This window comes from Geotrypetes seraphini, chromosome 2 (assembly GCF_902459505.1).
Source record: "Geotrypetes seraphini chromosome 2, aGeoSer1.1, whole genome shotgun sequence".
In the NCBI taxonomy this organism is placed as follows: domain Eukaryota; kingdom Metazoa; phylum Chordata; class Amphibia; order Gymnophiona; family Dermophiidae; genus Geotrypetes; species Geotrypetes seraphini.
In genome coordinates, this window is record NC_047085.1 from 233,504,716 (window position 1) to 233,746,529 (window position 241,814).

Consider the following 241,814-nt stretch of genomic DNA (forward strand, 5'->3'; position numbering starts at 1 on the left):
CCTGCTGCCTATTTTCATCGTCTAGGGACAGGCCAAAAGGGGACATAGATGTTTTATTGATTATGCCCCTCTACATATATAGGTATTAGATCCCTAGTATGTATTGAGTTAGGATAAAAACTTGTATAAAAAAATAGTTTCATAAATTAGTCAGAAAAACTCTTTGAATATCAGTTTCTTGTAGTATGTAGTTTTGTTCAGGCTGTATTAAAAGAATTATTCCATGTGGTGGTTATGAGAAAAATGTTAGTATAACTGTGCCTTTGAACTTTAAAGAATGGAAAAAAAGAAGTGGGGTAGAGACAGATTTAGGAGTACAGGGGGATCAACTGATATTCAAAGAGACTATCCAGAATTGTTTAAATTCTAAACTACCTCAGTCTTTCTCCTCATCCCTTCCTTACACAATGGAACCATCAGGAAGCAATAATTTTAACAGACAGGACTTGAGGTTTTTTTGTTGTTTGGTTTTTTTTTTCAAGTTTTATAGCTCTAATCTTTCAATGAACAAACAGAGATCACTCCAGTGGAGCGACCTTTGGGCATCTCATTTACTTTCTCATTGGTCACAGAGACCTGTACTTGTGGGCGGGGAAGAGTGCATGTAGTGAGTGAGAGGGATGTACACTCATGTACAGGTAGTTCCTGGTTTTTGTTCTCCAGGAAGGCAGTCCTTTGGGATGTAAGTGAAAAGTTTCTGAGCTGAGAGAAGGATGAGGCAACCGGTGCTCGTCTTCGAGCTGCTGATTCCTCTGCTTCAGCTCTGTCTTCCTCAGCAGCTCGTGCAGCGCAACTGTGGTGACAATAACTTCACCCTAAATGTGATTGTCCTAGATGATGATGAATCTGCCTGGACTTTGAAATCGGTGAAGCCAGCTATCGAACAAGGGCTGAAACTCATTGAGGATCAGCTGGAGAAAGATGGTAAATAACTGTTGATTTTGCTTTAATGCTAGCATCTGCGATTTCATTCATGAGAGGGTAAAGGTCAAAGATTAAAGGAAAGAGAGAAATCTGATGCTTATGAACCCTTTTACTAAAGTGCGGTAAGCTTTTGCACTTACTGCACATTAACAACCAAAATTAACTCACAGTAAGTACAAAGGTTGTGAGGAAACTGTTGGGGGGGGGGGCGATTCCAGCATTCTCTTTGCTACTTCCACAGAAATAGATTTCCTACTATGTGTTAATGTCAAACGTGATTAGCGTGGATGCACAACATCACATCCTGAGGTGGCATGAGATGCACCCATACTAAGGCACTAATTCTATAAACCAGTGAATCGCAAACTGTGTGCCGCCCAAGATTCTAGGTGTGTCACAAGATGCTGGGAGGAAGAGAGGTGCCGTAGGCAGCCAGCCGGCGCCTCTCCTCTCCGCACCTCTTCCCTTCCAGCACCCACCACTGGCGGCTCAGGTCCCCTTCTGGAGTGCCTATGCGCACGCGCAGATGTCAACATGATGATGTCACACATGCATGTGATGTCATTGCGAAGAGTCCTCACACTTCTGGGTGCCCTCGAGCAGCAGCCACCATGTTTAGTGTGCTTCGGCTTCGCAAAGCTTGCGAGACACTGCTATAAACGGTGTCTAACTCATTGGTGCCATTGAGCGCTATTGCCAATCATTCGCTAGGTACCATTTATAGAACTGTGCTTAGCGGTGCCAGTAGGCTTTGAATCCTTAGGGGTATTGCCATTTAGGTCAGGGTTTTCTCGGCCTAAATGAGTGCACCTAAAACCACACCCCAAATCCACACCTACTTGCTGGTGGGCACCTCGGTATAGATGTCTGCTTCAAAGTGGTAGGCACCTACTGGCTACATAATTGGTTTTTTTAATGATACTTACAATTATCAGTGCCGATTAAGCTCTTTTGCCTTGCCAGTTTAGGCATTATGGCCTAGATTCACTAAACTCACCGATCCGATCCGTGGCCATGTGACTGATTCACAACGAGTCCTCATGCAAATTAACGTGATTGGAGGCACGCCCCACACCGACCCCATGGATCGCTGCAGAGCGATCCAGATGCATGCGCAGACCGCACAAGCAAGGTCAACACAAAGGAGGGGGGGGCTGCAGTTTTGACTGGAACACTAGCCAGATGGAACAGAACACGTTGCGAACAGAACAGACAAGCCGAATGAGAGTAAAGAGCTGTAGCTACCTCGTGAGCTGTAGGTTTATATGCATTGCATATAAAAATGGTCACTAGAACAGAGACAATAGGGGGGAGGGGAGAACCGAGTGCTCTTTACCAACTTATAGCACATACTCAACTCTGCAAAACTATATTTAAAATGTCAAAACGTGCCCTCAATTGCTTACCAGCTGTCAAGCTCCAGGGTCCTTTCCCAGTTACAGTGCAAGCACCACATGGTCAGATGGGGACTAGCAAGAAGGGTGCCAGAGACCGTTATCAGATGCCGCCCATCCTAGCTTTTACATCCCAGCCGTAGGCCACAGGGAGTCTGGATCGGAAGAAAGCAGGCGAGCTGAGATCCACTCTTCCACTTCAGGAAAAAAAAAAATAAATCCACAATTACACACATCTAAGATATTCCATGAGACAAGAACGCCACCAGTGCAAGACAGGGAATGTGCTTTAGCCAGATGGAACAGAATACGCTTTAGCCAGGTACACGCTGCAGCCAGATGGAACAGAAACCGCTTTTAACCACAAGCTCGCATTGCAGGGACAGGGCGGCAGAGAGCAGGAGAGTCGGCAGAGCTTGTCTTCTCTTGTGCTTTTTGCACAAGAGAGATGTGTAAAATGTTTTATTTCAGGGCTGCAGGGCTGGTATTGCAGGGCGGCAGAGAGCAGGACAGTTGGCAAGGAAGTGAGTGACTGGTCTTCAGCAGTTGCTTCTTTTTGGATCGGCCAGCCCAATCAGGCTTCTGTTTAGTGAATCGCTGCCTTCCTACTTTGCATGCCATTTCCCCTTATTTGCATGCGCGGATCGCATCAGGTTGGAGATAGATCAGCCAGGAGGTTAGTGAATCGGGTCGGGGTCAGAGAAGGCTCGCAAACTGGTTGGAGAAGGCTCACAAAGCTTAGTGAATCTAGCCCTAAGTGCTGATCTCTTGGATAGGGAGAAAGAAGCTCGAGGTTTATTGGCAGAAATTTAGAGAACTTGTTCAAGCCACATTCACTCACATGCTGCCCCTAACCAGAAGTCTCTCAGTCTGTGTCTTGACCACTCTTCTTCCTGCTCTTTGGGCATTGTACTTGCTCTGCAACATTTATCTGCAAGACTACCCTTCTGGGTATGTCCTCATTAGTTCTGCATATCAGTCTCATCTCCTTTCTCCTCCTTTTCTTCAATGATTGGGGTCAACTCTGGCTCTGTGGGGAAAGCCTGAGGCTCATGTGCCAAGTCCTGGCAGCCTTGAATACCAGAGAGTTAAACTCAAAGGAAAAAGGGGGATTGTTAAAGATGAATATGTATGACCTAAGCCAAGGAACCTGGTGTTCTTTGTGGTACTTATCCTGGCTATATCACATGATTAAAATCTTGACGTAGATTTTATTGATTGCATTACAGAAAGGTGGTATAATCAAGAATAAAAACAAGCAATCAAATTGCTAAGAAAAATAGGCCTGCATTTTTGACAATCCAATAAGTCCTATCCTAAGTTCCCCAACAGAATGATCGAGGCTTGGAAAAGATCCTTCTAACTATCTCAGGGGCCAACAACTCATGATACACATGAGAAACATAGGGCTCCTTTTACGAAGGTGTGCTAGCGTTTTTAGCGCATGCACCGGATTAGCGTGCGCTATAGTGCGGCGCTAGCTGAAAAACTAACGCCTGCTCAAGAGGAGGCGGTAGCGGCTAGCGCACGCGGCATTTTAGAGCGCGCTATTCCGCGCATTAAGACCCTAACGCGCCTTCGTAAAAGGAGCTCATAGTAAATTGCTTATGAATCTGAGCTATAAATCCATCTATTCCTGGAACTTTTGACATCTTAAGTGAATTGATAGCTGCTACCATTTCTTGTAAATGTATTGGCTGTTCTGAGCATTCAAAAACAACAGGCTATAGTTTAGGAGGAATTACATTATATGAAAATGCATCAACATCTGTTTTAATAAATTGTAACCTATATACTGTTGACTCTTAATAAGTCTTGAAACTGATAAAATTCTGATTAAGACTCCAAAATACTAGGGTTATACACAGATTAAAATTTTTGTTCATATGATTAATCACATGATCCAAATGTAAAAGAGTTGAAATAAATGTAACGTGTACAGCCCTAGTGATTTTATTTTTTATCATCATCTCCCCTCCCCTCCATGGGAACCATCCTATTTCTCTCCCTTCCCCTTCAGGGCACCATCTCTTCCCATCTTCTCCTCTCAATGGGTATCTCACCTCTTCCCCTCCCCTCCCTACCCCACCATGGGAGCCCTATCTCTCCTCCCCTGTTCCTCTCCTCTCCTAGCGATCAGCATCTTTCCCTCTCGCTTTCTTCTTTTTCCTACACTAACCACACACTCTGGCATCTCCTCTCCTCTACTTGCTCCTTTTCCAGAACTTTCCTTGGCAGCTGCTGCACTAAAAACAGACTGCTTCTCATTGGGCTTGAAGCCTCTTTGTTTCTAATGCTAGAGAGAGAGAGGCTTTGAGCCACATGAAAAGCAGCCTGCTTTCAGTGCAGCGGCAATCAAGTTCTGGAGAAGGAGAGAGCAGGGGACAGGGAGCTGCTGGAGTACATGGTAAGTTTAGAAAGAAGAGGGAAGGAAAAATATTGATCACGAGAGGAGTATGTGCAGTTAATCACGTTATTATTATTTTTTTTTTACAGCATTAAAATTATTAACATGTTAATCATGTTAATAACAAGTTAAATGTATAGCCCTACAAAATACTGTTAAGTATATCTTTGCTCTGCTTGCATATGACCCTTAGAATGAATTACCAATAGAAACAAGACAAAAAGGTTATCCTGCTTTTTTTGCAATTTAATTGTTACATCTTGAGAGATTCAGCAGGTTAAACCTGCCTGAATTTCTTACTGCTGTTCTCTAAAAGTCCATTTGGTGCCAGCCAATAATAGAGAGGTGCCTGACTGCTCCTGAGGCCCGTTCTAGCTGTACTCTTTTGCTGAACTCTGTACATCCTGCATCTCATAGAAATGGCTCCAGCTAGTCTAAGGAAGGTTCCAGTACAGGAAATATCTGGAACTGATAGTTTAGAAGATGTTGGAAGTTAGTAGAAACCTGGGAGGGCATTGCCATATTCCAAGAGACCTGCCCTGGAAGCTGCCTCTCTGCAGCGACTTCCTGTTGCCACGTAGGTGGGACTTGCAGAGAAGCAACTTCCAGGGCAGGCTGGTGACAGAGGGCTTACTTGATTGGTGCTGCTAGCTGCTTTAGGGGCCCGGGGAGGAGGTAGGTGGGGGGAGTTGGGAGATCCATCTAAACCTAGACATACTCTCCCATTAAAAAAAAAATGTCTGGGTACCCGGACAGTCCTCGAAAAATAGGACATCTCTGGGTTTTCCCAGATGTCTGGTAACCCTACATTAAAGGCTGTTGTAAGAAGAATAAGGATTCAAAAAAGATCAGGGACAAGAAACTGAACTAAAACAGTTGCTGATATTTTTTGTAGTGGATAGGAATGGAGAACTTATACACCCCTACAAAATCCTGAAGGAAAGAGCTGGAGTTCAGTTTGTGTTTCTACTAGTGCTGCCCATATTCAGGGGAAAAAATTTTGTTTTGATTCGATTCAGCCCATTGAATCGATTTTTCGATTCAATTTTCCTGCCCAATTGGGTGTTTTTTCCAAACATCCTGGTGGGTTTATTTTATAGCCTCTTCACCCCCTTTGCCTTTTCCTAACCACACTGGCGCTGTGGTGTAAACAAAATAAATTTAAAAAAAGACTTTTTCTCTCTCTGTTAAATCCTAGCTCACATTTGCGGTCTATCACCAGCTCTGGCAGGATACACGTTTCAAATATGACATTGTAATCACAAAACAGAAAATAAATTTAGTTTTTCTACCTTTTGTTGTCTGGTCATTATTCAGATCTTGTTGGTCCCCCACTCTGGTTGTCTTCTGATAACTTGCTTGCCAGGGTCTCCTTCTTTCTTCTTTCTCCGTGCTAACCATCTATCTGCCATCTCTGTCCTCCCCTTCCGTTTCCCTTCCCTTCCCTCCCCTGGAGGTCTGGCATCTTTCCTTTTTTTCGTCTCCATCCACAGATCCACCTTTTCTCAACTACTCTTTCATCCAGCATCTCTCCCTTCTTCCCCACCACCCCAGGGTCCACCATCTCTCCCTTTCTTTTCCCAACTACCCTCCTATCCAGTATCTCTATCCCCGCTCCACACCATCCCTTGTGTCCAACTTCTCTCCTTTTCTGTTCCTTCCCTCCCTAAATCCCATTGTCCACCATCTCTCTCCCTCTCCTCTGTTTTTAGACCCATTATTTCTCCCCTACCCTGTCTGGCATATGCATGTCTCTTTGAACCCCCCTCCCTCCCTCCATGTAATTCTACACCAGGGCCCCCCCTAAAGGCCTGCCCCCCACCCCTGAAGGCCTGCCTGTCCCCCCTGAAGGCCTGTGCCACCATCCCTGAAGGTCTGCCCCCCTTGTAGGCCTGCACTCCCCTGCCCAGGCTATCCCACCATGCTCTGCCCGCATGTACCCATTTTCTTATTTACTTCTTTTCCCCTTCTTGCTTCTCTACTTCTCCTCTTCACTGTTCTCTCTCTTTCCCTTTCTCTGCTTACTCCATCCCTCTCTCCAAATACTCTTTATCCTCTTTCCAACCCTATATTTCTCTCCCTGTCTCCTTTCTCATTCAAATCCTTCATTAAGTACTTTTCACTCCTTGCCTCCTTCCCCTCAGCTCTCCTCTCAGGCTGCTTACACTTGATCTCTCTCTCTCTCTTTTTTTTTTTTTTAAATCTGATGGCCTCAGAAGAAATGCTGTGCTGCTCTGAGTCCATCATGGCCTCCCTTCCTCCCCCCGAAGCCTGCCTGCCTTCCCCCAAGCTGACCTGCCACCGATTTGGCCTCACACCACTCACCCGCTGCCCGCAGCCGCTGCTAGCTGAATCCATTTAGCACACCCCCCCTGCTGCTGCCGCAACTCCAAAAGGGCCAGGCGCGTTCAGCAATTGCACCCGCCAGTCCATAAGCCTTCCCCCGACATCAATTCTGACGGAGAGAAGGCTAATGGGCCGCCGGCATGCAATCACTGCACGTGTCTGGCCCTTTTGAAGCAGCAGCAGCGAGCAGAATTAAATTGAGCTGGCAGGCGGGTCGCTAGCTAGCAAGCAGCAACACAGAAACACCACTGCCGCTTGCACTCATCGTAGAAGCACATCGGGCCCACCCTTTAATCCGGCCCTGGATGCGCGGGAGGCTAGGGGAGAAGCCGGAAACCAGCACTTCCCGACTGACCCCCCCCTCGCCCTCTAAAGCAGCGGCCGGCCAGCAAGAGGAAGTGCTGCTGCTCCTGCTTTAGGGGGTGAGGGGGGGGGAGGGTCAGTAAGCGAATCGGGAGGCTGATTTTTTTTTAATCGATTTGAATCGATTCACCCGAAGTGAATCGGTGAATCGATTCAAATCGTGAATCGGGCAGCACTAGTTTCTACTACAACAACCAGGTGTGCCCTTTTGTACAGGGATGAAGGGTATTACCATCTTATTTATTAGAGCTTCCTGCCAACAACTAGAGGTTGTATATGAATAATTACATTACATTATATTACATTACATTAGTATTTATAGATCGCTAATGTGCCACAGAAGGAGTTCAATGTGATTTACAATTTAGAGGAGCATGGCCATTGCCAAGGATTACATTATTTCATGACATAGATAACTTGGTTTGGGTTCATGTAGGCGTATTATTATGGCATATGGTTTGGAGAGAAGATTGCAAGACTACAACACCAGATATAGATATAGCCAGTGGCATGAGGTGACATTTATATGTTTATGTTTATTAAAAACTTTCTAGACCGCAACACAGCCTAAAAAAGGATCTAACTAATACAAAAGTCACTCAAAAATGTAGAACCAGAGTTTTAACTCAGAATGTTTTTTAAATTGTAAATGCAATAGAATTCTGCTCAGAGACATGAAGGCTGATCTCTCCGCCTCACCCACCAATCATCGCAGTATTCAATGAAGCTTCACTCCAAATAACGTGTTCATAATGTATTCTATCTGCTAGCTTATACAGCTATGCTGAGACTACTATCACAATTTTATGGTGAAAAATGTTGGTACTTAGCTTAAATAGCTAACTGGTTCCGATGTGCCACGTTTCAGTACTGCGTCAGGGAACCGACAAACGAATACAGATTTGAATATGGAGGTGAAATCTCTCTATATATTGAATAAAATTTTTAAGTTGTTATTCACATTATGGCCCAGATTCTCAAAAAAGTCGCTGAAGGTTAATCGCTGGCAGGCGCCTAGATTGCTCATACCAGCAACTAACTTAACTGTTTTAATTGGTTCTAAATGGTGTGATAATTGGTAGTATCATTTAAAAACCAATTAAATCTAATCAAAACAAAAAATTAGGTGATACTAAGCGGTCTCCTAGACCAGGGGTAGGCAATTCCGGTCCTCAAGAGCCGGAGCCAGGTCAGGTTTTCAGGATATCCACAATAAATATGCATGAGATAGATTTGCATCTCAAGGAGGCAGTGCATGCAAATCCATCTCATACATATTCATTGTGAATATCCTGAAAACCTGACCTGGCTCCGGCTCTCGAAGACCGGAATTGCCTACCCCTGTCCTAGACCAATGCCTAGGTCCATGGTGCCTAGCATTGCCTAGCAACATCGAAGCCCAGAAATGGGCATGTATAGGGATGGTGCCGGGCTTTGGCATTACTAGGCAACGCTAGCTGCAATTCAGGAAGAACTCTAGGCGCCACAAATGTAGGCCTGTAAAACCCTGGCCTGCGTTTCTGGCGCCTAGGGTCCTTGGGAGCCTAAATTCTGGAAGTGGCGCCTGTCGGTGATTGACAGCAGGCACCCATTTTGTAGGCCAGTGGTCCCCAACCCTGTCCTGGAGGACTACCAGGCCAATCAGGTTTTTGGATAGCCCTAATGAATAAGCATGAGAGAGATTTGCATATAATGGAGGTGACAGACATGCAAATCTGTCCCATGCATATTTATTAGGGCTATCCCAAAAACCCGACTGGCCTGGTGGTCCTCCAGGACAGGGTTGGGGACAACTGTAGGCAATAATCTAGTTAGGACTGTACCAGTGACTGAACCAAGATCCGAAAGTTTTCTTTTGCAAAGCAATGTCAGATTCATCTTACACTTAGTGTCCTCAGTGTTGTGAATATTTTCTTGGTTAATGTTCATGTTTGTGCCTCCCAGGATAGGTTTTTGTCAAATATACTGTAATCCCTAGAACTCTCAGTTCTGATTCCAGTTTTGGTGGAGGCGTTGTGCAGTGTTATTTGGGTGTCGTCGGGTGATTCTGGGTGAGTTTATCAGTAAAAAAATTTTTTTATTTAGTTTCAGTTTCAGTCGGCAATTAGACAAGTGACATCCTCTACTGATTTGTCGATCTTGTTTTCTTTCTTGTAGAAAGGAATGCATATTGTAATATCATCAGTGTAGGAGAAGTAAGTGAGATCATTCTTGTCTAAGTGTCTATTCTTGTGTAATATGTTGTACTTTTATAATTTTATAATTTGCATATTGTAATTCGTTGATTGTCCAGCTCTCTTCGGTGTGAACCACCTAGAAGTTGTCTGATTATGGCGGTATAGAAGAATAAAGTTATGTTTTATATGTTATGTAGTGTTGATATCAGTATACTGAAAAGTATTGAGGAGAATGGTGAGCCTTGGGGTACTCCTCTTCATACTGACTATTCTTCCGATCTTTCTCCATTCATTTTTACGCTGTATGCTCTGTTTGTTAGGAATCCTTCTAGCCAAGTGTGCACTTTACCGTTAATCCCTAGGAAGTTTAGGATCAGTAATAGGAGTTGAAGGTCTACCACATCAAATGCACTAGCTAAGTGCTATGTGCAAGGACTTGCTGTCCAGTGCTCATGCGTGTTCTAATCTCAGATGTCAAGGAAGGCACCATGTTTCAGTGCTATAGTATTTTCTGAAACCTGATTGTGTGGTATGTAGTAGTTTATGGAGTTCAGGGACTTTATGATTTGATTTGTTACAATGCTTTCTAAAACCTTGACATGAAGTGGAATTGAAGCTACCAGTCTGTAATTCTTGACATTGTTCATTTCTCCTTTTTGATCTTTTGGGATGGGTGTTAGAATGATTTTTCCTAGGTGTTTGGAGAATGTTCCTTTTCTTGTGAGTCATTCAGCCAGTCTAGTAGATAGTTGTAGTATATAGTTTTGATGCTCTTTTGGTAGGAAAGTTGGGTAGAGATTGTCACCAACCTCTCTCCTGGGCAGAATTCTCGGTGGGGTTGGTGGCAAGAACTTAAACTATAGCTTTCCTCTCAAGTAAAGGAGATTCATTGGTGACCTTCCAGTGTTCCTTTAGGTGACGTCAAATGATAGCTTCTTCAGGAGTTTTAGTGCACCCAATTTTTGTTAAGAGAAAACCCCTCCCACATCATTAAACAAAAATCTCAGATTGTCAGAATGCTCCCAGTTCTTAAGATTCAGAGGGCTTCCTTAGAGCTTCCCTCTTTAGCACAAAAAAACCAGTTCTCAAACAGTGCTGCAAACAGTTCCCAGGTACTGCCCATTTGTTGGGACACTGTTGGAAAATAAACATTTTCAAAAAGGAAAAATTTAAACATTTAAAGTTCATCACTTCACAGTTCTCCAAGTTATATACTTTCAAGCATGTTAAAATCTTTCACTATTTTCATCAATTGGTAACAGTCATTTAAACAGCCTTCACCAGCTCCTTATGCTGGCCCTGCAGCCAGGAGAGTTGCTGAGTATGTGTGATGAAATAGCAATATTTAAACCCGCAAAAACCGACCCTGCAAACACAGACTTTCCCACAACAAGCCTGAGCTGTGGCAGCACTTCTGTTCCAATCAAAAAGAGAATTTTTTTTTTTTTAAATACCTCTTTGGTTTTACAGCAGGAATAAAACAGTTTCATGGCTTCAACAAGCATAAATCAAAAAGAAAAACAAAAATGAAACCTCCATTAACTTGCCTTTACTCCTTAGCAAACTTCCATGGCCTCAGGAGCATTATTCAGCAGCTCAGTGCCCAACTCCATGGGTTCCACTGTTTGGCTTCAGAGGTCAGACTCACTTCACTCTGGTCTGTAATCTCCATAGGTTCAGGCAGTTTATCATGAGTGCCCCCCAGTCCTATGTGTTCCTGCTTCTTCTCCCAATCTTTCCTTCTCCTCCTAATCAGCTTGCCTTACTATTTAAGAATTATGTATTACCTCCCCAAACTTCCAGGTGGTGTCTTGGGAGTCCTACATCTCCCTCTCTGGCCATCAGGAGAATAACAATTGTTTGGATGTGTGTTTCTCTTCTGGTGAGGTTCTGCACTCCTACTCCCTCTAGTGTTCTCTAAGGAGATAACCTCAGGCTGTAAGCTTTGTTTTTCAGGAGAGTATGCCTCTTTGTAGGTGAACTGTTTTGAACCTACATGCAGTGTCTTTGCTAACTTAGGAGTTTGGATAGCAGACTTAGGCAAACAGTCACACCATCTAATGAGCATTAAGATTTGGTGTAATCTTATTAGCTCTGTGTCTGTGATTGGAAAGAATTCCTCCCAGTACCTCTCTTCTGGGCATTTTGTTTGTGGAGTGTCTTCTCTCTTGATTTTGAGCTGTTTCCTAGTACTTCTTTGCTGTGTTTCCTTTGTTAGTGTCAGTTCTGATGTTGTCTGCTTTTGCTTTGAAAAAGGTTGCCAGTTCAGCTGCTGTTGAGGATTTGTTGATTTGGTTAATCCAGATGGATTAGCTAAGAAGTGTGTTATTTGAAATTTTTTCAAATCTAGTTTACGTTTGACTAGTTTTATTTGGGTTTTGTAGTGGTTGATCTTTTCTCACCTTCCAGACTAATTCACCCCATCTTCCCCTCCTCTCACTCCCTCTGCATCTCCCTACTCTATGGCCCACCCTCTCCCACTCTAAGCCAACACCGTAACTTCCCTGTACTCATGTACTCCCTATTGTATCAATACCTGTACCCACAGTATCCACATTGTACCTCTCCTTTATTGTACACCATCTTGAACTGAAAAGGTATGACGGGATATAAATAAAGCTATTATTATTATTTTCTCCATGAGATTTTGAGGGGCACTTGGATATCCTAATAGCAAGAATGTCCAAGTACTCTTAATTAAAACCAACTTTCTGGACGTGCAGCAGCACTTCTAAGCTGCTGTATGTCCAGAGCTGAAAGGGGCGTTTTGGGAGGTGTGTTATAGGTGGGAATTGGGCGGGCGTAAACCTGGACGTACTGCAGCGATAATCAAAGCTTTCCTAGAGGGAACTTTTAGACGCCAGCAGTCAGACCTGTTGTAGTTGTGTCCAAACTGATCAAATGACTACTGGAGAGATTAAGGCATGATCCACCCTTATTCCCCCAATGGTCACCGACCCCCCCTCCCACCACCCAGAGATGGAGGGAAAAAAACAGCACATTGAGGACTTACAATCAGTTGATCGCGGCAGAAAAATCCCCATTAGCTGAGCCGGTTTTGGAGATTCCTGTCGGCTCAGCTGATGCTGTGGAGCCCTATACCCCTCACCCCGACATCCCCCAACATTTCTGGGCTCCCCCCTCATCACCTGACACCACCCGGCATCATGGAACACCCCCCACACACACATCACCCGACACCCCCGTTCCTTCCGCTGCAAAATCGGCAGGAGGAAAGCTCCCTCCCTCTTGCCTACAGGACCGTGTGCTGAGAATGATGGGCCTTCCTGGGAGGGGCCTAAGACCCTGATTGGTCTTTTATTTTGCATGCTATGATTTCCTGTGACTCTGAGAAGTAATCATTAGTCATAGATGATTCCTAATAATAATAACTGAGCAATGTTATATGTTTAACATTTGTCAATATAAACTCCAGATATCTTAAATTGTGTGCTTGAAAGACCTTCACCAATCTAGTAAGTATGTTTAACCATCTAAGGGAATTAAAGTAAACATAAATTGTATTTTCATCTATTACTGGAGAAAGGAGTAAAGAACTGTAAATAGTTACTACTTGATCAGTGAAGATAAAGTGTACTTTGCCTAAATTATTTAAAGGACAATAAAGTTTGATTCAGACAGAAAGACTCTGTGGAGTGAATTATTGAGTAAAGATCGGGTGCAGCTTTCTGCAGCCTCCCCAGATAAATCTGGGTACCGCCTCTGATCTCAAACCAACACATTTGATGTGAGCCCCTTCCATCCACCTTCCAGGGCTTACACTAGGCAGCCACCTAGGTGTGCAGACAAGGGCATTACATTTCATAATAAAGACCCATCTTTTCCCATATGGATAAAGGGAGATCAGGATGCTCATGATAATGTGGTTTATTTTTCTCTCAGTGGCTGGATCATGTATAATGGCATAGCGCATTTTAATTATGTTAGGGGCCTTTCTATTAAAATGCACTACAATTTACAGTTACTACAGCTTAACATGGTAGCTGGTAATTTTGGGAGCATTCCCACTATTTTATTGCAAGTCCTGCATTAATGTTCCCATTAGTACATGGTACCTGCTGAGAGTTAATAGCAGACCACTTATTTCATCCTATTTTTGAGGTGGTAAGTGGTTCTGTGTTAACTCTACGTTAGCCAGATAGCATGTGGTAACTGTAATGCATGAGCTGGCTAATGCTTCCGGGCCCACTCTCTACTCATGCCACACACTCTGAGAGAGAAAAAAAAATCAGACCAGTGCAGTAACACACAGTTTAAGCTCAGAAACAGGTGAACTACTGCAAAATCACTTAATACGGTAGTGCAATACACTGTTTCCACGTGTTAAAGGCAAAATGTTCTTTAGTAAAAGGTCCTCTTAAATGTTGTTCTTATTTTATAACTGCAAAATGCTGTAGTATGAATGGTTCTGTGTAACTGGTAAAGAAATAGTTTTCAATAAATTACAAAAGCAAATGTGTCATCTCCTTTCAGACAACATAAATCTTATTTTCATGGTGTTAACTGAAATGGCAAAATGTTGGAAGCATGATAACTGAAAAATCTTTGTGAGAAAGAGACTTATACTCTTACATTGGAATGTCTTTTTGAAAAAGACTGAGGGCCTGATTCTGTATAGGACGCCCAGTCTCAGCAGCCATCTAAGCAGCTTTTGAGAATTGCACATATACAGAATCACGTCTCTCCGTAACCCCGCCTAACCACCCCGAATCTCTAGTCGGTGTCCATGTCACAGACGCCATTAAGAAAATTGCATTGCCACTAAGCTGATCGTTGCAAGGGAATCTCCCTGTAGCTGAGCGGCAGCAGCAGGGAACCTCCAATCCACATCGCAAGTTGGCTAGCAGGAGGGATGCCCACTCCCTCCCACAACCACACACGAACCCCCCCCACACTCAGTGTTCCCTCTAAGCTGCGCTGGCGTGCGCTGGCGCACAAAATATTGCATCGCAGCGCACAAGTTTACGTCACAGCGCACGGCGTACGGAGATGGCAGGCCGCGGCGAGAGGAGAATCGGGCGAGTTGGCGCTGGCGCCCGATATTTGTAGCGCACAGCGAAAAAAATTTTGCCCACAACACCCGCCCGCTTAGAGGGAGCACTGCCCACACTTTCCGCAGCAGGAGGGATGCCCAATCCCTCCTTCTGCAAACCCCTAAAGCATCCCCAGCAGGAGGGATGCCTACTTCTTCCAGTCAGCACAACCCCTCCACAACATCCCTGGCAGGAAGGATGCCCACTCCCTCCTGCGGGCACACTCTCCTCCACAACATCCCTGGCAGAAGGGATGCCCAGTCCCTCCTGACAGCACCCCCAACATCCCCAGCAAGAGAGATGTCCCGCTGCAACCCCTTAAGCAATCCTTGGCAGAAGGAATGCCACTCCCTCCTGCCGGCAATCCCCTGAACCCCCTCCCCCCAAAGTCTATAACAGAAGAGATGCCCCCTAAACCCCCCCAAGCCTTTCCAGACCCCCCTAACTTTAACAGGAACACCAGCCAGAGAGATGCCTACTCCATCCAGCCAGCAGGCCCGCCTCTTCATAATGGCGGACCTTCCCCTTCCCGGTGCATCCTGGGATGCACCGGGGAGGGGCCTAAGGCTCTGATTGGCCTAGGTGCCTAAGGCCCCTCCCATAGGAGGGGCTTTAGGCACCTGGGCCAACCAGTCTTAGGGCTCCTTCTCAGTGCATTCTGGGATGCACTGGGAGTGGCCTGACTCTGATTGGCCAGATACCTAAAGCCATTCCCATGGGAGAGGCCTTAGTGATCTGGTGAATCAGAATGCACTGGGAAGAAGGCCTAAGACTCCGGTTGGCCCAGGTGCCTAAAGCCCCTCCCAATGCATCCCAGGATAAACCAGGAAGTGGAAGGCCTACCATTTTGAAGAGGCGGGCCTACCGGCTGGAGGAAGTAGGCATCCCTCTGGCTGTTGTTCCTGTTAAAGTTAGGGGGTGTCTGGGAAGGCTTGGGGGGTTTAGGGGGCATCTCTCCTGATGGGGATGTTGGGGGGTGCTGGCAGGAGGGACTGGGAATCCCTCCTGCCGGGGATTGTTTTGCGGTTTGCAGCAGGAGGGAGTGGGCATCCCTCCTGCCACGTATAGTGTTGGGGAGGGGGGTTCAGGGGTGGCAGCGGAAGGGCTGACTTGCAGTAAGGCTTAGGGGTTCCCTGCCGTGGCCACTCAGCTGAACGCAGCAGGGATATTTCCTTGCCATAATCAGTTTAGCTGACGTGTCTAATTGAAATGTAGGCCAGCATTTCAATGGTCTACATTTCAGGCACCTATCGCAGACCTAAGGAGACACTTAGGGCTGCTTAAGTTCGCCTAAGGCCACTTCCAGACAAAACCTCACCCACCACCAGCCTTGGGCGAGCTTAAGCGTATCTACGTGTCTCCCTCAACCAAGACAGATGCCTGCAGTGTAGACGGCCTGCGTTAGGTTGGGTTTTTTTTTTAGACAACGTGCATCCCGATTGGCTTGTTAGACAGTGGTAGAACGCCTACTGCCGCCTACAATTGGGACGCTATTTATAGAATATGGCCCTTTATGCTTATGTTGGATTCTCTTTGCTGTTTTCTACAGTGTTTTTTTTCAGGTCAATAAAATTTTATTGGTTTTTAGAAAACAGAATAACACCAAGACAAATACAAGAGCTTCCAAGGAAGCATAGATTATAAACCGGGTGATAACACCCATCAAGTATATCCATATACAGAATGAAAATTGGCAGTAACAAGAAGAGCAGTGTTTTAAAATTATAACTGAATCTTGAACATAAATGTGTTCTACTTCATTTGTTCTTCAACTGAAAAATCTTACCACACAGTAATGAATAAGCCCAAGAGTTTTATACAGTATTTCCAAAGCAGCATGCATTGATTTTCAGAAAAAGCAGATGCAGATCTCTGTGGGTAGTTTTTCCCAGCAGTTTCCATACTTTTTCTTTTAAGAATTGGTACAGTCTGTAGGAAAAATTGTCCCATCTACCCTCAATCATTTGAAAATTGCCCCTTATATTTTACTGTTTTAGAGGCATTTAAAAACAAAATATTGAAGAGAGATCAAATGTTATTCGGTTTTGTTTTGTTTTTTTATATATATTATGCTTTACAATTTGTAAGAACTCCCCTTTCTCATATTTATTACGATGGAAAATATTTTGTCAGATTGCTCAGATTTCTCTAAATTCAAATTCTCTTTAGGGAAAAATGTCACACTAAGGGCCTCATTTCATGGCTTTAACACTTCGTCACAGTGGTATAAAGAGAAAGGATGTCTCTCCAGCACCTGTGAGGCAATAGAGATCTTGAAACAGCTCCATGTAAGTATAAATCTCATGATTCAATCAGCTCTGGAAAGAGATATTTCCTAGTGGAATTAGGGGAATGAAAGAAGAAGCAGGAAAGCCACTCAGAAAATATGTCTCTGCTGTTAGTATCAACTCGCTCTTTGAGCTAAAGGGAAACCTAAGTTGACTGTGAAAGTTGTGCATCTATAGGGGGCTCCTTGCCTTGGGGTAGCCAATCAGGTGGCTCAGAACATGTATTTTTCTCAAAGTCTCCCCCCTCCCCTTTTACTCAGCACATGCACACTCTTTTCCAAGGAGGGGTGGGACAGATTCTCTTCAGGGTGGAAGGAACATCCCTTCCCTAATCAAGCATGGATTTCCCCTCTTTCTTCAAATACTCAGAGATAGTTGTGGGGTATTTCACCTGGCTTTACTGATGACTTGTATATGATAAACTATTTAACTAAAGTTGATGATGTAACTACAGATATTATTTTAAATTTACCACTGGCCAATGACTTAACTAATTATTTTAAATCAAAGGTAGAGAAATTAAGAAAAGAGATTTTACCTGGATCATCATCTCTTATTATTAGAAGATGTGAGAAATTCAGTCATTCTTGAGAATAGAATTTGGAACACTTTTGAGGTAGTAACCTATCAAGAGGTAGAAATGCTTTTCAACAAATACGCTAAGTTCTATTGTATGTTAGATTTTTGTCCATCTCATTTACTTTAAAATTGCCCACTTTTTTTTAATGGCCATAATGGACTGGTTAAATGAAGAGTTGCAAAGTGGTGTATTTAATGAGCCTGGTGGGAATATAATATTGACTCCAATAATAAAAAAAATAAAAAACAAAAGATGCAAATTGTCACAGATTATTGACCAGTAGCTTCAATATCATTGTTTACTAAGATAATGGAAGGTTGGGTTGCAATGAAACTGACAGAATATCTGGGGGAGGCTGTGGTACAGTGGTTAGAGCTACAGCCTCAGCACCCTGACATCGTTGGCTCAATTCTCACTCTACTCCCTGTGACCCTGGGCAAGTTACACAATCAGGTAGAGTGTGAGCCCACCAGGACAGAAAGTGAAAAATGCTTGAGTACCTGAATGTAAACCACTTTGGCCATAAGCAGTATATGGATACTCAAATAAATAAATTTATTGCATCCAAATCAATCAAGTCTAGTTTTAGTACCAAGACCTTGCTTTGTTCGCTTGTGGATAAAGGCAGATCATTACTTAGCTGAAGTCAGAATGTTATATTAATTCAATTTGATTTCTCTAATGCATTTGACTTTGTTGATCATACTCATAATTTACTTTTATTTATATTACAAAATTGGGGTTTAGAGGGTCAAATATTAAACAGGATAAGTGGGGTTTTTTTTGTCTCATTGATTATATAGGGCAGGGGTGTCAAAGTCCCTCCTCAAGGGCCACAATCCAGTCGGGTTTTCAGGATTTCCCCAATGAATATGCATGAGATCTATTTGCATGCACGGCTTTCATTGTATGCTAATAGATCTCATGCATATTCAATGGGGAAATCCTGAAAACCCAACTGGATTGTGGCCCTCGAGGGGAGACTTTGATACCCCTGATTTAGGGTTAAAATGAATGGTCTATTATCTACAAGTTAGAAAACACATTGTGGGGTGCCACAGCGTTTGCCCCTTTCCCTGATATTATTTAATGTTAAGATGCACTTTCCAAATTCCTACAACCTGAATCTATTAATATTCTAATCCATTCCTTAATAATCTCCAAAATAGACTACTGTAACTCTCTCCTTATTAATATCACACAAAAAGAAAAAAGAAGGCTGCAATTAATACAGAATACTGCTGTGAAATTAATTTACAATGCAAAAAAATATGATCACGTCACTCCCCTGTTAATTAAATCTCACTGGCTCCCGGTAAGCCACCGCATTACTTTTAAATTATTACTCTTAGTTTTTAAAGCCATAAATTTTAATGAACCTCAATTTATCAATAGATGGCTAATTCCCTTCAACACTACACGATCTCTCCGCTCAACCTCCTCTAACCTTCTTTCGGTTCCCTTGTTGAAAGTTATAGGTATCAGACGACACGACATGTTTTCAATTATGGCCCCTCAGTCTTGGAATCTCTTACCTCAATATATTAGAGCAGTGATTCCCAACCCTGTCCTGGAGGAACACCAGGCCAATCGGGTTTTCAGGCTAGCCCTAATGAATATGCATGAGAGAGATTTGCATATGATGGAAGTGATAGGCATGCAAATTTGCTTCATGCATATTCATTAGGGCTAGCCTGAAAACCCAATTGGCCTGGTGTTCCTCCAGGACAGGGTTGGGAACCACTGTATTAGAGAATTAAAAGATTTAGCCGTATTTAAAAAAACACTAAAAACATTTTTCTTTAAAGATGCTTACGATTCTTAAATATTTTAACTTCCCTCCTATGTGTTCTTCCCTTTTATGTTTCTCTCTCTTTCCTGTTTAAATATTGTAATTTCCCCCTATTTGTCCTCACCACTCTTGTATGTTTTCACCCATAACTAATATATATATATATATTTTTTATATGTATGTATTTATGTATGATCATTTTTATCGCATAACAAAAGTTAGTTTATATGTTGACACCAATGTTTTATTTGTATTTTTTGTGATATTGTACATCGCCTAGTAATTTAAAATAGGCGATTCATTAAGAACAAATAAACTTGAAACTTGAAACTTGGAAGTATATAATGTGTTTAGTTATATTTATGTAAATTACATTAATATTCTGTTACCTTTTGGCAATGCAAATTTAGATTGGATCTTATGGATATCTACCCACAAATTGAAAATAAATATAGAAAAAGCTGTTTCTCAGGTTGGGTTCTTAGGATCTAAACCAGTGGTCTCAAACTCGCAGCCCGGGGGCCACATGCAGCCCGCCAAGTACTATTTTGAGGCCCTCGGTATGTTTATCATAATCATAAAATTAAAATAAAACAGTTTCTTGATCATATGTCTGTTTAGCTATAAATTACAATACAGTGGAACCTTGGTTTACGAGCATAATTTGTTCCAGAAGCATGCTCGTAAACCAAATTACTCATATATCAAAGCGAGTTTCCCCATAGGAAGTAAGGGATTGGTTCCACCTCCTCTCCCCCCCCCCCCGCGGCCACAGACGCTGATCCACCCCACCCCACCACAACCCCAAAAGACCCCCCACCCCCGAGGCCACTGGTGCGCTTCCACATCACCCCCGCAAACTGGAGAGAACGAGAGCCAGAAGGCCTTGAGCATGTGCAGATGCTCAAGGCCCAGTCCACCAAGCAACATGATCTTCGGGTACCGGCATCGGCACCTCCTGTGGGTTGGTGCTGCATGCCGGTGACAGATGGGGGTAAGGCTTCAGTTTGGCGGGCGGGTGTTCGCGAGGGGGGGCAATGCCAGTTAGCGGGGGGGGAGGAGGGCGGCGTTCGTGGGTAGGAGGGCGATGCCAGTTGATGGGTGGGAGGGACTCGCAAATCGAGTCAATGCTCGGTTTGCGAGTTACGATTTGCAAAAAATGTTTTGCTCGTCTTGCAAAACACTCATAAACCGCATTACTCGCAAACCAAGGTTTGACTGTATTATTATTAAGACTTAGCCAAAAGGAAAGATTTATAAACTATAAAGAGTTTTACCTCATGCAAAATTATCATTTGTTTAATAAGACATTAACTATTTTTTTATGAGGCCCTCTAAGTATCTACAAATCCAAAATGTGGCCCTGCAAAGGGTTTGAGTTTGAGACCACTGATCTAGACAGATCAGATTGGCTTTGAATTATAGGTTAGAATAATTATGTTTTTGATATGCAAACTAGAGTTTCGGGAATTCAATTATTGACCATGGAACATCAAATTAAATTGGTTAGTAGGAAAGCTTTTGGCCTTTTTTTTAAAGTCAATGTTTGTACAGCAACAAAGTGTAGAATGACATAATAGTGTGATTGAAAATAAACAGTGCTACTTATTAAACTGAAATGGTAATATCATCAATGTCAATATAGAAATATAACAACAATATGTCTTAGTAAACATCAACCATTCATAATCAATGCACATCATGAATCTAAACAATAGGGAAAGAAAGTAAATGTAAAACAAAGTAAAAAGGGGAAAGAAAAGAAAATAGGGGGATTTAAGGAGTGAAGCATTGTAAGTAAAGTTTCAGAGTTCCATCTGCTTACAACCCTGCTGCTAATCGCACCCAGAAGCCTTCTTCCCGACGTCAATTCCCAATCGCTGCCTGACTGGCCCGGAACGTCCTCTCGACGTCAGAATTGATGTCGGGAAGAAGGCTTCTGGGTGCAATTAGCAGCAGGGAGGTAAGCAGAGCAGCAGCAGCGGTGGCGGACCGGGGGAGGGTTGGGGGTGGGGTTAAATTGGGCCTGGAGAGAAGCTTCTTTTTTTTTTTTTTTGTGCGGCAGAGAGGGACAGGAATCGATCGCCTGTCCCATTGTCCCCGCTCACAACTTCAGGATGCTGTCCCTGAAAACGGGACATTTTGGCATCCTGAAGCTGTGTGTGGGGACAATGGGACAGGTGATCCAAAAACAGGATGGTCCCATTCAAAACGGGACATATGGTCATCTTAGTGATGATTTTTAATATTTTACTAGCTGATCACCTGGCATTGCTCGGATATAAATTCCCTTGGATTTTGGTTTACAGCTCTATCTATAAATTCCTTTGGGTTTTAGCGCTATTTTTCATATTCTGTAGTCAGGCCTCACACTACTGTACTGTCTCTGAAGCTCTAGATGTAGCAGCTCTATCTTTCATATCCTGTAGTCGGGCCTTACGCTGCTGCCTTTGTCAATTGCCGTAAGTTTCATTGGAGGCATTGTTATATTATTTTTCCCCAAATAGTAAGTAATATGTATACCAAGTTTGGTTGAAATCTGTCCATGGCAGCATGATTGCAAATGGTTTTGCCAAAGCTGATCCATGAGGACCAGGCTGAGTTCATTATGGGATGGAATACTTTTGACAGTATTTGCAGGGCTCTGTATATGATTCAGGGGGAAAAATCTTCAGGAGAATCTTCTCTTTAGACATAGAGAAGGCTTTTGACAGGATATCCTGGTCATATTTATTTGCTGTTTTGCGGAAACTGGGTCTTCTCCCCTCCCCCACCCCATGGTTTGTGGGATGGGTTCAATCATTGTATAATCATCCTGTAGCTTGTTTACGTACCAATGGAGCCTATTCTTTGGCATTTGAATTACATCAGAGTACGCGGCAGGGCTGCCCTTTGTCACCCCTACTCTTCGCTATCTCTACTGAGCCCTTTGCTCAGCTTATTCGGTCCCACATGGAAATTCAGGGGACTATGAGTGGAGAGTAGAGACATAAGATCATGCTTTTTGAACAAACCAGACCAATCTTTAGCAAGTTTGCTGCTGCTGCTCAAGGATTATGGACAGATGTCTGGCTTTAAAGTCAACATGAATAAATCTGAAATTTTGAATCTTACTGTTGATTCTCTGGAGGTCCTCTGGTTACAGGAGCTGTATCCTTTTAAATGGGTGACAAAGTTTATTTGTTATTTGAGTATTAATTTACCATACACCAAGGAGGACTTATATAAATTGAACTACCCTGAAAAATTGGAGGGAATGGTACAGGAATTGGAGCCTTGGCATGGTCTTACCCTATTGTGGGTAGGGTGAGTGGCTGCTGTAAAGATGATGGTTTTGCCAAAATTATTATATCTTTTTATGGCACTTCCCATTCAAGTTCCAAGGAAATTTTTTGAGACCCTTCACAGATAACTCTTTCATTATATCTGGTGCAAAAAGCCTCTCAATGTAAAAATAGAGAGGGTATGGCGGTCCCTAACTTTTTTTTCTATCAGCATGCGGCACAGTTGTATATCTTGTTTTCTTGGGTAAGTTGAGTGTCTAAACAGTGGCTTTGCATAGAGCAGCAGCTAGTTGCCAGAGCCATAGCTGCGCCTTCTGATAACACGAACTCCTCCTCTTATGCAATGTCCCCTGCATACTTGGCTGGCTGTACGGAGCTCCATATTCCCAGAGAGGCAATTTTTAAAAATGTTTTTATTCAGATTTTTATGGCAGTGTGGGGAGAGTCAGTGATCACTGAAGGAGTGTGGGGAGAGTCTGTACTTTGTGTTTGCAGTAGTTATCTGGTCACTTTGAATACCTTCTGGACACTTAGACTTGTTTTTAGATAGCCTAAGTCACAATGCATAAGTTCCATCCAGGCAGCCTCGTCAAACTTTCAGTTATCCCTGCAGTACGACTAAGTCTAGGTCAGCCCACATCCCACCCACATACTGCCCTAACCACTCCTTCAACAATGCCCTTTCAGCTCTGGGTACACAGTGGGATTCAGAGGCCTAAAAAGTCTCTGGATACATCTAAAAACCTGTCTTTTAGGTCATCTAAATGCCGATGTGGGCAGTTTTTTAGATGTATTTCTGTTTCAATTATGAGCCCCATAGTCTGCTATTGAGGTAGACAGATCAACAGCTATAACTTTGTTTATGATGCACTGGAGTGGTTTTAAAATGGCAGTTCTTGCAGTGGAACAGTATAGCCAGTGCAAGATGAATTTCTACAGTCTATATTCTTGTGACGAGGTGTGTATCCCATCACTAGCCAGCAGAGGGAAGTCTCAGTAACTGAAGGAGCTCATTTGCATATAGATGCTGCAAAGACACCTGGGAGCTTTCTACTTACTCTGAGTGAAAAAGAAGTGAAAACAAGTGTTCCAGATCAAAGCTGGGAAAAAGCAAGAGCTCCTTCTGGAGCTCAGGTGATCCTCAAGGGGAGTAATGCTGGCGAAAGCCAAACCCTTGATAAGCCTAACCTTGACCAGCCTTCCCAATACAGCCTAGAGTGACTGAAGAGTGTTCAAGCTTGATGACTGGCAGAGGGACCAGTGGAGAGTGTCTGAGGGACCAGGAGAGTTCTCAGGGAGAGACCAGTGACTGGAGTGTCCATGGGGGACCAGTGTGCCGGTGGATCCTGGCTGAGGGTGACTGGCAAGTGACTGGTGGAGGGACTGGAGGAAGTGGTCAGAAGACTCAGAGGTAAGCAGCCAGAGGAGTTTGAGGTCCTAGGCTGATGATTACTGGTGAGTGACTGGTGGCAACCAGTGGAGAAACTGGTAATGGTACCAGAAGCAGCCAGAAGACACAGAAGGAATAAACCTGATGAACCATAGATCATTGGCTGATGGTGACTGGTGAGTGACCGGCAGAGGGACCAGTGGTGACCAGCAGATAGACTAGTAATGGTACCGGAAGCAGCCAGAAGTCCAATGAGGGTTGGAGAGGACCCAGTGGGAACCAGCAAGACCGGTGGAGACTAGAGCGATCTTTGGTGGCCAGACTGACCAAGGAAGTGTTCGGAGGATTCTGGCCATGTTTTGAAGAGTATAGAGTAATGAAGTGTGCCAAGCAAAGCTTGGTGTTGAAGGAAAAGACCAGAAGTGCCTGGTAGTTGTGAAGTGATGGGACGTTACCGCTTGGCCTGTTCACAGTCCAAGACAGATCAGGATGGACTATAGTAGGTTTTGATAGCAACTCAAGTAGCTGGGAAGTTGGACCAGTGCAGGGCAAACTTTTTTATGGTCTGAGCCTTGAAAATGGCAAGGATGGATCAGGAGCAAGTATACGTATTTTATACAACATTCATATTGTCTGAATACAGGTCTTGTATATCTTGGGGGGAGGGAAAGATATCTTGTAGTGCAACTTAGCAAGTAAAATGTAATAATATACTGAATTGGTTCAACATTGCCTAGATAACGAATGACTGTTGGGCAGACTGGATGGACCACATGGGTCTTTATCTGCCATCATTTTCTATGCTATTATTTTTGTTCATTAACAACATGCAACAACATGGGATATGTTGTTGACATTTTCCATGTCATTGCAAATGGCAGCCCATCCCTAGCAAGAAAATTATTTCAACGAGTTCTAGTCACTTTATTTTCCTTATTTTGTTTTATTTCAATATATTGCCTTTAAAGTGGGCTAACATGGTAACCATATCACAATACTATAGTGGCACTAGGTATTTATTTATGTATTTTAAAAAATTTCTATTCCTCTTATAACCTAAAAGGATTATGATTCACATACAATTTTATCCACAAAGGTAGGTAAATTTTCAAAAAATCTGTTTCATGAATGGAAAGCCTTCAATGAAGTCTCTCAGTGCAACTAAGTCTCCCCGGCAACTAAATCTGATCTAAGTAGCTAGTATGGGAGTCTCAGCTGCCATAAAGCAGAGCCTCATACACACACACCCCTTTTACAAAACTGTGCAAGAGGTTCAGACGATGTGCTGAATGCTCTGAGCTGCTCTGACCATCGGAGCAGCACAGAGCATTCATCACGTCACCCAGTGCTAAAAACCTCTTGCGCGGTTTTGTAAAAAGGGGAAAAATTAACTAAAAACATTTCATAGGGTGATACCTTTATTATACTATGCAATGTGTCACATTGCCTGAAAGCACTTCAGAGTGGAACAGAAAACTGAAGTGCTCATCCCAACAAAGTCAACATAATTTTTATATTCTCTCCTCTCAGTCCTCTCTCCTTTATGGATCTGGAAGCTTTGTCATTTATTTATTCTCTATCTTGCTTTTGACAGAATAAAAAAGAGGTGGGCTGTGCCATCCTGGGTCCCACATGTTCTTATGCCACATTCCAAATACTTTCGACGTAAGTACCATGGTTTGACATCATTGTTACATCAAGAAATTTCAATATTCAGTGTGATAAATCCTCTAGTTTTGGAATTTTAAACTAATTGTTGTTAAATGGTTCATTTACTAAATTCAAAACAGACTTTAAAACCATTCTATTTACGATTACCGACACCCTAGATCCGCCCCCAGGCCTGCCCTAGTTCTGTTCCCTGATGCCTGCTTTGGTCGAGCAGGAGGCAATCCGTGCATGCATGGATTGCCTCCTGCCCAACACGAGTGAGAGGAAGCTTTTCAAAACTCGGACAAAGTGCTGGGTTTTGAAAAGCCGTCCGGACCCCTGGACATGTCATCAAAATGAGGACATGTCCGGGGAAATCCGGACATCTGGCATATAGTTCATGATATGCTGCTGTTCTGCCTACTGAATGCTGAGCTAGAGGGTCAACGCTCTAGCTCTTTTTTTTTTTTTTAGTTCAATCTTTATTAAGTTTTAACATCTTACAGAATAATACAATTCACAAATAGAACATAACATATGTATACTTACAATAAAAAAGTCTTAACAGGAACACATCTATATTTTATCCCTCCCTTACCCCCAACCCCCCAATCTGAAGGGCGTATTAAACTTCAAACTTGACTTGGCGACCTTGCCTGAGAGTTTGATTTCAGATGTGGTGTTGCTATGACAATCATTTTGGTGCCTCTCTTCATCAAAGAACATTGCAATGTTATAATCTCCAAGAAAGAAAGAAAATCACACTGACTTCATTTTTGTAAGCATTACATCATATTATGCATTGTACTAAAGTAACTGCTCTGCATTTGTTGCACACATGCACTTAATATCTATAGCTTTGGCCTTCCATATTTCTGTACTTACAAGGGGTTCACTGTGATGCTCCTGGAGCCTAGTGCGGCTCCAGATTCATTTTGAGCAGAGGGGGAGTGTAGTAATGTTCTGAAACAGGGATAATATCAGCACACTGATATTATGAGGCCATGTGAAAGAATTATGAATCATTCCTCATTCCCTCTCCCCTCTTGCCATGCCATTCTAAAGCAAGGGAAAATGTTAGCACCTTGTGACAGAATGCTGAGACATTCCCCCCTCCTCTCTCGTCACAAGACCCCTGTCACATATTAACCCTTATCTTATTTAAGCTGTCCTTATTTGGAAAAGACATCAGCTGACAGGCATTGCATACATGCAAAGACTCAGGTTCTGTCCACATGTTAATCAGGCCCTTGCCTATGTGCAGAGTTGAGGGTGACACAATGTAAAAGCATGTACCTTTGTATCCACCAATCATTAGATGTGTAAACAAGGGAGTTACTATGATGTCATTAGCTTAGAAGCATAATTAAAGGGGTTCAGAGCTAGCCACTGGCAATGCCTCCTTCCCGACTTGTATCCTGTGTGTGTGTTTGCTGAGTTCCATCCCTACAGGGGAGAACAGTTTCCTACTCAGTTGTGCTTGTAGATTGATACCACTCTTAAAGAATCACACTTTCATAGAGACTGGTGGTTCCAGCAGGAAACAAATTTGCTGTTAGCAAGATCTTTGAGAGTGATAAATTTGTGTAATGTATATTTTCTAGTAAATCACTTTATGTTTAAATCTTTTTATTAATTTTAAAATAAATACACACCAAATATACAAAGCAACAACAGTATAACAGTGACAAAATACAATCCATCCCAACCCCATCCCTCCCCCCACCCCCTAACTAGGGAACAGCTACCCGAACAAATAATGCCAAAAATCTCTTTGTAAACTAATTCAAAAGTCTGCTTCTGGCAGCTGGTGTCAGTGTAGCACAGAATGGCAACCAGCATTGAAGAAACAAAGTGCCCTGTTTGGAATCTATGTTTAGAATAGCCTTGTGCTCAAGTTCTGCCATCTGGATCATCAAAGTTCGCCAATGTGCTTTTGTGGGAGTTTGAGGTGATAGCCAACATTGAAGTATAGCTTTAATGCCCATGAATATAGATTTTTGAACAAAGGCAGCACTGCTTGGTCGAACTGGCACCAATGAGAATTTCAAGGTAAAAAGAACAGTTCCAAATTAGAGCAATCTGGGAAAACAGCTGACGCCAGTAGGCCATAATACCAGGACAAGACCAGAACATATGCCCCAAAGTAGCTCTGGGTGCAGCACACTTAGGACAAAAATCCATGGAGGTCAAACGTGCTCGATACGCCCTATTCGGTGCAAAATATGGTCGCACGAGAAACTTTTAATATCTTTCCTTTTCAACAGCAGATGTCAGTAACTTATCACCAAGCTTCACACTTTTCTTTAAGAGTTCTGCAGTAATGGGCATATGGAGATCCTGTGACCAGTTGGCTGCCACTTCTGCATAGTTCAATTTTCCTGTGAGCTTCTGCAAAATTTTAGGATGAAAGCGCAGGGGTATGGATACCTGCGCAGTTAAGCAGAGGGATTCAGATATTTTTTAGTGAATGTCCTCCAGCAAAGCAGATTTTGGTAGAGAGGAAACATAGTGTTGGAACTGCCTATAGGAATACATGTCTCTAGAAGATAAATGGAAGGACTCTTTCAACATTTGGAAGGATTGTAATGTGCCATTGGGCTGTAAAGCCTGAAACAAATAAACCAGGCCTTTTTGAATCCATGCATGGAATGTCGCCTAACACGTCCCAGGAACAAAATCTCCATTAACCCCAATAGGCAGGAAAGGTGTCCCAGGCAATGCAATATTTAACTGCTTACATAATCTTTTCCAGGTTACAAGTGCTGGAAAAAGAACAAATCCTTTTAATGATTACGTACTACGCTTCAGCAATTTTGTTGTATGAAACAAATAATTAAAATGATATGGGGAGTAGGCCAAACACTCAGCTTCTGTTGCAGAAAAGTAGGTAGTCTTACAAAACCAATCAGTCACATGCCTAAGTTGACAGGCCATGTTTATATTTATTATCTCATTGGAATCAACTGCATTTAATCTGGGTGCAGGAGTTGAATGTCATCTGCATAGACAAAAGAGGAGAATCCAATAGATTGACTAAGGGTAAGTAGTGGTGACAAAAAAAAAAGTTAAATAAAAGTGGAGGCAAAATTGAGCCGTGAGGTATACCATAAGAATTTGTGTAGATATTCGATAACGAATTGTTAAAGATGAGTTTTGCTGACCGATCTTGAAAATACGATTTAAACCGGTTTTGTACTTGGTCAGAAATGCCAATCGAGGGCAGTCTCTTGATGTGTAAATGATGGTCAACAGTGTCAAATGCTGCAGATAAATCAAGTGAAATCAAAAGGACAGATTTATGGTGATCCAGCTGATATTGGATATTGGTTGTAATACCTATCATGGAGTGTTCTGTTGAATGGTTGGACCTAAAGCCTGTCTGATTGGGATGTAATATATACATTTTTTCTACAAAGTTGATTATGTGATTAAAGACAACCTTTTCTATTAATTTGGCGAGAAAGGGAAGATTGGCTATAGGTCGGTAATTTGATTCAATTGCAATTGATTCTTTTGGGGTTTTTCTTATTGGACAGATGGCTGCCTCTTTCCATTCTTTAGGTCTAAATCCTGTAGTTAGACTAGTTTCAATCAATGTCTGAATAAACAGACCAAAGAAAGAAAATAAACGTTTTATGAAAAGAGGAGAAATTGAATTGAAGTCTGTGCCTTTAATATTAATACTTTGCAGGAGTCGTTTGAGATCCTCTAGAGTTGGTATGTTGAAACTGGCGCATTTGGAAATAGGTATCTTTTGTATTTGTTCCGCGTCTGTGTTAGAATCAATTTTTTTGAATCGATGCTTTCTCTAATTTTACTAACAAAATAATCAGCAAGATTTTGTGCAATGCATGGCACAGCGACGCCTGCCCAGGAAAGGAGTTTGTGATGTCATAAAAGCATCTGCATGAAGAGCTACCCACCATGCCTTGCGCCTTTAGGGGGTCTGAGAAGCGGGCATTGCCCATCATGCGTGCTCAGCTGTCTGTGTATGCTGAGGCCTGAAACCTTTACGATACTGCTGTATGAGAGGTAGAAGCGTCCTCGCTGTGCCGCCGCACAACCCAGGTCACCTCGATGTAAAAGAACGTTTTGTGAGGAGCTTTAAATAATGACTCGCTGAGCTGTGCACTTGTGCTTGCTTCGGCAGCACATATACTAAAATTGGAACGATACAGAGAAGATTAGCATGGCCCCTGCGCAAGGATGACACGCAAATTCGTGAAGCGTTCCACATTTTTCCTTCCTATCACCTCTGGCAGAAGGAAGGGGGGTGTTTAGTTTCTTTCCCAAACAAGATTGCGCTATTTCATTTTGATGGAGCACAAATTCTTACAGAAAACTTCATTTCCCTTTTCCGGTGCAGGAGTCTCCCAGAGAATCTCCCTGCTCTAGATCTTTGTGCTTAAATTTAGAAGAGCCCAAGTCAGATGCGGGGTATGTGCCTAGGAATTGAAAAGGCCCTCCCCCGCCCCTGGCCATGATGAACTTGGATCCAGATCACTGTATGAGTGCCGGATCTTTTACATTTTAGAGCAAATAATCTACAAGTTAAAAACTGCTCTTCCTCGGTCCTTTTATGCAGAATAGAATGGATGTTCCTTCTGCTGAACAGATCCTTCTTTCTTCATAGCCTCTAGGTTGTAAAGAAAAACTCTTAACAAGGTTCTCTGTTAGCTGCTTAGAATGAAAATGCATGGTGTAGGAAATCAGAGTGATATACAAAGGAGCAGGTGGTACTTGTTTCTTTGGTAACAACTCTGCACAATTTGGGCAGAAAGGTACACCTCAGGTAATGTAGCCCTAATGTGGCAATGGTTTTTCCATTTTGCTTTCACTGGAGTATCTACTGGTTAGGTGATGCTAAACCTGAAAATAGAATTGACTAGCTAATTGTAAACAAGTGCTGGGACTTTGTTTTAGTGGTCAAAATGAGACTAATATCCTCTAGACTAAGGAGCCAATAAATTACGGCGCGTCTCTTGATTTTAAATGGAGTTGTGTTACATGATTAGCACAATCCAAGGATCCAGCAGGACAGGATTAGGGAGCGGTCAAGGAGTAGGTTCAGCCATGCCATGCTGAGAGAACCTCTCCAGTATAAATTCTCTGCTGACGGAGCAGCACAAAGCAAAAGAAAAGGTAGCCTTTCTGTGGCACAGCAGCACCTTGGCCTACTGTGGCTCGTTGGTCTAAGGGTATGATTCTCGCTTCGGGTGCGAGAGGTCCTGGGTTCGACTCCCAGATGAGCCCTCATGGGTTTTTGGCTGTAACTATGGACTCCTAAATGCATTTGTAGTCTTCTTATTTCTTTCTGGGTTATACCATGATACAATGTGCTGCAATAATCAAGCCTAGAAATGATTAAAGAATGAATGATAATGTTAAGAGCTTCTGGTTTTAAAACTTTTGATTAAGATCTAATAAGACGTAACTTATAGAAATAGTTTTTAACCACTGAACTAATCTGATCATGATAAGAAAGTTCTTGATCTAGTAACACTTCCAGTATTTTCGTTATTGTTACTATTTGGAGTGGGGAGTTATCTAAGAATATTTGTGAGGAAAATGTAAGATCATTTTTCCATGGAAAATACATTACTGAAGATTTTTGATACGTTCAGGGCCAACATATTATCTTTAAGCCATTGACTTGTTTGATTTAGCTTATTGTTTATATTTATTATCTCATTGGAATCAACTGTATTTAATGGGTGCAGGAGTTGAATGTCATCTGCATAGACAAAAGAGGAGAATCCAATAGATTGACTAAGGGTAAGTAGTGGTGACAAAAAAAAAAGTTAAATAAAAGTGGAGGCAAAATTGAGCCGTGAGGTATACCATAAGAATTTGTGTAGATATTCGATAACGAATTGTTAAAGATGAGTTTTGCTGACCGATCTTGAAAATACGATTTAAACCGGTTTTGTACTTGGTCAGAAATGCCAATCGAGGGCAGTCTCTTGATGTGTAAATGATGGTCAACAGTGTCAAATGCTGCAGATAAATCAAGTGAAATCAAAAGGACAGATTTATGGTGATCCAGCTGATATTGGATATTGGTTGTAATACCTATCATGGAGTGTTCTGTTGAATGGTTGGACCTAAAGCCTGTCTGATTGGGATGTAATATATACATTTTTTCTACAAAGTTGATTATGTGATTAAAGACAACCTTTTCTATTAATTTGGCGAGAAAGGGAAGATTGGCTATAGGTCGGTAATTTGATTCAATTGCAATTGATTCTTTTGGGGTTTTTCTTATTGGACAGATGGCTGCCTCTTTCCATTCTTTCGGTCTAAATCCTGTAGTTAGACTAGTTTCAATCAATGTCTGAATAAACAGACCAAAGAAAGAAAATAAACGTTTTATGAAAAGAGGAGAAATTGAATTGAAGTCTGTGCCTTTAATATTAATACTTTGCAGGAGTCGTTTGAGATCCTCTAGAGTTGGTATGTTGAAACTGGCGCATTTGGAAATAGGTATCTTTTGTATTTGTTCCGCGTCTGTGTTAGAATCAATTTTTTTGAATCGATGCTTTCTCTAATTTTACTAACAAAATAATCAGCAAGATTTTGTGCAATGCATGGCACAGCGACGCCTGCCCAGGAAAGGAGTTTGTGATGTCATAAAAGCATCTGCATGAAGAGCTATCCACCATGCCTTGCGCCTTTAGGGGGTCTGAGAAGCGGGCATTGCCCATCATGCGTGCTCAGCTGTCTGTGTATGCTGAGGCCTGAAACCTTTACGATACTGCTGTATGAGAGGTAGAAGCGTCCTTGCTGTGCCGCCGCACAACCCAGGTCACCTCGATGTAAAAGAACGTTTTGTGAGGAGCTTTAAATAATGACTCGCTGAGCTGTGCACTTGTGCTTGCTTCGGCAGCACATATACTAAAATTGGAACGATACAGAGAAGATTAGCATGGCCCCTGCGCAAGGATGACACGCAAATTCGTGAAGCGTTCCACATTTTTCCTTCCTATCACCTCTGGCAGAAGGAAGGGGGGTGTTTAGTTTCTTTCCCAAACAAGATTGCGCTATTTCATTTTGATGGAGCACAAATTCTTACAGAAAACTCATTTCCCTTTTCCGGTGCAGGAGTCTCCCAGAGAATCTCCCTGCTCTAGATCTTTGTGCTTAAATTTAGAAGAGCCCAAGTCAGATGCGTGGTATGTGCCTAGGAATTGAAAAGGCCCTCCCCCGCCCCTGGCCATGATGAACTTGGATCCAGATCACTGTATGAGTGCCGGATCTTTTACATTTTAGAGCAAATAATCTACAAGTTAAAAACTGCTCTTCCTCGGTCCTTTTATGCAGAATAGAATGGATGTTCCTTCTGCTGAACAGATCCTTCTTTCTTCATAGCCTCTAGGTTGTAAAGAAAAACTCTTAACAAGGTTCTCTGTTAGCTGCTTAGAATGAAAATGCATGGTGTAGGAAATCAGAGTGATATACAAAGGAGCAGGTGGTACTTGTTTCTTTGGTAACAACTCTGCACAATTTGGGCAGAAAGGTACACCTCAGGTAATGTAGCCCTAATGTGGCAATGGTTTTTCCATTTTGCTTTCACTGGAGTATCTACTGGTTAGGTGATGCTAAACCTGAAAATAGAATTGACTAGCTAATTGTAAACAAGTGCTGGGACTTTGTTTTAGTGGTCAAAATGAGACTAATATCCTCTAGACTAAGGAGCCAATAAATTACGGCGCGTCTCTTGATTTTAAATGGAGTTGTGTTACATGATTAGCACAATCCAAGGATCCAGCAGGACAGGATTAGGGAGCGGTCAAGGAGTAGGTTCAGCCATGCCATGCTGAGAGAACCTCTCCAATATAAATTCTCTGCTGACGGAGCAGCACAAAGCAAAAGAAAAGGTAGCCTTTCTGTGGCACAGCAGCACCTTGGCCTACTGTGGCTCGTTGGTCTAGGGGTATGATTCTCGCTTCGGGTGCGAGAGGTCCTGGGTTCGACTCCCAGATGAGCCCTCATGGGTTTTTGGCTGTAACTATGGACTCCTAAATGCATTTGTAGTCTTCTTATTTCTTTCTGGGTTATACCATGATACAATGTGCTGCAATAATCAAGCCTAGAAATGATTAAAGAATGAATGATAATGTTAAGAGCTTCTGGTTTTAAAACTTTTGATTAAGATCTAATAAGACGTAACTTATAGAAATAGTTTTTAACCACTGAACTAATCTGATCATGATAAGAAAGTTCTTGATCTAGTAACACTTCCAGTATTTTCGTTATTGTTACTATTTGGAGTGGGGAGTTATCTAAGAATATTTGTGAGGAAAATGTAAGATCATTTTTCCATGGAAAATACATTACTGAAGATTTTTGATACGTTCAGGGCCAACATATTATCTTTAAGCCATTGACTTGTTTGATTTAGCTTATTGTTTATATTTATTATCTCATTGGAATCAACTGTATTTAATGGGTGCAGGAGTTGAATGTCATCTGCATAGACAAAAGAGGAGAATCCAATAGATTGACTAAGGGTAAGTAGTGGTGACAAAAAAAAAAAGTTAAATAAAAGTGGAGGCAAAATTGAGCCGTGAGGTATACCATAAGAATTTGTGTAGATATTCGATAACGAATTGTTAAAGATGAGTTTTGCTGACCGATCTTGAAAATACGATTTAAACCGGTTTTGTACTTGGTCAGAAATGCCAATCGAGGGCAGTCTCTTGATGTGTAAATGATGGTCAACAGTGTCAAATGCTGCAGATAAATCAAGTGAAATCAAAAGGACAGATTTATGGTGATCCAGCTGATATTGGATATTGGTTGTAATACCTATCATGGAGTGTTCTGTTGAATGGTTGGACCTAAAGCCTGTCTGATTGGGATGTAATATATACATTTTTTCTACAAAGTTGATTATGTGATTAAAGACAACCTTTTCTATTAATTTGGCGAGAAAGGGAAGATTGGCTATAGGTCGGTAATTTGATTCAATTGCAATTGATTCTTTTGGGGTTTTTCTTATTGGACAGATGGCTGCCTCTTTCCATTCTTTCGGTCTAAATCCTGTAGTTAGACTAGTTTCAATCAATGTCTGAATAAACAGACCAAAGAAAGAAAATAAACGTTTTATGAAAAGAGGAGAAATTGAATTGAAGTCTGTGCCTTTAATATTAATACTTTGCAGGAGTCGTTTGAGATCCTCTAGAGTTGGTATGTTGAAACTGGCGCATTTGGAAATAGGTATCTTTTGTATTTGTTCCGCGTCTGTGTTAGAATCAATTTTTTTGAATCGATGCTTTCTCTAATTTTACTAACAAAATAATCAGCAAGATTTTGTGCAATGCATGGCACAGCGACGCCTGCCCAGGAAAGGAGTTTGTGATGTCATAAAAGCATCTGCATGAAGAGCTACCCACCATGCCTTGCGCCTTTAGGGGGTCTGAGAAGCGGGCATTGCCCATCATGCGTGCTCAGCTGTCTGTGTATGCTGAGGCCTGAAACCTTTACGATACTGCTGTATGAGAGGTAGAAGCGTCCTCGCTGTGCCGCCGCACAACCCAGGTCACCTCGATGTAAAAGAACGTTTTGTGAGGAGCTTTAAATAATGACTCGCTGAGCTGTGCACTTGTGCTTGCTTCGGCAGCACATATACTAAAATTGGAACGATACAGAGAAGATTAGCATGGCCCCTGCGCAAGGATGACACGCAAATTCGTGAAGCGTTCCACATTTTTCCTTCCTATCACCTCTGGCAGAAGGAAGGGGGGTGTTTAGTTTCTTTCCCAAACAAGATTGCGCTATTTCATTTTGATGGAGCACAAATTCTTACAGAAAACTCATTTCCCTTTTCCGGTGCAGGAGTCTCCCAGAGAATCTCCCTGCTCTAGATCTTTGTGCTTAAATTTAGAAGAGCCCAAGTCAGATGCGGGGTATGTGCCTAGGAATTGAAAAGGCCCTCCCCCGCCCCTGGCCATGATGAACTTGGATCCAGATCACTGTATGAGTGCCGGATCTTTTACATTTTAGAGCAAATAATCTACAAGTTAAAAACTGCTCTTCCTCGGTCCTTTTATGCAGAATAGAATGGATGTTCCTTCTGCTGAACAGATCCTTCTTTCTTCATAGCCTCTAGGTTGTAAAGAAAAACTCTTAACAAGGTTCTCTGTTAGCTGCTTAGAATGAAAATGCATGGTGTAGGAAATCAGAGTGATATACAAAGGAGCAGGTGGTACTTGTTTCTTTGGTAACAACTCTGCACAATTTGGGCAGAAAGGTACACCTCAGGTAATGTAGCCCTAATGTGGCAATGGTTTTTCCATTTTGCTTTCACTGGAGTATCTACTGGTTAGGTGATGCTAAACCTGAAAATAGAATTGACTAGCTAATTGTAAACAAGTGCTGGGACTTTGTTTTAGTGGTCAAAATGAGACTAATATCCTCTAGACTAAGGAGCCAATAAATTACGGCGCGTCTCTTGATTTTAAATGGAGTTGTGTTACATGATTAGCACAATCCAAGGATCCAGCAGGACAGGATTAGGGAGCGGTCAAGGAGTAGGTTCAGCCATGCCATGCTGAGAGAACCTCTCCAATATAAATTCTCTGCTGACGGAGCAGCACAAAGCAAAAGAAAAGGTAGCCTTTCTGTGGCACAGCAGCACCTTGGCCTACTGTGGCTCGTTGGTCTAGGGGTATGATTCTCGCTTCGGGTGCGAGAGGTCCTGGGTTCGACTCCCAGATGAGCCCTCATGGGTTTTTGGCTGTAACTATGGACTCCTAAATGCATTTGTAGTCTTCTTATTTCTTTCTGGGTTATACCATGATACAATGTGCTGCAATAATCAAGCCTAGAAATGATTAAAGAATGAATGATAATGTTAAGAGCTTCTGGTTTTAAAACTTTTGATTAAGATCTAATAAGACGTAACTTATAGAAATAGTTTTTAACCACTGAACTAATCTGATCATGATAAGAAAGTTCTTGATCTAGTAACACTTCCAGTATTTTCGTTATTGTTACTATTTGGAGTGGGGAGTTATCTAAGAATATTTGTGAGGAAAATGTAAGATCATTTTTCCATGGAAAATACATTACTGAAGATTTTTGATACGTTCAGGGCCAACATATTATCTTTAAGCCATTGACTTGTTTGATTTAGCTTATTGTTTATATTTATTATCTCATTGGAATCAACTGTATTTAATGGGTGCAGGAGTTGAATGTCATCTGCATAGACAAAAGAGGAGAATCCAATAGATTGACTAAGGGTAAGTAGTGGTGACAAAAAAAAAAAGTTAAATAAAAGTGGAGGCAAAATTGAGCCGTGAGGTATACCATAAGAATTTGTGTAGATATTCGATAACGAATTGTTAAAGATGAGTTTTGCTGACCGATCTTGAAAATACGATTTAAACCGGTTTTGTACTTGGTCAGAAATGCCAATCGAGGGCAGTCTCTTGATGTGTAAATGATGGTCAACAGTGTCAAATGCTGCAGATAAATCAAGTGAAATCAAAAGGACAGATTTATGGTGATCCAGCTGATATTGGATATTGGTTGTAATACCTATCATGGAGTGTTCTGTTGAATGGTTGGACCTAAAGCCTGTCTGATTGGGATGTAATATATACATTTTTTCTACAAAGTTGATTATGTGATTAAAGACAACCTTTTCTATTAATTTGGCGAGAAAGGGAAGATTGGCTATAGGTCGGTAATTTGATTCAATTGCAATTGATTCTTTTGGGGTTTTTCTTATTGGACAGATGGCTGCCTCTTTCCATTCTTTCGGTCTAAATCCTGTAGTTAGACTAGTTTCAATCAATGTCTGAATAAACAGACCAAAGAAAGAAAATAAACGTTTTATGAAAAGAGGAGAAATTGAATTGAAGTCTGTGCCTTTAATATTAATACTTTGCAGGAGTCGTTTGAGATCCTCTAGAGTTGGTATGTTGAAACTGGCGCATTTGGAAATAGGTATCTTTTGTATTTGTTCCGCGTCTGTGTTAGAATCAATTTTTTTGAATCGATGCTTTCTCTAATTTTACTAACAAAATAATCAGCAAGATTTTGTGCAATGCATGGCACAGCGACGCCTGCCCAGGAAAGGAGTTTGTGATGTCATAAAAGCATCTGCATGAAGAGCTACCCACCATGCCTTGCGCCTTTAGGGGGTCTGAGAAGCGGGCATTGCCCATCATGCGTGCTCAGCTGTCTGTGTATGCTGAGGCCTGAAACCTTTACGATACTGCTGTATGAGAGGTAGAAGCGTCCTCGCTGTGCCGCCGCACAACCCAGGTCACCTCGATGTAAAAGAACGTTTTGTGAGGAGCTTTAAATAATGACTCGCTGAGCTGTGCACTTGTGCTTGCTTCGGCAGCACATATACTAAAATTGGAACGATACAGAGAAGATTAGCATGGCCCCTGCGCAAGGATGACACGCAAATTCGTGAAGCGTTCCACATTTTTCCTTCCTATCACCTCTGGCAGAAGGAAGGGGGGTGTTTAGTTTCTTTCCCAAACAAGATTGCGCTATTTCATTTTGATGGAGCACAAATTCTTACAGAAAACTCATTTCCCTTTTCCGGTGCAGGAGTCTCCCAGAGAATCTCCCTGCTCTAGATCTTTGTGCTTAAATTTAGAAGAGCCCAAGTCAGATGCGGGGTATGTGCCTAGGAATTGAAAAGGCCCTCCCCCGCCCCTGGCCATGATGAACTTGGATCCAGATCACTGTATGAGTGCCGGATCTTTTACATTTTAGAGCAAATAATCTACAAGTTAAAAACTGCTCTTCCTCGGTCCTTTTATGCAGAATAGAATGGATGTTCCTTCTGCTGAACAGATCCTTCTTTCTTCATAGCCTCTAGGTTGTAAAGAAAAACTCTTAACAAGGTTCTCTGTTAGCTGCTTAGAATGAAAATGCATGGTGTAGGAAATCAGAGTGATATACAAAGGAGCAGGTGGTACTTGTTTCTTTGGTAACAACTCTGCACAATTTGGGCAGAAAGGTACACCTCAGGTAATGTAGCCCTAATGTGGCAATGGTTTTTCCATTTTGCTTTCACTGGAGTATCTACTGGTTAGGTGATGCTAAACCTGAAAATAGAATTGACTAGCTAATTGTAAACAAGTGCTGGGACTTTGTTTTAGTGGTCAAAATGAGACTAATATCCTCTAGACTAAGGAGCCAATAAATTACGGCGCGTCTCTTGATTTTAAATGGAGTTGTGTTACATGATTAGCACAATCCAAGGATCCAGCAGGACAGGATTAGGGAGCGGTCAAGGAGTAGGTTCAGCCATGCCATGCTGAGAGAACCTCTCCAATATAAATTCTCTGCTGACGGAGCAGCACAAAGCAAAAGAAAAGGTAGCCTTTCTGTGGCACAGCAGCACCTTGGCCTACTGTGGCTCGTTGGTCTAGGGGTATGATTCTCGCTTCGGGTGCGAGAGGTCCTGGGTTCGACTCCCAGATGAGCCCTCATGGGTTTTTGGCTGTAACTATGGACTCCTAAATGCATTTGTAGTCTTCTTATTTCTTTCTGGGTTATACCATGATACAATGTGCTGCAATAATCAAGCCTAGAAATGATTAAAGAATGAATGATAATGTTAAGAGCTTCTGGTTTTAAAACTTTTGATTAAGATCTAATAAGACGTAACTTATAGAAATAGTTTTTAACCACTGAACTAATCTGATCATGATAAGAAAGTTCTTGATCTAGTAACACTTCCAGTATTTTCGTTATTGTTACTATTTGGAGTGGGGAGTTATCTAAGAATATTTGTGAGGAAAATGTAAGATCATTTTTCCATGGAAAATACATTACTGAAGATTTTTGATACGTTCAGGGCCAACATATTATCTTTAAGCCATTGACTTGTTTGATTTAGCTTATTGTTTATATTTATTATCTCATTGGAATCAACTGTATTTAATGGGTGCAGGAGTTGAATGTCATCTGCATAGACAAAAGAGGAGAATCCAATAGATTGACTAAGGGTAAGTAGTGGTGACAAAAAAAAAAAGTTAAATAAAAGTGGAGGCAAAATTGAGCCGTGAGGTATACCATAAGAATTTGTGTAGATATTCGATAACGAATTGTTAAAGATGAGTTTTGCTGACCGATCTTGAAAATACGATTTAAACCGGTTTTGTACTTGGTCAGAAATGCCAATCGAGGGCAGTCTCTTGATGTGTAAATGATGGTCAACAGTGTCAAATGCTGCAGATAAATCAAGTGAAATCAAAAGGACAGATTTATGGTGATCCAGCTGATATTGGATATTGGTTGTAATACCTATCATGGAGTGTTCTGTTGAATGGTTGGACCTAAAGCCTGTCTGATTGGGATGTAATATATACATTTTTTCTACAAAGTTGATTATGTGATTAAAGACAACCTTTTCTATTAATTTGGCGAGAAAGGGAAGATTGGCTATAGGTCGGTAATTTGATTCAATTGCAATTGATTCTTTTGGGGTTTTTCTTATTGGACAGATGGCTGCCTCTTTCCATTCTTTCGGTCTAAATCCTGTAGTTAGACTAGTTTCAATCAATGTCTGAATAAACAGACCAAAGAAAGAAAATAAACGTTTTATGAAAAGAGGAGAAATTGAATTGAAGTCTGTGCCTTTAATATTAATACTTTGCAGGAGTCGTTTGAGATCCTCTAGAGTTGGTATGTTGAAACTGGCGCATTTGGAAATAGGTATCTTTTGTATTTGTTCCGCGTCTGTGTTAGAATCAATTTTTTTGAATCGATGCTTTCTCTAATTTTACTAACAAAATAATCAGCAAGATTTTGTGCAATGCATGGCACAGCGACGCCTGCCCAGGAAAGGAGTTTGTGATGTCATAAAAGCATCTGCATGAAGAGCTACCCACCATGCCTTGCGCCTTTAGGGGGTCTGAGAAGCGGGCATTGCCCATCATGCGTGCTCAGCTGTCTGTGTATGCTGAGGCCTGAAACCTTTACGATACTGCTGTATGAGAGGTAGAAGCGTCCTCGCTGTGCCGCCGCACAACCCAGGTCACCTCGATGTAAAAGAACGTTTTGTGAGGAGCTTTAAATAATGACTCGCTGAGCTGTGCACTTGTGCTTGCTTCGGCAGCACATATACTAAAATTGGAACGATACAGAGAAGATTAGCATGGCCCCTGCGCAAGGATGACACGCAAATTCGTGAAGCGTTCCACATTTTTCCTTCCTATCACCTCTGGCAGAAGGAAGGGGGGTGTTTAGTTTCTTTCCCAAACAAGATTGCGCTATTTCATTTTGATGGAGCACAAATTCTTACAGAAAACTCATTTCCCTTTTCCGGTGCAGGAGTCTCCCAGAGAATCTCCCTGCTCTAGATCTTTGTGCTTAAATTTAGAAGAGCCCAAGTCAGATGCGGGGTATGTGCCTAGGAATTGAAAAGGCCCTCCCCCGCCCCTGGCCATGATGAACTTGGATCCAGATCACTGTATGAGTGCCGGATCTTTTACATTTTAGAGCAAATAATCTACAAGTTAAAAACTGCTCTTCCTCGGTCCTTTTATGCAGAATAGAATGGATGTTCCTTCTGCTGAACAGATCCTTCTTTCTTCATAGCCTCTAGGTTGTAAAGAAAAACTCTTAACAAGGTTCTCTGTTAGCTGCTTAGAATGAAAATGCATGGTGTAGGAAATCAGAGTGATATACAAAGGAGCAGGTGGTACTTGTTTCTTTGGTAACAACTCTGCACAATTTGGGCAGAAAGGTACACCTCAGGTAATGTAGCCCTAATGTGGCAATGGTTTTTTCCATTTTGCTTTCACTGGAGTATCTACTGGTTAGGTGATGCTAAACCTGAAAATAGAATTGACTAGCTAATTGTAAACAAGTGCTGGGACTTTGTTTTAGTGGTCAAAATGAGACTAATATCCTCTAGACTAAGGAGCCAATAAATTACGGCGCGTCTCTTGATTTTAAATGGAGTTGTGTTACATGATTAGCACAATCCAAGGATCCAGCAGGACAGGATTAGGGAGCGGTCAAGGAGTAGGTTCAGCCATGCCATGCTGAGAGAACCTCTCCAATATAAATTCTCTGCTGACGGAGCAGCACAAAGCAAAAGAAAAGGTAGCCTTTCTGTGGCACAGCAGCACCTTGGCCTACTGTGGCTCGTTGGTCTAGGGGTATGATTCTCGCTTCGGGTGCGAGAGGTCCTGGGTTTGACTCCCAGATGAGCCCTCATGGGTTTTTGGCTGTAACTATGGACTCCTAAATGCATTTGTAGTCTTCTTATTTCTTTCTGGGTTATACCATGATACAATGTGCTGCAATAATCAAGCCTAGAAATGATTAAAGAATGAATGATAATGTTAAGAGCTTCTGGTTTTAAAACTTTTGATTAAGATCTAATAAGACGTAACTTATAGAAATAGTTTTTAACCACTGAACTAATCTGATCATGATAAGAAAGTTCTTGATCTAGTAACACTTCCAGTATTTTCGTTGTTGTTACTATTTGGAGTGGGGAGTTATCTAAGAATATTTGTGAGGAAAATGTAAGATCATTTTTCCATGGAAAATACATTACTGAAGATTTTTGATACGTTCAGGGCCAACATATTATCTTTAAGCCATTGACTTGTTTGATTTAGCTTATTGTTTATATTTATTATCTCATTGGAATCAACTGTATTTAATGGGTGCAGGAGTTGAATGTCATCTGCATAGACAAAAGAGGAGAATCCAATAGATTGACTAAGGGTAAGTAGTGGTGACAAAAAAAAAAAGTTAAATAAAAGTGGAGGCAATATTGAGCCGTGAGGTATACCATAAGAATTTGTGTAGATATTCGATAACGAATTGTTAAAGATGAGTTTTGCTGACCGATCTTGAAAATACGATTTAAACCGGTTTAGTACTTGGTCAGAAATGCCAATCGAGGGCAGTCTCTTGATGTGTAAATGATGGTCAACAGTGTCAAATGCTGCAGATAAATCAAGTGAAATCAAAAGGACAGATTTATGGTGATCCAGCTGATATTGGATATTGGTTGTAATACCTATCATGGAGTGTTCTGTTGAATGGTTGGACCTAAAGCCTGTCTGATTGGGATGTAATATATACATTTTTTCTACAAAGTTGATTATGTGATTAAAGACAACCTTTTCTATTAATTTGGCGAGAAAGGGAAGATTGGCTATAGGTCGGTAATTTGATTCAATTGCAATTGATTCTTTTGGGGGTTTTCTTATTGGACAGATGGCTGCCTCTTTCCATTCTTTCGGTCTAAATCCTGTAGTTAGACTAGTTTCAATCAATGTCTGAATAAACAGACCAAAGAAAGAAAATAAACGTTTAATGAAAAGAGGAGAAATTGAATTGAAGTCTGTGCCTTTAATATTAATACTTTGCAGGACTCGTTTGAGATCCTCTAGAGTTGGTATGTTGAAACTGGCGCATTTGGAAATAGGTATCTTTTGTATTTGTTCCGCATCTGTGTTAGAATCAATTTTTTTGAATCGATGCTTTCTCTAATTTTACTAACAAAATAATCAGCAAGATTTTGTGCAATGCATGGCACAGCGACGCCTGCCCAGGAAAGGAGATGTTGTGATGTCATAAAAGCATCTGCATGAAGAGCTACCCATCCATGCCTTGCGCCTTTAGGGGGTCTGAGAAGCGGGCATTGCCCATCATGCGTGCTCAGCTGTCTGTGTATGCTGAGGCCTGAAACCTTTACGTTACTGCTGTATGAGAGGTAGAAGCGTCCTCGCTGTGCCACCGCACAACCCAGGTCACCTCGATGTAAAAGAACGTTTTGTGAGGAGCTTTAAATAATGACTCGCTGAGCTGTGCACTTGTGCTTGCTTCGGCAGCACATATACTAAAATTGGAACGATACAGAGAAGATTAGCATGGCCCCTGCGCAAGGATGACACGCAAATTCGTGAAGCGTTCCACATTTTTCCTTCCTATCACCTCTGGCAGAAGGAAGGGGGGTGTTTAGTTTCTTTCCCAAACAAGATTGCGCTATTTCATTTTGATGGAGCACAAATTCTTACAGAAAACTCATTTCCCTTTTCCGGTGCAGGAGTCTCCCAGAGAATCTCCCTGCTCTAGATCTTTGTGCTTAAATTTAGAAGAGCCCAAGTCAGATGCGGGGTATGTGCCTAATACAGACCCAACAAATTACAGGCCCATATCTAATATTCCTTTTCTGGCCAAGTTAACGGAAAAGATAGTTTATACTCAAATATTAGATTTTGTGGAAAAAACTAACGTCCTCCACCCTAATCAAACAGGTTTTAGAGAACATCACAGTACAGAATTATCACTAGTTGGCTTAACTACTTCCATTCATTATTTTCTTGACCATCACAAAACTACTTTATTAATTTCACTAGATCTTTCCGCAGCTTTTGACACAATTGATCATATACTTCTCATAAACCGACTTCAATCTATAGGGATCACGGATCAAATTCTTTCTTGGTTTAATTCATACTTTACAGACCGTTCTTCTTCTGTTGTCTTTAAAGAATCTATATCTAATTCCACTTCAACCACTTTCGGTGTTCCCCAAGGGTCTATTCTCTCTCCATTACTATTTAATATCTTTCTGGCACCACTCCTTACATTGTGTCAATCTATAGGTTTTCAAGTTTTCGGATACGCAGATGATATTCAGCTTTTACATCCTGTAGATACTGATAATATATCAGAAATACATGAGATCAGTAAGAAACTCGATCAAATTCAACATTGGTTAAACACTAATAAACTGGCCCTTAACATAAAAAAAACAAATTTGATGATTTTTCCATGGAAGGAAAATCCCACACTTATCACCCCTATTACTATTAGAAATATTCCTTTACAGATAGTTAATAAAACGAAAATATTAGGAGTAATTGTTGATTCTAAATTAAACTTTCATGACCATATAAGTCATATTGTTAAAACCTCATTCTATAGATTACGACAAATTAGATCCATCTCAAAATTTCTGAATGCACAATCTTTAAACATTCTTATCCACTCATTAGTCATATCAAAAATAGATTATTGTAATTCTCTTTTTAGAGGTATTGCATTAAATGAAATTAAACGTTTACAAATTATACAGAATGTCTCTATAAAACTTATTACTAAATCTAAAAAATTTGATCATGTCACTCCCCTACTAGAAAAGGCACATTGGCTCCCTGTCATCCATAGAATAACTTATAAAATCTGTTTACTTACATTTAAAACACTACTATATAAGACACCTGCTTTTATTCATAAACTTTTAATACCTTACCATCCAACTAGAACATTAAGATCTATTGATCAAAATTTATTAACAATACCATCATTGAAATTGATTAATACTAGACGTCAATTTATATTTTCCGTAACAGCCCCTCAAACCTGGAATGCTCTTCCAATTTTTATACGGAACAATCAAGATTTGGTAAAATTTAAATCACTATTAAAAACATTTCTTTTTAATGACGCTTTTAACTCCTGAATTTTTATTTATTGTTTCTCCTAATGTGTTTTCCTATGTTTACTCTTTTATATAACGAATGTATTTCATTACCCTATTTTTACCCAATGTTGTATAATAAGTTTTAACCTTTTTAAGCATTGTGATTCCCAACAGTCTGTTTTGCTTGTTTGTTTGTTTGTTCTCTTTTAATTAAATTTGATTTGTATATCGCTTTGAATTAGAGAAAGCGATTAATCAAGAATAAATAATAAACTTGAAACTTGAAACTTGAATTGAAAAGGCCCTCCCCCGCCCCTGGCCATGATGAACTTGGATCCAGATCACTGTATGAGTGCCGGATCTTTTACATTTTAGAGCAAATAATCTACAAGTTAAAAACTGCTCTTCCTCGGTCCTTTTATGCAGAATAGAATGGATGTTCCTTCTGCTGAACAGATCCTTCTTTCTTCATAGCCTCTAGGTTGTAAAGAAAAACTCTTAACAAGGTTCTCTGTTAGCTGCTTAGAATGAAAATGCATGGTGTAGGAAATCAGAGTGATATACAAAGGAGAAGGTGGTACTTGTTTTTTTGGTAACAACTCTGCACAATTTGGGCAGAAAGGTACACCTCAGGTAATGTAGCCCTAATGTGGCAATGGTTTTTCCATTTTGCTTTCACTGGAGTATCTACTGGTTAGGTGATGCTAAACCTGAAAATAGAATTGACTAGCTAATTGTAAACAAGTGCTGGGACTTTGTTTTAGTGGTCAAAATGAGACTAATATCCTCTAGACTAAGGAGCCAATAAATTACGGCGCGTCTCTTGATTTTAAATGGAGTTGTGTTATATGATTAGCACAATCCAAGGATCCAGCAGGACAGGATTAGGGAGCGGTCAAGGAGTAGGTTCAGCCATGACATGGTGAGAGAACCTCTCCAGTATAAATTCTCTGCTGATGGAGCAGCACAAAGCAAAAGAAAAGGTAGCCTTTCTGTGGCACAGCAGCACCTTGGCCTACTGTGGCTCGTTGGTCTAGGGGTATGATTCTCGCTTCGGGTGTGAGAGGTCCTGGGTTCGACTCCCAGATGAGCCCTCCTGGGTTTTTGGCTGTAACTATGGACTCCTAAATGCATTTGTAGTCTTCTTATTTCTTTCTGGGTTATACCATGATACAATGTGCTGCAATAATCAAGCCTAGAAATGATTAAAGAATGAATGATAATGTTAAGAGCTTCTGGTTTTAAAACTTTTGATTAAGATCTAATAAGACGTAACTTATAGAAATAGTTTTTAACCACTGAACTAATCTGATCATGATAAGAAAGTTCTTGATCTAGTAACACTTCCAGTATTTTTGTTGTTGCGACTATTTGGAGTGGGGAGTTATCTAAGAATATTTGTGAGGAAAATGTAACATCATGTTTCCATGGAAAATACATTACTGAAGATTTTTGATACGTTCAGGGCCAACATATTATCTTTAAGCCATTGACTTATTTGATTTAGCTTATTGTTTATATTTATTATCTCATTGGAATCAACTGTATTTAATGGGTGCAGGAGTTGAATGTCATCTGCATAGACAAAAGAGGAGAATCCAATAGATTGACTAAGGGTAAGTAGTGGTGACAAAAAAAAAAAGTTAAATAAAAGTGGAGGCAATATTGAGCCGTGAGGTATACCATAAGAATTTGTGTAGATATTCGATAACGAATCGTTAAAGATGAGTTTTGCTGACCGATCTTGAAAATACGATTTAAACCGGTTTAGTACTTGGTCAGAAATGCCAATCGAGGGCAGTCTCTTGATGTGTAAATGATGGTCAACAGTGTCAAATGCTGCAGATAAATCAAGTGAAATCAAAAGGACAGATTTATGGTGATCCAGCTGATATTGGATATTGGTTGTAATACCTATCATGGAGTGTTCTGTTGAATGGTTGGACCTAAAGCCTGTCTGATTGGGATGTAATATATACATTTTTTCTACAAAGTTGATTATGTGATTAAAGACAACCTTTTCTATTAATTTGGCGAGAAAGGGAAGATTGGCTATAGGTCGGTAATTTGATTCAATTGCAATTGATTCTTTTGGGGGTTTTCTTATTGGACAGATGGCTGCCTCTTTCCATTCTTTCGGTCTAAATCCTGTAGTTAGACTAGTTTCAATCAATGTCTGAATAACCAGACCAAAGAAAGAAAATAAACGTTTAATGAAAAGAGGAGAAATTGAATTGAAGTCTGTGCCTTTAATATTAATACTTTGCAGGACTCGTTTGAGATCCTCTAGAGTTGGTATGTTGAAACTGGCGCATTTGGAAATAGGTATCTTTTGTATTTGTTCCGCGTCTGTGTTAGAATCAATTTTTTTGAATCGATGCTTTCTCTAATTTTACTAACAAAATAATCAGCAAGATTTTGTGCAATGCATGGCACAGCGACGCCTGCCCAGGAAAGGAGTTTGTGATGTCATAAAAGCATCTGCATGAAGAGCTACCCACCATGCCTTGCGCCTTTAGGGGGTCTGAGAAGCGGGCATTGCCCATCATGCGTGCTCAGCTGTCTGTGTATGCTGAGGCCTGAAACCTTTACGTTACTGCTGTATGAGAGGTAGAAGCGTCCTCGCTGTGCCACCGCACAACCCAGGTCACCTCGATGTAAAAGAACGTTTTGTGAGGAGCTTTAAATAATGACTCGCTGAGCTGTGCACTTGTGCTTGCTTCGGCAGCACATATACTAAAATTGGAACGATACAGAGAAGATTAGCATGGCCCCTGCGCAAGGATGACACGCAAATTCGTGAAGCGTTCCACATTTTTCCTTCCTATCACCTCTGGCAGAAGGAAGGGGGGTGTTTAGTTTCTTTCCCAAACAAGATTGCGCTATTTCATTTTGCTGGAGCACAAATTCTTACAGAAAACTCATTTCCCTTTTCCGGTGCAGGAGTCTCCCAGAGAATCTCCCTGTTCTAGATCTTTGTGCTTAAATTTAGAAGAGCCCAAGTCAGATGCGGGGTATGTGCCTAGGAATTGAAAAGGCCCTCCCCCGCCCCTGGCCATGATGAACTTGGATCCAGATCACTGTATGAGTGCCGGATCTTTTACATTTTAGAGCAAATAATCTACAAGTTAAAAACTGCTCTTCCTCGGGCCTTTTATGCAGAATAGAATGGATGTTCCTTCTGCTGAACAGATCCTTCTTTCTTCATAGCCTCTAGGTTGTAAAGAAAAACTCTTAACAAGGTTCTCTGTTAGCTGCTTAGAATGAAAATGCATGGTGTAGGAAATCAGAGTGATATACAAAGGAGAAGGTGGTACTTGTTTTTTTGGTAACAACTCTGCACAATTTGGGCAGAAAGGTACACCTCAGGTAATGTAGCCCTAATGTGGCAATGGTTTTTCCATTTTGCTTTCACTGGAGTATCTACTGGTTAGGTGATGCTAAACCTGAAAATAGAATTGACTAGCTAATTGTAAACAAGTGCTGGGACTTTGTTTTAGTGGTCAAAATGAGACTAATATCCTCTAGACTAAGGAGCCAATAAATTACGGCGCGTCTCTTGATTTTAAATGGAGTTGTGTTACATGATTAGCACAATCCAAGGATCCAGCAGGACAGGATTAGGGAGCGGTCAAGGAGTAGGTTCTGCCATGACATGCTGAGAGAACCTCTCCAGTATAAATTCTCTGCTGACGGAGCAGCACAAAGCAAAAGAAAAGGTAGCCTTTCTGTGGCACAGCAGCACCTTGACCTACTGTGGCTCGTTGGTCTAGGGGTATGATTCTTGCTTCGGGTGCGAGAGGTCCTGGGTTCGACTCCCAGATGAGCCCTCCTGGGTTTTTGGCTGTAACTATGGACTCCTAAATGCATTTGTAGTCTTCTTATTTCTTTCTGGGTTATACCATGATACAATGTGCTGCAATAATCAAGCCTAGAAATGATTAAAGAATGAATGATAATGTTAAGAGCTTCTGGTTTTAAAACTTTTGATTAAGATCTAATAAGACGTAACTTATAGAAATAGTTTTTAACCACTGAACTAATCTGATCATGATAAGAAAGTTCTTGATCTAGTAACACTTCCAGTATTTTTGTTGTTGCGACTATTTGGAGTGGGGAGTTATCTAAGAATATTTGTGAGGAAAATGTAACATCATGTTTCCATGGAAAATACATTACTGAAGATTTTTGATACGTTCAAGGCCAACATATTATCTTTAAGCCATTGACTTATTTGATTTAGCTTATTGTTTATATTTATTATCTCATTGGAATCAACTGTATTTAATGGGTGCAGGAGTTGAATGTCATCTGCATAGACAAAAGAGGAGAATCCAATAGATTGACTAAGGGTAAGTAGTGGTGACAAAAAAAAAAAGTTAAATAAAAGTGGAGGCAATATTGAGCCGTGAGGTATACCATAAGAATTTGTGTAGATATTCGATAACGAATTGTTAAAGATGAGTTTTGCTGACCGATCTTGAAAATACGATTTAAACCGGTTTAGTACTTGGTCAGAAATGCCAATCGAGGGCAGTCTCTTGATGTGTAAATGATGGTCAACAGTGTCAAATGCTGCAGATAAATCAAGTGAAATCAAAAGGACAGATTTATGGTGATCCAGCTGATATTGGATATTGGTTGTAATACCTATCATGGAGTGTTCTGTTGAATGGTTGGACCTAAAGCCTGTCTGATTGGGATGTAATATATACATTTTTTCTACAAAGTTGATTATGTGATTAAAGACAACCTTTTCTATTAATTTGGCGAGAAAGGGAAGATTGGCTATAGGTCGGTAATTTGATTCAATTGCAATTGATTCTTTTGGGGGTTTTCTTATTGGACAGATGGCTGCCTCTTTCCATTCTTTCGGTCTAAATCCTGTAGTTAGACTAGTTTCAATCAATGTCTGAATAACCAGACCATAGAAAGAAAATAAACGTTTAATGAAAAGAGGAGCAATTGAATTGAAGTCTGTGCCTTTAATATTAATACTTTGCAGGACTCGTTTGAGATCCTCTAGAGTTGGTATGTTGAAACTGGCGCATTTGGAAATAGGTATCTTTTGTATTTGTTCCGCGTCTGTGTTAGAATCAATTTTTTTGAATCGATGCTTTCTCTAATTTTACTAACAAAATAATCAGCAAGATTTTGTGCAATGCATGGCACAGCGACGCCTGCCCAGGAAAGGAGTTTGTGATGTCATAAAAGCATCTGCATGAAGAGCTACCCTCCATGCCTTGCGCCTTTAGGGGGTCTGAGAAGCGGGCATTGCCCATCATGCGTGCTCAGCTGTCTGTGTATGCTGAGGCCTGAAACCTTTACGATACTGCTGTATGAGAGGTAGAAGCGTCCTCGCTGTGCCACCGCACAACCCAGGTCACCTCGATGTAAAAGAACGTTTTGTGAGGAGCTTTAAATAATGACTCGCTGAGCTGTGCACTTGTGCTTGCTTCGGCAGCACATATACTAAAATTGGAAAGATACAGAGAAGATTAGCATGGCCCCTGCGCAAGGATGACACGCAAATTCGTGAAGCGTTCCACATTTTTCCTTCCTATCACCTCTGGCAGAAGGAAGGGGGGTGTTTAGTTTCTTTCCCAAACAAGATTGCGCTATTTCATTTTGATGGAGCACAAATTCTTACAGAAAACTCATTTCCCTTTTCCGGTGCAGGAGTCTCCCAGAGAATCTCCCTGCTCTAGATCTTTGTGCTTAAATTTAGAAGAGCCCAAGTCAGATGCGGGGTATGTGCCTAATACAGACCCAACAAATTACAGGCCCATATCTAATATTCCTTTTCTGGCCAAGTTAACGGAAAAGATAGTTTATACTCAAATATTAGATTTTGTGGAAAAAACTAACGTCCTCCACCCTAATCAAACAGGTTTTAGAGAACATCACAGTACAGAATTATCACTAGTTGGCTTAACTACTTCCATTCATTATTTTCTTGACCATCACAAAACTACTTTATTAATTTCACTAGATCTTTCCGCAGCTTTTGACACAATTGATCATATACTTCTCATAAACCGACTTCAATCTATAGGGATCACGGATCAAATTCTTTCTTGGTTTAATTCATACTTTACAGACCGTTCTTCTTCTGTTGTCTTTAAAGAATCTATATCTAATTCCACTTCAACCACTTTCGGTGTTCCCCAAGGGTCTATTCTCTCTCCATTACTATTTAATATCTTTCTGGCACCACTCCTTACATTGTGTCAATCTATAGGTTTTCAAGTTTTCGGATACGCAGATGATATTCAGCTTTTACATCCTGTAGATACTGATAATATATCAGAAATACATGAGATCAGTAAGAAACTCGATCAAATTCAACATTGGTTAAACACTAATAAACTGGCCCTTAACATAAAAAAAACAAATTTGATGATTTTTCCATGGAAGGAAAATCCCACACTTATCACCCCTATTACTATTAGAAATATTCCTTTACAGATAGTTAATAAAACGAAAATATTAGGAGTAATTGTTGATTCTAAATTAAACTTTCATGACCATATAAGTCATATTGTTAAAACCTCATTCTATAGATTACGACAAATTAGATCCATCTCAAAATTTCTGAATGCACAATCTTTAAACATTCTTATCCACTCATTAGTCATATCAAAAATAGATTATTGTAATTCTCTTTTTAGAGGTATTGCATTAAATGAAATTAAACGTTTACAAATTATACAGAATGTCTCTATAAAACTTATTACTAAATCTAAAAAATTTGATCATGTCACTCCCCTACTAGAAAAGGCACATTGGCTCCCTGTCATCCATAGAATAACTTATAAAATCTGTTTACTTACATTTAAAACACTACTATATAAGACACCTGCTTTTATTCATAAACTTTTAATACCTTACCATCCAACTAGAACATTAAGATCTATTGATCAAAATTTATTAACAATACCATCATTGAAATTGATTAATACTAGACGTCAATTTATATTTTCCGTAACAGCCCCTCAAACCTGGAATGCTCTTCCAATTTTTATACGGAACAATCAAGATTTGGTAAAATTTAAATCACTATTAAAAACATTTCTTTTTAATGACGCTTTTAACTCCTGAATTTTTATTTATTGTTTCTCCTAATGTGTTTTCCTATGTTTACTCTTTTATATAACGAATGTATTTCATTACCCTATTTTTACCCAATGTTGTATAATAAGTTTTAACCTTTTTAAGCATTGTGATTCCCAACAGTCTGTTTTGCTTGTTTGTTTGTTTGTTCTCTTTTAATTAAATTTGATTTGTATATCGCTTTGAATTAGAGAAAGCGATTAATCAAGAATAAATAATAAACTTGAAACTTGAAACTTGAATTGAAAAGGCCCTCCCCCGCCCCTGGCCATGATGAACTTGGATCCAGATCACTGTATGAGTGCCGGATCTTTTACATTTTAGAGCAAATAATCTACAAGTTAAAAACTGCTTTTCCTCGGTCCTTTTATGCAGAATAGAATGGATGTTCCTTCTGCTGAACAGATCCTTCTTTCTTCATAGCCTCTAGGTTGTAAAGAAAAACTCTTAACAAGGTTCTCTGTTAGCTGCTTAGAATGAAAATGCATGGTGTAGGAAATCAGAGTGATATACAAAGGAGAAGGTGGTACTTATTTTTTTGGTAACAACTCTGCACAATTTGGGCAGAAAGGTACACCTCAGGTAATGTAGCCCTAATGTGGCAATGGTTTTTCCATTTTGCTTTCACTGGAGTATCTACTGGTTAGGTGATGCTAAACCTGAAAATAGAATTGACTAGCTAATTGTAAACAAGTGCTGGGACTTTGTTTTAGTGGTCAAAATGAGACTAATATCCTCTAGACTAAGGAGCCAATAAATTACGACGCGTCTCTTGATTTTAAATGGAGTTGTGTTACATGATTAGCACAATCCAAGGATCCAGCAGGACAGGATTAGGGAGCGGTCAAGGAGTAGGTTCAGCCATGACATGCTGAGAGAACCTCTCCAGTATAAATTCTCTGCTGACGGAGCAGCACAAAGCAAAAGAAAAGGTAGCCTTTCTGTGGCACAGCAGCACCTTGACCTACTGTGGCTCGTTGGTCTAGGGGTATGATTCTCGCTTCGGGTGCGAGAGGTCCTGGGTTCGACTCCCAGATGAGCCCTCCTGGGTTTTTGGCTGTAACTATGGACTCCTAAATGCATTTGTAGTCTTCTTATTTCTTTCTGGGTTATACCATGATACAATGTGCTGCAATAATCAAGCCTAGAAATGATTAAAGAATGAATGATAATGTTAAGAGCTTCTGGTTTTAAAACTTTTGATTAAGATCTAATAAGACGTAACTTATAGAAATAGTTTTTAACCACTGAACTAATCTGATCATGATAAGAAAGTTCTTGATCTAGTAACACTTCCAGTATTTTTGTTGTTGCGACTATTTGGAGTGGGGAGTTATCTAAGAATATTTGTGAGGAAAATGTAACATCATGTTTCCATGGAAAATACATTACTGAAGATTTTTGATACGTTCAGGGCCAACATATTATCTTTAAGCCATTGACTTATTTGATTTAGCTTATTGTTTATATTTATTATCTCATTGGAATCAACTGTATTTAATGGGTGCAGGAGTTGAATGTCATCTGCATAGACAAAAGAGGAGAATCCAATAGATTGACTAAGGGTAAGTAGTGGTGACAAAAAAAAAAGTTAAATAAAAGTGGAGGCAATATTGAGCCGTGAGGTATACCATAAGAATTTGTGTAGATATTCGATAACGAATTGTTAAAGATGAGTTTTGCTGACCGATCTTGAAAATACGATTTAAACCGGTTTAGTACTTGGTCAGAAATGCCAATCGAGGGCAGTCTCTTGATGTGTAAATGATGGTCAACAGTGTCAAATGCTGCAGATAAATCAAGTGAAATCAAAAGGACAGATTTATGGTGATCCAGCTGATATTGGATATTGGTTGTAATACCTATCATGGAGTGTTCTGATGAATGGTTGGACCTAAAGCCTGTCTGATTGGGATGTAATATATACATTTTTTCTACAAAGTTGATTATGTGATTAAAGACAACCTTTTCTATTAATTTGGCGAGAAAGAGAAGATTGGCTATAGGTCGGTAATTTGATTCAATTGCAATTGATTCTTTTGGGGTTTTTCTTATTGGACAGATGGCTGCCTCTTTCCATTCTTTCGGTCTAAATCCTGTAGTTAGACTAGTTTCAATCAATGTCTGAATAAACAGACCAAAGAAAGAAAATAAACGTTTTATGAAAAGAGCCATGCCATGCTGAGAGAACCTCTCCAGTATAAATTCTCTGCTGACGGAGCAGCACAAAGCAAAAGAAGAGGTAGCCTTTCTGTGGCACAGCAGCACCTTGGCATACAGTGGCTCATTGGTCTAGGGGTATGATTCTCGCTTTGGGTGTGAGAGGTCCCGAGTTCAACGCCTGGATGAGCTCTCCTTGGTTTTTGGCTGTAACTATGGACACCTAAATGCACTAGGTCAGGGGTAGGCAATTCCGGTCCTTAAGAGCCGGAGCCAGGTGATGGTTTTCTGGATATCCACAACAAATATGCATGAGATAGATTTGCATATCAAGGCGGCAGTGCATGCAAATCCAGCTCATACATATTCATTATGGATTCCTGAAAATCTGACCTGGCTCCGGCTATCGAGGGACGGAATTGCCTACCTCTGCACTAGGTAGGCCTCATACCGTCTTTATCACAGCACTTTTCTTGGGCACCTCACACTTGAATGGTGGGTTTCTCTCTATCAAAACCTTTCCTGATTCCACTAGAAAGGTTGTGCGTGAGGTGGTACACATGATTTTTACAAGTGAGGATGCATCTGGTTCTGCTCTTTGCTGAAACTCAGTCGTGAGAAAGGAGCCACCCTGAAATTCTAAACATCAGCATTTGGACGCTGCTCCCCTTTCCATCCCCTCACCCAACCTAGTCAACAGGGTTCCGCCAGACATAGCTCTGCCCTGAAAGGCTGATCCAGTTCTGCTTTTTGCCCCTTGTAGCTCTCGATTAACACTCCCAATTTCTCCATAGAGGAAGGACTACAACTTCATAAATTCAGCGGTGTAAAACTAGAATTCCATCAATCTGTAAGGCTTGGCGCGGGTCCGGTGGCCATGCTACTTACATGAGACAGAGCCGCCATGCTCCTCAAGACAAATTGAAGCCAAATTGTAGGGGGGACGTAAGGGGGCAAGGCTCACATTCAAGGTTTGGGTGAGGATGAAATTTAAGGCAAAGTCATTCATGAAAACCTGCTCCGGAGGAGCCCGGAAAGGTCAAAGCCCCCAGATACAGCTAAGATCTCATTCATTTGGAAGGAAAATACTGAAGTTTCAAGTTTATTAAACATTTGTTGCACACGCAATGCGTATAATAATTTAAAAATAGGAGAGAAAAAAAATAAAACAATTTTAATAAACATACAGTGTATATGTACAAATTATTACCGATACAAAAGGAGATGGGGATGAACTATAATCTTTAAAGAATATAAAGAAACATTTAGGGAAAAAACATCTGGAGAGTAAGAAAGAATAATTATGAAAGCATGGATAAGTCTAGAAGAGAAGGTAAAGAAGATTGCGACCTATAAATAAAGTCTGATTAAAATTAGGTATTAGAGCTTAAGCATTAATGATAGATGAATTATCCTATCTATGTCTCAAATGCGTCCTTATACAAGAAACTTTTTTTTGTGTGTGTTTAAATGATTTTTATTATTCCAGCAGTAAGAAGCAAATACAAACAGTAGTACCATTCAGGAAATAACATTTTCAACAATATAATCAGTTCCCCTCCCATCCCCCCCTCCTCTCCCCTCCCCAAGAATCCATGGCCAGTCCAACAGCTGAGAGTGGGAATAAAATCTTAAAGATTCAAAAGTCTACTGCGAGCACGCGGTGTGAGGTCCTGCCAGAAGTGCTCCCACACCTGACAAAATTTGCGACCCGGGCCAAGAGTCAAGTCTCCCACCATGCGTCTCTCCAGTGTTGCGTGCACTATCATTAGGGATACAAGAAACTTTTTAAAGAGCTTTTGGAATTTTTCTAATTAGGATTCATCACGTAAGTAAATCGTTACGTTGTTCCAGAGCTGGGGTGCTGTGAAGGGGTAGTCAGCAAATGCTGTTCTGTTGATCTAAGTGTCCTAAATGGAGAAATAGGGACTCATAATCGAAAGAGAAAAACGTCCAAAACCCGGCCAAAGTCGGCACTTGGACGAACATTTCTCAAAAACGTCCAAGTGCCGATAATAAAAACGGATTTTGGACGTATTTCTAAACGACCTAGGCCTTCATAGTGCCGCTCAACGTCCAAAGCCAAACGGGGCGTTTCGAGAGGCGTGTCGAGGGTGGGAGTTGGGCGGGACGTGGGCCGGCTTAGACTTAGTCGTATAGCATGTAAAACCGAAAGTTTTACAACAGAGCTTAGACGGAACTTGGACGTTGCGACTTAGACCATGTAAAACATGGTCTAAGTCACAAAACCCACCTAAATTCACCAGATAAGCTCTTCAAACACATAATACAGACCCCCGCACACTACCCCAGTGATCACCAACCCCCCCACCCACATAAAAATTTTATTCACAACTTTAAATTTCAACCTCCAGACCATCATCATCTGGCTGCCTGGCATAGGAAAGCCTAGTTATCCAGCCCAGAGGCAGCTTAAGTCATCTTGGGGCTGGGTTCGGGACCCATAGAGAAGAGGATCCATGCCCACAAGCCCCTGTAATCACTGCATTGAAACTTAAACACATGCACTGCACTATACACCCCCAAAACCCTTTTTTACTGGCATATAAGTGGCTCCTGAAGCCATAAGGGCTATTGGGGTGGTAGATAAGTGGGTCTAGGGGATTCTGGAGGTGGTTTGGGGGGGCTCACTGTGACCTATAAGGGAGCTGTAGAGAGCAGAAGCCACGGCACCCTTTTTGTGAAGTTCACAGCAGTGCCCTGTAAAGTACCCCACTATTTAGGTGGCATGTCTGGGTGTTTGCAGACCCCTCCCACGTCCAACAGGGCTTGTTCTAGGCGTTTTGAACTTGGATGGAAAGTTGGACGGAAATGTGGTATAAAGATGGACGATTTAGCGGCTTGGACGCTCAGATCAGCAAGACGTATAATTAGACGATTTTCAAAAGTAAAAAAAAGTTGGACGTCTCTTTCGAAAATGTGTCTTAGGCTCTTTTTAACTTTGGACGACTTGCGAGATGGACGTAAACGGACTTAGACGTCCCTTTCGATTATGCCCCTATATGGTATCAGAAGACTATCCAGAAATATTGGTGCGTTAGTTTTTGTTCTTCAGGGGACCCTATAGGTCCTAAAAGCAGACTTGTGGATTAAATACAAATGAAAAACTCTGCGCTGGTGAAATCTGCTCGATAGCAAAGGTGAGTATAGGGCACCCATCCTGGAACGCCTGATTTAGGGTAGGCCTGAGAGCAAATTAAGTGAGCCAAAATTTTCATTTCTGTCACGCCCAACTAAAACCCAAATTAAATTTCTCCTCCGTTCCCCCCAAGTTAAAAGGCATACATGTTCTAGTGGGGACTACCCCCATCAGTCGAAGACCTCCTCCCCGCAAAGAGTTTAGTTGTTAGGTGGCCACTGGCACTGTCCTGGAGCTGCTGCAACCAGCCGCCAGCCTCCCTGCACATATGCTAAGGTTTGTTCAAGCATGAAAACTGAGCATGTGTGAGAGAGGGAGTGGCCTGCAGCTGGGAACAATGGCAGCTCCAGGACTTTGCCAGTGGCTGCCCAACATGTAAATTATTTTGGCGAGGAGGAGGCCTTCGGCTGGCAGGGCTTTGGAATCTCCACCAGATACACTAAAGGAGATGGAATTTTGGGCAGGCCTGAGTGAAAACCGGGTGGGCCCGGGCCACTGTTTTCAGTGGCAAATTTTGAGGGCCATTTACTGAATCCACTCTTAACTTCATTCTTTGAAACCCTTGTGGAGTATAATGTTCTTCAAAACATTACTTTCTCCAGCATTCAGCCTTACAGAAATTAATATTATTTGTTTTCCCTTTTGATTTTGCCTTTAGCATCGACAGTAACTTCACCAGACCTCTGATCTCAGCAGGAAGCTTTGGAGTATCATGTGATTATAGTCCTAGTTTGACTCGCCTACTTACACCAGCCAGGAAAGTAACCTACTTCTTTTATGAGTTCTGGCAGTTCAAACATGCCATCAAAGAACAGTGGAATTCAATCTACTTCTATAAGAATAAGGAAATTAACAACACGGAAGACTGCTTTTGGTAAGAAATAACCATATCACTACTCTGCTTCTTTTCAAAAGTATTTTCCATCAAGGTACAGGGTGTTATGATTTTATTTCACATTCACAGTTAGCAAAGTTTGGCTCTGTGTTTTACTCTTCCTGCAACTATTGTTAATTAAATGTGTTTGGATCAAGTTCTGTGACTCGGTCTGCCATTTGTTTCCTCTTGCTATGGACCAACTGCCCACTTGTTTTCATAGATCTCAGCTGGGCAAGCTGGATGGACCATTTTGATTTTTATTTGCTATCATTTATTAGGTATGCAAAGCTGGCTCAAGGCATGGACCAGGTGAACCACTGGCTCAGGTTGTAAAGCCTCAAGGGCACTGAAAGCATGTTTTATAGGGTGTTGCCAAGATGGTGGACGGCAGTGTGGCAGCATTCTAGAGTGCTGGATTCCTGCTCTTGTTTCTTCAATTTCCTCAACAAAAAGGATTGCTGGTTTGCTTATTTTTTTGAGCGACTATGCCACATACAAAAACATAAGGGAATCCTGAAACCAGTTCTTCTGCCGGCGGCAACATCATCTCCCTTACAACCTTTGATTTAAGAAATCCTGCATCAGTTTGCCACTGGACTCCAGTCTTCTACATGGTGTGTGGGCCCTGCTGAGAAATCGAGTGGAGGAGAACTCAGTTTTCTAGGGCATGAACTATCTTTATCCCCCACAAAAGCTACTGTACCACCTTGTCTAGCTGAGGTGAGAGATATGGTGAGTTCTGTGCCATTGGGTGCAAAGCCCATAGGTAATGGAACTCTCAGCAATTTCCAGAGGAGCAGATGAAATCTGGGGAGATTGGGAAACTAATTTCCTCCAAGTTGGTGACAATGGAAACCCTTCGACAAGCTATAATGAAGCTTGATGTGACTGTTGAGAAAATGGCCCAAGAAATTACTTCACTTGTAAGTAAAGCTGACACGTTGACTCAGTCATTTGATAAGGTGAAACAAGAATATTTTGGAAAGATTAAGGACATATATATATTGAGATGGACAAAGTCAAAGATTTTGTTTCAGCCATTATAAAAGATTGAAAACTAATTTATAGGAAAATTGAACAATTGGAAAATTTTTAATTGGAGGTTGAATTTAAGAGTCCTTAGTTGTCCAAATATATTGGGGATGACTCTTGTTGAGGTTTTTAAGAAATTTCTACAAGAAAATTTTAAATTTACCTCTGAAACAATTCCTCCTATCACAAAAACATATTACTTGCCAGTAAAAGATAAAACAGGAGCACTCTTGGGAGATGAACAATTACCAGAAGGAACTCATATTTCAAATGTACCACAACGCAATGATTTGCAAAACTTATCAGCTATATTAGAGAACTCTTTATATGAAATCTCTGAACATGCAACTTTAATAGTTGGCTTTGTTTTCGAACTTTGGAACCTTATTCTATGAGCAACGTGCTTGATTGTTTCCTGATGTCACAAAGTCAACTCAAGAGAGAAGAAAGCAATTTTTGCTTCTTAGAGAGGGAACAAGAAATTGGGAGCTACCTTTTTGTTGGCTTTTCCATGCAAGTGTATTGTGAAATATTTAGGTTTAAAATATGTATTTTTTCAGCCTAAGCATCTAAAAGTGTTTATAGAGTTGAAGGGTTTATCCAAAAGTTAGAACTTTTGATAGCTTATTAATATTGGCTGGATAATGCTGTATTAACCGTTTCCTCTTTTAATTTTCTTCTTTTATCTCTTCTTTTATTTTCAGGCCACCTCCCTGCTTATATAGTGGTCTAAGAAAGAGATTAAGCTCTCATTTAGAAGTTTTCCTTTTGATAATGATATTTGTTTTCCTAGAGATCTGTGTTTCTAAAACAAGTTGTATAACTTGTAATAAAGTTGAAAATAAAAAAATATAATAATAATAAAAAGCATGCCTCACCTGCTTCTCTGGCTAGTGTCTCCCACCTCCCATGTATCTCCCTCCCTCCTTTATCTGGCAACCCCCATTTTTTCAACCTTCCTGCCCCCTAAGCTTGGTAACCTCCATCTTTTAACCCCCTCCCCCAATATTACCTGCAAACTCAGCTTCACTCCAGAGGTTATCAGCAGCTGCAATGTTTGACACGCTGCTTGCACTAGTCTGGAACTTCCCCGCTGCCGTTTCAGCCCCTCTGTGTTGTAATTTCCAGTTACAACAAAGGCTGGGTATCTCAGAAGGAAGGCTTCTGAAATAGCATCATATGAAACACAGTGCCACTACTGGTGACCCCTGAAGGGGAGATGCATTTGCAGGTAGTCTAGCGGGTGGGTGGTTTGCCACTGAAACATAGGCAGGTGAGAGAGAGAGGGAAATATTTGATCTAAGGACACAGGGAAGGGAGAGAAACATGCTGGACAATGGGAGAAATGAAAGAAGAGATAAAGAGAGAGATATTGGGCCCGAGGGTAGAGGGGAGGAGAGATGAAGACATGTTGGACCCTGGGGAAAAGGAGGGGAGAGGGAGAGAGGAGAGATGGAGTCATGGACTCTGGGAGGGAAAGGGGAGATGAAGACATATTGGACCCTCGGGTAGAGGGGAGGAAGGGAGGAAATGAGGATAGAGAGAGAGAGAGAGAGAGAGAAAGATGTTGAACATGGAGGTGTAAGGGAGGGAGGGAAGGTGTTGGACATAGGAGATCATAGGTAGATTAGGTAGATAAAATGGAGATGTTGGACATGGGGTCGGGAGGAGAGTCAAAAGGTACATAAAGGGCAAATGCTGGATCAAAGGGGGAGGGTTGTTTAGGGAAATATTGGACATGATGAGGACATAGGGATGTAGAGGGAGATGTTAAACACCAGAGAGGATAATGGGAAGAAGCAGGTCATGGGGAGAGATGGGAAGAGAGTTCAGCTGTGCATATGAGGAAAGATCAGAAGAGAGAGTACTGATATGACCACATGGGAGATGAGAGATAGAGAGAAAATTCTGAACGATAGGATGATATAGGAAGATGGAAGGAAGATAATGAATATGATGGTGGGTATATGAAGATGGAGGGGAGATGCTGGACATGACAGGGGCATAGGAACATGTTGAATACAGGGGCAAAGTAGACAGGAGTGCATAGAGAGATGGAGGAAAGATATTGGACACTGGGGAGCATGTGGAGACAGGGGGAAAGAGGGAGACAGGAGAGATGCTAGATGTGGAGGGAAACAGAGCTGGAAGGGAAATTTCAGACACAATGGCATAGGAAAATGGACAGGATCTGCTGGACATTGGGAGAGATAGAGAAAGAATGCAGATGCTGGGCACAGGAGAAAGGAATTAAGAGACAAAATGGACTCATTGGGCATAGTTAGATGGAGGGAAGATTCTGGATACAGGAGGAGAGAAGGGGTGATACGGACACAGGGGACAGAGAAAGAAAGATACTAGAAACAGGGAAGGGAGAGAAATGGAAATGCTGGGCATGTGGAGGGCTAGTAAGAGAGGGGAAAATACTAGACAGAGGGAGAGAGCAAGAGAGTAAAGACACTAGATGGAGGAGAATAAAGGGGAGATGCTGAATATAGAAGAGAAGAAAATTATTGAAAAGATGAGAAAGATGAGAGATGAGGATAGGTGGCTAAGAAGAAGGAAAGAGATGAAGCGTTATAAGTAGATTCAATGAAAAGGAGACTGAGAAGTGTATGCTAAGGTGGAAGAATGAAATTTTAGTGGTTAGAGAGAGAGAAAATTAAATGGAAGCAAACTGAGAGGTAAAGAGATGAATGTAGAAGAGAAAGTGAGGAATACATGAACGGAGAGAAGTTTCAGATAAGAATGGAGACCTTGGCAGGGGTCTTAGTAGAAACCAGAAAGCAGAGACTGAGGCCAACAGGATTATAAAAATAAAATGAACAGACCACAAAGGCAGAAAAAAACAATTTGCAATTTGGTAATTTGAATATATTGATATTTGGAATTTAAATCTGCTAACTATATACTCCCCACCCCCATTTTTATAAAACTGCGAAAGCAGTTTTTATTGCCAGCTAGAGCACTGAGCGTCAGGAGCAGCGCAGAGCATTCAGCACGCCAGCCAGCACTATAAACTGCTTCTGTAGTTTTGTATAAGGGGGGCATATATTTTCCAAAGTACAGGGGGAGTTGTATCTGGTATGGTACTGGACTTCAGTTTAATTTCTGTACATATACTTCTATTTTTAATTTGTGGTCACTTATTCTGTACTCTGAGGAGGGTCAATATTCAGCCAGAGGTACTCAGCATTTTTCTGACTACCACCAACATCATGCCTGGAAATTCAATGCTGGGACACGTCTTGGCTTTGGCTATTTTAGCACAGGTCCCATATTATGCAAAGAAACCTAGTTACTAATAACTGGGGTAAAAGTAAAAATTATGCAAGTTAATAGTAACCCATATTTTTTTATTAAAATTTTTGAAGTTTCCAAAACAAGAACAGTAAACAGAATGCAATTACATAATACAAAACAGTATTAGCAAGTAATAATGGAAAAAAAGTTAGAAAATGGAAAACGGACAAGTACATTGCAAAAAATGTTCATAACCTAAATAAAAACAAATCTGTAAGTATAAATAAATTTAGGTGAAAATAAATTTGTATCTTGATAACTTCTCAACCTCAGTGGTAAAGAGCCATGAGGAAATAGGAAGAGAAAGAAAAATTTTATGAAACATTTCTTTGATCCAAGATAATTCATCTGGGATTGTGTTTTTCTGAATGAGGTAATGCCAAAGGAAAAAGAACATACTTTGATGGTTTCCTCTCATCTAAGTTTTCATCTCTGATCTTACTTCTCTTTCTGAACCAAAGCCATTTTTCCTCACTGTCCCTTGAGACCTGTAATCTTTGTGCGCAATAACCTTACTTCCCCCTATGATCTCACTTCCTGTTGCAGGTACCTGAATGCACTGGACAATAATCTCTCATTCTTCCAAAAAGTTCTGACTTTTAAAGAATTTCTGAGATCAAAGGAGGAGGTGCGTGATATCTTGCAAAGTAGCAGTCGGAAAAGCAATGGTAGGAGTTAATAAGACCATAAAAATGTTCTGTTTGAAGTATCACTAAGCTTTTGCTGTGGAGGCAATGGTGATATTGGGCACAGAGGACTATGTTTATGCAGTGAAGGACAAATACAGTGGAATTCTAATGTGCTGAATGGTTATATTGTTTTGCATGGACACATCCTCCTAGCCTTTTGTGCTTCTATGTATGTCAGAATGGATATTTTCTGATCAATCACTAAGCACAGCTCCTCCCTTCTGTCAAAGCTGCTCTCCCTGCCCCAATCAACTGAGCTACAGACCTACTCAAATCCTGCCGACTCAGCTGACTAACTGGCAGGGAGAACAGCAGAAAGAAGATTACCCCTCCTGCCAATACCCCACCCCCCACTTGCCTGCTGCTGCCCAGACCCCCCAACACCCTGTACAAGATCAGCAGGAGGGACACCTACTCCCTTCTGCTGCCACCACCGGGGTCCCCTGCCCTCCCCTGCCAACCTCCACAATGCCCCGACACCACCAACAGCCCACTAGAGAATGACACGGAGACAAATTTCTCCCTGTCCCTGCAGGAACTCAATTTCCCCGTCCCATCCCCGCAAGTTTTGTCACTATCCTTGTCCCTGCCCCATTCCTGTAAGCTCTGCCTTAACCGCACAAGCCTCAAACACTTATGATTTTAAAGTGTTTGAGGCTTGTGTAGATGAGGATGGAGCTTGTAGGAATGGGGCAGGGACAGGAAAAGAATTCACGGGTCGGGACGGGATGGGAAAATGAGTTCCCACGGGGACAGGGAAAAATTTGTCCCCATGTCATTCTCTACCCACCTGACACTCCTCTGACAATCCCCACCACCACCCCCATACCTTTCTGACGAAGGCCAGCCGGAGGGATGACTATTCCCTCTGGCTGGCAGGCCTGCCTCTTCAAAATGCCAGGCCACCCCCACTCCCATTCTGGGATGCACTAGGGAGGGGCCTAAGGTGCTAATTAGCCCATGTGCTTAAGGACCCTCCTGGAAGGGGAAGGCCTGCCATTGGGGGAGGGATTGTTGGGGGACCTGGCGGGTGAAGGGAGTGGTCATCCCTTCTGCTGTGAGTGTTGGGGAATTATCAGGGGCTACGGACACATCATGAGGAGATAGTTGCATCAGAACGCCGTTAAGAAAGATTAGTATATACAATAGAGGTCCATCGCACCCATAATTAGAACTCTCTTTCTGAACCCTTTTTCGGTTCCCTGAAGCAGGAACAAAATGGGCCAAGTCCGTCGGAACCTGCAAGCCAAAGTTAAGTTTGCTGTTCCATACCTTTATAGCTTCGTTTTACATTTTGTAAAAGTAGTAGCTTTCAGCACTCTTTAAATAATGACATCATTCACAACAAGCTTTCTAGAGTTGTAGCAATGATTGGGCGGTGAGGTGGTAGTGTTGGGATTCGTCCCTGTTATCACCTCCATTTCTCTGAGCTCCAAAAAACTCTATGAACAAGTTGTATGTTTATAAGTATTTATTTACATTTTTTAAGTGATTACTTTGTATATATTATCTCCATTGGCTCAGCATGAGTTACACAAGGAGCACAGCCTTCATCAATTATCATAGGCTCAGGCACACAGTATTGTAAAGGAGAGTTCCCAACCTGTTCCTCCTTCATATCCCAGTCCCCTGCTGTAAGTAGCTCTGGCTGCTTCCAGGTTAGTTCAGCCTCATGCTGGGATTCGTGTTCCTGCACTGCTCCTGTCCCAAGGGCTCTGCTGGTTCCTTTCTGCTCTGTTCCTGCTGCTTCCCTAAGCTCATTACAGAGCCTCTGTTTAAGCTGTGGGAAGAAACCACTCCCCTTTAGCAGCAGGGGGGAGAGTTTCCTTCCCTCGGCTTGAATCATTTCTCTCCAGGCACCCTGCTGTGCTGCTTTCTGCTTAACAGGACCTGGAACATCGTAAGGCAAAACTTTACTGCCTAGCTTCAGGACAGTATCAGGGAAGTCACAACTTTTCTGTTCTACTTCCATTTCTTCACTGTCCATAGGATAGTCAGCTGATCTACACCCCCGGCCTCTGACTTGGTCAGCCCTTCTGCATCGGAGTTTGTAATTCCTTCCATATTTCTTTGTGACAAGACTCTGGGATGCAGGATTGTCACAATACCCTTCTATCCCCTTTTCCTTCTATCCCCTTCTTGAACCCCAAAACCGTACTCTGTCCTATCACACCCTCCGGAAGCGCATTCCAGGTGTTCACCACCTTTTGGGTGAAGAAGAACTTCCTAGCATTGGTTCTTAATCTCTCCTCTCTTAATTTTTCCGAATGCCCTCTCATTCTTGTAGTTTTTGAAATTTGAAGAATCTATCCCTCTTCACTTTCTCCATGCCCTTCATGATCTTGTAAGTCTCTATCATGTCCCCTTTAAGTCTCCACTTTTCCAGGGATAAGAGCCCCAGTTTCTCTAATATTTCAGTATATGAAAGGTTTTCCATACTTTTTATCAATCGTGTCACTCTTTTCTGAACCCTCTCGAGTATCGCCAAATCCTTCTTAAGGTACGGCAACCAATATTGGACGCAGTACTCCAGATGCGGGTGCACCATCTCCCGATACAATGGCAGGATAACTTCTTTCGTTCTGGTTGTAATACCTTTCTTGATAGTACCCAGCATTCTATTTGCCTTCTTAGAGGCCGCTGCACACTGTGCCAACGGCTTCATTGTGTTGTCCAAGTCCTTTTCTTGGGTACTTTCACCCATTACCAGCCCTCCCATTGTATAGCTGTACTTCGGGTTTCTGTTTCCTATATGCAATACTTTACATTTCTCTACATTAAACTTCAGCTGTCATTTTGTCGCCCACTCTTCTAGTTTGTTCAGGTCCCTTTGTAAATCTTCACAGTCCTCTTTAGTCCCAACTCCACTAAATAGTTTGGTGTCGTCTGCAAATTTTATTACTTCACACTTCGTCCCTGTTTCTAGATCATTTATAAATACATTGAACAGCAGCGGTCTGAGTACCGACCCCTGCGGAACACCACTCATGACCCTCCTCCAGTTCGAGTAGTGGCCCTTCACTCCCACCCTTTGCTTTCTACCTGCCAACCAATTTTTGATTCATCTATGTACATCTCCTTCCACCCCATGGTTCTTCAGTTTCCATAGTAGGTGTTCATGGGGTACCTTGTCAAAGGCTTTTTGGAAATCTAAGTATACGATGTCTATGGGGTCCCCTTTGTCCATCCATTTGTTAATTCCTTCGAAGAATTGCAATAAGTTTGTTAGGCACGATCTTCCCTTGCAGAAGCCATGTTGGCTTGTTTTCATCAGTTTATTCCTTTTTAGATTAGGATTTTATATATACCGCCTATCAAGGTTATCTAAGCGGTTTTTACAATCAGGTACTCAAGCATTTTTCCCTCTCTGTCCCGGTGGGCTCACAATCTATCTAACGTACCTGGGGCTATGGAGGATTAAGTGACTTGCCCAGGGTCACAAGGAGCAGCGCGGGATTTGAACCCACAACCCCAGGGTGCTGAGGCTGTAGATCCAACCACTGCACCACACACTCCCAATGCTCGTCAATGTTGTCTTTTATCAGCGCTTCCGCCATCTTCCCCGGAACAGAAGTCAAACTTACTGGTCTGTAGTTCCCCGGATCACCTCTCGATCCTTTTTTAAAGATGGGCATAACATTAGCTATCTTCCAATCCTCCGGGATCACGCCTGTTTTCAGGGATAGATTACAAACCTGCTATAGTAGTTCCGCTATTTCCTCCTTTAGTTCTTTCAATATCCTAGGGTGGATTCCATCCGGGCCCAGAGATTTATCAGTTTTTAATCTATCTATCTGCTTGTGTACGTCTTCAAGGCTTACCTCCATGGATGTTAATTTTTCTGCTTGATCTCCTTTGAAGATTTTTTCAGGTTTCGGCATGTTGTATGTGTTCTCTTTTGTAAATACTGATGAAAAGAACATGTTTAGTCTATCCGCCACTTCTTTTTCCTCCTTCACCACTCCTTTCCTATCTCCATCATCCAGCGGTCCCACCTCCTCCCTAGCCGGCTGCTTCCCTTTAATATATCTGAAGAACGGTTTGAAATTTCATGCTTCCCTGGCTAGCCTCTCTTCATATTCTCTTTTTGCTCTTCTAACCACTTTAGTTACATGTATGAATGATTAGGATATCAGCATATACATATGAGTGTGTGCACAATTGCACACAAATGCTAGATAATTATGCATATATCTTCAATAGCATGTAATTTGCAGGTGAGTGTGCACATGGGTGGGTTCTGGGCAGAGCATGATGAGGTGCACAATTTCATGGGAAACTGTGATCATAACATGATCAAATTTGAACTGATACCGGGAGTGACATCACAAAAGAAATCTACAGTAGAGGCATTTAATTTTTGAAAGGGCGACTATGATAAAATGAAGAAAATGGTTAAAAAGAAGCTAAAAGGATCAGTTGCAAAGGTTAAGACTGGAAACCCGGCGTGGATGTTATTTAAAAATACCATTGTGGAAGCCCAGACCAGATGTATTCTATGTATCAGCAAAGGTGGAAAGAAGAAGAAACGAGAGCCGGCGTGGTTAAAAGGTGACATGAAAGAGGCTATTAGAGCCAAAAAAAACATCCTTTAAAGAATGGAAAAAGGATACGAATGAAGAAAATAAGAAACACAAGCACTGGCAAATTAGATGCAAAGCATTGATAAAGAAAGCTAAGAAAGAACATGAAGAAAAACTTGCAAAAGAGGCAAAAACTCATAACAATTTTTTTAAGGTACATCAGAAGCAGAAAACCTGTGAGGGAATCTCTGAGACCTTTGGATGATCAAGGAGCAAAAGGGGCACTCAGGGAAGATAAGGCCATAACAGAGAGAGTGATTGAATTCTTTGCTTCAGCCTTTACGGAAGAAGATGTAAGAGATCTACCTGAACCGGAAATGGTTTTCAAGGGAGATGATGCAGAGGAACTGAAAGAAATCTTGGTAAATCTGGAAGATGTTCCAAACCAAATCGACAAGTTAAAAAACGATAAATCCCAGGTATACATCCCAGGGTACTAAAAGAACTCAAACATGAAATTGCTGACCTGCTGTTAGTGATCTGTAAACTGTCACTAAAATTGTCTGTAGTACCTGAAGATAGGAGGGTGGCCAATGTTGCGCTAATTTTTTAAAAGGGCTCCAGGGGAGATCCGGGAAATTACAGACCTGTAAGCCTCACTTCAGTGCTGGGGCAAAATGGTGGTAACATGAAATGGACCCATCTCCTTAGCACAGAGATTCTTGCTATTACTTAATCTGCAAGCCTGCTCATAGGACCAATAGGGACCCCTGAAGAAGACCATTGTGTCGAAACATGGACCGTGTTGGGTCCAGATGTTCTTAGTGGTTCAGGCCCTAGACATTTTTTATGTGGATTACTTATTTGTTTTAATAAAGCCTTCATCTTAAACATCAACTCTCCACAAGTTTTCAACTTTTCGTTCGGAATCAATTATAAAAAATAAAATTGTGGAACACGTAGACAAACATGATTTAATGAGACAGAGTCAGCATGCGAGGGAGATCGTGTCTCATCAATTTGCTTGATTTCTTTGAAGGTGTGAATAAACATGAGGATAGAGGTGAGCCGTTGATGTAGTATATCTAGATTTTCAGAAAGCTTTTGATAAAGGTCCTCATGAGAGGCTCCTGAGAAAATTAAAGAGTCTTGGGATAGGCGGCAAAGTTCAGTTGTGGATTAGAAATTGGTTATCAGATAGAAAACAGAGGGTAAGGTTAAATGGTCATTTTTCTCAATGGAGGAAAGTAAACAGTGGAGGGGTCTCTACTGGGACTGGTGCTATTTAACTTATTTATAAATGATCTGGAAATTGGAACGATGAGTGACGTGATTAAATGTGCAGATGAGACTAAACTGTTTAAAGTTGTTAAAACGCATGCGGATTGTGAAAAATTGCAGGCAGACCTTAGGAAATTGGAAGACTGGACGGCCAACTGGCAGATGAAATTTAAAGTGGACAAATGAAAAGTGATGCACATTGAGAAGAATAACCCGAATCATAGTTACCGGATGCTGGGGTCCATCTTGGGGGCTAGCACCCAAGAAAAGGATCTGGGTGTCATCGTAGACAGTACGATGAAACCTTCTACCCAATATGTGGCGGCTGCCAAAAAAGCAAACAGGATGCTAGGAATTATTTAAAAAAGAATAATTAACAAGATTAAGAGTGCTATAATGCCCATGTATCACCCCTTAATGCGACCTCATCTGGAGTATTGCATTCAATTCTGGTCTCCTTATCTCAAGAAAGATATAGTAGCTCTAGAAAAGGTTCAAAGAAGAGCAACCAAGATGATAAAGGGGATGAAATTCCTCTTGTATGAGGAAAGACTAAAAAGGTTAGAGCTCATTAGCTAGGAAAAGAGACGGCTGAGGGGAGATATGATTGAAGTCTACAAAATCCTGAGTGTAGTAAAACGGGTACAAGTGGATCGATTTTTCATCAAAAAGTACAAGGACTAGGAGACACTTGATGAAGTTACAGGGAAATATTTTTAAAACCAATAGGAGGAAATATTTTTTCACTCAGAGAATAGTTATGCTCTGGAACGCATTGCCAGAGGTTGTGGTGAGAGTGAATAGCGTAGCTGGTTTTAAGAAAGGTTTGGACAATTTCCTGGAGAAAAAGTCCATAATCTGTTATTGAGAAAGACATGGGAGGAGCCACTGCTTGCCCTGGATCGGTAGCATGGAATATTGCTGCTCCTTGGGTTCCCATCACGTGAGAGAGTGCCACCCCGAGAGAAGGCTACATCAGAGTCTACCTCTCCCCAGAAGTGCCCAGGGATAATAGATAACCCAGGATTAAACAGGGAATAGCTGGGTTCAACTAGTTCCTAATGGGGTGGTTCTAGTCAAAGTGGAAGACTAGGTGGGTGGTGTTAGGAACCAGCTACCCCTATTGCTCCGGAGTATTCTGTTGCCCAATAGTAAAGACTGCCATTGTACTTGAATAACTAATTTGCATCCTAATTTGCATAAGAATCAAGTGGCAGAGAAAAGTCGTGATTTGTAAAGAAAAGAGACTCCTAGAAACTTAAACTGGATTCCTGATAGGGAGAGAAACTCTGGCTTGGACCCCTCAATCCTTGGGGTAACATTTGAGGGGTCAAGAGCACCTCACCCTGAACTGACAAGGGGGTTCATTAATGGACTCCCAGCAGAAAGGAGCATAGAAAGAGTTCCTGGAAACAGGAGCTCCTGGGTGACCCTCGAGGGGAGGAATGCGGGCCTAGTGTCTAACCCTCGGTAAGCCCAAAACCCTCTCTGAGCATAAGAACTTGTATGACTCATTATGAATGTCCTTTTTGAATTTTCTTATTTTAGTTTTATACCATTCTCATTGCAGTTTATCTCAAACCTTAACAACTATGGTAGGTCCTTTTATGCTTGTTTTACTTACCCAGTAGTCGGTGCTGATTGTTCAGGTGACATACAGTATAAAGAATCAGATCCTAAGTGCTTGCACCTAACAGCATACACGAGTAATATACAGTACCTGGTTATATTAGCATTCTATAACAGATTTATGGCACCTCCTTTCCTTTATATAATAGGTTCCTTCCAAACACTCTTTGAGTGCCTAATTAAAGGTGTAAATTATTGAATTATTCCCTGTGTGGCCAAAAGATTTGTATGGGTAATTTCAAGATTTATCTGGACGAATCCTACATTTTTGGCTTCCCCATGCCTCCTTATGAAGAATACCCAGTGATTTTCATAAAGGGAACAAAGAATCTGAGACCAGGGTGTTAGAGTAGGCGCTGAATGAATTGTCTAAACTTACTGTTATCAGTTTTGAAAGCACATATTTTCCTTTGAATCGCTCTTTCTTCTCTTTTGCAGTGATACTTATGTGCGGAACTCCTGCTGACGTCAAGTATCTCTTTGAAGATCATACACCTCCTCCAGAGATTATCATTATTTTAGTGGACATATTAAAGTGAGTATCGGAACGAGTTTAGTTCTTACATGTATAGGAGTAGAGCGATACACCATGGAGTAGTTATTTTATCCTCTTTTCCCTGGATTTTATATATGGCACAGGGATTTTGGTGCCAAAATTTGCATGTGGATCAAAGAACCACACACAAATTATTTATCTTATGAGCCAATTAATTGCAAGTAATTAATTTAAATTATTTCATTTCATTGACAATAATTTAAATTTGCACATGCATCTCCCTGTGTCCTATTCTATAACTCTTCATGCCTAAATTCCTTAGAGTTCCACTCAAAAGGGGGGCGTGGTAGGGACATTTCTTTTTTTTTTAAAAAATACATTTTTATTAGCATTTTCATAAACATATATCATATGCATATATAACACAATCCAACATACATAATATTATATCTAATACAATACAAAATATACTATGTAACCATACAATCATCCAAAATAAAGGAAAAACATATATTATAACTCAAAAATTAATAATAAAGAATTAAAACATGAATCTAGAACAACAACAACAAAAAAAGCTGCAGAGTCTCTTTACAGAAATAGTGGAGCCTAGAGTATTATAGTAGGTTCCTACAAAAGTCATCTAACGGGGCCCATTTCATAAAAAATATTTTGACCCTTTATCTTTTAGACTACTGGTTCAATCATTGGTTCTATCTATATTGGACTACTGTAACATCATGTACTTGGGTATACCTAAAAAAAACTGAGAAAATTAAGAATAGTGCGGAACAAGGCTGTCCATTTATTATTTGGATTGAAGAAAAGTGATCATGTCAGTCCTACTACAGACTGCTGCACTGGTTGCAAGTGGAAGCACGAATAATGTTCAAGTTCTCTTGTATTTGTTTTAAGCTGGTTTGGGGAATGGCCTCTACCTGTCTCTTACCTCATTTTGTGTTATACATCCCCACTAGGATAACCAGAAATTGTAATTTTTTTTGCCTATCCAAGGATCACTGATTGTAAATACAGGTCCTTTCTGGATAGAACTTTCAAGTTTCAAGCAAGCAAACAGCAGTCTTGGCTAGGCAATTACATCAATGGAGCCAGGCTGACTTATGGCGCATTTCAGAAAGAAATCAAGACAGCATTGTTTGACAGATTTATCTCCTAATCAGAAATCACTTTAAAACTAATAATTCTATACTGATTACTTTTGAGAAATATGTTGTATTTTTGCTATCTGTATGCTGTAATTCGCTGATTGTCCAGTTCTCTTCAGTGTAAACCGCCTAGAAGTCGTAAAATTGTGGCGGTATAGAAAAATAAAGTTATTATTATTATTATCATCAATATTATTATGTTTAAAAGCTATAATTTCTTCATTTTCCTAATTATACACAAGTGATTCCACCATTCGTAAAAATTGAGACTAGAATTATCCTTCCAATTGCAGGCATTTCTAACCGTTGGTCACGGGGTTATACAATAACTATAGAATAGGGACCTTGGTGGCAGTGTGGGATGCAAGAGACTTTCATGATGGAATTTATAAGTTAAGTGTGCACGTTTGGATGTGGACTTACTTTTTTTAGATTTGATTTTGGAATTTCATTGGATTATAAGAGTCATGCTGCTGAGTACGTCACTGCTTTTATGGACTGGATTGTGGATTTTGGTTTTTCAGCCTTATCGAAAAGCGCAGTCACACACATCTTAGTGGATTTTCAATATAAATTCTTCACCCCCCCTAAACTGTACCGTTCCTTTGGGGTTTTTGCAGCCCAAATGCGTGACCTTGCATTTCGTAGCATTAAATCCTAGCTGCCAAATTTCAGACCATTCTTCAAGCTTTGCTAGGTCTTTCTTCATGCTATTTACACCAGTGACATAGTAAAGGGGGAGAGGCAATCCATCACGGACGCCATGTTGGTGGGGGCACCGGAACCCCTCCTCCTCTCCACCCCCGCCTCTTCTCATTCCTCCCCTTGCCACACACATGCCCCCTCCATTTGCTTCCCCGTACCTCTAGTTATTCACCACCACGAGCAACGACATCAATGTGCTCCTCGCGATTGTGTCGTCTCTCCTGCTGATGTCACTTCCGAGGGCCGTGCATAGGAAGTGACATCAGAGGGAGAGCTGACGGGATCACGAGGAGCGTATTGACGTTATTGTTGTTCACGGTAGTGAACAATTAGAGTTACAAGGGAAGAGAAAAGGGGCATGCACACGGCAGGGGGGATCGAGGAAGGAGCAGGGGAGGCAGATACAAGGGTGGAGAAGGGGCATCACTACCCCCCGGGTGCCTCTGATTCACACCATCCGAGGTGTCTACTCTATTGCAGATTTTGGTAACATCTGCAAAGAAGCAAATCTTACCTGACAGTCCTTCAGCAATATTGCGTACAAAAATGAATGCAGTACTCGTATTTTGCCTGAAGGACTGACTCAAGATGATGTGAAGGCATCCTGATATCTCCTTAACTACATCATTGTCCACAGCAGACACTTAACCACCATCCCCCCCCCCCAATTCTGGATATGGTGCCTAAGGTTGTTAGCACACATTGGCGCATGTAACCAATATGCATGAACAATTTGATTAATTGCCTTAACCAGCATAGATAATTGCTCATTGACAGCATTTAATTGACACTAATTGACATCAGTAAGAAGTTACGCACACAGCTCGGTAGACACATTGCACAAACTGTTATTCGCCATGCCCAGTGTGTGAATCTAAAAGGGGGCAAGGCCAGGAGCGGAACATGGGTGTTCCTAAAACTTAGGCACAAGCATTTAGGCTTGGTTTTAGCTGGCCTAAATTGGTGTGCCTAAAAGCTACGATACGCACTGGCGCTGTGATTCTATGAGGTGCGTATAACTTTTACAGAATTGAGCTCAGCGCTGTACTTGTTGGCACCAGTTTTTTTAGGTGCGGTGTATAGAATTAGACCCTTCAGCAACATGCTGATCATGAATGCTGTCATGGGATCTGAAGATTCCTGTATGAATCACTGATCTTTATGCTCTGTGTGATGAACATTTGTTTGGTGGCTAGACACCGCAAGATTCAGAAGGCTACCTGCAATGTCTAAAAATTACAGCTCAGATGAACTTCCAATAAACCTCTTCATCAATTCATTGACCAATTAAGCCAGAAACATCAAGAAACCTCTTCTGATCCTCCCATCTCCTAAAGGAATAAATTACAAACGCACCTTTAACACACTTGTCACCTATATCGGCGCAAAGACCTGAAACAGCCTCCTGATAGCCATCAAAATGGAACTCTGTTATCTCAAATTTTGAAAGAAACTAAAAACTCTCCTCTTCGATGCAATATATTCCATTGACAATCAGTAGCTTGTTCTATCTCACAGATCTCTTCCTTTCCAATGTAAATTGTACTTCAAATGTCTCCTCAATACTTCGCTGTAGAGGTCTTCACTCCTCCCTCCTCCCCTGCTATATCTCCTTATACGAAGTTCTTCTATCTTTTACCCATTACATTAGTGATTTCTATTCCACCGTTACCTTACTGTTCAAGGTGGATTACATGAGAATTGTCATGATATTAGGAAATGCCTAATGAGTGGTTTGAACATTTTTGATTTGCTAAGTAGTAGATAGTGTGGGTGAAGCTTGGGGCGGGTCTGGTTCTGTTATAAAATCACTTGAATTGTACATCACCTTGGGCATAGAGCAACTCACAAATCATAGATTTGATTAGATGAAGGGCGCAGAACATCAAGAGAAGAACCAGGATCAATGGATAGGATCAAATACCTACCACAGATAACATCTCTATTCAAGTAGATTAGGAGCAACTTAAGTCTGCTATCCAAGATGTCTTCATTCAGAATATTGAGTTCATATTGTGATCTATTCTGTTGTCCTCAAATTATGCAATCAAATTTATAAACATCAATAACAGGAAGAAGGAAACTTCTAATGCTTTGCTATGACACTACCTGGTCTGTTAAAGTGTGTACCATTTTTAGGTCCAATAACTTGACACAGAGGCATTACTGCAGTAGCAAAGATGGAGTCCCACAGAGGGTGCTTATTCCATTGTCATTTGGAGGAAGACCAGAACAGCTGCTGCACTCTTCACTTTCAAAACCAGATATCTGGAGTGCTGGTTGACCCTCAAATGCATCAAGAAAGACTATTTTAATTGGCGACTTTCTAAAGCCTTGAATCATCTTTTTTCCATTTTCCATTCTATTTCATTAAAATTCTCTATTAACCCAGATTACGATCCCCAGATTCTCCTGCTAAACTCTCTGGCTCAAGCCTAGGACCAGAAATTTAGCACTCTTCACTCATTGGTTCAAACTTCTAATGTTTTGTCTTCTTCAGTTTCTGGATCATCACTCCCAAACACCACTCTCTCCTGGCCCAGTTCACTCCTCTGCACACTACACCGCTACTACAATGCCCCAATCCACACTGTCAGCTTCATCACTGCCCCTACATCATTTTATCTCCCTGACTCTGTTGATCTATTAATAATGCTGTATAGCCTCACTCAACCCCTCCTTCCCTTCCTCTGATCCCTGGCCAGCTTCTCTGGTCAAGAAATTATCAACTCAATTGATTTCCTTTCCTATTGCCAGTACTCCACCATAGACTTTTGAAAGGTACCATACCACAGATCTGAAAAAACATGTTAGTTCCACCCCCTTCTCAAGAATTCACATCTTGATCAATCTTTACCTTCCAGTTTTTGCCCAGTTTCTAACCTGCCTTACTTCTCTAAAGGCATAGGATGAAGTTAAGAGGTGATAGGCTCAGGAGTAATCTAAGGAAATACTTTTTTACAGAAAGGGTGGTAGATGCGTGGAACAGTCTCCTGGTAGAGGTGTTTGTGTCTGATTTAAAGAAAGCCTGGGATAGGCACATGGGATCTCTTAGAGAGAGGAAGAGATAATGATTACTGTGGATGGGCAGACTGAATGAGCCATTGGGCCTTTATCTACCATCATATTTCTATGTTTCTGTCTTAGAAAAGGTTGTGTTTCAACAGCTCTCCAACTATGGAGAATCACTAATATATTTCACCCATATTAAGTAGGTTTTCGAAATGAGCACAGCACTGAATGATTCCATTCATACAACCTTGGATGCACACTGTTCTTTAATACTTGTCTCATTAGAGCTGTTTTCTGAATTCAGTCTTGTTGATCACTCCCTCTTAGTGCATAGACTTCATAACATTGGTATCTCTGGGCCTGCTCTTTCATGATTCACTAGTTATGTCAATAGAACATATCAATTTACCTTTAACAATGTTTAAACTGATAGATTCAGACTGATCTCTAGGATTCCCTAGGGATCAATCCTTGCCCCATTACTATTAAATATTTTCTTAGCCCCACTTGTAACAATAATTCAAGTCAATGGAGGAATTCCATTCTGTTATACAGATGACATTCAGATTTTCTTTTGCAACACTGACCCAGCTACCTCTAGTCATAGTCTGAATTTTTGTCTCACAGCAGTTTCTAAGTGACTCTCTCAACATCTTCTGGTACTCAACCCATCTAAATGTAAATGTATCTGTTTTCCTTCATCTACCAACTTACCATTGCTTCCACCTTCCATAGAGGGTCTCCGGCTCATGTTCTTTGTTTCAATTAAAATTCTGGGTGTAATTTTTGACAATAAGTTAACTTTCAAACCTGAAATGAACTCTGTTATTCACAGTATATCAGGTCCATTCAGCAGCACTCTGCTTCAGCCACTAGTTCAAGCCCTGATGATCTCCCATCTCAACTACTGCAACTTGTTATACACTGGACTATCACTCACTTCGCTGAAAAAACACTCCAACTTGTACAAATCCATAACAGTTAAACTACTCTATTGCACTCGTCAATCCAATCACGTAACTCCCCTTCTAAAATTAGAACACTGTCTTCCACTTTTCACTCAAATAACTTTCAAATTATTGACCTTGGATTACAAATCTCATTCCTCATGCGCCCATCATTTCTCAATAAAAACTTATTATTCCTTACAACCCCCCTAGGATACTCTACTCCTCTGACAACAATCTTCTTTCTCTTCCACCATTATATGACATCTGCCTGACATCCTCCCAGTTATCAGTATTTCTTTATATAGGACCAAAACTTTGGAAGACCTTCCCTCCCACATCTGGAACCTCCCGACATTAGCAGAATTCAGAAAAACAGTAAAAACCCGCTTGTTTCATCAGAGCTTTGGTGCTCATCTCACACCCTAGCACAGGGGTAGGGAACTCTGGTCCTCGAGAGCCGTAGTCCAGTCGGGTTTCCAGGATTTCCCCAATGAATATGCATGAAATCTATTTGCATGCACTGCTTTCAATGCATATTCATTGAGAAAATCCTGAAAACCCGACGGACTATGGCTCTCGAGGACCGGAGTTCCCTACCCCTGCCCTAGCATAACACAGGCTGAAAACGTGTCTAGTCCTACCCTCTCTTTGTTGATATTGTTTCATTATTTGTCTGACAAGTATAATTTGCAATATGACTAATATTATGATATTGTTGTAATCCATTTGTTTTTAAGCTGTTATAACGGAAACCGCTGTGAAGCCTTTCATGGCCTTGTGGCAGTATATTAAATGCCAATAAAAGATAAAAATGTGTGCATCCAAAATTGAGCTCCTCAGTCATTTCAAGATCCCCTAGGCCTGATAGATGTTGTCCTTGATCTGAGGGATCACAACTGCTACTGCTGCTGCCAGTGAACTCTAGATATTGATGAAACAGTATAAAGTACTGATTAGAGTTACAGGGTTGGAATAGAATTTCTCTACTTTCATCCGCCCTTTACTTGATCTACTGTAATTCTTCCCCTTGTTCCTGCTTTTCATTGTATGCTTCACAGTTTGCTTTATCCTTAAAAAAGATAAGTACAGTAAAACCTTGGATTGCAAGTAAATTTTAACTTGATATACAAGCAATATCTTGCAATACAAGTACATACAGTATACACACATCCCAACTGAGCTGATGGTTCTTCGCTCTCTGACGCTGCGGGAGTGTAGTGACTGTTCTAAACGAGCGAGGTCTTGCAATACAAGTGCGTATAGTATTTTGCATTAAAGTTTTTGGGTTGTGGAACGAATCGTCTGAGTTTCCATTATTTCCAACGTGGGGAAATTCGCTTTGCTATACGAGTGCTTTGGACTTTTAAAGCACTGCAGGCGGCAAAATAAAGTTCTTCACTTGCCACACTGCTCAGATAAGTCAACAGTTATTTATCTATTTAATTAGTAGACACTTTAAAAATGAAAAGACAAAAAATGAAGCACTTTAATGAAAGGTTTAAGAATTTATAAGAGTTTTCATGAATATCACTGGAGCCGACGAGGAAGCCCAGCGACATTAAACCTCCATTAAACCAATTCTTTGGAGGGTCGCATCTGATGGCTCTAGTGTTAAAAGTGTTATGAAGTTGTATGACATATGAGGGTTATGAGGAGAATAGAACATTATTAACCCCTATAAGGATTTTATAAGATCATGTTGAGTTTGTATTGGTGAAGTGATTTGGATTGCAAGCATGCTTCTGGAACGAATTATGCTCGCAAAACAAGGTTTTATTGTACTTGGCTGATACTAGAAGTGCTTTATTGAAGGGGAAGCACTTTTTTCTTCTTAGGAAACTCACTTGTTACTACCTTGGACAGAGAAGCAAAACAACGTAGGAAGTTCTTGTTTTTTTTCAGCTGTTCTTATGCCTCTCTACTGTGTCATTTTGTTGGTCATCTCCACACATTTGGTGATCTCTTTGCAGTGGATTGTACTATGAGAATGCCACTTATGCGAGTTACATGAGGAATGTGCTGGTCCTGACCCAGCCACAGTCCAACAACAGTATGTTTGCCAATGATCTCAACATCACTTGGGAGGTAAGTACATATGTGCTCCAGCATCACGCATGGATCTATGCCTGGAATCACTAAGTCATGCCCAAGCTAAAAGATCACTTTTTTGAAGCTGCTTTCAACTCTTAACTCCCAATTACTGTCAGATACCTATAGCCATTGTATTATTCCTTCTGCCAGAATCTCCACAAACCGAAATGTCCTGTCTGTCTGTCCAAATTTGATTGTAAGCTCTTTAGAGAAGGGACCATCTTTTGAATGTTAAATGTACAGAGCTGCATATGCCTTTCAGCGCTATAGAAATGATAAGTAGTAGGAGTAGTAATCTATCTAAGATCTAAGCTAAGCAGTCTCTGTGCACTGCAGGAGAAGGCTTTGTATTGAGGCTGTTTAAGTTGGTGTTATGTCAGATCAAGTGAGACTGTAGAAGATTTTCAAGCAAGTGAAATTCTAGTATTAAAAAGCATCTGAGTTTTACTTCCATTGAAAGCAATGGAAGTAAATCCCGAATGTTTTAATCCGTCCTTTTTTGGGAGCCATATTGGGCCACAATAACTTCCAGCTCTACCTCTGCTGCACTATTCCCTCTAAGCTGAGCACGAGTCCTCCAACTATACTTCTGCCAGTGGAAGGGGGGGGGGGTGGTATTTCAATATTGTGTTTTCAATTGCTATGGACTGGCAGGCTCTCTGAGTCCTACATAGCTTGCCTGTCTCTCACTTTTGAAAATGTGATATGAAACAGCACCCTCTGCTGGCATGACTGCAGGTAGCGGACACCTGCTCAGCTTAAAGGGAATGGTGCTCTGTTGTGCTTCAGACCATCCCGACATTAACCGAATAGCGCTATGGAGGTCACATATGACATTCATTGACACTATCCAGGTAAGTGCCTCTGAATATTATGTGGAGAGTTGGTCAAGGGGCATTCACCTGACCCAATTAATTCCTCCTGAATTTTGACTCTTTGCTCTGATGGGCACACCTCTTGGTTATGCATAAAGGAGAATTAGAAGTAAATCCAATTAGTGATGCATTCGCAGCTGCAGTCATTGGACATAAAGAATAAACCTTCCTCCTATCTTGAACGGTGGTAGTTTTAGAGCTGGATTTAATGGTGACGGGATAATCGCGCACCAGACGCCAGCGCGCCGACAATCCAGCGCAGACAATTCGGCGGAAGACAGAAGCGTGCGGGGGAAAAAATAATTTTTAAAGAGCTCTGACTGGGGGTTTGGGGTGGCAACCCCTCCACTTTATTGGTTAGTGTTCGTGCTGCCATTGCGGGGGGGTGTGGGGGGTGAAACCCCCCATTAGAGAAAAAACGGAACTTTTCCCGAAAAAATCATAAAAAGTTCCGTTTTCGCTATAATGGAGGTTTCCACCCCCCCCCCCGAACCCTTCTCCAACAGCAGTGCGAACACTAACCAATAAAGTGGGGGGGAGGGGTTGCCACCCCAAACCCCCCGTCGGAGCTCTTAAAAAATTACTTTTTCCCCCGCGCGCTTCTGTCTTGCGCCGAATTGTCAGCGCGCTGACGTCTTGCGCTCCACTGTCTATGAACCGGATTTAATACATTGGCATGGTAATGTAGAAGGGGGGAGGGGGGAGCTTGTGCTCATGTTACAGTGTTTTAGAGTGCTTCAGCGGCTCCAAAGAGACAAGTAGAACCTCATTCCTATCTGCTACCAGCAAAAGCATGAAACCCCTCCCCCCCTGAAGTTTAAACTTATGAAACCAACAAGCTTACTGCAAAGAAAAGAGTAAATCATGAATCACAGCATTTGTTTTCCATGTGTGTATTTCAGCAGCAGAATACTTTTGTTTCCGGCTATTTTGATGGAGTCCTGCTTTTTGGCTATGTTTTGAGGGAGTTACTCCAAAACAACATCACGGTTGAGCCTGAGAAATTAAATGTAAAATTCCGCAATGTCTCATATACAGGTAATCTATTTATTTATATTATTTAAAAAAATTATTATATATTGCAAACATGAACAGGCACTCAATGTAGTGATCATATAATCTTCGATGTATCATCAACACTTTATATCAACTCCTGTTTGTCTGTCTGTGTATATATGTTTCTCTCTCTTTTCTCTCATCCATACAGCCAGGGCCGCCATCAGAAATTTCTGGGCCCCTTAATGAGCAATCCTATTGGGCCCCCCCACGCACCCCTTCTCCCCCCCACTTTTGTTCGGGGGGTGCTATCAGGAAATCGGCAGGGGACAAAAAAAGTATGACAGCAGTGTTTATTGTTTATTGTTGTGCACAGCAGAAGCATAATACAGGAATTTGTGCTATGGTGGCCTAGGACCAATGTTCCCTCTAAGGATTGATGAGGTGTGTGCAAAAAAAAATATGCATGAGCGACAAGTTACATACTCCACAAATTTATGAGCAGGCGCGGAGGACGCATTTTTAAACAAATGTAGTTTATCCTTGTACTCCTTATGTAATTTTAATCATCTATAGTTATGTTTGTATGTTTATTGTTCAAATGGTTTTATTTATTTCCCCAAATTTATTTTTGTTATACGCATTGAAAATATTTGATATTGTGTTTAAATCAAAATCTCAATAAACTTGAAACGAGTGCCCGTGAGATTGTGGGAGGGTTAAATACTCAAAGCTTAGAAGAATAACAATTTACTTAAAGTTTTTGCTACGCCAGCTTTCTGGTATCTTTACATACAGTGGCGTACGTAGCATATGTAACACCCGGGGCCCATCATTTTTTGGCCCCCCCCCCCCCCCATCTGTAAGAAAAACATGATTTTTAGTAACAAACCACACATGGAAGAATATGGAGGAAGAATAAAAATCCATACAACTTAATAAAATTTAAAGAACAAGCAACGTATTATAAAGAAAGAATAACCCAAGCAAAATCAGCTTACTATTCTAAACAAATTATACAGTCTAAAAATATATCTATGCTATATAACATCTTAAAATCCATTAATCGCCAAACTAAAAACTTACCCCAAGAATCTAACCCTCTTCCAACAGCTCAAGAATTAGCAGATTGCTTTGTTGAGAAAGTTCAAAATATAAGGAAACATTTTACAATAAATCAGCAAATTATTTCTACATTAGATCTTGATAAGTCATCATTATTATCTTCAAAATGTTCTCATTTCAATCTGCCTAGTCTTAAAGATTTAGAGCAGATTATCAAATCTGTAAACCTCAAAGGGTCTTATACGGAATCTATTCCACCCACCGTCATTAAAAAATATTTCTCTATTTTTGGTCCCTATATACACACATTAATTAATATTAGCTTACAACAAGGCAATGTTCCTACAGCTTGGAAAAAATCGACCATACGACCAGTTCTTAAGGATCAAAAAATTGGCCCCGATATAAAATCTAATTATAGACCAATAGCCAATATTCCATACCTAGCAAAAATAACGGAAAAAATCGTGTATAATCAATTATTAGAATACATTGAAAAAACTAATGTCCTGCATCCAAATCAAACAGGATTTAGACAAAATCACTCTACTGAATATTCTTTGATAGGTTTGACCACAACAATTTTGTACCATTTAGATCACCATTCTTCGGTTGTCTTGATCTCATTAGACTTATCCTCTGCCTTCGATACCATCGACCATACTCTTTTAATTCATAGGCTTCAGTCCATCGGCATAACTGATCAAGTTTTAAACTGGTTCAAATCTTATTTCCATAATCGTTCGTCCAAGGTCTTTTTTAATAACACCACCTCCAATAGTTTCTCAGCACCATATGGTATACCACAAGGATCAATACTTTCTCCAATACTATTTAACATATTTCTTGCTCCACTTTTGACCTTATGTCAATCTATTGGATTTTCTGTATACGCCTATGCCGATGACATTCAAATATTACACCCAATTGACCCTAATAACACACAAGAAATAACAGCAATAAATGAGAAATTGGATCAAATTCACCATTGGCTTGATGTTAATAAGCTATCTCTAAATATCCTTAAAACCAACGTTATGCTCTTTCCTTGGAAAGATTGTAGCACACTAATCTTCCCAATTTCTATTAATCATACACCTCTGCAGATACGCCAAAATATTAAGATCCTAGGTATAACTTTTGACACTAAATTATCATACCACGATCACATAAGTAACGTGGTTAAATCTACTTTTTTTAGATTACGCCAAATTCGTTCTGTTGCAAAATTCTTATGTGCAAAATCTTTAAATACTCTAATACATTCCCTAATTATTTCCAAACTAGATTATTTTAATGCTTTATTTATGGGCCTATCCCAAAAAGAAATCAGACGCCTTCAAATTATACAGAACGCTTCCATAAAAATAATTCATAAAGCAAATTAATTCGACCATGTCACACCTTTACTTAAGGAATCCCACTGGCTTCCCGTCGCACATCGTATTTTATATAAAATCTGTTTGCTTACTTTCAAATCACTAATGTCTCAAACCCCAGCTTTCATTTTCAGAGTGTTAATTCCATATATAACTACAAGAACACTGAGATCTCAGGATCAACATCTATTGGCTATTCCCTCATTGAAAGTTATTAACACTAGACGGCTTACTATTTTTTCAGTGACCGCCCCACAATCTTGGAATAATCTCCCTCTCTATATTAGAGAAGAAAAGAACTTAACTAAATTCAAGACTAAGCTTAAAAGTTTTCTTTTCAATGACGTTTTTAGTTAATAAATGACTTTACATTCCTTCTTAACCTTATATCTTTTTATTTGTACTTTACTCCCTTCCTTTTGTTGTAATCCTGAAATATAGAATTTGATACAGAATGTAACCCTTTAAATATATATTTCCTAGTGTTTCATGATTGTAAGTTTTTGTAATTATGTAATATTATTTGTCTATGTAATAATTATCCCAAGTTTTTATTTATTCATTTATGTTTGTACATCGCCTAGAATGTAGAATAGGCGATTAATCAAATTGCATAATAAACTTGATAAACTTGATAAACATCACACATGAGTACCTAGGAAAAGGCAGCATTTTACATATTGCAGTGAGCAGTACATCAATACACCCATTGTAAAACTAAACAAGCCAGACAAGCACAGATTAATCCTACACCGTCAATCCTAACAGAAAACCATGTCTTTCGAACACACAGAACACAGAAAACACCTTCGCCTAGTATGGAATATGTCATCACAAACTAACCCCTCCCCCTTTTACAAAACTGTAGTGTGGATTTTAGCCACGGTGGTAACAGCCCTGACGCTCATAGAATTCTGAGCATCAGAGCTGCTACCACCACGGCTGGCGCTAAAAAACGCTCCACAGTTTTGTAAAAGGGGGGATAAAATAGAAATAGCTCAGGGGTGCCCAAACTTTTTGGGCTTGCGAGCTACTTTAAAATGACCAAGTCAAAATGATCTACCAACAATAAAATTAAAAAACACAAAGCACACTATATGCTGAGAAAATGTTAATTATCATTCCTATTCTGTTTTTTTTTCAAAGAGGTCAAGGCAGATGACTCTATGCATTGTCACCTCAGTAACAACCATACATAAATAGACAAATATACCCCCCATCCTTTTTATTAAACCACAATAGCAGTTTTTAGCACAGGGAACTGCGCTAAATGCCCAGCGCTGCTCTCGACGCTCATAGGCTCCCTGTGCTAAAAAACACTATTGCGATTTAGTAAAAGGGGGCCATAGTGCAAAATATAGACAGCATATATAAATTCAGACACATTTTGATCACTAAATTTAAAATAAAATCATTTTTCCTACCTTGTCTAGTGATTTCATGAGTCTCTGGTTGCACTTTCATCTTCTGACTGCATCCAATCTTTCTTCCCTTCTTTCAGCCTGTATGCTTCCTCTCCTCCAGACCTCATTCCCTTCTCTAACTTTTTCTTCCTCTCTCCCTGCCCTTTCTTTCTTTTTTCTCTCTTGATGCCCCTTTCTTTCTTTCTCCCTACCCTCCACAAAGCCACTGCTGCCACCATCGGGGGAAACAGGCCCCAAAGCCACCGCTGCAACCATCGGGGGAAACAGGCCCCAAAGCCACCGCTGCGGCTGCCCCAAGCTCTCTCTGCTTCCACCGACGTCAATTCTGCCATCGGAGAGGAAGTTCCGCCCAGCCAGGCAGCGATTGGCTGGCCCAAACTTCCTCTCCGACTGCAGTCTTAGGGCGGGTGCACAGCCGGGGCGGACCGCCCCCCCCCTTGGTAGGACACTGAAGATGTGGCAGCGGCTCCTCTCACGAATCCCCACCTGCGTCGGAAGGGGATCTTGAGAGGAGCCGCCGCTGCATCTTTTAACTTTAAAATACAGGCCGCCGCCGCTTCCTCTCACCTCCTCCCGCCCTCGAGTGAGCAACAGAGGAAAGCGTATGAGCGACGCCACTGAAAATAGTGAGCGATCGCTCATGCGCTTACCTTAGAGCAGTGGTCTCAAACTCAAACCCTTTGCGGGGCCACATTTTAGATTTGTAGGTACTTGGAGGACCGCAGAAAAAAATAGTTAATGTCTTATTAACGAAATGACAATTTTGCATGAGGTTAAACTCTTTATAGTTTATAAAACTTTCCTTTAACAGTTTTACCTTATGCAAAATTGTCATTTCTTTAATAAGACATTAACTATTTTTTCTGCGGCCCCTCCAAGTACTCTATTTTTTCTGCAGCACTCACATTTAAAGTTTAATATCTTTTCTTTCTCAAAACTGGCACATTTCTATTACTAAATTGAAAATAAAATAATTTTCCTACCTTTGTTTGGTAATTTCATCAGTCTCTGGTTGCACTTTATTCTTCTGACTGTGCATCCAATATTTCTTCTCTTCTTTCAGCCTTCTGTATGCTTCCTCTCCTCCAGACCTCATTCCCTCCCCCAACTTTTTCTTTCTTTTTCTATGTCTGTCTTTCTCTGATTCCGTGTCCCATTTTTTGCTTTGTTTCTGGCTCCTTGTCCCCCCCCCTTCTTTCTTTTTTCCTTCTGGCTCCCTGCCCCCCCTTCTTTCTTTCTTCCTTCCTGCCCTCCCCCATGCCACTGCCGCCGGGGAATAGGCGGCTGCTGCTGCCATCGGGAACAGGCCGAGATCTCCACGGGGCCGACCAACTCTCGCCGTCCGACGTCAATTCTAACGTCTGAAAGGACGTTCCGGGCAACCAGGCAGCGATTGGCTAGCCAGAACGTCCTCTCGACGTCAGAATTGAGGTCGGGTGGCGAGAGAAGCAGGGAGATTAAAGAGCATGGTGCCGGCGGTGAGAAGGGAAGGGAAGCAGTTGGGCACCCCTGCTCTAGACGAGCCGCACTAGGAAGAACAGTGGAGGGTGACCAGCTGTGCGGACCGCACCCCCCCTTGGTATGCCACTGGAGCAGCAGCGTGTCTGGCCGGCTCATTCCATTCAAAGCCGCGGGTGGCGGCTCCTTGCGAGATCCGCGCCTGCGTCTGAAGCCTCTCTGATGTTGTGATGTCAGAGAGGCTTACTATGCAGGAGCGAATAGCACAAGGAGCCGCCAACCCACGGCTTTGAACGGAACGAACCGGCCAGACCCGCTGCTGCTCCAAAAGGAAGGAATTATCCAGTCCAGACCGCGGGCAGCAAATAAAACTTGGAGAGCCACATGCGGGCCGCGTGTTTGAGACAGCTGCCTTAGAGGGAACACTGCCTAGGACCCTGGGGGAGCCCGGGCCCCCTGTCAGCTCCGTGCCCCTGAATGCAGGACTGGTAGTACTGCCCTGATGGCGGCCCTGCATACAGCATATCCTCTGTATTTTTCCTCCCTTTCCCCTGTTATACATCTTCTCTATTTTGTGCTCTCATCCAGAACCTCTTGTCTCTTTCTATGCTTTCCATGTAAAACTCTTCTCCTTCTTCCCCCTCCATGCAGGATTTCCTCTCTCACCTTCCTCCACCCCAGCCATCCAGGATCTCTCCACTCTCTCTACCTGTCCTGCAGCATTTCCTCTCCTCTTTCTCTCTACCTGCCCCCACTCTTTGCCCCAGCATGCAGGATCTCCTCTCTGTCCCCCCCCAACCTTCACCTAGTCTCACTCACTCGCTCATATCTCCCCCAATCCTTACCCAGTCACATTGTCTCTCTCATATCCCCTTCCCCAGCCTTCATCCAGTCTCACTCACTCACTCTCATATCCCCCATCCCCAGCCTTTACCTCTCCATATTATCTCTCTTTCATATCCCTCCTTTCCAGCCTTTACCCAGTTTCATATTTATTCTCTCTCTCTCTCTCATATCCCCCCTCCCCACCCTTCACCCAGTCTTATATTCTGTCTCTTGCCACAAACTTCCTTCACGTTAATTTTTTCCTGTAGCGCAGTTCAGCTCACTGTTGTAAGCTTGAGCCACGCGGTACAGGAAGTTCAGTACTCTCATGGTTTCAAGTCTTATGTTCTTATGTAAAATCTTGTTCATGCGCATGCCTCCGTCCTGTGAATGTTCCCTTGCATTTAAGTGCTAAGCCAGGTGCGCTAAAATGATAGAACTCCACTTCACAACCAACTTGCACTTACACAAGTAATTGTAACAGTCATGCGCATAAGTGTTAGTATTCTAGAACTTACATTTGCAATAGGCTTTTAACTTTAAGTGCCATGTTATAGAATAAGGGGATTATGGGGGATTCTGTAATAGGGCACTCAAAGTTAGGTACCAGGATGATGCACACTAAGCATGAAATCTGTAAATACAGTTCTGTATGAAATTGACTTTTATAAAATAATAGCCCAAGTCAGTGGTTTTTAAACCCCCCAGGCCCCCCCCCACCTTAAACTGTACTGAAAACAGCATCTAGAAACTCTTATGTAAGACATTTATCTCAGTGTGACACTCTGGTATTCACTAAACATATTTCTGTTCTCAGGATTCTGGGGCCCTGTGATCCTTGATGATTTTGGAGACCGGGTCATGAATCTGACCCTCCTGTATACCACTGAGCAAACAAATAAGGTAAAGGCATTCTGTCTGGAGCTGAATTCCAAAGCAAACACCTTTAACTTAAAAACAATATCCAAGTAGGTGACATAGATTCATTAAAAAAACGTGTGGAAGCATGACATACTCATTTGCTTGATAACAGGGGCTAGCTAAAATGCAGATTGCAATCTATGAGGAAGCGGAAGGTGAGAAACATGGGGAAAGAAGAGAACAAGGGGAGTTGGGTTGACAGTGAAAGAGGAGGACAATATCTTTGGGTCTATCTGGAGTGCCTCTCTCTATCTGACATAGGGACATGATGACTGGCTCTGCTGTGACATACCAAAGTTCTGACCTATGTATGCCAGGATTCTTTCATTATAGTTGGGTGGACATCTGTGCTCTACAAACATTCTACCATGCCTATTATGATGCATACAATACAATTTTTATTTGTATATTGCCAATACCTCTTCGAAGTTCACAGCGGTGTCATAATCTGACTAAAGCACCTGTATGAAGGTACAAAAAGGAAAAAATAATAATAACAAAAATTATCAAAATAAAACAGTAGTTAAAGTTAGATCAGTTTGTAGCAATCAACCTTTCCAGATAAATTAACAAATTAAAATAAAAACCAAAAAATAAGAAAATAATAATTTGTATTCTGTTATAATATGCTAATTACATCATGTTATTTCTATTATTAGGATTAACTTTGCATATCTCCAGTTGTTGTACTATACTGTCATATGGTCACCTTACTATTGTTAGAATGTTACTATACCTGATATACTGCCATTGGTGGATCTCTTCCTTTAGGCAGTTAATAAATCTTAATAAATAAATCAATAACATCACCTTCATAAATATTATCTGTGTTTTCCCCACTTTCCCTAGGATTGGTAGCATGGAATCTTGAGTACTATTTGGGTTTCTGCCAGCTACTTGTGATCTGGATTGACTACTGTAGAAACAGGATACTGAGCTATATAGATCATTGGTCTGACCTAGTATGGCTGTTTTTATGTCCTTAGAATAGGCTACAGCTTTTTATATGTTTGCTTTCACATTTGGTCACTAGGTGTTGCTATAGTTAACAGCATCAAACTCTGTTCACGTTGGGTTGCGGCTTCTGTCAGCTTCAAGGACAGGGACCTGGCTAAGATGACAAATAACATGCTAGTTTACTGCTTTCAATGCAACCAATAGGATGCCAGCTTGCATCCCAAAACTTTTACTTTTTTTCTTGATAAAGTAGTGTGTTTGCAGTGTTAACTCAATATATATAGATAGATAGAGATGGGGCTGGGGGTATGCTTAGCGTCAGTAACCTGGCTTCCACCCCAGACACAAGGACCAGTGCTCCCTGGAGGGCCACTATAAAATGACAACAGAGGAAAACAGGATAAGAAACTATTCACCAACAGTTCACAGTTCCAGACTTTATTATCCAGTTCAAATTGCACTGGTTCTGGTTGCAGCCACACAGGCTTCCACTGATTTCAGGATGCACTTAATTCAAACACAGTTCACTTTTATAGCAACTTCTTTCATCAGTCAAAAGGAAAAATAAAAATATTCCCCTTTAATATTCCTCTTTTCCACAGTCCAGCTGCCATGCTTTACTCGGTCTCTGCAGCTTTCATGTTCTAAGAACCTATATCCAGGAACCTCTGAGGCCCAGGGCTGGCCCTGGGGCCTCCCTGCTCTAGCCCCTCGCTTCCCAGGCTTGGCACAACTACTGTGTTTTAGCTAAGTGTTTGTTCAAGAAGCTTTTCCCACATGACTCCCTGAATTACAGATTCCCCACTGACCTGTCATAACACTCTGGAGAGTGGGGAACTGAACCACCCTTTGATCTGATGGTCTAAGATCCCACCCAATTGTTCCCTTCATCAGGTATATAGAATGTTAGGTTACTTAACTAACTTAAGGCGTCTTCCCCTTTCACGTTAGTCAGCCATGTCCATCCCCCCCCCCCCCCCCCCCACACACACTATGCTTTACCTGCACATAGGGATTCTGGATTTATTTCTGTTACTAACAAAACATCACATTCAAACCTCAACCATTCACTCCTTAAGAACTCTTTCATAAGGACATACCAGTTTTTTACAATACTTTAGACCAGTGTTTTTCAACCGCTGTTCCGCGGCACACTAGTGTGCCGCGAGATGTTGCCTGGTGTGCCGCAGGGCCGCCGGGCCCGGAGCTGACAGGGGGCCCGAGGCAGGGGCGCCAGTAGCTCGCCAAGGCAAAGTGAGTCGATCACCCAGGACTCACTTTGTCTTGGCGATCTAATCTATGGAGCCGATAAGTCTTCTTCTCCCCGACGTCAATTCTACAGTCGGAGAGGAAGTTCGGGCCAGCTAATCGCTGCCTGGCTGGGCGGAACTTCCTCTCCGATTGTAGAATTGACGTCAGGGAGAGCATGCGTCGGCGTCGGCTTTGGGGCCTGTTATCCATTGGTGGGTCCTGTTCCCCGATGGCAGCGGCAGTGGCTTGGGGAACGGCAGGGAGAAAGAAAGAAAGGGGGCAGGCAGGGAAACAGAAGGAAAGAAGAGAAACAGAAAAAAAGAAAGAAAGGTCAGGGAGAGAGGAAGAAAAAGTTGGGGGAGGGAATGAGGTGTGGAGGAGAGAAAGCATACAGGCTGATAGAAGGGAAGAAAGATTGGATGCACAGTCAGAAGAAGAAAGTGCAACCAGAAATCACCAGACAAGGTAGGAAAAATGATTTTATTTTAAATTTAGCAAAGTGGAGGCAGTATTACCACAGTTTTCAAAGGAATTTGCCCAAATAACTTAATAGTTAACTGGGTAAATTCCCAGAGATGAAAACTTCCCTTCACTTACTATGCACAGTTCTGAATTTATATCTGCTGTCTATATTTTACAATATGGTCACCTTTTACTAAACCGCAATAGTGGTTTTTAGCGCAGGGAGCCTATGAGCGTCAAGAGCAGCGCTGGGCATTCAGCGCAGCTCCCTGCGCTAAAAACTGCTATTGTGGTTTAATAAAAAGGATGGAGGGTATATTTGTCTATTTTTGTATGCTATAAAAACCAAATACAGAGAGAGACTGAGAGCTGTTGACGAAGAGCTACGTGTGTGTCTTTCTTCGATTCCAGCCAGAATATCAGCTTTGTGTTCAGCCAAACAGGCCCAGGTTTCGCACTGAATAAAGTATTTTATAATTTTTATTTCATAATAAAGTAATTATAAAATACTTTCTTTGTGTTTATTTGATTCCTATTCAAGAGAATTACTTTATATATAGTCAATATAGGCAGAGAGTTAAATTTTTTAACATTTTCTAATGGTGGTGTGCCTCGTGATTTTTTTCATGAAACAAGTGTGCCTTTGCCCAAAAAAGGTTGAAAAACACTGCTTTAGACCATCAACTGTTATACAATAAACTTACATTCCCCCCCCCACACACACACAATACCTTTCTGACTCAAGCTTAATTCAGACATACATTCTAGTGCTTCTGGGCTCTACTCCATTTCATTTCTCTCAGAAGCATCTTCTTCTATCTCCATAAAGGATTCTTCACCCTCTGAAACAGGGTACCTACTTTCCTTCTAAGCAACTTTTGGCTGGTTCTACTCAAAGAGTCCCTTCCTCCCAGCTAACTTCTGCCTGGGAAGTAAAGTTCTGTCAGCATGTGTTTTGGGGTAGAAGGTTTGCAAGGTGAAGGCAGTGAGGCTGAGTTTGTAGCCTTTCGTTCCCTGCCCTGTGATGATCTCTGTTGTGAGTTCCCAGCTGGGCAATTTTCAGTTGTAATCTGAACTGAACACATCCTGCCTTCCAGTCCCACCCCTTTCGTTAACCTTTGCCATGTCAGATTCTCTGACTTGCGATTTAACCTGAGAGCTATCAGGGGATTTATAAAAGGAATTATAGGGGACTGCAGCAGGAATTCTGTTCTTCTCTGCCATACCCTCTCTGTTCTGCCCTGCCTGTCTGACCTTGGCACTAGGAACAGAGTTAATGGGCAGGTTCCTTGGCTTAGGAATAGGTACCTTTTCTTTAGTAGCTAAGTTTAGACTAGGCTTTGAGCCAATGACAGGGGCTTCCATATGTATGTGTATATGTGTCCCTTAAGTTCTGAAGGCTATAAAAATGTATTATATTATTTGTAACCTGGGGCACCACAATGATAATTTGACTGTGAAACTTAAGGCTAGAGTGACTAACTTTTGCAATTCCCCAGTACACAACATTGCTTCGGTTTGATACCAGCACTAATGAGACGATTGTTTTGGAGGACAAACCCAACTTCTTTTGGAAAAACCACAAGCTGCCCAGTGACCGTCCTCAAACTGGTGAGTTCTAGCAGTGACACAGTTTCATAAGCAGTCCCTGTGAGAGTGGGACTGGGGCTTCATCTTTTTCCTCTGGGCACCTTCCCAAAAAATGAATGATTACAGGTATATCATCATTATTAATCCAATGCCCTGGTTCTCCTCTCAGTCTTAGTTTTGTGTGTTTAACTGTCAGCTGAATAATTTAAGTATTATTGTCCTAATGCTAGACCAGGGGTCTCCAAAGTCCCTTCTCGAGGGCCGAATCCAGTCAGGTTTTCGGGATTTCCCCAATGAATATGCATTGAAAGCAGTACATGCACATAGATCTCATGCATATTCATTGGGGAAATCCCAAAAACCTGACTGGATTCGGCCCTCGAGGAGAGACTTTGGAGACCCCTGTGCTAGACACTAAGGCAGGGGTAGGCAATTCCGGTCCTCAAGAGTCGGAGTCAGGTCAGGTTTTCAGGATATCCACAATAAATATGCATGAGATGTATTTGCATCTCAAGGAGGCAGTGCATGTAAATCCATCTCATACATATTCATTGTGGATATCCTGAAAACCTGACCTGGCTCCGGCTCTTGAGGACCGGAATTGCCTTCTCTTGCACTAAGGGCTCCTTTTACGAAGCAGTGTTATAGGTTTTATCACGCGTGATTTTTAATCATGCGCTAACCCCCGCGCTAGCCGAAAAACTACTGCCTGCTCAAGAGGAGGCAGTAGCGGCTAGCGCGACCGACAGTTTAGCGCGCGCTATTACGCGCATTAAACCGCTAACACGGCTTTATAAAAGGAGCCCTAACTGCAGTATTTCAGAAAAGAGAGAAAGAGATGAGGGAACAGGCATCCCTTTCCTCCCCCTCCTTACCAACCCCATAAAAGGTCACTAATAGAAGGCAAGCTAAAAGCTGTGCACATTACAACACCAGTATTGGAGCTTTCATTATAGTCTTAACCCATGACAAAATATTATAACACCTCTCTAAGGCCCCCTTTTATCAAACTGCGTTGGGGCTTTTATCACTGATTGCTGTAGTAAAAGCTCTAATGCTCATAGAATTCCAATGAGTGTCAAGAGCTTTAACCGCAGCGACCAGCAATAACCAAAAAAAAAAAAAAAGTCCTTTACGCAGTTTTATAAAAGGGGGCCTAAATTAGTAATATCTCTCAGAATGTAAGACCATGCAATCAGTGGCGTACATAGGGTATGTGGCACCCAGGGCCCATCATTTTTTGACACCCCCCATGTAAAAAAATATTTTTTGTAATAACCATGAAACAGAATAAATGGTCAGAATAGAAACAGGCAGTGAAAATTTTATTTTATTGAACCTCATATATGTAACCATTATTCCAAACATAACATAACATAAATTATGTCTGAATTGTCATGACATCAGAAGTACATATGGAGTAATTGCAGGTGATGCTTGGGACAGTTCTGATTGTGTTAGTTCGGTTTTATGTGTTTTTTGAATAGAAGGGTTTTTATTTCTTTTTTGAAGGTTTTGTAGTCTGTGGTCGAGGTCAATAGGTTGTAGAGTTGGGGGGTCGAGTGTTGCAGCTCGAATGGCTAGGAGGTTGTCGAACAGTTTTTTTTTCTTTTGATGTTTTTAGTTGTGTGAATGGTGCGTGAGTTCTCCTATGTCTGGTTGAGGTGGATTGAATTATTTAACTGAAGAAATTAGTTACCCCCGCCCCCCCCCATTCCACACACATTAATTCTCTTCCATTTTTGTTCCCATTATAAAAAACACTGATAAGTTCCCAGAAAAAAAATACATTAAAATAAGAAGTGAAAACAAAGGCCCCTACAGATGAGAACATAACATAAGAATAGCCTAACTGGGTCAGACCAATGGTCCATCATGCCCAGTAGCCCATTCTCATGGTAGCCAATCCAGGTCACTAGTACCTGGTCAAAACCCAAAGAGTAGCAACATTTCATGCTACCGATCCAGGGCAAGCAGACGCTTCCCCCATGTTTGGACAAATTCTTCTAGGAATTTGTCCAAACCTTTCTTAAAACCAGCTACGCTATCTGCTTTTACCATAACTTCTGGCCACTTCATTTTTAAGCTTAGATCTTTCCTTCCAAACAGAGACCTTGCTAGATGCAAATACAGCACAAGATAACTTCACAAGGACTTAGCTGTGCAGGAAATGTGAATCTCCTCATACACCTACCATATAGTGCAAAAATGTGCAAAGGTCTGTTTTTTTTTTCTCCGATCACTACATAGCCTAATGCCACACAAGCAGCGCTGTTACAAACATATTCTGAAGGTCAATGCTAAGGTTAACAAAGTTTCCTTCCTAGGACCACAAAGAGATACTGACAAATCACTGGAAGAATCCCAAAACAACTACCCAGGCACAACACCCAAAGATCCACTCAGTGTGTGTGAACCAGTTGAGTGGAGTGGACTTACTGGGGGGTGAAAATGGGCCCGGAGTTTGCTCAGCAGAATTTCCCAGACCACCTCTTCCTCTCAACACACTGACACTCTGCCACCACCACCACCATAGGAACACCTCACTGGGTAGGCCAGCAATGCTATAAACTTTATAAAACACGTTATTATATTTTCTTATAAAGCACATATTTTAACTGAACTTTCTGACATCCTCAGCCTTCCCATTCACAAAAATAGAAGGAAGAAAAGTTCCCATTTCCTGCTGTCTCATGTCCCCAGCCTATACAATATTTTTCTTCTGCAGACCCTTCAAAAGTCTGACCAAATCATCGTTTCACTTGCATTATAAAGTACTGAAGATGACATCTCTCCCCAATCCCAAGTCCTAAAGTCTAAGACAGTAGCGCAAATTAGTGCTGCCCGATTCAGGAAAAAAAATTTTGATTCGATTCAGCCTATTGAATTGGTTTTTCGATTTGATTTTCCTGCCCAATTGGATATTTTTTTTTCAAACATCCTGGTGGGTTTATTTTATAGCTTTTTCATCCCCCTTTAGCTTCTCCTAACCACACTGGCGCTGTGGTGTAAATAAAATAAAGAAACAAAAAGGACTTTTTCTCTCTCTGTTAAATCCAAGCTCACGTTTGTGGTCTAACATCAGCTCTGGCAGGATAGAAAGCTCGCTATTGACAGAGATAATCTGTTTTGATAATCTACCACTAAAATGCATACAGGCTAAAGTGCCAGTAAACGGTTCAGCGACGGCATTAAAGTTTTGAGAATCTGGTTCGTCATTAAATGTAATTCCCAGTCTTAATACATTAATGAAGGCAATGCAACTTATCTATCTTACTATTAGAACAATCCTAACCCTTAATTTCCCAGCCCCCCCCACCCCTCCCTGGAGACCTGGATCCCGTCTATTAAAATAAAACAATATACCTTTCAATTCTCTCATTGAACTTCTTTTTCTAATTGAATGTAACTCTCCCATATGTCATTGAACTTTGCCCATCGATTTGTTATTAAGGCCGACAATCTATATTTCTCACAGACTAATTCCAGACATTCCCTCATATCTTTTAATGTTGGTACATCTCGCATGCGCCATTGTTGAGCCTATGTCAATCTGGCGTCTATAAATGCCAAATCCAAAAGTTTAAATTGAGAAGATGTTAAGCCTTCTATTTTTATTCCCAACAGTGCCATTTTAGCATTCAACTTAAGTGGAGTCTGGATTAATCTACTCAGATAGTCAAATACTTGTACCCAAAACCTCTGTACCTTTTAATGATGAATATGTGTTGAAGCGTAATAGAAATCCTTTAATAATGGGATAGATAAGTTGTATTATCTTAATTTGCATTTGTTTATTAAGATTGTGAATTACATTCCTTGTTGATTTGTTTTGTGATGAGATCATTCTATTAGATTAAAAACTATTAAATAAAGAATTTTTTTTAAAAAAGAGAATCTGGTTCATTAGTGAATCGCATCTACAGGCACATATGTCCCACTCTGCCCTTAACCATGCCCACTTAGGGCTAGATTTATGAACCTGTCCGATTGGGCTCGATCCGGGCAGGTCCAATGAATTCTCCAAAGCTCAATATGTAGATGGGGGCGATCGGAGGAACGCCCCCATCTGCCTGATCAGATCGATGTAAAGTGGCATGCCCAGACCATTTGTAGATGGTCTGAGCATGCGCTGGACCTCCAGGTTAAAACCACGGGCTTGCACTGCGGGGAAGGGTGGGAGAGTTGGGGCAGGCAGGCGATCAGGGCAGTTCGGGGCAGGCAGCAGTTGGGGCAGGCAGGAGAAGAGCATCGGGGCGGAAGGCAGAAGAGATTCGGGGCAGCAGAGATCAGGGCTTCAGAGAGTCAGAAAGACGTTTTCGACTGGTCCCCAGCAGTCACTTCTTCAGCTGATCGGCCAGCCCAGTCGGATGTGAAATTTTGTGTTGTGAATCGCATTCCTGCCTACTTTGCATGCGTTTTACCTCATTTGCATGCACGGATTCGAAGCGGATCGCAGGAGAGGTAAGTGAATCAGGCCGGAGGGAAATTTGCTCGTAAAGGGATCGCAAACCAATCGGTACACGATCAGTTTTCTTTGTAAATCTAGCCCTTAAGCATAAGGTGCCATTAGATGTCCCAGTGTAGATGTGATATTGACTGTAGAAGTGTCCTGGCGCTTACTTTTTTAAATGAGTTTTTAATTGGGTTTAAACAATGCTGTCAATTACTGCGCCGATTAAAGCCTATTAAAAGAATTAAGTTAGGCAGCGGTACAGTGCCAACCACTGCCTAACTTAGGGCATCATTTATTGAATATGGCCCTCAATGTACATTGTGGTATAACCATAAACAAGAAACAATGTAGTCTAGGAGGCATACTTTAATCTCTGGCATCTGCTGTCTTCATTAAAAATGATTGTCTGTTTTCCTCCTTCAGAATCGAGCTCTCACATCCTCACCATTGCAGTCTTCACGCTGACTGGTACTGTGATGCTTGCCATTATAGTCACCCTCCTGGTACTCAGGTAAAAAGTTATTACCTTTACCTCAAACGTCCGAGGCTAAAAGACAGGTTTGTTCAAAGGTTCCAAGGGCCCAAGCCTGAGCATTAGAATTATACAGGCTCTTTTACTAAAAGATATTAAGCCCTAATGCCCGTTTAGCATGTGAAAAAATGCTTATGATATTTTGATAGTTCGCATCCGCTAATCTTGCATTATTTTTTTTTTTTTAAATTGTGATTTGAACATGTGACACCATTGCTGGTTGCTGTACACTGGTTGCCAGTACAGGCGCTAATTTTGTTTAAATTAGCTTACTTGTTATTTAAGGTATTACAGGGTGAGTTTAAAGGGTGGAGCCCAAGAGGACGTGATTGAATTGGAAGAGGAGTACTGAGGTCATAATATTTTTTGACCATGATGTTTCCATCTTTTAGAGCAGTGGTTTCCACACCTGTCCTGGGGGACCCCCAGCCAGTCAGGTTTTCAAGATATCCCTAATGAATATACATGAGAGAGATTTGCGTACCTGTCACTTCCATTATATGCAAATCTCTCTCATGCATATTCATTAGGGATATCTTGAAAACCTGACTGGCTGGGGGTCCCCCAGGACAGGTTTGGGAACCACTGTTTTAGAGGAATGAAATATATGAGCTTATTTGAGCCTACTTTTGTTTATCATGCTGTATTGGCATGGAATAGTCTTCCTTTATCAGTTAGGTCATATTCTTCTTATGAAATATTTCATAAGGGTCTTACAACTGAAATGTTTCAGAAATTTTTAATTTGATTTTATTGATTGAGTTATGACTGCTGTTGTCATTTAGATTTGACTGTTGTAAACCATTTTGGACCCAGTTTGGGGGATAATAACTGTATAGAAAAATCATATTAAATTAGATTTTATTTTTTTAAAGTATTTTTAGAAAGGGATGTAGCATGGGCGTGAAAGTATTATCTAGGTAGCATGCTTTGATTAGAATACGCTAACTGGATAATGCAGAGATAACACAGGAATACTTCACACCTCCTAAATAGACTCCTGCATTTATTTTCTGTAAGACCCATGTGCTCAGGGCAGGATTAATTCATTGAAGGCCCCTAGGCACACAAGTACACTGGGCCCCCTGCCCCGCCCCGCCCCACTCCACCATGCGGAAACAGGAAGCTGTGTCAGAGGGAAGCTTTGGGCAAACAGCACCACTTGCACAATTACAGTTCCCGTTGCCTTTCTTACCCGCGTTGCTTGCTTGTCTTACTTTCTGTCGATTGGGGGGGGGCTGCGTTGCTGATCGGGGTGGGACCCGCATTGCCAATCGGGGGGGCCTGCATTGCCGATTGTTGCTGGAGGCGTCCATCACCGTTTGGAAAAAACAATGTTGGTGCTCTCCTTCATCGGGCCCCCCTGACCATTTCGGGCCCTAGGCATGTGCCTACTTGGCCTCTTGGTTAATCCTGCCCTGCATGTGCTAATGGAAAAATCAGAACCCCTTTTACAAAGCCTAGTTTCACATCCCAGCACTGCAAATGCACCGAAACCCATAGGAATTGAACGGGCTGTGGTGAATTTGCTGTAGGAGAATCACTACCATGGCTTTTTTTTAAAAGGGCCCCTTATTGCAGGTTGCCAAAAAAAAATCCCTAAATACTGCCACATTAAATACTAAATACTAAAAAATCCCTAAATACTGCCACAAGGGCTTAGCCTGTAAGAAACTTTCATGTTAAAAACATGTGAGCCTCAGATTTTAACATTTTGTAGTAAAGGGTCCCATGAGTCGATTCTCTTTCATTTGAAAAGAAGCTCTGGAATGAGAGGGCATTTGTAACATGACCATTTATTTTTTCCTCAAAACGGGACAGGGCTTACAAGTATTCTCCCTCCCCCCCCCCCCCCGATGTCAATTCTGACATCGCTGCCTGGCTGGCTCAGAACTTCCTCTCCGATGTCAGAATTGACGTTGGGAAGAAGGCTTCTGGGTGTCAAGCAGCAGCAGCAGCGGACCGGGGAGGGAGCGGTTTGAATCAGCGCTGGAGGGAGGCTGGTAAGCAGCGGCAGCGGTGGACCGGGGGGGGGGGGGGTTTGACTCGGGCGCTGGAGGGAGGGAAGGAGGAGGCTAACTTTGGCGGGCAGGGAGGGAGGGAAAGTGATTGCCTGTCCCGTTGTCCTCGCACACAGTTTCGGAACACTGTCCCTGAAAACGGGACATGTCGGCGTCCTGAAGCTGTGTTTGGGGACAACGGGACAGGGGATCTAAAAACAGGATGGTCCCGTTCAAAACCTTAGGCATAGGATGAAGTTAAGAGGTGATAGGCTCAGAAATAATCAAAGCAAATATTTTTTTTACAGAAAGGGTGGTAGATGCATGGAACAGTCTCCCAGTAGAGGTAGTAGAGACAGAGACTGTGTCTGATTTCAAGAAAGCCTGAGATAGGCACATGGGATCTCTTAGAGAGATCCTTCCCCTCGCTAAAAGGCATTTCCCACACAGGAAAGCTAGGGACCTCCCTCCACTTCAAAATCACTGAGCTCTGGAACAACCTTACCTCCCCTCTTCGGAACTTGAGCTCTCTCCAAGTTTTCCACAAACATCTGAAAACCTGGCTTTTCTCAAAAAATGTAAGTCTCCCTCCAACTTAGGAATCAAGGAAATTCATATCTTGGCATCCCAAGTCCTGTAAATTTTCTTCACACTTCTACCTCTAACCCTCTGTTGTAGTTCCTTCCTATTTCTCCTACTGTAAACCGCGTCGAGCTCTACGAACGTGGAGATGATGCGGTATACAAACCTAAGGATTAGATTAGATTAGATTAGATTAGATAATAGTTACTGTGGATGGGCAGACTGGATGGGCCATTTGGCCTTTATCTGCCATCATGTTTCTATGTTTTTATGAGCTCTCCTTGTGATATACAAAAGGGAATGCACACCTCTTACCTGGTCAAATTTTCTGGGAGCTCTGAAGCTACCAGTAGCTGTTTGTGTATCTGTTATGTGCATGTGTTTTGTGTGTGTGTGTGTGTGTCTTAAGCCTATGGTCAGAATGTAACTGTTAGGCACAGGACACATGCACAACAGCTGCATCCATATCAGGCGTTCAAACAAAAAGAGAAAACATTTTATTAAAATGTTCGTGAGTTCCAGCAATCGGGAAGTTATTTTAAAACCAATAGGAGGAAATATTTTTTCACTCAGAAAGCAGTTAAGCTCTGGAACATGTTGCCAGAGGATGTGTTAACAGCGATTAACATAGCTGGGTTTACAAAAGGTTTGAACACGTTCCTGGAGGAAAAGTCCATAGTCTGCATTGAGACAGACGTAGGGGAAGCCACTGCTTGCCCTGAATCGGTAACATGGAATGCGGCTACTATTTGGGTTTTTGCCAGGTTCTTGTGACCTGGATTGGCCAATGTGGTATTCTTATGCTCTTATGCACAGAGCAGCTGCAGGCACAGTTCCTCCCCCTTTTACCTGGCTCAGTGTTATTTGTGCTGAGCATAGCCTGGAAAAACAAAATCGCTTCCAACTTGGTATTTTTTTTCACTGGGTTGCCAGAGCTTTGTGCATTTGACCGAGAGAAACATTCCTAGTATAAGGGGAAATTCTATAAGAAGACCAAAGGATTTCAGTGTGTTACAAAGATGAGCTGTAGAATGGAAGAGACATCAAAACGGAGATGAACAGGGCGTAATACAGAGCAGTGTGGACTTGTGTGAATGGGGTCAAACTGTACATAAACTAAGATGTGCTGCTGAGCTGCATAGATATGCACACAAGGATTTTCTGTTTATTTACATTTACTATAGGAAGTACAGAAAAGACCACGAGTTGCGTCTGAAAAAATGGTCCCATATACCTAGTGATAAGATCCTACCACTGGAAACAAATGAGACCAGCTCTATTAGTTTAAAGGTCAGTGCAAATGCCATATGTATACTGAGACCCTCTAATGTTAATCTCTTTTCGGTTTAACCCTGCTCTCTGGATCACATTTTCTAAATCCCTATTCTTTTTTATTTATGAATCTATCACACACATTATGAAATGCATTAACAGTAATATGAAATAAGATCAAATATTTAAAATGAAAAGGAAATACAGTGGTACCTTGGATTATGAGCATAATCCGTTCCAGGAGCATGCTTGTAATCCAAAATGCTCGTTTATCAAAGCGAGTTTCCCCATAGGAAATAATGGAAACTCGCTTTGATACGTTCCCCCCCCAAGGCCAGGGCGCTGCTCCCCCCCCCCCCGGTTGCAAAGTCCCCCCCCTGTGTGATCCGGCACCCCCCCGTGAGAACAGACACTCCCCCCCGCCCGACCAACTTTAACTCACCCTCCCCGTCTGGCACCGGCACGAGAACCGCTCCCCCCCCCGCTCGCAAAGGCCCCCTCCGCTCGAATCGGCACCCCCCCCCCCCCCGTGAGAACAGGAACCCCCCGCCCGACCAACTTTAACTTGCCCCCCCCTTTGGCACCGGCACGCAGCCCACAAGTGCCGGTGCCGCTTGAAGATCTTCTTCTTCCCAGTCTCTGCCGGCTTTGAGCATGCATCTGCGCATGCTCAAGCCCTTCTAATTCTCCCTCTCTGGTCTAAGTTACAAAAACCCATCTAAACTCACCAGATAAGCACTGCAAACACATAACACAGACCCCCCCACACTACCCCCCAGTGATCACCAACCCTCCTCACCCCCATAAAAATGTTATTCACAACTTTAAATTTCAGCCTCCAGACCATCATCACCTGGCCACCTAGCATAGGAAAGCCTAGTCATCCAGACCAGAGGCAGCTTAAGTCATCTTGGGGGTTGGTTAGGGACCCATAGAGAAGAGGACCCATGCCCATAAGCCCCTGTAATCACTGCATTGATACTTAAACATATGCACTCCCCTATACACCCCCAAAAACCTTTTTTGCTGGAATATAAGTGGCTCCTGCAGCCATAAGGGCTATTGGGGTGGTAGATATGTGGGGCTAGGGGATTCCGGAGGTGGTTTGGGGGGCTCACCGTCACCTATGTGAGGAGAAGCCATGGCACCCTTTTTGTGAAGTTCACAGCAGTGCCCTGCAAGGTACCCCACTATTTAGGTGGCATGTCTGGGTGTGCAGTCTATCACTTTGCAGACCCCTCCCACATCCAACAGGGCTTGTTCTAGGCGTTTTGGAGTTGGACGGAAATGTGGTATAAAGATGGACGATTTAGTGGCTTGGATGATCAGATCGGCAGGATGTATAATTAGACGATTTTCAAAAGTTAAAAAAAGTTGGACATATCTTTCGAAAATGTGTCTTAGGCTCTTTTTTACTTTGGACGACTTGTGAGATGGACATAAATGGACTTAGATGCCCCTCCATGTGTTTTCCTTGTTTGAAGGTTATTTTGTTTGTGTGATTTTATATTTTATGTGTGTGGTTTTACCTGTAGCCTTCCTAGTTGATAGGTGGGCTATAAAATTAATATAACATATCAATTCAAATTTGCACACTACTGTAGTCACAACTTTGGGCACACAACTTTCTCTGTATTTTTAGCCAGGTACTAGTGACCTGGATTGGCCACCATGAGAATGGACTACTGGGCATGCTGGACCTTTGGTCTGACCCAGTAAGGCTATTTTTATGTTCTGTGCAGACCTACAGAGAATGATGTTCAAGAGCATTTATGCGATCAGCAGCAATGTCAATTACATAAATGTTTTATTAATTTTGTCTATAGTGGTTCTATGGATAAATTTGGCAATTTTGTATGAAGAATGGCAAAATATATTCATTCAGAAAAGGGATATGATTTGCAGTGAAAGAGAGGGTAGATGAAAACATTCAGTAAATGATGCCCAACAGTAGCTTAGTAAGGGGATGCGTAGGTGCGGACCACCCCAGGCACCAAGTCGGGGAGGGCGCCGGCACCTCTCCACCCTGCCCTGCCACACCATGCCACCCTTGTGCTATCTCCCCTCCACCCCTTACCTCCGTATTATCTTCACGAGCACGAGCAACTTCTGCCTGTTGCTCCACGCCTGCCTGGTTCCCCTCTGAATCACTTCTGGGTCACGGGGCCAGGAAGTAAAGGGAATCCAAACTAGCGTGCGGAGTATGCTTGCAGAAGACACTCATGCTGGCGAAGATTAAGAGGTATGGGGGGGGGGGGGAGAGCCCAAGTGTGGAATGAGGGGTGGGAGGGAGTGTATGGGGGAGCAAAAGGAGTAGGGATATGGAAAGGAGGGTGCCCAATCTGGATGCAAAAAAAATGCATGCTGAACACTATTCTATAAATGGAGCTCTAGTTTGGGCGCCGTAACACCCGGCTTTTAGGTGTGAAGATACACCTCTTCTGCAGCCTCTTCTCCTGATCCTGCACTAATCCAAACCGCCAGACCCTCTGACAAAGGGCCCCAAATGCTCCACTATCTTGAGTCTCAAAAGCTGATGAGTTCCGTCCTATGTCTGACCATACCATATTGTATCATACAATGTTCTACCACACTACGTCATACTGTCCACCACTGTTCTCCTATACAATACTATATGCCATATTTGTCATACTGTGTCTGCCATACTATGTCTGCCATGCTACGATCTCATGCCATGTTTGTCGCACAATATTTCCATGTCTTCCATGCTAAGTGTCATCACTCATTTTGTCAAGCCATGTCATACTATATTAATCATGCTTTGTAAAATTATGTTTGCCATTCTGTTTTGCCAAATCATATTCACCATGCTATGTCTCACCATATTATGTTTTACCATGTTTTACTAGCTATGTTTTGCCATTTTTGTCTGTTTACCATGCTATCTGTTACCATATTATGTCTGAGAATACAGCACCATGGTTGTTGCTGCAGCCTAGGAACCGACGCTGTTACTTGTGACTCTGGGCAAGTCACCTGCTCCTCCATTGCCCCAGGTACATTAGATAGATTGTGAGCCCACAGGGATAGACAGGGAATTATGCTTGAGTACCTGAATAAATTAATGTAAACCGTTTGGAGCTCCCCTGGGAGAATGGTATAGAAAATTGAATAAATAAACCTAATATAAATCCTGGTGGGTAAATTAGGTGCAGATCGCCTGAATTCTATAATGCTGCGTTCATCTTTAGTGAATGCCGTTGACCCATCCATGCCCCTTCCTTGGCCACTCCCCCTTTTCAGTTGCACACTAAAAAATTTGCGAGCACATCTTTATAGATTAGCACAGAGCTAATTAACACCAATAATTGACTGTTAGCACCCAAATAGTGGCACTAATTGGTTTGTCACTCAATTAAATTGCATATGCCCAAATTTGCACATGCAATTTTGAGCGCAATTTATAGAATCCGGAGGGATAGCGCATAATTCTATTACAGTAGGCTTTTTTTTTTTTTAAGGCATTAAAAATGCACCTGTTTGGAGCCTAGTCTATAAAGAAGAGTGTGCCAACTTTTCTTTATAAAATACTAGTGGAACAAGTCAATTATGCACCTAAATTTTAGGCACAAGTACTTCAGCTTGCCATACAGCTGGTGTAAATGCTTGCACCTTGATTGTGAAAGTATGAGTATAGATTATATTATGATTTATGCAAATATCTGTGCTCCCCTACCCACGTTCTCCCCAACTCCAAAATATGTACTATCAAATACTGGCATGCACTTATAGAACAGCATACAGCTGAAATCATTCATTTACACATGGATATTTATTCATTTATGTAAGTATCTATAAACTGCTTATAGCCTAAGTAGTTTGCATTCAGATACTCAAGTATTTCTCCCTGTCTGTCCTGTTGGGCTCACAATCTGACTAATGTTCCTGGGCCAAAGGAGTGTTAAGTGACTTGACCAGAGTCACAAGGAGCAGTTCTGGGCTTGAACCTGCAACTCCTCCGCTGCGCTTATGGTTCTTACATGCACATAAATGACTAGAACACTGACATTTATAAGGTTACCATGTTTGCAGAGACAAAAAATAAAAATGGTTGCTACCTTTGCTAAAGAAATATTTAATCAAGTTTCAGATTTATTAAGGCTTGACATACCGCTTTTCATTTCCAAAGTGGTTTACATTACATCTTTAAAAATTAAAAACCAACATAATTGTAGACATTGCAAACATAAATACTTAGGTAGACAAATCTCATAAACAACTACAAGACATACATGAGGGAAAAGGTAGGGGTTACATTGCTAAAATAAAAAGGTGGTAGAGAAGGAAAAAACAAAAGGGCAAGCTAGAGTAGAGGTAGGTTATAGGGATAGGAGTAAGAGGTAAGTTATAGAAATAGGCAGGGACCACTGCTCAGGCAATAGGCCTGATGGGCCGCTGCGGGAGCGGACCGCTGGGCAAGATGGACCTCTGGTCTGCCTTAGCAGAGGCAACTTCTTATGTTCTTAAGCTGCAATATATAGGATAAGTTCAAGATCTAGGTCTCAAATGCTTCTTTAAAGAGATAGGTTTTAAGCATTGATTTGTAGTAAATGATTTTTAGTTAATAAACATACATTTCCCCCTCCAAATTCGCGGGTTTAGTACTCGCAATTTCGGTCCATCCCCTACCTCCCTCTTGCATCCCAGTCCCTACCTGGTGGTCTAGCGATCTTCCTACACTCCAGCCCCGTGCAGAGCCGTCATCAGAAATGGCTGCTGTGAGTTCCCGTGGTCTCACTACAACAGGAACGCAGCCATTTTTGATGACGGCTCTGCACGGGGCGAGAGCATAGGAAGATCGCTCCTGCCCCGCATCACCGCTAGACCACCAGGTAAGGTCTGGGGAGTTCCAGGAGGCGGGGGTGGGGCAGAGTCAGCCCTAAAAGTTATTCGCAGGTTTTTCAATATTTGTGGGCCGGCTCTGCCCCTAACCCCTGTGTATATGGAGGGAGAAGTGTACATCAAACGGTGACTGACAGTAAAGCAGTAGACAATCTGCTTTTTAGAATCTTCTGGATTTGAGTTTGACTGAGTCTACACCCAAGCGCACTTATGAGAAGAACTGATATCCCTAAACAACTTTGGCTGGTTTCTGAGATACATGTGGAAATTTTTGCATGACATAAACATATGCTTAAAGTTGTACTGCATGAATAAAATTCCTTTCACAGATTCAACTAGGAGGGATGAACACAAAGAAAACAAAAATCTCCACAAAAACTACAAATAGAAACACAAAAAATGGAGTCACAGACTAGTGGTGGTCAAGAGTACTGAACTTCTGTAGTAAAAGTCTCTATTACAAGGTCTTTATTCTTGTAAAACAAGCTTTTATTAGTATGACCCTCTGTTGATGTGACCCGACATAGGCCGTGTTTTAGCTATGCAGAGCCTTCTTCAGGAGTTGTGTGGTCAACATATTTGCGTATGGCAGGGATATGCCCAGACTGAATGGAAATATTCTTGGAGGCACGCTTGAGGAGGGGTATGCATTTGCACATATACTTTTTTTAAAAATTCAACTTTATATACATAAATAAACACAGAAAAATTGTGCACATCAAAGACCAGGTATAAAGATGTGAGCAAACTCTTCATGGGGTAATTTTCAAAGGGAAAGTATGCACATACTTCTAGTGTGCAAACATGGTAAAGTGTACACAGAGGAGGCGTGAACATACTTTGAAGTTGTAAAATTACTCCTTAAATATACATAAAAGTTATATTCCTTTTCATAATTCTGTTCCTGAGGCACATTTTGATTTAGTGCACATTGCAGTGCCAGTAATGCTTTTTATTTTTTTATTAACTTTTCAGATCATTATACAATCCATAAAACAACAAAGAAAATGGAGATCATTATATATCAGTCAAAGGAAAAATTACTAACAAAAAAAGAAAAATCAATCTGGTCCTCTTCGAGGGAGGAGTCATTCTTAAACTTGAAATAGAAAACACATTCAATCAAATAATAACTACACCAAACGATCCTAAATTTTATGAGCGTTGCTAACTAGTTCTATTCCACTTCGGGACCTTACACTCTCATGGTCTTTCAGAAATCTTTCCAATTGTAGTGGATCACAGAATATAAAATTGTTTAACTGAAAATTCAATACACATTTGCATGGAAATTTTAAAAAGAACGTGGCTTTCAAGGCATCACTCTAGGCTTTAAGGCCAAGAAGACCTTTTGCCTAAGTTGAGTCTGGAAACATCATCTGCTTAGCTCCACAGAACTTCTCATTTTTTTTTTTTAAGTACATCATCATTATTAAAGATTTATCTTGTTCAGAAAGACAAGAAACCCGAAGGGTTGATCTGGTTGATATAACATCTTGTGTGTCTTCCAAAAATGCTGTTAATTCTATTTCTGTGGATATCAACCAATCAACCTCTTGTTCTCCTGGGACTTTTTTCTTTAAGGGAATATAATAACACTTAGGAAGATTTAAAGTATCTTTTTATTTTCTAGATTGATGACGATAAACGTCGTGACACTGCCCAGAGACTACGGCGAGGCAAATATGACAAAAAGGTATGGTACATGGAGCTTTGCTTCTGAATGCGGCACATTTTTGTATTTGATTACCTTCTCAGCAACTGTCTTTAAGAACCAAAGCGGCCTTCTTTTTCTCTTAGTTTTACTTATATTTAGTAAAAAAACGGTTTGTTGCAGTAGAATGGTGAGGGTAGGATGCACCCAGGGCCGTGGCACTCCTCGCGCCCTCCTCTCTGCTTCTCTACTTCTTCCCCACCCCTCGTGCCACACTCACACCCTCCCTTCCCCCTGTATCTCTTCAAATCTTTGCCAGTGTGAACAGCTTCTCCAGCCTGCTGCTCGCACTTGTGTTGGCTTTCCCTCTGATGTTACTTCCTGGCCCTGTGACCAGGAAATGATTTCAGAGGGGAGCCAGGTCAGTGCAAGCAGCAGGCCGGAGAAGTTGCTCTCACTGGCAAAGATTTAAAGAGGTACGGGGGGAATGCAGGGAGGGTGCGTGTATGGCATGGGGGGAGGAGAGGTGCCGGCGCCCCCCACTAAGACGGCACCCAGGGTGGTCTGTCACCCTGCCCCCCTTACTATGCCACTGGTTTGTTGCCTTTACTTAGCTTCTTTTAGTTTTGCCCACTGCTTTCCTTCTTCTTCCAGATGTCTCCATTCAGACAGCAACTCCTTGACATAATCCTCCATCTGAACAAAGTTAGTTCTTTTAAAGTCTAGAATCTTCACTTTCATATCATCCCTCTCTACATCTGATTTAATATTAAACCACATTATGTCGTGATCACTGAATGCCAGATGATCATCCACTATACCAGGGGTGTCAAACTCAATCACATAAGGGGCCAAAATCTGAAACACAGGCTAAGTTGCAGGCCAAATTTTTTATTATGATACTTAGTCTTAGTAGAAGTATAGATCCTTCCTCACCCTGAGACACCTGTGGCGCAGTCAGGCACTTGTGTGGAGCGCCCTATTCCACCCTAGCTTTTACACTGGGACTGGGTCCTTCTCCCTGCAAATGGGTACTGAGGCAGCACAGTGAGGAGCTTGGAGCGCCGCTGGGAGTGGGGCTGCACAGTCAGGCACTTAGATGCAGCACAGTCACTGAGGGCCACATAAAACATCCAGGCAGGCCTAATTCGGCCCCTGGGCCTTGTGTTTGACATGTGTGCACTATACAGTAACATCAAAAATACTTTCCCCATTTGTAAGCACTATGCCCCATCCCGCATGAGTTCTATTACTAACTGCTGGAACAGTTCTCCTTATAGAGAATCTAGAATCTCCCTACTTTTAGAAGACTCCGCAATATAGATTCCCCAGTCAACATCTGGCATATTAAAATCACCTAGTTGTAGTACTTCCCCTTTTACAGCTATATTGTGAATGGCTTCTATCAAATCCCTGTCCACTTCTTCTGTCTGTGAAAGAGGTCTGCATATCATACCTATGTAAATACATTTTCCATTCCCTCTTTCCAGATTAGCTCATAGTGCTTCATCCTTACCCTGTAGATCCTGCAATTGTGTGGCTTTACTATGGCCTAGATTCACTAAACTTACCAATCTGGATCGTTGGGCGATTCTCGGCCAAGTTTTGCCGAGTGACTGATTCACTACAGATTCTACGTGCAAATGATCTGATCAGACGCACACCCTATAGTGATCCCACTGATCGCTGTAAGAGCAATTGAAACGCATGCACATAGTATCCATGTTGTTTGTTGATGCAATTTACGCATGCGCTAGCTCTTCGCTCTTACTACGTAGTTAGTGGGCGGGGTTTATTCCCGCACGTCATTGGCGGCAAAGCACAAGTGAGCTCAAAAGGAAGGGGGAGGGGTGGCTGCAGTTTACTTTTGCTGGACCTACGAGTTAGACATTTTTTAAAAGGAATGATTTGTGACCAGCGCAGTGAATTATTTTGTGTAGCCAGATTATTGAGCAGAACATGCTTTAAACCCATGGGTTAAAACCACGGACTCACAATGCGCTTTTTACTGAATATATAAAAAATGAATTCTTATGCATATGTAAAGATATTTTACAGTTTTATTTTTAATTTTTATGGTTGTTTTATATGGGCTTTTAACCTTGATACTGATATTTCAGGGCGGAAGAGAGCAGGAGAGTCGGCAAGGATAGTAAGCAACTGGTTCTCAGCAGTTGCTTCTTTTCAAATCGGCAAACCCAATTGATGTTTCTTCTTCTGCTTAGTGAATCAATGGCTTCCTACTTTTGCATGCCATTTCCCCTCATTTACATGGGTGGATCGGATCTGAGATTGATCGGGAAGCTGTTTAGTGAATCGGGTCTGGGTCTGGGAACGATTGCAAAACCAGAAAAACTGGTTTTGTGATCGTCGGGACACAATCGTAAGGTTTAGTGAATCCCTATGATCTTTTAAAACATAATGCCATTCCCCCTCTTTTTCTTCCTACTCTGTCTTCCCTGAATAGTTTATACCCCAGTGTAACTATATCCCAGTCATGGCTCTCTGTGATCTACATCTCCATAATCGCCATTAAATCCTGCCTCTTCCATCACAGCTCTAGATCAAGAACTTTGTTTTCATACTTCAAGCATTAGTATATATTACTATTATTAGTATATATTAGTACTAGTGTTTAAGCCCGTTAGATTAACGGGTGCTAGATGACCGCCTCTCCTGCTTTTGAACCTGGGCAGAGGCAGAGCCGGGGCGGGAGGGAGTGACGGTGGGAGAGCAATTTCAAAGGCTCGGCAGGGCGGCTCCTTGACCAATCCGCGCTTACAACATCCCCACACTCACGGTCTGGCTGGCTCGCCCACCAAAGCCCTTCGCAGCGGCAGCCCCTCCCGCATCCGTCCCCACGTCCTAAGCCTCTCCGAAGGCCGGCTCCCACGAAAATGGTACCCCTCTGTCCAAAGCCGCGGTGGCAGCCTCCCTCAAGACACATTTCAAATCTGACATATTGTAATCACAAAACAGAAAATAAAATTATTTTTCTTACCTTTTGTTGTCTGGTCATTATTCATATCATGTAGGGGTCCCAGGCTATGGTTGGCTTTTGATAACTCGCTTGCCAGGGCCCCTTCTTTCTTCTTCCCTCCCTCCATCCCGGCAGCTGAAGACAGGCACCTCCCCCCAGTGGTCTGAGACAGGAGGAGCAGTTAGGAGAGGGTCTGAGGGCAAAGAGGGGCTCAACAGTGCACAACCACCTTTCCTTCCCTCCCTCCATCAGGTGCAGTGCAGCTCCACCAATGTTAAAAGGAGCTGCGTCGAAATCGGAGCCCTGCCACTGCCGTAGCACTTTCCCCTCTGCCTTGGTCCAGCCTCTTCTCTGACATATGGGACCACGGCAGAGGGAACGTGTTACGGTGGCGGCAGGGCTCCAATTTCAAAGCAGCTCCTTTTAACATAGGCGGAGCTGAACTGTACCTGATGGAGGAAGGGAAGGAACGGTGGGCCAAATTTCGGCAACGGCAGGAATTGTTTGGCGGGCCAAGCACCGTGAAACTTTGTTTCTTTAGGCAGCCCCGGTTGTTTACTTGGATTCAATGTCAGCATTAGGGTTCGCCGGCCGCCAGCCGTGAGAGCCGGGTGAGGAAGGCCGCCGCAGCCTCGCGGCTAGGTAGGGGGACAACAATGGCGCTTATGCTCAAGCCCCCTCCGCAGCTCCTCTCTCGATCCTGGTGCGGTTTGAGAGAGGAGTCGTGGCAGCGGCTTGAGCATAAGCCCGATTGTTGTCCCCCTACCTAGCCGCGAGGCTGCGGCGGCCTTCCTCACCCGGCTCTCACGGCTGGCGGCCGGTGAACCCTAATGCTGACATTGAATCCAAGTAAACAACCGGGGCTGCCTAAAGAAACATGGTAATCATATTCTGTCCTGAAAGCCCCCGCCGCAGCTCCTCTCTCGATCCTGCTGCAGTTCGAGAGAGGAGCCATGGCGGCAGCTTTAGCATAGTGCACAGTGAGAGCCAGGGGCGCACATGCGCACTCGTGTTTCCGCGACGGATCAGGGAACACGACTTTTGAGTGTGCATGCGCGGCCTAGCATTTTATTATATTAGATATACTTTCCAGACATTGCCCCTTTTTCCTATGTGTATTTTATTTTTTTTGAAATGAAAGTGCTACCCCTGATCATTGTTACATATGGTAAAAAAACACAGAGGACTAAAAAAACAGATTAAAAAAAAAGATAAAGTGTACATGCTCTGCAGGGGGCAATATTGGACAATTGACATCAGTTTCTGTCTTGTGACCTATCCAAGAAGGTGGGGAATATTGTGAAACAGGAAGTGATGTAGGGACTTCCAGTGTGTGCTGCCATCTTGAAAAGGTGGCATGGCTTGGGCAGAGTTATGAAGTCAGTTCCTGTGATGTCACAAAACAGGTAGGGCTATGCAAAAAGAGGGTGTGCAAATAAGGCAGGTTGGGGTGAGGTTATGAAAAAGGGGTGGGGCTTGGGCACAGCCACAACATCATATCTGGTGATGTCTTAAAAGGGAACAGGGAAGGGTGATCAATGGGCAGGGCTTGGGTGGATCCTCTTTTGATTAGCTGCCAAGACCAGGTGAGCATGCCCAGCTGTCAAACACCTGTACAGGTTCCTCATTTTGGTTTGATAATATTCAGGTCAGTATTCAGCCTTGGCAGCCAGTGTTTGTTTTATATGCTGGCTACTGTGGCTGAATTAAATGCTGATATTCAGCACCAGTATTCCGATAGGAGGGTAAGCCTCAAAAGGTTGCACTAAGCACAAATTCTATATCAGTAATTATGTGTTTAATGGCCATTATAAAATAGTAGTAAAAGTCCGAAGTTACATGCCTAATTTTAGGCACAAGCATATACGCTTGATGTAAATGCTCATGTTTAACTGTTAGTTAAGCACGTAACTGATAGTATCCTATAACCCACATGTGTAATTGCTAGGCACACCTCTGACCCACCCATACCGCTCACAAGTGTACTCTCCCTTGCAATTGTGCACTAGAGATTTTAGGCTAGATTGACTAAGGCCACGGATCGGATCGATCCATGGCCGGGGGGCTGATTCACGAAGTGCCCTCATGCAGATGAGGGTGATTGAAATCACGCCCCCAACCGACCGCACGGATCGCTCTCTAGTGATCCTGACGCATGCGCAGACCATTTTCTTTGCCTGTAGATGGTATGCGCTGGCCCTTTGTGCTCGGCAGAGCTGGAAACTTTACTTTTTTTATTTTACTTTTTACTTTGCGAGCCTGTGGTTTTAACCCATTTTAAACCCGCGGGTTAAAACCACGTGCTTGCACTGCAGGGAAGGGCAAGAGAGGAGGGCAGCGAGTTAGGCAGAGAGCAGGGCGGCAAGAAGAGAGATGGGGCAGAGAGCAGGGCGGTAGTACTTCAGTTGCGTCTTTTTGGAATATTTTAGACAAATTATTTTATTTTCTTATGACTGAGAGGATTACGATTTTTTGAGAAATACAGTTGCCACCTGCATTTGACTGCATGCAGAGAGTCCTAGCTCTGATTGCCACCGAACGAGACTCACATCCTTGCCTGCAGCGAGGTAAAACTCAGGAACTGCAACACCGTATCCGACGCCTGCACTAAACGGGGAAAGCAGAGAAGAGCCAGCATGCAACAGCCAAGAGGGATCCACAGAGCAAGAGACTCTGGCCCCCCCCAGTACTCTGCTCACCTCCTGCCCATTATAGTGCGCCAGATTGTCCTCGGTGAAGAGCTGCACAGACTTCAGCTTCAGGGATTGCGGCCAGGGCTCTTGCGCGGTGCAGAGGGCGAACACGAGCAGGGCAAGGCCCCGGGAGAGATGATCACAGGCAGGGCTCATCTGCAGAGGGAGAAAGGGAGTCAGGGCAGAGAGCAGGGCGGGGAATCGGGGCAGAGAGCAGGGCAGCAGAAGGCACGGCAGTTGGAAAGGACCTGAGCGACTGGTCCTCAGCAGTTGCTTATTTTTTGATCAGCCAGCCCAGTCAGTGACCCTCATGGTTTTTTTAGTGAATTGCTGCTTGCCTATATTTGGATGCCATTCCCCCTCATTTGCATGCACGGATTGGATCGGATCGGAGGTTGATCAGCACCAAGGCTAGTGAATCGGGTTGGGGGATCAATCGGGTCATAAAGTGGTTGGGATGTTCTTAGTAGAGAGTTGCACGGGGACAAAAATCCCACCCATCCCCGCCCGTCCCTGCCAGGATCCTCTCCGTCCCCACTCGTCCCCGTCAGGATCCTCTCCGTCCCCACCCATCCCCGCAAGGAATTATCTCCATCCCCGCCTATCCCCATAAAAAGCAGCAATTACTTCTGACAGGATCATCAATTCCACAGTTCCTTTTGTGTTTGCACTGCTGTTTTCCTTGTGGAATCTCTTTGGTAGAACCCTTTTTTTGTTTTCTGTTCAGATAATTAACTTATAAACCCCCTCTTTTACTAAGGCTGACGTGTCCATTATATTATATGGATGAACCCTGCTTCCAAAGCCTTCCATCCCCGTGGGAGTCTCATGGGCCAGAGGGGGGTCCCCGTGGGAGTCCCGTGGGTTAGGGGGGATTCCCACAGGACCCCCGCGGGATTCCCATGAACCCCGTTCCCGTGCAGACCTCTAGTTCTTAGTGAATCTAGCCCTTTGTGTGCTCAATTTGTAGAATCCTAACTAATGGCATTTTTAGACGTCACTGCTAACTAGTACCAAATGGTGCCAATTAACATCAATTAAAGCCAATAATTTGGTTGTTAATGCCAATTAGCAGCTAATTATTAAATTAAATTATATGGGGAACTGACACTATAACTTTACACATGTGACTTTGCTCCTAAGTTTAAAATTATGCATGCAAATTTATGTTTATGTTTATTAAAATACTTCATATACTGCTTTAGCTAAACAAAAGACTAGAGAATAACACGGGGAAAAAATCTGTCCCCGTCACTGCCCTGTCACCGGACCACGTCCTCTTCACCACCCCGTCCCTGCCATCCCCTTCACCGCCTCGTCCCCATCCCCTTCACCGCCCCGTCCCCGCAGCATCCACCCTTCCCTCTGGCACCCCTTGCACGGTCTGTGCATCTCCCTCCTTCCCTCCCCCTTACCTTCACGGCGCGTTTTAAGGTCTTGTTAAAAGCCACCAGAATGTTTGTGCAGTCGCATGCGTGTGTGGGCGGAAGCTTCTCCTCTGACGCAACCGGAAGTTGCGTCAGAGGAGAAGCTTCTGCCCACACACGCGCGACTGCACGTACACGCCGGCGGCTTTCAACAAGACTGAAACTTTAAAGTGCCACATAGATAAGGGGGAGGGAGGGAGATAGATAGATTCGGGTGGGTAGGTAGGAAGGAGGGAGGGGGGGCCGGGCGTGATCAGTGACTGCGCACATTCCCTCCCTTAACTGCAGGGACAAGGCCATTCAGCGCTCCACGGGGCGGTGGATGGCTTAGTCCCCATACCTGTGGTGAGCACCTTTTCCCCCTCCACTATTTTGGTGGGTTACCCGCAGCTGCTGGTAACATCCACCGTGTCATTCTCTACAAAAGACCAAAGCAGTTTACAAAAAAAAAACAAAAAACAACAATCTTCAGACAGTATAAAAACATAAAGGAACTCGATTTCAATAGTAAAGATTATCACTCAATCAACCATACTAGATAATGATAAACCCAGACATTCCATTCAGACATTCTCTGTGAAACTCAGCTCTGAATTTCCAAATTCAGTGCTGTCCACTGGTATTATTCAGCTAGCGGGAAAATTCTGTCCATCTGGATGGCTACTCAGATAAAATTAGGGCAGCTAAGGGCTCCTTTTACTAAGCTGTGCTAGCGGTTTTAGCGCACGCTAGATGCTAACACCACCATTGAGCTGCCGTTAGTTTATACGCGTAGTGCAGGAGGCAGCATGTGCTAAAAACGCTAGCGCACTTTAGTAAAAGGAGCCCAAAAGTTTAACTAGGATAGCTATCTGGCTAGTGGACTGAATTTCATCACAAACTGGGTAAGTGTCATCTTTGCCCCAGCTACACACCTGGATAGTTCCACGGGATATCCATGAACAGACCTAGCTAAGGCATTTATCTGCAAAATAGCAGCTGTTAATGTGTGTACATTTGTGATTATTGTCTGTTCTGCAAGAAATGTTGGAAAATCAATCAATCAATCAATCTAAATGCTGCTGAATATTAGCATTGCTCTGTGTTCACCATGTCACCAAACCTCATTTTGTGTGTGTTTAACTTTCCTAGATCATCATTTTAAAAGACATGAAACATGGTGAAGCCAATTTTGCAGAGCGGCAGAAGATCGAACTGAACAAGGTGAATGTGTGCTGTGCAAGTACACTGCATGGGGTCATAATTCCCCCCCCCCCCGTCTTTTCACTCAGCTAAGCTCTCTTCAAGATCCATCTTTACTGGACCTTCTGAGTTCAGATTACACTTTCCAAAATTTGTGCCAATAAAAATCAGATGCAAACAGCAGCTTACAAATTTTAGGCCACAGAATAAAGGGTTGGTTTTGAATTAGAAGTTGTAAGGCTCTGTGAAATGTCCTTCATTGCAACACAACATAATAGAGTAAGTACAGGGAAAAGTGGACTTAATAAAGCAGCGGTTTTCAACCCAGTCCTCTGGGTTTTCAGAATATCTACAATGAATATGCATGAGAAAATTGTACATACAATGGAGAAAGTGCATACAAATCTATCTCAAGCATATTCACTGTGGATATCCTGAAAACCTGATTGGCTAAGTGTGCCTTGGGGATTGGTTTGAGAGACCCTGTAATATAGAACAACCCCCTAACTTTCCTTGAAAGCACTCATTCTTAGGTATGCTATTTTAATTGTAATTATGACCCATGTGAAATTTGACTTTGCGTTTGAATTACCCTAGTAACATAGTAGATGATGGCAGATAAAGACCTGAATGGTCCATCCAGTCTGCCCAACCTGATTCAATTTACATTTTTTTTAAATTTTTTCTTCTTAGCTATTTTTGGGCAAGAATCCAAAGCTCCACCTGGTACTGTTCTTAGGTTCCAACTACTGAAGTCTCCGTCAAAGCTCAGTCCAGCCCATCTACACCATCCCAGCTATTGAAACCCTCCCTAGCCCATCCTCAACCATAAGGCCATATACAGACTCATACCGTGCAAGTCTGCACAGTACTGGCCTTAGTTCTTCAATATTTACTATTATTTTCTGATTCTAGATCCTCTGTGTTCATCCCACACTTCTTTGAACTCCATCACCGTTTTCCTCTCCACCACCTCTCTCTGGAGCGCATTCCAGGCATCCACAACCCTTTCCGTAAAGTAGAATTTCCTAACATTGCTCTTGAATCTACCACCCCTCAACCTCAAATTATGTCCTCTGGTTTTACCATTTCCCTTTCTCTGGAAAAGATTTTGTTCTACGTTAATACCTTTCAAGTATTTGAACGTCTGAATCATATCTCCCCTGTCCCTCCTTTCTTCTAGGGTATACATATTCAGGACTTCTCATATGTCTTCTAGCGCAAACCTCCTCTGGACCACTTCAAGTCTTCTTACGTCGTTCGCCAGATACGGTCTCCAAAACTGAACACAATACTCCAAGTTGGGCCTCACCAACGACCTGAATAGGGGCATCAACACCTTCTTCCTTCTATTGGCTATGCCTCTCTTTATACAGCCCAGCATCCTTCTGGCAGCAGCCACCACCTTGTCACACCGTTTTTTCACCTTTAGATCTTCAGACACTATCACCCCAAGGTCCCTCTCCCCGTCCATGCATATAGGCCTCTTACCTCCCAGCATATATGTTTCCTTCTGGTTATTAATCCTCAAATGCATTACTCTGCATTTCTTTGCATTGAATTTTAGTTGCCAGATATTAGACCATTCCTCTAACTTTTGCAGATCCTTTTTCATATTTTCTACTCCCTCTTCGGTGTCTGCTCTGTTACAAATTTTGGTATCATTTGCAAAAAGGCAAACTTTTCCTTCTAACCCTTCAACAATGTCACTTACAAACATATTGAACAGGATTGGCCCCAGCACTGAACCCTGAGGGACTCCACTACTCACCTTTCCTTCCTCTGAGCGACTTCCATTAGCCACCACCTTCTGGCTTCTGTCCGACAGCCAGTTCACCACTTTGGGTCCTAATTTCAGCCCTTCAGGTTTGTTCAAGAGCCTCCTATGAGGAACCGTATCAAAGGCTTTGCTGAAATTTAAGTATATTACATCTAGCATATGTCCTCGATCCAGTTCTCTGGTCACCCAATCAAAAAATTCAATTAGGTTCGTTTGGCACGATTTACCTTTTGTAAAGCCATGTTGCCTTGGATCCTGTAACCCATTAGAATCTAGGAAGTTCACTATCTTTTCTTTCAGCAACACTTCCATTATTTTTCCAACAATTGAAGTGAGGCTTACCGGCCTAAAATTTCCCGCTTCATCTCTGTGACCACTTTTGTGAATAGGGACCACTCTCATCTCCAGAGCAATCCATATCACTTCTTCCTCTCCCCAGGTCCCTTGCATTTCGGTTGCTTGGATATCGATCTTTACATATAGAGCTACTCCACCTTTTTGACCATCTCGGTCCTTCCTAAAAAGATTATATCCGGTATGTTTGCATCCCATCCATGGGATTCACTGAACCATGTCTCTGTTAAAGCGACAATATCCAGATCTGCCTCTAACACCAGGGCTTGCAAATCATGAACTTTGTTGCTTAGACTGCGAGCATTTGTGGTCATCGCTTTCCAGCTATTTTTCAGCGGTAATCTCCTTTTTAATATAGATTTTTGTTTTGTTTCACTTTCCGTTGCAATGCTAAGAAGTGAATTGCTGATATTGTTTATGTTGCAATCTTTATCCCAGGACAAGCAGGCAGGTATTCTCACTAGTGGGTGATGTCATCAGACAGAGCCCGATACGGACGTCTCACAAGCACGTGTTGCTTGTAGAAACTTAAAAGTTTCGAGATGCCCGCACCGCGCATGCGCCGGTGCCTTCCCGCCCGGAGAGCCGGGCGTGTCTCCTCAGTTCTTTTCTTTCCGCGGAGCTGAGAAGTTCAACTTCATCATGCGCTAGCTGAATTCAGTTAAATTTGCCTTCCTTGTCCGCGTTTTTCGCTTTCTTTTATTTTAATTGTAGTACTGGATGTGACTCTTGACACGGGCTCCCGATACTCCAAAGAGTATCTGGACACCATGCATTTACCTAACCCTCCAATGGAGTCGCTTCGGCTCCCTCTGCATAAATTGCTGGATCAGACCTTCATGCAGTGTTTCGAAACACCGTACTCCATACCGGCGATTCCCAGCAAACTCGATGCTCGATACCGCATCGTGCACCATAAAGGGTTCGAAGGCCCTCAACTCTCTCACCAATCCCTACTGGTCGAGTCCTCTCTTAAACGCTCTCATCCCTCTCAGGTCTACGCCTCTGTACCGCCGGGCCGAGAGGGGAGAACGATGGACAAATTTGGTAGAAAATTCTACCTAAACTCCATGATGGCGTCACGGGTGCTGAACTACAATTTCTTTTTCTCTTCCTATCTGGAGTTCTTCTTGCCGGTGCTCCGCAAGTTCACTCCTTTCATAGACACCCAAGCTCGATTCGAGTTCGAGGAAGTGGTAGCCTCCCTCTCCCAGTTACGCCTCCAGCTGATGCAATCCTCCTTCGATGCATTCGAACTCTCGGCACGTGCTGCCGCAAGCGCGGTAGCCATGCGCCGCCTGGCATGGCTCCGTACAATCGATATGGATCCCAACCTCCAAGACAGACTCGCCAACGTACCATGTGCGGGAGCTGATCTGTTCGATGAGTCTATCGAAACTGTTACCAAGAAGCTGTCGGATCACGAAAAATCCTTTCAATCCATCCTGCGGCCCAAACCCAAACCTCAACAGTCTCGACCTTCCAGGCCACCCCTGATTTACCAGCGGCGTTACATGCCCCGACAAACGCCTGCTGCGAGACAACCTGCGAAGAGACAACCTCCCCAGAAGTCTCAGCAAAAACCCCAGCCGCCGGCTGCAACTAAGGCTACCCAGCCCTTTTGACTCCCTTCCGGGGAGCATAACCGACACCGTTCTGCACCCCTCAGCCTCTCCCATAGGGGGCCGCCTCCATCTTTTCTACCATCGATGGGAGGCCATAACCACGGACCTATGGGTCCTTACCATCATAAGAGACGGATACTCTCTTCACTTCCATCGGGTCCCCCCGGACCATCCTCCAAGAGAGTATCCTTCAAGCTCGACACAGACCGCCCTTCTTCTTCAGGAAGTCCAAACCTTACTTCAGCTTCGGGCCGTCGAGCCGGTCCCGTCAGACCAATTGAACCGAGGGTTTTACTCCCGGTACTTCCTCGTCCCGAAGAAAACGGGCGACCTGCGACCCATTCTGGACCTTCGGGCCCTCAACAAGTTTCTGGTCAAAGAGAAGTTTCGTATGCTGACTCTGGCTTCTCTATACCCCCTCCTCGAGCAGAACGACTGGTTATGCTCCCTGGATCTCAAGGAGGCCTACACTCACATCCCCATTCACCCGGCCTCCCGAAAGTTCCTCAGATTTTGGGTGGGAAATCTGCATCTACAGTATCGAGTGCTACCATTCGGCCTCTCTTCGTCCCCCAGAGTCTTCACAAAGTGCCTGGTGGTAGTGGCCGCGGCACTCCGGGACAGGGGTCTACAGGTGTTCCCATACCTCGACGACTGGCTCATCAAGGCCCCGTCAGCCCCAGAGGTCACTTCGGCGGTCTCGGCTACAACCTACCTCCTCCAGAACTTGGGCTTCGAGATCAACTTTTCCAAGTCCCACCTACAACCCACCCAGTCCCTCCCCTTCATCGGGGCAGTCCTGGACACCAGTCGACTCCGAGCATTCCTGCCCCTGCAACGCATGGAGGCTCTTCTTCATCTCTCCCAGTCGGTGTCTACTCGCCAAACTCTACCGGCGAGACAACTGATGGTGCTCCTGGGCCACATGGCCTCCACAGTACATGTGACACCCTTTGCCAGACTCCATCTCAGAATCCCCCAGTGGACCCTGGCATCACAGTGGAATCAGACGTCCGATCCACTAACCAAACACATCGTAGTCACACCTGCTCTTCGGCAGTCTCTACTTTGGTGGATGACCTCTTCGAATCTATCCAGAGGTTTGCTGTTGCACTCTCCCCCCCATCAGAAAGTTCTCACAACCGATTCGTCGAACTATGCATGGGGGGCCCACCTGGATGGTCTCCGCACCCAAGGATTCTGGACCAGTGCGGACAGACTACATCAAATCAATCTACTGGAGCTCAGAGCCATCTTCAATGCTCTCCAAGCTTTCCAACACCTACTTCACAACATGGTGATCCTCATTCGCACAGACAATCAGGCCGCCATGTATTATATCAACAAGCAAGGAGGCACGGGCTCGGCCCTCCTTTGCCAGGAAGCTCTACGAATCTGGGACTGGGCGGTTCGCCACAACGCCTTCCTCAGAGCTGTCTACATTCAGGGGAAGAACAACGTCTTAGCAGACAACCTAAGTCGTCTTCTACAACCTCACGAATGGACTCTCCATTCCAGCCCCCTTCACCAAATCTTCACACAGTGGGGGACGCCTCAGATAGACCTCTTTGCGGCTCCCTACAACTCCAAACTGCCTCAGTTTTGCTCCAGGATCTACACTCCTCATCGCCTCGAGGCAGATGCTTTTCTACTGGACTGGGGGAAACGATTTCTATATGCGTTCCCACCATTCCCGCTGATCCAGAAGACTCTGGTCAAGCTGAAATTCGAACAGGCCACCATGATCCTAATAGCTCCTCGGTGGCCCAGACAACCTTGGTTCTCCCTTCTACTTCAACTCAGCAGCAGGGAACCTGTACCACTTCCAGTGTTTCCTTCACTACTTACTCAACATCAAGGATCACTGCTTCATCCCAACCTGCAGTCTCTCCACCTGACAGCTTGGTTCCTCTCAACGTAACCCCTCACCAATTCTCACAAGAAGTGAGGGAGATCTTGGAGGCTTCCAGGAAGCCCGCCACTCGACAATGCTACTCCCAGAAATGGACTAGATTCTCCTCATGGTGTGTTTCTAAATCAAAGGAACCTCAGCGAGCTTCCTTATCCTCCGTGCTGGACTATCTCCTACACCTATCTCAATCTGGGCTCAAGTCTACATCCATACGAGTCCACCTGAGCGCTATTGCAGCTTTCCACCAGCCTCTACAAGGGAAACCCCTCTCGGCCCATCCGGTGGTCGCCAGATTTATGAAAGGGCTCTTTCATGTTAACCCTCCTCTCAAACCACCACCAGTAGTTTGGGATCTCAATGTAGTCCTTTCCCATCTCATGAAGCCCCCGTTTGAACCACTCAACAGGGCTCCTCTTAAGTATCTCACCTGGAAAGTGCTTTTTCTTGTAGCCCTTACGTCTGCTCGCAGAGTCAGCGAACTCCAGGCACTGATGGCGGACCCACCATTCACAGTATTTCATCACGACAAGGTGGTCCTCCGCACTCACCCGAAATTCCTGCCTAAAGTGGTCTCCGAATTTCATCTCAACCAATCCATCGTACTTCCAGTATTCTTTCCTAAGCCCCATTCTCACCACGGAGAATCGGCCCTCCACACTCTAGACTGTAAACGTGCTTTGGCTTTCTACCTGGATCGTACCAAGCCACACAGAACCACCCCCCAACTTTTTGTCTTCTTCGATCCTAATAAGTTGGGAAGACCCGTATCAAAGCGCACCATCTCCAATTGGATGGCGGCTTGTATCTCTTTCTGCTATGCCCAGGCTGGATTATCACTTCCTTGTAAGGTCACAGCCCATAAGGTCAGAGCAATGGCAGCCTCAGTAGCATTCCTCAGATCAACACCAATTGAGGAGATTTGTAAGGCTGCCACTTGGTCCTCGGTTCACACCTTCACCTCACATTATTGTCTGGATACTTTCTCCAGACGGGATGGACAGTTTGGCCAAACAGTGTTGAAAAATTTATTCTCTTAAGTCGCCAACTCCCCCTCCATCCCACTGAGGTTAGCTTGGAGGTCACCCACTAGTGAGAATACCTGCCTGCTTGTCCTGGGATAAAGCAATGTTACTTACCGTAACAGTTGTTATCCAGGGACAGCAGGCAGCTATTCTCACGTCCCACCCACCTCCCCTGGGTTGGCTTCTCAGGCTAGCTACCTGAACTGAGGAGACACGCCCGGCTCTCCGGGCGGGAAGGCACCGGCGCATGCGCGGTGCGGGCATCTCGAAACTTTTAAGTTTCTACAAGCAACACGTGCTTGTGAGACGTCCGTATCGGGCTCTGTCTGATGACTAGTGAGAATAGCTGCCTGCTGTCCCTGGATAACAACTGTTACGGTAAGTAACATTGCTTTACTACCATCACATCTTGTCTTATGCCGGGGTGGTCTCTATAATTGTCCTTCATACATACACCACCCCCACCTTCTAGTTTAAATGCCAAGAAACATATTGTTTAAAATTCTCTGCAAGCATTCTTTTTCCTGCTGTAGTAATATGTAGTCCATCAGTACAATATAGTTTCTTGTCCTTCCATGTATTACCCCATCCTCCTATGTACCTGAAGCCTTCTTGATGACACCAGGCTTGGAGCCATCTATTAAAGTCTTCTGTGTTTTTCACTCTTTGCTCTCCCTTTCCATATGCAGGCAGTACTTCAGAAAAAGCTACAGTCTTTACAAAAGGTTTCAAGCCATAATGTATGGGCATTTACCATTTGAAATATTTTCCCTTCTTTCTTCTTTGGAGATTTTTGATTATCACATAGTCTTTCTGTAGTTCATGCTGACAGTGTATGGCAAATGACTCCAGCTAGAACAAGATTACTGTAGGATTCATAGAAACATAGGCAGCAACAGATAAAGACCAAGACTGCCCATTTCTACCTGTCTACTGTGATATTACAGGTTGAAGCTTGCTCGGCACAGGAATCCTTCATCCCATAAAGGCAATAGGCCAGCTGTGATAGGGCAGAGCACATTAAGGGGATTCAAAGAGGGATTAAACAAGTTCCTGAAGGATATGGGGATTGAGGGATATAGATAGAGGTAGAGATAGGATCATGAAAGGGTATAGATAGAAGAAAAATGGGGATTAAAGGGTTATAGACAAAAGATCACTTACAGGTCATGGACCTGATGGGCCGCCGCGGGAGCGGACTGCTGGGCGCGATGGACCCCTGGTCTGACCCGGCAAAGGCAACTTCTTATGTTCTTATAATCTCTGTCACAATACTTAGTTCCCCATTATTCTATGTGCCATGAATGAGAGTTTTAAAAAAGTATGAAATTCTGTTGCAGCTTCTGCAGACTGATTACTACAACCTGACCAAGTTTTATGGGACTGTGAAGATGGACACCAAGATCTTTGGAGTGATTGAATACTGTGAAAGAGGCTCACTCCGGGTAGGGATGTTTATTCTCAACAGTGCTTTCATAACTTCTTATGCCTTCCTCCATAGCCTAGAAAAATTTAAAGGTTTAGGGTACTCTTTGGTTCTAGTGAATCAAGGAGTAGTAGTTTGAAGGTTCAGTATGGCCCCCGATGCTGATGATATCACCTATACCTCCAGAACAAGATTACGCCATTGCCTACTAATGAAATTTCTCCATTGGTATGACTTCACCTGTTTTACTATATATCCTAGAGCAAGTTGGTCATTGTAAACCTTCATACAGTTAGGCTCTGATTCTATAAACAGTGTCTATCTTCTAGGTGCCGTTCGGTGCGGTTGTCAATTATTCTCTAGGCGCTGTTTATAGAATCGTGCCTAGCAGCGCCTAAGGACTCCTTTTACTAAGGTACTTTAGGGCCTTAACGCGCGGAATAGCACGCTCTACGTTGCCGCACGCACTAGACCTTAACACCAGCATTGAGCTGGTGTTATTCTAGAAGCATACTGTGCAGTGTAGCACGCTGTAATTTTGTGCATGCGCTAAAAACGCCAGCGCACCTTAGTAAAAGGAGCCCTAAGTGTTCATAGGCGCCAGTAGGTGTTGAATCGTTATGCACACTGCCATTTAGGCCAGGGATTTTGTGGCCTGAGTGCGCCTAAAGTAGGCGCTTACCAGTGCCTAAGTCAATCCACGCCCAAGCTCTATCCCGAATCCATCCCAAATCTGCCCCTAACTACACCTACTTGCCAGTAGGCACTAGATGCACCGATCTAGGTGTCTAACTTCCAGCGCCGTTTATAGAACCTGGGCCTTAAAGTCAATGGTGTATAGATTGAATGATACACTGCTGCATGCATGAGGTCAGTCATAAGATGTCATTGATGTGCACAAAGTCAACATGGTGTTCAAAGGTATAATTAGGCACTTCTTAATACAACAACTAAATGATTTTTTATTTATTTAATTTTTTTCCTTCTTATGCTTGTATCGTGATTATTTGGCGTTCTTTTCCTTTTTTTTAATTGATGTACACCGCACTGATATAATTGAAGAGCGGTATATAAATACAAATAAACATAAACATATAACAGTACACATGGGACTAGCTTCAGTAAATGATGCTCATATTTGGGCGCTGAAAAAAATCTGTGCCATCTGAGTGGTGCGCCATTTATACAATAGCTCTTAGAGCCAAATTCTGCCCCAAACTTTGGGCACGATGATTTACACCAACTGAAACCTGGTGTAAATCCCTGTGTGTAAGTTAGACACCAATCCCTGGTATTCAGTAATATTTCGCGTATCTTTAGTGAATGCCCCTGACCCACCCATGCCTCTCCCATGGCCATGCTCTCTTTTGAGTTGTGTGATAAAAAAAATTTGTGTGTGGATCTTTAAAGAACAGTGCCTGGCATTGCTCAATTAAGCTGTGTGCATCTGGGGTGCATGTCCAAATGTGAGCATGCAATTTTGAGTGTTATATACATAATCCACAGGATGATCTGCAAGGTGAATTACGTGTATGAAGAACAAACTACTACAACGTGGTCTGTGTTGGTCTTTTCTAGAAATCCCAGAATAGATTGCAATTGTTATAGAACACAGCTGCCAAGATCCTTGCAGGGTTGAGTCTTTGGGCCTATGTCATTCCCTTGCCTTACTATAGAATCCTGGATGTGATTTAAAAATTTGCTGTTAGTCTTTAAAGTCCATTATGGTCTTCAGCCAAAATATGTCACAGATGTTTTGTCTTTGCACGTTCTACAACATTTTTATCTCAGTGCAGAGAGTCACCAGCTCTTTTTTGTCATTCCCCCAGGATGTCTTGAATGATAAAATCTCCTACCCCGATGGCACCTTCATGGACTGGGAGTTTAAAATTTCTGTGTTGTATGACATTGCCAAGGTAAGATGGCCATGGGACTGATGACTGGAAACATGAGGCAAAAATTAATACACAAGTTAACGATGTGAGGGATGTTTGGGAAGCAAAAAGCAGCATGACTGCAACTATTACTGTAGCTAGTTGTATAATATGACCCTGTGCAAGAAATCTGCTTCCTGACAGGCCACTGGACTGGCCTTCTTAAATTATGCACCCTCACTATAAAATTATTTATATATTTTAAGTATTATATACAGTGTTCCGCCGGTCGTCGTCGGTTTGTGGTCCCGGTCATTCGCGGTATTTTCTGACCGCAAACCGCCAACAAGGAGAGGGCAGCGGAAGAGGCAGGAGAGAGCATCCGGAGCACCGCGAGTGCAGGAAATCATTCGTGGTATGCTCCGACTGTCTCTTCCTGCACTAAGTCGGGCCTTATCCAATCAGAAGCTGCTTTGGGCCCGACTTAGTGCAGGAAGAGGCGGTCAGAGCATACCGCAGGTGATTTCCTGTATTCGCGGCGCTCCAGCTGCTCTCCCGCTGCCCTCTTCAGTCTCCCCCATGAAAAACCGTATTCGCGGTTTTTCAAGATTCGCGGGGGTTCCTGGAACGGAACCCCTGTGAATATCGGGGGAGTACTGTACTGCCTATCAAAGTTATCTAAGCAGTTTACAATCAGATACTCAAACATTTTCCCTATCTGTCCAGTGGGCTCACAATCTATCTTACACAGCTGGGGCAATGGAGGATTGAGTGACTTGCCTAGGGTCACAAGGAGCAGTGTTATGTTCTTATTATCAAAATTAAAGCCCCATCTACTTTCTTATCTTCCATCATCTCTGGTCCTGTTTAGTTCCTAGTTGGATCCCCAGAGTGCCTCACACTTTATTTAATTTTCTATACCGTTCTCCCAGGGGAGCTCAGAATGGTTTACATGCATTTATTCAGATACTCAAGCAGTTTTCCCTGTCTGTCCCTGTGGGCTCACAATCTATCTAATGTACCTGGGGCAATGGGGGGATTAAGTGACTTGCCCAGTGTCACAAGGAGCAGCGTGGGTTTGAACCCAGAACCTCAGGGTGCTGAGGCTGTAGCTTTAACCACTGCGCCACACTCTCCCCCAATACTTTCTTTGTATTACTTCCAGCACAGTCTCTTTTCCGTCTCCAGTCATTCTCATTTCACTGCCTTGCGTGCCTGTGCCCATTTCTAGCCCACTCAATTAATGCCACCTGTCCTAGCTTTTCTATACATCCATCTTTAGCATTAACTTTTAACATTCAACTTTCTTCCATTTTTCTGCTTTCTTCTCAAAATCTACTTTTCCATGCCTTCCCTTCCCATCTATCCCTCTTTCTTCTCCCATCTATCCAAGGTAGGGAGAACGATAGGGCACTCTCTAAAGTGAAAAGGGGATAGATTCCATACAAACGTAAGGAAGTTCTTCATCACCCAGAGAATGGTAGAAAACTGGAACGCTCGTCCGGAGGCTGTTATAGGGGAAAACACCCTCCAGGGATTCAAGATAAAGTTAGACAAGTTCCTGCTGAACCAGAACGTACGCAGGTAAAGCTAGTCTCAGTTAGGGCACTGGTCTTTGACCTAAGGGCCGCCGCGTGAGCGGACTGCTGGGCACGACGGACCACTGGTCTGACCCAGCAGCGGCAATTCTTATAATCTATAAAACCTCAATTCTTCCCTTAGAAACTAGCATTGCTCTTTCACAAATTATTTTGTCATCTATCTCAAGGAGACATACAACAAATTAAGTACTAGCAAGGTTAGTTTGGGGTGAGTGGACTACAAACAGGAGAATTACCCAGGTATTTAGCACCACAACACTTGTTGCTGGTAGGGCCGCGCCTTAGTTTCCGCCCTGAGTCCCTATGTCTAATGTTGGTCCTGAATGGAAGTACAAAGATTTCCTATTCCAGATAAAGGATCCTATTTGCTACATTAGAGGGTAATTTTACAAGGCATTTCTGTGCCTCAAGCAAGGTTTATAAAATTTACTGAGAGTATATACGCTTAAACTAATGCACACACAACCTGCATAGGTTTATCAGGACAAGCATTCCTGGGGGTAGGATTAAAGAGGGTTTAGCATGTGCGTTGCACACTCTTAAGTGGAGAAGGATACCATACAGACGGCTGTTTTATACCTTTTGACATGGACCTCTGAGGAAGGAGTGTTTTCCGAAACACGGACCGTGTCAGGTCCCTTGGTTTATTATAAGGTGGTATTTTCAACTGTATAAAATATTTGGTATAATAAACATTGACTGCATCTGGTCCATAGGAGTCTGCAGTTTGTTTGGTTTTTTTTTTAAGATCGTAGTCAGTGTAGGAGAGAGCATATCAGTATCTAATCCCATATCAGTTATGCTGGCTTGAATTTCTGCAACTCAAAAGCATAGCTCTACACTTATCTGCACTGACTCTTACTCAACAACCATTGGATTCAGGACACTCCACTTATTCTTTTTTTTTTAAATAATTTTATTTTTATTCAAATTTTACATTTTAAACAAGCACTTCAACTTGAATATGGATTTGAATTACAATATAAGAAGCCATGGATGGTAACTCCCATCCAAAAAGAAATTAAAAGGAAAAATAATACTCATTATTTCGTCCACAATGATCCAAGACCTAAGTAAATAAAGAAGAAATACAATACAAAAATCATTTATCAGGACATAATAAAATTAAGAGAGACCACTTCTGGCAGCCAGGTCACTAAACGGTAGGATTCACCGTTGGTCCTATGGTTACTCACCCCCCCTTCCTTGGCCACAATAAATTGTAACAACTGTTTGGGTTCAAAAAAGAAAATATTTTCCTTCTAGTGAGATACAGCACTTAGCAGGAAATTTTAGAGTAGTTCTCTCAGTTATTACTTCAGGGGAACTTTCCAGAAAGTATGTTAAGTTCAATCCGCTTGCTTCTGGTCCTACTGGGTCCATAGGTGTAGAGCTTTCCTGTTTCTCTGAGGAAATATATATTGCGCTCCAACAATAGGCGGTAAGCTTTCTTTCTGGTATTACAAGAGTTTCTTTTTAAGTATTTCTGGACCAGAAATCACTGGAGACTTGGGAAAATTCAAAAACTTCAAGTTATTCCTCCTCTGTTTATTCCAATTTTCTATAAATAAAGGATCGGTCTTTAATAGTTTCCAATTCCAGTGATTTAAGTGAATTGATCTGGTTATCATGTTGCTGTATCTTTTTCATCCTTGCTCTCTTAATTTTAAGTTCATGTCCTTTACCTGAGAGCAACATTGAGACTGCCTTTTTAAGGTTGGAGTCCATTGTCGCAATGACTTCCCCACAGAGTGTCTAAACCAGGGGTAGTAGAATGACATGGTGGTTGTTACCCGCGGTTAGCCACGAGTAGCCGCGGGTAACCCGCCGAAAACGGGGAAGAAAAATAGTGGTCTCTGCGCGGGACGGGGACAAGTCCATTCACCGCTCCACGGGGCGGTGAATGGCCTTGTCCCCGCAGTGAGGCAATCAAGGATCGCGCGGTCCCCACCTGCCCGATCACAGCGTTCCGCCATCTCCCTCCCTCCACCTCACCTTTGATGTAGAGCAGGGCCAGCATGATGGACAGGCGCAAAAAAAAAAAAAAAAGCCTCCTTCCTTTTTCCCTGCTCTTACCGCCATGCTGCAGCTACTAAAGCCAACAGGAAGTCTTTCCGACGTCAATTCTGACATCGGAGAGGACGTTCTGGGCCAGCCAATCGCTGCCTGGCTGGCCCAGAACGTCCTCTCCGACTTCAGAATTGACGTCGGAAAGACTTCCTGTCGGCTTTAGCAGCTGCAGCATGGCGGTAAGAGCAGGGGAAAAGGAAGGAGGCTTTTTTTTTTTTTTGAGCGGCAGGGAGGCAGCAGGCTGGCTTTGGCTAGGGAGGGAGGGACAGAGGTAGACAGGCAGGCTGCGGGGGTGGGGGTGGGACAAAGTGTGGAAGGCAGTGAGAGGGACATAGAAAGGAGGCACTAGGGGCACTAAAGACAGGAAGGGGCACTAAGGATATGGGAAGGAGGCACTGGGGGCATTGTTTTTGACCATTGCCTCCTTCCCATGTCCTTAGTGCCCCTTCCTGTCTTTAGAGGAAAGGGGCACTAAGGACATGGGAAGGAGGCACTGGGGGCACTAAAACGGCATTTGGAACCACGACATCTGGTCCGACCACTACACCTATTACTTTAATTTAAACTGGAACCAAACTAAAGTAAAAACTCACCCAAGGATAAAAAAAGAATATCTCACAAGGGGCCACATTAACCCAGAGGAATACTGGGCCCACTACAAAGCGCACGAGGAGACGAATGAAGAAGGTAAATTCTGGGAACAATGGTCAAAAACAAGCTCAACTATCTTAGACAAAATAGCTCCCAAACAAAACAGAACAAAACCGCTCAAATAAATATAACAACTGGTACGACTCCGAACTACAAAAAATGAAACAATCAACACGACGACTAGAAAGGATCTGGAACAAATCAGGTGAAATATCCGACAGGAATAATTGGAGATCAAACATAAAGGAATATAAACAATTGATAAAAGATAAAAGGAAAAAATTCTACTCAACCAAAATATATACATCCAACACAAGCTCAAAAGGAATTAACACTCATGAATTGTTCAATCTAGTAAAAAATTTATTTGATACCACACGCCACAGTCAATCAACGCACGGCATAAAACTTCCATCAGCAGATGAGCTAGCACAACACTTTAACTCAAAAATTGTGAACCTAAGGAAACAACTGCCCAACAAACAACACAGTATGAACAGCAAATAGCCAACACACACGAAACGAAACACCAGTGGATATGTATTGGAACTCCTTTCAGGACCTAGAATGGAACAACTTCATAAAACTCTACAATAAATATACCAAATCAACTGCATCCTAGATCCCTGTCCACCCCAACATAATTGAAAGCAGCCCCCTTTAGACTTTAAGATAACACTATGGACTCATATGTCCAACAATTTCAAAAACGGAAAATTCCTATCAAAAAATGGTCACATTATAATCACCCCAATCCCAAAAAATCATAAACTACCACTAACTTCAGCAACCAACTATAGACCAGTAGCATCCATCCCATTTTTTTGTAAAAATAATGGAAGGCTTGGTACAAACCCAACTGATGGACTACCTAGATCGGTTCTCACTGCTACATGAAACCCAGTCAGGCTTCAGACTCTGTTCAGCACTGAGACAGTCATAGCAGCAATCTTTAGAATACTTACGTAACTCTATTTAGTAAGGGCCACAAAGCCTTAGTGATGCAATTCAACATGAGCTCAGCCTTCGACTTGGTAGATCACAAAAAACTACTACAATGCTTAGATTCAATCGGCATCGGAGGCGAAGTGCTGAACTGGTTCCGAGGTTTCCTTACGACCCGCACCTATCAAGTTCGCTTCAACTACAATCTCTCTAAAACATGGAGAAACCCATCAGGCGTTCCACAAGGGTCCCCACTATCCCCACTACTCTTCAACGTCTACATAGCTTCACTAGGCACAAAGCTAACCCAGCAAGGCATAAAAGTATTCAGCTACGCAGACGACTTCACAATCATAATCCCATTTACAGCATCCCCCTCCGAAATCACACCAACAGCAACTGAAGCGCTAAACACGATGGATCAATGGACTACAGATTTCAAACTGAAGCTCAATTCAGAAAAAACTAAATTCTTCATAGCCTCGCCACACGCACAGAACACGACAATATCATTACACATTAACAATCTAAACTACCCCATTCAACCAACGATGAAGATTCTAGGAGTAATACTAGACCAAGGACTAACCATGAAGGACCACATAAACTCCTTAATCAAAAGAGGGTTTTTCACTCTCTGGAAACTTAAGTCCATTAAGGCGTACTTCCACACTTCAGCTTTTAGAATTCTAGTACAATCCCTAATACTAAATCACCTGGACTACTGCAATATCACCCATCTGACAATCCCCCAGAAGCAAATGCAAAGACTACAACTGATACAAAATGCAGCAGTCAGGATGATCTTCGGGCTGAAGAAGTCCGATCACATAACCCCTTCCTACCGACTCCTACACTGGTTACCGATGGAGGCGCGCACGAAGTTCAAGCTAGGATGTCTCTGCTTCAAGGTACTAAATGGTCTAGCCCCAAAATACATTACAGACCTCTTCTCATTCCCAACCAACAGACATGAAAGAAAAACACACATGAAATTTATCTCCCCACCGGCTAGAGGGTGCAAATATAAGAGACACCATCAACAACTGCTATCATATCAAGCTTCCATATGGGGTAAAGACCTAGAAAAACTAATTGCGCACACAAACAACTATGAAGAATTCAGAAAACACCTAAAAACTTATCTATTCTTGAAATACCTAGGTAACGAACCGGAACATCAACCCCCCTCGTAACATCACCACACACCTGAACTTGCAACTGTTAACCCCAAACCCCTAATCACTAAACATGAACACTATATGAACTTACAGAATATTTCTACTTCTGTGTAAACAACTTGGCGCTTCCTGGCCTTGCAACACACAAATGTTTAAGATGTAAGTAGATTAAACGGAAGAGCCCTCAGTAACACAGCCACCCACCGGAGAACCAGTGGAAAAGGCTGTCACATGGCTTACACCCAAACGAGTGTTAACTGTGAAACATCCCCGGGCTCTACTCCGTATTTTTTATAATAAAGTGCACCCAACAGTGCTAAGTGTGAAAAAAGATATACATAAATCAAAAAAACACACTTTACCATTCACTACGATTGTCTCTGCCCCTTGTCCTGCTTTGTCAATCCTTGCTGTGCTGGATGATTTGGATGGTCACAGCACAGCCCAGCTGTTCCTGAAGAAGGGGGTGTGCACCCCCGAAACGGAGTCCTGTTGGACGAAGAATATCTTTGCTGGTTGTTTGTCTTCACGGAGAAACTAAGTACTTCCTGTTGTTTTTTGCTTGGCTGGACTTGGACGTTTTTGGCCCCCTGGACAAGGGGCAGAGACAATCGTAGTGAATGGTAAAGTGTGTTTTTTTGATTTATGTATATCTTTTTTCACACTTAGCACTGTTGGGTGCACTTTATTATAAAAAATACGGAGTAGAGCCCGGGGATGTTTCACAGTTAACACTCGTTTGGGTGTAAGCCATGTGACAGCCTTTTCCACTGGTTCTCCGGTGGGTGGCTGTGTTACTGAGGGCTCTTCCATTTAATCTACTTACATCTTAAACATTATTGATAGGTTGGTTAATGTAGTTGAACCGTCTCTGCTTTTGTCTCTCTCCCTTGTCTAGTTCCTTTTCTTGGGGTTTGGGAGGTTTTTTGCTGTTGGATTTGTCTATTTACCTTCCAATTTTTTCAGGTTTTTCTGATTTCTTTAGGCTCATTGTACTGCAGCATCTGCATGATTATGTGCTCAGGTGGGCATTTTTAGTGTGCACAATTGACCTGATTCGAGCTATAGGTGAACATGGGGGACACGTCATTGCAAGGGAGGAGAAGTCAATTGATTTATTTTATGTTCTGTTTTTACTACAGGGCAGAGGCACTGAAACAGATTCTCAGTGCAGCAGTAGTAGTGGCAGGATTCTCTTCTGTCTTCATGGTGTTTCGCAGTACTGAGGCTTATATGGATGATGCGGGGACGGTGACGGGGCGGTGAATGGGATGGCAGTGACAGTGACGGAGCGGTGAAGTGGATGGCAGTGACGGTGACGGGGCATTGAAGGGAATGGCGGTGATGGGGCGGTGAAGGGGATGGTGAGCCGGTGACGGGGACAGATCATTCTCTAACCAGGGGTAGGCAATTCCGGTCCTCGAGAGCCGGAGCCAGGTCAGGTTTTCAGGATATCCACAATGAATATGTATGAGATGGATTTGCATGCACTGCCTCCTTGAGATGCAAATCTATCTCATGCTTATTTATTGTGGGTATGCTGAAAACCTGACTTGGCTCCGGCCCTCGAGGACCAGAATTGCCTACCCTTGGTTTAAACTGACTGTTACAGGTTTAATTATCTCTCCAAATTGTAGGTTAATAGGAGCAGAAATTGAGTTCTTACCATCTTCTGTGGATGGTGCCAGTAAACTGGCTGCAGTGGGAGTCTCACCTCCCAACAACTCGGCTCCCACTACTCCTCCGGGGTTCTCCGGCTGTCCCTCTCTCCAGGTTTGCAGGAGTACCTCTCATTTCACATAGTTTCCACTCTCAGGCTGAAGAGGAGTCTGAATTTCAACCGACCTAAGAGAAGCCCGATCCTTGCTGAGGTTCCACTGAAGACTCTGGTGTTCCTCCCAAAGCCGGTAGGGTCCCTCTCTGATGATGTGCGAATCCCGCATCCAGCATTTTCTGTATTAGATTCCCGGAGCTCGCAGCTGCCGGAGGATTCAGCCGCGTAGCTCCCTTCCTCTTCCCCATTAGATGGCAGGAAAGCTTTCCAAGCGGCCAAAGCCATAAGAACAGCACCCGAGGCCAAGCAGGCCTGGCTTTTGCAGCGTTGAGGAAGCAGGTAGAAATTGGTGGTGGCAGTGGCTTGGAGGGGGCAGTGAGAAAGAAAGAAAGAAAGAAAGGGGGCAGGGAGAGAGAAAGAAATAAAGACAGACAGAAGGGGGGGCAGGGAGAGAGAAAGAAAGAAGGGAGCAGAGAGAGACAGAGAGAAAGAAAAGGGGGCAGGGAGAGAGGAAGAAAAATTTGGACTCATGGAGGGACAAAGAGAGATGTTGATTGGGGAATGGGATGAGGTCTGGAGGAGAGAAAGCACCTAGGAAGCAGAAAGAAGGGAAAAAATATTGGATGCACAGTCAGAAGGAAATGCAACCAGAGACTCATGAAATCACCAGACAACAAAGGTATAAAAAATTATTTTATTTTTAATTTAGTGATCAAAATGTGTCCGTTTTGAGAATTTATATATGCCGTCTATATTTTGCACTATGGCCCCTTTTATTAAACCACAATAGCGGTTTATAGTGCAGGGAGTCTATCAAGTTTCAAGTTTATTAATATTTGATGAATCGCTTAATCGGTTTGCTAAGCGATGTACAAAATTATAAAAAAAGAATAGAAATACAAAACTAATCAAATAACAAAATATCTAACAACAAGACAAATGACAAATATTTAACAACAAGACAAACTTGAATTGAGAGAGAGGAGGGGAAGTTACAACTTTTTCATTATGGAGAAAAAACAAAAAGGGGAAGAACAAAAGGGGACGGGGGAGTTAAAAGTCTAAGTATAAAAAATGAAGCTAAAATTTAAATGTTAAAAGCATCTTTAAAAAGATGAGTTTTCAGACATTTTTTAAAGGAGGTGGGATCTTTTTCATTTTTAATATATTGTGGTAATGAGCAGTGGCGTACCAGGGGGGGCATGGGGGGCGGTCCGCCCCGGGTGCCAAGCCCTGAGGGGGTGCTCCCAGTCCGGTCCGGTTCCCCCCCCCCGCGCCGGGTGTCGCGTCTGGAAACAGCCTGCAGCAAGATCGCGATGCCAGCGATCTTTGCCTGCTTCGGCTGTTTCCTCCGCCACGGTCCCGCCCCTCCTCTGATGTCAGAGGAGGGGCGGGATCGCGGCGGAGGAAACAGCCGAAGCAGGCAAAGATCGCTGGCATCGCGATCTTGCTACAGGCTGTTTCCCCAGGGAAATGAAGCGGGGAGACCGGGGGAATGAGCAGTGCTTCGTGGTGGTGGTGGTGGTGGGGCCGAGCAGTCCTTCGAGGTAGTGTGGGGGGGGGGCAGCAGGCCTTCAAGGTGGGGCGGGCAGGCAGACCTTGTGGGGGGGGGGGAGACAGGCCTTCAAGGGGGACAGGCAAGCCTTCGGGGGGGGGACAGGCCTTCAAGGGAGGGCACAGGCCTTCAAGGGGGGGACAGGCTTTCAAGGGGGGGATAGGCAGGCAGGCCTTCAAGGGGGGACAGGCCTTCGAGGGGGGGGTGTAGGTCTTCAGGGGGGGTGCAGGCCTTCGGGGAGGGGGAGCAGGCCTTCAAGGGGGGGCAAGACTTCAGGGGGGGCAGGCCTTCGAGGGGGGTGTAGGCCTTTGGGTGTAGGCCTTCGGGGGGGTGCAGGCCTTCAAGGGGAGGACAGGCCTTCAGGGGGGGCAGACCTTCAAGGGGAACAGGCAGGCAGGCCTTCGGGGGGGTGCAGGCCTTCAGGGGGGGTGCAGGCCTTCAGGGGGGGTGCAGGCCTTCAAGGGGGGGACAGGCCTTCAGGGGAGGGGGGGCCCTGGTGGAGAAGTACACGGAGGGAAGGGGGAGGGTTTCAAAGAGACGTGTATATGCCGGACTTTGGGTGGGAAGAAATAATGGGTCTGAAAATAGAGGAGAGAGAGAGAGGTGATGAACATGGGTTTTAGGGAGGAAAAGAACAGAAAAGGAGAGAAGTTGGACACAAGGGATGGTGTGGAGGGGGGTGATAGAGATACTGATTAAGAGAGTAGTTGGGAAAAGAAAGGGAGAGATGGTGGACCCAGGGGTGGTGGGGAAGGAGGGAGAGCTGCTGGATGAAAGGGTAGTTAAGAAAAGGTGGATCTGTGGAGGGAGACAAAAAAAGGAAAGATGCCAGACATCCGGGGGAGGAAAGGGAAACGGAAGGGGAGGACAGAGATGGCAGATGGATGGTTAGCACGGAGAAAAAAGAAAGAAGGAGACCCTGGCAAGCAAGTTATCAGAAGACAACCAGAGCCTTGGACCAACAAGATTTGAAAAATAACCAGACAACAAAAAGGTAGAAAAACTAATTTTATTTTCTGTTTTGTGATTACAATATATCAGATTTGAAATGTGTATCCTGCCAGAGCTGGTGTTAGACTGCAAACGTGAGCTAGGATTTAACAGAGAGAGGAAAAGTCCTTTTTGTTTCTTTATTTTATTTACACCACAGCGCCAGTGTGGTTAGGAGAAGCCAAAGGGGGGTGAAAAAGCTATAAAATAAACCCACCAGGATGTTTGAAAAAAACACCCAATTGGGCAGGAAAATCGAATCGATAAACCAATTCAATAGGCTGAATCGAATCGAAATTTTTTTTCCTGAATCTGGCAGCACTAGTTTGCGCTACTGTCTTAGACTTTAGGACCTGGGATTGGGGAGAGTTGGCATCCTCAGTACTTTATAATGCAAGTGAAATGAGGATTTGGTCACATTTTTTGAAGGGTCTGCACTTTTGAAGGGTCTGCAGAAGAAAAATATTGTATAGGCCGGGGACATGAGACAGCAGGAAATGGGAACTTTTCTTCCTTCTATTTTTGTGAATGGCAAGGCTGAGGATGTCAGAGAGTTCAGTTAAAATATGTGCTTTATAAGAAAACATAATAATGTGTTTTATAAAGTTTATAACATTGCTGGCCTACCCGGTGAGGTGTTCCTAGTGGTGGTGGTGGCAGCGTGTCAATGTGTTGAGAGGAAGAGGTGATCTGGGAAATTGTGCTGAGCAAACTCCGGGCCCATTTCCACCCCCAGTTAGTCCACTCCACTCAACTGGTTCACACACTGAGTGGGTCTTTGGGTGTTGTTACTGGGTAGTTGTTTTGGGATTTCTTCTGGTCCAAGGAAGGAAACTTTGTTAACCTTAGCACTGACCTACAGAATATGTTTGTAACAGCGCTGCTTGTGTGGGATTAGTCTATGTAGTGATCGAAAGAAAAAACCAGACCTTTGCACATTTTTGCACTATATGGTGGGTGTATGAGGAGATTCACATTTCTTGCACAGCTAAGTCCTTGTGAAGTTACCTTGTTCTTTCTGTATTTGACATCTAGCAAGGTCTCTGTTTGGAAGGAAAGATCTAAGCTTAAAAATGAAGTGGCCAGAAATTATGGTAAAAGCAGATAGCATTGCTGATTTTAAGAAAGGTTTGGACAAATTCCTGGAGGAAAAGTCCATAGTCTGTTATTAAGACATGGGGGAAACATCTGCTTGCCCTGGATCGGTAGCATGGAATGTTGCTACTCTTTGGGTTTTGACCAGGTACTAGTGACCTGGATTGGCTTCCATGAGAATGGGTTACTGGGCATGATGGACCATTGGTCTGACCCAGTTAGGCTATTTTTATGTTATGTTCTCATCTGTAGGGGCCTTTGTTTTCACTTATTTTAATGTATTTTTTTTCTGAGAACTTATCAGTGTTTTTTATAATGGGAACAAAAATGGAAGATAATTAATGTGTGTGGAATGGGGGGATAACTAATTTCTTCAGCTAAATAATTCAATCCACCTCAACCAGACATAGGAGAACTCACGCACCATTCACACACCCTCCAACCAAAAACGTCAAAAGAAAAAAACAGTTCGACAACCTCCTAGCCATTCGAGCTGCAACACTCGACCCCCAACTCTACAACCTATTGACCTCGACCACAAACTACAAAACCTTCAAAAAAGAAATAAAAACCCTACTATTCAAAAACACATAAAACCGAACTAACACAATCAGAACTGTCCCAAGCATCACCTGCAACTACTCCATATGTACTTCTGATGTTATGACAATTCAGACATAATTTGTTATGTTATGGTATGTTTGGAATAATGGCTACATATATGAGGTTCAATAAAAGAAAATTTTCACTGCCTGTTTCTATTATGACCATTTATTCAGTTTCATGGTTATTACAAAAAATATTTTTTTACATGGGGGGGTGTCAAAAAATTATGGGCCCCGGGTGCCACATACCCTAGGTAATGAGTTCCACCATTGGGGGCCCATTACGGAAAACATGAAAGTAGTGCGGGGCATTCAGCGCAGCTCCCTGTGCTAAAAACTGCTATCGTGGTTTAGTAAAAGGGGAGGGGGTATATTTGTTTATTTTTGTATAGTTGTTACTGAGGTGACATTGCATATTTTAAAGTCATCTGCCTTGACCTCTTTGAAAAAACCCTGAATATAAATTATAATTTGGGATTTAGGGGTACTGATTGACAGAACCCTAAAGCCTTCGGCTCAATGCGCGGCAGCGGCGAAGAAAGCTAATAGGATGTTGGGTATGATTAAGAAGGGGATCACGAGTAGATCGGAAGAAGTAATAATGCCACTTTATAGAGCAATGGTCAGACCGCAATTGGAATACTGTGTACAACACTGGTCTCCATACCTCAAGAAAGACATAATTCTGCTGGAGAGGGTACAGAGGCGAGCCATGAAACTTGTCAAGGGATTGGAGAATTTGAGCTACAAAGAACGCCTTAGGAAATTGGGACTATTTACCCTCGAGCAGAGAAGACTGAGAGGGGATTTAATTGAGACTTTTAAAATAATAAAAGGATTTGATATACTAGACCAAGAAGCAGTATTACTAACTTTTTCAGATGTGACACGGACAAGAGGTCATGGACTGAAACTGAGTGGCAGCAGGTTCAGGACGGATATCAGGAAGTACTTTTTTTACACAGCGCGTGGTGGGAATTTGGAATGCTCTCCCGGAGGATGTTGTGACAGAGATTACTGTTCTGGGATTCAAGCGCAAGTTGGATGCACACCTTCTTGCAAATCATATTGAGGGCTATGGTATATCTGGGTCTCCATTCGGCAGTACCTAAAGGGGCCGCTGCGTGTGCGGAGCACCGGACTGGATGGACCTCGGTCTGATCCGGTGAAGGCTTTTCTTATGTTCTTATAATTAACATTTTCTCTGTGTACAGTGTGCTTTGTTTTTTAAAAAAAATTATATTGTTGGTAGATCATTTTGGCTTGGTCATTTTAAAAGTAGCTTGTAAACCAAAAAAGTATGGGCACCCCTGAACTAAACTATCAGTGGACCTACCAGAACCCCTGAACTCCTTGGATATCAAAGGATGGGTCTCCATTGCCTTGGTTACACACAAATTTGCTTTTCTGTAAACAGCATAAACGTATTCCCAAAGTAAAACTTGAGACAGAACTGACAAGGATACAGAATGGGAAAATAAACCCTTATTGAATCGAGATGTGTAACTGCCCTCAAGATCGCAAGAGATTTGTTAAGAACATAAAAATTGCCGCTGCTGGGTCAGACCAATGGTCCACCCTGCCCAGCATTCCGCTCATGCAGGGCCCCAAGGTCAAGACCAGTGCTCCAAATGAGTCCAGTCTCACCAGTTTGTCCAACTTTGTCTTGAAACCCTGGAGGGTGTTTTCCCCTATAACAGACTCCAGAAGAATTGGTTGAAAAAAATTTGAAAATGAATTACTAACAATATTACTACTATCTATAGCGCTGCTAGACTTACACAGAGCTGCAGATTAACATGTAAGAGACAATCCCTGCTCAATAGAGCTTACAATCTAATTAAAACAGACCAATAGAACAAATAAGGGTTAGATAATTTCTCATAGAGCGAATGATAAAACAGACATGAGTACTTTACAACTGAATGAGAGTTAGGAGTTAAGAGTTTAATTGATAAAGTGTGCTTGGGAAAGATAAATGGAAGGTGTGGGGCTTAAAATTTAAATAAGAAAATTAAATGGATGCGTTTAGACATCTCTTTTGTATCTTTTTGGCTAATTTATGTCTTCTGTCCTCTTTGTTTCCTCACATCTCCTGTTTGTGCCTTTCTTTGGACACATTTCTGTTCATTTTTGTGCCATATTATGCTCTGTCTCTTTTGCCATTACATCATCTTTAAGATCCTCTCATCTTCCTGTGCTTCTTATCACTTCCTGTTCTTTCCATTACAGGGGATGTCCTACCTTCATTCCAGTAAAACAGAGGTCCATGGCCGCCTTAAATCTACCAACTGTGTGGTGGACAGTCGAATGGTGGTGAAGATCACTGATTTTGGCTACAATTCCATTCTACCCTCAAGGAAGGGTGAGAGAAGCTGAACAAGACATTTTTAGATACAATTAGCTTAGAAATATCAAATAGTCAGTAGAATTTGGTTGGCTTGAGATAGATGCAAACAGCTGAGGACCCTCAATACAATGTACTTGCCAGTTTAGAAATGTTCAGTACAAGGTGTGTGTGTGGATGGATTGGTGGATGGATAGCTAGATAGATAGGTTCTTCAAAAAGTTTCTGTACTTTCATATTTTTCTGGGAATTGGTTGGGCAGGAGAAGTGGTAAGAGGGTATGTCGTAGAATGTCATGTGACTAGTCAGTCATGCAACAGGGTGATTATATGGAAAAGTGAAGTAGTTTGCTTTTGAGATATTTAATATACAGTGTTTAAAAAAAATAAAAGTATGGAAACTTTTTGAAGATCCCTCAAAAAGTTATGTAATTTGTATTCTGCCTATATCCTGAGAAGATCCCACAGAAGCCTTCATGATTAGAACTTTAAAACAAACTTAAACACTATAAGATACAAAGGTTTCTTGAATACATTGAATAGTCTCGTAAATACGATCAAAATAAAAGATCCTAGGAGTTTGGATATCTTCATAGAGTTTCCTCTTTGTAGTGTTATAATGGGGGTCTCGGGTCCACATGGTAGTTTAGCAATCTCCATAGGTTTGCAGGAAGTGTGAGAGAATCTCAGAGTTACATGTACAATCCAAGGCTAATTGACAGCATATTTTGAAACTTAGCATAATACTAATTTTAATAGCACTATTGGATGTATGCAGCACTGTAAGATGGTGATAAGTCCCTTCTCTGAAGAGCATACTCTGTGAGTACCTAAGACAATGGTAGATAAAATTACATGCTCAAGGTATGTCGGTAGGGGAAGCATAATTTGAGCCCTGTCTTTGCTGGTTCTCAACCCATGGCTTGAGTAACTAGACCATACTTTCTCCTTTTAGTAACATTAGGACAAAATCATTTCTGTTTCTGCCTAGAGAATTTTGACAGACTGAATTGTACAACCATGACACCAGGAATAGTTTCTCTGCTCTTAAGTGTCTTGGATTATTTAATTTTCCTCAGCGGTTACTGATTCATCTGAGAAAAGGCATCCTCAAAAACTCAGTTCTCATATATTAGGAACACTGGAGCAATGTAGTGGCTTAAAGGAAGGTGGCCCCTTACTGAGTCACTGATATTACTTTCTGCAGCATACATTGGGTTAAGTAAAGCCAAATAGAGGGAGCACTAAGTTAGGTGCCATTTAGAGAATAGTGCTTAGCATTAGGATTTGTGCCCAACTGAAACCTGGTGTAAATCCCTGCACCTAATTTAGGCACTGATCTGCCATTTGCTATAACACTGCGCAAATTGTAGGAACACCCCTGGTCCGGCCATGCCTCCTTTTCAGATCCATATGTAAGAATTTACATGTGCTTCTTTATAAAACGCTAACTAGGAAGATGTGCGCATAATTCAAATTGTTGCCAATTAACACTGCAAATTGATTATTAGTTGCCAATTATAGAGGTTGATAATTCAATTCAATTGCACACACAAATTGGGTGCATGCAATTTTGAGCACTATTTATAGAATCTGGGGGATTAAGGACAATTCTGTAACCATACATCTGAAGTTACATGCACCTTGTGCGTATAAAAGCCACAAGAAGTGCCACTTGCATGTACAATTGTAAGGTGGGTGAACATGTGGGCAGAACATTGGCATGTCTTCCATTTAACTGTATTAATTTTAAAATTTATAGTCCACATATATCTATGTGGATTACATCATTCTATACATAGTTCAATTACAATACAAAACATAAAAACATCTACAAATAGATTGATGTATTCAGTTTCCATAAAACGATTACAAATAAAATAGCTAATACTTAAAGGAGCCTGAAGAAAGGTGCCAGTCGCACGTCGCTCAAAGCACGGCACCGCTTTGAGAGTCGCGGTCTGCGTCAAAGATAGGTATGAGAAATGTAGGCCAGCATTATTCTATACCTATCTTTGGTGTAGAATAATGTTTAGTGGCTCAGCCCCGCCCATAACCATGCTTCTTTTGGTGTTCAGTGCAAGTGAGCGTCTGAGTAGACGCGATTCAGGCGCCTTTGTGTTGTAGGCACCTCCCAGCGCCTACTTTTTTTTTCTTAATTAGTTTTTAATTGTTTTTTAATGACATAGCCAGTTACTGCGCCGTTAATGGCCAATTAAAACCCTTAACTTAGGCGTCATTCAAGCACCTACTGGCACCTTCCGAATGGTGCCATTTTGAGAATCCAGCCTCACAAACAAATGTGTTTTCAATAATCTTTAAAATTATATTTGACGCACACAACCAACAGATGCCTAGAAGATTATTTCACCACGGAGAAGTAATACATATAAACTCACAATGTATAGAATAAATTATGAGTATTTTTTGTAACTCGCTCAGAACTGCAGGATGTAGCGAGAAAGAAACATTTTTAAATTAATAAAATATATATATATCACTTGCATGTGCTGCTTGCCACACTTAGGCGTGCCAATTTGCTCTTGCCATAACTGGATGTGTCTACATTTAAGTTTGCCAATGTCTGTTTACACTAGAAAAGACATGCCTCAGACTGCACTGGGGCACCTGCATCTACGCAGCTCTTTGTAGAATCACACCCATTGTTTCTTGGAACTCCCCCATCCAGGTACAAATCAGACCCAGCCCTTGTTAGCATTCTGAGTGTATTTCTAGACCTGGGCTTAGCACCAGCCTTAATGCTGCCTCTGTTTTTCCTGTCAGACCTCTGGATGTCACCTGAGCACCTCCGTGAATATGGCCTCTCTCAAAAGGGTGATGTGTACAGCTTTGGAATCATTGCCCAGGAAATCATACTCAGGAAGGAGACCTTCTACAAAGAGCACTACCAGAACCCTAATGGTAAGAACTAGTCTGAATGTCCTTTAACCTTTGTACCCCATTTCAAATAATAGGCAAGATAATAGTGAAAAGTATAAAGCAAAATATGTGGTGAATATTTTTATGGCTCAGATGATCAGCTTGTGATATCTATTCCCTTAAAATACTTTAATTTTGTGCTGTATAACATTACAACTAGGGATCTGTCTGAAGGTTTGAAGCCAGTGAGAGGCACCTGGGGCGGTGGCACCCCCTCCCCCGCCCTCTTCTTTGCCTTCTTCTCCGCCCTCCCCTTTCTCCTCCCCCACCCCCTCCTGCTGCGTGTGACCCCCTTCCTTTTACCCGTACCTCTGTAACGTTCCTGGCGTGAGCAGCAACCCCCAAGCTGCTGTCACGTCAACATTGGCTCTTCCTCTGATGTTACTTCCTAGGTCAGAGTTCAAGAAGTGATGTCAGAGGAACAGCTGACGCCGGCACAGCAGCAGGTTGGGGGGTTGCTGCTCACACCAGGAATGTTACAGAGGTACGGGGGAAGGGAAGTGGTGCACACACGTGGCAGTGGGGGCAGGGAAGGAGCGGGAGGGATGGAGGGGAGGATGGGTGCCTGAGCCCTCACCATGATGGCACCCGGGATAGACCACCCTCCCCCATCGTCCCCACCCCACTACTCTACTGCACAGAGCTACTGTGATTCTCATAACCAGAAATTAAGCTAGTATTTACCTGACACATGGAGGGGCATTTTTGAAAGAATGTCCAAGTCAGAAGTGGAACGTCTTGCTCATAACATCCAGCAAAAATGTCCATCTCACAGCTATTTTTAAACAAGAAAAATGTTGGGATTTCCTGTTCAAAAATATGTGAGAATGTTCTTGCACTGAAAATGTTCAAAATAAACATTTTCCAAAATGAAATGGTCAAAATAGTAACACCAAAAAAACAGGCATAAATACATCTGTCTGGCATCATTTATTCAAAAATGGCTACACAAACATCCCTGCAGAATAGAGGGGCAGCCTAGTAGTCAGTGGGCCTTAATTTTGTTATATGTTATTGAGAGCCCTTTAGGAACAGAAAAAAAACCACCTACTGTACCTCAATGTACAACACTACAATGACCATCACGCTTGCAGGTGTCTTCCAAATTCAGGTACAGCTTGATGAAATTTAATGTGGACCAATTCAAAGGGCTCCTTTTACAAAGGCGCGCTGGTGGTTTAACTTGCGTAATACCACGCGCTAAATTGCCGGCCGTGCTAGCTGCTACCGCCTCCTCTTGAGCAGGCGGTAACTTTTAGGCCAGCACAGGAGTTAACACGTGATGAAAAGTCGTGCGCGTTAACTCCGCTAGCGCGCCTTTGTAAAAGGAGCCCAAAGTGATGCACATTGGTAAGAGTAATCCAAATCATAGATGCTGAGGTCTAACTTGGGGGTCAAGAAAAAGATCTGAGCGTCATCGTGGACAATACAATGAAGCTTTCTGTCCAATGTATGGCGGTAGCCAAAAAAGCAAACAGGATGCTAGGAATTATTAGAAGAGGGATGGTAAATAAGACTAAGAATGTTATAATGCTTCTGTATCGCTCAATGGTGCGACCTCCTCTTGAGCATTACATTCAGTTCTGGTCTACTTATCTCAAAAAAGATATAGCGGTACTAAAAAAGGTTCAAAGAAGAGTGGCCAAGATGATAAAGGGGATGGAACTTCTCTCGTATGAGGAAAGGCTAAAGAGGTTAGGGCTCTTCAGCTTGGAAAAGAGACGGTTGAGGGGAGATATGATTGAAGTCTACAAAATCCTGAGTGATGTAGAATGGGTATAAGTGGATCGATTTTTTACTGTATCAAGATTTATTAGGGGGCACGCAGTGAAGTTACAGAGTAATACTTTTTTTAAAAAATGTGTTTATTAAGGAACAATGCACAGAAGCAATACAGAAAGGTCATACAAGAAGGTACAGGAGAGTAATACCAAACCACAGGAGAGTAATACTTTTAAAAGCAATGGGTGGAAATATTTTTTCACTCAGAGAATAGTTAAACTCTGAAACACATTGCCAGAGGATGTAGTAAGAGCAGTTAATGTAGCTGGTTTTAAAAAAAATGTTTGGACAAGTTCCTGGAAGAAAAGTCTATAGTCTGCTATTGAGAAAGATATGGGGGAAGCCACTGTTTGCCCTACATCGGTCAACTAAACTGGTGGAATTATTTAAATGTGTCTATTAAATGATATTGTTTCAAACATCAAACAAAAGAAAAAAGACAGTCCAAATATTCTAGTATCTTATATTCTTGAGGACAATAGCTTAAAGAAATGTGTTATAATCAGTCCCAATCACATGTCTTATAACCAGGAACCATCAGAAGCGGCACTCCATTATGTAACTAGCACAGGTGGTTATAGAGATTTTAAACCGCTATGCTTCTTCATAGGCTCTGGTTTAGTCTAAAAGTTCTTTTTCATACATTTTTTTAAAAGATTTTTTCAATATTAAATCATGAATTTCTCAATATAATAAATTAATTTTTGAAACTTTATCTTTGTAATTCTGGTCAAGCAGTTTGCCCTACTTAAACCAGCTGTTACTCTCAATTCAAACGAACACCGCTGACGTGTATGTTTCATTTGCATGTATTTGCATCAACTGCTTCAGGGCGTAATACTGTTGAATCGTCTGCAACAGAAAAACATTTCATTAGTATTAAGTCCCCAATTGATTCCAAAATCAATTTCCTGTCTAGATATTTGATTTTTACTTACTTTTAGTAAACTATTTAACACGGTGAACCTCGATGTTCACCTCAGCGTTTCTCTGACTGAGGATACTGCCCATTCTCCACGTCATAAATGACGCGGAACAACCTAATTGGACAATATGCTCTCAAGCTTCATACTCAAAATTACCTCATTCATAAGCTGTGATATAACATAATTTTAACTGTAAACATTCCTCCCCTCCAGTGTCAAAATGACAAGGAGCCAACTAACAAGGCAAGCCCCAATTTTTTAATGAAAACCAGCGATTACTTCAAAGATGGAAAATTTATGTCAAAGACTGCCAGTCTAGTTCAGCATTTAAGCCTTTTGGCTCTACAGTACTGAGTTCAAAAATCCATCTTGCTCTTTGTAATTGAGCAGAGACTCTATATCTAAACCTTCCCATCCCACTGTAATCTCTTCCAAACCCTCCATTTAAACTCCATGGGTTTGTGTTTATACTGTTCCCAATGATTAACTAATGGAGCTAAAGGGACATAGTTCTTAAGCCTGGATTTGTGCTCAGTCAACCTTGTTTTAACCATATGCATTGATCTTATGTTGTAAAGTTTGTCACAAGGACAGATAATCACATAAATTACACCTTTTGAAAGACATGAAGTATTGATTCTAGAATTTATGTCTATCGTAATTAAAGAGAAGTTACGAATTGTAAAATACTGTGATATTTCTTCACCATTCCTCTCTTTGTTAGAAAAACTGCACCTAGTTCAGAAGACCAATGTATGCCCTTTCCGTCCAGATCTGCATCTTGATACAGCACAAGAAACTGAGCTGGAGGTAAAACAAGGAATATCAGTTGATCTAGCTGTCCTTGTTCTTGGAGGTTAAGGCAAATATACTGTAGCTTTGTTTGGAAACTCTTAAGAAGGAGGCTTTTTGAGAAGGAACGTTACAGAGGTATGGGGGAAGGGAAACGGCATGAATGCTCAGCAGTGGGGGAGGGGGCAGAGAGGAGGACATCAAAATGAGCCCCCCCCCCGCCTCCCCCTTACAATGCCAGTACTGTGACCACTATCTCAGGTTCAGAAAGCTTTTAATAACATTTCTGTACCAAGACAGGGAGCCAACCCTGAAGTAACAAATGTTAATTATAAAAGCACATTTCTAAACTGCCTATAATGCAGGGCTGCCCAAGTCCGGTCCTCGAGATCTACTGGCAGGCCAGGTTTTCAGGATAGCCACCATGAACATGCATGAGAGAGCTTTGCATACCAAGAAGGCAGTGCAGGCAAATCTCTCTCATGCGTATTCATTGTGGATATCCTGAAAACCTGGCCTGCCAGTAGATCTCGAGGACCGGACTTGGGCAGCCCTAGCCTAATGTAACCCCTGAGACATAACAATGAGCCAATGATGACTTACTTGTATTTGTAACTATGACCTAACTGTATTAATAACTGTACTAATCTACCTGTACTAGCAACCCTATTGAACGTCCATGTCAAACTGTCCATTGTAACTTCCTGGGTAACTGACCCAACCTCTTGTAATGTAATCGGTTCATAGACAACCCCGCGAAAGACAACTGAGCGCAAGACGGAGGCGCGCGCCAAAGAAAATTACAGTTTTTAGGGGCTCCGACGGGGGGTTTTGTTGGGGAGCCCCCCCAGTTTACTTAATAGAGATTGCGCCAGCGTTGGGGGGGGTTTGGGGGGTTGTAACTCTCCACATTTTACTGTAAACTTAACTTTTTCCCTAAAAACAGGGAAAAAGTGAAGTTTTCAGTAAAATGTGGGGGGTTACAACCCCCCACGCCCCCCACAACGCCCCCCACACACCCCCGTCGTAGCCGTAAAAACTGTAATTTTCTGCGGCACGCGCCTCCGCACTGCGCTCAATTGTCTGCGCGCGCCTTTGTCTCGGCGCGCTTTTGACCTGACACCATGTAATCCAGCCTTGAATTGAATAGGTAAAGGTGGAATAGAAAGCCTGATTAACTTAACACAACATAACACATTTGTCTTATGATCAATACAGGAAGTATCTTACATATCTCCTCCTTTACTGACGCATAGCATGGGTTGTAGCGCCGGCAGCGGCGGTAAATGCTCTGACGCTCATAGAATTCCTATGAGCATCGGCGCAGTTACCGCTGCTGCTGGCGCTAAAACCCATGCTACACGTTAGAAAAGGAGGGGGATAATTAGCTACAGCAGTGGTCTCCAATAAGTGGCCGCAGTGCCGCACTCAGCCCCCAAAAGTATTCCATGGTGGCCCTCAAGCAGTTGGCTGAAATGCGTTAATTTCAGTCTTGCCCACGTGACTGCGAATTGCAACCTCAAACACTCTCTTAGGTGTGTTACTCAGGTATCTCATGTATGGAATTTTCTATTGTTGACAAACTAAAATAGAGTTTTTAAAAATATGCCCTTGAAGTGTTGTAGAATCAATATTAGTACGAGTTTTTAATGTTTAATACTCAGTCTGAACAAGCAGGTCTAAGTGGTTTACAAAATTAGTAGTATGTGTAATCTTGAAATCTTTTAGTGGCCTTCAGAGCTTTCTCATATTCACAGTATGACCCTTTACATGAAAAAGGTTGGAGAACACTGAGCTACCAGCTGTCAGTACAGTACAAATTACTCCTCTGATCCTTCATCTAACCACAGTCCAACTGAGGCGTCACTCCATTTGTGAAGATTGTCTAAAAACTACCCCAAAAATCTTGTGGAGACCTAGGTTCACTTCCCTTCTAGGCTTCTTCTTCTCTAGCTCTCTGTCCTATGCAAATTATTCTTTTCAGTTCATTTGTTAGACACTGATCAGTCTTTCCCAACATTCAGGGAATTCATTTGCCATGTATTTGAGGGATATCCCACTCCTGCTTCCTCCCATGTAGCTTTCCTTCTCAAACTACTATTTCTCACTGGCAGGATCCCCATTAGGATCCCCTAACTTTACAAAAGAGATTAGGGAACTACCCTCAGACCCAGGTATTCTCTGGTACTTCCTTTTCCTGGTGAAATTTTCCCAGGGATATTCTTCTCCCTGTAACAGGATGTAAACCCAATCACAATCATGCACCCAGTGGCGTAGCGAAGGCAGGAGGTGCCCAGGGCAGTGGCGCCCCCATGCGCACTCCTCTCCACTCCTGCACCTTCCGCGTCAACCACATCCCGTGCTCTACTCTCCCTGCTTCTTCCGCACCACACTCATGCCCTCCCTTCCCATCCCCGAACCTCTGAAAATCTTCGCCAGCACGAGCGCAAGCAACTTCTCCAGCCCTCTGATGTCATTTCCTGGCCATGACCATGAAGTGATTTCAGAGGAAGCCAGGCCAGTGCAAGCAGCAGGCTAGAAGCCGTTGCTTGTGCTGGTGAAGATTTTATGTTTAAATATATTTATTAAAGTTTTCAATAATGTGCCAGCAAACAGAACAGAAACTATTAACAGAGTTCTCATAATTGTGCACAAGATATACCTGTACCCAAACCGCCCCCCCCCACCGCCCCCAATTCCCACAAACCCACACACCATCTGCATGTCAAGAGCAATGAAAAGAGAGAAGAGGAAAATCATAAATTCAAAAGTCTACTGCGAGCATGAGGAGTAAGGTCTGGTGAAGATTTTAAATAGGTTTGGCGGGGAAGGGAGGGTGTGAGTGTGGTGTGAGGGGGAGAGGTGGTCCAACATGGCACCCTGTGAGTTCTGCCACCCTCCCCTCTTACTATGTCACTGCATGTACCTATGAGTTTGCAAAAACTGCAACAGTAAGCTCTTTTGTACCCTTGACCCAAAGAATTCTGACATCTTTTGTATCAACCAAAAATTGACTCAGATGACTACATTGGTTTCATGATAATAGACTGATACTTAATCCCAATCAGCCCAATATTCAGTTCTATTTAACCATCCCAGAATGGTTCCTGGCCAGATAAATAGCACTTAGTCAGCTAAGCACTAATATTCAGTATGAAATGGCCACTGAATATTAGCACTTAGTGGTTAATGGCTAGCCAGCTATGTCATGTGACTTGGCTGGCTAGCTGCAAATTTTAAAGTGCCAGCCTTCTATGTTTAGCGGCCAAATCAGCCACTTAAATAACCAGTCTATTTTTGACTGCTGTAAACTTAGCTGGCCAACGCTGAATATCGACTTAGCTGGTTTCGTTTATAAGAGCCACATATTCAATACCAGTCACCTGAAATGGCCCTGGGATTAAATATCTGAGCCCAACGCTGACTGCGGGAGTCAGCTTGGCTAACTCCTGTGGTCTCTGAATATCTGCCCCAATAAGTCTAAAGCCCTTATTTTTTTCAGATAAAGAAATCCAAGTGCTAGCAACGCCAATTCTATCCCATACATCTGTTCCCAAAGTATTCTTCCTAAAGATATTAGGTATAATACTAAACTCAACTTTCAATCTCATATTTCCTCAGTTGTGCAATGCTGTTTTTTTCAAACTGTACATGATTCGATCCATCAAGCTGTTCCTCGAACCATCTGCTCTTAACATCCATTCCCTGGTCATTAGTCAGACTATTGCAATGCATTCTATCAAGGTCTTAGATGCAAGCTCGAACTGAGGCTTTTGGTGTTGCTTATTCCCAGGTGTATATTCTAGTGAAGAATTGTTGGGAAGAAGATCCTGAGAAAAGGCCAGACTTCAAGAAAATTGAGAGCACGTTGGCAAAGATATTCAAGTAAGAACTGGGTGGTGCAGGCTTTGCAACTTGGTTAAGGTTACCAGATTTTTGTCTTCAAATCTGGGATGCCTGGGCAGAGCCTGGTGGGGTGGGTGGAGCAGGATGGGGCTTTCCCACTATAAAAATTATAATCTTCACCTTTCTCTCTCATCCATCCTTTCAGTCCAGCCATTTCCATCTCTCTCTCCCCCTTCCACCCCAGTTATCTCCACACCCTCTCTTCTCTGCCATTCCAGTAAACTATCTTCATCTCTCTCTTTCTCCCCCTTCCAATTCATTCATATCTACCGCTCTTCCCCTTTCCAGTCCAACTATATTTATCGCTCTCTTCTGCCTTTCCAGTTCACCTATCTCCACCTTTCCCCTCTCTCCACCAGTAAATCTTCTCCACTTCTGGATTTAGTCCAGCACTTGCACCTCTCTTTCCTGCATCTAATTCTCTCCCAGTCCTTTAATCCCTCCCCAAGGTCCCCCAAACCTCCCTTCATGGCTTGCAGCTTCTTCCCTCCAGTGTCAGCATTAGGAAGTGCTTAGAAATTACTTACCACTGGGATTGAATACTTTTTGGTATCCAGTCATTAGGAACTTTAGATACAAAAGTACTTTTAACTCCTTATGGACATATCAAGCAGCAAAACTGTGGAAAGCATTACCAACTAATATTAACCAGCAATCTAATTTGAAATGTTTAAAAAAAAAAAAAAGGCCTAAAGAAATATATATCCCATGAATTTGTTACTAATAATTCTTCAATATTGCAGCAGTAGTTTTTAAATTGTATCACCATAATTACTTATATAAACCGCTGTGAACTTCATGGAGATATTGGTGGTATACAAATAAAGATTGTATTGTATTGTATTTAAAATAAAGGCTATGAAATAGCAGGTTTGACATTAAACTGATAATCACCAGTATGACTGCATTGCTGATCAGACACCAATTCAATCCACCTGATATTCAGACTGCAGGAGGTAACTGGCTGTCTCTCACGGTCTGCGGCAAAACTTTAAATTCAATGCCAGCACATTGCATTTCTAGTTTAGATTTTGCCAGCCAAGACATAGCCAGCTAAGCCAATATTCAGCTGACTAAAATCTAGTGGTTAAAAATAGACCTGCTTTTTAGGTAGGTCTATTTGGTCGCTGTCCTACCTTTTGCAACTGATCCTTTTAGCTTCTTTTTTTTTCAGTTCAATAAAATTTTATTGGTTTTTAGAAAACAGAATAACACCAAGACAAATACAAGAGCTTCCAAGGAAGCATAGGTTATAAACCGGGTGATGACACCCATCAAGTACAGTGGTGCCTCACACAACGAACTTAATTGGTTCCAGGAGCAAGTTTGTTATGCGAAACGTTCGTTATGTGAAACGCGTTTTCCCATAAGAATACATGTAAAAAAAAATAATTCGTTCTGCAGCATAAAATATGCTAAGATGACATAAAAAAAGATAAATTTTTGGTTATTATTTTTATTTAGATACATCTAAAAACATAATTGTTTTTTAAAACAACACACATTTTTTAAATTTAAAGACAGACTAAGTAGAGTCTAATTTTACAGTGAGAGAGGGCAGAGTCTCAGCGGCAAAAACTGGGACTTAACTGTTCATTTTTTTTTTCTCTACCGTGTTTCCCCGATGATAAGGCAGGGCCATCAAATAAGACAGCCCCCCCTTTTTAGAAAAAAATGTAAAATAAGGCACCCCCCCGCAAATAAGCCACCCACCGATACCTGCGCTTACCCGAATCGGGTGGTACGGTGGGTGACTCCGTGTGGTCCCTGGCACCCCCGACACGATCGGGGCAAGAGGGAGCTCAAGCCCTCTTGCCCCCCCGACTCCCCGACACGATCGGGGCAAGAGGGAGCCCAAGCCCTCTTGCCACCCGACTCCCCGACACGATCGGGGCAAGAGGGAGCCCAAGCCCTCTTGCCCCCCCGACTCCCCGACACGATCGGGGCAAGAGGGAGCCCAAGCCCTCTTGCCCCCCCGACACGATCGGGGCAAGAGGGAGCCCAAGCCCTCTTGCCCCGCTGATTCCCCAACTCCCCGACAATATCGGGCCAGGAGGGAGCCCAAGTCCTCCTGGCCACGGCGACCCCCTAACCCCACCCTGCACTACATTACGGGCAGGAGGGATCCCAGGCCCTCCTGCCCTCGACGCAAACCCCCCCTCCCCCCAACGACCGCCCCCCCCAAGAACCTCCGACCGCCCCCCCAGCCGACCCGCGACCCCCCTGGCCGACCCCCACGACACCCCCAACCCCCTTCCCCGTACCTTTCTGTAGTTGGCCGGACAGACGGGAGCCAAACCCGCCTGTCCGGCAGGCAGCCAACGACGGAATGAGGCCGGATTGGCCCATCCGTCCCAAAGCTCCGCCTACTGGTGGGGCCTAAGGCGCCTGGGCCAATCAGAATAGGCCCGGGAGCCTTAGGTCCCTCCTGGGGGCAGGGCCTGAGGCACATGGTCGGGTTGGGCCCATGTGCCTCAGGCCCCGCCCCCAGGAGGGACCTAAGGCTCCCGGGCCTATTCTGATTGGCCCAGGCGCCTTAGGCCCCACCAGTAGGCGGAGCTTTGGGACGGATGGGCCAATCCGGCCTCATTCCGTCGTTGGCTGCCTGCCGGACAGGCGGGTTTGGCTCCCGTCTGTCCGGCCAACTACAGAAAGGTACGGGGAAGGGGGTTGGGGGTGTCGTGGGGGTCGGCCAGGGGGGTCGCGGGTCGGCTGGGGGGCGGTCGGAGGTTCTTGGGGGGGGGCGGTCGTTGGGGGGAGGGGGGGTTTGCGTCGAGGGCAGGAGGGCCTGGGATCCCTCCTGCCCGTAATGTAGTGCAGGGGGGGGTTAGGGGGTCGCCGTGGCCAGGAGGACTTGGGCTCCCTCCTGGCCCGATCGTGTCGGGGAGTCGGGGGGGCAAGAGGGCTTGGGCTCCCTCTTGCCCCGATCGTGTCGGGGAGTCGGGGGGGGGCAAGAGGGCTTGAGCGCCCTCTTGCCCCGATCGTGTCGGGGAGTCGGGGGGGCAAGAGGGCTTGGGCTCCCTCTTGCCCCGATCGTGTCGGGGAGTCGGGGGGGCAAGAGGGCTTGAGCTCCCTCTTGCCCCGATCGTGTCGGGGAGTCGGGGGGGCAAGAGGGCTTGGGCTCCCTCTTGCCCCGATCGTGTCGGGGAGTCGGGGGGGCAAGAGGGCTTGAGCTCCCTCTTGCCCCGATCGTGTCGGGGAGTCGGGGGGGGCAAGAGGGCTTGGGCTCCCTCTTGCCCCGATCGTGTCGGGGAGTCGGGGGGGCAAGAGGGCTTGGGCTCCCTCTTGCCCCGATCGTGTCGGGGAGTCGGGGGGGGGGCAAGAGGGAGCCAGGCGGAGAGAGGGCAGTTAAGCGCAGTGCCTGCGCGGAAGGATGCAGCTCGGGCGACTTCGTTGTGTGAAACGAAGTTCGTTGTACGAATCAAGACATAAAGTTCGTTGTGCGCAGCGTTCGCTGTGCGAGGCGTCCGTTATGCGAGGCACCACTGTATATCCATTTACAGAATGAAAATTGGCAGTAACAAGAAGAGCAGAGCAGTAACATTACAATAATCATCCATGTATGCAAATCATATGAAAGTGAGAGATCAAGAAATACCAAAAGTGTAAAAGAGTGTCAAGAGAGATAAGGTATAATATAAAATATTCCATACTAAAGTATTACATGTATGTATATTATAACGTCAGTAGACATTGAAATAACAGTTTGATATGAACGAGAAGATAAAGTAGACTCAAAGATTAAACCAAAAAGCTATAATTATCTTATCTGGATAATGAATAATGAATGTCAAGGATCTAAGAAGTGAGATTTGCCATGATCGACCAAGTTTTGTCAAAAGTAGTTAATGAGTTATGGCGGTCGGCCATATGCCGTTCGAATTTACTGTGGAGACACACTGAATTCCACCATTGGTTAAAGTCTAATTTTGTAAAATCTTTCCAATTATGTAAAATAAGTTGAATGGCGAGAAAGAGCAAAAGGGTAAGAAGGCGGTTGTGATACACTGATAGATGGGCAGTGAGCACAGTGGGTCCCAGAATCAAAATATCAAACGAGAATGGATCAGTGAGAGAGAACAATTTGGTAATCGTACGCCAGACCGAATTCCAAAAAATCTGCAGATGTGGGCATTCATATATCATATGCCGCAAGGAACCCTCAGAGGATTTGCAAGACCAGCAGGAGTTTTCTGAGGACTTTGTTATTTTGGCAGTTTTAACAGGAGTCCAGAAGGCTCTATGATATAAGAAAAGAGCCGTTTGTCTATGTGGGGCTGAATGAAAGGATTTAAATAATCTGGGCCACAAAGCCAGCCAAGAGTGCTCAGTGAGTGGGGATTGTAACAGCGGATCCCATTTAGATATGGAGTCGACAAGAAAAGGATAGGAGTTTGCCTGCATATATTTGTACCTTTGGAAGCTGAGAATAAGTGTATCTTGGAGTGTAGGTCTGGGACAGTATGTAGAGATACAGGAGATGAAAACCTCGCAGTAAGACAATGATGCAACTGTATCCAGTTGAAATATTGGGTAGGAGGAATGTGGAATTTAGCCATAATGTCCGAAAAGGTAATCCATTTATCTGCATTGATGAGATGAGCAATAGTCCAAAGACCTTGCTGTCGCCAGGATTTCCAAATTATAACCGAGTTATCAATTTTGAGTTTGGGGTTATGCCAAATGGGTGCTGAGATGGAATCATTTAACTTGTTCACCGAAATGGAATCAATATGGTTGAGCGCCTGCCAAGTACTAAGTAATATCGGATTGCATTTGGCCGCTGAAGGTAGCGGAATGGCCGGTGCATGTTGTAGAATGTATGTATCAAGTAACATACGTTCTAAAGATAACCACGTGGGCGGTGTGCTTAGGGGAAAAAGGGTCGACCATAGGGAGCCTTGAGTTAACAGGAAAGCATAATGGTAATTACGGAAGCATGGGAAGTTGACTCCACCCTGGTCTCGTGGACATTTTAATTTACGTAATGTTATCCGGGGTTGTTTGCTGTGCCATAAGAAGGAAGATAGGAGGCGATCGATACAAAGGTAAACCGAGGAAGGAAAAAGGAAGGGAATCATATTAAGAATGTAATTTATCTTGGGGGTTATCATTCTAATTGTGGAAAGTCTGCCCCACCAGGATAAGTTAAGAGGGGACCATCTTGAAGTACAAGAATCAATGATAGAGAAAATGAAATCAGAATTAAACTTTAATGTGGAATCAATAGAAGGTCCAAAGAATAATCCAAGGTATTTAATTTTAGTAGGGGACCATATGAAACCAAAATTAATTGAATCAGGTTGAGCATCAGTACAGTTCAGTGGAAGTATTTCCGATTTAGTGATGTTCAATTTATAGCCCGAAATTATGGAGTATTGTCGAATTTGTTCGAGTATAGGAGAAAGAGAATCCGGGGAGATGTAAAGAAGGATATCATCCGCGTAGGCCGAAAGTTTAACAGAAAATTGGTCAGATTGGAAGCCATTAATTCTATGGTCATGTCTGATAGCTGCTAATAGTGGTTCTAGAGCGAGATTGAAAAGTAAAGGGGAGAGAGGACATCCCTGTCTAGTGCCGCGGGACGGATAGAAAGGTTGCGAGATAGTACCATTAATCATAATCCGTGTCGTCAGGCAGGAGTAAAGAACTTTAATCATAGCAATAAATGTATCTGGGAATCCGTACCAACGGAGAACATGAAAAAGAAAATGCCATTCCAGGCGATCAAACGCTTTTTCGGCGTCAAGGGCCATTATCAAGAGTCTGTCCGAGTGGGATGAAGCGTGATGAATGATATGAGAAAGAAGGCGGGTATTATTGGAAGAGTAGCGGTTATGGAGAAAGCCAGATTGATCAGGGGAGATAAGAGAAGGAAGAACAGATTGGAGACGAGAAGCGAGGATTTTAGCAAAGATTTTTGCATCCACATTGATTAGAGAGATAGGTCTATAGTTTTTGACGTCATGTGGGTCTTTTCCGGGTTTAGGAAATACAATGAGGGTAGCCTCTGTAAAGGAGCCTAAGGAACTGCCCTGATTGCAGAGAAACTGAAAAAAAGGAAGCATATATGGGAGCAAACTAGGAAGAAAGGCTTTGTAAAACTCTACAGTAAGGCCATCAGGGCCTGGAGATTTATTCGAATTTAAGGATTTGATAGCTTCGGTAAGTTCCTGTGTGGAGAAGGGAAGGGAGAGTGGAGAAGATTCGGATGGCGAGAGTGAAGGATGGGGAAAAGACAAAAAAGAGTTAAGAATGGGAGCAGAGGGTGAGGATTCTGATGAATATAGATGTTGATAAAAATCATGAAAGGCAGAAGAGATAAAAGAAGAATCTGTGGATAGTTGTCCAGAGGCATCTTTGATAGAAGGTATGGTGATCTTGTCATTAGATTTTTTAAGGTAGTTTGCGAGTAAGTGACCTGGTTTGTTGTTGTCGGCGTAACAGGTGGAGACCTGGATAAAAACATCATTGGCAGCAGAGGAGCTTAGAAGAGAGTTGTACTGCAGTCTAAGATTGCGGAGATCGGTCAAAGCTTGGATATTAGATGTATCAGATAAATGTAATGATTCAGCTACACGAATGCGGGATTCTAGTTCCTGTTGTGTTTTTTTCCTAGAGGAATGAAGTTTAGCAGAGAATTGAATAATAGTACCATGGATAAACGCCTTAAAAGCGTCCCAGGTAACAATCCAATTGGTATGAGAGGGATTATTAAAGGTGAAAAATTCATCAATGGCAGCTTTAATGCAATCCGAAAATTGGTCCTCAGCAAGGAGCGACAAATTAAACCGCCATTGCCTACTGCGAGGTTCTAGGGAGAAATGTGTGCACGTCATGGTAATGGCAGCATGATCCGAGACAGTTATGGAGTGAATGTCAGATGCTAGGATGTGAGTCAAGATAGCTGAACTGACTAGAAAATAATCAATCCTGGAGTATGTAGCATGGGGAGCAGAGAAGAATGTAAATTGTTCATCATCCATATGGTGAATTCTCCAAGGATCTGAGAGTTGTAGCTGAGTCATGATATCATGCAGTGCATACCACGATTTTGATTTTTTATAGGGGGCATGCGATTTTCGGTCTCTAACAGGGTCTAAGATGAGGTTAAAATCTCCCCCTATAATTACTGGAGTATTTGGATCCTGTAAAACATGATTGGCGATATTATGGAAAAAGTCTGGAGAATCAAGATTAGGAGCATAGATATTAATAATTCTCAATGCATGATTAGAAATAGATAATTTAGCACTTACCCATCTACCATATGTATCACGAGAGCTAAAAAGTATAGAGACGGAGGGATGTTGTCTCACTAGAGTAATAACACCATTCTTACCATTCACAGCCGGGGAAAAAAGAGGAGGATGGAAACCACGTTTGGTAAACTTGGCAGGGTCAGCAGTAGTAAGATGAGTTTCCTGGAGTAGAATGATATCAGATTTAATAGTATCCAGATATGACATTAGTTTACATTGTTTTATAACATTATTTAGACCCTTGACATTTAAGGAAGTTATGGAAAGTGACATTCAGAAAGAAGAAAAAGGATCGGACAAAACATTATAATGTCTGCATATGAGAACAAATAGTTGAAATAAATATTACAAAGTGCATACATAGCCGTTAATGAAGAAACATGAGTGGTAAATATTAAAGACATACCAATGAATAAAAATAAAAGTAAAGAGCAAAAAGATATACCTGAGAGGGTAATATACCCCATTGCAAAGGTGCAGCAGGCCATGATATAAGGGTGGCTGAAAAAGCCAAGGCCTGATAGCCAAGAAGAACACACACCAGCAAACCCATTGACATAGAGTGTAAAGAAGTAGCTCTTGCTGCATGTTTAATTACTCAAAACAAACAGAATGTGAGCAAGGTTAAGTTGTAGAACTAAAGTAAGCATCTAAACCAATTTAGGTTAAGTGGATAATTTGAGAATAGCCAGTCAAAAACATTTGAGGCAATAAAATAATTGAAGCAGAACTAATGAGGAACAAACAATAACAGCTGGATCTGGAAAGGCCATCGGTCTCTTTCCCCACCCACCCCCACCCACCTGTATCTCAAACAAGATCCTCAACCTAAGTACCCATAAATAAAGACACAACAACATTAAGTTGGAAAAATAGAGTCGCAGCTCTGTTTATTATAACAACAATAACACAGAATTATGAACAACCATCAAGCTACCATACAGTTACATATAAACAGCTATATGGCCCCCGTGACCCCGCCCCTGTCAGCAAAGGTCAGGGGGGGGTGGCAGGAACCGCCCTGCCCCTTCGGTCAGGTCACCAGCCCACCTGGGACCCGCTTCCGAACCAGCTGCCCTCTAGCCACTCATTTCCGGATGAGCCCCGGCTTTTTGGTAGCTTGAACCCCGCCTGCAACTCTAGAGCTCCCACCCGGGAACCAAACCACCCCGCAAAGGGAGGGTGGGCGGGAAAGCCGCCGCCGAGGACAGAGAGAGACCCGACACTCGGCGGCTTAACTCTAAAATAACCCTGCCCTGAGCGTCCTGCCGCTAGCCAATCCTGCACTCCTAAACTCGGCAGGACGCATTTCCTCCTATCCTAAACTCCCTTTTAAACTTTGTCCCGCCTCTCTTCCCCCCAAGAACCAATCACGACGGGCAGACACGAAGAGCCTTCCAGCCCCGTGTTATCAACGCCCGTCGAGACTAGCTCTCGGGCTAACTTTAACAGCTGGATCTGGAAAGGCCATCGGTCTCTTTCCCCACCCACCCCCACCCACCTGTATCTCAAACAAGATCCTCAACCTAAGTACCCATAAATAAAGACACAACAACATTAAGTTGGAAAAATAGAGTCGCAGCTCTGTTTATTATAACAACAATAACACAGAATTATGAACAACCATCAAGCTACCATACAGTTACATATAAACAGCTATATGGCCCCCGTGACCCCGCCCCTGTCAGCAAAGGTCAGGGGGGGGTGGCAGGAACCGCCCTGCCCCTTCGGTCAGGTCACCAGCCCACCTGGGACCCGCTTCCGAACCAGCTGCCCTCTAGCCACTCATTTCCGGATGAGCCCCGGCTTTTTGGTAGCTTGAACCCCGCCATGAGCCCGAAATCCTATTACGGGCTCCCCCCAAGAAACAGAGCTGCGACTACAAACCCCTACTCTCCAAACAAGCCTCACAACATGCCGCAAAGTCCTCAAGAAACAAATCCAAACCCACATCTGAAAGATGAACACCGTCCCTGGCAAACAAACCCCTACAAGTTACATCCACCCATTCGTGTCTGATGTGAAGCCCCCCCCGAAGCGCCACCCACGCCCCAATTTGTTTATTAACTTTGGACAAACCCCTGGTCCACTTCTTGGACCCCAAACACCGAGGTCGCGGGACAATATCCGACCAAGCCAACCTCGTAGCAGGGAACCAAGACATGATACACCGAAAATCATCTCGGGCTGCATTGACAAGCTGCTTGCCAGTGTAAGAGTCCACATCGTTTCCGCCCAGATGCACAACCAAGATGTCTGGGCGATAAGAGCAGGTCCGCAGGTCTCGCATCAGGGGCAGCAGCTGATTCCACCGCATGCCCCGCTGTCCCCACCACGAGACTCGAACACCTCGGTGAAAAAGGCCAAGATGCATACCACCCTGTCGGACCGTCGCCCGATCACTGGCCCAGTGAATAAAGGAATGCCCCACGATCCACACCGTAAAGGAACGAGGGACCCAACCTACAAAACAAAGCAAAGTACTGAAACAGAGAGAATAAGACCAAGGAGAGAACACATGCCAGCATGCCAGAGCAACAGGCTCGGATGCAAACAAAAGTGCTCCCCAACCCAACTCCCAACAGTTAAAACACAACCCCCCTCACACCAAATGCCCACCCCAGTACAGCTACGACAAACCAGATTAGCGCATACCAGTACGAATGTAACCTCTGAAAGCACCAGAAACTCATCTGCCCAAGCTTTGAATGACTCCGTCATTGAGACCCGCTTCCCGAGCACTCGTCGCCGCTCCTATCCGAAAGGAGTGAGTCCCAAAACGCGCTGGATTCAGCCCACAGCGCCCCAAAGCCTTTCGCAACACGGCCAGCAGTTGATAATGGGTAAGAGGAGACCCGTCATGGTGAACCAATAAAACAGATCCCCCGACAGGCCGGATTGCCAAGTACTCCTCCAGCAAAGACACCGGACAAGAACAACTGCCCGGAACTCGCCGAAGCCGCACCGACTGCCCCCGACCTGTCTGATCCGTTTTAGATCGCGCCACCAGCACTCTCAAGGTGTCACCAATCAACTGCACGTGGTGTAAACGGAGTCCCTCCTCTTCCCGGCCTACCGAAGGACGCGCCAGGAGTTCCCCAACTCGCAACGCCCCAAAAAAGGCCAAAGAAAAGGACACTTTGAACAACCGTTCCTCGTAGGCTGAAAGGACAACCGACCCTAAGACTTGCAGCAGCCGCACCAGCAAGTCATGAGTAATCGGTATCCTACTGTCAGGAAGGACTGGTCGGAGCCTGCCCATAGCCGCCAGCATCCGTTTCACCAGGAAACCAGCGGAAGGATTACCCCAACCGAAAGCCTTACAAAAGAAGGCAAAACCAGCCAATTTCCCAGCTACAGAACGACGGGAAGCCCCATTCCGGAAACAGTTCACCACAAACTCCGCCATCAGTTCATCGGAAACCGGGCCTGCAGACCAACCCTTACTCTGCAAAAAGGAGGAAACAGCCACCCAGCCAGCTCTATAATGGGTCCAAGTCGAAGGGGCCACAGAGCGCCTCAGCATGTCCCAGATGGAAGTCTCACCAGCTGCCACAGAGACTCCGGCATGGACCGTCCTTCGAGATGAGCGCCCGGAGCAAGACGACGGAACTGCAAAAAGTCAAAGCGAGACAAAGCGTCAGCTATACCATTATGAACCCCCGGTACATGACGAGCCCTGATGAACAAGTTAAGAGACAGACACCTAAGAACCAGCTCCCTAATTAAGGAATTAACCAGCAAACATTTTGCAGTCTGTCTATTAACAACAGCAACCACAGCAGCATTGTCACACCAGAAGAGTAACCGCCTGTCCCTCAATCTATCCGGCCAAAGCTCGCAGGCCACGACCAACGGGAATAACTCCAGCACGGTAACATTCCTCGTGACACCACGACTGTGCCATTCAACTGGCCAACGCTCAGCACACCAGTCCCCCTGAAAATACAAGCCAAACCCGACGCCACCGGCCGCATCAGAAAACAACTCGAGGTCAAAATTAGACACCTCCCGAAGCTGAATAGGAAGAGTCCCGTTAAAAGACAACAGAAAACGAGACCAAATGCGCAAATCCGCCCTAACCCCGGCCGAAATACGCACAAAATGCCGGGCAAGACGTACCCCGGACGTAGCGTGCGCCAGCCGCCTAGAAAAGGCTCTACCCATCGGCAAAACCCTGCACGCAAAATTCAAAGAACCCAGCAAAGACTGAATTTCCCGCAAGGGGACCCTCTTCGCCCCCAAAACCCGCCGAATCTGGACCAACAGCTTGTGAATCTTGCAATCAGGCAACCTGGTCACCATAGCCACAGTGTCCAGCTCGATGCCCAAAAAGACGAGCGAGGTAACCGGCCCCTCTGACTTGTCCGCCGCTAACGGAACCCCAAATTCCATAGCCACAAGCTCGAATGTCTCCTTCAGCCTACCACACTCCCCAGAACCCGGAGAACCAATGAACAAAAAATCATCCAAGTAATGAACCAAGGAGTCGAGATCCGCCCTCTGAACCGCCACCCAATGCAAAAAAGTACTGAAAGCTTCAAAATAGGCACACGAGATGGAACAACCCATTGGTAAACATTTATCGAAATAAAAACGGCCGTCAAAACAAAAACCCAACAGAGGGTAAGAATCAGGGTGAACAGGCAGCAACCGGAAAGCTGATTCAATGTCCACCTTGGCTAAAAGAGCACCCGGGCCCAAGCGCTGAATGATTGCCAATGCGCTGTCGAAAGACGCATAGCGCACCGTACATAAATTGCGCGGAATACCGTCATTCACAGACCGACCTAACGGAGAGGACAAATTATGAATCAAACGAAACTGCCCAAAAACCTTCTTAGGAACCACCGCCAAGGGTGACAAATGCATGGCAGGAAAAGGTTTCTCCAAAAAGGGGCCCGCAATACGACCCCGAGAAAGTTCCTCATCTAATTTGATCCGTACCACTGACCCCAAGCGACCCACTGAGGAAGAATTACGAGAAGAAACGTCACTTCTGGGACCCTGGAAGGGGATGAGGAATCCCTCGGAAAAACCGAGTAATAATAAAGAAGCAGCCTTGGTAAGAGGGTACCGTAAAAGCCAAGGCCGCATGGCATCGACCCGAACAGGAGTGGGAAGCCTAGAAGAATCACTTACCAGGACCGGCGCCACCAGCCGATCCCTTCTTGGGACACTTAACGGACGGATGCCCTTGTCCGCAAAGCAGGCAGACATGCTTAAACCTACAGTCGGGGAACAGACACGACGATCGATTGAACTTCCAACAAGCGTCTGACACCTGACCCCCCGCGACGCCCGGGGAGCTGGCGGAAGTCCGAAAGGGCCGCCCCGAGCCAGACCCAAAGTTCCCAGGACGCGCTGAAACCCCCCCTTGAGACCCCCCAGCCTTAGACGCCATATGAGTCAACCAAAGGTTAATGTCCTGAGTACCCCAAGACATATGACAATTTTCTTCCATCTTGTCGCGAAAAGCCTCATCATAGTTGAGCCAAGCCCAACCACCGAAACGCTGATAGGCATCTAAGACGGAATCGGCGTAAGACAACAATAAACCGGAATCAATCGGACGCGCTCTACCCCAAACACTAGCTAGTCTCAAAAACGACCGGATCCAATTGATAATATTCCGAGACACAGGAGAGGGACGCACAGGAACTCCGTCCTTTTTAACTTTCTTTTTAGATTTCTTATGAACACGCCCCTCCAACAGCCGGAAAATATCAACACACCTACGTTTTCGAATTTTTCGCCGCCACGCCTTCGGCACTTTTTCCCACAATTCAGACAACGCGACCAACGCCGGAGCACCCCGAGAGCTAACGTCCGAAGAGCGAGACTGACCCAAGAGACCCTCCGTCCCCGAAACAGAGGGTGAGGAAGAACTAGAAGAAGAAGAAGAAGAAGAAGAGTCAGACGAGGAAGAAGAGGACGACACATGCCCCTTACCCTTACCCTTCTTCCTATGACGTCTTCTAGCCCTTTTACCCCCACCAATCCCCCTTTTGTCCCCGTTACCCAGTCCAGCAGCGCGCTGAGGCTCTGCCACTCCTGAAGTCTCCACGCCAGTGGCGCCCCCCGCAGCAGCCACCACATCCTCCATCGTCTGACCAGGATCACGATCCACCACCACCGACGCTGATGCCGCTACCGATGCCTGACCAGGTCCAACCGCTCCACCGCTCGATGTCTCCGGTCTCGAACTCAGGTCCTGCAAAGTAGAAAGAGAAAAGGGAGCAGCACCCGAACCAGAAGAATGAGATCCTAATGCCAGAGAAGAGGCAAGACCCTGTGAACCCCCGCCTAGAGGCTGAGGACCCAGGCCCCACCCTACCGTGGGAAAAGACCCCCCGCCTGAGGAAGACGTAGACCCCACCACGGGGGAAGGAAAAGGAGGCCAGAAGCTGGAACCCCAACCCTGAAACCAAGGACCTGGAGGCCAAACAGGCCAGGGGGGTGGGAAAGAAACAGACTGAGCCGACCCCTGGGACAAAGGAAGGGAACCGCCCTGAACACCGGTAACGGAACTAGGAGTCTGAGAGGGAAAAACAGGAAGTTGACTAGCCCCAGAGGAAGACCCACCAGCCCCCGTCGAGCCACATGCTCCCAGACCCGAAGGAAAAACAGGGGAAGAGAAAGAACCTAACCCCGGGAAAAGAGGGAAACCAGGAGACCCTGCGCCTGCACAAAAGGAAACACCAGCCAGGCTACCACCCTCCCCAGAAGGACCAGCCCCAGCAGTACGAGGGACCGGGAGAACCTCAAGGGAACCACAAACCTCCCCCACAGATAAAGGAACACCACTCTCACCAGACCTACCCAAAGAAGACCCAGCAGATCTTCCCCGACCCCCCTTTGAAGGCCCGCCCCTCCGCCCCCGGCGACCCACAACAAGCGCAGCGGCCGTCATGGCAGACAAGGCCGTCAGTTTAGAAGACCGAGCGGACTGAGGACGAGCCCCAGCGTCAGACGGAAGAGAACTCACCAAGTCTGACACAGGTTCCTCATCAAAAGAATCACCAGCTTGAAAAGACATCTCGGCCAGGTCCTCCACGTGCTCTGCCAGCTCCACGTGCTCCGCCAGCCCCACGTGCTCTGCCATCTCTACCGAGGAACCGCACTGCTCCAAACACCACAGACCGACACGTGGAATAAAAACTACCCGAGCCACCACCGAGGACAGGAAAACAGCAAACCTCCCTACACAAAGCAACGCGAGCCCCACGCGAGCAGAGAAAACGAAAAAATTCACTAAAGCCGCCGCCGAGGACAGAGAGAGACCCGACACTCGGCGGCTTAACTCTAAAATAACCCTGCCCTGAGCGTCCTGCCGCTAGCCAATCCTGCACTCCTAAACTCGGCAGGACGCATTTCCTCCTATCCTAAACTCCCTTTTAAACTTTGTCCCGCCTCTCTTCCCCCCAAGAACCAATCACGACGGGCAGACACGAAGAGCCTTCCAGCCCCGTGTTATCAACGCCCGTCGAGACTAGCTCTCGGGCTAACTTATGCAGGAGCACGCTGTAGCACAAAACTAGATATCAGAGTGAGTGTTTTAGAAGCAAAAGGCTGCAGCACATGGTGAGAGGTAAAAAAAAAAAAAAAAGCGAAAGCCGAGAGCATTTCCAGTGAGAGGTACAGCCTACAGTAATTCTGAAAAGGCCGAGGCCCAAGGCGGTAAAATGGCCATACATAGTGCATGTTAAATTAGTTAAAACAAATTTAGGAGTACGCTGTTAATAAACACAAGACATCAGTCTGACAGTTTAAAGCAAACGGTTGCAACACACATTGAAAGGCATAATAGAGAAAGCCGAGAGCGGTTCCAAGGAGAGAAACAGCCTGCAACAGCTCAGATAAGGCTGAGGCCCAAGGCGGGAAAGTAACCAACCAGAGTGCACGTTGTCAGCACGCAGTGCAGAGGAATGCAATTAGATAAACAATCAATTAAAGAGTGCGTGGCAAGAAAAATGAGTCAAAATTAATTAAAAAGGGTAAGGCATCCTAGTGAAGAAGTATTCCGTTGCCTTGAAGCAAAGAGTCACTCTTGCGCAAACAGCCATGCGGTCAAAAGCAAAAGCAGAGGAGGGTGAGTCAGAGTCAAACAGTGTCTATCGGGGTCGGCGAAGTTTCCTCTATGTAGGTGGCCAGGAGCTCTGGATCGGTGAAGTCCTTCGTCTGGTTTAAATAAGTCACCCTCATTCTTGCTGGATAGAATAGGCCAAAACGGGCACCCATCTTCTTTAGTTGAGGACGAAATGCGAGTAGTTGCTGCCGGGCTTTCACCGTGTTCTTATGAAGATCCAGGAGAATAAGAATCCTGTTGCCTTCATAAGTTAAAGGAGCTAGGGATCTTGCTTTTTGTTGTATAGCGAGAACATGAGGGTATCTCAGGATTTTCAAGATGATGGGTCGTGGTCTGCGGTCGCGTGGGAGCCTGGAAGATGGCCGGTGGGCACGCTCAATCTCAAAGTCGCGAGTGAAGGAGAGGTCCAGCAGTTTGGGAATGAATGCTTCAAGGAAGGTGACCATGTTATTTCCTTCCTGCCCCTCCGGGACCCCCAAAATACGTAAATTATTTCGGCGAGAACGATTACTCGCATCCTCCATTTCTTTCTCCATGGTCAGCGTGCGTTTTACATGTCCCTGTAAAGCTTTAACATTAGCCTCAGTTGTCGCTGATCTAATTTCTAAATCAGCCAATGTGGTCAAATCAGTGTGGATCACGGCAAGATCTTCCTTAAGCTCCGAGATTGCCTCTTTAGTGTCTGTCATGAGGTCTTGTACTGTTTTTATTGCTTCCCACAGGTCAGACATGGAGGGAGATTCGGTTTATTCGGATGCCTCTGAGTTGGAAGTTTTCGCCGGAGATGGTGGGTCTGGCTTGTGTCTCTTGCTTTTAGTTGTTGAAGCCATAGTTCATACAGCAGATGATGATGTTTAGAGGGGAAAAACACAATTTTAGTGCAGCAAAAGAGCAAAAAGTAGAAATAGTTTGCTGGAGCTAGTTGTTCATGCGACCATCCCAGTCGGGCTCAACAGCACCCCCTTTTAACTTCTTTTTAACCATTTTTCTCATTTTATCATAGTCGCCCTTTCGAAAATTAAATGTCTTTACAGTAGATTTCTTTTGCAAAGTCACTACAGGTATCAGCTCAAATTTGATCATGTTAGGATCACTGTTTCCCAGCAGACCCAACACAGTTAACTCATGTACTTTGCCTTGCATTCCATTAAGGACCAAATCTAAAATAGCTCCCCCTCTTGTCGGTTCCTGGACCACTTGTTCCAAGATGCAGTCATTTATAATGTCTAGGAATTTTACCTCCCTAGCACCCTCTAATGTAACATTTAACCAGTCAATGTTGGGGTAATTGAAATCACTACACTATTATCCTAAGCAACTCTCTTCTACTGAAAGAAAAATTCATAGCCTCCAGAAAATAAGTCATAAAGTGGAGAAAAAGACCTCAATATTTGCAGGGGAAATTATAAATGGTACACAGCCATGTCAAAGTACGCCCATTGTCATCTTAGGTCATAAAAAAACTCCACTATCCGCTATAATAATACCCTTAGCGCGCATGCGCACTTCAAAATTGGTGGGCCGGTGATCCATGGTGCTGTGCCTCTGCATGCGCAGTAGAGTAGAACTCTGCCTGCGGTGGTTTCACCAGCTTCCATGACAGAAGGCAGCTGGCGGACTCAGAGTGGCATTAGTGCACCCAGAAGACAATGTGGATCCGAGGCATGGCTTTGGTCCTGCGCTCACTCACCATGGCTCGGCCGCTGGTTCCTTTCTTATGGGTCCCTGATCTGTGGTGCCATGCTCCCGCATGCGCAGTACAATGATTTGCATGCGACAGTTTCCCAAGCGACAGTTGAATGATGGTTGTATCTTGCATGTGGCGCTTTCCCCAACTTAAAAAAGAAGCCTGCCGCGGGCCCTGCCAAAACTGTTAACTTGCGGCGCTAGCTTAAAAAAGAAGCCTGCTGCGTGCCCTGCCAAAACTGTTAACCTGTGGCGGTGCGGCGGTTTCCCCAGGTGAAAAAAAGTAGCCTGCGACAGGCCCTGCCTAACTGTGAACCTGCGGCGCTTGAGATTTTCGTGTGAACCTGCGGCACTTGAGATTTTCGTGAGGTGCTTTCCCAAGCAGAAAAAAAACCCTACACATGCCCCTGCAAAAGCTGCCCAAGGGACATTTCTCAGATAAGCATGCTTTTGCTTTGGGGAAAATAAGTGTGCTGTGAACGATATTTCATTGGTTTAGATGGCATGCCGACATGCGCTGGCCACGTGGAGAGTAGACTATGACAGCATGGCTGTGGCGACATGACTGAAAGGTTCCTAAGGGGGGAAAAAGGGGGAGTTGGTAGTCGCAAACATGAATCCAATGGATTTGAGGGAGGGGGGGTACATACATAGCAATTGGTGGAAATCGTAAATGGAATAGATATTAAAAAAAAGTGAAAGGATTGTCTTTGGGCGTTTCAGCTCAGCCGTTTGTTTGCGTCGGAAGGAAACAGACTGATGCTTATTGTGTCAATTGTGAGCTGCTGGATTATGGATGCTGTTACTGCTGGACAGGGGACTTCAGGGAGGATGGAGGGGGCAGGAGAGAGACAGATGGCTTTGGGGGAAGGTCGGAGGGGACCGGAAAGGGAAAGATGGCAAAAGGGGTGAAACAGGCTCAGAGAGAGATGGTAGTGGGAAAGGGAGAGATGGAAATGGTATGAGGGCCAAAAGGATACAGAGGACTAAGGAAATGGTGAAAGGTGAGGTGGTGGGACTGGAACCAGTGGGAGGCAGGATCCGGGCATGGTAGAGGTTGGGCATGGGTGGGGTCAGGGTCAGGGTATAGGTGGGGCTATTCTAGCACCCGTTACTGTAACAAATGTAACGGGCCAGTGTTTATATATTCTAGGTCTACCAGTTTATTTATCAGTAGGTTAATCTTGTGTGCTGTATTCCATTCTAACAACCAGGCCAAAAAACAAACAAACCCCAAACAAAATCTGAAGGTGCCACAATAAAACCACATTGTATAGCCAAAGAAACAGTTTCATAATCGAGCACCTACAGACAATTCAAAGTTCATTTTCATGTTCACTTCTCTGAACTCGCTGGCAAAAATCATGAAGTTGTAATTTCCTCTGCAAAGATTGAGGTCTTTTTTTTCTCCACTTTATGACTCATCTTCTGGAGGCTACCGGTTTTTCTTTCAGTAGAAGAGAGTTGCTTAGAATAACAGTGTAGTGATTTCCAACTCTGTCCAGTGGAATAAGTTCTGTCAGAAGTAAAGTGATTGAAATCATTCATTATTAAACTGTTGCCCAATTCGCCGGCTTTCCTGATCTCTTCAAACATTTCATCATCTGTTTACTCATTTTGTCCTGGGGGATGGTAGTACAACTCAAACACAGGTATCTAGAATGAATAAGGAGGTAAGGGTCTCAGAAACCCACTTGGATTTAAGAACCTTTTCTTTATACCAAACTGATCAGGTTATGGCTGTTAATCATCAACCCATTTTTCTTCCCCCTTATAATAAGGGCTAATTAACTGCCTATTACTTAATCAGTCATTTTTTTGTATGAGGCAGAAAGGTTTCACTTAGTTTTTAAATTTTCAGATATCCAAAAAGCCCAACGGCTCCCATTTCGCCACTTAGTGGCTTTTTCAAGGATTCATTGAACTGTATGTTTTTTTTTTTTACATAGTAGATGATGGCAGATAAAGACCCGAATGGTCCATCCAGTCTGCCCAACCTGATTCAATTTAAATTTTTTTTTTTTAAATTTTTTCTTCTTAGCTATTTCTGGGCAAAAATCCAAAGCTTTACCCGGTACTGTGCTTGGGTTCCAACTGCTGAAATCTCTGTTAAGACTTACTCCAGCCCATCTACACCCTCCCAGCCATTGAAGCCCTCCCCTGCCCATCCTCCACCAAACGGCCATACACAGACACAGACCGTGCAAGTCTGCCCAGTAACTGGCCTAGTTCAATATTTAATATTATTTTCTGATTCTAAATCTTCTGTGTTCATCCCACGCTTCTTTGAACTCAGTCACAGTTTTACTCTCCACCACCTCTCTCGGGAGCGCATTCCAGGCATCCACTACCCTCTCCGTAAAGTAGAATTTCATAACATTGTCCCTGAATCTACCACCCCTCAACCTCAAATTATGTCCTCTGGTTTTACCATTTTCCTTTCTCTGGAAAAGATTTTGTTCTACGTTAATACCCTTCAAGTATTTGAACGTCTGAATCATATCTCCCCTGTCTCTCCTTTCCTCTAGGGTATACATATTCAGGGCTTCCAGTCTCTCCTCATACGTCTTCTGGCGCAAGCCTCCTATAATTTTCGTCACCCTCCTCTGGACCGCCTCAAGTCTTCTTACGTCTTTCGCCAGATACGGTCTCCAAAACTGAACACAATACTCCAAGTGGGGCCTCACCAATGACCTGTACAGGGGCATCAACACCTTCTTCCTTCTACTGACTATGCCTCTCTTTATACAGCCCAGCATCCTTCTGGCAGCAGCCACTGCCTTGTCACACTGTTTTTTCGCCTTTTAATGCACGTCTTTCCTCTCTTCGGGCTATCAGTTAGTGCAAAAGACTGGATAGCCCCAATCTTGCTGCTAGGCTGCTGTCTGCATCTTAATATTGGTGATTTCTTTCTTAGGTTGCTATGGGAATTGGAACATATATTCTAAGTTCCCCTAATATTGCTAGTTATATGTTAGGTTATGGTAAAGTTTCATTTTTATTATTATATTGCAGTGTTATAATTGGTAGGTTACCCTCTAGGGATTTCTCAGACAATTTCTTAAGAGCTAATTACTAGCTAATTATGTTTGTAGCCTTCTAATTGGTTCAAAGAACTATAAATCAGAGATCAGGCTAGGGGTGGGTAGAAGTTAAACATTAAACAAGACTTTCCTCAATTGCTATCTGTGCCCTAATCTGATCTAATGCTCTGAAATGCAACCTAAAATACTAATCTAGACTAAAACACTTTTTATATATAAACCCTAACAGAGGACTCTAAAGGCTGCACTGTTGCCTAAACTGACTTTGCTGAAAAAGCAGAGTACTGAACTAAAAAAGAGAAGGATAATGAAATAACCTCCCGAAGCCCAAATTTTACCTTTTCCCACGTTTGAATGCTAGCAGGTAAGATATTCCAATGGAGTTTTTCTTCCCCTTAGCAGATCCTCTCTCAGTTCCTACTCAGGACAAGAGCAGCTGAATATTTTGCCCCATGGCGCTTAGTAATGCTGGTGCTTAGCTTAATGTGCTAGCTGCGGGACTGAATAGATCCATGATGCCTTAAGTGTCCAGCACTAAACACTTCTTTTCTTGCAGTAATTTCCACAGCCAGACGAATGAAAGCTATATGGATACTCTAATACGCCGATTGCAGTTGTACTCACGCAATCTAGAGCATCTGGTGGAAGAGCGGACAAAACTGTACAAAGCTGAAAGAGACCGAGCAGACAGATTGAACTTCATGCTGCTCCCTCCGTAAGTCAGCAACAGAGAAGATTCTTGATTAAAAGCTCTACTTGAGAAAACTGCGGAACTAGGCAGGTGGTACGTACAGTACAGCATATGTCCTTGTCAATGAGAAGGAAAGTCTTCCTTGGGATTTACCCTTAAGTCAGTGCTTCTCAACCTGCTGCGGAGAAGAGCACTTCTCCCCTCCCTGACAGGACAGAAGCTGCAGATGAGGAGCATCTTCTCCCTCCCCCCCCCCCTGACTGAAACCCATGCAGCAAATGCCTCTTTCCTTTTTTCTTCCCTCCTCCTTCCCCTTTCATCTGAATGGGACAGCTAGAGCAAAAAGAAAAAACCAGCATGGGCCCTAGGACCCATGTGCATGCCCAGTGTCTGACCTTAGGAGTCACATAAAAGGGAGTGGGGCTGAAAGAGATTGAGTGCATGCTGGAGCTCCAAGGCCCTGTGTCACCATTTTCAATTTCTACAATAGATGACACAGAAAAGGAGAGATTGGGGTAAGATACTGTTCATGGAGAAAGATGGAAGGGGACATGCTGGGCATGGAGGAAGGTGGGACGGAGATCTTAGGGAACATATTATTCATTGAAGAAGGTGAAAGGGGAGAAGAGGAAGAGATGCTGGAGAGGGGAAAATGGAAGGAGAGATGCTGGACAGGAGAGAAGGTGGAAGGAGTGTCAGGGGACATGCTGGACATGATTTAGGGGGGATGGGAGAATATATTGGACATGGAGAAAGGTGGAAGGGGAAATCAGAGAGAATGCTGGAGAGGAGGGAAGGTGGAAGAAAAGATGCTGGAGAGGGGGAACATGAAGGGGAAATCAGGGGAAATAATGGAGGTTGGGAATATAGAAGGCTACATCAGGAGAAATGATGTATAAGAGGGAAGGTTGATGAGAACTTCAGGGATAATGCTGGATAAGAAAGAAGATGGAGGTGTTACTGGACATGAGGGAAGGAAAGACAGGAGAGAGAATTAGCATGGATGAAGAGAGGACAGATGTTGAACATGGGTGGGGAGAGAGATGGAGAGCTAGATATAAACAGTAAAAAGAGGGATGGAGGATGAAAAGGCGGAACAAAATTTGAGCAGTAAAAAAATAGACTGGAAAAAGCTGAAGAAGAAAAAAATAATGTCTGAGGGGAGGAAAGGAAGAAGATTGAAGAAGAGAAAAGACATGAACAGAGGCCCTGGATAGTAAGCTAAGAGAATAAAGGAATGAAGAAGTGACTGGAACCAATATGTTTAGAAAAATGAAATCACCTGTCAGTAAAGATAGAAAAAATAATTTTATTTTAAATTTATTGATTAGAATATGTCAGCTTTGGAAATCAATACCTGTTATCTTTATATTTAGCACTGTACAGGAAGAAATGCATCTTTTTCTATTTCTCTGGTATTGTGTTGCATGCAGAGTCTGGCTTCTTGAGCTTTCAAGTTATGTTATTTTTTTGTCTAAATATTTCTAATTTTAGTTTGTGGTTACTCATCCTGTATTTGGAGAGAGTCTATTTGTATTCTGCATTTGTGATCAAGGCCAGTGTTGATTTTTTGGGACCTATAGTAGTAATCAGCTTGCCCAGTTTTCCCAGTAAGTGTAATGAAACTCTTGACTCATTGCGATATTTATTAGAGAATGACACAGTGACTGTTTCCAGCGGTAAACCATGACAAACCCACAAGAATGGAGAAACATTTGGCCCGTTCCTGCGGGTTCAGGAACAAGACTTTTCATCACCCCATGGGAATGGTAAAGGGCCTTGTTCCTGCAGTAAAGGATGACTACCGTGAGTCGCCTCCCTCCCCACCTCCCCTCCCTTCCCAGCCAGCAGCCTCCCTCCCGATCGCACAGCCAACGATCCCTCCCTCCTGATCAAGGGTCCAACAGTCCCCCTTCCCTTCCGATCACGGGTCAAAAGGCAAAAAAAAACCCACCTGCAACTCCCCTACTGGGTTAGCCCCTTTGTGTTTCCTGCCCCGGGCCTATCAGCATCTTAGAAGCTTCATTAACCGAAAAGGCAATGTCGTAAGACAGCTCTGGGACCTTCTTCTGACTGAGTCCCTCCTTTCAATGTAATGTCCAGCTAAGAGCATGGAGGAGAAGGGAGAAATGGAAGGGAAGGAGAGGAGAGGAGAGAGATGCCAGGACATGGGGGGAGGGAATGAGAGGAGAGAGATGCCAGGACATGGGGGAAGGGAAGGAAAAGAGACTAAAATGCCAGACCATCAGGAAAGAAGGGAGGGAAAGAAAGGAAAGGAGATGCCAGGGCATGGAGGGAGAGATGGAAGGAGAAGAGAAGAGAGAGATCCCAGGGCATGGGGAAGGGAAGCAGATGCCAGACCATATGGTGAGTTGAGGTGGGAAAGAAGGAAGGAAAGGAGAAGCGAGAGATGCCGGAGCATGGAGGAGAAAGTGGAGACAGAAAGAGAAAAATGGAGGAACAGAGAAAGAGGGTGGATGCTGGATGGAATGGAGAGTGAAGAGAAGATGAGGAAAGCAGAAACCAGAGATGACTAAAGGTAGAAAAAAATATTATTTTTTCTGTTGTTGCTTTAGAATAAAGTAGTACAGTAGCTGTATTGATAAACATTTATAATAGAAAATGGAAATAAGGTAATTTTATTGGACTAATTTTAATTCATTGTTTACTAACTTTTGGAGGCCAAAATCTCCTTCCTCAAGCAGTGGCATACCAAGGGGGGGGTGTGTGGAGTGAGTGTGGGGGTGTGGTCCACCCCGGGTGCGGCTCCTACGGGGTGCTTCTCTGATCCCTTTTTATATGGGGGGTGTTAAGACAATGATCAGCCTCGTGTGTCACATACCCGAGATATACCACTGGAGGGAAGCACTGGGAGGAATATGCAAGGAAGACCTCAATAAGACCTCCTTGGTAGTCATAAGATATGTTCTAGATATGGGAGAATTTTCCTAGAACTAGACTTATGAAGTAGTGCTGAGACTGAAATGGGCTGTGGGGTCTCGTGCAAAAGGCACAGTTATATATATAATTTTTTCAAAACTTTTTAAACATTTGTTTTAACATTCCATGGTAGCTCTGTTGCAGCCATTTTTCTGCTTAGTTCTGATCTTGCAGATTAGTACTATGCTGTCCTGGGGCTGGCATACAAGATTAAAAATTGGGAAATTTCAGTTCCATTATTTTACAGATATAAGTTGCTTTTAATGTCTGCCATTGCCCCTATTGGTGACAATCAATCTGCAAGAAACTATGAAAAAGTATTGATTGTTGTATACTTCAGTTGATTTATTTTCTTGCATTTGAAAATGTGAATAATTGAACCTAAACTACCCCTACCTTTGTCAGAGAATCTTTGGTGTGAAGTGTTTTCCAGTAATTGGGGGAGAAAATCACAGGTTTAATTTTGCTCTTAAGTTGTTTAACAAATTAAGGATAGACTAAAGTGGAATGGTTTTTATTTTGAAGTTGTTGGGTTGAAGTATATTGTACATTGGTCTTGACCATCCTTAAAGGACTGTGTAAGGAATTTATATTGCGGGTTGCCTTTTTAATGTGGGCATGTAAACCTAGAACTAGGCTTTGTGCAAAGCTGGTAACATCTAAACCTTGCACTTTTGAGTTTGATACAGTAATATCTTAAACCAAATCTCCACCTCAAGACACAGAAGAACCTCGAACCCTTTCGCCTTCCCCCCACTCAAAGGCACACAACGCAAGAAAATGTTTGACAACCTTCTGGCAACACAAGCAGCAAAAATCAACCATTCCATCTCCAATCTTATGACAATATCAGACAACTTCAAAACATTCAGAAAAGAAATCAAAACCCTGCTTTTCAAAAAATTCATCCAAATATCTTAACCCCTCCTCTTTTACCTCCAGAAGATTCACCTACCTTCAGATAACCTTCCCCCAAATTACCCACCTTAACACCTTCCAATTAAACAAATACCATAAATAGATTGTAACCTACCCTCTCTAACTGCATTCCATATGTATTTTTCATACAGTTCTTCACTGTCAGTTTAATTTCCATCCTATAAGGTCACATAGAATTTTTCTTTTTTCAACCATCTTTATTTTCTCTTCTTTATTAATTTCCAGGTACTTTAGTTAGATTGTGAGCCTTCGGGACAGTAAGGGAATTTTATAAGTACCTTCTTACTTCTCATCTATAATCTTAATGTATATTTTCTTCAAACCGCTTAGAACCTAACGGATGTAGCGGTATATAAGAAATAAATTACATTACATTACATTATATAAGGGGAAGGCAGCAAGGTTAAAGTGTGGGTTAAAATGAAGCTGCCCACAAGAAATAAATATCAGAGGCAGCAAAGAACTTTTAAACACCTGGTCATGTGATTAGAAGCAATCAGGTCCTGAGCTGAGAGAGGGGAGAGGTATGGCAATCCAAATCCGATCTGTGCTGCTCAGAGGAAAGGTGGAAACCCTTTGCTGTTCCTATAGGGACAAGCACAATGTATTATATGTGCAACTGAATAATCATTTGCTACAATGCCAGTATTTAATATAGCACCCCTCCCTTGTCCTCCTCTCTGCCGCTCGCTTCTTCCTGACCACCCTGCGGTGCGCGCACCCCCTTTCCCCCCGTACCTTTTTAATTTTCCAGGCGTGAGCAACATCACAAACTTGCTGCCCACATCATGTTGGCTATCCTTCTGTCATCACTTCCTAGGCCAGGGGCCCGGAAATGACATCAGAGAGAGGCAACACCGACATGGGCAGTGAGTTCATAATGCTGCTCATGCAGGGAAATTTAAAGAGGTATGAGGGAAAGGAAAGGGATGCGCACATGCGGGGGAGGAGGGGGTGTCAGAAAGGAGCGAGGGGGGGTCAGAGAGGAGGACAGGTGCCAGCGCCCACCGCCCCCTTACTACGCCACTGCAGATGACAGTCCCCACAAGAAATGTTAAATAGTAGTAGTAGTAGTAGTCTCTTCAAGCATGTATGTGCATAAGCTTATCTACATGTCAGGAAATTTTGTTAAGGCAGAAAGCCCTTGATTTTTGGACAATGTTTCTTCATGTTCATGTTTAAATAAAAGGGTGTGGAAGCCATATTAGTCCACTTCAAAGATAAGAAATAGAAATAAAACAAAAAAGATAAGAAAGTACCTTTTTAATGGACTAACTTAATACATATTTTGACTAGCTTTTAGAAAAAAGTTATCCTGGCTTTGCAAAATCTCTGTTCTGGGCTCTTATTTCTTCAGTAGTGACAAAGATAGAATGGAAACATATCAGGATGTTTGTGGCAGAGCTGGTGGAGTATAATCAAGGCCCCTGGTTTTCTGTGGCAGTGTAGAGGGAAGGTTGTGCTAACTTTATGCGTTGCCTTCAAGGCTATATGGATAGATAACTGGAGGATGCTACTTAGAGCAATCGACTATAGATTATAATGAGCAAAATAAGAAGCTTGTGGGTTCAGATCCAAGGGAGGCTGCATTTGTGCACATTTATGCTTATTAATACTTATCACACTGCATTTTGTGGCAGGCAAATCAAAGCAATTCACAGAACTATGAGCCAGGCCATAGTTGAAAGGAACTCTGAAAATTTCAAAAGGACAGAAAAACGAGAGAGGCAACAGCCCAGCATATACAGTAATAATAACAAACTACTAAAAACTAAGAATACAGGCAGTGAACCTTGAGAACCCCTGCACCCCGCACTGCCTAGGACTCTCCCAATGCCTGGGTAAAGAAATAGGTTTTCAAAGCAGTCTATTTGTTCTTCACAGGCCGGTGGTAAAAGCTCTCAAGGAGACTGGCTGGGTGGAGTCAGAATTGTTTGAGGAGGTTACCATCTACTTCAGTGACATTGTGGGCTTCACAACTATCTGTAAATACAGTACACCCATGGAAGTAGTAGACATGCTGAACGATATATATAAGGACTTTGATCGCATCCTGGATCACCACGATGTCTACAAGGTAGGCCTCTTCTTCTGAAGAATGAATCTCAGTGGACTGTCAATTGCAAAAGTTTATTTTGCTTAAAGTACTCTATGACCTTTGTCAAAATGACTTGGGATATTGTTTACCTAAATGTCCCATAACAGCAGTGGAGATTCAGAGCCATAGCCGGCTTAAGCTTTCAGAGATATGATGGAAATTACAAATATTTTCTGGAGTTTCCATTGGTTGGAGACCGAGATACATAAAAGGGTAGATTCAATAAAGGTCGCTAAAAGTTAAGTACCAAAAAACTGTAACATAGTACATAGTAAATAATGGCAGATAAAGACCTGAACAGTCCATCCAGTCTGCCCATTAGTTATACCCATTAAAAAAAACATGATTAAATTAACTTGTCTCTTCTTTGATATTTCTGAGTCATAGACTGTAAAGTCCACCTGGTATTGTACTAGGTTCCAAATGCTGAAGTTGCCGTCCAGGCTCGCTCCAGCCCAGCCAACTATCCTGTTTTATAGGATATCTACCATAAAGTCTGTCCAGTAATATCCTCATGTTCCAAGTTAGTGGAGTTCCCATTGATGCCCTCCCCAGCCAAATCCTACACCAAATCATCACATATGGGACACAGACCATGCAAGTCTGTCCAGTACTGGCCTTAGCTCTTTAATTTACATTCTTCGTTTTCTAATTAGAGATCCTCTATGTTTATACCTTGCTTTTTTGAATTCCATCACCATTTTCCTCTCCAACACTTCTCTCGGGAGGGCATTCCAGGCATCTACCACCGTCCGTGAAAAATAATTTCCTAACATTATTCCTGAGTCTTCCTCACCACAACTTCAAATTATGTCCTCTAGTTTTACCATTTTCTCTTCTCTGGAAAAGATTTTCTATATTAATATGCTAAGCTAGTATTTTTTTTCTATGCGCACACTTCACATACTCGTACAAACGTTGCTGACTACATGACTTAGTTTGAGGAGCTGCATTGAATTCACAACCTCAGGATGCTGAGGCCACTCCTCCACGCTAGGTGTGAATACTTACACCATATCTAAGGCTGGCATAAATGGTGACACACAATGTGGCAGTTGGGCACATAAATGCAGCTATTCTATAAAGTGCTCACAAGAATAGTTGGAATGTTCCTGACAGGCCCCTCCCACCTTAACATCCTCTTTAAACTAAACTAAACTAAACTAAATCCTAGGTTTGTATACTGCATCATCTCCACATTCGTAGAGCTCGGCACGGTTTACAGGAAATGGGATAGAAAGGAACTACAATGGAAGGTAGAAGATTAAAGGACCTGAGATAGAAAGGAACTACAGTGAAGGGTTGGAGGTCCATGTATGAGGAGTTTTAGAGGGCTTAGAATGTCAGAGATGGAATAAGTATCAGATTTTTGAGAATAGCCAGGTCTTCAGATGTTTGTGGAAAAGTTGGAGAGAGCTCAGGTTCCGAAGGGGGGAGGAAAGGTTGTTCCATAGCTCGGTGATTCTGAAGGGAAGGGATGTCCCTAGTTTTCCTTTATGGAAAATTCCTCTTAATGAGGGGGAAGGATAGTTTTAATTTGTGGGTGGGTCTGGTGGTGTTAGGGTTTGAGGAGTTCCAAGAAAGAGGGATACATGGAGGGAGGATCCCATGTAGGATTTTGAAAGTTACACAGGCGCATTTGAAGTGGACCTTGGCGATTATCAGTAGCCAGTGAAGCTTGGACAGGAGCGGGGAGACATGGTCAAATTTATTTTTTGCGAAAATCAGCGAGAGTTTAGACGCACATTCTATGGAATAGGGGTGTAAGTCTGTTACGCATGCAATGGCAAATTAGCATGAATTGTTGATTCTTAATACCAATTATTCATATTTATCACCAATTTAGTGTTATGCGTATAACTGGCCCTATTCTTAAAATCGCATGCCATTTAAAGGACTTGGGGGTGGGTATGTGCCTAATGGCTATGTGATAAATTCAAGAAGGCAACTACTTTATAGAGGCAACATAGACACTTATGAACCTTTATAAAATAGGCTCCCAAAGCCATCCCCCATAGCACGCAACTGCTGACACACATTTACACCTGCTCTGAAGTTGCTGTAAATGTTTGTGTGTACACTAAGGGGCTCATAATCGAAAGAGAAAAACATCCAAAAGCCGGCCTAAGTTGGCACTTGGACAAACATTTCTCAAAACCGTCCAAGTACCAATAATAATATCGGGTTTTGGACGTATTTCTAAACGACCTAGGCCTTCATAGTGCCGCTCAACGTCCAAAGCTAAACGGGACGTTTCGGGAGGCGTGTCGAGGGCGGGAATTGGGCAGGACGTGGACTGGCTTACACTTAGTAGTACAGCATGTATAACCAAAAGTTTAACAACAGAGCCTAGATGGAACTTGGACGTTGTGACTTAGACCATGTAAAACACCTAAACTCACCAGATAAGCACTTCAAACACATAACACAGACCCCCACACACTACCCTAGTGATCACCAACCCCTGCATAAAACTTTTATTCACAACTTTAAATTTCAGCCTCCAGACCATCATCACCTGGCCGCCTGGCATTGGAAAGCCTAGTCTAGTCCAGAGGCAGCTTAAGTCATCTTGGGGGGGGGTTAGGGACCCACACAGAAGAGGACCCATGCCCATAAGCCCCTGTAATCACTGCATTGATTTTGAAACATGTGCACTGCCATTTACACCTCCAAAACCCTTTTTGACTGACATATAAGTGGCTCCTGCAGCCATAAGGGCTACTAGGGTGGTAGATAAGTGGGTCTAGGGGATTCTGGAGGTGGTTTGGGGGGCTCACCGTCACCTATAAGGGAGCTGCAGTGAGGAGAAGCCATGGCACCCTTTTTGTGAAGGTACCCCACTATTTAGGTGGCATGTCTGGGTGTGCAGTCCATCACTTTGCAGACCCCTCCCACGTCCAACAGGGCTTGTTCTAGGCATTTTGGACTTGGACGGAAAGTTGGACGGAAATGTGGTATAAAGATGGACGATTTAGCAACTTGGATGATCAGATCGGCAGGACGTATAATTAGACGATTTTCGAAAGCCAAAAAAAGTTGGATGTCTCTTTCAAAAATGTGTCTTAGGCTCTTTTTAACTTTGGACGACTTGCGAGATGGACGTAAACGAACTTAGACGTCCCTTTCGATTATGCCCTTCCACGTGTAACTCTGCCCTAATACATCCATAGGAATGCCTGTACACAGTGCACATATAACCATGTGCCATTTTGGTGCTGCATGTACTTATACACATGTACACTGCATATAAAACAAGCTTTATATGAGGGGAAAAAACCTTTATAGAGCTACCCCTATGATTCGGGCAGTAAACATTTTGTGGACGTAGAGGATATGCAGATGTGCAATCAGGCTGGAGTTATTGTCAAGTACCAATCTACACAGAAAATCGGATGACACAAACCTTCAGGCCTGATGTTACAAAGCTTTTATGACTGTTATAATTCATAGTAAAAGGTGACATTGAGAGAGGGTTTTGGAGGTTTGTTTGTTTTTTTTAAACCATTTGACCTTCATACTGAATCCCTATATCTTTCTCATACTTTGTAATCATGAGAAGTCTCTGTAATTTTATTGAATAAATATAGTAGCTTTATTATTATTATTATTATTATTATTATTCTTTATTCTTATATACCGCCATACCCAGTGAGTTCTAGGCGGTTTACATCAGTTAGCAAATGATCTGCATTGAATAGCAGATTTACAACAAACTTAGAGGTAGGTTTACAAAATTAGAAGCAGATTTACAGCATTGAATAGCAGATTTACAACAAAATTAGAAGTAGGTTTACAAGATTAGAAGCAGATTTACAGCATAATTAGAAGAATTTTTGACAGAAAATTGCAGGCTGAATTACGATAAATTACCGTGATTTGCCGCAGTCAGCCGTGAAGTTACAGCGATTCTTAACTGTCTGCAAAGAGGGCAGGTTTACATCAATATTACAGAAATTGCAGGTTTGACCGAGCTAGGTAGGGGAGGTAGAGAGTGGGGGAGGGAGGGACTGGTGAAGGAGGAAGGGGGCAGCGGTGGGGTAAGTGTCATGTGAGGTGAATGGGTTATTAAGGGTCGTGTTTGCTGAAAAGGTACGTTTTTAGTAGTTTTCTGAATGATAGGTAAGTGGGGGCCTCGAGTATCATCTGAGCTAGCCATGGGTTCGACTTGGCTGCTTGGAAGGCAAAAGTTCTATCCAGGAATCTTTTGAGAGGGCAGTGTTTAGGCGAAGGGAAGGCGAACAATTGAGTTCTCCGTGATGTCCTGTTGCTGCAGTAGAGGTTAAAGTGTGTGTTTATGTAACTTGGGGAGGAGCCGTTAACCGATTTGTAGCAGAAGCATGCAAATTTAAAAAGAATTCTAGATTCAAATGGTAGCCAGTGTAGTTGGTGATAGAAAGGGGTGACATGTTCCCATTTCTTTACTAACAGTGGACTTACAAAGAGACCACAGCTGAAGATGAAGGTGGAGATTTGAGAGACAGAAACTTTGTGGCAGAGGTTTTAAACCACTAGATCTTTGTTCTTATGGTTTCTGATGTTATTTTAGAAGTTCTATTCTTGTTTTAGACATCTGAAAACTGGCATTTAGTTGTCCATATTGCATGGACATCCAAATCCCAGTTTTACAAAGGCAGGATATGGACATCTAACACCGCAATATATCCATATGGCAAAAGTTTGTGGTCTGAGTATGTTTTTGGTGGGACTGGGGAGGGCCCAACTTGGATCACAAAAGAGGAAAGGACATCTAAGTCTAAAAAGTTAGTTCTAGTTATTTAGACCTGATATTTGTCATGTCTAGGTTACAGAAAAGTGTTCTGATTGAGCACTGTCCATTAGAGGGATTAAGGCATGACACATCCTTAAACCCACAGTGGTTGCTTTCCCCCCTCCCTCTCCTCTGAATGTGAAACCAGCAAGGGATATCAGGCTGTTTGACAGGTATTGTAGACATCATATAGGTCTGAGGAGAAGCCTAACAGTTAATGTAGTGGACTGAGATCCAAAGGACCCAGATTCAAATCCTACTTCAGCAGTTTGTTTTTTTTTTAGTTGTGAATCCTCCAGGAACAGAAAAATACCTACTGTACCTAAATATATGACACCAGCAAGCCTGAAGGTTATTGAAGTAGTATATATTTAGGTACAGAAGGTATTTTCCTGTTCCTCGAAGGATTACAATTAATTTAAAAAATTACAAACAGATAAAATGGGAATTCAGCCTGGAGCCCCTGAGACTCAACCCACTGTTCTAACCATTAGGCTAACACTCAGCTCTGCGTGGGTATCTGTGTGGCCATTTTATAAGATGGACTTTACTATCCGTGTCCCTTGTTTTCCCCCATTTATAATTTGGTTTCAATTTGTTTAATGGATGTTCATGCTGGACATTTTCAATAAAGGGGCGTCCAACTCACGTATAGTGTAGAATAGGCCATATATCCTTTTCTCAAATACACGTGAGATGATCGTTCATTTGTGACGTTCTGACTTGGACGCCCATATTCTGAGTTGGTAATGCCACTCATTAAAGGAACAATTTATTTTTAGTTTGCAGTTAGACACTGGACTTCCTCCCACTGCTTGCTTTTGAGGCAGAGGCTTTTCATAACTAACTCCCAGCTTTGCTACTTGTGCATTCGTTCTCTCCTTCTTTTACTCATGACCTTGTCCAGTGCTGTGCATAGTGTGAATAACAATGGTTAGGAATGTGGCCTCCCATAATAACTGCTGTGTGTCCTCAGGTGGAGACCATTGGCGATGCCTACATGGTGGTGAGTGGCTTACCTAACAGAAATGGCAACAGACACGCCGTGGACATCTGCAAAATGGCATTAGACATCCTCAGCTTCATGGGTTCCTTTAAACTCCGACACCTCCCGGGTCTGCCTGTTTGGATTCGCATTGGAATTCACTCTGGTATGGGAATGGCTGGGAATGCTAGTTTAACGGGCTACGAGAAGAAGTATAAAATGTAGGATAAACAATATATGAGGAAGGATGGATATGATCACTGGGGTTACATTTTATTGACAGCTCTTAGAGCTGAATAACAGATTAAAAACTGTGGCCCTGATGTTCAAAAAAGCTGAGAGAGTAGATATTCAGCCCAGAGCAGACATCAGGTTTTAAGCCACTGACTGTTGCAGGCAGAATTAACCCTGGCTTCCAAAAACAGCACAAAAAAACACCATACAAACAGGGTAGATTTTCCCTGCAATGAGCCTCTAAAATTCTCCCACAGCCAGCACTAGTTCCTTCATTCAACAACACACTGCAGTTCAAAGAAAAAAGAAAACTTAACTTTCCTTCATTCGTTCTTCCAACGGTTCAGAGCAAAAGTCCATGGCTTCATCTGGCTGCAGGCAATTTGGCTCGTTCAGCAATGAGGAATCTTCCAAATCCTGCATTTCAATTTCATTCTCTTGCCTGAACTCTGGAGCACCCAGCCAAGTGTCTGCTTTCTCTGTGAACTCAGCACTAACTCTCCTGGGCTTGCTCTGCTCTACCTGCTTTGCTCTGAGAGAGCCACGCCCACACCTGTGTGGGGGCTGGGCAGGCTTCAGCTTTCCTTGAGCTCTCTCCTGCTCTTCAGTCAGCCTCAACAGGTGTGTGCCTAAAGGGCTTAGATCTTGTTTCTTAGGTTGAGTCTTCCTGGAAGCTATGCTGGGTTTAAAGGAGTGATTGTCCCTAAACTGCTCCCACTCCTCCCCAGGCTCCTGCTCTTGGGACATCTCTCTAGAAACAAAGTCCTGCTCCATGCCAGTTGGAGAGCTGCTGCACTGATCAGCTCTGTTAAGCTTCAGGGCTAAGTTTCTCTGTTTTCTGGCAGGAACAAGGCTAGCTGCAGTGCTGGGCTTGTGACAATATGAAACTTGGACATCCTTATTCTGAATAGGTCATCTTTTCTACAATCTGCCCTTAATTTAAGAGCTTAAAAGCTATCCCTCCAATATTCAGCTGGTGATGGTCAGCTTTTTTAACATCACTGGCTGAATTAACCCCCAATATTCAGTGCCAAGCCTTGTCTGGGCACTGGCACTGAATATTTGAAGCTAAATGTGAGGGGGCAAGGTGCTTGAGCTCATATGGGCCCAGCAGTACATACTTTTGAAAGAGATAGGTTTTAAGAGCTTTCTGGAAAACAGTATAAAACAGTGTTCTCAAACTCAAACCCTTTGCGGGGCCACATTTTGGATTTGTAGGTACTTGGAGGGCCGCAGAAAAAATAGTTGTCTTAATAAAGAAATGACAATTTTGCATGAGGTAAAACTTTTTATAGTTTATAAAACTTTCCTTTAACAGTTAAAAGGAAAGATATATAAACTATAAAGAGTTTTACCTCATGCAAAATTGTCATTTCTTTAATAAGACATCAACTATTTTTTCTGTGGCCCTCCAAGTACTCTATTTTTTCTACAGCCCTCATATTTAAAGTTTAATATCTTTTCTTTCTCAAAACTGGCACATTTTAATCTATAACTGGCACTATATTGAAAATAAAATCATTTTCCCTACCTTTGTTGTCTGGTGACTTTATTTTTCTGTGCTTTCAACTATGTTTCCAGGGCCTTCTTGTCCTTTGACTGTTTTTCTCTCCGTCTTCACTTTCTGCCTTGCATCCATCTTTTTATTGTATACCCAAGAACTGACTATAATATATACCAGTAGAGAGAGAGCGAAAATTGCTCTAAAAATATGCTCAGAAAAGTGAAACTCTGAAGAGGTAGTGGGAACCCCCTCTTAGGAAAAGAGTTTACCGTCCAGTCATTGCATGTATTTGTAAATAATTGCTCTCCAAAAACTGGTAAAATTGTTTGTACTGATTATTAAAATTCTCTTAATACTTTCAAAATTGACGTGTTTCTAATAGACTTATGTCTTGTTGCAGTAAATCTCGCCGGAAAAAATGATGCAATGCACTTATCTTGTAAATATAAACTTTTAGGGGTCCCAACGTGGCCCCGTTTCGTGATCTGCTTCATGAGACCCAGATACACTCATTTGGATACGCTATGAAGCTGTAGTAAATTTCCATGAGATAATCATTTGCAAACTTGAACCGAAGGTTCCAAACAAGTAAATCAGTTCGGTTCAAGTTTGCAAATGATTATCTTGTGGAAATTTACTACAGCTTCATAGCGTATCCAAATGAGTGTATCTGGGTCTCCTGAAGCAGATCACGAAACGGGGCCACGTTGGGACCCCTAAAAGTTTATATTTACAAGATAAGTGCATTGCATCATTTTTTCCGGCGAGATTTACTGCAACAAGACATAAGACTATTAGAAACACGTCAATTTTGAAAGTATTAAGAGAATTTTAATAATCAGTACAAACAATTTTACCAGTTTTTGGAGAGCGATTATTTACAAATACATGCAATGACTGGACGGTAAACTCTTTTCCTAAGAGGGGGTTCCCACTCCCTCTTCAGAGTTTCACTTTTCTGAGCATATTTTTAGAGCAATTTTCGCTCTCTCTCTACTGGTATATATTATAGACAGTTCTTGGGTATACAATCAATTGATTTTTACTGACTAGTGTTGGAACATTTCCCTGTTTTTGGTCTAAACGCAGTTGCATCCATCTTTGGCATTAACTTAATGTTCAATTTTTCTGCTTTCTTTTCAAAATCTACATTTCCATGTCTTACCTTCCCTTCCTATCTCTCTCTTCTTCCGTCCTATTTCCATGGTCTGGCATCTCTTTCCTTCCTTTCTCTCCCTCCCTCCTTCCTTCCTTTACCCTGGTCTGGCATCTGTCTCCTTCCCTTCCCCCATACCCTGGCATCTCTCCCTCCCCCTCCATGGTCTGATATCTCCTTTCCTTCCCTCCCTCCCATGAACTTGGCTTCTTCTCTTGTTCCTCTCCTCTCCCTTCTCCTTCCTTCCCTCTCTTTCCCAAATTGGATGCAGCAGCAATAGAAGCAGCATTTTCCTTCCTCCTTTCCTGTGCAGGAGAGGCATTTCTCTTCCCCTTTCTCTCCCTCTCCCTTTCCCTGTACAGCAGCAGCAGCATCTCCCTAGGGTCCCCCTTTCCTATGTAGCAGAAGCATTTCTCTTTCCCCTGCCCTTCCGTTCTCTTCCTTGTGGAGCAGCAGCGTGTCTAGCCGGCTCATTCCGTTCAAAGCCGCGGGTGGCGGCTCCTTGCGAGATCCGCGCCTGCGTCTGAAGCCTCTCTGATGTTGTGGATAGTGCGAGGAGCCGCCAACCCGCGGCTTTGAACGGAACGAGCCGGTCAGATACGCTGCTGCTCCAAAAGGAAGGGAAAGGGGAAGAGAAATGCTGTTGATCGCGTCCAGACCACGGGCCGCAAATAAAACCTGGAAAGCCACATGTGGCCCGCGGGCCGTGTGTTTGAGACCGCTGGTATAAATAGGGATTGCATTCCACCATTTTGCTGCATGATTTCCCACCTGTCGGTCATAGAAGTTTGTTCTGGGAATGTGGAGTGCCTCAATATTCAATGCCAGGTCATATCTGGGCATCGATATTGAATATTTGGGTTTAGGAGGCTGGCTGTCCTTTATGCATTTAAGTGCAATATTCAGCAATTAACTGTCTAATTGAAATTGGATAAAGATAGGATTGAGTTTTATACAGTCTAATTTAGCGTTAACGTGGGTGGTTAAAAACTAAACAGCAGCATTTAATCGCATAGTGCCAACTCCACCCCAAAACTGCCTACAAAATAGATGGCTTTGACTTTTGTGGTTTGTGCTGATTTTCAGTAGCATTAACCGGTTAATTAATTTAATTTTTAAATTTTATAATTTAGATTCCGCATATCCTACAATTCTATGCGGATTATAAATTATTCAGATACTCAGGCATTTTCCCCTAACTGTCCCGGTGGGTTTCCACTCTATCTAATGTACCAGGGGCAATGGGGATTAAGTGACTTGCCCAGGGTCACAAGGAGCGGTGCGGGATTCAAACCCACAACCTCAGGGTGCTGAGGCTGTAGCTCTAAGTGCCACTATAAACCTGCACAGGCGAATTAACTGACCAGGAGCCTCTCCTACTCAGTTAAATCATTTGGAATATTGAGCCCTAAGTATTTTGCATGTAAGCGTACACTAACTGTGAAAGTGGCAGTGTTCTGGTTACCTACATGCTCACATAGGGAATAATGTGGATACCCTGTTATGGAATTGTCTCCCTTTATGTCTTCCATGCTCTGCTTTATTCCTAGTCAAGTCAAAACTGGCTGTAAACTTCAATCGGTGATCTAACACTTAAGACTAAGGCATAAGCATCAAAACAAAAAAGTCTTAAGATCCATAGCTAACAGACCTCAGCGGTGCAGCTTGTATGAATCAAACTTTTCACATGCAACCAATCAATACCAGAGTCGTCATCGGTCTCATAAAACTTTATAAATACTTTAAATATATTTATATGCTTTAAAGACTTTCAAGTAGAAAAATACTTTTAGAGTAAAGAAATACTCATCATAGGGCTCCTCTTACAAAGGTGCGCTAGCGGTTTTAGCATGCACGCTAGCTGCTGCCACCTCCTTTTAAGCAGGTGGTAATTTTTTGGCTAGCGCATGCTAATCTTGTGCTTGCGCTAAAAACGCTAGCGCACCTTTGTAAAAGGAGCCCTTAGTCTATGTAGCCCACAAGGGCTGTATCAAGGAATTCCCCCTGCAAATACATATAACAGCAGAATTAATGCCGATTTTAATGATACTTTCAAAAAATCATTTATATTTATATTCATTTGATAAGATTACCTTTAGTTGGCAGACTCTTGCTCTCCGTGTCAATCAATTTAGACCAGGAAACATGGCCGTCACGTTTTTTCATTATATAGACAAGAGCTTAAAGCGTATTGATGTCATTCTTATCGTAATCCAACGCACGGACATACTTATCAGCTGACATAACCTCCCTTCACTAAATCAATGTCATCCATTCAATTTTGGCATTTAACCCCAGAGGCTTTACTGAACTTAAAACATAAATCCATTTTTTTTTTTTTTTTTTAAATTTAATGCTTTATTCCTGGCTCTTTACATATGTTTCCTCCAGCACTGTCTGTCATAATGTTATCTCCAATAATACTTCAAGCGTGTTTCAGATTCTTCAGAACTGCCAATCTCCCCTCCCCTCTGAACTGGAGGAGCAGTAGGGGTTAAGTTATGATGATAGGAACTCCCAGCATCCCCTTCTGTGCAATATCAAGGATGGAATGTCCCAAGGTTTAGAATCAACCCGAGGCCATTCCATTGTAAATCTTCATTGAATAACTTTTTCCTTTGTTTTTCTTTAGGTCCGTGTGCTGCTGGTGTGGTTGGGACCAAAATGCCTCGATATTGTTTGTTTGGGGACACTGTGAATACAGCTTCACGGATGGAGTCCACGGGCTTGCGTAAGGAGAGAGCAAGTTCTCTGTAGCAAAGACTAGACCTGCACCAAAGAACTGGAATGGTTTTCAGTTATTCTTTCGTATCAGAGCTGGTACAAGGATATTAGATGGTCTCGTGAAACCTTTAGCTATGCACTCCACAGGTCTCCCTTGAGTAACCTGCCTACAGCAACTGTAGCACCTAGGATGAAAAGTGTGGGTGGGGATTTATTAGCCTTAGGAGATCTAATCACATGGTGGTAGAGGGTCACAGAGGGTTGGGTTTTTTTTAACCCTTGAAGAGCTATCTGGAGCAGAGATCAGCTATCAATGGCTCTGGTGGCAGAGTCTCTATTCTCGGTGTAACAGGTGTCCAGGCAAGGAGATGGTGGGAGGAGGAATGTAGTTTGGGCAGCTGTAGACACAACTGTGTGACACAGCAGTGAGTTAGAAAAGTGCTGCTATCTCAATAATTTGTTCATGGCTGCAAGCAGTGGGTCACTGGGGGAAAGTGCTCTGCCAGGCTGGCTTGGGAACAGAGTAGCAGCCGTACCAGAACCCCACCAGTGGGCCTGTTTTAATTCAGGGCCACTGGTGCACTTCTGGTATGCCACTTTTGCCTCTTTTCAAATTTGGTACTCTAAGCAACTACCCAATGAAACAACCAGCTTTTGTAAAAAGTTTTTCTTTAAAGTCACTGTTCCAACTTATTCAGTAATGGATCCATATAATTCGGTTATGTGTGGGCTATCATCTAAGCTTCTTCTAGTTGCCTAACAGGTCTTTATGGTAGACCAGTGTAGGGCAAGAAGGCACAGGAAGGTTATTGATTATAGCCCTGGGAATCATACACCAAATATAGTACTTCAAAATTATGCAAAAGTAATTTCTAGAATATTTTTATAGAGTATATTAACTAGAACATTATACATCCCCTTTTATGATGGAGGTGCTTCTGGCCAGTGAAGCCACACATACATCATTATCTTCTAGCCATATGACATTTTTGGCTGTCCTGCTTGGGCTTTCCCTTCCCCATCAGTGCCTCCTCCCCCTCCTCACCTCTTCTTCCATCAGGCTCATGTCTTCTATCAGCATTCTTTCTTCTCTTCTTATCAAATCCCCTTCTTGTTATGTTTGCATATAGCTGACATTATCTTCGAGGACACTCTGATTTGGATATAATATTTAGACTCCTGAAAAGCAGGCTTTTTTTTTTTAAGCTGAAACATAATTTGTGTTGAACCTGAGTCCATTCTTTGTTGGAATAATAGAGTGTTGTGACCACTACTGGTTTGCTTTTTTTTTTTTTTTTATATTTAAAACATTTTTAATCCGCCTTTATCCAAGGCAGCTCACAATTTCCATACATAATAAAATGAACAATTTAAAAGGAGACATGCATCAGGTAGAGGAAAATACAAAGTCACAATATTATATCATCACCTCTTCAGCAGGACTACGTCTGAGCAATTATCATCATTCTTCAATTTAGTACACAGCTTTCCAGTAAAAACATAACCCAAAAGAAGTTTTATATTCACTTACAGAAAGCTAGGACAAACAGATGGGTTATAAGCAACTTCCTAAATTACATAAGATTTCCACCAAAATCATAACGTTCTGGACACAGCATTCCACATCAATGGTCCGGCTAAAGAGAAACATGAACTCTTTGTTTGTACATAATGAGTGCACTATTTGAGTCATTGATTAATCTGTGAAGGTTTGGTTTCTCTTCTCTTGTCTACTAACCCTAACAATACTGGTTAGTAAGTTAACATCCTAAAACATTTTAGTAAAAGGGCCCCTAAGTGACTGGGGGAAGTTATCTAATCTGATCTGGGATTTTTTGACTATTCCTTGAATTCTACTGTATATACTGTACAGTGCCCCAAAATTGGACAGTGGTATTTGGGCACTGATCCAAGACTTATTCCCCTCCCCAACTAAATTAGCTAACGAACCAATTAGTGCCAACAAGAGGGTGCTAATTGACACCAATATGGATTTATATACATCTTGCTCTAAACTATTATATACAAAAACAAAGCTGTGGAAACAAACAATGTTCAAAAATCTTTGTTTTATTTCTTCAAAAAACCTAAAAACATTATCCTCACTGGTATGGAAACGGACCCAACACGGGCTATGTTTCAGCAAAACACCTTCCTCAAGGGTCCTAAGGCATTAACATAAAGATCTCATAGAAACCATAAATGATAATGAATAACAAACCTAAACTAAACTAAACCTTGGGTTTATATACCGCACCATCTCCACAAATGCGGAGCTCGGCACGGTTTACAAGAAGAAAGATGAGAGAGGAACTACAGTGGAGAGATTAAAGAGTTAGGTGTAAAGGGGGAAGGTGAGAGGCCTAAGAGGGGGGAAGTGTTACAGTTTTGAGAATAGCCAGGTTTTTAGGTGTTTGCGGAAGAGTTGGAGGGAGCTTGAGGTTCAGAGAGGGGAGGTGAGGTTATTCCAGATCTCAGTGATTCTAAAGGGGAGGGATGACCCAAGTTTGCCTACATGGGAAATACCTTTTATGGAAGGGAAGGATAGTTTAAAAATTTGGGAGGATCTGGAGGAAGTAGGGGTTGGGGAGTTCCAGGATAGAGGGATAACGGCAGGAAGGATGCCATGTAGGATCTTGTAGGCCAGACACGCACATTTGAAGTGGATCCTGGGATTACTGGGAGCCAATGGAGCTTAGACAGGAGTGGTGAGACGTGATCAAATTTGCTTTTCGCGAAAACAAGCTTAGCTGCGGCGTTCTGAATCCGCTGAAGTCTGTGGAGGCTTTTCTTGGTTAGGCTGAGGTAGATAGAATTGCAATAATCCAATCTGGAGAGGATGATGGATTGTACTAGGACTGCGAAGTGTTTTTGGTGAAAATAGGGTCTGACTTTCCTTAGCATGTGAAGGCTGAAGAAGCATTTCTTCACCAGGGATTGGAGATGTTCGTTGAAGGATAGAGAAGAGTCTAAGGTGACACCCAGAACTTTGCTTGAGAACTCGAGCTGTAATGGGGGGCCGGTGGACAATGGGATGGAGGAAGGTAGATGGTCTAATTTTTGGCCGAGCCAAAGGAGTTTTGTTTTGGACTCGTTTAGTTTCATATGCATTGTGAATGCCCAGGATTGGAGGTTCTTTATGCATGAGGATATGTTCGTGGAGAGGTTAGTGAGGTTCGAGTCGGTCTCAAGGAGGATGAGGATGTCATCAGCGTAAGTGTAAAGAGTTTCAAGGGGGGATAGTTGGAGTAGTTTCAGGGAGGACATGTAAATGTTAAAGAGGATTGGGGAGAGGGGTGAGCCTTGTGGGACACCACAAGTCGGGGTCCAGGGGGAGGATGAGGTGCCGCTCATGTTAACCATGTAAGAACGGGAGCGCAAGAATTTGGAGAACCAATCAAGAACTATGGAGCTAATGCCTATCTCAGAGAGTTGGAAAATTAGAATGTCGTGGTGGACAACATCAAAAGCTGCGGAGAGGTCGAATTGTAGAAGGACAGCAAACTTGTTACGAGAATGCAGTTGCTGAACCTTAGAGATTAGAGAGGCCAATAGGGATTCAGTGCAGAAGTTGGGTCTGAAGCCATATTGGTAAGGTAAGAGGATGGAGAATCTTTCTAAGTAGGAAGAGAGCTGGGTAGATATGATAGACTCGAGCAGTTTGGTGAGGAGAGGGATATTTGCTATTGGACGGTAGTTGGATGGTATGGATATATTATTTTTTTATATATTATTCATATAATGGAAGTGACAGGTATGCAAATCTCTCTCATGCATTTTCATTAGGGATATCTTGAAAACCTGACTGGCTGGGGGTCCCCCAGGACAGGTTTGGGAACCACTGGTGTAAATGATTGTATAATATGTTGCACTTATTTTTGGCTTTAAAATGAATAAAGATTTACAAAAAAAAATAAAAAATTTTCAGAAACTGTGCCTAGGTTGACTGCATGGACTTTACTGCTGCACAAGAGCAGGTGTGAATGTACCTCCATACAGTAGGGAGGAAATTCTGTAAGGGCCGCCTAAAGATAGGCAGCAGTAGGCAACTGAAGCATGTCTACCGGCGCCTAACTTAATTGTTTTTAATCGGCCTTAAGTGGCGTGATAATTGAACGCGCCATTAAAAGCCTATTACAAAACAAATAACATATAAAAAAATAGGCAGCTTTGGGCATCTTCCATGACTGGCGCCTAGGTCCCTGGCACATAGCAATGCCCAGGGACACCTAATATGAAAGTAGGCATGCTTAAGGGTGGCACCAGAATTAGGTAATGTAGGCCTTTAAAACTCTGGCCTGCATTTAAGGTGCCTAAGGTCTGTGATAGCCATGATTCTGGAAGCAGTACCTGTCCAAGATCAGCCCTTAGGTGCTCCACCGGAACTCTGCACCTAAGCACACCAACTGCACAATAGCTTACACCAGTGGTTCCCAAACCTGTCCTGGGGGACCCCCAGCCAGTCAGGTTTTCCAGATATCCCTAATGAATATGCATGAGAGAGATTTGCATATCTGTCACTTCCATTATATGCAAATCTCTCTCATGCATATTCATTAGGGATATCTGGAAAACCTGACTGGCTGGGGGTCCCCCAGGACAGGTTTGGGAACCACTGGCTTACACCATTCACACTTTAAGGCATGACCTAATTTTCTAAGAGCACATCTCCATGCATTTTACTTGTGAAAATGGTTTATAAAATTGCCCTTCACATGTGCAATATCTCCATTTATATTAGAAGCTCACCCAGATTAAATCTGGGCCCATCCAAACTGGCAGGACTGGCTGCACCCCTGTCGATAACACCGCACCTAAATCTGGTGAACACCCCTGACCTGTCCATGCCCCTCCCCTGGCCACACTCCTTATCAGTTGCACAAGTTCCAATTTAGCTGCCCATTGTTATAGAATAGTGTGCAGCCAGATCCTCCTGGAAATCATAATTAGTATCAATAAAGGGCTTGTTAACGTCATAATTAAATCATTGAAGATTATTCACTGATTATTTTGCACGCAGATCTAGAATCCATGCCCAATTTTGGGCACCCAAATTTGGATGACCTTTATAGATTCCAGGGGAATAAGAACAAAGGCTGAGCAATCATTTCACTCTTTTCCCATAGTACTTTTGGTTGAATTTCATCTCCCTCTGGTGCCTTATTGATTTTCATAGTTTACTTTTTTAAGTGAGTAGAATATCTTTCACTTTAACTGGCTTTGTATTTTTATGGGTTGTCTTTGAATGGAACCAGGATATTATGATTATCTGTAATTTTGCACCACGTTAAAAATGACTGGAACATTTAAACTATGTTTTTTCCTATCTAGCTTTGCGGATCCATGTAAATAGGTCAACCATTGACATTCTAAAGCGAACAGACTGCCGTTTCCAGTATGAAGTGAGAGGAGAAACCCACCTAAAGGTAATAACACCTGGTTCTTGGGATTGGTGTGATGACAAAAATCCATTTTAGGCTTAGAACATAAGAACATAAGCATAAGAACATAAGCAATGCCTCTGCTGGATCAGACCTGAGGTCCATCGTGCCCAGCAGTCCACTCACGCGGTCCAGGACCTGTGCAGTAATCCTCTATCTGTACCCCTCTATCCCCTTTTCCAGCAGGAAATTGTCCAATCCTTTCTTGAACCCCAGTACCATACTCTGCCCTATTACGCCCTCTGGAAGCTCATTCCAGGTGTCCACCACACGTTGGGTAAAGAAGAACTTCCTAGCATTCGTTTTGAATCTGTCCCCTTTCAACTTTTCCGAATGCCCTGTTGTTCTTTTATTTTTCGAAAGTTTGAAGAATCTGTCCCTCTCTACTCTCTCTATGCCCTTCATGATCTTGTAAGTCTCTATCATATCCCTTCTAAGTCTCCTCTTCTCCAAGGAAAAGAGACCCAGTTTTTCCAATCTCTCAGCGTATGAAAGGTTTTCCATACCTTTTATCAGATGTGTCGCTCTCCTCTGAACCCTCTTGAGTATCGCCATATCCTTCTTAAAGTACGGCGACCAATATTGGACGCAGTACTCCAGATGCGAATAGTTGGTGACTCTTGTTTGTTGAGGCAAAAGGAATGAGGCAGGGTGGGCAACAATGTTACTAGGGTAGACAGTTTTAAAAAGGGACATAAACATTGCCATATGTACATTCGGTTTATATATTTAAACAATTTTTAGCCTTCTATTTCCAAAGTTTAAAGTGGATAACAACTAACATATATAATATACATACAGGTATGTAAATCACAGATCATAATTTGCCACTGTCCTACCTGTGACCTATTTCACCACCATGTAATTCAACTCCACTACTCATTGATTTTTAAACTTTGTATTTAAAACACACACAAAAGAAAAAAAAAATACTTAATATACCTGAACAAGTAAAATGCAATTACAAAAAAACGTATTCCAAGTGTACCCTCTCCTCTTTCTTTGAGATCACTGAGAAGGAAACCACACATCTTCTCTCATCCTCCAAACCCACTCACCTATTCTGTGCTATCTTGCCCTCTGTCATCTCTCCTATCTGTCACATCCTCAACCTATCACTCTCTACTGTAACTGTCCCTGATGCCTTCAAACATGCCCATGTGTCTCTCCAACTATCGCCCCATCTCCCTCCTCCCCTTCTTATCTAAGTTACTTGAACGTGCTGTTCACTGCCATTGCCTGGACTTCTTCTCATCCCATGATATTCTGGATCCACTTCAGTCAGTTTTTCGCCCACTGCATTCCACGGAATTTGCCCTTACTAAAGTTTTCAATGGCCTGTTCTTGCCAGATCCAAAGGCCTCTACTCCATCCTCATACTTCTTGATCTGTCTGCCGCCTTTGATACTGTTAAGAACATAAGAAGTTGCCGCTGCTGGGTCACACCAGTGGTCCATTGTGCCCAGCAGTCCGCTCCTGCGGTGACCCCCAGGTCAAAGATCAGTGCTCTGAGACCAGCCCTACCTGTATACATTCTGGTTTAGCAGAAACTTGTCTAACTTTGTCTTGAATCCCTGGAGGGTGTTTCCCCTATAACAGCCTCCGGAAGAGCATTCCAGTTTTCCACCACTCTCTGGGTGAAGAAGAACTTCCTTATGTTTGTACGGAATCTGTCCCCTTTTAACTTTAGAGAGTGCCCTCTCGTTCTCCCTACCTTGGAGAGGGTGAACAACCTATGTTTATCAACAAGTCTATTCCCTTCAGTATCTTGAATGTTTCTATTATGTCCCCTCTCAGTCTCCTCTTTTCAAGGGAGAAGAGGTCCAGTTTCTCTAATCTCTCACTGTACGGCAACTCCTACAGCCCCTTAACCATTTTAGTTGCTCTTTCTTCATGTACGGCGACCAGTATTCCAGGACACAGTAATCCAGGTGAGGGTGTACCATGGCCCGATATAGCGGCATGATAACCTTCTCCAATCTGTTTGTGATCTCCTTCTTAATCATTCCTAGCATTCTGTTCGCCTTTTTCACCACTGCCGCACATTGCGCGGACAGCTTCATCGATTTGTCAACTAGTATTCACAAGTCTCTTTCCTGGGGGGTCTCTCCAAGTACTGCCCTGGACATCCTGTATTCATGTATAAGATTTTTGTTACCGACATGCATCACCTTACACTTATCCACATTGAACCTCATCTGCCATGTCACGGCCCATTTCTCGAGCGTGTTTATGTCACGTTGCAGATGTTCGCAATTTTCCCGCGTCTTCACTATTCTGAATAACTTCATATCGTCTGCAAATTTAATCACCTCACTCGTTGTACCAATTTCCAGATCATTTATAAATATGTTGAAGAGCACAGGTCCAAGCACCGAACCCTGCGGCACTCTACTGGTGACGCTTTTCCAGTCCGAGTACTGTCCATTTACTCCCACTCTCTGTTTCCTATCCGCTAGCCAATTTTTAGTCCACATGAGTATTTCACCCTCGATTCCATGGCTTGCAATTTTTCGAAGTAGTCATTCATGCAGAACCTTGTCGAAAGCCTTCTGAAAATCCAGATATACAATGTTGACCAGGTCATCCTTGTCTATCCGCCTGTTTACTCCCTTGAAGAAGTATAGCAAGTTTGTCAAGCAAGATCTTCCTCTGCTGATTCCATGCTGGCTGGTCCTCATCAGATTGTGTCCGTCAAGGTGCTCAATGATGCGGTCCTTTATCAGCGCTTCTACCATCTTTCCTGGTACTGAGGTCAGACTCACCGGTCTGTAGTTTCCTGGATGACCCCTTGAACCTTTCTTGAAGATCGGTGTAATATTCGCCACCTTCCAGTCTTCCGGAACCCTTCCCGATTTGATCGACAGATTGGCTATCAGTTGAAGCAGTTCAGCTATAGTCCCTTTCAGTTCCTTGATTACCCTTGGAAGGATGCCATATGGTCCTGGGGATTTATCATTTTTAAGCCTATCAATCTGCCGGCATACCTTGTCTAGACTGACTGTCAACCCTGTCAGTTTCCCATCTTTGTTTCCCACGTATAGCCTGTTGATCATTGCCTGTTCCTTGATACGCTGTCCTTGTTGGGATTCCAGGGTTCTGTCCTCTCCTGGTTTTGTTCTATCTCTCCCATCGCACCTTCAGTGTATGCAATGGTGGTTCCTCCTCCACAGCCTTCCCACTATTGATTGGTGTGCCTCAATGCTTTGTCCTGGGGCTGCTCTTTTTCTCAATCTACACTTGCTTACTTGGAGCGCTGATCTCCTTCCACGGCTTCCAGTATCACCTGATCTGTGGAGATGGATAAAGTAGGCTGATATACCTATATACTAATGTATAAACCAACTCACATATAAACTGAGGTAACCTTTTTTTGCCCGAAAAAAGGAGGAAAAAAGGTTGACTCAAATATATACCAGGGGATTTATATTCAAGTACCCTGCCCTGCCAGGCTCTGCATCCAACACCCCACCCTCCCTGCCCTGCAAGACTATGCACCCTGTCCCTCCTCTCTTCCAATGACTTGCAGGCCTTCACCAGGCCTGTCATAAGCCCTGGTGGTCCAGTGGTGGTCTGGGACAGGAGAGATCCCTCTCATCTCCTGTCCCGGCCAAGTCTAACAACTCTCACCTCCCTCTCGTCTCCCCAATTAATAAAAAGTATACCTTTAAAATCCCTGTGGTCCAGTGGTGAACTGGAGCAGGAGTAATCTTCCTATTTTCCTGCCCCATGCAGAGCCACTATCTGAATGGCTGCTGCAAGCTCTTGCGGCAACCTCATGAGATAGTGGAACTCACGATGTTGCCACAAGAACTCGCGGCAGCCATTTAGATAGCAGCTCTGCTTAGGAAGATTGCTCCTGCCCCAGTTCACTAGACCACCAGGGATTTTAAAGGTACGTTCTTTTACTAATCAAGGATGTGGGAGGGAGGTGAGAGTTTGTTATAGTTGGAGGGAGAGATCCCTCCTGTCCCGGCCCCCCGCTGGCCCACCAAATCTTACGGCAGGTTCGGTGGAGGCCTGAAACAGGTCCAGGAGGGGAGTGGGTGGGCACTGACCCAAATATAAACTGAGACCCCCCATTTTTGGCCCCAAAATCTCAGTTTATATTCAAATATATACGGTACTGTCTGACTTTTTCAAAGAAAAAATCAGATGAACAGTGGTATTTTGGATGAATGCAATTGTTTTCAGTTGTTGACAAGAGTATCCCAAATATATAATTGTACAGTAATCCATATGGGTCAGGATCAAAGCCTATGTTTGGATGAGAAGTCAGGAGAAAAAAGAAATATATATGAGAAAAGTGTGTGTGTGTGTGTGTGTGTGTAGGGCGGAGGGGGGCTGCTGAGGCTACGGATTCAAATTGTACTGAATTTCATAGGCATGTCATAGCTGTTGGATATAGCAGAAACTTTCAGGTGTGACATGACATGCTTTTTATGTGGGTGAAGTAGCAATATCACATGTACTTTTTATTCTTAATGAAACAGTGAATATTACAGCTTACTGATTATGTGTAGCAGTGCAAGCAATGATCCATAGATAGGATGAAACAATTTGCCTGCACAGACTAAACTGCAAAATGTTGACTGACCCGTATTGACTTTTCTTTTTTTTCTATCTTCCCTACTTGATCCCAGGGCAAAGGAACAGAACTCACCTATTGGATGACAGGGTTGGAGGACCAAAACCATGACCTTCCGTCACCTCCTTCTGTGTAAGATGCTATTTCTGGGAAGGGCGCTTGTACTACATGCATTTTAGGACCATTTTCAAACTAGTTATCTACTAATTTCATACAGACCATGTCTTGGAACTGTATTTGCCAGAGACCATCTAGAACAGTCTATCATATTGATAGGTTCAGATTTTCCAGTAAAGTTAAAATCCCAAATGTTGTAGAAAGGGAATATACTGTATTAGATCAATAATGATTTCCTTAAGCAGTGTATTTATGTGTCATGTGACTAAGTGGCCATTAGATGTCAGAACAGTTTGTCACACTTGCTCAGATAAATGTACATACCAGCTTTATATACAGAAAGAACTTAACACGATAAAGAAGACAACAGTCTAAAAAAAAATAAAAATACCACTTGTGTTCACAACATAGAAATATTCAGATGCTCTAATGATGAATGTTTTTATGTTCTAGTTATCTTAAGTACATATTGTAATTAAATTTGTATCAAGTTAACAATAAATTATGGAAAAGTCTGAACAATATTCATTAATTATATATATGATTCACAATGATTTCCCAGTATGCCTTTCCATCCCATTTTTATTTATTATTTGCATAGAAATATTTACAATTTATTTGTTCATTGTTATGCTTTTTATTTACTGTTCTTATTTTACCACTAATGCAAGTTTATATTTTATGTTGCTGTTTACAATTGTAGAAATTCTACCCCGGATGTAGGCAACTGCCAAAACATGGGCATGTCGGGTTTATTGTTGACCAATAAATGCTAATTTCTGTTGGGTTTAGCACCCCTAGTCAGGTTGAAAAATTGGCTCCTATGGCGACGTCTCAGAGATTTCATCCACTTTACAGAGTGGTAACTGAGGCAGTTTGCTGAATTTCAAACTGTAAGATCAGGGACTTGCAGGAATAATGAGATCAATTCTAGAACTGGGCACCTGCATTTACATACCATGTGTGCGTGCAAAATGTACAGAATGCCGGCACTTTAGCAGGTCAATGTACAATTACACACTATGTGGCAGCAAAGCAGCTATGCTCTATCTGTATGGGTACACATGAGCAAACAAAAGGAGAGGCAAAATATACCAGAGCAGTTAAGAAGCAGAAGTACACTGAAAAAAAATGATGAACCAATATGGCAAATTACTCCTCCCTATACACAGTCAAGATGTTTGTTCAATATCGGGGGTCCTCAAGCACCCATTGCACTGGCTCCTATGGATGTTGCTGTACTTTGTGGTGCTGTCAAGTATTCTGGAATGCTGCCCTGTCATGCCCTGTCATTGGATGATATCAAGGGCTCCTTTTACGAAGCTGCGTTAGTGGCTTTATTGCACGCAGCTTTTTAGCGCGCGCTAACCCCTGCGCTAGCCGAAAAACTACTGCCTGCTCAAGAGGAGGTGGTAGTGGCTAACACAGCTGGCAAATTAGCACGCACTATTACGCGCATTAAACCGCTAACGCGGCTTCATAAAAGGAGCCCCAAGTTTTTGAAAGCTGCACATGGATTCTCTTTTTTTTATTTCAATATTTTAATTATACATAACAAGTATGCAATATAAGAAAAGAAAAATAAAATACAGAAAATTCAAATTTCGTAGGAATTACCAAGAAAATGAAATTATTTCTGACGTTCACATCAAGAAGAGAATGCAAAGCATCTCTTAATAATAATAAAATTTGAACAGCAATTCAAGTTAGATACTTAACTAAGGCTCCCCTTTTATCAAGCTGTGAAAAGGGTTTTTTATTGCAGCCCATTGCAGTAAAAGCCCCGAAGCTCATAGGAATTCTGTAATTGTCAGAGCTTTTACCACAGCAGTCTGCAATTTAAAAAAACCCTTATGCAACTTGATAAAAAGAGGCCTAACAAAGGCTCCCTTTTATCAAACAGTGGTAGAGCGTTTTAGTGTGGGCTGGCGAGGTACGTTCTCTGATGCTTATAGGAATTGAATGAGAGTCAGAGCATTTATCTCACTGCCCTGCGCTAAAACGCTCTACCACAGCTTGATAAAAGGGGCCCAAAGAGATCTATTTTTTTTTACCAAATTGATTTTAATTACCCTTTTTGACATCTAGAAAAATTTGAGTCGGCTGCCTACAGAAAACTTCTCTTTTATATTTAAAGTAATTCTTTAAAACAAGAAATTTATCATTCTCTGATAAGAAGGTTACCAGCAAAGTTGACTGAGTGGAAATTATATCTTGTGTCTTCCAAGAAAGTGGTGAGTTCTCCAGTGTCTAGAGCTGGGCCCTTATTAACTGTTCCCTTAATTGACCTTACTAGCAATAAAGGCAGTTACAAAACATTTTGGAAGGCAATTGACTCAGATATTTCCATTTTTTAACTTTCCCTTAAATATTTTCTCAGCAATATTTCTGCTGAAAGTAATGGCAAATTAAGAAAATTCAAAAAAAATGTAGATTATTAGCATGCAATTGGTTTGCCAATTGCTCCAATTTATGTTGCATAATCAAGCTATCTTTTACAGCTGAAGTATTAACAGCTCGAAATGTTTTCACTTGACTTTGCATCTCTTCACTAACAACTTTCATTTTTGTAACATCTTGTAGGACAGAGATAGAAGACACAACCTCATTAGAAAAATTACATAATTGTGCTATTTTCCCTTTAAGCAAACTCTCAGTCCAGGTAACCACCTGCCAAAAATCTTTTAAGGAAATATTTCCCTCAGAAATATCTTGAACTAAAACCTTCTCAACTGCATCAAAACTGACTGGTTTTAACTTAGCAGTGATCCAACCCTTAAGAGGCCAAAGCAGAAGTTTGCACTAGTTCAGGCTTGTCCTGTAACCCATTAGGTATGGACACCACCTGAGAATTATCTTGAGCAGGCAGAGGTGGATCCGGTTCTAGTGTCAGGACTCAAAGATACTCCTTCCAAAGAGAGAGAAAGGGGAGAGAGTACTCACAGTTTTAATAGCCCCAATCAAATTTGTCCATCAGTCCTTTAACTACCAGAGTAGAGGCAGCTAACCTCTTCACATATCCCCTTCGTTTCCCCCGTATTACAAAAAATGAAGAAAGAGAAAAACTTTCCTTAAGCCTGTGAACTAATTTGAAGTGCTTCGAAGGGACACATCCCAATGACTGCACGCCTAAGTGCAGCTGGCAGATATACCAGGTGAGAGGGCGGAGTCAGTAGTCACAAGGGGGCCAAGATGGAAGGCTCCTCTTCCTCAATCTCCCACACTCTCCGGGATCTCAAAAATGTTCATGCTCTCTCTTCTCACTCACAAGCACGGCTGGCAAATATACCGGGTGAGGGGGCAGAGTCAGCAATCACAGAGGGCCAAGATGGAAAGTTCCATTTCCTCAATCTCCAACGCTCTCTGGGATCTCAAAATTGCTTACGCTCTCTCTCTGCTTCACTTGGGATTCTTAGTTGTACTAACCATTTGCAAATTCTAGAACAAAGAGGGAAAGCAGGCATCATGAAAAGTTCATGTTTCTTTGTTTAACTTTGTTTCAATGGTAGCATTAAAATAGTAATTTTCCTATTATTAACATTACCTTTATAAAGAAAACAGCAAATCCAGTAAGGCTTTGGTCATTAAAAAAAACAACAAAAAAAGCCTCCAACACCACTGGGTCTACTTTGTCATCCCAGAAGAATGTGTGTGATAGAAGCATGCAGATAATCCCCATCAACTAAGCATCATCTCTCCTCTCATTTCAGGGAAAATCAGCAGCGCCTTCAAGATGACTTTGCTGAAATGATAACACAGTCTCTTGAAAAGAGAGAAGCCGAGGGCTACAACAAACACAAATTGATTCGTGTGGCCAGTTACCGCGGGGGCACCCTGGAGTACCTGCAGCTGACAACAACACCAAGCACTACTACATACATGTAGCCAAAAAAAGACTAAGGACTTCAAGCCAATTAGGTGGTTGGGTGAGGTCAACACTGGGCTGATGGGGAGAGGTCCACCGAGGATTGGCTTGTGCTGCTTCAACTCTGTGGAATTCACTGCCATGGAAAATTGATCTGGAGAAGGTTATATTACTTTGAGAATGTCAAGAAAAATATGGCTCTTCAGTTAAGCCTTTGCGCGCTGGCTTTATTAGTTTGAGACTTGATTTAACTTGATTGATGCATATATTTTATTGCTTGTAGAACCTCATAACTGGTGTAGTTTGTTCAGATTAAATGCCATTTTTGCTTTATTGCCTAATCAGTACATTTACAGTATATTTTGTGAGAAGCTTTAATATTTTTAATTATTTGATTACACTATGGTTCAATTATTATTTTGATTATGTTGTACTGTGCTTTGACCAAATATTTTGGAAAGGTAGTTTATAAAAAATGATAAATGAAAGCAGGTTATAAAAAGTGGTTAAGGGTAGCAATGTCCTTTATATTTAAGCTTCTGATGAAGTCGGTTTTTACACTTGTGGAGAGCAATATTGTAAACCATTTTTGCATGTAAAATGTTAATTTATGATTATACATAGGCTCATATAATTAAATCATGCCTAAAAGTATGTATGGTATAGGTAAGCTCATACTTATATAGTGTCTATCCTCGGGGGTGGTGTTTGGCTGGATCATGGGTAGGGTCACAATTTATGCCCATATTTTAGTGAATCTGCATATAGTACTGTATATACAGGTGTAATGTCCATACCTTCAATCCAGGTACAATTTGCAGGATTTGCACTAGTATTTTCTAAAGACACATAGGTGTCTATATGTCTTTGTAAAAAAACCTAAAACTAGGTTCTTTCTTGACCTATAATATAGGTGCCCTGTTACAAGTTTATCTGCTATCTAGCCAATATTCAAAGTGAGTTGGTTGACTGGTTAACTCGATTGAGGCTATCTAGTCATTTTCAGCACCACTAAACCAGTTATCCTCACTGGCTATGTTGGAGGCATTCTGGGAATGGAGTCCAGCTAGGTCCCAATATTCAGTTCTAACTGGTCAGGTTTAGTGCATATATAGTACCACATAAATAGCTGTTCTATCTTTATATACTAACCCATTACTAGTCAAGTTTGAATATTAACTTAACTGGTCATGTGCTAGCCTGTTTTAAAAAATTGGAAATTCGATGCCAAAGCTCAAAAGGGCCCAGCACCGAATGACAAAGCTATGCTGTCCACTGTTGGCTGAATACCGGCTAATATATACTGTATATAGTAAAAGACACTTAAGGCCTTTTTTTTAAATGCTTCCCCTTAGATAAATGGGAAATGTTTTCATTCAAATGGTCAGTTAAAGCTAAATTGTTAATCTGTTGATGGTATCAGATATAAATATTTCCATTCTTTTTTTAAGTTCCAGTAATTTTATTGGTTTTATAAACAATAGAGTTACAGAAAAGTAAGATAAGCTTCCGAAAAACTACGGAAGAAATCGAAAGAGAAGGACACCAGCAAATATATCACATTGCATAACAATGGAGAGTGGGTTACAAAAAATAATCAATAATACGATACAACAGGTATACAGGAATACAACAGCTATCAATAATGAGCGTGAATATAAAAGAGATAAGAAATATGAAATGATGTGTGACATGTGTGTACAATGTCAGAAATAAACATGTCTGATTATAGTCATACGAAATCAATCATATAGTTATCAAATCGGTAAATACAGCAACCAAATTAGTGCTCATAATAAACATATTGAAGATCACTATGAGTAAGACAAAAGGATCAAGTAAGTATACAGTCAAAGGTCCATACCACAAAAGTCTAGCATAATCGACCAAGTTTTAGTATAGGAAAGCGAAGCGTTACAACGATCCGCCATGTGGCGTTCGTATTTATTATGGAGACATACAGAATTCCACCATTGGTTGAAGTCAATTTTTGTAAAGTCTTTCCAATTTTGTAATATTATTTGAAAAGCAAGAAATAACAAAAGGGTTAGAAGGCGGTCATGATACATAGAGAGAGGTGTGGAAAGAGCTAGGGATCCCTGAATTATGATATCAAAAGATAAGGGGTCATTAAGAGCAAAAATTTTGGTAATCATCTGCCAGATAGATGTCCAGAAGATCTGCAAATGGGGGCAATCATATAGCATATGACGTAAGGATCCTTCAAAGGATTTGCAGGTCCAGCATAGATTGTCTGAGGATCTCATGACTTTAGCTGTTTTGGTGGGAGTCCAGAAGGCTTGATGGTAAAGGAAGATTGCTGTTTGTCTATGAGAGGCAGAATGAAGGGGTTTAAAGAGTTTGGTCCACATAGTAGTCCAGACTCCATCAGTGATAGGAGACTTCAACATCTGATTCCATTTGGTTTTGGAAATTGGGAGTGCAGGAAAACATTTAGATTGAAGAAGTTTATACCAATTGGAAGATTGACCCCTGGAGGCTGAAAAGGCAAAAATCTTGGAGTGTAAGTCAGAGTTAGTATGAAGAGAAGAAGGAGAAGAAAGTTTTGCAGCAAGACAATGGTGTAATTGTACCCATCTAAAGTATTGAGAAGTGGGAATATTAAATTTTGCCATAATATCGGAAAAGGTAATCCAATTGTTGTTTATAATGAGATGTGATAAATTCCAAATTCCCTGACGATGCCAGTTTTTCCAGGCCACAACTGCATTATCAATCTTTAGTTTGGGATTGTGCCAAATTGGTGCTAGTATCGATTCGCCCAGTTTTTTCTCTGAAAGGGAGTCTATGCGATGAAGCGCCTGCCATGTGTTAAGCAAAATTGGATTTTGTTTGGCTAGTGGAGGAAGAGGAATGGCAGGAGCATGCTGGAGGATGTAGGGGTCTACAGTTGAGTGTTCTAATGACAGCCATACGGGTATTGTGGTTGAGGAGCAATGAGTCAGCCAAATGGAACCTTGAGATAACAAGAAAGCATAGTGATATTCCCGAAAACTGGGAAAGTTGACTCCGCCTTCTAGTTTAGAACACTTCAATTTGCACACTGCTATGCGAGGTTGTTTGTTTTGCCAAAGGAATGACGAGAGAAGGTGTTCAATTCTTGAGTATATAGAATGGGGGAAGAGGCAAGGGAGCATGCTTAATATGTAGTTGATCTTGGGCGTGATCATCATTTTTATGGTAGAAAGTCTGCCCCACCAGGATAAATTCAAAGGGGACCATCTGGAAGTGCAAGAACGAATAATAGAAAAGATAAAGTCAGAATTGAGTCTTAAGGTGGAGTCAAGCGAGGATCCAAAATATAAGCCTAGATATTTAATCTTAGTAGGGGACCATATAAACCCGTATTTAGAAGATTCAGATTGAACGTCAATACAGTTAAGCGGAAGAATTTCAGATTTAGTGACGTTTAATTTATATCCAGAGATGGTAGAATAGTGATTAATTTGTTCAAGTACGTATATTAGGGATTCAGGCGTGACATATAGAAGAATATCGTCGGCATAGGCCGAACGTTTTACTGAGAAGGGACCTGATTGAAACCCTTCAATCCTAGAATCAAATCTAAAGGCAGCTAAGAGTGGTTCTAGGGCGAGATTAAAAAGTAATGGGGAAAGAGGACATCCCTGTCTCGTACCACGGGATGGAAAGAAGGGTTTAGAAAGATTTCCATTGATCATGATCCGAGTCGTTGGGTGGGAGTAGAGAACTCCAATCAGGGATATAAAAGATTCGGGAAAACCATACCAACGGAGGATATGAAAAAGAAAATGCCATTCGAGACGATCAAATGCTTTTTCAGCATCAAGGGCTAGGATCAGTAGGCGGTCGGAGTGAGATGAGGCATGTTGTATAATGTGAGAAAGTAAGCGGGTGTTATTGGAGGAATACCGATTGTTCAGAAAGCCCGATTGATCAGGTGAGATGAGAGAAGGAAGAACAGCTTGTAATCGAGAAGCAAGAATTTTGGCAAAAAGTTTTGCATCGACATTGATTAGGGAGATGGGACGGTAATTTTTAACGTCGGAAGGATCCTTACCTGGTTTGGGGAAAACAATGAGTGTAGCTTCTGTAAAAGAGCCTGTGGAGCGGCCCTGATCACAGAGAGACTGAAAAAACGATAAGATGAAAGGGAATAGGGAAGGGAGAAAGGCTTTGTAGAATTCAACAGTAAGGCTGTCCGGTCCCGGAGATTTATTAGGGGACATGGAATTAATGGCATCTGAAATTTCTTGGGCTGTAAAGTCAGAAATAAGTGAAGTAGACTCTAATGGTGATAAAGAAGGGTGAGGGAAAGATAGAAACGATTTGAGATGGGCACCAGAAGGAGAGGTTTCAGAGGAATATAGGTGCTGATAGAAATCATAAAAGGCAGAAGAAATGCCAGTAGGGTCCGTGAGGAATTGATTAGTTGAGTCTTTGATAGAAGATATTGTGGATTTATCCTGGGATTTTTTAAGGTAATTCGCAAGTAAATGACCTGGTTTATTATTGTCCGCATAGTAAGTAGAAGATTGGGCGAATACCGATTTAGCAGCAGATGAGCTCAGCAAAGAATTGTATTGGAGTCTAAGGTTACGCAGGTTCGTCAAGGCTGTAATATCAGAAATATCAGAAGTGTGGCGAGATTCAGCTTCACGAATACGGGTTTCTAGATCCAGTTGTGATTGTTTCCGAGAAGAGTGAAGGCGTGTAGTGAACTGAATAATAGTCCCCCGTATGTAAGCTTTGAAAGCATCCCAGGTATTAGTCCAGTTGGTGTGTGAGGGGATATTAAATTGAAAAAATTCTTCTATAGCAGCTGTTATGCAGTCTGAAAACTGGGCCTCAGCCAGAAGTGAGGAATAAAAAGTCCGAGAGCTAGTCTCGACGGACGGCTCTAACGCGGAGCTGGAAGGCCCGCGGGGCCGTCCGCCGAGCAGGTTTCGGGAAAAGGGGGGGGGTTAGGCAGAAAAGGAAATTGGGCGGGCAGAGGCCGTCCCGCCGAGGGACTGGCCTCTGATAAGTCAGTGTCGCGGCCGTGGGGGAGGCGGGGGGTGGAGGGATTATTTAAGGAGGGTCTCGGAGGACCTTAAGGGTTTCCGGTCCTCCGAGACAACTTTTGAGCCAGGTCGGGTGATCGCGGGTCTCGGGCCTACCACGTGGCTGTGCCTCCACGCGTGTCGGTCCTCTGGGTGCGCGGTGGTGGTAGCGGTTCGGCGGCGCGAGTCGGGTGCCGAATAAATAACTTATAAAAAAAAAAAAATAAATAAATAAATAAATAAAAATAAAATGGCTCGTGTCCCTACCTCTGCTGCTGCGGATCCTGCAGAGCTGTCCCTGGTCGCCGGTGACTCGTTCGGCGAGGAGGAGCGGGACCCGGTGAGTGCCTCGAGGGGGAGGGGTAGACCCTTACCTCCTAGACGCTCGCGTTCGGCTGCCCGAACTGCGATAGCGCTGGAGGTCGGTGGAGAGGCGTTGGTTTTTAGAGCCAGCGCGGGGTCGGCCCGCAGGGGCCGTGGAAGACTGCAGGGAGGAAGGGGGAGGAGCCGTGGTGCTTCACAGGCTGGGGATAGGCCGGCAGGCATGGTTCCTGTAGCTCAGGCTGGGACTGTGAGCGAGCTGGATGCTGGGATCCCTTTGCCGGGTGGGTCTGTTACTGCTCGGGCTGGGGTGGTGATTGCGGGAGAGGGGTCGGGGTGTGGCCGTCCGGACAGCGTGGCTCATGCCTCGGAAGGGTTTGGAGTCCTGGGGGCTGGTCCGTCGGAGATCCCAGCGGCGCCCGCTCCCTCGGGATTGGGTCACGGGATGCCTGGAAGCGCGGGGAGCTGGTGGTCTTCGTGGCCGCCAGGTTCTTGGGGGTCCCCTTGGGGTCCTAATCCCTGGGCCCTGGTTCCTCCTCCCTACCATGGGGTTGTCCCTCCGCCGCCTTGGAGCCCGGGCATCCCCGTTGGGGGTAGCCCCCGAGGGATTGAGGGGTTGAGAGATCAGCGGGTGGGGGTCTGGCCCTCTGGGTTAATTTCTTCTTCTGCTGTGCAGGTTGCTGGCCCCTGTCTTGATTTTTTCCCCCAGGCTTCTGCTGCTGACCGCGAATGTGTCCCCGGGACTTCTGCATCTGGAGTGCCTACCGAGGGATTGGATGCTGCACGGCAGATCGGAATCGAGGACCGTGATCGGGCGACCCATCGGAGTCCTGCTATGGTGGTAGCTGCGGATGGCGCCACTCCTGGAGCGGCAGGTGGCGGAGGACGACCGGCTGGAGACCTGAACACGGGTAACATGGCCTTAGCGGCTGGGGTGCTTGGTAAGGGTAGGCGGAAGAAGGGTAAGGGGAAAGGTAGGAAAGGCCGGCGGGGTAAGGATTCTCCGTCGTCTTCTTCTTCGTCTTCTCTAACATCTTCTTCTTCTTCGACGTCCTCTTCCTCGTCAGATTCACCTCGGCGGGGGATGGGTGAGAGCTCAGTACAGGAAGGTGCCGATCGGGGGGCCCCGGCTCTGGTGGCGCTATCTGAGCTATGGGAGAAGGTTCCGCGGTCTCTTCGCCGCAAGATTAAGAAGCGTTCGTGCGTTGATGTTTTTAGGCTTTTGGAAGGCCGTGTACGAGGTCGGAAGAAGAAGAGCAAGAAGGAGGGGGGGAAGCCTAAGGGGAGTGTTGTGTCCCGTAATATAGTGAATTGGTCGCGGGCGTTTCTGCGTTTGGCCAGTGTTTGGGGACGCGAGCGTCCCCAGGACTACAGCCTGTTGTTGGCTTACGCGGATTCCATTCTAGATGGTTATCAGAGATTCGGGGGTTGGGCCTGGCTCAATTATGATGAGGCCTTCCGTGACAAGATGGAAGAGAACAGGCACATGTCTTGGGGTACTCAGGACATTAATCTATGGCTCACCCATATGGCAAAACCTGGGGGGTCTGGCCTGAGCGTTGCTGGTAAGGCGGGGTTTCCGGTAGCGGGGGGAGGTCGTTCCTTTCGTCCCACGGGAGGCCCGGGGGCCGGTGGGGGGCCGGGCCTCTGCTGGCAGTTCAATAAATCCTCCTGTTCCTTTACAGACTGTCGCTTCCGGCATGCCTGCTCCTTGTGTGGACAGGGTCACCCGGCTACCAAGTGCCCCAAAAAGGGAGCGGGTGCCCCCATTGCTCCAACCAAGTGAGGTCGGGGTGCAGGGGCTGCCCACTCCGGTCCGGGTGGGTGCCATGAGACCTTGGTTGGACCAGTATGGGGATAAGAAGTCTGCGGCAATGTTGGCGGGGGGATTTAGCGACGGTTTTGTGATTCCCTGTTCCCTCCCCTTGTCTTCCGTGCAGGCCTCCAATGCTTCTTCGGTTTCTATATTGCGGGGGGAGGTGCGGCGTAAGTTGCGTGAGGAACTTGCTCTAGCGCGGGTTGCGGGCCCTTTTCTGGATCGTCCGTTCCAGGCGATGGTGTTGTCCCCTCTGGCAATTATTCCTAAGAAGGAACCTGGGAAGTTCCGCCTGATTCATAACCTGTCCAGGCCCGTAGGTCGTTCGGTGAATGACGGTATTCCTCGTGATCTCTGTTCGGTTCGCTACGCATCCTTCGACAGTGCTTTGCGTCTGGTGAGAATCGCGGGTTGTGGTGCGTTGCTGGCGAAGGTGGACATTGAGTCGGCTTTTCGGTTGCTACCGGTTCATCCATCCTCTTATCCGTTATTGGGCTTTCGGTTTGAGGGTGCCTTTTATTATGACCGTTGCCTGCCGATGGGCTGTTCCATCTCCTGCGCGTTTTTTGAGTTGTTCAGCTCCTTTCTACATTGGGTTACTGTTCGCCGTGCAGGCAGAGACTCGGTGGTTCATTATCTAGATGATTTTCTGTTCGTAGGGGGGGCGGGCTCGGGTGATTGCGGTCTGCTAAAATATACCTTCGAGGCGATGGCTGCCGAATTTGGAGTGCCGTTGTCGGCTGATAAATCGGAAGGGCCCACTTCTTGTCTCACCTTTTTAGGGATTGAGATTGATACGGTTGCAATGGTGACCCGGCTACCACAAGGTAAGGTGCGACAGCTGTTAACCTTGATTTCTATGGTGCGGGGTACCCATAAATCTACTCTGCGAGTCGTACAGTCTTTGTTGGGGTCCCTTAACTTTGCTTGTCGGGTCCTGCCTATGGGACGGGCTTTTTCTCGTCGTTTAGCGGCGGCGACGTCCGGTGTTCGGAATCGTAGACACTTTGTTCGGATTTCGGCTGGGATTCGGGCAGATCTGCATATGTGGTCTATCTTCTTAGCTCATTTCAATGGATCGCTTCCCATTCAGTTCCCGGATACCTCCAGTGTGGATCTGGAGCTGCAATCGGATGCGGCGGGGGGCGTAGGCTTCGGACTCTACTGTCAAGGGGACTGGTGCGCTGCGGCATGGCCGGAGAGTTGGCGGAAGGCAGGTTTTACTCGTAACGTGACCCTTTTGGAGCTTTTCCCCTTGTTAGTCGCGTGTGAGCTGTGGCCAGAGAAGTTGCGGAACCGGCGTGTGGTTTTCTGGTGTGACAACATGGGGGTGGTTGAGGTAGTGAATAGGCAGGCTGCAAAATGTTTACAGGTGAATAGGGTGATGCGGGAGCTGGTCTTGCGCTGTTTGCGCCTTAATTTGTATATCCGGGCTCGACATGTACCTGGTGTTCAGAACAGGCTTGCTGATACACTTTCTCGCTTTCAATTTTTGCAGTTTCGCCAGTTGGCGCCTTCAGCGAAGGAGGAGGGGTCGCCGATGCCGGAACATTTATGGGGCTTGTTGGTGAACGAATCTGGAGCTTGTTGCAGCGATCGGTAGCGCCAGCCACGTGGATTCGATACAATCGGGGTTTTGTGACTGTTTGTCGATTTCTGCATACGCGGGGTTGGGTCCCCGGTCCTGTCTCTGAGGTCTTGTTAGCGGACTTCTTAGCGGGATCTCAACAGGAGGGTTTTTCCCGGAGTGCGGCAGCGGGGCACCTGTCAGGCTTTGCTTATTTTTGTAGGGCCTTCGGGTGGTCCTGTCCTACGTCCGGGTTTTTGCCTCGCAGGATGTTGGCGGCCTGGGATCGAGTGGCTCCGCGGCTGCCAGATGCCCGGCTGCCCATCACACATGCCTTATTGTTGCGTCTCATTGCGGTATTGCCCGTGGTTGCAAGTTCTAGTTTCGAGGCTTGTTTGTTTAGGGTGGCCTTTTCCTTGGCTTTCTTTGGAGCGCTGCGGGTGGGTGAGTTGCTTGTCCACCCGGCAGACTCCCTGGGTTTGCGAGGTCTATTGTTTAGACAGGTAAGCATGTCCGGGGATGCGGTGCGCTTGTTCATTGCCCGGTCTAAGTCGGATCAGCTGGGCAGGGGGCGCACTTTGGTCTTGCGCCGAGTGGTGGGCTGTGCTTCATGCCCGGTCCAGTCGCTGGAAGCCTATATGGCGATTCGACCTAGCTCTGACTTGGCCTTGTTACTGCACGCGGATGGTGTCCGTCTTACTCGCTACCAATTCCTGACTGTCTTGCGTCGGGCTCTGGGACGGTGCGGTGCAGAGCCGGCGCGCTTCGGCACGCACTCTTTTCGCATCGGAGCTGCCACTAGTGCTTTCGAGGCAGGTGTTCCCGAAGGTGCCATTCAAAGGCTGGGCAGATGGTCTTCAGGTGCGTATCGTGGCTACATCCGCCCGATAGATGCCCTGCATGGGAATGCGCAGTCAAGTAGATTGGGTTAATGGGTGATCCGGGGATAGGGTGGTTCGGCGGGTTGTTGAGTCTGGGTCAGATGTTTGCGGTTCGGGGATGTGCGGGCGGGTGCACTGCATGGTTTCTTGTTACTAACCTCTTGAGTTCTAGGGAATTTGGCTTGACTGCTGGGTTTTGCTTTTCAGGTGCGGCGCGTCGTGTCCTGTCAGTTTGGATCGTTGGACACTCCTTTGTCCATTGGGCCGGGGAGCGTGCGGTGATTCGACCGGGTGGTCAGCACTTGGGTCTCCATCATCGCGGAGTCTACGTCTCCTGGTGGGGTCAGCGGGGGATGCGTTGGCACCAGCTGCTCCCCCTAATGGAGGATCTGCGGCATCGAGCTCAGCGTCCCGATCTATTGCTTTTCCACCTCGGGGGCAATGATGTGGATGCGCTCAGTGGGAAACATTTGATTGACATGGTGATAGGGGATCTGGGGGTGATACAGGGTTGGTTTCCGGGGTCACGACTAGTCTGGTCGGACATTATTCCGCGGCCGAAGCGGTTGGTGTCTCGACGATGGACTCGGGGACTCATTAAGGTGAATAGACAGATTGGTTGGTGGGTGGAAGCTCGGGGCGGGGTTCAGATTAGACATTCCTGGGTTGATGTTTGTTGTTCGGGTTTGTTTTTCCGGGATCAGGTGCATCTTTCGGATATTGGGTGGGACCTCTTACTTGACGATTTTGCTACCTGCTGCGAGCGTGTGTTGGACTCTTGGTTGCAGCTCTGTTTATTGGGGGAGCCTGTAACGGGTTACAGGCTTGTGGCGGTATCCCGAGCTACTGGCGGCTGGTCTCATCATGGGGATGAGCGGTGGGCCGGCTGGGAGCCGTGCCTGGTTGGTCGGATGACCTTGGACAATGGGGCATGTGGGGACATGCCACCCCTCGGACCCTTGCTTGGATGGCAGGGTCGGGGGCCATTTACATCTGTGTCAGTAGCTCGGGATCTGGGTCACAATGGTGATACCATTGTGAAGGTTTTAATAGATAAACGGTTATTTAAAAGTTGATTGTACTGTTATTTATATTATTTAAATGTTATTTAAGTATGTTAATTTACAATAAACAGGGCTGCGGCCAGGTTTCACCACGCACGTTTACGCGTCTTCTTTGGGGATTTGTTTAAGGGTTTGAAGGGCTGGATGATGTTTCCATTAAGAAAGCGGGCCATTCCAGCTTCCGCTGTTAATGCTCTTTTCCTTTACCAGCTGTATTATTATGACACTCTGTACAACATTATGAAGGTCTCGACTTTAAAACAAAAACTTTAGCTTATACAAAACTAAAAACATTTGACTTTTGACAGGTGTTCGTAAATTTGATGCTCCTCCTTGTGTAAACACTAGTTTTCAATTAGTTATAAATGAAATATGTAAGATCTTGCTTTTAATCAATGCAGCCTTTTTTACAAGTAAAGTAAACCAGAATACTGTACCTGGTTTAGGGGTTCATCCCTTACACCTCTTTGCATTCTTCCCCCTTCCCCCCCAGGTTAAATAGTGCTTAGCCAGCTAAGTGCTAATATTCAGAGTGAAATAGTCAGTTGTGTCTGCTGAATATTAGTAATTAGAGGGAATTCATCAATGTGTGTTACTATTAAGATGAGTTATTTAACCTACTATTACAAGATCTCATTGGATAGAATGGAAACCTGTGCTAAAATAGCACAACTTATGGTAAAATAACTCATCTTAATAGTAGCACACTTGATGAATTCCCCCCTTAGTGGCTAACTGCCAGCTGGTTATATTGTGTCACTTAGCCAATTAAACATGAATATGCAGCGCTAAACAGCTAGGTTTAGCAATTAAAATAGGCTTCATATATAGCAGGCCTATCTTTAACCACTAAGCAGTTAACCGGTTAGCGCTGAATATCAGCTTAACCAGTTAACTAGCCACAGCCAAAAATGAAACTGGATATTCAATACCGGTTGTTGAAAATGACTTGGCATTGAATATCTGGGTTGAGCGCTGGTATCAGACAGACATTATGATGCCCAACACAGACTGAATATCAGCCTCTTTTTTATTTATCTCTGCATAGATTGTTATCCATTCCATTCCCTTCCAAAATTTGTTTCATATGACTCGTAATGCTACTTTCACATATTTGGCTTCCATTTTGTCACTTCCTCTGTAGTTCCCTACCCCAATTGTCCTGTTTGTCTAATTACAGTAGAATTCCAGTTTACTGGCACTCAACCAACTAGCACTCTTAACAGGCAAATAAAAAATCCCTCCCCGAGACCACCTTCACTCCAAACTTGTCCCCCTCCCCCCCCCCCGAGGCCACCGTTGCTGCTATCTCCACTCCAAACCCCCTCCGAGGGCATTGTTGCTGCTATCCTCCATTCTAAACTCCCCTTGCTGTCATTGATGTTGCTATCCTCCACTCCAACCACCACCCAAGGCCACCATAGCTGATATCCGCTACTGAAAACCAATGAGATTCTCGGAGAGGGCAGGAGTCAGAAGGGCTTGAGCATGTGCAGATGCTCAAGGCCCTGCAGTGGCCCAGCATAGAACATGAGCAGCAGGCTCTTTCAGCAGTGGCACATGCATGGTAAGCACAGCGCCGGTCAGGGGGGGAAGGAGGTATACAGCAGTGCCAATCATCTTGGACACAAAGAGAGAACATCGCTGGTGGCATTGGGGGAAGTTGGTTTACAGTGGAGGATAGCAGCGCCAATGCCCTCGGGAGGGAGTTTGGAGTAGGAGGACAACAGCGACAGTGGTCTTCAGGGGGACTCAAATATAAACCAAAACTCCCATTTTGGCCCATTTGGGGTGCTAAAAATATCAGTTTATATTCAAGTGTTGTATATACGGTAGTTAAGCAATCAGAAACTACATTTATTCAGCAACTCCCAATCCCCACGGGTGTTGGATAACACAGAGTATACTATAGATTGTAAGCTCTGTCCAGCAGTGATTGTCTCTTCATGGTTAATGTAATGTACAGTTCTGCATGCGTCTAGCAGCACTATAGAAATGATAAGTACTAGTAGTAGTAATAGTAGTAATAGGACCAAGTCTTCAGTTAAAGCAGATAAGATATGTTTCTGCTTCCAATGATTTTTTTCACTGTAAATTCTGCATTCAAGTTTTCAAGTTTCAAGTTTATTAAAATTTTGATTTGAACGCAATATCAAATAATTCAATGCGTTTAACAATAGTAATTTTGGGAGGACATTGCACAGAGCTGAGCGTGAATCATTCATGGGCTTCTTTGTGCCTATTAAGTAATTGTCCATAAAGCCTCTCTAAAATTTACTGCCAGAGGTGGGGCTCTGAGGCTTTTTCCTCTGTTTTACAGTTTAATTTTAACTTTTGCTCTGTCTCTGCATTGTGCTATTGAGAATAATGAATGCGGGTAAATTAATAGGCCTTGCCTATCTTGCTTTTGATGATATTGGGGGAGTTTTGATGAATGATAAAACTATGAATCAAACAATTTTATATTACACTTAAGAAGAGGCTGAAAGCCTGGTATTTGGCCTAAGCATTTGATATTGATTAAATACTAATTTGGTTCTTGATGAATGGAGCAGGGAACTTTAGTCCACTGCTGTCTGCAGCAAAACTATTTTTCTTGTTCAGGAGTCCTATTACTCTTTTTTGGGTTTTTTTTTCTGTGTTTTACTATTTCAGTTTCAAGTTTATTTATAGCTTGATATACCGACCATCACAAGTATCTGGTCAGTTTACAATAATAGAAATTAAAAAGATATTTAAAATATTTAAAATTGCATAAAGAAAATGATAAATTGAAATAAATAAATAAATATGGGGAATTGAGGCCAAGACAAGGACATAATTGAGATAGATAGGTGATGAGAAGAAGGAGGGGGAGATGGAGGTTTATAATTACATTATAAAAATAAAAGGAAGGAAAAAGGGAAGGGATAAAACAGGAGGGGAAGGGGGATGTCGTACTGCCTAGTGACTTCTATCTAAATTCTGTGTGCAACTCAAATTGGTTTATAAAGCGTAATTGGTGTGGTAATTTGATTATACCCTCCAATGCCTATCTGAAAAGTACGCGTGATTGGGACCAGAGAATAGACATGGTAGACTTGGGCATGGTAGGCATCTAAGATGTTTCCCCTTCAGACATTCCTCCAAATCTCAGGTCCAAACGAGAAGTTAGCTGAAAGTTAAGTGTAACTTGAAGCAGATGGAAATGACAGTGTGGAAATTTTCTGGGATATGCATGTAATGCCATTCCAAGATAAACACTACAGGGCTCATAATTGAAAGAGAAAAACGTCCAAAAACTGGCCTAAGTCGGCACTTGGATGAACATTTTTCAAAAACATCCAAGTGCCGATAATAAAACTGGGTTTTGGATGTATTTAAAAACGATCTAGGCCTTCATAGTGCCGCTCAACGTCCAAAGCTAAACGGAGCATTTCAGGAGGCGTGTCGAGGGCGGGAGTTGGGCGGGACGTGGGCCGGCTTAGACTTAATCGTACAGCATGTATAACCGAAAGTTTAACAACAGAGCCTAGACGGAACTTGGACATTGTGACTTAGACCATGTAAAACATGGTCTAAGTCACAAAAAAACATCTAAACTCACCAGATAAGCACTGCAAACACATAACACAGACCCCCACACACTACCCCAGTGATCACCAACCTCCCCACCCCCATAAAAATTTTATTCACATCTTTAAATTTCAGCCTCCAGACTATCATCACCTGGCCGCCTGGCATAGGAAAGCCTAGTCGTCCAGCCCAGAGACAGCTTAAGTCATCTTGGGGGTGGGATAGGGACCCATAGAGAGGAGGACCCATGCCCATAAGCCCCTGTAATCACTGTATTGATACTGAAACATGTGCACTGCCCTTTACACCCCCAAAACTCTTTTTGACTGGCATATAAGTGGCTCCTGCAGCCATATGGGCTATTGGGGTAGTAGATAAGTGGGTCTAGGGGATTCTGGAGGTGGTTTGGGGGGCTTACCATCACCTATAAGGGAGCTGTAGGGAGGAGAAGCCATGGCACCCTTTTTGTGAAGTTCACAGCAGTGTCCTGTAAGGTACCCCACTATTTAGGTGGCATGTCTGGGTGTACAGTCCATCACTTTGCAGACCCCTCCCACATCCAACAGGGCTTGTTCTAGGTGTTTTGAAACATAGAAACATAGAAATAGACGGCAGATAAGGGCCACGGCCCATCTAGTCTGCCCACCGCAATGACCCTTCCCCACCTAACTCAGTGAATAGATCCCACGTATCTATCCCATTTGGCCTTAAAATCAGGCACGCTGCTGGCCTCAGTAACCTGAAGTGGAATATTATTCCAGCGGTCAACCACTCTTTCAGTGAAAAAGAATTTCCTGGTGTCACTGTACAGTTTCCCTCCCCTGATTTTCCACGGGTGCCCCCTGGTTGTCGTGGGACCCTTGAGAAGGAAGATATCTTCTTCCACTTCGATGCAACCCGTGAGATACTTGAACGTCTCGATCATGTCTCCCCTCTCTGTGCGTTCCTCGAGTGAGTAGAGCTGTAACTTATCCAGCCTTTCCTCGTAAGGGAGATCCTTAAGACCCGCGATCATCCGGGTTGCCATTCTCTGGACAGACTCTAGTCTCAGCACATCTTTTCGGTAATGGACGGAATGTTGGACGAAAATGTGGTATAAAGATAGACGATTTAGTGGCTTGGACGATCAGATCGGCAGGACGTATAATTAGATGATTTTCAAAAGTTAAAAAAAGTTGGACATATCTTTTGAAAATGTGTCTTAGGCTCTTTTTAAGTTTGGACGACTTACGATATGGACTAAACGGACTTAGACGTCCCTTTCGATTATGCCCCTCTACACATATATTTTGAAGGATTTACCAAACCATGCTTACAACAGACCTCTTGGAAATCTCTACATGTTGCAGCTTCTCTATAATTTATTTTGAGGCAAAAACGTGAGACTAATAGTAAATATATTGAAAATACGTTTTATCCAATTCAGTTATGAGCAGGGATTCATTCAGACCAAAAACCATACAGATAAAGCTGACATACTGAAAATCAAAAAGATGAAAAGGAGAAAAATAAACCTCAATTGAGGGTCGTTGGGACTACACAAGTACCCAACCATCCACTCATCATCACGGGTTTATAAAAAACTCCAAAACATGTATAAATAATCAATTCTCACATCTTTCATTCACACGAGGTCTTCTTTTTGTTATTTTTCACAGTCTTTTTTTGTATGTATAAAATTTCAGTTTAAATGTCAAGTAATGAAAAAGGCCCGAATCCCAAGCTTAACCACATTAAATGGCGAGGACTACAGCTGAATGTAATCAGTATAAGCAGTTTTTAGAGATATGCAGCATATGTCTGAAATCGTGAAAAAATACACTCATCTGAAATCGAGGATTTTCACCAAAAGGCTTCCAATTCAAGATCCCGACAGAAAAAACTTTCTGTTTCGCCCGACGAGGGCTACTTCAGGGGAACAATATCAACTCCAATATCTCTCTGCTTCTAATTATCTGCTGGAAATAGAGCCGACTCCTCTCAAGACGGTACAGGGACTGAAAGACGCGCCCGGCTCGAATAAAACACGAACCGGGCGTCTTGACGTCATCACCTACGTGATGTACGATAGGACAAACACACTCACTTCCAACTAGCTACCAAACAAACCCTAAGGAGGAACATATAAAATGAATTTCAAAGGAATGGCTGCCATTCATAAGCTGTATTCAAGCCAACTGGCTCTAAGGTTTGTAGCCTGCTAATCCATTGTTGTTCCTTCTGCCATAGCATTCTTCTACTGTCCCCTCTTCTCTGAGTAGGGCGTAGTTTCTCAATGACCCAACATTTTAAGTTCTCAAATCTATGGCCAAATTGGGTACAATGAGCCACTATCGGGGCTGTTAATTTACGAGTGTTCAAACAGCTTTTATGTTCTGTAATTCTAGTGGTTAAGGTCCTTGATGTTTGCCCTATATATAGACGGTCACAAGGACATTGAATCGCATATATTATGTTCATAGATTGGCATGAGGACGTCTGGTGTAAAACAATATTCTTGCCATCACTGGGATTAATAAAGCTGGAAATATTCAACATTATGTCACAATTTGAACAATGTCCACAAGGTTTGTGACCCTGGATGTTATCTGAATTTTCTTCTATAAAATCTTCCTTAGATGTATGACATAATAAGTCACTAAGATTTTTATTTCTTGATTGTGAAAAAATAAATCTTTTGTTTTCAAAACAAGGAAGCGTTTTTAATAGAGGAAGATGTTTTTTATATTTCTTGATCACTTGTGATGACATACGAGTTTGTTTAATCACACATGGAATTATAACATCATCTGAATGAGGTCTTTTGTAATCTAGCAATGTTTCTCTAGGATTGTGCAACGCACGTTTTTTAGCTCGTTTAACTATGTTTTTGGGATAATCTCTTAGCAATAATTTGTGTTCCAATATCTTTGCTTCTTGTGTAAATTTATCCTTAGTATTACAGATACGACGGTACCTGAGAAACTGCGCAAAAGGAATGCTGTTTTTAAGATGAATTGGATGCATGCTGTTAAATTTAAGCAACGTATTCCTGTCAGTTTTTTTGCGATGAACTGAAGTTTCAATGTGCTGATCTTTCATATAAATTTCCACATCTAAAAAACTGATGTTCTCAACACTATATGTCATGGTAAATTTAATGGAATGATGACACTGATTCATTTTATCATTAAATTCTATAAGTTGTTGCCTAGTCCCCAACCAGATGATAAAAATATCATCGATAAATCTCCACCACTTAAAAACATGGTGAAATTCTGGCATGGTGTAAATCAGTGTTTCTTCAAACCATGACATATACAAATTCGCAATTGTTGGAGCGAATGACCCATTGCTATTCCAGACAGCTGCTTAAAGAATTCACCATTGAAGATAAAGTAATTATTTTTCAATGCAATTTCACAAAGGTCCCTCAAAAACTTCGTATGTATATTATCTTGAACATATTGTGAATTCCATAAAGCTTCCAGTACTACCAGAGCTTCTTCTTGTGGGATGCATGTGTATAATGAACACACATCGAATGTCACCATAATGCACTCCGTGGGTAGTGTAGATTCCAACTCAGTAAGTAATTTCAAAAAATGTGTAGTGTCTTGTAAATATGATTTAATAGTTTTTAGAAAAACTTGTAATTGTTTATCTATATATTTACTTGTCCTTTCCAATAGTGAATCACGAGCTGATACTATTGGTCTGCCTGGCGGACACTGAGTGTTTTTATGGATTTTTGGTAGCAGATAAAATATAGGTACTTTGAAATGCTGAGGAGTGAGAAATTGGTATTCTTTTTTAGTGAGGAAACCACTTTTCAGTGCTTCTGCACAGATGTTAAAAATCTTTTCAAAGATTTCCATTGAAGGATCTTGATCTAATTTCAGATATACATCTTGATTACACAATTGAGAATTAGCTTCCGTAATATAGAGATCACAACCCCAAACCACCACTGCTCCCCCTTATCAGCCCTTCTAATCACAATAGTTGGATCATTTCTCAATTTTTGAAGGGCTCCATATTCTACTGCAGATAAATTATGAACCCCTCTCTGAACTTTAGCTTTTTCACTTATACTATACAGTTCTTGAATCATAAGGGTTTTGAAAGCCGTGATAACAGGGTTCGGTGGGCCAGGGGGGTTCCATTTTGATTTAGGTTGTACACAGGACCTATCTGATGCTGTGCTGGGATGTTCATGGAAAAAGGAGCATAAATTTAATCTCCGTAAAAATTTTTCCAAGTCGATTTGGGCTTGAAATGCATTATGAGCCACTGTTGGAACGAAAGTCAGTCCCTTAGATAATACTGAAATTTCATCTATAGACAATACTTTCTGAGAAATATTAATAACTAATGATTCCGTCTCTTCTGTGTCCGGGCTCGTGACCGCCCCCGATATGACCCTCTGCCTCGAGTGTTTCTTCCTCCTCGTGTATATCCTACAGTTTGTCTGGTTTGACCTTGATCCCCATCCGGTTCCTCCGAAGTAGAGGTAGTCTCACTATTTGCAATATCTGAAGATTCACCTGAAGTGGTGAACCTCACTGTTTTTGGTTTATAGTTCACACTCATCCATCTATAAACATATCCTGTCTGATAATCTTTCTGGTCTCTTTGAAACTTTTTAAGTTTGTTAGTTCTCACTTCTCTGCGAAATTTATCCATTTTAGAATTTGAATCTGTTAACTTATCTTCAAAATCATTATTTTTACGAGCTTCTGTTATTAATTCGTCATATTTTCCTTTATTCTCCTGTATCTTAGTTTGTAATGTTTTGATCAATAATAACATTAAATCCAACGAGCAGCGATTCAAAATCTGATTCCAGATTGTTATGAAATCAGTATTGTCAATAAACATTTGCGGAGCTGTCCTCATTCTCAAACCACGTGGGATTATTTCGTTCTTACAATATTCCACTAAACTAGCACTTTGTAATTCCATCTGTATTATTTGTTTCATTATTTTATCTATGTCCAACCATGCCAAATCAGTATCATGTGTTACTTCATTAGTAGATAATGCTGGTGCTTGCAATATTTCAGTCCTCTGACCATCCGAGAAGCCAAAGCCACTATCCCATAGCTGTGCCATCGCTAATTGCCTAAATTGTTGTTATACCACTAATAATTTATTTTGAGGCAAAAACGTGAGACTAATAGTAAATATATTGAAAATACGTTTTATCCAATTCAGTTATGAGCAGGGATTCATTCAGACCAAAAACCATACAGATAAAGCTGACATACTGAAAATCAAAAAGATGAAAAGGAGAAAAATAAACCTCAATTGAGGGTCGTTGGGACTACACAAGTACCCAACCATCCACTCATCATCACGGGTTTATAAAAAACTCCAAAACATGTATAAATAATCAATTCTCACATCTTTCATTCACACGAGGTCTTCTTTTTGTTATTTTTCACAGTCTTTTTTTGTATGTATAAAATTTCAGTTTAAATGTCAAGTAATGAAAAAGGCCCGAATCCCAAGCTTAACCACATTAAATGGCGAGGACTACAGCTGAATGTAATCAGTATAAGCAGTTTTTAGAGATATGCAGCATATGTCTGAAATCGTGAAAAAATACACTCATCTGAAATCGAGGATTTTCACCAAAAGGCTTCCAATTCAAGATCCCGACAGAAAAGACTTTCTGTTTCGCCCGACGAGGGCTACTTCAGGGGAACAATATCAACTCCAATATCTCTCTGCTTCTAATTATCTGCTGGAAATAGAGCCGACTCCTCTCAAGACGGTATAATTTGGAACACAAATTATTGCTAAGAGATTATCCCAAAAACATAGTTAAACGAGCTAAAAAACGTGCGTTGCACAATCCTAGAGAAACATTGCTAGATTACAAAAGACCTCATTCAGATGATGTTATAATTCCATGTGTGATTAAACAAACTCGTATGTCATCACAAGTGATCAAGAAATATAAAAAACATCTTCCTCTATTAAAAACGCTTCCTTGTTTTGAAAACAAAAGATTTATTTTTTCACAATCAAGAAATAAAAATCTTAGTGACTTATTATGTCATACATCTAAGGAAGATTTTATAGAAGAAAATTCAGATAACATCCAGGGTCACAAACCTTGTGGACATTGTTCAAATTGTGACATAATGCTGAATATTTCCAGCTTTATTAATCCCAGTGATGGCAAGAATATTGTTTTACACCAGACGTCCTCATGCCAATCTATGAACATAATATATGCGATTCAATGTCCTTGTGACCGTCTATATATAGGGCAAACATCAAGGACCTTAACCACTAGAATTACAGAACATAAAAGCTGTTTGAACACTCGTAAATTAACAGCCCCGATAGTGGCTCATTGTACCCAATTTGGCCATAGATTTGAGAACTTAAAATGTTGGGTCATTGAGAAACTACGCCCTACTCAGAGAAGAGGGGACAGTAGAAGAATGCTATGGCAGAAGGAACAACAATGGATTAGCAGGCTACAAACCTTAGAGCCAGTTGGCTTGAATACAGCTTATGAATGGCAGCCATTCCTTTGAAATTCATTTTATATGTTCCTCCTTAGGGTTTGTTTGGTAGCTAGTTGGAAGTGAGTGTGTTTGTCCTATCGTACATCACGTAGGTGATGACGTCAAGACGCCCGGTTCGTGTTTTATTCGAGCCGGGCGCGTCTTTCAGTCCCTGTACCGTCTTGAGAGGAGTCGGCTCTATTTCCAGCAGATAATTAGAAGCAGAGAGATATTGGAGTTGATATTGTTCCCCTGAAGTAGCCCTCGTCGGGCGAAACAGAAAGTTTTTTCTGTCGGGATCTTGAATTGGAAGCCTTTTGGTGAAAATCCTCGATTTCAGATGAGTGTATTTTTTCACGATTTCAGACATATGCTGCATATCTCTAAAAACTGCTTATACTGATTACATTCAGCTGTAGTCCTCGCCATTTAATGTGGTTAAGCTTGGGATTCGGGCCTTTTTCATTACTTGACATTTAAACTGAAATTTTATACATACAAAAAAAGACTGTGAAAAATAACAAAAAGAAGACCTCGTGTGAATGAAAGATGTGAGAATTGATTATTTATACATGTTTTGGAGTTTTTTATAAACCCGTGATGATGAGTGGATGGTTGGGTACTTGTGTAGTCCCAACGACCCTCAATTGAGGTTTATTTTTCTCCTTTTCATCTTTTTGATTTTCAGTATGTCAGCTTTATCTGTATGGTTTTTGGTCTGAATGAATCCCTGCTCATAACTGAATTGGATAAAACGTATTTTCAATATATTTACTAGCAGCTTCTCTATATACAGTATAAATAGTGCCTTTCCTAAAATCTGAGCTGTGTTGAAATCATATCTATGAAAAAACATGAGGTTCCAAGCATTATAAATTTGCCATATATTTGTGTATGAATCTTACAAATCTTTTGAATGTGTAATACAGTTCACCAAAGCCTAATATTTAGATATGGTGTCAACTTAATAAGCTAACACTTAAATATACTCAGTCTGTGCATGACTACACTGGATAATTTGTGTTTTCCAGTACACTGAGTAATATATTCTAGGCAGTTTACTGAAGAAAAGTGAAACCACTCTTATAATATGTTAGTACTATACGGTATATATTTAAATCATAACCATCATATTTTCCTTTCAAATACATTTCTGATTTTTCAGTTCTATATACAGTTTAAAATCACAAATTCATTTTGACAATTATAATAAAATTGTGTCACAGTATGCCAACCTCCATCTGTGGTTTTGTATGAAGAGATGATTTTAGGTTCACACATGTAAATCAGTATATACATATAAGTAATTTTAGAAGAAGGGCTATCTATATGTCAGGCATCTACCAGGCTCAGATTTTAAGGAGGTGTATGAATCTGGCGTTTGATGGGAGGAATTCTGCTTGCCTCTCCTTAATTGACTCCCTCTAGGTCAGGGGTCTCAAAGTCCCTCCATGAGGGCCGCAATCCAGTCGGGTTTTCAGGATTTCCCCAATGATTATGCATGAGATCTATGCACTGCTTTCAGTGCATATTCATTGGGAAACCCTGAAAACCCGACTGGATTGCGGCCCTCAAGGAGGGACTGCTGAAATGTGAGTCCCAGCATTTACATATACAAAATCTTGTGTGAAGCAGATGTTTTTTTTCTTAATGTATTTTTTGGATGAATTGATGTTTCTGCCATAAGTTCTAGTGTATGGCTTTTTAACTATTTACAGAAAGCTTAAGTTTCAGCAAACCTTTTATAAAATATATTGTAAATTGATTATCTTCCTACTTGAATTTCCTGTAAAAAAAAAGTTGGGCTTTACATAGATGAAAATCGATGCAGTAAATTAAACAGTCAACCGCTGGTTGACAGTAGATTGCATTATAACAGTGCAAAGGCCTGCAATTTAAAAAAAAAGAATGCAACTGCCACACTAATTTGACACCTACAGTAAAGGTAGAAGGAGCTCTGACTTGCTTTTTGTCTCCCAACGATGGTGTTCCCAGGGTTCACGTTTGTCCCAAGTAGTTTTTAATGTTTTTATGAGTACTTTGAATAAAGTGGCACCAGAGACAGGTGATTTCCTTTTTTCATACATATGATATGTTCATTCTTCAGGAAGGTGATTTCCTTTTTTCATACATATGATATGTTCATTCTTCAGGAAGGTGATTTCCTTTTTTCATACATATGATATGTTCATTCTTCAGGAAGTTGATTCCAATATAAATTTAATTCTGTCTATATTTTGAAGATTCAGTTCTGGGCCAGTAGCTTTCATTTGAAGCTTAATTCTGTAAAGACTAAACTCCTTTCATTTGGAACTTCTATTCAGGCTTTTCCAGCTACTGTGACCCTCAATGACACTGTCTTATTTCCAATTGTATTTATATCAAAGTTGGGAGTTATTTTATGTTTTTTGATTACATACAATCCCCGAGATACAGACACTCAACTTAAGTATGACTCGTATTTAAGAATGCGGCTGTGGCTTCATTTAATTTCACTGAGCAGTATTTCCAGTGGCATAGGCTCCTACACTTCTCCTGTATCAGATTCAGGAATGATGCATGGCCATATTAAGAACAGTGTGTGGTTGTGTATGCTGGTATGGACAGTTGGCCCTTCTGTCAGTTGGGAGACAGACATACACCAGAGTCATGGACCTGCGGCTGGAGAACCAAGCAAAGATAGAGAGGACAGCAATCGTCGTGGGGGATTCCATCATCAGACAAGTCGACAGCCACATAGTGGGAGGAACACTGGATCGGCTGGTGACCTGCCTACCGGGAGCCAAGGTAGAAGACATAGTAAGCTACATCAGCAGGATCATCAACAGTGTGGAAGAAGAAGATACGGCAATAGTGATCCATGTGGGGACGAACAACGTGGACAACAGAAACTAACCTAAACTAAACTAAACCTTAAGTTTGTATACCGCATCATCTCCATAAAGATAGAGCTCGACACGAAGTACAGATTAGACAGAAAAAGGGAGGGAAAAGTCCTCCTTTAGAACATGACTCTACCATGGTAGGCTGAGAAGACTTGGACCACTTTCATTCTTTTTCTATTATTCAAGTGATTTTAAACTGCCAGAGAAGAAAGACCTTGACTTATCTTTCTCTGACACTTGGTGAAGATAAAAAAAAACAACAACCTATGGAACAGAGAAGTACTGAAGGACCAGTTCCGAATGATAGGAAGGAAGCTGAAGACCAGAACACAGAGGATAGCATTCTCAGAGATCCTGTCAGTACCCAGGGCAGACAAGAAGAGACAGATGGAGCTGCAAGCAATCAACGCGTGGATACGGCGTTGGTGTGAGGAAGAAGGATTCCACTTTGTGCGCAACTGGATGATGTTCTGGGGGAAGAGCAAGCTATTCAGGAAGGACGGACTCTACCTCATCAGAGACGGAATGAGGCTACTTGTAAGCAACATCAAGAGAGAAGTTGAGAAGCTTTTAAACTAGGAAGAAGGGGAAAGCCAACAATCAACCGAGAGAGAGAGAGTCGATGGTTCAGGAAACGGTATATCTAGAGGATACCGTACAGGAAGATAGAGGGGAAGACTCACCAGATCGCAGGTGAAACAGACCGAAAGGGACACAAGAGGGAAGAACATGCAAGAAGGGAACAGACTGCAAACTCAAGTGTATGTACATGAACGCAAGGAGCCTTAGAAATAAGATGGGTGAATTAGAAGCTGTGGCACAAAATGATAATGTTGACATCATCGGCATCACAGAAACATGGTGGACTGAGGAAAATGTCTGGGACACAGTGCTACCGGGATACAAACTATACCACAGAGACAGAGTGACTCAAAAAGGAGGAGGCATTGCCACATATGTCAAAGAGGGAATTGAATCTATTTGAGAGAGCATGCCTCAACAGACGGATAAGTTAGAGTCTCTATGGGTCAAAATTCCAGGAACAAATGGACCAGAAACGAGGATCGGCATCTACTACCGACCCCCAGGGCAGTCCGAGGAAATTGATGGAGAAATAACAGATGAGATTAAATGCAATTGCAAGAGAGGCAACACAGTTATCATGGGCAACAGAGAGACCAAGTTCATGGATGCTGTAGGCGATTGCTTCCTGGAACAACTTGTCAAGGAAAATACAAGAAGTAACTCAAGTCTGGACTTAATTCTAACAGTGAGGACCGGCACAAGATGTAGAAGTAGAAGGGATGCTGGGAAACAATATGATCCGCTTCGACCTGGACGCAGGGGCGAAATATCGGTCCAGAACGACGGCACTGAACTTCCGAAAAGGGAATTACAAAGGAATGAGACGCATGGTGGGAAAGAAGATTAAGAAGAGTTTGAACACTGTAAAAATGCTAGAGCAAGCTTGGTTCCTTTTTAAGGATACGGTCACAGAGGCGCAAAATCTATATATACCATGTATCAACAAGGGATCAAAGAAGAAAAAGAACAAAGAACCGGCATGGCTCACTGTAGAGGTAAAGGAAGTAATCAGAGAAAAAGAACTTTGCTTAAGGAATGGAAAAGGTCAAAAACTGACGAAAACTGGAATAAGCACAAACAACATCAACACAGGTGCCATAAGGCGGTAAAAGGGGCCAAAAGAGACTACGAGGAAAAAGTAGCCAAGAAAGCGAAAAATTTCAAGCCGTTTTTTCAATATATTAAGGGGAAATGACCCGCGAAGGAAGCGGTGGGACCGTTGGATGAGCAAGGAATAAAGGAAGCGCTAAAGGAGGACAAAGCAATCACTGACAGACTGAACACATTTTTTGCGTCTGTATTTACCAAAGAGAATATACACAGCATACCGGAACCCATAAGGCTATATGCTGGAAGCGAAAACGGGAAACTGACAGGGTTAACGGTCAGTCTAGAAGTGGTATGCAGGCAGATTGATAGGCTTAAGAGCGATAAATCCCCGGAACTGGATGGTATCCATCCAATGATCATCAAGGAACTGAAAGGGACTATAGCTGAACTGTTTCAACTAATAGCCAATCTGTTGATCAAATCGGGAAAGATTCCGGAACACTGGAAGATGGTGAATGTTTCGCCGATCTTCAAAAAAGGTTTGAGGGGAGATCCGGGAAACTACAGACCAGTGAGTCTGACCTCGGCACCGGGAAAGATTGTAGAGGCGCTGATAAACACATCATTGATCACCTTGATGGACACGGTCTGATGACCAGCCAGCACAGTTTCAGTAAAGGCAAATCTTGTTTGACAAACTTGCTGCACTTTTTCGAGGGAGTAAACAGGTAGATAGACAAGGGCGACCTGGTCGACATTGTGTATCTGGGTTTTCAGAAGGCGTTCAACAAGGTTCCACATGAACGACTGCTTCAGAAAATCGAGGGTGAAATACTCACTTGGATTAAAAACTGGCTGGAGCATAGGAAACAGAGAGTGGGGGGTAAATGGACAATACTTGGACTGGAAGAGCGTCACCAGTGGGGTGCCGCAGGGCTTGGTTCTTGGGCCCGTGCTCTTCAACATCTTTATAAATGATCTGAATATAGGAACGATGAGTAAAGTGATTAAATTTGCGGACGATACGAAGTTATTCAGAGTAGTGAAGACACAGGGGGATTGTGAAGATCTGCAATGTGACATAATCAGGCTCGAGGAATGGGCATCAACATAGCAGATGAGGTTCAATGTGGATAAGTGTAAAGTGATGCATGTAGGTAACAAAAATTTCATGCACGAATACAGGATGTCAGGGGCGGTACTTGGAGAAACCTCCCAGGAAAGAGACTTAGGAGTTCTGATCGACAAATCGATGAAGCCATCCATGCAATGTGCAGCAGCGTCAAAAAGGGCGAACAGAATGCTAGGAATGATAAAGAAGTGGATCATGAACAGATTGGAGAAGGTTATCGTGCCACTGTACCAGGCCATGGTGCGCCCTCACCTGGAGTACTGCGTCCAGCACTGGTTGCCGTACATGAAGGATACGTTACTATTCGAAAGTTTCCAGAGAAGAGTGACTAAAATGGTTAAGGGGCTGAAGGAGTTGCTGTACAGTGAAAGATCAGAGAAACTGGGCCTCTTCTCCTTCGAACAGAGGAGATTGAGAGGGGACATGATCGAAACATTCAAGGTACTGAAGTGAATATTCTTAGTAGATATGGACAGATTATTCACCCTCTCTAAGATAGGAAGAACGAGAGTGCACTCTCTAAAATTGAAAGGGGATAGATTCCGTACGAACATAAGAAAGTTCTTCTTCACCCAGAGAGTAGTAAAAAACTGGAATGCTCTTCCGGAGTCTGTCATAGGAGAAAACACCCTCCAGGGATTCAAGACAAAGTTAGACAAGTTCCTGCTGAACCAGAACGTACGCAGGTAGGGCTAGTCTCAGTTAGGGCACTGGTCTTTGACCAGAGGGCTGCCGCATGAGCGGACTGCTGGGCACAATGGACCACTCGTCTGACCCAGCAGCGGCAATTCTTATGTTCTTATGATGCTAGGAATTATTTAAAAAAGGGATGGTTAACAAGACTAAGAATGTTAACATGCCCCTGTATCGCTCCATGATGTGACCTCACCTGGAGTATTGTGTTCAATTCTGGTCTCCTTATCTCAAGAAAGATATAGCGGAACTAGAAAAGGTTCAAAGAAGATCAATTAAGATGATAAACTCTTCTCATAAGAGGAAAGACTAAAAAGGTTAGGACTCTTCAGCTTGGAAAGAGATGGCTGAGGGGAAATATGATTGAAGTCTACAAAATCCTGAGTGGAATAGAACAGGTGGAAGTGGATTGATTTTTCACTCCATCAAAAATTACAAAGAGGGGACACACAATGAAGTTACAGGGAAATAATTTTAAAACCAATAGGAGGAAATATTTTTTCACTCAGAGAATAGTTAAGCTCTGGAACGCATTGCCAGAGGATGCAGTAAGAACAATTAATGTAGCCAAAAGACGTATGAGGAGAGACTGGAAGCCCTGAATATGTATACCCTAGAGCAGTGATGGCTAACCTTTTTGAGCCCGAGTGCCCAAACTGCCGCAAAAAACCAAAGAATTTCCTCAAAGTGCCAGCACGTCAATTAAACCTTAATAACAAGATTTTAGTATCTAAAAACTCTTTATAAAGTTGCCTGAACTATGTAACATCATTTTTAAAGGTTGGAATCTTTGTATTGTCAGAGAATCAATTTGATTCACAATCCTTTGGTTTTCATTTCAATTTATTGGCAATTTATAATGTTTTAATGATTTCATTCATGGGCCGAATACACACATACTTTTCTCTGTCGCCGCACTCTTTGACCAAAAGATTTGTAAGCCTGCAACCACGTCAAGGTAGACTCTTTCAGCAGCTCCCCTCCCTCCCCCTTACCTTTGTGGCCAAGTCAAAATGATCTACCAACAATAAAATTTTAAAAACACAAAGCACGCTGTACGCAGAGAAAATGTTAATTATCATTTATATTCCGTGGGTTTTCAAAGAGGTCAAGGCAGATGACTTTATGCAATGTCACCTCAGTAACAACTATACAAAAATAGACAAATATTCCCCCTCCCTTTTTACTAAACCGTGATAGCGGTTTTTAGCGCAGGGACCTGCGCTGAATGCCCCACGCTGCTCTTGAAGCTCATAGGCTCCCTGCGCTAAAAAACGCTATTGCGGTTTAGTAAAAGGGGGCCATAGTGCAAAATATAGACAGCATATATAAATTCTCAAAACGGACACATTTTGATCACTAAATTGAAAATAAAATCATTTTCCTACCTTTGGTAATTTCATCAGTCTCTGGTTGTACTTTATTCTTCTGACTGTGCATCCAATATTCTTCCCTTTTTTCAGCCTCCTGTATGCTTCCTCTCCTCCAGACCTCATTCCCTCCCCAAACTTTTTCTTTGTTTCACCCTGCCCCCTTCTTTCTTTTTCTCTCTCTCCATACCCCCTTTCATTCTGTATGTCTGTCTTTCTCTCTCTCTCCGTGCCCCATTTTTCTTTGTTTCACCCAGCCCTCTTTCTTTTTTTTTTTTTTGGCTCCCTGTCCCCCCCTTTCTTTCTTTCTCCTTGCTCTCCCCTATATCACCACCATTGGGAAAATGCTGCCACTGCCACTGGGGAATAGGCTGCCACTGCCGCTATCGGGAACAGGCCGGCGCCGAGTTCGCCTTGCTTCTCTTCCCCACGGGGCCGACCAACTCTCGCCACTCGACGTCAATTCTAACATCGGAGAGGACATTCTGGGCCAGCCAGGCAGCGATTGGCTGGCCCAGAACGTCCTCTCCGACATCAGAATTGACGTGGGTGGCGAGAGTTGGTCGGCCCCACAGGGAAAAGCAGGGAGAACTTGGCACCGGCCTGTTCCCAATGGCGGCGGTGGCACTCAAGTGGCTAAAGAGACGCAGTTTGCCAGCCTATGGAGAACACTGGAGGGTGGCCAGCTGTACACCCCCTTGGGGCGTAAAACTGGGGCAGACTGCCCCCACCTTGGTATGCCACTGTCTGTACCTCACTACCTCCCTATGACCAAAAATTCTCCTTTCTTCTATTCCCCGTGTACACAACCATCTCTTTCCCTCCCTTCCTCTCTCCCAAGTCCATGCCTTCTGTGTCCAAAAACCCATTCCCTCCCCCACCTCAGCATCTCTTTCCCTCCTTTCCTCTCTCCCAAGTTCATGCCTTCTGTGTGCAAAAACCCATTCCCTCCCCCACCTCAGCATCTCTATCCCTCCTTTCCTCTCTCCCAAGTTGATGCCTTCTGTGTGCAAAAACCCATTCCCTCCCCCACCTCAGCATCTCTTTAACTCCCTTCCTCTCTCCCAAGTTCATGCCTTGTGTCCAAAAACCCATTCCCTCCCCCACCTCAGCATCTCTTTCCCTCCTTTCCTCTCTCCCAAGTTCATACCTTCTGTGTGCAAAAACCCATTCCCTCCCCCACCTCAGCATCTCTTTCCTCCCTTCCTCTCTCCCAAGTTCATGCCTTGTGTCCAAAAACCCATTCCCTCCCCCACCTCAGCATCTTTCCCTCCCTTCCTCTCTCCCAAGTCCATGCCTTCTGTGTGCAAAATCCCATTCCCTCCCCCACCTCAGCATCTCTTTCCCTCCCTTCCTCTCTCCCAAGTCCAAGCCTTCTGTGTGCAAAAACCCATTCCCTCCCCCACCTCAGCATCTCTTTCCCTCCCTTCCTCTCTCCCAAGTGCATGCCTTCTGTGTGCAAAAACCCATTCCCTCCCACCTCAGCATCTCTTTCCCTCCCTTCCTTTCTCCCAAGTTCATGCCTTGTGTCCAAAACGCACTCCCTCCCCCTTTTGTGTTCCCCGTTTGTCTCCCAGCCCATCTTAGCAACTTTCTCAGCAAAATGTAGCTCGAGCCGCGTAGGCTTGTCTTCTATTTCCTGCCTGTCCCGCCGCGCACACATAGCCAATCGGAAATATTCCCCGACGTCAGCGCTGACGTCGGGGAAGATTTCCGATCGGCTGTGTGAGCAGCAGGGCAGTCGGAGTAGAAGACGAGCCTCGCAGCTCGAGTTATATTTAACCCCGCGGGTCCCCCATCGTTCCCGTTCAGCTCTCTCTCCTGTGCACCCCCTGGTAGTACTGCCCTGATGGCGGCCCTGCGCGTTCCAGCTGCAAGGCCTTCGCGTGCCACAGTTGGCACGCGTGCCATAAGTTCGCCATCGCTGCCCTAGAGGAAAGGAGGAACAGGGAGATATAATTCAGACAATCAAGTACTTCAAAGGTATTAACATAGAACAAAATCTTTTTTAGAGAAAGGAAATGGTAAAACCATAGGGCATAATTTGAGGCTGAGGGATGGTAGACTCAAGAGCAATGTAAGGAAATTATTCTTTATGGAGAGGGTGGTGGATGCCTGGAATGTGCTCCTGAGAGAGATGGTGGAGAGGAAAATGGTGACGGAGTTCAAAAAAGTGTGGGATAAACACAGAGGATCTAGAATCGGAAAATAATAGTAAATATTGAAGAACTTGACCAGTACTGGGCATACTTGCACGGTCTGTTTCTGTATACGTCTGGTTGTATATGTCTGTGGTTGATAATGGACTGGGGAGGGCTTCAAAGGCTGAGATAATGTAGATGAACTAGAGTGAGCTTTGACAGAGAATTCAGTAGTCGGAACCTAAGCACAGTGCCAGGCAGAGCTTTGTAGTCTTGCCCATAAATAGCTAAGAAGAAGAAAATAAATTTAAATTGAATCAGGTTGGGCAGACTGGATGGACCATTTGGGTTTTTATCTGCCGTCATCTACTAAGTTACCATGTTATTATGTAGTTTTAAAAGTCCATAGTCTCCATGGGAGAAGCTACTACTTGCCCGAGATTGGCAGCATGGAATGCTGCTACTATTTGGGTTTTTGCCAGTTACTTGTGACTTCAATTGGTCTCTGTGAAGATGGGATACTGGGCTAGATGAACCATTCTTATGGACTGAAAGGCAACATTTCTTGCAGCAAAGTTCCATATGAAAGAGAAACAAATAGAAAGTCAAAAATCCTTTGTACCCATTGGCAAGTTTCAAAAATCCTTTGTACCCATTGGCAAGAAATGCCTTGTGGAGTTTCCTTTTGAAAATGAGTTACAGTATTCATGGGCAACAAGTACTTATGGATGTTGCTCTTAGATGGACTATTGGAAAATTGACTCTTAAATATACAGAAGAGAAGGGAATTATATAGTTTCTGTGTCCTATCTGTGTGCATGCTTATATTAATTGTCTGAGTAAATGTAATTTTAATCTAATATGATTAAATGTGTTGACTTTACTCTTCATTACTGGAATGAATGTCCTTATTTTTGTTTTTCAGGTTGATGCGGCATATATCAACACCCTTTCCTAGTTCATGGAGGCAGCCAGGGCACCCAGGTTTTACCTGGATAGCAGGGTACCCAGATTTCAGCAGAGGAGCCCAGGAGAGTGCTTCACATCACTGGGGTACCTATAGAGGATATTATCGAGATTTTCAATTGTTCATTTTCTTGAATATATTTATTTGATTGCATCTATGACTTCACATGCTCTTTGTAGCTCACACTTGTGTGAAAACATAGGTGCTTTGTGAACATAGGTGCTTTACTCATTTTGCGATTGTGAGTTGGCTGAGTTATCACATGTTCATGCTCATCGTTCATTTGTATGTAGACTATTTTGTAAATAATTCTATATTTATAATCTGTAATAGGAAAAATTAATAAGAGGTAATTATTCTGTCATTCAATTTTGTGCTCACATTTATGTTCACTATAGAATTTTAATTTCTCTTTCTTTGTTTTGCAACATGGTATTCTTGTCAGAGACTGCAGTATTCTCACTTTCTTGAATGTTCTCTGTTCTACCAATTTATTTTATGTCTATCTACTGCCCTCAAGCTTGAAAACTATTGAAGATATATACAATCAGACATAGGAGGTATTTTTCTGTCCCTGGAGAGTTCACAATCTAAGGGGCCCTTTTACTGAGCAGTGTTAAACGCTATTGGATATATAATGCAGGAAAAAAAAAAGACTTACCACAAAACATGCTAAAGCTATTTATTTATTTTTTTTGGAAGAAGGGGCACTATGGGTCGGGAAAGGGCATAGAAGCATTAACCAGTTAGCATGCTAACTCTCTAATGTTGAGTTAACTATTAATTGTTTCATTGCATTACTTTATTGACTTCTATTCTGCCTTAACCTTGTAGTTCTAGGTGGATTACAATAAGAATAAAAACTAGACATTTCCAGGAAATACAAATTATTGCATCACCAATAAACAACCATCATGCTATCTCTCTTTGACATATTTTCAAAATAACATTGTTTTAATTACCCTTTGGCAGATTTTGTAATCTGGTGTTTTCTATAATATACTATATAATATATACATCCAATTTTGCGGCTTGAAATGCCAGTTTTATAATTCCATGCAAAAGAATGTAAAATAAAACAAAAGCCCTATTTTAGGGACATGCTAGAAATGAGCTTAGCTAAGTCCATTTAATACACTTTAGTAAAAGGGGCCATAATTTATATTTAAGGTCAATGAGAGTTAAATGAGTTGCCCAAAAACGTAAGGAGCCACTGTAGGAGTTGAACAAGTTTTCCCTTGTTTTCATCCTGCTGCTCTATTAGATGACTACTCTACTCCATTTCATGTCTGGAATGCTCTCTTCATCTGTCTATCTTCTTTATCCCTAAATGGGAGATGGGTATGCGTGGCTCCTGATATTGAATATCCAGGTATGGCCACCAACTCGAAAGTTAACTGGTACCAGCCAATATTCAGACCAGTATCCAGTTAACTTGCTGTATAAAGCTGAGACAGATGTTTTTCCTTCTTAACTTATCTGGTTAGCGCAGTGTCTCTCCAACTTTTTTTTTAGCTCTGGCACACTAAATGGAGCAAATGTTTTTCGCAACACACTAAACGGAGCAAATTTTTTTTTGCAGCACATTATAATTGAAATGATAAAATTGCAAAACCAACAAAAAATTAAATTTGAGAGTTATTTATTTAAAGTTTTTAAAGCTATATTTGAGTAATTGTAACAATGGTGAAACTAAAGTAGATAGACTAGAATTGCTCATCAGTGTGATGGATGTGCTTGTTTTAGAGTGCAAATTAACTCCAAACGTGGCTTAATTGTTGACAAGCAAACGCATTTTATCATTCATCATCTGCAGTCATTCTCTCTTTTTTAAAAATTTATATTTTATATTTTATTGCATTTCAAACTATGTTATAAGAATTAACTCTCACTTCAGTAATACAGAGGAAACAAATAGTAAAGGAAAAACAAAACAAATATAATAAAAGTTATTATCTTCCTTAGACCACAATTATGAATGTGGGGATCCCACTAGGGCAGGGGTGTCAAAGTCCCTCCTCGAAGGCCACAATCCAGTCGGGTTTTCAGGATTTCCCCAATTAATATGTATGAGATCTATTAGCATACAATGAAAGCAGTGCATGCAAATAGATCTCATGCATATTTATTGGGGAAATCCTGAAAACCTGACTGGATTGCAGCCCTCGAGAAAGGACTTTGACACCCATGCACTAGGGTGAAGAGAAACTCAATTTGCTTGTAATACATCAGGTATTAGCATAACAGCTTGGGTCCCCATTTATCATAATGGCTGTTCGGAAATTAGCTAAACAATCCCAGTTGCCAACTTCTTCAAATCTAGGAAAGCTTGCAACTGTTGTGGTGAATAAAATGCATATTTTACTCCAAGGTTTTTAACCATACAGGATAAGCCATAAAAAATGTAGCACCCAAAGTCACTGTTTCAGTTCTCATTGCCAGAAACAATTTCCTTTGTTCCTGTGTTTCCCTGGTTATATCTGAGAACATCAAAACTTTATTCCAGTAGACTAATATTTGAGAAGTATGAAAATATAATCTAAATATTGCATTAATATATTGTTCAAAGACACGTGACACTAACAGTGTGTCTCTTTCAGAAGATTCAGATAATGTAGATTCAAGTAAATCCATAACATTTAAAGTTCCTTTAGCACTTAAATTCACTTCTATCTCTGGGTTAGTTCCTACTTTTTTCTTTACAGGCAAATAATATATGCTATTCAAAGATGGAATACATTCTGGGGAAAATTTCAGAACCTCAATAAGATACTTTTTAAACATTTCTATAGGAGTCACACCCAGAGATTTTGGAAAATTCAAAAGATGAATGTTTAATCTACAATTGTAATTTTCCAATTGTTCAACCTTCCTATTTAGCACAGTTTTATCTTTTACAATTCCTGATGATAACTCTTGAAGGCTTTCCACTCTATCTTTAACTTGCTTCAATTTAATAGAAAATTCTTCTGTAGTGTCAGCTTGGAGAGACCTTCCCAAATGCTCTCCAAAGTCACCACCGCAGGTTTCACCAATTGAGAACCAGCATCAGCATTAGGTCCCAAATATCCATGCACTCTCCGAACTCTCACAGCCTCTGCCCCTCAAATAGGAGTCTCCCCTGTGATCAACTCCCCAAGCTGAGCTGCAAGCTATCAGCTCTCCTGTGATCAACTCCCCAAGCTGAGTCACGATTAGAGCTGAGCATGGTGGTGGAACAGCAACTGGAGGAGATAGTGATGCTTCCAGGTCTAAGTCTTCTGCCTCTCTTCCTGTCGAAGACAACGGTGGCCTCTCTCCGGATACCACAATGGGAACTGTGGTGGCAACAAACTCCAAAATTGACCACTATGCAGGGGTGGAAGTTCTCACCGTTAAAGGATCGGATCACACTATCTCCTTACATTTAGAAGGAGGCATTTTTGCAAAAAGGTAAAATTGTTGTTTCCCTTCCAGGCCAGATCAGAAGCGCCAACATCTTGCTGCCACCATCTTGAATCCCATTCTTTTTTTAAAATTTAATTTCTGTCAGAGCTGAAAATACAAGTTCTCAAAGATAAGAAGATACAAATGGTAACAAAGCCTTGATTGCTTTGTTGCTCAAGTTAGGATAACTAGTGCATAAAAAATAAAACTAAAATTACTTGCCATTAGTTTTCAAGGACCAATCATGTCAAAGAATGATGCTTGTCTGGGTGGTTGTATCCTTATGCACATAGATGCTCATAACATTGACAGACTCTTGCATAAACTACTTATGTGTCATGTATTCTAGTGTATACTTATAGAGAATTTTTTTTTTTTTTTTTTAATAAAGTAAATTTCTGGAATCTCTCATGACACACCCAGGATCTCTTTGGGGGTACACCACTGTGCTGTGGCACACAGTTTGAGAGACACTGGGTTAGCGTATTGAAAATCACTATTAACCGGCTAAGTGTCCGCTGTTCCATAAATCTGCCCCTAGTCCCCCACAAACTAGCCAGTTTGAGCATAATAATAATAAAGCTTTATTTATATCCAGTCATACCTTTTCAGTTCAAGATGGTATACAGTAGTGGATAGTTACAAAGTGGGATTGTGAGAATAGATATCAATATAAGTACGGGGGTAGGGGAGTAGAGGGAAAAAGAGGGAGAGGTGGATGCAGGGAGGGGGGAAAAGGGGAAGAGAGGGGTGGAGTTTTTAGAATGGTTTTTAGAATAGGCAATTAGAGGAGATATTCAGTTACACTGTCCAGTTAAGTGTCACAGAATAACTTTGGATAGCCTGGCCATTTTAATCACTTTGAATATTGACCCCTTCATTTTTTTTTTTTAATATGTTGAGCCCAAAATAAATAAAAACACATGCACGTATTTTAGGTGTGTGCACTTATGCCCTCTATAAAGCTGATTTAAATGCTTGCACCTAGATTGGGGAGATACATGTGTTACTTGTGGCATTTTATTAATTAGATGCATTAGTGTGCACTCCTGAGCCTCACCCAGACTCCCCTCATATGAGTGCCTATGGGTATATGTTCATATACGTACATAAATGGCCAGAATACCAGCATTTACATGTATTTGCTGTCTAAATCTATGTGGCTCCTTATAAAATTACTTCCTTCATACCCATCTATTTTTTTAATTCTTCATTACTTGATACCTCCATAGTAGGAAAAATGGGGCTTTTCCTATAATCAGTGCTATATGACCCTCAGTGAGCCAGAGCCATATAGTACAGGACTCATGCTGGTTAACAGACTTTGCTCTTCCAGTATCGCATCTCACATGACCATTTGAGAGTTTCTGTACCATATGACTCAATGACTGCATATGGTACAGACTGCAGGAAAAGATCTGTTTCTTTTCTGGTAACAGCAGCCTATGGGAGCACATTGAGTCTGCCGACTAGCCTGAGAGGAATCTGAAGCTGGGGGTAGAAGAGGGTGTAGGGAGCCTAATTGAAGATATAGTAACTGTGTGAATGAGGACTGGCTAACTGGGGGAGAAGGGGTGAGGACTGATTGGGTTGTATGAGAGCTAGCTAGCTGGGAATAAAAGAGTTTAGATTGGTTGTGAAAGCATGGTTTTAGAGAGAATGAGTCTGAGGCAAAGTGGGGAAATACGTGAAAGAGACAGGATGAGAAGAAGATAAGTGTTGAGAAAGAGAGGGGGAGACAGAGTGACCGAAGGGCTGAGGAGGGGGAGGAGAGATAGAAAGAGATTAGTTGGAACACCTGGCATGTGATAGGTAAAACTGAGAGGTAATTGGCTAAGGTAGAACTATTAGGAATTGCCAGAATACTGCTGAGATCTTGCTTTTGGGGGTAGAGATAGTTGCTAGATTCTATGAGCACTGTGCAATTGTGCTTAAAAAGAGTAATTTTATAATGAGGTGTCTAAACTATTGAGGCACATAGAAGCATATGCTGCACTTACTCTCCACCCCTTTTACAAAACCGTAGTATGGTTTTTAGCACTGGCCATGGCGGTAACAGCTTCCACGCTCATTGGAATTATTTGAGCTTTGGAGCTATTATCACTGCAGCTGGTGCTAAAAACCATACGGTTTTATAAACGGGGAAGAGTATTTTATAAAGGAAATTTTTAAATGTATGTTTATAAATTTGCCTGCCCCACAAAATATTGCACAAAGCTGTACTGCTCCAAGGCAGAAGTAATTTTATGAAGGTAGGTACCTAGGCAATGTGCCCAGATTTTATAAATTACCGTATACATGTAAGTGCAAATTGCATATCTATTCTTCCTATTTTCTGCCCCAGGAAATGCTAATGCAAGATGACTAGTAATAAGGACATGAATGAGGGTGTGAATTTCATTACTAATCAGTGATATGCAAATGGATCTAATGTGATGTAATGCAAAGAAGAAGGTCCTAAAAACTGAGGGAATTTGAGACTCAAAGGACAATTCAATGTCGATTGTGGCATTGAGAATTTTTAATGATGGTCACAGGGCAATGAAATAATCTGAAATGTATGGATATTGAGAAAATAATGTACTACAACAGTCCCAGTGATCCACATCGCCTGACTGGCTGTTTATCAGTAAGTCAAACTGTCACTTTTAGAAAAGAATCCTTTTCTAAAAGTGTAAGGTCAAAAAGATGGATTCACTTAGTAGAGACCTTATATCTTGGAAAATAGTAAGGAGAAGGACCTAAATTTTGATCAGTGTAGAAAATAGACTAAAAGACATTAAACAAAGCAGGGCCAAAACCAAGCCTTTGGGAAACAGAAAAGGAAATCTCAGTTCTGACCCTAAAGGAATGGTTAGATAGGAAAGATGCGAACCATTGTAAAACAATTCTACTAATACCAATTCTCAAGAACATATCAAGCAGATGATGATGACCAAATCAACAGCAGCCAAAAGTTCAAGGGAAAATAAGAAGGTAAAGCTGGCTGTATCACAATGCTGTTTAACTTCACTAATTAGAAAAGACGACAGGACTTAGTGCTGTGGTGAGAAACCAAACTCCCTAGGGTGGAAGGCATCATTGAAAAAGAACAACCTTCCAAATATCTTTGAAATGTAAGGCTTGTTAGTAATGGGCTGATAATTTGCTGGACTGATAGGGTCCATGGAGTATTTTTTGAGTAATGACCCATTCACTGCTTTTTACCAAGGGTTAGGGAAATAACCCTGGGCATGACTGGAGTGAACCAGTTGCATGATAGACTCAGACAAGCACAAAGCAAGTTCCTTGATAAGTGACAGGGTTTTAGGATCTAAGACAGAGGATTCTATAGAAAGAAAGAACAATACCTTGGAGAAAAACAGGAGGAGATGGAACTGAGTATATTTCAAGAGCACTAACCCTATAGTGTGTG

General features: G+C 42.9%; 1 protein-coding gene and 16 non-coding genes across 17 annotated transcripts; all 17 read left to right on the top strand.

Moving 5' to 3' along the window:
• The first annotated feature begins 713 nt into the window (after window positions 1-713).
• GUCY2C (guanylate cyclase 2C) lies at window positions 714-204,041 on the top strand. Its single transcript, XM_033932825.1, has 27 exons — window positions 714-924; window positions 16,835-16,953; window positions 23,821-24,020; window positions 58,176-58,391; window positions 63,276-63,397; window positions 71,290-71,386; window positions 79,151-79,265; window positions 81,049-81,184; window positions 88,111-88,196; window positions 92,384-92,495; window positions 97,354-97,441; window positions 101,229-101,334; window positions 107,813-107,875; window positions 116,065-116,136; window positions 124,149-124,253; window positions 126,064-126,150; window positions 140,808-140,940; window positions 143,706-143,843; window positions 147,294-147,379; window positions 151,155-151,246; window positions 171,905-172,063; window positions 177,803-177,995; window positions 183,764-183,938; window positions 189,299-189,397; window positions 194,722-194,816; window positions 199,475-199,551; window positions 203,247-204,041. Exons 1-27 carry the CDS (start codon window positions 714-716, stop codon window positions 203,419-203,421), a joined length of 3,357 nt encoding a protein of 1,118 aa, XP_033788716.1. The 3' UTR covers window positions 203,422-204,041.
• LOC117356133 lies at window positions 29,787-29,893 on the top strand. Its single transcript, XR_004538568.1, has one exon. It is a non-coding gene; the product is annotated as a U6 spliceosomal RNA (small nuclear RNA).
• Window positions 30,834-30,905, top strand: TRNAP-CGG. The gene has a single exon. It is a non-coding gene; the product is annotated as a tRNA-Pro (tRNA).
• Window positions 32,523-32,629, top strand: LOC117356135. The gene has a single exon (XR_004538569.1). It is a non-coding gene; the product is annotated as a U6 spliceosomal RNA (small nuclear RNA).
• TRNAP-CGG lies at window positions 33,569-33,640 on the top strand. The gene has a single exon. It is a non-coding gene; the product is annotated as a tRNA-Pro (tRNA).
• LOC117356136 lies at window positions 35,259-35,365 on the top strand. Its single transcript, XR_004538570.1, has one exon. It is a non-coding gene; the product is annotated as a U6 spliceosomal RNA (small nuclear RNA).
• Window positions 36,305-36,376, top strand: TRNAP-CGG. Its single transcript has one exon. It is a non-coding gene; the product is annotated as a tRNA-Pro (tRNA).
• On the top strand, window positions 37,995-38,101 carry LOC117356137. The gene has a single exon (XR_004538571.1). It is a non-coding gene; the product is annotated as a U6 spliceosomal RNA (small nuclear RNA).
• On the top strand, window positions 39,041-39,112 carry TRNAP-CGG. Its single transcript has one exon. It is a non-coding gene; the product is annotated as a tRNA-Pro (tRNA).
• Window positions 40,731-40,837, top strand: LOC117356138. The gene has a single exon (XR_004538572.1). It is a non-coding gene; the product is annotated as a U6 spliceosomal RNA (small nuclear RNA).
• On the top strand, window positions 41,778-41,849 carry TRNAP-CGG. Its single transcript has one exon. It is a non-coding gene; the product is annotated as a tRNA-Pro (tRNA).
• On the top strand, window positions 43,471-43,577 carry LOC117356139. The gene has a single exon (XR_004538573.1). It is a non-coding gene; the product is annotated as a U6 spliceosomal RNA (small nuclear RNA).
• Window positions 46,107-46,178, top strand: TRNAP-CGG. Its single transcript has one exon. It is a non-coding gene; the product is annotated as a tRNA-Pro (tRNA).
• On the top strand, window positions 47,797-47,903 carry LOC117356140. Its single transcript, XR_004538574.1, has one exon. It is a non-coding gene; the product is annotated as a U6 spliceosomal RNA (small nuclear RNA).
• On the top strand, window positions 48,843-48,914 carry TRNAP-CGG. Its single transcript has one exon. It is a non-coding gene; the product is annotated as a tRNA-Pro (tRNA).
• Window positions 50,533-50,639, top strand: LOC117356141. Its single transcript, XR_004538575.1, has one exon. It is a non-coding gene; the product is annotated as a U6 spliceosomal RNA (small nuclear RNA).
• On the top strand, window positions 53,169-53,240 carry TRNAP-CGG. Its single transcript has one exon. It is a non-coding gene; the product is annotated as a tRNA-Pro (tRNA).
• Window positions 204,042-241,814: the final 37,773 nt, after the last annotated feature.

Bases quoted from the DNA above. Each gene is read 5' to 3' on its own strand.
- GUCY2C (XM_033932825.1), top strand. From the start codon at position 714: ATGAGGCAACCGGTGCTCGTCTTCGAGCTGCTGATTCCTCTGCTTCAG. The intron at 92,496-97,353 runs GTGAGTTCTAGC...TTCCTCCTTCAG, and splicing joins CAGTGACCGTCCTCAAACTG to AATCGAGCTCTCACATCCTC. The intron at 107,876-116,064 runs GTATGGTACATG...TAACTTTCCTAG, and splicing joins GAGGCAAATATGACAAAAAG to ATCATCATTTTAAAAGACAT.